Consider the following 288,358-nt stretch of genomic DNA (forward strand, 5'->3'; position numbering starts at 1 on the left):
TGCACCTGCTACTTCATCACTTGCCTGTTGCCACAGGAATTTGAGATAGGAATGATAAAGTGGTAAGGGTGATTCTTTTGATTCAAGTGTAGATTGGATTTAAGTGAGGCAAAGTTGTATGACGTTGCTGGTCTTGCTATCTCTTTCAAAGTCATCATTATCCAAGGGCAAGATAGAGTCAGGACAACTTGTGATAGCTCTAGATCCAGTGGATGACTTTGGCATCTTCTATGTTTAACCAAACTCTAAGCTCTCCACAATACCTGCTGCCTTCATGGCCATTGGGATGAAATGTTCTCATCCACTTATTCCACCAATGGAAAACTTCACCTGGGGACAGCTAGGTGATGCAGTGGATAGAGCACCAGCCCTGGAGTCAGGAGACCCTGAGTTCAAATCTACTCTCAGACACTTAATAATCACCTAGCTGTGTGACCTTGGGCAAGTCACTTAACTCATTGCCTTGCCCCCCCCCCCCCCAAAAAAAGTAAGACTGAGTTTGAGACTCTCTTGGTTACCCTTAATCTGGTTTAGCCCATTTGCTGAAATGAGTTACTGGGGTGGGGCCACTGTGCATGCTATTGCTTCTGGGAGCCATAGGTGAGTATTAGGAGATTCAGGTGAACCTCAAAGGTAGAAAACAGTCCCCAAAAGAGCTTGACAGTCCTTATACCAAAAGTACTAGTCTTCCTTTGATGCATAGTCACCTAGTAAGCATGTGTCAAAGATGAATCTTGAATTTAGAATTTCTTGACTCAATACGTAAATTTCCTATCAAAGACATACCCCTGGAATAGTAGTGTCAAATTCAAATAGAAACATGGCCATTAAGCCCCAGAGAAAGATTCCTAGATGCTATATATTTACTCATCATCATTTATGTCATCTTGTATTTTATTGATTTTTGTTAAGTATTTGCTGATTACGTTTAAATCTTGTCCTCAAGTGTTGCAGGTCTCAAAGCTGCAAGCTCAAGGCTCCCCAATCAACCATCCAAATATTTCATAAATACACCCAAAGAATACAGTAGAAATCTCTTCAAAGTCAATGTCAATTGTTTTTTGGGTTGTGTCATTTAATCAGTTTGGAATCTACCAACCATATTCTTGCATAACTATGGTATTTAAATCATCACTGAATTTCTTTTAACTCAGAAGACTCAAGGCTCAGGTTGTTGACATTATTTCTTGATTGTCTGAATATAAAATATCCACCAGAAGCTCAGAGGATTCCCTGATGCATAGATCATAATAGGCACCTGATATTTTCCTAGGTTATCTCAAATCATAGTGTCCTTATTAAATGTCATTCTTTTGCTATGGATAAATAAATCTTTTTGTTAACTGTTCAATGATCTACAAGTGATATTTTCTAGAAAAACTTTAGAAACTTTGTAAAATGTTGAGTAGAAACCAAGGAAAACTAAATTTCAGCATTCCTCAAATCTTCCATTCTAATAATCCTGTCAAAAAAAAAGAAATATGCCATTGACTAAGTGGACATGTATGCTGTTTTCAATTGTAATTTTCTTTCTCCTTAAAGCATTATTTCATTTTATGCTCTGGGAAAATGTTAAATGAATTTTCTGCCATACTTCTTAGAGTCATACCCAATCAGAACAGAGTCCTCTAGAGAGCATCCAAGCATTTTAGTTTGCCCTGTAATTTTGTTTGATTTTAGTAGAGTGGTTTCTGTGACAGCTAAGAAAGCCCTTCATTACTTGAGACTAAGATGGAATGTTGTGAGTTGGTTCAGGTTTTTTTTCTCTTATTACAGTGTAGAGTATAAGGCACTTTACTCTTGATCGGGGATGTGAGGAATTCTTTCCTTGTCATTTGTATAAGGGAGGTCTTTTACAACAGCTTACTAAGATGGTGTCTCTATGTGGAAGATGCAAGAGAGCTGCTTCTGAGAGGCAACCAGATGGTGCAACTGGACCTGGAGTCAAGAAGTACTGAATTCAAATCTGGTCTCAGGAATTTACTTGCTATATGACCCTGGGAAAGTCATTTAATCATGGTCTTAGTTCTTCAACAGTAAAATGTGGATGATAATAAGTCCTATCTCCTAGAATTTTTGTCAGCATATCAAATGAAATGTTTTTAAAACCTAGCATAGGATCTGGTGCAAAATAAGTGCTTGTTTCTTTCCTTCTTGAACAATACTGATATTTTACAGGGGAAGTGCCTTGGAGATACTGGAGCATACATATATCAACATTCTGTCACTAGTTTCATTGGTCTGATCTCATGCTGAAAAAGGCAGATTTTTGATTGTAAAAGTATTCAGAAAAGACATTTTCAATCATGGCCTCTCTTGGTCTCATTTGCTTTAGGAAGATTTTGGTGATGACTAAGTCCATGACATCTGGTGAAGTCTCAAACCTTGGGAGAGCAGAGTCTAGAGATATGAGAATCGAGGGATCAGAGACCAGACTAGGTTTCTTATCCAGTGTAGCATGATGCTTTGGGGACTCTGAGAGTGTTATGGGACTACAGGCCAAGTGGAAAGATTCATCTGACAATCCTGCTGTACTTCAACATGAATTTGGTGGAAATACTGCTATATAGGAAGTGATAAAAGTTGAAAGCCTAATTCATTCCCTTCTCTCTCCAACCTCCAATGATCTAGTGGTATAATGGAAATTATGCTGCAAAGGTATTGGATCAAATATTTGTAAATTTGTTCTTGCTACATCTATGAAGTAAATATTCATTTATAAAAGCTAATCAATATTAACTGGTAAAATGAACCTGGGGTGTTAGTAATAAAATTATGTGTCTTGAGTTGATGTAGAAAATTATAAATGTAGTTTTAATGCTGTTAAAAATCTTGTTAATTGTGGAAGGCTGCTTGCTCCTGAGATATAAACTAACCTTGATTGTTGATTGTATCTTGTCTCCCTTTGACCCTTTTGTTTGTATCTTGTCCCCTATTTTCCCCTTCATCTCACCTTGGCTGTAGACACTGGCTATAGGAAATGAAATGCTGAACTTGGGGGTTGAACATTTTGAGACAAGAAGGACCAGTAGTAGCTTGCCATTGGAAGTTACCTGGCCCAAGATGTAAGACCACTCCTCAAGCACCACCCCTTGCCCAACCTACCACAGAGTAGTATTTAACAGGAAGTGCTGCTGCTTCTTTTATTTCTTTTCTTCTTTGACTCTTGCAGGACTCATGCTCTTTCTTAGGTCAAATGGAGCACCATGGGCCTCCCCCATGCCATGAGGCCACACTAAGCCAAGTCTCATGGCTACCTGCCCTTCTCTCTCTCTCTCTCTCTCTCTCTCTCACACACACACACACACACACACACACACACACACACACACGCACGTGCACACATACACACACCCATGCAGACACAAACATACACCACACCCACACATATATTCACACACACATATTCACATACACACATGTACATATACACACACACAGACACAAACACATACACCACATATACACATGCACACACACATATACATACTCTTTCACTCAAATTTCACCTAGTCTATTCTTAAAGTGGTTACTGCTTTTCTAGGAGTTTTAGCCTGTATATTTGTAAAAATTTGCTATAATAAATCCTGAGCAATTTTAACACCCCCCAGACTTCTTTTATCCTTTCAGTGGCATTTGATTTCTCAGTTACCCAAAATTCTATCTTTAGTTGGTGACACAAAAAATCCCAACAGCAACAGAGTCAATGACAGAGGAAAAGACATCTACAAACCATTCAGGGTATCCTAGAGCCCAGAGGTGAGGTGTATTATCTTTTCCCCTGAGAGTTGACCATGTAACACTAGATTTCAAAACTGCCAATAATACTCTTACTATGATATGCAGGACAGATACTACAGAAAATGGTTGTCAGCAAAGTTTCTTATGTGGTTTCCTGTTCTTCTGATCAATATTCCTGACTCTCTTCCCTCTTTCTTCCTGAGTCCTGGGACTATTGATTCTCCTTTCTCTACATTAACCCTTATCTGACTTGTGTCCTATTTACTCAGATCCTGCTTTCTGCTTTCCAGTGAGATAGTTAACTGATAGGCTATCACTGGTAGAAAATGATTTCACTTAACATCTCTGCAGGGAGTATTTATATTTTACTCTCAGGATCACTTGAGGCAAAAAAAGACCTTACAAGTTACCTAGCTGGACTTCCCTTATTGAACAAGTTAGGAAAGAAAGGATAAGAGAGGTCAAATGACTTGTATGGTTTTTCAGACCCTCCATAATCTGTTCTGGAAGAGTCAGAAAGACCAGAGTTCAGATTTGTTTTAGACACAAATAATCCTGATATTAGCTATGTGACCCTGGACAAATCACTTAACCCTGTTTGCCTCAGTTTTCTCATCCGTGAAATGAGCTAGAGAAGCAAGCTCAAAGATACTCTGGTATCTTTTCCAAGAAATTCCCACAAACAGTTTTGGGATGCTATGATCCACAGAGTCACAAAAAGTTGGATACAACTGAAGTACTGAAAAACAACAAATAATCAGACTTGCCCTTCCTAAGATGACTCACAGCATTCCAACATAAACCTTCTACTCTAGTCCTTTATGTCCTCACTATCTCTTAACACACTACATTCCCCATAGACCTTTATTCCTTTGGAATCAAAATACTTTCTCTTTTACCATCTCCTGTCCAATCCCTACTCACTCTTTGAAGACCAACACCAGTTACATGCCTCCAGGCAAATCTCTTGTCTCTGCTTCTCCCACTGAAGCACTACTACTAATACTTTTAGTTTAGCACTTATCTGCTCTGTAGTGATTGCAAGTATTTTGTTTTAGATTTCCAACTAGAGTTAAAAGTCCTTAAGGGCAGAACTTGAATCTTACATTTTTTTTATATCCCCTGCAAACACCTACATTTTTTTTTATATCCCCTGCTAGACACAAAGCTGGTTCTCAAATCATATTTGTCAATTGAGCTATTTACTTTGCTGCAAACTAGTGAGTGATGGGGAAGTACTTTCTAAAAACATGTTTGGAATACCAGAATGGCTATTTCTAAGGTAGGATAAAAATTCCTATTATATTGATCCTTAGAAATTCATCCATCACTATTTCAGGTCTTTTAGATTTCTATTCTATCTTTTCCTTCCTGATGATGATTTTGTTCCAATAATCATCTTTTTTTTTCTGTCAGTTTTCCAGAGTCTAACTGTACTATTAAAAATCCAGAAATACATATTGTAAACCTCCCCTCCTCTCCTCTCCAAACTCACACCAAAAAGATTCTAATAGATCCTTTGTTTTCAAACTATTTTTTTGTTTGTTGTCTGTTTTTGCCAGATATAAGTACCTCTTCCCCAAGCTGTGGAGACTAATGATATCTTTTAGAAATATCCAGCCCTTTCCAACAACTAACCAAATGCATGTCTTAGTCATTTGTATTCTCACTTTATAGCCTTATAACTCACAACTTAGAACATTCCACCGAAAATGGAAAGCCACTAGTAAACTTTTCCACTTAGGAGACTCAGTGTTATCTTGAACTCATAATTCCATGCTGAAACCAGGAAAAAGAACTTTTCCCAAGGACAAGGAATTCAGAATGCTTGATCTTGATCCTGTTATAAAGTAGAAGATTCTCAAAATTATGATTCTGATAAAAAGATTAATTTCTTTAGAAAGTACTCAGTCTTCACATAGCAATCGTCTTGGTAGCTTAGTAAGAAATTAAGACTCCTAGGTATCTTCCTCTAAATTAATTACAAACTCAGGAGGACAGTGATCAAGATGCTGGAAAACTTTTCCTGTCAGGAGGAGACAACAAGAGAAGATAGTATTGTACAAGGATGATAGTCCTTGAGGAGTAGTTTTGGGCAGATAAACTGCAGCCTTCATTGTCAGACCACACAAAGGAAATTAATAATTTCCCTTATTCTCTGTTTTTGGGATAAAAGATCTAAGGCTTAGATAGTAAATTTCAGAGAATAAAATTTCAGGTTTAATTTATACTTTCTGCCAATTAGCCCTATATTTTTAAGGTTTTTACAGTATTAGGGGTCACAACCCTTGTTTTGAGGGGCCCATGTTATATTTTGCTCAGGCTCCCACATTTGGATGGGAATAACCTTGATACCTGGACCTTCCTGAGGAAGATAGTTCTAAGCTCCTCTTCTGCCTATAGATGGCTCTGACAATCTCCTGAGAGGAGAAAAGAGGCCTATTATTTATTGAATTTTATTATCTTTAAGAGTAAATACAGCAAAAATTATGTTTATGTGACTACTGGCTCTGCAAATTGCAATTCAAGCTTTACAGAAGATCTAAGCAAAATACAAATAACCATTAAATTAGAAGTTTTTACTCAGTATTATATTTTTAGTCCTTTTGTGTTACATGGTACAATACAGTTCCTGGGTGGCAAAGCAAGCCTTGTAGAGCTACAGGTATTCAGCAGAGGATCCTTGGAGCAGGATGGAAGGGCACAGAAAAGACAAACCCTCTGGGACATTCTTCACCTTTGTATTCCAGGTCTTAGTACAGTGACTGAACTAGGTAGACACCAATTCGTGTTAAATAAAAATGTTTGTAAGTCACCCAGTCAAGAAACTTTATTAAGCATACTTCTCCCATCTCCCCTCAATCCCAGTACCTTTTATCTACACTGGTCTTTGCAAATTTAACCTGTACATATCTTGTTTGTATAATTATTTGTATGTTGTCTCCCCATTAGATTGGGAACATTTAGAAAAATTTTGGGAGACAATTTTGGGTTAAATGACTCATTCAGGGTCATACAACTAGTAATTGTTTGAGACTGGATTTGAAGTCAGGTCCTCCTGATTCCATAGCTGGTGCTTTATCCACTGTACCACCTAGCTGCCCCTGACTGAATTTCTTGAAAGTAGGGATTGGATTTTGTCTTTTTTTGTATCCTTAATACAGAGCCTGGCACATAATAAGTACATAATAAATATTTATTGGGAGCATTTCCCTCCTCTGGGGCTTTATATACATTGTTCCTTATTTCTGGGAAAAACGCCTTTTTTTCCCTCTGTCTCTTAGAATTTCAATTTTTTTCATACTTAAATAACATTTAATTTTCCCCAATTACAAATAAAAAGAATTTTAATCTTTCTTATTATATAAATATTTTATTTGCTTTCCAATTATATACAATAGTATTTCCTACCTATCATTTATATGATCCATGAAGGCAAGACTTATTTTCATTTTACAATTAAAAATTTTTCCCCACCCTTCCTTCCCCCCCAGGCAGCAATCTGATAATTTTTACATTGTTTTCTTCTTTTAAAAAAGTTTTGAATTTCAAATTCTCTGTTTTCTTCTCTCTCCCAAAGAAAGCAAGCAAATTTCCATAGATTTTGCATGTATAATCAGGTAAAATATTTCTATTTTGGGTTTTTTTTGTAAAAAAACCATGTACCAAAAAAAAGTGAAAAATAGTATGCTTCTATCTGTATTCATGTCGAGAGCATTTTTTTTTTATCATGACTCCTTGGGAATTGTCTTGCATCCTTGTATTGTTGAGAAAGGCTAAGTTATTCACAATTAATCCTTATACAATATTGTTGTTACTATATATAATAATCTGTAATAATATGCTCCATATAAAATATAATGTAGAATATAAAGTATATTATACTTTGTATACTTTCACCCCACTTTGCATCAAATTTATTTGTCTTTCCAGGTTCTGAAATCATCCTTCTGGATTTCCTCTTTGTTAGGAAGACTTTCTTATCTTCTTCATTGTCTTCTTCCATGCTAATAAACTTATATACATACTAATGTAAACTATTCAAGAACAGTAATATGATACAGTGGAATGAAGACTAGACTTGAATTAGAAGATTGGGATTCAAATCCTATCTCTGCCCCTTATTACTTATGTTACCTTTGGTGAGTAATTTCACCTTTCTTACCCTCAATTTTCTTATTTGAAGAGTGAAGAACTCCCTCTCAGTCCATATCTTTGCTCCTATGAAGACAAGGACTATCTGTTTTGTCCTATATCCCCAATACCTAGCCCATTGTTTCACATGTGGGAGGAATTTTATACATGAATGCTGATTTTTTTATGTAGATGATATATAACTAGAGAGAATTATATGATCCATGAAGGCAAGACTTATTTTCATTTGTGTTATTTTATTGTTGTTTAGTCTTTGCTCCCACAGAGCTTAGACTAGTGCCATGTGTATATAATATAATATAATTAATATAATATAATATAATATAATTAATATAATATAATTAATATAATATAATTAATATAGTTAATATAAAAGTTTGTTGAGTTGGACTGGATCCAGTGACACAGAACAATAATTCTAGAGCTGGGGATAATTTCCTGACATTCCCCAATCCTTCTATTCTAATTTTTTTTGTTTTCTCCCTCTCTTCTCCCTCCCCCTATTGTCTTTTTCTCCCTCTCTTCTTTTACTGAGGTCATGCCAGAACTTTAACTTGTCTCCTCTTCCTCTTATTTCTTTTAACCTAAGTGATCCTGCTATAGTGAGAGGCAACTTGGTTAAGAGTCCTGGATTTAGTCAGTGGATCATAGTTGGAGTCCTTACTCTGCTGAATGCTTCCTTTGTGACCTTGGGAAAATTACTTAATTTCTCTGTACCTCAGTTCCCTATCTGGAAAATGAGAGAGTTAGGCTAAATGATTAATATGGTCACTTATAGCCAGTGGTGCTCTGGTAAATGTTCAACATATTCCTAGAAAAACTCACCATATACTTTTTCCTTTTATATGCATACACACACACACACACACACACATATATAAAACATCCTCTATATTTTAAATAATTCACTATATCAGTCTATAATTGTCCATATTTCAAAACTACTAAATACTTGCCATGAATTGCAATTGCAATGAATCCAACATATATGCAGAAACAAATAAAATTCTTGTATTATTTTACAATTAATTCTGGTTTCTCCCATAAATTTCCCTCCTCTCCCTCTTTTTTTTTATATTTTATTTTTTCCAATTACATGTAAAGATTTTTTTTTAGTTTTTTTTTGCAAGGCTAATGGGGTTAAGTGGCTTGCCCAAGGCCACACAGCTAGGTAACATGTAAAGATTTTATGTAAGATTTTGAATACCAAATTTTTCTCCCTCCCTTCCTTCCCACTTTCCTAAGATGGCAAGTAATATGATATAGGTTATGCATCATGTTAAACATTTTTCTATATTAGTAATGTTGTGGAAGAAGAATCAGATATAAAGGAAAAATTCATGAGAAAGAGAAAACAAAAAAGCAAGTTTTAAAAAATGAAAATCATATGCTTTTGTTTGCATTCAGGCTTCATAGTTCTTTCTCTGAATGTGACTGACATTTTCCATTATAAGTCTTTTGGAATTTTCTTTGATTATTAAATAGAGTTAAATCTATCACAGTTAAACATCACACAGTGTTTTGTAACTGTGTACAACACTCTCCTGGTTCTGTTCACTTCACTCAGCATCAATTCATATGAGATTTTCCTGAATAATAATATTCCATCTCATTCATATAATACAACTTCTTTAGCCATTTTCCAATTAATAGGCATTTTCTCAATTCTTTGCTACTACAAAAAAGAGCTACTATAAATGTTTTTGTACATGTGGGTCCTTTTCCTTTTTTTTTTGATCCTTTGGGATACACTCAGTAGTGGTATTATTGGAACAAAAGTTATGCACAAATTTTTATACTCTTTTTGGCATAGTTCCAAATTATTTTCTAGAATGGTTTCACCATATATTTTTAAGCTCAATTTTCATTATTCACATTTTCCCTCTCACTTTTAAAAGTAAAAAGTCAGGAAACCAATAAATGAAGCCCTGATTTGTAGATTATTGTGGAGTTCCAAAGTACAAAGGTACACAATAAAAATATAATAAGCAGCTGCTCTCAAAAGTTGGTTTGAGTTGTGTCCAGCACATGCTTATTTCCAGCTCTAATTTCTGTGGCCTTAGACTTGCCAGTGGTCATGGCATCTGTGGGTATTAAGGGGGAAAGATTTTATGAATTCCTATTTCTTGTGAATTTTAGAGTAAACCAGATGTTATTAACATCCTGTCCATGGTTAACTGGCTATTAGATTACAAGGGAGAATATGATCTTACATGGGGGAAAAATACGTATTTATTTTCACTTACCTCATAACTAAAATTTAGTATTTCCTCATATTATCATTCTTTTAAAAAGAAATGTTATTATGAGAAGAGGGCAATAAGTTTTCCAGACTCCCAGAAGGATAAGAATCCATGTCTCAAATTTCCTTTCACTGTAAGATAACAGGAAATTTCATCATAGTTGCTCTGAAAATGTAATGTATTTGCTTCAGATATATTTTGACATTCGTTGTCATTTCAGGTTGCTACACAAAGCTATCTTTGGGGAAGAGTGAGAAACTTGAAGTTAGTGATTACTTGGCTTCACTTTAGGTCAGCTGGTTTTAGGAGCCTGAAGACTCTGGCTTCCCTTTGCACATGAAGCCCCTAGTGGTACTATTGGATAAAGAAGTCTTAAGGCTCTTGGAGTTGCAGACTGGGGATTAGGAAGAAGTTTAAGGGGATGAGGTTTTGGCTCCAGTCCTGACTGTCTTAGCAAGGGATTATGTTTTCTGGTCTTCCTTTCCTCTTCTGAAGAAATGAAAGCAAGTAACACTTCTGCACCTTTCCAGATTGTTGTCAAGTGAGAGTGCTGGAAAGGATTTCATGACCTATGCTGGGCTGAAGGTGTATTTTGGATTAATGATGGAAGCAGAGAAAACTACTTTCTTCCCTATTTCTTTTTTTTCAGAATTGTGATAATTTTGCATAAAGGGCTTTGAAATATTTTCTCTATTCTCTCTTTCTCCCCCCTTTCCTTAAGTGAAGAAACTGAGACCCAAGAGGATGAGCTATCACATCAACACAGTATATGGCAAAGCCTCTATGGAATTTTTACAGTGAGGGTTGCAAATAAATTATCCTTTCTCTAAACCCTTGAAATTAAACTCTAAAAATTTTGTGTACCTGATCAAATAATGACCAGTATATCCTCCATGTAACAAAATTTCTTCAGTGGCATGGTCATTTCCCCTTAAGGTTCTTATTATTTTTACTTTTACAACTAGTTTCTTTTTGCTGGTCAGATTCAGCTCCAGAAAATCAGCTCCCATTGTCATTTATTCCACTTTTCAAAGGGTGAAATTTTTAAGACATCTAGGTGGTTGCAATGCATAGAGCACTAAACCTCGAGCCATGAAAACCTGAATTCAGCTTCAATACACTTGCCAACTCTGTGACCTTGACCAATTTACTGTACCTCTATTTGCCTCATTTTCTTGTAAGGATAAAATTAGTTCTCTGCTGGTAGAAGTCCAAGGCAGGTAGGTGGCACAGTGGATAGCGTACCAAGTCTGAAGTCAGGAAGACTCATCTTTGAGTTCAACTAAGTCCTCGAATACTTATTAGCTTAAGTAACACTTAACACTTTGCCTCAGTTTCTTCATCTGTAAAATGAGCTAGAGAAGGAAATGACAACCTATTCCAAGTATCTTTGCCAAGGAAACTCTAGATGGGGGTCATGAACCATTGCACTTGACTGAAAAAATGGACAAACAGGCAGAAACTCAAATTCTCATTATTATGTTTCTCCATTCAAGTTTCTGGAGTTTTTCACATAACTATGTAATCTTCTGCAATGCTATTCTGCTCCCTTTATCTCCTATCTTTTGTATGAGGGTTCTATTCCCATTGGTTTTTGCAATACTTATGAAGGTCATATTTGCCTCCTAGGATCAAGATTTCTAGTTCACATTGCTTATGGGCCCCAACTTGAAACATTGTTTTTTCTGAGGCTAGGGATTTTATTGTTGACTCTTTCTTTGGATTTTATCTCCTATGAACTTCTTTTTATCTCTATCACGAGCCTTTTCCTAAATTGAAGCTACTCTTCGTAAATATTCAGAGGCAATTTTCTTCCTCTTCTTTTTTTCAATTTTAAAGTTTTTAAAACCAGATATTTACGAATTGAGGGAAATATATACTTTACCAACATTGATGATACAGATCAATATGTATTAGTTTACTTTCACCTAGCTATCACCACAAGTCTGTGATATAGGATCACCTTTGCACAGCAATCTCACTTAGCCCCTCCAAACTTTACATGAATTATAGACAAGAAAAAAAGTGAAATAATTCATTCAACAGTACAAATTAGAAAACATTCATTAAACCCTATCATCAAAGGTAGGAAAATGGCACTAGGATTTCTAGTCACCATGAAGTCATTGCTGTAGAACTTCGGAAGCCTATAGTCTTACCCTCATGGGACACAGGAGAACTCACAGGTTAATGCTGACTGGACTTCCCGCACAACATGTTTTAATCTTTCATTCATTAAATTTATGTTTCACTTTCACACCTGTAAATCTCTCCCTGCCAGAGTATGAAAGATTTATCCTCTCTTTCCAAGGTTTTCCCTGTGTAGCTTTGGCATCACTTATTATTTTTGAGCACAGGGTTAAAAATAATGGAACTGGCTGATTTTAAATCAACCTAAAATATTATTTTAGGAAAAGCATGCATTTGTTCTTTTTTCCTTCTCTCTTGGTAAGTTTTCCACAATTGGCAATGTTGAGGTAATGCTATTCAAAACTCTCAGAGAAGAAATATTTCTTTAACAGAAAGCTCCACTCTTTTGTATGTGTGAATGATTGGGTGTGGGTCAAAGAGGTTGGGAACATTAATTTCAATTCAGCTAGTGTTCCAGAGGGATGTGTTAATTTTATAAATCAGTCTAATGGGAATGGAAACCTGGAAAACATGCTAAGAAATAAATGTATTGAATCTTGGTGGAGCAATTATGAGAAAGTATCTTATAACAACTTTAACACTTTATTGTTGATGTTGTTTGATCTTTGTTCTTGAAGAAGACAGTGACATCAGGGATCCTTTGCTAAGTTACTGGGCTCACATTTTCCTCTGGAGCAATCCTAGTCCAATAGCCAGATATGACTGAAGATGACCCTGGATGTGAGACAATAAGGGTTAAAGACTTGCCTAAGGTCACAGCTAGTAAGGGTCAAGTGTCTGAAGCTAAATTTGAACTCAAGTCCTTTTGACTTCAGGGATGATGATCTATCCACTGCATCCCCTTGTTGTTCTTTATTTATTATAGTATATAAATAACAGCCTGGAATGTTGTGACTAGTTAACAATTTACTGATTGTTAAAATACTAAAAAGAAAGAATTTTCTTACAACTTGAGCTGTCCACAATTAGAATGGGCTGCTCTCTGTTAAGGGTGGTATTCATGATGTTGGAAGGGCAACTAGTTGGCATGGCATCATAGAACATAGAGTGCCAGACCTGAAGTTGGGAAGATTCAGTTTCCTGAGTTCAAATCTGTCCTCAGACATTTACTAGTTGTCTGGTGTTAGGCAAATCACTTAAACCAGTTTGCCTCAGTTTCCTCATCAGTAAAATGAGCTGAAGAAGGAAATGGCAAACCACTTAGCATCTTTGCTAATAAAAGTCTCAGATGGGTCCTGGAAAGTTGAACACAACAGAAAATCACTGAACAGCACCTATCTGTCAAGGAGGCCCTAAAAGAGATTTCTGCTTTAAATCAGAAGTTGACTTAGAACATAATTCTTAAATTTTTTTTTAATGTGAATCATGGATCATTTGACATTCTGGTAAAACTAATGGATCCTTTCTCAGACTATTCTTTTTTTTTTTTTTAGTTTTTTTTTTGCAAGGCAATGGGGTTAAGTGGCTTGCAAAAAGGCCATACAGCTAAGTAATTATTAAATGTCTGAAACCACATTTGAACTCAGGTACTCCTGACTCCAGGGCCGGTGCTCTATCCACTGCGCCACCTAGCTGCCCCCTCAGACCATTCTTAAATGCATAAAATTAAATATACAGGATTACAAAGGAAACCAATTACACTGAAATGCATTCATCAAAATATTAAAAGAGAAAAATTTAAGGACCCCAGGTTAAGAACCCCTGACTTCCCCGACTCCCTTTAAGTTTCAACTAAAATCCTACTTTATAGGAGAAGGCTCCTCTAAACCCTCTTATTTCTAGTACATTTCCTCCATTAATTATTTCCTTTTTTATCTTACATTATTTGCTTCTTATATTCGTTTGTTTGTTGTCTATCCCATTGGATTTTAAGTTCCTTGAGGGCAAGGACTGTCTTTTGTCTCTTTTTGTATCCCTAACACTAACAGTCTGGCACAAGATAGGTTTTCAATAAATGTTTATTGATTGAAGATTTTCTGATTCTTTGGCTCTAAATCATTCATTCAGTGTCTTCCTAAGTTCACCTTACTCACCGATTTCTAGCAACTTGAAGATGATCAAACCATTTTATAGCTTGCAGTTTTTCTTTCTCCACCATAGATAGTCCTGATTGGAAATTGCAACTTCAAACATTATCCAAAGGATATTTTTGACTAGAGAATCACCTGCAAGTTAACTTTTATATGTTTAATGACTCTCAAGAATGTTCAAACTTCACAATTTCCTTTACATTCAGAGAAGATAATAGAATGATAAGATCATGGGTCCAAGAGCTTGAAGGAGACACTTAGTTCAACTACCTCAAATGAGGAAAACTATATAGATAAAGAATCTGAAGTTCATGGAGACTAAATGATTTGTCCAAAGGTCATATGAATGAAATCAAAGGTGCATTACATTTGAATTCAGCCTTCCTTCCTTCCTTCCTTCCTTCCTTCCTTCCTTCCTTCCTTCCTTCCTTCCTTCCTTCCTTTGCAACCTAAAGTTATCAGTTCTCCATCAAGAGATGGATGGTATGTTTCATTATTAGTCTTCTGGAATCACAAAAGGTCATTGAATTGATTATAGTTCTTATAGCTTTCAAAGTTCTTTGTCTTTATAATGTAGTTATTACTACACAATTTTTTCTCCAGATTCTGCTCATTTCTTTCTTTATTAGTTTATTAAAGTCTTCAAAATCATTTTTAAAATGCTAATTTTTAGTATAAATTATTCTTTCATTTCTGCTCACTTCATTCAGTCTCAGTTCATATGTTTCTCTCTCTCCTTGCATTGCTCTCATTAGCTTCCCTTTCCTGGAATGTACTTCCTCAAACTTGTCTTTTTTAATTTTTATTTATTTAAGGCAACGGAGTTAAATGACTTATCCAAGGCCACCCAGCTAGGCAATCAAATTTCTCTTTTAATAAATAAATACAAGCAAGCAAAACAAAGCTGCAGGTTGTGCATGTTCCCAATTACCTCATTTGGCTCCTTGAATCAATCTGTCCTCTGTGTGGGGAGGAACATCATGGGTGGTCACTATATTGGCCAGAGCCCTCAAGAAGTCTTTCAGAGCTATTTTTCTTTGTAATGCTGTTGTTAGAGCATAAATGGCTCTCATTTTACTATGAATAATTTTTGCAGATTTTCTGAATCCATTTCTGTGGTCATTTCTTAAGGTTCATTAATATTCTATTACATTCATAGAACTCAATTTGTTCAGCTACTTCCTAATTAATGGGCACACTATTGGTTTGTAGTACTTTTCTACAACAAAAATGCTGCTATAAATATTTTTTGTGCTTGTTGGTTTTTTCCTTCTCAAATATTAGTGAATCACCATTCACTCTCGGGTTCTTCATTTTCACTCTTAGTTTTTCTGCATTTTTATAGAAACTTGGTTTTCTTTTGAAGATAGTTCATCATGGTAGAATCATAGAATCATAACTCTAAAGCTTGAAGAAAACTTAGAGGCCATCTGGTCTAATTTTATTATTTAGCAGGTCAGAATACTGTGTTCCAGAGTGATGAAACCACTTTCTAAGGACCCACATGTTTCCTTAAGCAGGTATTTAAACTCAGGTCCTGGACTCCCAGACCAGCACTCTTTTCATGACCCCCATTCTCTTTTCCCTCTCCAGCTCTGGTTTTACCTGTTCTTGGGAGGAATTGGCACATCCCTTAGTCCTCACTGATACTTCCAGATTCTTCAGTGTCACCAATGAAGAATCACCAGATTTACCATCTTTACTCAATAATATTCTTCCTTTGAGGTTCCCTCTAACCATATCATCTTGTTGCTATGATCTACTGCTTCCAGGTTTCCTTCCCTCTTTTCTCAAAATTTAGTTCTAACTCATGCTCTTTCTCTCCAAACTGATATCTTCAGAGTTTTAAAGAATTGCAAATATCTAACGTAGTCTGTTTATATTTGATCTTGGAGGTAATAGTCACTGGAGTCCATGGGAGAGAAGGACATCCTGGTTGAATCTATCTTATGGGAAAATAATTTTATAGACTCATGAAGACCATAGAAATTTGAAAAGGGACTGGTAATAATGTTATTTCAATAGTGCAGGTAAGAACCTGAATTATAGTGACTATGTGAGTGGAGAGGAGAAATATATCTGAAATGTGGTGAAGGTAGAAATAGCAAGGAATCAAGACTAATGGTCAAGTTAGTGAGTCTGACTGGAAGAATGATGGTAATCCTCAATAGTAATAGAAACATTTTAAAGTGAGGAAGGTTTTGAAGAAAGATATGAGTTCTATTTTACACATATTAAGTTTGAGATGCCTACAGAATATCTAGACTAGGATATCCATTTGGCAGTTGGTGATGTAGTTCTGTTGCTCAGGTGAAAGATAAGGACTGGACATATCTATATTAATATCTATATCTTTATCTATCTATCTATATATTCATAAATCATCTGCAAAGAGATGAAAATTGAACCCATTAAAGTTGAGGAAATCATAATGTTAAGTAGTAAAGAATGAAAAGAGAAGAAAGCCCAGGATGTAGAAAGAGTCATCTTAAATTTTTTTAATCACTTTTTCATTTTTGGGTCACAGTAAAACAAGCTTCCAATCTCATCACTTCAGGGAAATTCATTTCAGCTCTCTCCAAGGTAAGCAAAGATCTTTTGATTTTTGATTTCTCTGCTCTCATCCTCATTGTAGTTTTAGATAGAATTGATTGCCTCCTTTTTGACCATTCCCTTGACTTCAATGTTACTGCTCTCCCCTGATTTCTGGCTAACCACTTCTGAATGTTCTTTGCTAGATCATCATCCATCTTCTGCCCCTGTAGTATGTATATACCTCAAGGATATGCCCAGTCTTTTTCTCATCTCTCTCTCATCATTTGTTCTGCATTATCTTCTAGGTTTTCAAGAACAGCAACCATGCATTATTAACTGCCTGGTTGATCCTGTACATTTATTCATATTCAAAATGGAAAACTCATTTGCTGTTTCCTTAAATCTAAACTTCCTTTTCCAACTTCTCTATTTTTGTTGAGGGTATCTACTCAATCACCCACATTCATAATCTGAGAACATTCCCTTTCACTTGTCCCTTATATCCAGTAATTTTCCAAGTGAATGGTTTTTCTCTCCACATTATCTTTCATATCTATCTTCTTCTCTCTACTCACATAACCACTACTCTAATTCAAGTCATCATTATTTCACATCTAGATTCATATAATAGTTTCCTAATTGAAATTTCTGTTTCCATTTGTCATCTCTTCAATCCATCATCATACAACTACCAAAAAAATCTTAAGGCACATTTATGATAATATCATGGGTTTAACAATATCTCTTTCTAAAAACATAGAATAAAATACAAGCTCTTTAGAAAGCTAACACAGAGTGAGTATGCCTTCAATATTAATATTGTGTGTCTTCCAATATAAACAACTACACTTTCTGTTTTGTACAGCCCTTCCCCCCCTCCACCAAAGATTCTATGGTTGTCATGCTCTTTCCTAGGACACACACTCTCTCTCTCTCTCTCTCTCTCTCTCTCTCTCTCTCTCTCTCTATATATATATATATATATATATATATATATATATATGTATGTATGTATATAATTGGAAACAAATTTCATATATATATGGAATTTGTTTCCAATTATATACAATAATAGTTTCTACCTATCATTTTTGGTAAGGTTTTGAAATTTATTATTTCCCCCCCACCCTCCTTTGATAATCTTTACATTGTTTCCATGCTATACATTGATCAAAATTGAATGTGCTGAGAGAAAAATCATATCCTCTAGGAAAAAAATTATTAGAGATAGTAAGATTATGTAATACATAAGACAATTTTTGTTTTTTTTTTTTAAATTGCAGGTAATAGTCTTTGCTCTTTGCTTAAACTCCACAGTTCTTTCTTTGGATACAGATGATATTCTCTATTGCAAATACCCTAAAATTGTCCCTGATTATTGCACTGATGGAATGAGTAAGTCCATTAAGATTAATTATCATTCCCATGTTGCTGTTACAGCATACAATATTCTTCTGGTTCTGCTCATCTATCTCAGCATCAGTTCATGCAAGTCTTTCCAGGACATGTTTCAATTTGGTTGGATGGTATTGAAATTTCTTAGGAAAATTCTTAGTAAAGGATTCACATTATTTAGGACAACTGATATCAGTGGAGGATCAGTTGATATTGAGTGATTGGTGGTGAAAGCAGATGATGACAGGCCAATGAATCCTCCTCTGAGGAAGGAAACCCACCCTTCCTCAACAACTTCTTGGGAGCCAAGATGGTGGTGTGAAGTTAACAAGAGCCCTTCTCTACATTTACCCTACAGATCCCACCAAGAAAAAAGAGAAGATTCAAATAACTTTTCAACTGCAGACATCGTGGAGGATCTTCATTGAAGGCTTGTCTCTTTTGGGGGAAAAGGGGAAGAAAAGTCCAGGAGGCAGTAGAACAGGGAATGCCAGCAGGGGGCTTTTATCCAGAGTGCAATCCATGTTCCAACAGCTAAATAATAACAGAGGTCCCAACAACTGGATAGCAAGCCAGCAGGGAGGATCCCAAACCCAATGTCTGAACCCTAGAATCACCAGGTTAAAAGACAGGACTGGTCAGGAATAATCCTCTGTTAAGTCAGTACTTTGACATAAAGGAGGGGAGAAAAAAAACAAACCTCTGCAAAGGCAAGATCTGGACTGCATAGGTAACATCTTAGCCAACAAAGAGCCAGGGATCAGACCTCAGACACAGCAAAATAAAAGCTTAGATCTATACTCCATTATACCTCAGGAGCAGAACTACAACAAAGATGAACAAAAAAACTAAAAGAGCACTCACTATAGAAAAATACTTCACAAATAAAGATGACAGCAATGCCATGTCTGAAGAAGAAAGCTGTGAAACATCACTCACAGGAGAAGTATCAAAACAGTCCATAAATTGTACTCAAATACAAAAACTCATTGAAAAGTTTTTTAAAAGAATTTAAAAACGAAAGAAGAGAGGAAGAAGAAAAATGGAAAGAAGAAATGAAAGTCATTCAGGAAAATTGTGAAATTGACAGAGAATTCATCACCTTTAAAAAGGAAACACAAAAGGAAATTGAAGAAAATAAAACCCTAAAAACTAGAATTGAACATTTAGAAATGAATGAATGTACATGACTATTAAGATTATATCAAACAAAATAAAAAGGCTGAAAAACTGAAGAAAATGTAAAATACCTTCTAGGAAAAATGAATGACCTGGAAAACAGATCCAGAAAAGACAATCTATGAATCATTGGACTACTAGAAAGCCGAACCAACAGAAGAACTTGGAAAACATCATGCAGGAAATTATAAAGGAAAATTGCCCCAATCTATTAGAACAAGATAGCAATAAAACAATTGAAAGAATCCACAGAAACCACTCCAGAAAGAGGCCCCAGGATAAAAACTCCAAGGGCTGTAATAGTCAAATTACAGAACCCTCAAATATAAGAGAAAATATTGCAAACAGCAAAAAGGAAACAATTCAAATACAAAGGGGACACAATTAGACCAACACAGGACCTATCAGCCTCAACACTGAAGAACTGGAATAAAATATTTCAGAGAACTAAGGATCTGGGATTACGAACCAGAATATACTACCCTGCAAAAATCAGCATATATTGTCAGGAAAAAAGATGGATATTCAGTGAAATATAGGATTTATAGAATTTCCTGACACAAAGACCAGAACTGAACAGTGAATTTAATTGCCAAATACACGACTGAAGAGTTACATAAAAAAGGTGAGTGAAAAAGGGGACTGAAAAACCAAAACTGTTTTAAACAAATGTTGGTTCCTAAAAGGGAAGATATAACAATTTTAACTCATTAGAACTTTACTTCTCCAAGGATAATTAGAGGGTAGAATATAATTGAAGAGAATGAACCTAAGGGATATAGGTTTAATTCTTGTCTCTCAGTTGAAGAAGTCCAAGATCACATCACTATGTTTGAGATAAAAAAGCCCTGTGGAAAAAGAAAGCAGGAGTGTCAACTTTAACTTCTGACTGGCTTTAATCACAAGATGAAAAGCACATTGTCTAATGAGGGTATCATAAACTGCAAGGACCTGAGACAATGTCTCTCCTACTTAAAATTATTTGTAAAATTCTCAGTGAGACTCCCAGAGACTCCCAGTATTTAGAGATCTTGAAAATACTTTCAGTTAATTAGATCAGGATGCTTCACTTAACAAGGGGTTAAGTACCCTGGGTTGGGGGTGGGGGAGCAAAGTGGGAAAGACAAAGGGTCTTGGTTCAACTAACAAGGTGTTAAGAACCTTGAGTGGGAGGTGAAGAGGAAAAGTGGAAAAGAAAATAGGAAGTGGGGGGAGGGACACAAATAATTCAAGAAATGATATGACTTGGGAGGTTATTTTGGCTTGTTAAGAGGATTGTGTGTACTTGAATGATACTTGAAAAGGGGGTAAGGCAAAAAATGATTATAATTTGATGAGTCAATGTTGTTTATCAAACAATCTCGTAAACAATCTGTGATGATATCTTGATAAAACTAGGAGCTTATCAAGAAATCAAGAACTGTGATCGATGATACCTGACTAATAATAATAGAGCACCAAGGGAAGAGACACAAGTGTAAGATAAGTGAAGAAGGAACTGATAAAAGGGAAAGGAAGGTATAAGTGAAAATAAACTGAAATTAAAAGTTTTAAAAGATAAATCAAAGGTGAAAGGTAGTAAAATTTTGGTGAGGAGGAATAAGAGAAAAGGAAAGAGATAAATACAGAATTAGTAATCTTAACTGTAAATGTGAATGGGATGAACTGTCCCATAAAATGGAAATGGATAGCCACACGGCTAGATTTGAACTCAGGTACTCCTGACTCCAAGGCCAGTGCTCCATCCACTGCGCCACCTAGCCACCCCCCTACAATGGATTGTTTACAAGAGACACATTTGAAGCAGAAAGATACAGGGTAGAGGTAAAAGGTTGGAGCAAAATATATTATGCCTTAGTTGAAGTAAAAATACTGGGGTAACAATTCTAATCTCAGACAAAGTAAAAGCAAAATAAATCTCTTTAATAGAAATAAGGAAGGAAACTACATCTTCTTAAAAGGCACCATTGAAAATGAAGCTATAGGGGTGGCTAGGTGGCGCAGTGGATGGAGCACTGGACTTGGAGTCAGGAGTACCTGGGTTCAAATCCGGTCTCAGACACTTAATAATTGCCTAGCTGTGTGGCCTTGGGCAAGCCAGTTAACCCCATTTGCCTTGCAAAAACCTAAAAACAAAACAAAAGAAAATGAAGCTATATCATTACTAAACATGTATTTGGGATAGCTTCTAGATTCTTAGAGGAAAAGTTGAGTGAATTACAAGGAGACATAGACAACAAAACTTTAATAATGAGAGACTTCAACCTCCCTCTCTCAGAACTATCTAGTTAGATTTATCTAAATCTAACAACAAAATAAACAAGAAGAAAGTTAAGAAGATGAATGAAATCTTAGAAAATTGAGATAGATAGACCTCTGAAGAAAAATTAATGGGGACAGAAAAGAATATACCTTTTTCTTGGCAGTACATGGCACCTTTACTAAAGCTAACTATGTACTAGGGACAAAATGCTTAAAATCAAAAGCAGAAAGGCAGAAATAATAAATACACACTTCTCAGATTATGATGCAATAAAAATTACATGTAATAAAGGGTCAGGGAAACAAGAAATAATAAATTTATGTTAAATAATGGGTGGATCAAACAGCAAATAATAGAAATAATCAATAATTTTATCCAATAATAAGATAATAATGAGATATCATACCAAAATTTATGGGATGCAGCCAAGGAACTTTTGAGGGGAAACTTTACATCTCTAACTGCCTATATGAATAAAATAGAGAAAGAAGAGATCAATGAATTGGGTATGCAACTAAAAAAGCTAGAAAAAGAACAAATTAAAGATCCCCAATTAAATACCAAACTAAAAATTATGAAAATCAAGGGAGAGGTTAATAAAATAGAATGCAAAAAATTTGATCTCATAAATATATCTAAGCATTGGTTTTATAAAAAATGCAATAAAATAGACAACCTCTAGTTAACCTGATTTAAAAAAAAGAGAATATAACCAAATAACCAGTACCAAAAATGAAAAAGGTGAACTAACCACCAATGAGGCAGACATTAAAGAGCTAATTTGGAGCTACTTTGCCAAACTGTATGCCAATAAACTGGATGATCTGAGTGAAATGGATGAATATTTACAAAAATACAAACTGCTCAGATTAGCAGAAGAGGAAATGAATTATGTAAAATAAACCCCATTTCAGAAAAAATGAATTGAATAAATCATTAATAAATTCCATTTAGAAAAAGTATCCAGGTCCAGATGGATTTACAAGTGAATTCTACCAAACATTTAAGGAACAATTAATTTCTATTCTACATAGACTATTAAAAAAAATAGGAGAGCAGGGCAGCTAGGTGGTGCAGTGGATAGAGCACTGGCCCTGGAGTCAGGAGTACCTGAGTTCAAATCTGGTCTCAGACACTTAGTAATTACCTAGCTGTGTACTCTTGGGCAAGCCACTTAACCTCATTACCTTGCAAGCAAAACAAAGCAAAACTAAAAAAATAAGAGAGGAAGGAGTTCTTTCAAACTCTTTTTATGACACCAACATGGTGCTGATACCTAAACTAGGAAGAACCAAAACAGACAAAGAAAATTATAGACCAATCTCCCTAATGAATATTGATGCAAAAATCTTAAATAAAATTTTAGCAATGAGCCTACAGCAAGTTATTACTAGGTTAATACACTATGATGAGGTTGCATATATAATAGGCAGGCAGGATGGTTCAACATTAGGAAAACACTCAACATAATTAAACATATCAAGAGTAAAACCAGCAGAAACCATAGGATTATCTCAATAGATGCTAAAATACAATATCCTTTCCTATTAAAAAGTATAGGAATAATAGGAGTTTTTCTTAAAATAATAAATAGTACCTATCTAAAATGTCAACAAATATTATATTCAATGGGAATAAACTTGGAGCATTTCCAAAAAATTCAAGGGTGAAACAAAGATGCCCACTATCTCCAATAATATTTAATATGGTATTAGAAATGCTAGTTATAGCAATAAGAAAAGAAAAAGAAATTGAAGGAATTAGAATAGGCAATGAGGAAGCAAAACTTTCACTCTTTGCAGATGATGTGATGGTATATCTAGAGAACCCAAGAAAATGATCTAGAAAACTCCTTGAAACAATTAACAAATTCAGCAAAGGAGCAGGATATAAAATAAATACACACAAACTATCAGCATTTCTATATATGATCAACAAAGTCTAAGAACAAGAGATAAAATGAGAAATTCCATTTAAAATAACTGTAGATAACATTAAATACTTGGAATTTACCTCCCAAGACAAACCCAGAAATTGTAAGAACACAATTATAAAGCTCTCCTCATCCAAATAAAGTCCGTTCTAAATAATTGGAAAAATGTCAAATGCTCATGGTTTGGTTGAGTTAATATAATAAAAATGACAACTCTACTCCAATTAAATTACTTATTCAGTGCCATACCAATCAAACTACCAAATAAATACTGAGTTAGATAAAATAGTAACAAAATTCTTCTGGAGTAACAAAAGGGCAAGAATATCAAGGGAGCTGATGAAAAAAAATTGTAAAGCAAAGTGGCCTAGCTTTGCCAGATCCAAAACTAAACTATAAAGCAGCAGTCATTAAAACTGTCTGGTACTGGTTATTAAAAAAGTAGAGTAATGGATCAGTGAATTAGGATGGGTTTGAAAGAAAATGCAGTAAATGACTGCAGCAATTTATTATTTGACGAACCCAAAGACATTTAACCTCTGGGATAAGAACTCACTATTTGACAAAAATTCTTGGGAAAACTGGAAAATAGTATGGCAAAAACTAGGCATAGATCTACATCTCACACCCTATACCAAAATAAGGTCAAAATGGGTATAGGATTTAGACATAAAGAGTGATACCATAGATAAATTAATAAGACCAAGAAATATTTTATCTATCTGATCTATGGAAAAGGTATAAATTTATGACCAAACAAGAATTAGAACACAGTATCAACTGTAAAAATGAATGATTTTGACTAAATTAAATTAAAAAGATTATGCACTAATAATATCAAAGCTGCCAAAATTAGAAGAAAAGCAGAAAGCTGGGAAACAATCTTCACTACCAGGAGTTCTGATAAAGATCACATTTCTAAAATCTACAGAGAATTGCATCAAATTTATAAGGTTCAAGTCATTCTCCAATTGATAAATGGTCAAAGGATATGAACCAGACAGTTTTCAAATGAAGAAATTAAAGCTACATATTTTAATCCTTGTAGAAAAACAAGTCACTTTCCAAATCACTATTGATTAGGGAAATGCAAATTAAAAAAATAATGAGGTATCATTTCACACCTATTAGATTAGCCCAGATGAGAAAAAGGGAAGACATCAATGTTGGAGAGCTTATGGGAGGATTGGGACATTGATGCATTACTGGTGGAGTTGTGAACAGATCTAACCTTTCTGAAGAGTGATATGGAACTATGCCCAAAAAGCAATAAAACTGTTCATATGCTTTGACCCAGCAATTTCAGTTCTAGCCCTGTATCCAAAAGAAATCATTAAAAAAATGGGAATAGTTCTACATGTTCCAAAAATATTCATAGCATATCTTTTTGCAGTGGCAAAGAATTGGAAATTGAGGGGATTCCCATCAACTGGGGAATGACTAAACAAGTTATGGTACATGAATACTATGGAATATTATTGTTCTATAAGAAATAAAAAATGGTCAGACTTTAGAGAAGCATGGAATGACTTACAGGATCTGATGCTGAGCTAAGGGAGTAGAGTCAAGAGAACAATTTACACACCAACATTATGAGATGAACAACCTTGATGGAAGCAACCCCTCTAGGGAATCCAGAGATCTAGGACAACTGTATTTGACAGATAATGGACTATATTACCCCCAACTAGAGGAAGAAAAACAAAACAAAACAAATCACACAGAAAAAATAAAATACCCCTACTGAACCTGAGGAACACTTTATAAAACTTATCTTTTATGTATCTCTCTTAATCCTAATTCTTCATGCAAAAAATTACTAATTTGTAAATATGTTTAACAAAATATGTATGTAAAATGCTCTCCTGACTTTTTCCCAATGGGGGGGTAGAGGGAAGGTGGGTCATGGGAAACTGTAACTTGGAAATATGCAAGTACAAATGGATGAAAATAAATACATAAATTTAAAAAAAGAAAGAAAAACTTCTCTCCCCTAGTTTTCCCTTTCAATTGTGTCCCCTGAAGTGCTTTCTTTGATATGGCACAGTGGAACAATAGCTGGATTTAAAATCAAAGAAGCATGGGACAGCTAGGTGGTACAGTGGATAGAGCACCTGGAGTCAGGAGGACCTAAATTCAAATCCAGCCTCAGACACTTAATATTTTCTTAGCTATGTGACCTTGGGTAAATCACTTAATCCTTTTGCCTTAAATAAATAAAATTAAAGAAGCCGAGTTTAAATCCAAACTTTACCACTTGATACCTCTATTTTTTTTTTTTTAATTTTTGCAAGGCAATGGGGTTAAGTGGCTTGCCCAAGGCCACACAGCTAGGTAATTATTAAGTGTCTGAGGGTGGATTTAAAGTCAGGTACTCCTGATTCTAGGGGGTGCTCTATCCTCTGTGTCACCTAGCTGCCCCTGCTACTTCTATATTTTTGAGCAAGTCACTTTCATCTTGCTGAGGTTCAGTTTTGTCATATATATAGTTAAAGGGTTTGTATAAATGATCTTTGTTTTTCCTTGGAGCTCTAAACCTAGGATCCTCTAGTTCTCTACCTCTTTCTCTCAGATTGTCTCTCCACTATGATACTCAGTGAACTCTAGTTTTGAAGAAACCATTATCTTTTGGCTTGCTCCACAATACTAGTTTATTCTTTCTCTCTTACCCTGAGCAACAAAGCAGAGTTGGCATATTACCTGTTGTCCCTTGCTTATTTTAGTTTCTCCCTCTTCCAGCAACTTATCCAGATTCTTTTTTTGAATCATCTAGGGGTTAGTTTATTCTCTTGCTTCTTTAATAAGATGGTGCTATTTTGCTTCACCATCTTTGTCTCCATTCCATTTCCTATCTTTCCTTTTTGAATACCCTAGACTTCGAGTTTCTTAATTTCTGAAATCCTATTATCTGTTTACCTCTACTATGAATAGAGGGTGATGTTTGGCCTTTCTTCTTGAAGAAAACCAAGACATCATGGAGGTGATGCTATGACATGCACATGTGTTAGATTTGAGCTATGTTATTTCACCAGCCCTGCTTTCTCCTTCAGAGCTATCTGGGTCCTATGGTCAGATACGAATCAGGACTGCAGAGAGTCCTGAAAGCAAGGTAAATAGGGTTAAGAGATTTTCCAGCTAGTAAGTGTCTGAGGCTGAATTTGTACTCAGGTTCTCCTGACTTCAGGCCTGGTGCTCTACCCTCTGTACCATTTAACTACCCTGTTGCTTTGCAAGGGCAAGTCATTTCATGCTGTTTGCTTCAGTTTCCTCCTCTGTAAAATGAACTGGAGAAGGAAATGACAAAAACCATTTCTGTATCTCTGCCAAGAAAACCCCAAATGGGGTCACAAAGAGTTGGAAACAACTCCAACATCAGACATTGAACCATGCAGGGGCAGCTAGGTGGTGTGATGGATGGAGTACCGACCCTGGAGTCAGGAGGATTGAGTTCAAATTCAGACTCAGACACTTAATAATTACCTAGCTGTGTGACCTTGGGCAAGCCACTTAACCCCATTCCCTTGCATAAACCAAAAAAAAAAAATAGAACTATGCACAGGAGCAATCAGTCAATAAACATTTATTTAGCACCTACTATGTGCCAAGCATGTGATAAGTACTAGGGATATAAAACCAGTAGATAGATAAGAGACTGACAATAAGTGAGTGGAGGTAAAAGAGAGAATGGAATGGAATCATTTGTGTAGATAGTGAACTTTGCTTTGGGTAAAAAGTAGAGCCATTTCTTTTTGTAAGACATTCCTTTCTCAACACAGGAAGTGCCAGAATTCCTAGTCATGATTCTGTATTCTACTTTGATTTGAGTCAGCTATGTGGTATAAGTAGCAGACCTGGTATTCAGAAGTTGAGTTCAAACTGTATCTCAGAAACTAACTATATGATCCTGATTAAGTCACTAAACTTCTATCTACATCAGTTTCCTCAACTGTCAAATAGGGATAATGATAGCACTTACTTCCCAGGCTTGTAGTGAAGATCAGATGAGAGAAATTTGTAATGTTCTTTGCAAAGCTTAAAGCACTATAAAAATGGTACCAATTACTTAGGGCCCTCTGTAATCTGACTCCCAAGTACTTGTTTTCATGAACCTTATATTCTTTTTTTTTTTTTTAGGTTTTTGCAAAGCAATGGGGTTAAGTGGCTTGCCCAAGGTCACACAGCTAGGTAATTATTAAGTGTCTGAGGCCGAATTTGAACTCGGGTACTCCTGACTCCAGGGTTGGTACTCTATCCACTGTGCCATTTAGCTGCCCCATGAACCCTATATTCTAACCAAAGTGAATTTTCAGTTGATCCTTGAACTTGATACACTAACTCTTACTTCCATGCATTAGTACAAACTGATGACTGTGCTTGGAATGCATTCCTTCTTTAGCTCCTTTCTTAGCAAACATCTATCTTTCAGGCTCTGCTTAGATGCAACTGCTGTGTGAAGTCTTCCACCAGTTGTTTCTACTTCCTCAATTCTTCCTATGCTATAATCACTTGTATGCATCTTGCATCACCCCCCTTCCCCCAGCCCTAACCTGTAAACTCCTTGAGGGGAGGCAATGTTTTAGTTATATTTTTGTAGAACCAACACTTAGCACTGTGTCTTAGACATAATAGGCTCTTAATGCTTCCTCTATTTAATTGAATTAGTTGCTGACTCCTCTGGTAGGAACACATTGTAGCCTTTAGGAGATTATCTGGAAGGCCAAAATCTTATTATACAGTTGTAGAAAAATTAGAGCAAATCCAAAGAACAATGGATGAATTGATTAGAGTGGTAAAAATCAGACCCTTGGAGAAAGTTTAAAGGGTATTGTGTTAAAAAAGATTAAAAAGGGAAAGAGTTCTATAAAGAAAGCTCCTTGGATGGAATTGTTTTTAATCCCCATAGAAGACTGAACAAAACAATTAGCTTCAATTGCCGTGACAAAACATATTTGTACATAAACAAATTCCACATTTTAAGAGTTAAAAATTATGCCATTGGCAACCATTAAAATATGGCTGATATTTACATTTGGTGATTTATATTTTTACTCATAATACACTGATTGAAATTTTAAGTATTTAGTTGATTGTATGCATAGGTATGCATTTATTTGTGGCTAGAGTTAAATAACCACTTTAAATTTTCACTAAATTTATCAGTAAAATGAACCATTTTAGTACTTTTTAATACAGTACTTAAAGGTAGAATTGTTTGAGGCAGAGTTAGGTCTTGAGGACAGCATGGTATAGTCTAGGAAAGAACTTTAGGATCAGAGGATGTGGGTTCAAATTCTAAATATGTGAAACCTTGGATAAGTCACATTCCTTCTGTAGACTTCAGACAAGTTGAGCTAAATGATGTTAATGATCCTTTCTGAACTGAATTCTATAATTCTATGATCTTTGCAGTTAGGTATTATATCATAGTGAGAAAAAAATCAGGATATCAGAGTATGAAAATAAAAAAATAAGTGTTTGAGGTTGCCACTTATGAGTTGTGGGAACATGACACTACTACTTGAATTGTCTGACTCTCAATTTGCAAAGTGAGGATACTCATATTTATATAACTTATCTGTTGTAAATATCAAAGAAGATGAGGTATAGGATCACTCTGTGAAGTATTATATAAATGCACCTATTGAAATTCTGTTCATCAAAGTCTCCCCTCTGGGTAGATTCTGGGAGAAACCTGAGTTCATGTAGAATGATTCATTATCATTTTAAAGAACTTAGAAAGTAAGGCAGTCAATAACCCAGTTTTCCCATTTAATGCAGTATAAAAGCTAAGAGAGTTGTAGTTGATTCAGAGGAATAAAATTATTCAGGAGATGATGCAAAGCCTCAGGCTCCACCACTGATTACTCATTTCTCTACTGGACAATAGGAGAGATACAGCAAAGTTGGACTCATCCTTGAGAAGTACCTCTGCATTTGCTTTAGGAGAACAAACTTTAGCCCTTAATATTGTGGACTTGATCATGGCTTCACCCTCAACTCTGGAATTTCTATTGATCCTTCTCTAATTATGTTCTAAGTTCCAATGCAATGATTTCAAATGGCAAACAAATCTACAAACAAATGTGACATCATAGAATTTAGACCTAATGATAGGTATATGTTGGAGCTAGTTGTAGCTGTAGAGCTAAATGATAAATTTCAGTGTGGACATTTGCATTTTGGAAATGAGTAAATGCTGCAAATCAGGACTTGATTTATTGTTTTGTTGATTGTTTAGACCCAAAAAAAGTAATGGAGTTAATGTTAATCATGCAGATTAGACGTAAATATATCCGGCGATTTCTGAAGAAGCAGTTATAAAACATTTATCAGAACCACCCACTCCTGCTTTGAGCTATAGTTACATAACTATGATTACCTCAGGGTCACCTACATAAACCTTGGATATTAAAACTTGTGCTACATTATTATTAGTATAAAAAGAAAAGACAGTATGTTATAGTGGAAAGAACATTTGTGTTAGAATCAAAAATCCTGGATTCACTTCTTAGCTCTAATACTTTACTTGTATCAATGTGGGCCAAGTCAATTAAATTCTCTGAGCTTACAATAAAGGAATTAGATATTTAAAATCCCATTTAATTCTAAATCTCGAGTATATAAAATATTTTGATGGTAGCAATGGTGACCACTAGAGTAGTTATCAAGTGTTCCTGAATCTCAAGTTTTTGGTCTAAGCTAGAGAGATATTATGGAAGAATCATTTGGCTTCAGAGATACCAACTATGGATGCCACTGTTGGATGGTAAGCATTTTGGAACTCAGGCTTTCTGGATCAATGTCAGGATCAATGTCAGGAGATCTTGCTCTGAGGATTGACTACTGTGGATGGCCCCAGAGATGCACCAAGTTGTTGAACTGTGAAGGTATTGTCTCTGTTTATCCATGACAGGAAAAGGAATGTAAGATTACAACATTGACTGACTCTGAACTGGCTGTCCAATAAAACAAGCTGACCTTTTTTCAAATGAACTTTTTCCCCACCTCCATCTTGTGTTGCAAAGCTGATGTTTTGAACTTAAGACATTTATACTGTTTAAATACCTTCTTATTAGATTCTGTCCAGTGTTCTAGGTAATAAAGAACTTTTTTTGGATACTATCTCTGTCACCCAGTGTTATCTCTTAGCTTTGTGTCATTTGTTAACTTTCTATGCATGCAATTCAGAGGTTTGCTAGTCAATGTCTTAACAAGTTCTTCATATATCACACTTTTAAATTTAATCTGCATTAACATTTTCTTGATCAGTTTCTTACATTTTGATTATAAACTAAATAATATAACAAACTCTGATTTGCAGTATCTATAGATTTACAAGCTGTATATGTTCACATTGAAAATGTAACAACTGACTCTCTAGACAGTTGAACTGGATCTCAGCATAACCCTGATATAATCTGGTTTTCCTTATAATATTATTCTATAAATATAAATCTGCACAAATTCCAGCAGGATTTCTTGCTCCAGTGGAAACTTTCTTCAAAGTTAATGTGGAATTATTGACTACTCTTTGAGACTGCCTATTCAACAATCAGTTCCAAATCAGTTACAGTTCTCACTGTAACTATCATCTAATTCACATATGGTCTTTTCCACAAGAATAGGATGAGGTATTTTATCAAACACCTTACTAAAATCTAAAGAAACTATATGTACACCATCACCCTCATTTTGTAACACTGTGAGAAAAAAGAGGCATGGTTAATCTGACATGATCTGTTCTTGATGAAATCACCACTCTTTGTGGTGATTGTTTTCTTTTTTAGAGATTTACAAAACATCTCTTTAATAATATGTTTTATAATTTCTCCAGACATAGAGACCAAACTCATTGGTCTGTAGTTGTCAAATCTTAATGTTTATTCATTTTTTGAAAATCAGGAAAATATTTTATCTTCTCTATTTTGTAACAGTTAAATGACACAGTGCATAGAGAGTTGGATTTGGGGGTCAGCAAGAATTGAATTTAAATCCAATCACTTATTAGTTGCTGGATCTTAGTCAAATAACTTAACCTTTATTTGCCTCAATTTCTTCAGATGTAAAAAAGATGATAATAACAACTGCCTCTCAAGGTTGTTGTAAAGATCAAATGAGATAATATTTGTAAAGTGCTTAGCACAGTGACTGGCAAACAAGTAGGTACCTTAAAAATGCATATTCTCTTTTTCTTCCCTTTCCCTCTCCTATTCTCCATCATCTTTTAAATATCACTGGCAGGGGCAGTTAGGTGGCGCAGTGGATAATGCACCGGCCCTTGAGTCAGGAGTACCTGGGTTCAAATCCGTCTCAGATACTTAATAATTCCCAACTGTGTGGCCTTGGGCAAGCCACTTAACCCCATTTGCCTTGCAAAAACCTAAAAATAAATAAACAAACAAACAAACAAATAAATAAATAAATATCACTGGCAATAATTCAATAATTACTTCTGCTATAGCTTTCAAAACCTGAGGACATAGTTCTTTAGTGTTAAGTAACTTGAACTCAAAGGCAATTAGATGCCATCTTAATTTTCTTGAATATCAATTGCCTATCAAGCTTATACTATCTTTTATTTTTTATTTTTCTTAAATGGGGAAGTCACCAGAAGAATGATGGGGCAACTCAAAAATGAAATTCTGAAGGCGCAAAAAAAAACAGTTGAGGAGGAAAACTGGAACTTTTTGAAGAGTGATGTCAATGCACAAAGAATTCCACAACCAATTTCAGCAACTAAATAGAAATATACAGAAGATGGAAGACAGCAGAGACAAACTCTAAAACAGCAGGATTCTGAAAGAAGAATATCACAAGCTTGGCAAGAAACACCAAAAATAAGTTTTTACTTTTTCTTCTTATGATTCTCAATGAAGGGGAAAAAGAAGAATCACAGCAAGGAAAGATGCATTGCCCTAAGTGGAGGGAATGTTGATAACTGAAATCTTATTTTGTTTCTTTTTTTCTGCCAAAAAAAATGAACTTTGGATAGAAAGAATAGAGTGAAAATGAACTAAAAGAAGCTATTCCCAGGATTTGTAAGGGAACAGTAAAAGAGCACTTAGAAATCATGTTGATGAATTGCATTGTTGGACAATGAAATAATTAGCAGATGTGATTAATGAACACCTGTTATTAATATTTAAAAGATCACATGAAAGAGATATGTCATGCACAAAACTTAGCTACATAAAGCATTTAACCATCAAGGTACAAAGCTAATCACTTTCTTGAGCCTGTTCAACATGAAGAAATAAGAGCTGGGGAGTTCCATGCTCATTCTGATAATTATGTGCTTCATCTCAAGGAACAGAAATGCAGAAAAAGTGTGAGGCTCTCTTGGATTTTCAGAGTAGATAACCTTCTCTTCTTTAAATTTGTTGCTTGCTGATTGGTTGTGATATCTCATCAGTTTAATAGACTTTGAGAATTTACTAATCAGAATCTGCACTGAGTCCCCATTTATTGACAAACTTAATCTTTTGCCTTAACTGATTAGATTTTGATTTAGATTAGATAAGATTTACTGAATACTTATCATGAGTCCTAAACATTATAATCCATCCTCATAGAAATAGAAGGTGCTTAGTCTTGCTTAGCATATGCCTCTCAGTTTACTAATAATTAAAGCAACAAGAAATATGTAAGAAAACATCTTCCTTGGACCACTCTGAAGCTGTTACTTGTAAAAAGGGAATAGTTTACTTAATCTTGCCATAGCTACCCTTCCTGGGACTGAGCAAAGGTGTGTAGAAATTACAAGTTTCCAACAGATGTTCCACTCATACTAACGAGGAGGGCTGATCACTGGGATGGAGACATGAGAACTCTGTTCCTGGTTTCTTACCTTCATTTTCAGTGCATGGGGAAAAGATACTACAATGATATGTTATCGAATGTCTTATTAGCTTTCATAGAGTGTTAGTAATAATTAGTGCTTTTCTATTTGTTGTCCTGTTGCTGACAAAGACCTAGGATTGACCTCATTAAGGTTAGCTATTTGTTGGTGGAGTAAGGGCAATGAATTCAATGATTTTGTCACTGTTCCATTCAGTCTCAGATGTTGATTTTTTTAGTTACTATTTCAAGTGGTCAAGGGACATGTCATATCTCCACTCTAAGTCCTTTCCTTTGTCCCCACTACCTCTCTTTTGTCACTTTTCTTATTATTTTCTTCAATGTCTTTTGCTGACCATTGGACAGTCAAACTCTAGTTTCTTTGTACTCACAGGAAAGGATGATATATTCAAGGAATGTTACATTTGAAATAAATTACAAAAAAACATCAAAAAGGAGTAGAGTACTTTGTCAAAAAAAGTACTGAAGTTCCACTTGAAATTCAGAACATGGAAGCATGAAAGTGGATACTGAGTTTGACCAAATGAGTTTCACTTCAAGCCTCATTAGTAACAAATTGAGGTGTGTGATCTGTTCCAGGGTGTAAGGTCTTAGCTGCATCTACATGTTGTCAAAACAGCTTGCAGAGTCCAGTTAGCTCAGTGGAATAATGACCTAACTGGCTATTTCCCTGGGTTAATGGACCCAGTCAGTTGGAAAGCTTGCCCCTGTGTAGACACAGTCCCAATGGAAGCAAATTGTTCCCTAAAAAAATGAAACCCATTTTACCCATAATCTGAATTTCTCACCAGACCAAGCTTGAACAATTCTTATCTATAGAGGACATAGTCTGTCTTTTAAATTAGTTTGACAAAATAACAAAAACTCTCTAAAGTGTTCCCCAATTTTGGTAATGAAAAGTCATTTGCAAAATGTCTGAGCATTCATATTATAGCAAGCACACGGGACAGCTATTTTTGTCAAGGGAGTTGTCACATGGCTAAGTCCATTCTCTGACATCTCCAGGAGAGGAACAGTAAGTGAATGCAAAATCAATTGCACTTGAAAATTCTTAGATTAGGGCAAAATTTGTGTGCTTTCCCTTGGAGCAGTCATTTATGTTGTGTGAATACACAGAGATTCACTATTTTAACTGTATTCTCAGGTCAATTCAGTGAAGCATTCAATGTGATTCCTAGGCTCACTCCTCACCTCTACAGCCCATATGAATATTTTGATTTTGTTTCTGTCTAGCTTCTATCTAAAGACAAATAGATTTTAAAAATTCCCTTTCAGCTTGACCTGAATTATGATATTTTAAAATTATCTTAATTATTCATTTTATTTTGTGTTTATTTTGTATTTCTAATTCAGAGATTTGGAGTTTCAATAATGTCTCTCTTTGACCTTGTACAAGTCACAACTTCTCTGAACCTCAGTTCTATCAACTTGAAAGTTAGGAAGTTGAATTAAATTTCCTCTAAGATCTCTTGTAGTTCTAAATATATATTCATTTTAAAGTTCAAGGAATGTTTTCAAGATATATGATTGAATTCTTTTTTTATGAACAAAATGCTGATAATTTTGACCATACCAATCTCTGCATTATTATGAATATCAAATGAGATTGTAGATATTAGATTTAAGAAAAAGGAAATCAAGTTATGCATAATTAAAATGAGTGTTTCCAAGTAATATGGTAGATATTTTAATAGTCAAAAACTCATAAATCTATACTTCAATGGATTTGGGATGTCACCAATTTTGGTACTACATTTAATAGTATAGAATAAATCTTGACCACATTTTCTCATTTTATGCATCTCTTACTTGTATTCATCTTTCATTTCTCTATAAGATAGACATCTTACTCTTACTACTCAATGTACTCAGAGCTTTCTTTTAGATTGCTAGATGTATGTTTATCAATATAGATGTGGGAATGTATATTCATTATCCTGTTTTCAACTAATGGTTAGCCCAATTCCTTTTCCAATTCTAAACACATAAAAACATGGTTGGAAAGTTCCTCAGTAATCATCCAGTCCAATTCTTACTGAAGGATTAAAGTCCCTCACAATATGTTCAATAATTGCCCATCTTATTGGGGACCTCTTGCAACTATAAGCTTGCTACATGTCAAATCAGCCCAATCAACATTTGAACATACTCAATTTTAGGGACTATTTTCCTATTTTGAGCCAAAATCTCCTTTTCTATAACTGTTATTCATTATTCCTAGATTTATCTACTAGGGCCAAGGAAAATAGTTTCCTTTCTACACGATAACATTTGAAAAACTCAAAAATAGTTTTTCTATCTTTCTGCAATCTAAACATTTGCTGTTCCTTTAAACTATCCTTATATGGTCTAATTTCAAATAAATGTGACTTTTTTCATCCTTTACTTGTTTGACATAAGATGTAAATATGTCATCCAAAAAGGGAAAGGTTCTCAAAGTATGCTGGTGAGCAGGGGTGATTTTGTTTGTTAACATTGGATTTGTTATTTTTATGTTCCAAGAGGAATTCAGAACTAGAAAGAGGTAATATGTGGAGCTGTTATAATTTTTTATAGTAGGGGAGAAGAACATTAAGGTTCTAAAATTCCATAGGGGAGGTCAGCCTAAAAAGTATAGGAAGATCTTAAAAATGAAATTCTGAAAACACATACCAGAAATAATAGGAGGGAAAGGGGAAACTGTTGAAAGATACTGAGAATGATGTAAAGAAAAACCATTGTGCTATTTCTATTTTTCAAGGTATTATATAGAAAGTGGAAAAAGGGTAGAAAACTGAATATGACAACAGAGTAGCAGGGAGACTACCTTATGGCCTGAGGTACCACTGAGGTATGAATTTAGGCTTGTGGAAGTGTTATACCAAACCTTGAGTGGAATTCAATACATTTATTGCTTATATTTATGATTCCACAATCTGAATTTTGATAGGTTCTCTTCCTAAGTAAAAGAAACACATATTTTTGCTGTTTGTATGATAAAGGCTAATTTTTAAGAAAACTTTATTATTCACTATATAATTTTTACCAAAAATCCTTACTGTAGGCTCTCCTTCCCTTCCCCTCACCTCCTCCCAAGATAATAGTAATTTTGTGAAGATCATTCTCAGGATAATTATTAGCAACATGAACTGAACAATCTGTGTACTTTGAAGTAAGAAAGAACTCCTAAGGTAATTAGATGTGTGTTGTAAACGTTAAGCAAAGTCTGAGAAAAAAAAAACCAGTAGAGAGAACTTTCATTTTGCTTTCCATCTATCTAAGATCATTTAAGGCAAGGAATGCATACTGACATTGAGTTGCCCCATAGAGCAATTATGAATTAAAAAAACTTGTCCATAAGCTCAACCAAGTGTGCCCTGGCAAACCACTGAGGCCACATTTAAGTGAGGAAAAACTACCAAGTGGTTTTTCCCTTCTGCTTCTATATATAAACAAGAATAATTCAGTCTCAAAAAAATACTCTACCAAAGATCTCTGTTATCAAAGATTATTGCTGCTGAGATTTTGTTGCTATCTTACCTCCATAGATCTGGAAACTGATGAGCTATGAAGACTTATCACAGTCTTAGGAGGAATCTAGAAGAAATCAAATTATAGCATTCTCCTGTTATCTTGAAACCCTGAAGACTTTGTTATATCCTTCAATAAACTTCATTTGGTTTTTTAACTTCTGTAAATGAATGAAATAATAAATGAACTAAAAGGCATTAAATGCTTATCATGAGTTAGACACTAAGCTAAACCTTGGAAATATAAATATAAAAGAGTTCTTTACTTGGTGGAATTCACCTAATGGGGGAGATGGTGACTAAGAAGGGGAAACTGGCTCTGAAAAGTTAAAGTAATAGTCATTGGGGTAAGAGTCATAGATTGAAATATTTATCCAGGAACAATGGAAATGTTATTTGATCAGAACTGCTAGACAGGGATAAGGGTAAGTCAAAAAAAAATATGGAGTGAGGTGAAGCATCCCTGTGATGAGCTCTGCTTTCAACTTTTTTATTGAATTTTCATCACTGTTTACCAAATCATTTATTTAGAGTGCAATTGAGGCTATATGTTGGTGAAATAAGCAGGAGAGATTGATTACTTTTTCAGCTTCTGATGTTATCCCCTCAAGGCCAGAATACAGATTCCTGTAAAACTTATAACAAGAAAGCTGAAAACCAGAAGTAACTGAAGTGAACCATAAATGCTAAATTTATTTAATTTTTAAAACTACATTGGGGGGGATGATGAAGATAAAAGAAAGGCTAGGAAGAGTAGGATGATTTTGGATGATGTTGAGATATCTGAACTCAACTTGCTTCCTTTCTTCTTTCAAGGAATATGAACTTTAGACTTTAATAGTTAGCAAAAAGGATGATGAAAGTTGAAAAATTAAAGTAAAGAGACAGATCATGATATCTTGCTGCCTTCTATGAGTTTGTAAACAGATCCTAGAAGAATTATGTCTTTGACTCCTGAAAGAATTGACAGATATTGCTGCTTATTTGATGTTCACTACTTGATTATGCCAAAGTAGCACCTCCCTGGGATTCCTTCCTTAAACACCCATTGAATGGGCCTTTCTTTGTTCTTGTCTTTTCTGATAACATTTGAATGTCTATAATTATGCAGAGAATTTTCTTGAAACTAAAAGATTAAGAGCCATTTAAAGGATATAAGCAAATTAACTAAAAAATGAACAGTAATCATTTGAAAACCTTTTTTAAAACTTTACTAATAGAGAAAAATAAAATTAAAATATCTGAGACACCAAAATAACAAAAATGGTAAAGCATAATAAAATTCAGTATCAGAGTGTCTGTGAAAGATAGATAATTTAATGTATGAATTGTGGAATCTATTCTGGAAATCAGTTTAGAATTATGCAAAAAGTTTAATAAATTGTTCATTCCTTATGTCCTATAGATCTCACTACTGGTTCTATACCCCAAGGATATGAATGAATGGAAGCTATATAAGACTCATGTATTTAAAAACAAATTATAATTATTTAAAGTTATTAAATTCTGGAAACAAAATGTTTATGATAATTGAAGAATGGCTAGATAAGTCATGGTATATGAATATAGTAGAATATTGTACCATAATGAAGGGAAAATGTGAAGAATTCAAAAAATATGGACAGATGTAAAAAGTTATGTGTAATTAAGAATGTGATCAAAGAAATAATTTGCTACTCAAAGACAAAACCTAAGTAAAGAAAATATCTATAGAATTTAGTTAATAAATGGTGGATAGTATATTATTATTTAAAAAATGAAAAGTGATATGCATAAATCAGTGTTACTCTATTGAGCAGTTGTTTTTGTTTTTTGTTTTTGGAAATATGCTTCATCATGGATTTATTTGGATGTTTGCTAAATTAATTTTTAAGAGAGGAAAAGAAAGTCATTTTATGTCCATAGAGATTTATTATCTCTGAATGACAAACTGTGGAATGCCTCATTGCAACTTTGTATGACAGTCCTTTTACTATCTTTGTTGAATTTAGTTTTATACTGGTTGAAAAATTTCTCTTCCTGATTGGTTACTCTCTAGTCCAAGTGGCAAACTCCAAATTCATACTAGAACTACATTTGACTAATTTCAATCCTTAAATTTTTATTAGAAGTATTTTTATAAGCTATGAAAATATTTGCCATTTTAATTGCTTTATTTTTTGCAACTTAATGAAATAAAAAAATGAGATCACTATGAGCTATGTTCCCAATTTCATTTGCTAAATATAAAAGGTCCACAACTCATCACTAAGTACAGAATGTACAATTGCTGTAAGTTTACTTTTAAATCAGTGTCACAGACTTCTGGCAAGATGGCAGAGAGAAGACAGGCCCAGGTCTTTCCCCATCTAACATATGAAACAAACCTCTTAAAAGAAATCCGACCCACAAAACCCAGAAAGAAAAGCCAGGAGAAAGAACATCTACCTCAGGATTTGTCTCCCCCAGCAGCACTGGACGAATTCAGGCAGGTGAGTCTGGGCTCAGAGGGAGGATCAGCCCCAATCAGTGAGATTAGCAACTAAATTGGAGCCTGGAGTCTGAGGGCTCAAGAGCCAGACCTGCTGGATCAGTGGTGGGGCTAGACAGCAGGGGGTCAACTAGGGAGTAGAGGCACTGGTGTTGGTGCTGTCCCCTGGGAGCTTGTGGACAGGGCTGGGGGAGAGTTCCGGTGCAGGAGAGCTGCGGACACCATCCCTGGGCTCCTCTGGTCTGGGGAACTCAAGAGTCCACACCTCCATTACAGCTCATGCCTCTTCCAGGAACAAACATTTGCAAACTACTTCTGACTCAGGCATAGGTGAGTGAGCAGAAGAATCAACCCAGCTGACAATTGAGAGAGGAATGACCTCACCCCAAGGTAAAGCCCACCATTGATTGAAGGCAAAAGAATTCAGTAGCTCCAACCCCTCCCTTCAAGCAAAGGGAGAAGGCCTCAATCAAGGTCACAGACACTCCAGAGAAAGCAACCAACACCTCCTACTGGCCAGCCAGGGAAACTGCACTCAGTGAGTAAAGGCTTTAGCAATCCCAAGCCCCTGTGAACCAGCCCCTCCCCAACTCAAGGTCTTAGCAAAATGAAGAAGGGTCAGTGGAAAGGTGAATCCATAGAAAAATTCTTGGAAGGGAAAGACCCTAACTCAGAAAGACCTAGAACCTCTGAGCAGAATGAGATCTGGTCTTCAGCACAGAAAGACTTCCTTGAAGAAATAAGGAAGGGACTTAAAAATTTGGGAGAGACAATTAATACTTTGCAACAAGAAAATAAATCCTTAGAAAGTATATTTGGGCAAATACAAAAGGAGAATAAATCTCTCAGATCCTCAATTGGACAAATACAAAATGCGAATAAATCTCTCAGATCCTCAATTGGGCAAATTCAAAAAGAAAATAATTCTCTCAAAACCTCAATGGTCAAATGGAAAGCTCTTTCAAAAGTAGAATTGACCAATTGGAAAAGGATTTGCAAAAGGTTAATGAAGAAAACTCCTCCCCCCAAAAAAGAATGGAGTCTACAGAAACTAATAACTCCAGGAGACAGCAAGAGTCAGTTAAACAAAATCAAAAAATAGGAAAAATAGAAGAAAATGTAAAATACCTCATCAACAAAACCACTGACCTCAAGAAAAGATTGAGGAGGGGCAACCTGAAAATTATAGGACTTGCTGAAAACACTGAAAAGAAAAAAAGCCTGGACTTAATATTACAGGATCTAGTGATGGAAAACTGCCCTGACATCATGGAATCAGAGGGAAAGTAGTTATTGAAAGAATACATCGATTCCCTCCAGAAAAAGATCCTAAAATGAAAACACCAAGGAATGTTGTGGCCAAATTCCAGAACTATCAGATAAAAGAGAAAATCCCACAAGCAGCCAGAAAGAAACAATTTAAATATCAAGGAGCCACAGTAAGGATCATGCAGGACCTGGCTGCATCAAGATTAAGGGATCAAAGGGCCTGGAAGGAGATATTTTGAAGAGCAAAGGAACTTGGAATGCCGCCAAGAATTTACTTTCCTGCAAAGCTGAGCCTTCTTTTCCAGGGAAAAAAGATGGACATTTAACGAAATGGAAGAATTCCAAAAATTTCTGATGAAAAGACCAGAGCTAAATAGAAAATTTGGACATAAAACAGGAGGTTCAAGAGACACATGAAAAGGTTAAAAAAAGAAAGGGGGGGGGTGGTAAAAGGAAAAAAAAAACTGCTATCCAGTAAGTTGAAACTGGCTATATCCCAGCATGAGGAAAAAGATTCTCATAAATCTTGAGAACTGTAACTCTAACAGAGAAAATATACTAGCCAGAAATGATGGACATTCATGATCTATCCATGAGACTGCTATCTAAAGAGATGTAACTGGCTTTGACCCCATTTAAGAGAAAAATTCTAATAACTCTCAAGAATTTTAACTCTATGCGATAGAATATACTGAACTAGAAGTGACACTCAGAATCTTCTATGACTTAGCTAGAATGATCTAAAAAACACTACCTCCTTAAAAAGGGAGACAGGAAAGAGACAGGAGGAGGGAGAGGATTGAATGGGCTAAATGTTATTACACTAAGAGGTACAAAAAACCTATGGTAATAGAGGGGAAGAAAGGAGCAGATGAGAAACACCTGAATCTTCTTCTCATCAGACTTGGCTTAAAGTCAACCTACACATACTCAGTTAACTTATAAAACTTCTAACCTTTCAAGTATTAAAAGGGGAAAAGGGGAGGGGGGATGGAGAAAGAGAAGGGGAGTGGGGGGGAAAGGGGAAATAACAAAAGGAAGGGAAGGGAAAAGGGAAAAAGGGAAAGGGGAAAGAAAGGGGAGGGGTGATATAGGAGGGCAAACACACTGAAGGGGGTGGTATTCAGAAACAAAATACTGGGGAATATGGATAAGGGAGGGGAAGGGGAAAATACAAACAGAGGGAAGATAGCACAGAGGGCAATAAAGAATTAGTAATCATAACTTTGAATGTGAATGGGATGAACTCTCCCTTAAAATGTAAGCAAATAGCAGAGTGGATTAAAAAACCAGAATCCTACAATATGCTGCTTACAAGAAACTCGTTTGAAGCAGAGAGATACATATAGACTAAAGGTAAAAGGTTGGAGCAAAATATGTTTTGCTTCAGCTGAAGTAAAAAAAGCAGGGGTAGCAATCCTTAGCTCAGACAAAGCAGCAGCAAAAATAGATAACATTAAAAGAGATAAGGAAGGAAACTTTATCCTCCTAAAAGTTACCATAGACAAAAAAGTTATTTCAGTACTGAATATTATATGCACTCAGTGGGACAGCACCCAAATTCTTAGAACTACAGGAAGATATAGCAAAACTCTACTACTGGGAGACCTCAACTTCCCACTCTCAGATATAGATAAATTGAATCATAAAATAAATAAGAAAGAAATTAAGGAGGTAAATAGATTGTTAGTAAATTTAGATATGGTAGACTTATGGAGGAAACTGAACGGGATAGAAAGGAATATACCTTTTTCTCTGCAGTACATGGAACTTATACAAAAATTGACCATGTACTAGGACATAAAATCCTAATGATCAACTGCAGAAAGGCAGAAATAGTGAATACATCTTTCTCAGACCACAATGCAATAAAAGTCATATGCAATATTGGGCCAAGGAGATATAGACCCAGAATAAATTGGAAACTGAATAACCTCATTTTAAAAAATGAGTGGACTAAAAAACAAACTATAGAAAGAATTAAACCATTTTATCCTAGATAATGATAATAATGAAACAACATACCAAAACCTATGGGATTCATTCAAAGCAACTCTCAGGGGATATATTATAGCTCTAAATGCTTACATGAATAAATTGGAGAAAGAGGAAATCAGTGAACTAAACATGTAACTAAAAAAATTAGAGAAAGAACAAATCAAAAATCCCCAATTAAATACCAAATTAGAAATTCTAAAAATTAAAGGAGAAATTAATAAAATCGAAAGCAAAAAAAACTATTGAATTAATAAATAAAACCAAAAGTTGGTATTATGGAAAAACCAATAAAATTGATAAACCTCTGGTCAATTTGATTAAAAAAAGGAAAGAAGAAAACTGAATTGCTAGCATCAAAAATGAAAAAGGTGAACTCACTACCAATGAGGAGGAAATTAAAGTAATAGTTTGAAATTATTTTGCCCAACTCTATGCCAATAAATTTGATAATCTAAGTGAAATGGATGAATATTTATAAAAATATAAGTTGCCCAGGTTAAATGATGAAGAGATTAAATACCTAAACAACCCTCAGAAAAAGAAATTCAACAAGCCATCACTGAACTCCCTAAGTAAAAATCTCCAGGGCCTTTTGGATTCACAAGTGAGTTCTACCAAACATTTAAGGAACAATTGGTTCCAATTCTATATAAACTCCTTGCAAAAATAGGGAAAGATGGAACTCTGCCTAACTCTTTCTATGAAACTATTATGGTGCTGTTACTTAAACCAGGAGGAGTTAAAACAGAGAAAGAAAATTATAGACCTATTTCCCTGATGAATATAGATGCAAAAATCTTAAATAAAATCTTAGCAAAATGATTACAACAATTTATCACTAGTACAATACATTGTGATCAAGTAGGATTTATTCCAGGAATGCAGGGTTGGTTCAATATTAGGAAAACTGTTAGTATACTCAATTATATCAACAACAAACCTATCAGAAATCATATGATCATATCAATAGATGCTGAAAAATCTTTTGACAAAATACAGCATCCATTCCTATTAAAAACACTGGAGAGTGTAGGAATAAATGGACCATTCCTTAGAATAATTAGCAGTATCTATCTGAAACCATCAACAAGCATTATATTCAATGGGGAAAGGCTAGAGGCATTCCCAATAAGATTAGGGGTGAAACAAGGGTGCCCATTATCACCACTAATATTAAATATTGTATTAGAAATGTTAGCATCAGAAATTAGAGAAGAAAAAGAAATTGAAGGAATTAGAATTGGGAAGGAAGAGACAAAACTCTCACTCTTTGCAGATGACATGATGGTATACCTAGAGAATCCCAAGAAATCATCCAAAAAACTACTGGAAACAATTGGCAATTTTAGCAAAGTTGCAGGTTATAAAATAAACCCTCATAAATCCTCAACTTTCATATATATATATATATATCTAGCAAGATACAGCAGGAAGAGCTAGAAAGAGAAATCACATTCAAAGTAACCTCAGACAATATAAAATATTTGGGAGTCTATTTGCCAAGACAGACTCAGAATCTTTTTGTAAACAATTATAAAACACTTCTCACACAAATTAAATCAGATTTAAATAACTGGGCAAATATTAACTGCTCATGGATAGGTAGAGCTAATATAATAAAAATGACAATTCTACCATAACTAAACTATCTGTTTAGTGCCCTACCAATCAAAATTCCAAAAAATTACTTTAATGAGTTAGAAAAAATCGTAAGTAAATTCATATGGAGAAATAAAAAGTCAAGAATTGCCAGGAGCTTAATGAAAAAAAGTGTAAAAGAAGGTGGCTTAGCCCTACCTGATCTAAAAATGATATTATAAAGCATTTATCATCAAAACTGTTTGGTATTGGCTAAGAAATAGAGTGGTGGACCAGTAGAATAGACTAGGTGCACGAGCAGGAGATGATTATAGTAATCTGCTGTTGGATCATCCCAAAGAGTCCAGCCATTGGGATAAAAACTCCCTCTTTGATAAAAACTTCTGGGATAATTGGAAGTTAGTATGGAAGAAATTTAGATTAGACCAACAACTAACCCCCTTTACCAAGATAAGATCCAAATGGTTACAGGATTTAGACATAAAAAACTATACTATAAGCAAATCAGAAGATCAAGGACTAGTTTACTTGTCAGATCTATGGAAAGGGGAGCAGTTTATGACTAAGGAAGAGTTGGGGAACATCACCAAAATCCAGTTAGAGGATTTCGATTACATTAAATTGAAAAGATTTTGCACAGATAAAACCAATGTAACCAAGATCAAAAGACATGTAATAAATAGGGAAACAATCTTTACAACTAATGATTCTCATCAAAGGACTCGTTTCTAAAATGTACAGAGAACTGTCATATTTCTAGAACAAAAAGCTGTTCCCCAATTGACAAATGGTCAAGGATATGCAAAGGCAATTTACAGATGAGGATATCAAAGCAATCCATAGCCATATGAAAAAATGCTCTAAATCATTAATTATTAGAGAAATGCAAGTTAAAGCTTCTCTGAGGTACCACCTCACACCTCTCAGATTGGCCAATATGACCAGAAAGGATAATGATCATTGTTGGAAGGGTTGTGGGAAATCTGGGATACTATTACACTGTTGGTGGAGCTGTGAACTCATCCAACCCTTCTGGAGAGCTATTTGGAACTATGCCCAAAAGGCAACAAAAATGTGTATACTCTTTGACCCAGCAATACCACTACTGGGTCTATATCCTGAAGAGATGATGAAAAAGGGTAAAAACATTACTTGTACAAAAATATTTATAGCAGCCCTGTTTGTGGTGGCAAAGAATTGGAAATCAAGTAAATGTCCTTCAATTAGGGAATGGCTTAGCAAACTGTGGTATATGTATGTCATGGAACACTATATTGTTCTATGAGAAACCAGGAGGGATCAGAATTCAGGGAAGCCTGGAGGGATTTTCATGAACTGATGCTGAGTGAGATGAGCAGAACCAGAAAAACACTGTATACCCTATCAGCAACATGGGAGTGATGATCAACCTTGATGGACTCGCTCATTCCATCTGTGCAACAATCGGGAAAAATTTTGGGCTGTCTGCAAAGAAGAGTGCCATCTGTATCCAGATAAAGAGCCCTGGAGTTTGAACAAAGTTCAAGGACTATTCCCTTTAATTTAGAAAAAAACAGATATCTTATTGTCTGATCTTGTTACCTCTTAGACTTCTTGTCTCTTCTTTAAGGATATGATTTCTCTCTCATCACACCCAATTTGGGTCGAGGTACAACATGGAAACAAAGTAAAGACTGAGAGATTGCTTTCTGTGCGGGGGGGGGGGGGAAGAGAAGTAAGATTGTGGGGGGAAATTGTAAAACTCAAATAATATCTTTAATAAAAAGAAATTTAAAAAAAGAAAAAATAAATCAGTGTCACTCACTGCAGCAATTGGAATGAGTTTGAAGAATATTTAAAAAATTAGGTTGAGACTTGATTTTTTCTTCCCAGGTCAGTCCTTTTATTTGGTGACAAACGCTTTTCTAGATGAATGACTATGTGGTGAGTTTAAGTCTGGTCCCAGACATGTTCTACTTGTATGACCTTGGGCAAGCCCTTAACCTCTGTCTCCTTTAGCTAAAAAGGCCTAATAATTTTAATGATTATGTGAGGATCAAATAAAATAATTGTGAAGTCCTTTGTAAAACTTAAAGTGATATACATATATATATATATATACACACATATACATATATATTCTAGCATTGATGGTGATCATGAAGATGATGATGATGATGATGATTCAATCATCCTTGCAACAGAGATCAGTTAACTTCTGCACCAGATTGATATGCCTTAAAGATTTTGAATAAATGAAATCTCTTTTTTTACAGTTAATCAGAGACATGTGTGGGATATTTCAGACCTCCAAATCCATGTCCAGTTAGGGGGAGATGGCATTGAGCAATTCCTCAGATTAGGATGGGGCAGTTCCAAAGATGGTTTCCTAGTTTACCTTTTACTATCGAAAAATTCTTATCTCTGATGTGTGGTAGAGATTTTCTGTCCTTTTATGGAGTTCTAGGATGGTGATTAATGGGGAGCAAAGTATTGTCTGCTATCACTACTTCCAGATTATGCTTTGGAATTTTTGAGTACAGATATTGGTTGAAGGGGAAATGAAATTATGAACTTACAATATTTCCTAATGTAATCAATCTCAGTTAACAATGAGGGTATGGAATGTCTTATTTATGATGCCAAGTATTTTAGGACTGTCTAGTCCTAGATGGATACTTTATCAATTTATTATTAAAAGAGGGTGAGACCTTCCTGGCTAGTTCTTAGGTGTAAAAGCAAAAAGCAAGGAATAATTAACACAAGATAAACGCCAATACTTGGATAATTTCCAAGAAAGTCATCTTTGGTTATTGTCTCAAGTGAGGAATCATTTTCTTACAGAAATACTTACATTTCACTTCCTTTTTCACACCCTTGGGATTTTTCATGTGAATTGCTCATTCAAATTCCTTAGGAATTTGTAATTAGGAAACAATACACCTAACAGGGGAATAAAATCCTTAACTATTAATATAAATGTGTGTATGCATGTATGCATATATATATATGTTGAGTAAGCAATATTGACTCATTTAATTCCTCAGAGGGAGGAAGGATAATATTTACAGTAACAAAAGTTTAATAAAAAACAATATACTTATACACACAAATTATAAAGGGATATAGAACTCCAGATACCAGCCTTTAAAGAAAGCTTGCAAATTTTATCAGTCATACCAGAGCTTCCATTTAGTATAATATCTGACTTATTGTTTCTTCAGATAGGTAGTTTTTAACAATAATCTTGGACATTTTTGAACTATTTTTTTTAAACATCACTGAAGAAATTTCATAGGTGGCAGCTAGGCAGCACAGTGAATAGAACACTGGCCCTGGAGTCAGGAGGATCTGAGTTCAAATCCAACCTTAGACACTTAATAATTACCTAGCTGTGTGTGTCTTTGGTCAAGTCACTTAACCCCATTGCCTTGCAAAAACAAAAGACAAAAAAAATTTCATGACCAACTGACAAAACCATTGAAAAAGTAAAACATAGAGAGATAATAAGCAAGTAAAAATGATTTTTGTGAAAGAGCAAATGAGGGTATATGCTTTCTACGATCCTATTTAATAAATAAGTAAATAAGTATCTGCCAAATACTATGAATCAGGCACTGTGGATATAAATTGACTCTGAGGATATAAAAGTTCTATTCAAGGAACCCATATTGATAAGAGGGCAGAGAATATACAGATATAAGTATATGTAAGACATCAATCAATCATTGTTTATTAAATGACTACTGTGTGCCAGACACTGTGTTAAGTGCTGGAGATACAAAGAAGAAAGGCAAAAAGGCAATACTTGCCCTCAAAGAGCTTACAATATAATGGAGGAGATAGCATGCAAACAAAAATACACACAAAAAAAGTCAGCCATCTACAGGATAAATAGGAAATAACACAGGTAAGGCATTAAGATTTGTTGAACGAAACTTCCAGTAAAAGGTGGGATTTTATTTGGAATTTAAAAAATAAAATATAGGATAATTTTGGGGGACTTTAGTATTTGGGTAATATCAGGCTGGAGGAAGTGTCTGGAGAAGATGGGACAGGAAACTAAGACTTCTCAAATAGAAATGTGAGCAGAGAGTCAACTATGGGTTTGCTTTTTGTTTAACTGTATATTTTTATTTTAGTGAGTTGTTTATCCTTTTTCATTTATAGGGTTTCCTTTGAGCTTTGGGCCAGAGGGCAGTTTTTCCTTTTGATTTGTGGTAATTTTGTCTTGCTTTTTGTTGGGATGGAAAAAAAAGTGAAAAAAGAGAAAATTCTTTATAACTCAGAAGTTAGAAACTGTAGTTGATGACCTTTGATGGCTTTAACTCAAGTAAAATCTTTCCAAGAGCCTTGTGAAGCTTTTTAAAGTTGAAATTTTCATATCAGTTCCTTTTAGGTGTAGAATTCAGGTCTCTCTGAAGATCATTTCTGCCTCTGGTAAATTTAGCTAGTTATTTGGACAAGGGTCAGGTTACTTAAGTTCTGATTAATCAGAATTTCACAGTTCATGATCTAAATCTCTTTAACTAGTTCTATAGTGGTGCATTAGGTAGAAAGACAAATCACAGGGGTTAAAAGCACAAAACATACAGATGTGAGATACAAAATTAAGTCAGTCATACACTGATATTTGAGCTATACAATCATGTATTATTTTTGTAACTATGATATTACCTAAAAGAGCTTCTCACAAGTAGTAGGTTTTCAAGAAATGAATAAAATATTTGGAACCCTTTCTACTGCTTTGGTATTGTAACACCTTCCAAGTGTGACAATATGATACTTAATATAAAATTAAAATGCATAAAAGAAATTTTTCTCCTGTTATTTGAATCAGTAGCATTTTTACTTTTGGGAGGCATGACATTTTGTTTTTATTAAATTAGTTCTTATATGTTTTGATTTGATATTCCAACGTGACTGAAAGAAGCATGGTTCCCCTCAGGCAGGGTCCACTTTCCCTAGGCCTCCCTTTGGAGGACTTAAGATTGTTATACTCCCGTTTCATGCCTAAATGGTTGTCTGTTATGCTATACATTGTAACCTCACTCCCTCATTTAGTTTTGCAAGGTTACACAAGTCATCACAGTGCTCTTTTCTCCTAACTTGTCTTTCTACTATCTTAAAAAACTATGAAAGTTTTGGCTATACTTCTAGGGCAATAGGTTTCTCCCTATCCCAACATGACTGAACCCATGATCAACTTGTCCTTTTTGCCAGTATCACCCCTGTGTCATATCCCATGACTGACTTTTTTTTTCCACAGGTGAAAAAATTCCTAGTAATGACCAGGCTGATTTTCATATACTTACATGGTTTCCCTCCCTCCTTCCCTCCCTCCCTCCCTCCCTTCCTCTCTCTCCCCCTCCCTCTTTCTCTTCCTCCATCCCTCCATTCTTTTTCTTTCCTCTATTCTTCCTTCTCCTTCCTTTCTTCCCTCCTTTCTTACTTTCCTCCTTCATTCCCCTTCTTTCTTTCCTTCCCCCTTCCTTCTCCCTTTCCTTCCTTCTCGCCTTTTTCCCCTTCTTTCCTTCCTTCCTTCCTTCCTTCCTTCCTTCCTTCCTTCCTTCCTTCCTTCCTTCCTTCCTTTCTTCCTTTCTTCCTTCCTTCCTCCCTTTCTCCCTTCCTTCCCTACATCCTTCCTCCTTTCCTTCCCTGTTCCTTCCCCCTTCCCTCCCTCCCTTATTTCACCCTCTCTCCCTTCCTTCCCTCCAATCTTCCTTCCTTCCCTCCCTCCTTCCCTCCTTCCCGCCTTCCCTCCCTCCCTCCCTTCCTCCCTCCCTTCCTCCCTCCCTCCCTTCCTTCCTTCCTTCCTTCCTTCCTTCCTTCCTTCCTTCCTTCCTTCCTTCCTTCCTTCCTTCCTCCCTTTCTTCCCTTTCTGGGAGGCAATGGGATGAAGTGATTGCCAAGCCACTTGCCAAGAGTCACACAAATCTGAGACCAGATTTCAGTTCAGGTCCTCCTGACTCCATGGATGGTGCTCTCTCCACTGTATCACTAGCTTCCATGAGGAACCCAAATATGTAAATTTTTGTTAACCCCAACTCAGGCTACTTATCTCAATAAGTTGCCTAGAAGAGAGACAACTCACATTGAGTTATTGCTCTGTGTGTAATGGACAAATCAAGACATCTTTTACAAGCTTAGTTTCCTTAGTTCCTCATTGGTGTGATGAGAGATGACATGGTTTCTCAGATCTGGTCCAGCCTTAAATCCAGCAACCCAAATACTATTTTAAAAACTAGAAAAATAAATAGCATATTAGATTTGTGTAACATCTTAAACTTTTCAAAGCATTTTTCACTTTATTTTTATAACTTGATTGGAATTGATTTCTTCTTTTGCTCTGTATTTAAGTCTATGAATTCCTGGCAGGACCAGAAGGACTATGGTGCAGTCAGTCTCCCCCCCCCCCCCCCCAACTTTCTTCTTTTCTCTTCTTTTACATGCAGAAATGGCTGAATGATGCACAATTAATCATATCATTGCACAGGACTGGCTGATCTGCTCTCTACAGCCACTATAATGACTTAATCCGATCAACTGTGCAGCAGATATGATCCATTGTGTGACATTCCACTATTAATACATTGGAAAAAATGACAGAATCAAATGCTTAATGGTTGATTGGTAGTGTCATGGAGACATAGCCTCGCTTCTGGAAGATAAAATAGATGAAGCCAGGCCTTTAGCTAATGGTGCTTGTATTCTTAAAATAGGACCCTTGTAGACAGTTTCTGTCAGTCTATGTTTTGGGCACTTAGCATATACTGCCTTCTATAATTAATCATCTTTTTCTGTATTCGGAGATGGTTCCTGGCTAATATAGCTTCTGCAGGAATATTCCTTTCTTCCTCACTACCCTAAAATGGCTCAGGAGAAAAGTAGAAGCAGTTTGAGAACATGCTTGTCTTAAGAAATGCTGAAGATACCTGAGGCCATTATACAAGTGAGTAGTAACATGGACAGCCTCAAAGAGTTTGAACAATCTTACCCAAGTGCTACCTTAGAGAGTAAATTAGGAAACCATTGCTGTTTGTAAGTCTCTGAATAAGTGAGGAATGATTCCTTGGTTCAGGAAGACCCATTATTAATAGTAAATATGGAAGACCCTCTGAAATGATTATCTAAACATGAGGTTTGTTTTGGAAACTTTCATGTGATTAGATCATAGGATAATAGGATCACAGATCTTGGAAGGAATTTAGAGATCATCTATTTAATCCTCATTTTACTGATGATAAAACTAAGAATCAGAGCAGGGATATATTTTGACCAGAATCATACAAGTATTAAGGGATAGAGATGAAATTCAAATCAAATCCTGTGAATACAAATAAAGTGCTCCTTCCTTTTCATCACACAGTTTTTTTCTTAAGATGGGAAAGATGGAGTTTAGAAAGTAATTATAAGGACAGGGATTCAGGGATGGAGGATGCCGCTCTTCAAAAGTTATACCACGATCCTCTTCTGGTTGGCCTACAATAAAGGAGATTCCCGGGTCTATTGTCCTACCCAACAGACAAACTCTATTTTGGGGAGCTGAAGCCTATCCAAGCCAGAAGAGAAACTCATGAAGCTTACCCCATTTAATTTCCGGGGCTCATAGAAAGAGATTATCTATTAGTGATGGCTAAAGATGGACTTCCTTGAGAAGACTGTTGCCAAGACATCAGGGATCTTGTAACCAAGGTAATCACAAAGAGGTTTACTAAAGGAAGTCAGGTTGAGAGAGTAATAAAAACTTAGAGATTAATTACTGTATTTCCTCATGTATAAGATACACCATTCTTTGAAAAATTTGGGGTCTAAAAACTGGGAGCATCTTATACAATGATCGTCTATTTTTTTTTGCTAGCATTTCCTGCTTTTTGCACTTGTCTTTGGGCTCATGTTTTACATTTGTTATTGGTATATTAGTTTACACTTTTGCCATGTTCTGCCCAGAAATGGCTCAGAAAAGTGCTGAATTCAAGTTCAGATGATCCAGTTTGCAAAAGTGAATGGAAATCATGCTGCTGTGCATAAGTTTGGTCTTCCCTCCAACTGAAAAAAATAATCTGAGACAAGCTATGGGAAGAAGAAATCCTCCTGTTAGAGCTTTGGCAGAAGAAGGCCATGAGAGGCAAGTCAGAAAAATAGCTTGATTTAGAGAGGGAACTGAAGAGATGGATTGAAGAGCAAAAGGCAAGTAGAATTCCTGTGTCCAAAAGATGGTTCAGCATGAGGCCAGAAGAACTGCTGATGAAAAAGAAGTTCCTGATTTCAAAGGAGGATACAATTGATGTTTCAGGTTCATGAAACAGAATGAACTACATCAGACTTGCCACACACCAGACTTGTCCAAAAGATGTCTGAAAACTATGAGCAGAAGGTTCTTGAATTTCATGATGAATGAAACTTGAGTTCAGTAACTGTATGTAAAACATTTTTTTAAAATTTCAGGCCCCAAAACTAAGGTGAGTCTTATTTATGGGAGCATCTTATACATGGGAAAATATGGTAATCTTTACTGGGGACTCTGGATCCTCCCAAGGGGTCTCTAGACAAATTTTTAAGGATTCTGCAAATTAACTTTTAAAAATATTTTGATAACAACATTTCAAAATGATCAATGTCCTTTATAATCCTGTGTATTTTATTTTATGTGTTTTAAAGCATTTACAACATTCCAGGAAAGTTAAGAACCCCTGACCTAATCCAGTGGTTTTTCTTTACAGTTGAGAGAATTGTAAAGATTAGTAAAGAACCAAGTATATGGAGGAGAGGGGAAGTTGGAGAGTAAGAGAAACAGATAAGAGAGAGACACACAGACACAGAGAAATAGAGACAACTTGAGAGAGTTCCTTGACTTAGAACTACCTGGAAAGAAAGGCTTCTAGAAAAATGCTGTACCTGGGATTATTACTGATACTGAGAATGTATATTGAGGAATATTTGGGATTAAAGATCATTTATTTAATGATTTCTGGATTCAAAAACAACCTCCTATAATAAAACTGTCTTCTCTAACATTATGAACCATATATTTGAAAATAGTGAATTTATGCAGGTACATTGGGGGTGCTGATAAGAGAATTCTCCCAAGAGAATTTTCTGAAAGGGGGCTCAATTCAAGAGGACTGAAAAATTTACTGGAACCCTTTGTTTGAGTAGTCAAAAAGGCATTAGTAATCTTGGAAAGAGCAATTTCCTTAGGCTTACAGGGACAGAAGTCAGATTGCAAAGCATTGAAGAGTAAATAGTTAATGGAAAAGTATAGACTGCTTTTTAGAGACATTTAGTACTGAAAGGGAGGAGGGATGTAGATTGATAGCTTGGGAGGACAGTTATGGGTGAAGAAAAATACTTTTAGAATAGGGAAAAGCCAAGCACATTTATAGGCAGAGGGCAAGTTGTCAGAAGACAGACAGAAAGAGACTAACAATCAGAGTGAGAAGGGTCATGATTGATGGGCCTAGGTCCTGGAGGAAATGGGAAAAAATGGGATCAAGAGTAGAAGTGGAGTGATTAACTTGGCAAGAAGAGAAGTACCTTATCCTCTGAAACTGGAGGAGGATGACTTGCCAATCAAGCTGACATCTAAGAAGAATCCTGCTGGGCTGAATGGCTATATTAGTGCACAATTAATCTGTGAGCAAAACCCATTTCCTTTGAACCTTCCTTTGTGGTCATCCTCTATGCCTTCTCCTATGTCAGTTCCAATGAAAAGATAGTACAAAATGCAGCAGGGCATAGTAAATTAAGAAAATTGTCCTTGCAACCAGGGAGACCTGAGTGAGTACAAGTCTGGCCTCTGACACATACTGCAGTGTGATCCATCTACTTAATCTCTGAGTCAGAGAAGATGCATACCTACCTGCATTGGTAGAGGAGGTTTTCTCATCTGGAAATTCCCTAAATCAATTAAATGTCAAATAAATTAAATGCCTTATCCACTTCTAGTATGCATATTCCTTGGGTTATAATTCTAAAGGCCTGTATTTGGTATCCAGTTCTACCATTTGTTAACTGTGCAACTAACTTAATGTTTTTGGATTTAGTTTCCTCGTATAGAAAATGAGTGACTTGAATCAGATGACCATGATGGTCACTTCCGGCTTTAGCCTTTTGTGAAATTTTAATTTTGTGTCATTTGCTCAGACCTGTTCTAAGTAGTTTGGAACAAAAAAGAAGAAAAATCCTTAGCAATTGTTTACTCACGTGCAAAATGCTATTTTTAACCAAAGACTCTTATCTCTTAAAACCCATGAACTTTTAACAAATAAACCCTGACTTGTCTTTTTCTGTTCTTCCTTTATTGGGTATCCTTTTTTTTTTCATAATAGACTCCCTCTCTTTATCTCCCTGGCCTCTGGCCTCTTAACTTCCTCAAAACCACCAACTGAGAGTTGATATGGGGTTAGGGGGCAGTGTGATCTGTGTTAAAAATATAGATATATTTACTCACTCAGAGTATGATTGAAAACCATAATTCTAGGCCACAATGATGTGAAAATAGAGTAATGGGAGAGATGTTCCTTGTATTCAGGGTGATGATACAATTCTGAAGAACTATGATTGTAGGTATATCTGTGTGAATCTAGGAAGTTTTAGGGGCTGTGACTGTGGGAGGCTGGAACATATGAGAAAGGTCCATGAAGGACTCATGGATAGTTTTTAGAACATTTATAAGGCTGTAGAATTTAAAGGCTTTGAAAATTTTTTGAGCATATAGAAGTTCTGAGAAAATTATAGCTTTTTCAATCATGCCTTTAATTTGTTTACCAAAAAAGACTAATTTCTGTGCATCATTATTATCCTTTTATGGTTCACTTGATCATTTCATGTACATTAGGCTGGATCAACTGGGCAAAATTTTACACACCTTCCTTCTTCAAAAGAAACTTCAGAAGAGTTTGACAGAAGCAGTAACCTCCTTTCTCTCCAATGAATTAAATAAATGTAATTAAATTGAATATTTTCCTCCTAGTTAGTCCCCAGTGAGTCTTCCTTAGTGTTCTCTAATTCACATTTATTAATAGCTCTTTTGAGAGTCATTAAATAAATGGAATTGAATCCCTGAATAGCCATCTTAGGAATGATTTTAAAAGGAATTGGGATCCTAGCAAGAAAGAAAAGACTGATCTTTTTTGAATGATATTATACTACTTTAATTTTTAATAAATCATTTTAGTTTAGAACTATCTTCTTCTAAAGACAAAAACAATTTAAATTCTTCTCCTAATTGATGAGAGACTCTGTTAGGGTTGCCATTTCCTCTTCCTAGAACTCACCTTTCTCCCTAAGCTCCCATTCCCATCTTTCCTATTCTTGAGGGCAATACTATCTTCCCTTCCCTCATGTTCACAACCTAGAAATCATCCTGGACTCCTCACTATCTATCAATGTCTCCTCCCTCCCACCCACTAGCAAAGCTAATCCTAATAGTTTCAAGTTAGCAGTATCTCTGTAATATCCCCTTCTCTCCTCTGACTTGTGACCACCCTGGGGCAGGCTCTCATCACCTCACACCTAGAGTATTGCAATAGTCTTCTGCTAGATTTCCTTGCCTCAAGTCTCTCCTCACTCCATCCTCCATTCAACCACTAAAGTGATTTTCTTAAAGCCCAGTCTCTGCCATATCACTTCACCTTTCTCCCTCAATTTACCCATCCCTCACTCCACACATTCCAGGGACTCTATTCCCTCAAGGATCAGATACAAAATACTCTGTTAGGTATTCAAAACCATTCATAACCTAATTCCCTCCTACCATTCTAGAATTCTTATGCCTTACTTCTTGACAGATAATATTTGATCCATTAATACTTTTCTCTTGGTTGTTCCAAGAACAAGACACTCCACCCCTCAGCTCTGGGCATTTTCTCTGGCTCCCTCACTCCTAATATTCTCTCACCCTGCAACTCTACCTATGACTTTTTTGGCTTCCTTTAAGGTCCAACTAAAATTCCATTTTTTTTCAGGAAGAATTTTCCAACCCTTCAAAATTTCAGTGCTTTCCCTCTATTATTTTCTATTTATAATTTTTCATATATATTATAGGTCATGAAAGATTTTGAATGCCAAATGGGTGTACACACATACACAGACAGGGTGAAGGGAGGGGAGGAGAGAGAGGGAGAGAGAGGGAGAGAGAGGGAGAGAGAGAGAGAGAGAGATAGACAGACAGAGACAAAGACAGAGAGAGAGAGAGAGAGAGAGAGAGAGAGAGAGAGAGAGAGAGAGACAGATACACACAAATGTGGGAGAACTTACTTTATTTACATTTATTTGCATGCTGTCTTCCTCTTTAGTCTAAGTGCCTTGAGGTCAGTGAAGGCCTTTTTGTCTTTTTTTTTTTTTGGTATCCCTAGATAGCAGGTGCCTAATAGATGTTTATTGATTTCTTTATTTTTTTGTTACTTCAACTTCATCAGACAATTTTCAGACTTCTCACTCCATTGTAACTGGCAGATTCATCCCTTCCTTTAAAGTTTCCTATGCCAAATCCATTGAATAATGCTTTGATTGTCTTGAAAGTTTTATTTAAAACAATGTTTTCCAAACTACCTTTTTAAATTATTTTTCCTTCATATAAAGGAATATCTCCTAAATGTGACTAAAAGCACTATTGTTATTAATTCTTCTAAAAAGAATCTTCAGGATCAGAATGTTTAGCTGAATTATGTATTTTCTACTATTTCTAGGATGGATAGACAGTTCTAACAGAATATGTTTACTTACATGGATTTTAGTCTGGCAGATAAATCAGACAACCTAATGCCAAATTTAATGCCATAGAGCAAAATGACAATTTGCAATGCTTTCTGAGAGCCTTAAGGTCTATACACCAATGAAGAGTTTACAAAGAGAAATAAATAAAGTGCATATAGTCCACACTGCTGGGTGGTGTGCAAAAAAGAAACAAGAAGCCCAGTGCTCTAGGAGGGCAATGCTGGCAATAATGTTTGTAGTGAAGGAATACTCTTTTCTGTTAATCATTATTTTTCTAATGTCAATAAAATAAAACTTCTCATCCTCTACTTAGGCTTCCCATGATTGGGAAGTCATTGAGTACCTTAGGGCTAATCATAAAATGAAGAGAAACTGGTCCTTCCTTGTGATGAGTGTTATTTTACTTGTATTTGTCTTCATTTGTAAACTATGGCACCTGAGAGGAGTTTCTGACAAGAAAATACCTAGGTGAATGCTCAGAAGTAAAATGAGTAAAATCCTTAAATGAATAATTTATTACTAAACCTAGATCAACATTTTTTTTAAGAACACATGAATATTGCCAGAATTTAGCCAATATTTGTGAAGCACCAATGCAAGGCTAAGTTTTCATGACAGGAATATTTGTAAGGCAAAAATTTTTTTTAAGACTTACAAAAAGAAATTTCATCTATCCGACAATCTATCCATCTAGCTATCCATCCATCCATCTATCTAGTTATCCATCTAGCTATCTAGGGTTCTAGGTTCTCAGGTATGTACATCTGAACCCCAACAGTTTTGTAAACAACGCTACTATGACAAGTTTTTTCTCCCCTTGATTCTTCTCTTAAGTCAATAGTTAATGAGACTGCTCTGAACAACCAAAATTCCACCAGGCAAATCTGGAAGGGCTTTTCTCCAAACCCTTTGATCTAGAGATTCTATTGCTAGGCTTACATCTCCATCTGCAGCAGAAGGTCCCCATTTATAGCAAACCATTTATAGCAACATTTTTTGGTCTAGCAAAGGATTGGAAATAAAATAAATGCCCATCAGTTGGGGCATGACTAAACAAGCTGTGGAACATGAATGTAATGGAATTTTATTGTGCCATAAAGAGGTGATAGCTGGGAAGCAAGCAGAGAAGCATGGAAAGATCTACATGAACTAATGCAGAAAAAAATAAGCAGAGCCAAGAAAACAAATTTCCTCAATAGGAAAATGAAGACAATAATATTATCTCCCTTTGAGGTTTTTCATGAGGATCAGATGAAGCGATATTTGTACAGCACAGAGCCTGTCACATAATAGGTATAAGAATGCTGGCTCAACATAGACATTTTCCTAGAGCATAGATATGACCAAGTCCCTTATATAATAAACTCTAAGATCAGATATGAATGCTTCCTTTTGACATTTAAACCAAAATCTGGTTTTATCCTGATTTTATCACCATTTTTATTATATGTTACTCCTTTTCCATTCATTCTGTGATCCAGTCATAGTGATCTTATTGTTTCTAGATTTTCTGTCTCTATGTCTTTGCCCTCATTGCCCCCCCACCTCCATGACAAGAATACTCACCTTCCTCATTTCTGACTTTTGGCTAGTTTTTGTCAAGACTCCCCTCAAGTACTGCTTTCTGCATGGTATACCTTTCTAGTTCCCTTAGTGCTATTATCTTGCTCCCTATGTTATTTTGTATCTACTTTGTTTATATTTTATATATTCATGTATTTGTTCATGCAGCCTCCCTTGTTAAAATGTAAGCTCCTTGAGGGCAGAAATTATTTCATTTTTGTCTTTGTATCTCCTGTGTCTAGTTTAGAACCTAGCAAACAGTAAACAATAAATGCTTATTGATAGGGGGAACAAAATCTCCAAATCAAAGAATTTTACAATTAGAAGGAATCTGAAAAATCTTCCCTTTATATTATGGTTGTACAAGTAAATGAAGTGACCTGCCTAAACTCATATAATTAGATAGTAGCAAAAAGAGACCTATAATACTATCTATAGGTAGAAGTTATTGAGGCTGGATTTAAACACAGGTCTTTCTGCCTCCAGGCTAGCAGTCTGTCCAGTGTTCCTCCTCGCAGTCTCACACTAGAACCCAGAATTCCCGTCTCCTGATCCCTAGACTAATGGCTGCCCACTCTACTACTTTACATTTACTTTGAAATTTGCGGCAGGGTCATGGCCTTTAATACATAACAAAATTCTAACTATAGTGTGGTAATTCTAGAAAAATCAAACCTGCTGAGTTTTTCTGGCTGACTAGAGAAGAAGGTGCTTATCCCTCATTCCATTTAGTTGACAGAAAAAAAAACACCCTTGATGCCAGAATTAGGAATGGGCAGAAATTGAAGCAATGAAAATTTAGGTTCAATGTTATGAAAAATTTCCTAACAATTGCAGGTTTCCAAGAGAAGAAAGGTCTGTCTGAGAAGTGGTAGATTACCTTCTCAATAATACATTTGTGAATTAAAAGTATTTGAACATCCTCTCATTTGATCCTCACATACTGATAGCGTTCCCAAGCAGAGCTTGGAGAAGTAAACTGACTCATTCATGATTTCATGGGTGCTTGATACAAGACTTGAATCTATATCTTCTTGACTCCAGGTTTAGTATTCTATCTACTATGGTATATGGCTTTATATGATCATGTAATCTTCAAACAAAACTTGGATGACCTACTAATAGAGATGGTGTAGAGGGAATTCAGAGACAAGGATGAGTTGGACTAGATGGTCACTGAGGACTTTTTCAACACTAAAATTCTCTAGTTTTCTGTGAAGGCAGATGGGATTGAATTCAAAGAGAAGTAAAGTAAAACCCAAGTATTCTTTCTGCCAATCTTCCATGATTACTTTTGTTACATGACTGGCAGAAAATCACCTTTCCATCATCTTCTTTTGGCTCAGAAGCCTCATAATGATCCTCAGAAGAAATTTAAATAGGTTGACCTAATCTTGACCTCAGTGATGTCAGATGACAATGCAGTTGAAAAGGTGGCTGGTTTACTTAAGAAAAGCCTCAGTCTTTGGATGAAAAGGATTATTTCATATAAGACAAAGACACCAAATCTTCTGAGGAAAGACAGCTTTTCTATTTTCCTTCATTTTTGGAGTGCTTATCATAACAGTACCCAGACACTAGTACCATTGGGTCCTAATTTACTGCAGAGATACAGACTAATGAACAGTTTTAAAGGACAGTTGTTGGACCAGTGCGCAAGTATATCTCAGTGGTTTTATTTTTTACATTATATTTTAACTTGGGGAGCAATGTACTGGGTCCTATGGTGATAGGTTTAATAGAAATGCGTGGATGAGCAAGATTGTCAAAATACCTATGACTACAGTATATGCTAAAGTGAATATTACATCACAATTTTTTTTAGTGTTGCTAGGTAAACTTACAATGCTTCTCAAGATACATGACTGAAAAGAAAACATGGATAATATGCAAAACCTATTTCTTTTCATTCTTCTGATTTCACAGAAATAGAAAGTAAATTAAAGTCCATCATGTAATCCAATGTGCTCATTTTGCAGATTGGAAAACTAGGATCCTTTGAGGTGGTTTAATGTGCTAAAAAGTTCCATACAGTAGTTAATAGATATCAGAGCAAGTATTGAAGTTCAGTTTTTCCTATTTTTTTCCTAGAATGTTTTGTGACTTCTATTGTGACTTACAAATTCAAGAGTGAAATACTTCAAGCTATATTTAATGTAGAATTTAAAATTCATTTGGGCAGAGAGTGTTATATTTATTAATCTTTGTTTTTTCATTAATGAATTATAAACACTTCTAAGTACTTTGTAGGTACAATATTTGATAAATTTAACTGGATTTAATTTTCTCACAAGTTATGTAAAATCTTCTGAACTGAAATTATTATGATTTATCCACATTTCATAAAGAATTTCTATGGCATGGAATCTTTGAAATTTCTGGGTTATGATGGAGGAAAAATTAACAGGTTTCCTACTAATTTATACCTCAGGAATACAACAAAAAATTTATACCAAGACTGTTTCTTTCAAGACAAAAAAAATCCACAGAGATGGGATAGGGAAAAAGGCTATAAGAGAGAGAGGCATAATACCTAACAAAAATAATTTGTTCTAACAAAATTATTTAGTGATTACTTCCCCCATCATATAGCTAATACAATGACTAAGCCAAGAAAGATGGAGTATGACTCCTTGGGATTGAATGGAAAGTTAGCAATAATCCTCACTAAGGATCACAAGAGAAACTTCCTAGTGGAGGACAGTAGTAGATTTGTCCATTGAGACAGTTTTAGTGGAAATCAAGACTATAGGCTTATTTATCATCTCATAACAATATTTTTGTGATGAGCTCTGGTCCTGCCTCTGGGTTTGAATAGCTATTTATGGTGCTCTCATGTCTTGCATGAAAGGTTTTAGCTGGATAAACAATCTGTTTATGGTTGCAAAGGAGATATAGAAAAGTTTAAATGTTTCTTCTGTTTATGTTCTCTTCCAACAAAGTGTCTTAGTTTTTAAAGTCTCTAGATAGCATTTTAATGGTAATGGGGCATGTACTGAAGTTTTAAGTGGGACTTTTCTGATGGGCCTTAAATATGTATAATTGGATGCCATAAATAAACTGATTTTTTTGAGTACTATAGTACAGGCCATTCAGTGAGTTTTAGTGTCTATAATGTTTCTACCTAGGACAGGGTGAGTAGTTTTCATTTAATTTTCTTTCTCAGAAATGTGAAGGATGTCATGGTTAGTTAGATTCTGGTCAGATGCTGATATGAGCAGTAGCTGATGTCTTAGCTTCACTGTGAGCCAACCTTTCAGTTTATATCAATCAACTAAGCAAACAAGTCAGTAATCAACGAACACTGAACCTTCACTTATTGTACCATAGGAATGAACTTTTCTGACTAGTTTGATGGGAAGTTATGGAAATGGTTTTTATAAAGAGACTACCAGACACTGGAGAGAGAAAAACAAACCTTAAAAGTCTTATTTTAGGGGGATTATTTTACATTTGCACACACACTTGCATGTGCATATAGCATACCCAGACAAAATAGCATAACAAGGAGGGGAAAACACAGATTGATTGATGCAATATCTTTTTTTTTTAAGAGCATGATGGTTGTTTTTAAAAGAATATGCCCCATATACTGCCATCCAAAAAAACTAAATTGCTCTTAAGACAGTGGTTTGAGTCTTTCTTTTTTGAAAATTGTTATATTTATAGGAGGTACTTTCTCCATCTCTCTAGAGATTGCATCATATGATGGTCTGGATGATTCATTTAAAAGACCAACAAGACTGATTTTTACTGTTTTTCAGTCTACTTCATTATGCAAAACACAAACTAATTTCTTCTTATCTGCAGTATCTTAGATCAGACTTGGGTGAAAACAATGAATACTTTGAAACAATTAATTGAACCATTGGTAAAGACCTTAATTTTTCAAGGTGGTTGTGGGAGTTATATTTCCTGTTACTCCCATTCTAGTTCAAATCCCATTGGCATTTACCTATAATAACTTTCTCATCAGACTTTCTGCCTCCAGCATCTCCCTTCACAAGCCATACTTCACATGGCTGCCAAATTTGTCTTCCAAAGCACATTTATAAAAATATTTTACTGCATGAAACCTTCAACAACTTCCAATTTCCTACTAAATCAAATTTAAATTCCTTTGTCTGGTATTTAAGGCTTTTCACAGCTCGGGTCCAAACTTTCCTGACCTGTATAATATTTTTTATTCTATGTTCTAGTCAAATTACTTTATTTGTTATGTCCTGGACAAGTCTTGTGCTTTCCTACCTTTATGCCTTTGCTAAAAAATGTTCCTTGAGCTTTGAATGGTGCTCACCTCATTACATTCCTTCTTTTCTTTCCTTTATATTTGAAAAATTATGCCTATTTTGCCTCAAAAACCAGCTCAAATGCCACCACTTATTCAGCTTTTCCAAGATCTCTGATCTCTGAGATCAACTAGAAATTAACTATCCTTCTTATGAAAGAGATCTTTTATAGCACCTCCTGGATGCTCCCTTTACTTTTTGCTTTTTGTTTTATACTGTAATTATGTTTACAAGTCTTATCTCCCATAATGAATTATAAATTATTTGAGTGATGGTGTCATGTTATCTCTCTTCATATACCTCTGTAATAATGCAGCACCTTGTTCATAGATATCACTTGATAAATATTTTATTGATCTGATTGGACTATATTTATGCTATTTTTTCTTTTAAAAATGCTTTTTTATTAATGCTTTTTCTTTTTATATCACATTAACTTCTATAGAAACAAAACCCAATGAAATGAAATCTTTCTTCCTTCAAATTGCATTCCCTGTTATAACATAGTAAAATATTAAGTAAAATCACTGTATATGAATACCACATTTAACAATTCAAACAGCTATTCCTTGGTAATCTTCTGTCTCTTTCCTGTGAGGAAGAAGGCATGCTTTATTATCTGTTTTTGAGTAATCATGTATTTTTTCACTTGCTAACAATTCAACTTCCTTTTAGTGATCCATTCATATTATATTCATTTTTGTAGTTATTATGTATATTTATTAATGCAGCTACTGTTTATATTACTTTTGCTAGTTCTACTTATTTTACTCCTTGCTAGTGCATACACATCTTCCCTTCCTTGAATTTCCCATATTTGTCATTTTTTACTATACTTAGACACATTTACCATAGTTTTTTTCAACTATTTCCCAAATAATGAGCATTCATTTTATCAGTTCTTTCCAATTGCACAAAAAGAGTGTGCCTATAAATACTTTGGTATATATTGAACTTTTGTTTCTGTCATTAACTTTCTTGGGATATAGACAGTATCCAGCTATGAGATCATTTAACATAAGAATACATATAGTTTAGTGACTCTTTTACATAATTCCAAAATGATATTAAAAATGCCTGGGCCAGTTCCAAGTCCCACTAGCAGTGTAGTTTTGTCTTCAAAATTCCTCCAAAACTGTTTTCGTTTCTTTGTCTTCTTTGATAATTTGCTTTAAGTTGTTTTAATGAATGATTTGAATCATGGTTTCAATTGATTTGCAGTATTGTTTGCAATTCTTTTGAAAACTGTTTGATCATATCTTTGGACTACTTGAGTACTTAATTGACTCTTCCTACCTTTCCTTTAACAAACATTGCAATTTCAGGTGAGAGGAACAATAGATGCCCAACAATTAAGTTGTATTTGCAAATGTGGAAACTTTCAATATGATCAGTTTGTAAAGCAGCTTATTTGATAGCAAGTAGAAGTAGTCTTTACTCACTGTATTACAGGGATGAACTTTTGTAATCTGTTGGATTGAAAATTATTTTAGGAATATTTCACAGAACCATTCTATCAAGTGCATATGGAGATATAGCCTTCATTTCCAATTTACATATTTGGGACTTACCCAGACAACTGACTTTTTTTTTTTTACTTTGCTTTGGAAGAAGGGTCTATTAAAGCTACTTTAAATGCCTTTACTACTTTATTACTTCAATCAGTTTATAATGAAACAATTATAATATAAATGGCATTCTGCTCCTCTTGTGTTTCTAAACATTTGGTTCACTCTCCTATTTGAGAATAGCTCCTCTCCCCCACCTTTTTGCTATGTTGATTTTTTTTTTTATTTTATGAATCCCATCCCTTCAGTGCAGTTAGCTATTTCATAGTCTCTGGCTTAGGCAAAATAATTTCCTGCTCACTATATCCTGTTTTTGAGACAGTTTTATACATTAAGATTTCTTAATACAAACATTTAATCAAAGAGGGTAATAGTTATTTAAGAGTGATTTGATAGATCAGTTAAGATGGAAAAGGCAGGTATGTAGTTCTTTCTGAAATCACACCATAATTTAGAAATGTGGATTTACATATTTATATTTCAAGAATGCATGCCACTTTCAGAAGGTTTGGATGGCATAAGCTATAATTCATTTTGGTCTTCTGGAAGAAAAGAGAATTATTTATGGATGTGGAGTACTTTTGTGATACATGTAAGTGGAAGGGGTTGATATATTTTATGATCTCTCATTTATAATAATTCACAAGAGCAAAAACATGTTTCTTGTAAACAGACTATATATTTAGCAATCATATGATATTCTTTCTCCCTCTTTCTTTCGGTTATCTCACCTTACCTTGTTCTCTCTTTTTCCTTCTTTCTAACACATAAACCAATTTTCAATTTAAAAAAATCTTGTTGACTGAATAGAGTACACATATCAGAATCTGATATACTAAGGTACATGGTTTTAATAGTATTTAGGAAATCTTATCATATTTGACATTTCCAGCTCTGTCCTGGAACCAACTATTGCTATATCACATGGATTTCTTTAAACAATAATAATGGACATATTATGTATGATATTTTTTCCCCTTGAATTTTATTTCTTTGGGTATTAGAAAGGATAAGTGAAAAGGATTTGCATGGTTTGTTCAGATGCATCCCACTTGAAGCATATCCAATACAGACATATTCCCCATAATGTTGCCCCAGTTTTGTTATATAATACATGACAATCAAAACCAACCATAATATCACAAAATTCCATTATGTTGATATTCAATCTATCTGAGATTAAAATCATAACATTACTTCTATAGAACTGCCTTCTACTTAATGATATTTTTCCCCAAATCATATTTTATCATAGCTTACAAAGTTTTATGGTGTATACCTGTCTATTAAAATTTTAATTTATAATTCCTTTGCAGACAATTTTTAACTTTATATAATGATCTACTTTTACACTCTAAGTAGTTAGCTTCATTTCTGTCTTTGAATGTAACTTTGAGCTCTAATTACACATTTCATTTCAAGAATACATCTATTGGGCAAATTAAGGCACATTTGTATTGGCCAAAGAAAATTTCAGCAAGTGGAAAAATTTTAAATTAATTATTTTGTAATATCATGAAGGAGGCAGTCAGATGACACAGTGGATAGAGCACTGGGCTTAGAGTCAGGAAGACCTAAATTCCAATTTGGCCTTTCTGAAGTAACTCATGGATAGTATTGGCATATGATGGTTCACAGGGTATGAAGAGTCAAAGACTATTAAACAGCAGTGTTTTGAGACAGGAGTAAACGCGAATCTCAGGGACAGAGATTTCCATTGTCCAGTGACTTTTATCTATGAACTATTATATTACTCTGTAAACAGGTTTACCTCATGTTGACAAAAATTTAGGGTAATATTTGATGATAATCTGGTTAGTTGGTGGCAACTAATAAAGAAAGTCCCTGGCTTGAAGTAATGATGTGAAAGTTTTAGTTCTTCTTCTCCAATTGATTCCCTATTTGACATGATTTAAAGTCAGTTAATCTTTCTGCGCCTTAGTTTTGTCATCTATTAAACAAGAAAAAAATTTATAAAAGCTTACTTACTACACTCAATTGTTCTGAGGAAAAAATAAGACAACATCATTTGAAGTGTGTAGTAAATACTGTTATGTTGCAAATGTAGAATGAGATACCTGAACTTCTATAGGGTATAGAAGAGGGATCTTTGCTGAAAAATGGATATGCAAAAAACAATAGCTCATGTTTTCTTCTAGCAAACACTGAAAAAAAAACCCCAAATGCTTTTGCCTAGTATGGTGACAGAAGTTGATGATGGTCCAAGAATATGATACTAACAAAATCAAATAATTTTTAGTCAGTCAATAAACATTTGTTAAATGGCCATTATAGGTAAGGCTAAGCTCAAATAACTTTTAAGGATCTCTCCTAAGAAATTTTCTACAGATTTGAAATACCTACTGACAACCAAAACCATGTCCTGCAGAGGCATAGCTCTCAGTGTCCATGCAGGCATCAAACGAGAGTCATCAGAATATCTGGTGAATTAGATTTCTATATGCCAATGATCTCTAAAGAGGGTTATATAGTTACACGGCCATGGGGAAGTAGACTCCAGAATGATACCTATGGGGCTATGACTTTATTCTAGTCTAATGCATGGTTTTTTAATGTGACACCCATGAATTTATTTTTAATTAATATTTTGATACACATATGTATCATTAGAATTAATTTTCTTTGCAATCCCATTGACTTTCTTTTATGTATTTAGAACATTATTATTAGAATGACAGAATTTACCATATTACCAGAAAGGTCTGTCATAAAAAAGGTAAATATCCTTCTCTAAACCATTGATCAACTACTATGTAGTAGTTAGGAAAGAAAGAAGGCATATTTTTAAATATGTCCTATATTTTGGAAGAGTAGTTTTTTAAGAGTTCAGATTGTTCTTAAGTTGCCAAACATTTTTTGGGAGAAATAGGGTCAGGGGGAATAGGAAATTTTTGAGAAATAAATTTCAATTAAATTAAATAAATTAAATAAAATTCAATTAAATTCAATTCAATTTTTATGACATAAGGAGAAATAATTCCAAAGGAGAATAAATGACTGAATGGTTTAAGAGATGCACAAAAAAATTCATCCACCAAAAAAGCATTTGCAAAGAAGATGGGAAAAATGGCCAATAATGGAACAGGTATAAAAATGAGAGACATGATACCAGAAGAACAGTGTTAGATGCGTTCAAGCTGACAGTAAACTTAGGTTGGCATGAAAAGCCAAGAACTAAAAAAAAATGAGTTTGAATATGTTTTTCAGGGGTAAAATCAAGATGGTACAAGAATGCTATTCTGGGTGGATGTGAAGATAACATGACACAGAGAAGACAGAATTAATCATTTCTTATTTTAACTGTTTTCTCTGCCAAGAATGACCTTTGAATTGGAAGGTATAGAAAAAAATGACTAATAGGGAGTTAGTAAGATAAATAGAAAGTTAGTAATAGATTATATAGTTGTCTTTGATGAATGCAAGTCATCAATCTAAAATGAACTACATGTCGGGGTACTGAAAGAAATGGAAGATTTTATTTCTTAACCACTGTGAAAAATCTTTATAAATCTGGAGAATAAAAGAGATGTGGCAGGATTAGAAATGTACAAATATTGCCCTGATTTTCAAAGACAGGAAAATTTGTAGAGTCTGCAAACCAAATACTAGTTAATATGACCACACTTTTGATAAGTGTGACATCTATATCTAATAATGATAACAATAATTAACAACAGCAGCAACACTGGCAATGACAACATTTATACAGTGATTACTCTATGTCAAACATTGTCCTAAATGTTTTATAATTAACTCATTTAATCTTCACAACAACCCTAGAAACTAGGTACTATTACTATTCTCATTTTATAGATGAGGAAACTGAGGAAAAAGAGGTTAAGTGACTTGCTCAGAGCCACACAGTGTCTGAGGCTGGATTTAAACTCAGATTTTTTTTTTACTTCAATCTCTGTACTCTATCTACTATGCCACCAGATAGTAGAAATGATAAATATGATGAATAGCAAAGGTCCAAGGGCTCCAAATATTTATTCTCTTAGAAGTGTTCCTACAAGTTAACATCCAACCTTTAATGATCATTCTTTGAATTCACTTAATTCTGAATCAACCTGATCATATTGCCATTGAGAATGAATGACAATGTGAAATGTTTGGTAAAAATCTAGGTGAATAGATATGTATATATATATATATATATATATTTATGATAAATGTGTAAAATATATCAATAATATAGAAATAATAAATATATAACACATACCTTTATCTACCAGCTTAGCAGTGATAGAAATAGGACCTGGACCTGTGATTTCTTGAGTAGGGAACTTCAATATGAAGAAACTCCCTCTACCCTATATTTACTTGCCTACATTGTTACTTTGCTATTCAATTGTGTCAGTCAACATTGTGATATAGTTTTTTTGAAGGAGGGTTATTGGCAAAGAAACTAGAAAAGTTTGCTATTTCCTTTTTCAGCCCGTTTTACTGATGAAGAATCTGGGACAAACAGAGTTAAGTGAATTGTCCAGGGTTACACAGTTAGTGAGACCAAATTTGAAATCAGGGACAAGTCCTCCTTTACAGAATCTACAATGGGAAATTCAATTGGGAACTTGTGTAATTGGTGAAGTTACTTTAGAACTATTGGATGAGCTTCCATCAAGTACTCTAACTTGCTAAGAGTATAAAAGGAGAATAAGGTCTTCCAGGGGCTAGACCTGGCATTCTATCCATGGTACCACTTAGCTACCCCACAACATAGTTGTAACTGATCTTTACTTCTAGCATTCTGAAAGGTTAAATAGCTTATCCAGTGTCACAATGCCAATATACTTTAAAAGAGAGACTTGAACACAGATCTTCCTGGCTCTCAGGACAGTTCTCTATCCATAAATGGTCTTAAATTATTCTTTTCTAGTTTCAGCTGTGTGTATATATCTTGTCTACCCATTAAGATGATTTGTTCCTCTATGGAAAGAATTGCAGCTTATTCTCCTTTCTCACTCTAAGCAAGGTTGGGTACATAGTAGGTGCTAATCCAATATTTCTTCAGTAATTTCACTAGTTACTCAAGTGCCCCAATTGAGTTTCCCCTTGTAGAGTCAGTGAAAATGCCCTCATTCTGTTCTTAGAATGTTAGTTTTCAACATTTTTCTTAATCTTAAGCCAATCGTTTCTGATTCAAATCCCACCTCCCCATTTTTTTTGTTGGAATCTCTTTCTTTTCATTTCCCCCCATTTTCTCTTATTATTTTCCCCTGCCTCTGTTGAGTTGAAATGAAGAATGTTTGGCCTCTGTGCAATGTACTTATCTCTATAAAGAATAGGTCACAGATCACATTGATGTCAGATGTCTAGTATGACTGAACTTTTGTTTGTTTATTTGAGTTTTTTTTTTTGCAAGACAGTAGGGTTAAGGGATTTGTCCAAGATTACATAGCTAAGCAAGTATCAAGTGTCTGAGTACAGATTTTAACTCAGGTCCTCCTGACTCCAGGATACGTATTCTATCCACTGTGCCACCTTGCTGCACCTGAATGACTGAATTTTTTACCAAACTGATATAGTCATAGAGCTGTTCCATATTATTCCTTCCTGCTTTTTCTCTTCCTTTTTGAGACTTCAATCAGTAGTTCATAGGATTATAACTCTAAAATTGGAAGTTACCTTAAATGCCATCTGGTCTAACTTTATTTTACAGAGTAGAAAATTGAGGCCCAGGAAAGTTAAATGATATGTCTAAGGTCATGAGACAAGCAGAGGAGACAACAGGATTTGGATTTAAATTCTCTGATACCAAAACTAATGCTTTTTTTTTCTGCTGACCATCAATGTTTGCTCAAAGTAATATATTTTATACTATGATGCCTTCTTTTTTAAAAAAAATCCCCATATTTTACTTATTTTTCTACATAGCTAAGAAATTAAATAGTTAACCAGTTAGCTCAATAGATAGAGTGCTAGCCTAGAATCAGGAAGACTACCCTTTCTGAATTCAGATTTAACCACAGACATTGTTACCCTGGGCAATTCACTAACCTTTGTTTGGGGGGTGCAGTGGATAGAGCACCAGCCCTGGAGTCAGGAGTTCCTGAGTTCAAATTTGACCTCAGACACTTAATAATTACCTAGCTGTGTGGCCTGGGGCAAGCCACTTAACCCCATTGTCTTGCAAAAAAAAATATAAAAAAAACCCCTTTGTTTGCCTCAATTTCCTCATCTTTAAAAAATGAGCTGAAAAAGGAAATGACAAATTTCTTCAATATCTTTAACAGGAAAACGTCAAATGCAGTCACAAAGAGTTAGACATGAATGAAGTAATTGAACACTACCACCAACAACATGGAGCTAAACAGTTAGAACAATTAGGCAGATATTTAATAAGAATCCCAGTTTTCATTGGGACCAGTAAAATAACTTGTCTGACTGGAACTGCGAGTGAATAGTACAGAAAAAGGGTGAACCAGGGGCAGCTAGCTCAGTGGTGCGGTTGGTGGAGCTCTAGGTCTGTAGTCAAAAATGGCTTAAGTTCAAATATTGCCTCTGACATTTACCATCTATATGACCCTGCCAATCCTTAACTCCTGTTTGCCCTAGTTTTTTCAACTGTAAAATGAGAATAATAATAGTACTTAGTTTCCACAATTGTTGTGAGGAAAAAATAGAATTAATATTTATAAAAATATAAAAAATACATTGTAAATCTTAAAGAGATATATAAATACTATATATTAATATCAGTAGTATGGGGACAGATAGGCAAAGTACTGCCTTTTAAGTAGTTATGCATTTTACATATTTGTAAATATATATTTCTAAATATATACATTTCTAGATAAGACATCCAAAGTTTATATTTCTTTAAATAAAAAGTTACTTTTTGCCTGCCAGGATCTCTACAATCTTCATGAATTAAGGTTATCATCATTATCATTATCATCATTGGAATCTTTTCACTCTTAGGGGATAGGGTAAAAATAAGAAAGGTAAAAGAAGGGCTTTTATTAGAAGTAATATGGCCAATAAACTGTGAAGAAAGTCTATCTACAAAACAAAAAAAAAAATCCAAGCCTTGAATCTAATAGAGACAATGGCATGTTTTTATTCAATGACATGTTAGATTCATTATATTTGATTCATTGGTTTTTTTCAGCATGTGATGCAAATGCTTTCAGCATCCAGTTGGAAATGGGGGAAAATAATGCCATAAAGAGATGCTTCAACATCACAGGTGAGTCATCAAGTCCTTCCTCTGTTGAAGGTTGGATCATGGAGAACCTCAAGTCTATTAGGTTCTGGGTATCTCTCAATACAATTTGATTATATCAACTCCTTTATGAATTGATGATCATTTACTTGATAGATCATAATTGGTGTGGATCTTCATTAAAAGTGGATCGATTTGGAGCAGAAGATTTGGATTCAAATTATGCCTGTCACTTATATGTAACCTTAGACAAGTCATTTAACTTTTCTAAGCATTATTTTCCCCAAAATGATGGGGTGAGAATTAAAATAGACCTCTAAAATGACTCCTATGATTGCTAGGTGATGTAGTGAATAGTGTCAGGTCTGGAGTCAGGAAGACCTGAGTTCAAATCTGATATCATATGATCCCTTATATCTTCTCATGTGTGATTCTTGTTCACCTCTTATAGTAAATCCTAGAAATCTTCCTTTATTTTGTTTCCTTCTTCATATTTTATGAATACTGGTATATCCTCTTGTAAACTTCAACTATTTCCCCTTAGTTTTACTGTGTGACTGAGTCATCTCTTTTATCAGCTCTATATCCTTGGTTATGTCTTCTATTCTACTCAGAATTGTAGGGTAATAAAAATTAGGTTTAGAAGTCAATTTGTTGTTGTTATTGTTTAGTTGTTTCACTTGTGTTCAACTCTTTGTAACTGCATTTGGGGTTTACTTGGAAAAAGTACTTGAATGGTTTGCCATTTCCTTATCCAATTCATTGTACAGTTGAGGAGACTGAGACAAGCAGGATTAAATAACATGCATGGAGTCACATGGCTAGCAAGAGTCTGAAATCAGATTTGAAACTAGGACTTCCTGACTCTAGGCCATGTACTATCTACTGTGACACCTAGCTATATAGAAGTCATTTTGGAAAAAAAAATAAGGTTTAGAAAAGTTAAGTGCATTGCCTAAAGTTACATATGAAGTGGTCAAGTCATAATTTGTATCCTCGTCTTCTACCACCAGATCGAACCTTTTAAATTACCTGCATATTTAATTATTCTGTAATGAAGATATTCCATATTTTAATAACCATATGATCTAACTGGGAGAATATTAGTGTTAAATAGAAGGATGTTTGTTGCTGAAAGTAACCTGGGATCATTGAAACCACTATGCTTTCTCAACATAGTTGTCTTTTTTTTTTTCCTATTCAAGCCTGGACCCAACTCCTTGTCTATAGTCAAAGCCTGTTCAATGAATTTACAGCAAGCATTTATTAAGAGCCTGTAATGTGCCAGGCTCCATTACATATTGGAGTTATAAATATTTTAAAAATCTCTGCCCTCAAAGGAGATTATATTCTTGCATAGGTGAGAAAACATGCAATGTATAAGTATGCACAGAATAAACCAGAGTCAAAATCAGAATCCTTAACAATTTATCCTTAACAATTATCTTGTCAAGAACTTTTCTAAGCACTAAGGATATATACAAAAATATAGAAAATATAGAAAAGAATATAAGTATCTATAGAAAAGTATAAGACAATCCCTGTCCTAAAGGAGGGCGAATAGAATGAGAGAAAACAACACAGAAAAAGAAGCTGAGAGACAGGAGGTTTTCCTTTTTAGGATCATAATGAAGTTCTTTGGTCAGAGTGGGAAATGATCTGAGAGTTTCAAAGCTGATTTTCTCTTGCAGTTTGGTGAGGTTTAGGAGATCATGAAATTCAGCATGGTAAATGATGAGACAGTTTCCCTGGGTCCCACCTTTAATAGTGAAGGATCTGGAAGAGGCTTCGCAGTGTCCAACCTCCACCTTCTTCAAACAGAGGGAGAAAAGGACCCTACAGAGAGATTTGTGATGAGAAGGTATGAGTTTTAGAGTTGATTTCAACTTGCATAATAATGAGTTTCTGAAGATCTTGAAATAAAGGAAAACAACAGGTGGGAAATAATGGGGTGAATTCCCAGGATACTTTCATCAAACTGAGCTGGAATGGAGAAGTAAAACATAAGGGTTGTGGAGATGAAGGCAGTGGGAAATTAGGATATTGAAGGAAGCACTACCATGAATATTTAAGTTATCCACTATCAGGGCATAGATTACCAAGAAGAGGAAAATAATAAGTTAAGCACCCAATTCCTTGAGAAAGGAAGCGATTGATAGACAATCAAAATGATCTGTACATAAACAATTTTTATAGTGACCTTCAAAAGAAGGAAAGGATACCAAATCATGATGGCAAAGGAAGCATCTAGAAGTGGTAATAAAGAGCAAGGAATGTTATGAATTTCCCTAAGAAGTATTTTGTCAGGGTTTATGAGAGAAGAAGTGGCCAGTTTTGAAGAAGATTGCTAGGAATGCAGTGTGACCTTGGGGAAAACAATTTTCAATGAATCTCAATAGATGGATGGAATATGCTAAGAAGTGATACAGAATGACAAGTTATTTGATTGTCAAATGAAAATTCCAGAGAACTCAATAGAAAAAATTGGATTGGGACATGGGAAGCAGAAAGGTTGAGATGAGAAGATGAAAACTGAGAGAACCAAAGGTGACATTTAGATATGGTTTGATCTCAAATAGCAAGGAAGAATGGAAAAGGGATAGTGCCAGGTTGTGGAAGTGTTCTAGGTGTAATATGTTAAAAGTACAGGAGAGAGTTCGGAGGCGGAGCCAAGATGGCGACAAGAAAGGATCAAGTCTTAGGGGCTCTCTGATAAAACGTGAAACTAAGGACTCTAACTAAACTTTCAAGAGACAGAACCCACAAAGGGACCCATTGAGGCAGTTCTCCTACTCAAGGTAACGTGGAAAAGAACAGAAAGGCTCTGCTCCCCGGAGTTGGAGGGGCGGCCCACCAGAGGGGTGGCCCGCCAGAGCAAAAGAATTTCAGCCTCTCGGAGGCAGCCCCAGAGCGCTGGGAGCCTGGCTCACAGCAGTGGGGGAGTCTCCTGAGCTGCACCCTGGGGAGCACCAGGCACAAAGTGGGGGAACAGTGGGGGACGTCTGCCAGAGCGAGCACATGGAGCCCAGCCCTCAGGGCACACAGTGAGCAGCTTGGTTTTTTGGCAGCCCAGATGCAGGAACAGAAGCAGGTGGAGTCTGTAAGCAGGAGCCTCCAGGGCATGAGCCCATTGAGCTGAGGGAGGGGAGTGAAGAGCTACTGCTGAGCTCTGTCCTCTGCCTCTGGAACAGGACTCTGGGTCTCTGACCACATTCAGATCCTGATTGCAGTCTACGCCCCCCCCATAGAACAGCAGCCCCCCCACCTCAGCCCCGTGGCAGAGGGGGGCGCTTATGGTCATTCACAGACCAGGAGGGAGGACAGAGCCTCATACACTGAGACCCTTGTGGGAGTGTCCCAAAAGCTCAGGAAGCACCCCAAAACCAGGCCCAGGCTGGGAAAATGAGCAAACAGAGAAACAAAAGGAAGACCATTGATAAATATTTTGCATATGAGCCCAAGAAGGATCAAAATACTCAGTCTGAAGATGAGGAAGCACAAGCTCCTGTACCTAAAGACTCCAAGACAAACAGAAATTGGGCTCAGGCTATGACAGAGCTCAAAAAAGACTTTGAAAATCAAATGAGGGAGTTGGAAGAAAAACTGGGAAAAGAAAGGAGAGAGATGCAGGAAAAACATGAAAATGAAGTCATCAGCTTAATCAAGGAAATCCAAAAAAATGCTGAAGAAAATGGCAGGCTAAAAACCAGCTTAGGTCAAATGGATAAAACAGTTCAAAAAGTTAGTGAGGAGAAGAATGCCTTAAAAAGCAAAATTGGCCAGATGGAAAAAGAGATAAGAAAACTCTCTGAGGAGAACAAATCCTTCAGACAAAGAATAGAATTCAGGGAGATTGATGAATTTACCAGAAATCAGGAATCAATACTTCAAAACCAAAAAAATGAAAAATTAGAAGAAAATGTGAAATATCTCATTGAAAAAACAACTGATATGGAAAACAGACTTAGGAAAGATAATTTAAAAATTATTGGAATACCTGAAAGCCATGATCAGGAAAAGAGCCTTGACATCATTTTCAAAGAATTACTACAGGAAAATTGCCCTGATATTCTAGAAGCAGAGGGCAAAAGAGAAATGGAGAGAATCCACCGATCCCCCGAGAATGAGATCCCAAAAAAACAACCCCTAGGAATATTATAGCCAAGTTCCAGAACTCCCAAGTCAAAGAGAAAATATTACAAGAAGCCAGAAGGACACAATTCAAATATCATGGAGCTGCAGTCAGGATCAAACAGGACTTAGCTGCAACTACATTGGAAGCTCGTAGGGCTTGGAATACAATATACTGGAAGGCAAAAGAGCTTAGAATGCAGCCAAGAATGAACTACCCAGCAAGGCTGAATGTCCTCTTCCAGGGAAAAAGATGGACTTTCAGTGAACCAGGGGAATTTCAAATGTTCCTTCTGGAATGGCCAGAGCTGAACAGAAGGTTTGATCTTCAGATAAAGGACTCAGGTGAAGCACGGAGATTGGAGGAGAGGGGGGGAAATATGAGGGACTTAATGATGATGAACTGCATGTATTCCTGCATAGAAAAATGACACTGATAATACTCATATGAACCTCCTCAGTTAATAGAGCAGGTAGAGGGAGTTTTTATAGTTGAAGCACAGGAGAAAGCTGAATTCAAAGATAAAATATGGTGTAAAAATGGAATTAATAGAAAAAAAGAGAAATAAAAAGGAGAGGGGGAATAGACCAAGATATTTCATATAATAAATTTTTTTTATTATTACAATGAGCTGTTGCAATGATAAGGAAGGGGGTTGGCAAGGGGGAATGAGGGAACCTTTGCTCTTATCAGAGGTGGCTAGGAGAGGAAACAGCATATATACTCAATGGGGTATAGACATCTGGAGTAAGAAGTAGGGGGGAGCAGGGGGAAGGGGTGGGGATGTGAATGATGGAGGAGAGGATGGACCATGGGGGAAGAGTGGTCAGATATAACACATTTTCTTTTTTGCTTCTTGCAAGGGGCTAGGATTGGAAGGCCTGCCCAGGACCATAGGGCCAGGTGGATTCTGGGCCTAAGGGGTGGTATGGGGGCTCAGGGCTTCTTGGCCCCAGGACCAGGGATCTATCTGCTGTGCCACTCACCGACCCTACAGCAGAGTCAGAGTGAAAGGAGAGAGAAAATATAGTACATGGTAGTGGAGAAATAAGAAAGGAGCGAGTTGCGATCAGCAATGGCAATGTTGGAAAAATATGGAAGTAACTTTTGCGATAAACTTACCATAAAGAATGCGATCCACCCATGACAGAGTTGTTGGTGTTGGAACAAAGACTGAAGCACATTTTTTATTATTATTATTTGGGGGAGGGTGCAGGGCAAATGGGGCTGGGTAGTCTGCCTGGGGCCACATAGCAGGGTGATCTTTGGGTGTCTGGGGCTGGATTTGGACCCGGGTGCTCCAGACTCAAGGGCCAATGCTCCATCTGCCACCCAGCCACTCCTACTATTATTACTATTTTATTTTATTTTGGGTCTTTTTTTTTCTTCTTTTATGTTTTTGCAGGGCAGTGGGGATTGGGTGGCTTGCATGTCACATGGCTGGGTGATTGTTGGGTCTACGGGGCTGGATGTGGGCTCGGAGGCTCGTGGCTCCAGGGTTGGTGCATCGTCCGTTGTGCCACCTGGCCATACCTACAATTATTACTATTATTCTTTTTTATTTTTAATTTTTTTTCTCTCCCCTTTACTTTATCACCCAAGCAAGTCTATATTCATGGGGGGAGGGGTATTTTGTTTACTCTTAAACAAGAATATCTTATTAATGTAAAAAAAATTTGTACAAAATAAGAATTAAAAATAAAATTAAGAGATCAATAAAAAAAAAGTACAGGAGAAGGAAATGGCAAATCATGCCAGTATGTTTGCCAAGAAAACTCCAAATTGTGTCATGAAGAGTTGGATATGACTAAAAAATTACTGGACAAAAATTAGGTATCAGATGAATTGGAGTGTTTATAGTCTTCAGAGGGTGGTATTATGAAATGAGGGCTAGGGGTCATGGACTTTGATCATTCCTGACTTTTCTGGTTTGGAGGTGTATAATATTATATAGACTGAGAAATATATACTGATAGGTTAATTTAATAAGTTATTTATTTAACTGCAGGTTATAATAATCTAGGTGATATATATTTTTAACTGCTTTGTTTTTTTTTCATGGTAGAAGACTAAGATAATCTCTATAGTAACTTTAAATGTTACTTATGAGACCTTATTTTATTCAATTCAATTAGCACAGCATCACTGCCAAATACTAGCATCTGGAGATCCTAAAAACCAAACAACCCTTTCTTATGTTTAAATTATGCAAAGTAACTATATTTTGTGTGTATGTATATATATATATATATATTCTAATACATGTTCTTGCTTCATATCTAGCTTATTATTGATATTCAGAAGATTCCTAAAATAACTTATTTCGATAGAAAGATGACATATTCTTTATAGAAGTAAAGAGCAATCCAAAAGAAAAGTGCAAAACCCAAGAATATTAAATGAAAACACAAGTTCTGTACAAGAAAACATTTTGATTTGAAAGACTGACTCTGGAGAGATGATTTAAGAACATCCCAGAAGAATATACCCCAAACCTGAACACCAAAATGCAAGAATTACCTCAAGAAAACTGCTCAAGATTACTGTACCTAGAAGACAAAGGGTCAGTTGAAAGAATCCATAGAATTTCTCAAGGAAAAGAAATCTATGCTGCTGACTTTAAAAAAATTTTTTGTTTAATAACTAAATGAGTTCATTGCAAAAAACTTGATTTTATAAAAATATGAATTAGGGTTATTGCATTTTACATCTCAATTTGTTTATTGCATTTCATTTATAGCACTGCCCTTAAATACATGAGCAACAATTGAATTATGATTTTTCCCCCCTGGATCTTTTAATACCAAATTACAGCCTGGTACACTCTTAGTTCTCCTTAGTGCTCAAGGTCACCTGAAGCTCTGGTTATAGGTAATTGCTATATTACAATATATTGATAATTGATCTGCCTGACATCAGGTATGTTAAAATAGAAAGATAATACGCCAGTGAAGCCATTTAGCCCTAAGGGGGTTGATGTTAAATGCTGCAGATGGAGTAAGTGACCTTTGAAAGAATGGCCCTAGTCTCAACTGGGATAGGATTCTCTAAAAGGAATCTTTCACCCGGCTCATAGAAAGGATTGTTTGTATGACTTCATAAATGAACATGTCCTCATGCCCCTTTCTAGAAAATTGCCATGATCATTTCCGGTGCATCATAATTGGCTCTGAGAGTGAGCTATTGAAACTCTCATCTTTTAAAAAAAATATGTATTTATTTAAGGAAATGGGGTTAAGTGACACCCATGGTCCCACAGCTAGGCAATTATTGTGTCTGAGGCTGGATTTGGACTCAGATCCTCCTGACTCCAGGGCTGGTGCTCTATCCACTGTGCCACCTAGCTGCCTCTAAATAATCAGTGACTATTTTGTCTTGGCCTTTTAACATAGCATGTGACTTTTTACCACAGGTTCCCTTATATTGGAATCCATGTTCTTATAAAAGGTATTTTTTTACTGGCTTAGGATTATAAAGTATAATTCTTCCTCTTTATAGACCTTCTAGTTTTTCCCAATTATTGGACCTCTGTTAAATAGCCTTCTCTGTTACAATATCTCTGTTTTTTTGCTTGCTCAATTTTTTTCCCTTCAGTTTTGTTTCTCTAACTGTATATCTCCAAGACCAGCCTCTGCAGGATGCCAACCAGCTGTGCCAGCCAATTATTCTCTGAACCCTGACTCAATGGAATTCTCACTGCAATGCATTCATCTCCAAATGGACTCTGAAAGGCTCAGAAGAATCTGGGTCCCGAATAGTTTTGAGGGGAGAAATGTTGCAGGGAAAAGATGTAGAGAATTGTGATTGTGGCAGAAGCAAAATGTGTTGATTGGGTGGAAGTTCCCACTCTTGTGATTCTGCCTCCCTTGGACATTGTTGATTGTATCCTGTCTCCCCTTGACAGTGTTGTAACCTGTCCTCCATTTCCCTCTTGACTTAACCTTGGCCTGGACACTGGCGGCAGGAAATGATGTGTTAAATGTGAACATCAAGAACCTTGAGGCAGGAAGAACCAGCACATAGATTGCCATTGGAAGTTACCTGGTCCAAGGTGAAAAGACCACACCCCAAGCACCACCTATACCTATCTACAATGGAGGAGCATTTAACAGGAAGCACAACCCTCTTCAGTCTCTTGATTCTTCTGGCCTCCTATCTAGAAGGATGGCCTTTCCTCTGGTTCTTCCTTAAAACTACCTGGAGCTCCCAGGGCTTCACCATGTGGCCTGGTTAACTCAAATTTCATGGCTGCCTACCTCTCTCTCTCTCTCTCTCTCTCTCTCTCTCTCTCTCTCTCTCTCTCTCTCTCTCCTCTCTCTCTCTTGCCAAACTTCAGCTGAGCCTACCAACTGACCTGCCAAATCCACGCAGCTTTTCCTTAAATTCTTCTTAACTTTTCTATCACTTTCTTATGAGTTTTAACTTCTTTTAAAAAAATCTTTATTTTTCTTTCCACACCTGAATTCCTGGGTCTGAGTTGGTATTCTTCCTGTAGATGTAATTGAACCCAGGTAGCCAGTGACTGCAAAACAATAGGGGTCATTTTACAACTCTAGAGCAAAGACCTTTCCACAGCCTTAATAAGATTCCCTGATTTTAACAGCATTAAAAGATTACAGATTTTGTTTCCTGCACCATTCATATTTCTTTACATCATGCCCAAGGGAAAAATACAGCTTTTTTTTTTACAATAGAGAATAAGATCTTCTCCTTTACTATGTCCTTAACATATCATATTTTATTTCTTCTTCAATATGTAAGAGCAAGTGACTATCTTTCTTCAATGTTTATTCCAGAATTCAATAATTAGTAAGAGAGAAGGATAAAGTCAATGGAGCACTAAATGAAAATCTGAAGACCAGGGATCTTCATTCTTAAAACATGTATGGTTGTGATGTTGAAGGAGAAGTATTACAGAAATATCTATCTAGTCTTTCCCTTAATATTAAGGAACTGTGCTTGTTACCTGTTTTCTCTGGGCCTCAGACTCGCTCTCCATAGTTCAGTTTAATTCTCTTCTCAAATATTAATTCACCAAGATAATAGAAAACAACTTCACCCCCTTCCTTCTATTCATTCTCCACCTTTCAAACTCTTAACCATCCACAGTAGATGCCTAACTCCAGTTAAATCCAGGTGAGTCACTCCTAGATCTCCCCCCTTGACTCCCCTCTGCACTGGAGGTGGTTAGACTCCCTAAAAAAAGTTTGATCAACCCTCATCTCCTGAGTGGAACTGCACAGTCATATCTTGTGTCTGTTTCCCTTTCCTTTACTTTTTTCCTTTCTTAAATAGTTTTGCTATTAACTTTTGTGAACTTTTATTAACTTGAGAACACTGTAATTATCTTTGAATCTTCTGTGCAACTTGTGATTTCAAATTTGTCTTTAAAAAATAAAAATAAAACTGTGATTAAATGTATCAGTTCTAATGACAGACAACAGATTACACAAGCAATTAGTAGAAAATCTTCAAATACGAGAAGGAAATTTGAGTAACATGAAACTACTTTGCACCTACAAGAAACCACAGAAGGGAATAGTGTAATATGCTCTAGAGAACAAAGGAACTTAAGATGCAGACCAAAATGAGCCACCTATCAAATTTTAAGGCTATTGATGAAAAAAAAGATTGACATTCAACAAAAGAGAAGCATTTGAAACATTCTTACCAAAAAAGAAACCAGATTTTAATGAATTATTTTCTTTGAAAATTGTTTTCTTTGAAAATAATTCCCCAAACATCTAAAGAAACACAAAAACATAAATAAATTCAGTTATTTAAAGAAAATACAAAATAAAGTATTTCAGAAAAAAAGAAAAGCAAACTGAAAAAAGAAAAACATATAATTTTTAAAACAGTAAATCATAATGACAAAGGTGCTGTTAAGAGATTTCTCTCTAAAAGTCCAGAAAGAGATAAATATAAGAGTTGAACTTTTTTCTTCAAAGTTTTTTTTCCCATTCATTTGGGCATGTATATTTCCTAGTTTCCCTCCACCCTTCCTTTCTACTCCCCTCCCCTTGGTTGGGAATGGCCAGGTTAGCATTTTACATACATATTTTATTAAGCATATTTAAAAATTAGTAATTTTTGGCATGAGAAATTAGGATTAAGGGGAAGAGATAAATAAGAGATAATTTTGATAAAGTATTCATCAAATTCAGTAGGGGTAGTTTTTTTCTATGTGTTTTGTAACAGAAATGATGGTGGAGAATCTGGGTAAGATGATTAATTATTGAATTGCAGGAAAAATTAATTATTTCATTGTTAAAAATTATCTTGATAGTAGATTAGATAGATATCTTTGTTTAGTTGTTATTCAGTGATTTCAGATCCATTCAACTCATTGTGACTCCCTTTGTGGAGAGAGAGAGAAAGAGAGACAGAGACAGAGACACAGAAACAGAGAGAATCAGAGAGAGACAAAGAGACAGAGAGATACAGAGAGAGAGAGAGAGAGAGAGAGACAGAGAGACAGAGAGAGTGAGAGAGAGATGGGATTTTGACATTTCATGTAATTTTGTATTTAGATCACTATCAATGAAAGAGTGGTGTACCTCCATAGATAGCATCTTGCCTCAGGAAAAGGGAAATCAGGGCTTCTGAGGGTAACTATCATTCAGAAGGATGGGAAGACATGAGGTTAGAAGGGAGGTTCCATGGCAAGTGGGTCAGAAAATAATCATGAGGATGGTGATAACAGAAATTGATTTCATGATCAGGGACCCAGCAAAATTTCTATCCTGGAACAGTACTTTTATCCTCTTTATGTCCTGCAGGAAATGATACTCCTAAGACATAGCAGATAAAAGAAGGGAGGGGACAAGATTTGTAAGGCACAAAAAAACTAGAAACTGTTTGGGAGAGGGCCTTCAAAATAAATATTTTAAAACTTTGGTCCCATGAGGATCAATGAGGAAGAAGAAAAGAAATCTCATTCCAGAAAAGTATAGAGACAAATGAAGGAAAATATAAACTCAGCTCTTGAAACTTTAAATGTGAATAGATTAAACAATCCAAAAAAAATGAGAATGACTGATTGGATAGGGGAACAAAACTGTACAGTTTTTATTTATCAGAAACACTTCTAAAAAGTCAAGACTTAAGCAGAATAAAAATGAGATACTGTAGCAAAATATACTATGCAACAGTTGAATCAAAAAAAGCAGGAGTTACAAGCATGTTATCATGCAAAGCACAGGCTGAAATTCATAGCACAAATAGAGATAAACAAGGAAATTGCATTATGTTGAAAGGAATCATAGACAGCAAATCAATATCAATATTTATGTGCTCAAAATGCTTCAGCATCTAGCCTCATAAAAGGAAACTCACTGAATAATAAGAAAAGACATAATATTATAATAATAGTATGAGAATTTAATATCATTCTCAGTTTTGCACAAATCTAAAAGAGTGATAAACAAAAGGGAAAATATAGAATTCTAAAAATTTCTGGAGAAACTAGAGTTATAATATTTTGACATTTTCTAAATGGGGCTGCTGAAGGGTAGAGGTATTTCTCAATTTCATTTAGAAATTTTATCATAATTGATTATGTTTTAGGGGTAGAGGTATAATAAATAAATTTAAAGGACAGAAAAGTAATAAACATCTTCTATAGAATATAACTCAATAATTATGGAAAGTATATCAAGTAGTGCAAGAAGACACTAATTCAAAAGTATACTGAATAATGAAATCTTAAATAAGTGGGTTGCATGATAAGTCATAAAAGCAAAAATTATTTAAAAGTAAATTACATTGATGAAATGGCATATGTCCTCAAATGAAAATATATTCCTCTGGATGTATAATTACAAAATATGCAATAATTAATTAACTATATATATATATAAATGTGAAACTATTAAATAAACAAACCCCAAATGAGTACAAAAGAGTGTTGAAAAGTAGAGGAATAGAACTTAAAACCTAAAAGTCTAATAAATTCATAAATAAAACTACAAACTGTTTTTGGGAAGACTAAGAAAACTGAAAATGATGAAGTTTGTTCTTTATTCTCAAAAAAGATCATGAACTCAGGGAGGTGATGTCATGACAAGCATTTGAATTGATTTGAATTTGAGTGCTAAGTCACCAGTATCACTTTCTCCTCTGGAGCAATGTGGATCCAGTGGCCAGATATAATTAGGAAAATTGATAAACCTTTAGCCCACTGTCTTAATAAAAAGGGCGAGAAAAATTCAATTAACAAAATTGCAAACGAATAAGAGGAAATTACAACAAAACAAATCAATAAATACAAATAATTTTAAATATAGTTAGTAGAACCTTTAATTTAAAGTATTTTAGCAAAACTAAGAATACAAGAAAATAGAATTTCATTAAAAATATAAAAATCTCAGAATGATAGACCTCTGTACTACAATAATTTATCCAAGATATCCTTCATTATCACCAAGTTGGATTTATAGCACAGAGGTAAAATGATTCAATATTAAAATATCAAAATTCAAAATTATGTGCTTATCTCAATAGATGCAGAAAAAAGAAAAGTTTTGACAAAGCATGAAACTCATTAATGCTAAAAAGCCCTTCAAATTATAGGAATAGAAGGAGTGATATAATATTTTCAAAAATATTTATCTAAAACAAAAATTAATAATTGGGTATTGAGGATAGACTAGAATGTTTCTCATTAACTATAAAACTGGAGAATTTTGACTATTTTTCCTACAGTTGTTTTATATATTTATGGAAGTGATGACAAAAGCAAAGATACAAAAGAGAGAAAAAAATTATAAATATGAAGAGAGAGTACATTTCAACCATTCCTATTTGCTAATAACATGCTGCTTATCTTGAAAATCATAGAGAATTTGAAGATACCATCTGAATTCAGAGAAAGAACTGATAGAATAATTTTTATATCATATAAACACATACACACATATTTATGTCTAATGGTAATCATCTCTAGGGTAGGGGATAAGGAAAGAGAAAAAGAATTTACATGATAATTTTGTTGAATATTTGAAAGAAATAGCAAGTTGTGCATTGTAGATTTGCAATTTCTTGTGCTATCTTTTTTATAGCACTGTGTTATGGAAATGTTTTTTTTTATTCTATAAAATAAGAATAAAATAGATTAAATAAAGAAAACCATAGAGAATCAGCAAAGATCTTGATACCGATTTTTTCAATAAAATGAATAGCTTTAGCAAAGTTTTGGGCTGCAAAATAAACCCCAAAATTAATATTGGTACAAAATTAGATTTATTTAAATAAATATTCTAATATTTTAGACATTTTAAAAAATGTTATCATTTGTATTTATACATAAGTACAATTTTTCCTATTTTTGCCTAGTGTCAGGAATAGAAAAGTAGGGGCAGCTAGGTGGCACAGTGGATAGAGCACCAGCCCTAGAGTCAGGAGTACCTGAGTTCAAATGTGACCTCAGACACTTAATAATTACCTAACTGTGTGGCCTTGGGCAAGTCACCTAACCCCATTGCCTTGTAAAAAAATAGAAAAGTAAATCTTCAAAATAATTACAAAATGCATGAGATATTAGATTAGATATTCAATCTACCAACAGACATAGAAATTTATATAAATCTAATTATAAAGTACTTTTTAAAGAAATAAAAAAATAAAATAGACTGTGATATATTCAATGACCATGGTTGATCCATTTCAATATAATAAAAAGATAATACTCCTATAATATTTATAATTTTAATTCTATACCAATCAAATGGTCATAACAATATATTTTAGAACTAGATAAAATATCAATGAAATTCATATAGAAAAACTAAAAATCAAAAATATCAAGGAAACATTTGAAAAAGTAGGAATGAAAGAATAGTACATGTAAATCTCAAACTATATTTTAAAGAGCATGAATTTAAATCATTTGATATTAGATTTAAAAAAAATAGAGAGGTAGATCAATGGAACAGATAAAAAAATGGAACTCAAAAACTCAGAAACTGACAAATTAGAAAGCATGTTACTTTAACAAAAGTTCTTTATTTTATCCCTAAATCCCACAAAACAAAGTCAAGACTACTAGAAAACTGAAATGCAGTCTAGCAGAAATTAGTTTTAGAAGAAGAAATTAATCTTATAAATTTAAAAGAGATTCTTGACCTCTCACTACTATGACTAGAAGATATATTCTTAACCAAACAAGGGTTGAGGGCTATCAAAAAAGGCAATTAAAAATTAAATAGATAATTTTTATTATATCTAATTAAAACTCTTCTGCATAAGCAAAATAAGTGCATTTGGGAGAATAAGGGAAGCAATTACTTGAGAAAAATATTGTATAAAATATTCAGATAAGGGTTTGGTATCCAAGATATAAAGCCAACTAACATACATATATATGTTTATATGTATAAATAACTAAAAGCCATTTTCCAATAAATGTGTTCTAAGAAAAACTACAATTTTTTGTTTTCTTTGAAAACATTTAGCTACAAAACTTTAAATTTAGTTTAGGGACCACTTTAAAAATTTGTTAATTAATTGTAAGCCTCCTTTCTAATTTTCATACCAATATCTACATATTTTGGATGAATGCAAACCAAAACCCAACCTATGTTATTTTGCATATTCACTAGGAGTAGATTATCCAGTTCTGCAGCAATTTTTATTTTCATGATGAACAAATAAAATTCACATTTTCTCTATATAGATCATATACCATTTTTAGAATTTTAAAACTGACAAAAATTATCAAAATATGACAAAAATTGACATATTAAATGTCAATTGTATGAAATTTCTATTCAGTTTATATTCAGATCAAAAAGTTTTGAATTACAAAATGTTAAAAATATGTAGGTATAGTTAAACCTAACGTTTCACTAATGTATAAAATTACAATATTGTCTAAAAACAAATACTTAGGGGCTGGCTAGGTGGCAAAGTGGATAGAGCACCGGCCCTGGAGTCAGGAGTACCTGAGTTCAAATCTGACCTCAGACACTAAATAATTACCTAGCTGTGTGGCCTTGGGCAAGACACTTAATACCATTGCCTTGCAAAAACTTAGAAAAAAAAGACAAATACTTGTTCTACTCACGTGTATTTGCTTTTTATGAACTCTTTTGCCTCTGTACATAGGATATTTTGTATAAAATATGAGGCCTACATTTTTATTACTTATTAACACAAGAAAAGTACAATGTTAAGAACAGTAAAATGAAGTAATACTAAAAAAAAACACTAAAAAGACCCTTAAGACTGTTGACATTTTTGATGCACAGGTATGTTATGGAAAATGTTAAAATGTTAAGCAAGGAACTTCATGAAGAAAATCAATCACCTTGGGGAGGCTAAGTGGCACAGTGATAGAGCACTGGTCCTGGAGTCAAGATGAACTGAGTTCAAATCTGACCTCAGACATTTAATAATTACCTAGCTCTGTGGTCTTGGGCAAGTCACTTATCCCATTGCCTTGCCAAAAAACAAACATACCCCCCCCCAAAAAAAAAGCAATCACCAAAATTCTAGCTTACCTTTGATGGAGTAGTTTTAAGATTAGCTCAGTATAAATTACATGGACAAAAGAAAGTTAGCTTGGCAAATCTTAATACTGACTATGAAAACTCAAATGGGCCAAAGAATCTTATCAGATCATTCTTTTGACCTAAGGAGAAATTAGACAAAAAATTCCCAAAAGAAGAATTGCAAACTATTAGAACTGCATGAAAGAATGCTCCAAATTCCCAACTATAAAAAAATATAAATGAAAACAACTCTGAGGTCATTTTTATATCCAGCAAATAGGCAAAGATGACAAAAATGGGAATTGTTTGGGGGTTGTGGGAAGATGGGCACATTTATGTCCCTTTAATGGAGCTATGAATCAATACACTATATCTGTTTTGAAAAGCAACCTGCAAGGAAGCAAATAAAGAAACTAAACTATCCAGATACTTTGACCCAGAGATTTCACTACTTGTCTTATACCCCAAGGAAGGAATTGATAAGAAAAAAAATCCTCAAATACACAAAATATTTATAGCATTACTTTTTTGATAGTAAGAATTGAAAACAAATTAAATGCCATTTAACTGGGGAATGTCTAAAAGTGTGGTACATATATATATATATATATACATTATAAAATATTACTATACTATAAGAAACGATAAAGATGATTAATATAGAATTGCGTGGGAAGACATACATGCATTGATACAGAGTTAAGTAGGCAAAGCTCAGAAAACAAAACACACAATGTAAATGCAAAAGACAACCACAAAATGATCACAAGTGAATTTTGTAAAAATCATAAAGAACAAGCAAGGTTCTAAAGAAGAAATATGTGAAAAGATATATGCCACTCCAAACTCTATGAGTTTAGAATATTGCATATATTTTCAGACTTTCACTGATAGTCTTATTGATTTTTTTTCCTCTTTCCATTTTTCTTTAAAAATAACATTTTTTTATCTGAGAAGAGAGAAGGAATGTTGGGAGAAGGTTCTATTATATAAAAACAAATGAGTATCACAAAAAAATTCATTTTAAAACTATTTATTAAGTCCCAAACAACTATATGATAGCCAAACATCCCATTCTACAGTCAAAATTTCAGTTAATAAAAAGTGAATATTTTATCCCTAAGATGGAGTTATTAATTCAATTCCATTCAGTTCAATTAAATGACAGACATTATGTTAGGGTTTGGGTCTACAATGGAAAAAGTTTAAACAGTCCATACCCTTATGGTAGCTTATATTTTACCAAAGAAACTTTTGTATAAAGAATCATCTGGCTCCTACTCTATAGTTTAAGAGTTTATACTCTAAGGTAATGGTGCCCAAGGCACAGTGTGTAGAGTGCTTGAATTAGAGTAAGGAAGAGCCTGGATTCACATTTTGCCTTTGACCCTCATTAGTTGTCTTATCTTAGGAAAACCACTTAATCTCTCAGAGACTTGGTTTATTTATCTGTAACATTGAGATGAAAATAATATTAATATTACCTACCTCACAAGGCTTCTGTGAAGCTCAAATAATATAATAAATATAAAATTTTATATATGTATATTTCTGTGTTAGTTACTGTTATTATTTATAGAACACACCAAAAATCTGAAAAAAATCTTTACTTCCATCTTCTCTTACTATGATTGGTAGAAATATATTTATGACATCTGTGAAAGAACCACTAGATGTTTCATAATAAAGCCAAAACAATTGTTCAGATTTGCTAGGTTATGCCACATAGTTTTTTTTTGAAATTATTGACAGTCTGTTGATGGTCACCACTTTTTCAATTTTACACAGATGTGATTTTTTAATTTAATATTTTATTTTCCCCCAATTAAGTGTAAAATCAGTTTTAACATTCTTTATTTCAAACTTTGAGTTACAAATTCTTTCCCTCTCTCCCATCATTGAGGAAGCAGCAATTTGACATAGGTTATATTTGTATAGTCAGCCAAAAAATATGTCCATGTAAATCTTTCCGTAAAAGAAAAATATAGACAAAAAACCCCCACAAAAAATAAAGGAAAAAGTATCTGTGATTTGTATTCTGGCTCTACCATTTCTTTGTCTAGAGATGGACAGCACCTTTCAGAATTGTTCTGGATCAATGTATTTCTGAGAATAGTTATTCACAGTAGGGCATCATTCAATATTGCTGTGACTGTGTACAATGTTCTCCTGGTACAGATGTGACTTCAAATGAATTACTTGTGTGTATCTGAGAAGATTGACTCTCCTCTTGATAAATTGATTTTGTTGTATTTGTGCAAGTTTTTGTGAGAAGGGAAACATGTGTAGGTAATGAAGGACTTAACCTTCTTCCAAATCAAGTATTGATCATTCTGAGAAAGACACACTAAGAAAGGTCCTGGAGAAAAAACAGTAAGTGAAGCCTATATCACTTTGGGCTATCAAGGATAATGTAGGATAAATATCTACTTCTGATGAAAGAGGGCTGAATATGAGTGAAATAAAATTGGTAGACAGAAAATGGAAACTATTATATAATGAAATCTGCATAGCTTTCTACTCCAAACAGTTCCTTGAGAAGCAGTGAAAGAGTTAATGATGAAAAAGAACCAGCTTTGGAGCCAGGAGAACTATGTTCACCTCTTACCCCGACTAAAACAGTATAAAAATGGGAAAGTGACCTCTCTTTGCCTTAGGAAACTAACAATCAATCAGTTCATTTATACAAAGGGTACATTTTGAGTACTCTATTCAAAAGCACTGAATATAACTCCAAGAATTATGCTTGACAGATGACATTTTGTTATAACACTTGCAATTAATTCTTATTACTTTCAAGGAATTTCTGTTTAGCATAAATCCATTTGTTGTGTTTGGAAGTATTTTGTGAAAGATAAAAGAAAATCATATATTTACATTGTAAAACTTGAGAATTTTAAAAAGGACAATCCATTTTGTATTTATATATACTCTATTTTTTTCTTCTATATTTCTCCAACTTCAATTGATCTAGATGGTGGATATGGAAAACAATTTATTTGTTTTTTACTTTTTTAGAAATATCATATTTCTTAATAAGAAAGTCTAATCTCTTTTACAATATACGTTTTAAAATGATCTGCATCAGTGATGTTGTTGTTTGTCCTTCACTCTTTTTTTTTTGAGTTTTTTCAAGGCAATGGGGTTAAGTGGCTTGCTCAAGGCCACATGGCTAGGTAATTATTAAGTGTTTGAGGTCGGATTTGAACCTAGGTACTCCTGACTCCAAGACCGGTGCTCTATCTATTGCGCCACCTAGCCACCCCTGTCCTTCACTCTTGAAGAAGACCATGACATTCAGAGATATGATGCCATGACATAGACATGAATTGGATTTCAGTGAGGAGGTGCTAAGTAAAGTCACCAGCCTCATTTTCTTCTGTAGTGCCATCTAGGGTCAGTGATCAAATATAAATCAGGACAACTGGAGATGGCCCTGGATTTGAAGCAATCAGGGTCACATAAGTAGTAAGTGGCAGGCTGAATGTGTGTATCAGGTCCTCCTGACTTCAGGGCAAGTGTTTCATGAGTGATACATTGCAGATATACATACACTCTCTCTCTCTCTCTCTCTCTCTCTCTCTCTCTCTCTCTCTCTCTCTCTCAAACACAGACACATAAACACACACACACACTCATAGACAGTTTCTTATTTCTGCACAGAAATGTTAATCTGTGAAGCCTGAGAATGCTTGAAGCCTGAGAATGTTTTAGGTAAGACTTGTAGCATTCTAGACAAGACACTAGAATTGATGCAAATTGTTTTGATTATATCTTGGAGTCCCTCAATAATAGCATGTTTCCATTAAATGTTGAAATTCAACTGAGCACTACATTTGAAGGCTTGTTGGCAATAGCAATATAATGTTCCCAATGGTGATAAAACTTTTCTGGACCTTTGCCTGAAAAGAGGGAAGTTAAACTAAAGAAATAACTTCTGCAAAAAAGACAATGTATAAAATATCACCAAACTGGGATATGAATTTTGACTCAAGAGATTCAAAGATCAGGGATCATCTTCCACAGATGTCTCTCATGGATAATAACCAATGGTCAACTGCCTCTACTCAACTTTTTTTTTTCTTGATGAACTGTGTCTAAACACTTAACTGTCCTTGTTAATCCATTTGAATAAATAACTGGTGGGGATTCCTTTTTAGACAGAATTTACTATATTAACTAGAAGCTTAAACAATATATGTTCCTAAGCTTAGATTCTAACACCATTTTCTGGGGGAACTCAAGAAGGGAGGTGAGAATATGTCTCTTCTTGACTTTTTATTCTAACCATTCATGTCAAGTATTTCTGGCACATTTCTATTCCCCCCTTTTAAGGTCCAAGAGATCTGAGAGAAGAGACTACCTGTAGTTACAAATTTTCTGTATTTTTTCCTTAAGAGTTTAGATTCACAATCAGAACAAAAGGCTATATGTATATGATATATATACACACATTTTATATACATATATATATATATATAGATCAAGATGATATATTTATAACTTATTAAAAATAAAATGTTTCTTAAAAACAGAAATTGTTGTCTATATCCATCATCCATGCCTGGTTGAGGTTGGAAATGTAGAGGAAAAACAATGAAATTTGTCTGTGTTATGCTTTTTAAATTCTCAGGCGGTGCAGTGCATATATCATGACTTTTTACTATCTTTTGTACTATACACTTCCAAACACAACAAATGGCCCATGCTGCTTGAAGGTAATGGGAATTAATTCTAAATGTTATAACAATATATTACCTGACTGACATAATTCTCGGGGCAATATTCAACACTTTGAAAGTAGTGTTTATTCAAAACATTCTTCGAATAAATGAAAGTTTGTCTACTTCTTATGAATGCCTATTTCATTTGTGGAGAAATTAGACCTAAATTTTCAAGGTAAAGGAGACAATTGCCAGACTAGAAAAGATCTTCTTTCAAAAGAGAAGAGTAAAAAGTCAATTTAATATTTTGTGTTTGGATCATTTACAGAAAATTTTTACTCTAAGGTGGATTGAAGGGATGCTTAGTCTAGAAAAAGAAGTGGTGCTCAAGTGAAGTCAACTTGGCTTCATTAAGAATAGATACCATCAAAAAAAAACAAGAAAAAAAATTTAAAAAATCAAAAGAGAATAGATATCATCATATTAAACTAATGGATTCTATATTTATAGGTGAAAGTGGTAATGTGCATATCATTTATCTATATTTCATTTTATTTGTTCATTTGAATTAAATTTTACTGACTTTTAAATTTTATATCAGTGTCATTTCTGCATTACCTCTATGACATAAAGTCCTATCATATAACACTTAAAAAAATTCTAAGCCAAACAGACACAAGACTACATATGAGAGTATAAAGAATATTTTTGTACCCATAATTCCTCACCTTCTTCCAAAAGAAGAGCAGTATGTTTTGTAATTTGATCTTTGGAACTAAGATTAGTTATTACAATTACTGGACTTAATGTAGTTTTAGTATTCTCTTAATTAATAATATTATATTTCTCATATATATGTTATTTTCCTAGTCTACTTACCTTACTTTGCCTCTGTTCTTTCAAGGTGTCCCATATTTCCATGAATTCCTCTCATTTTTCCTTTTTAAAATAGAACAGCAACAACAAATTTCCTAATAAATAATGGTCAAAAGAACATCCAGGTTGTGCAATGGATAAAAAAAAAAACCTGTTCTGGAGTCAGGAGGACCTGAGTTCAAATCTGAATCCAGACACTTGATATCTAAAGCTGTGTGACTTTGGGCAAGTCACTTAACTCTATTGCCACACCAAAAAAAAAACCCAACTACTTTTTTCCCCTAATTTTATTTATTTATTTTGTTATACTTTTTTGAATAGCCTATCAAATATGTGAAGTTTCTTTGATTACTTGGGAGTATGTGTCAGATCACTGAGGATACAATGATTTAGTGAGTTTTCTCATAATTTAAAATTGTTTTCCAGGATATTTAGACCAGTTAGCAGGTTTAATAAAATTTTAGCAAAGTATTTGACTAAATTCATCACACCATTTTTTTTGTGAATGATATAATAAGAATGAAATGATAAAGACTAGGTTGTAACACAATAGATTTAGAGAAGGGTGAATGACTTGATCCCCAAAGAAGGGATTAGGTTTAGGAATCTGTGGCTCTGTTTAAACAGTAATTTGGATGCATGCTCATCAAAATTGTAATTTATTCAAAAAAAGAAAAATAGATTTATACAATGACAGAATCAGACTCATGAGAATGAGATAGGAGAGGATGATTAGATGGTTCATTTCATCTAAAATATCTGAAGGCTTTAGAAGATGGTAGGCAAGTGACCTGCAGAGTTCTCCCCCAAACTACTTCAAATACCTTTAAATAATGACTTGAAACAAATTTTGAAGTAGAAGAACCCACAAAAAGATTCAGCAAAACAATTTTCCAGCCTGACAACTTGGAATATTGGCAGGGAGGATCTGTTGCACTGGGGTGAGAGAGGAGCACAGAACAACCTGTGTCATGCCAGAGCAAATCTATATGAGCCATCCAGGAACAGACTGTGGGATGTGGGTCAGTGAAAGCAGTGGCAGTTTCCAGACTTCTCAGTCAGAGATTACCAAGGACAACTTGGAAGATAAGCAGGAAAACTCTGCCTCACTGGGATGAAATTGGAGCACAGTACAACATAGATCTCAGCAGAGCAGTCCAGACCCCTACAAACAAGGAGCAGACCTCTGGAGTCATTGAATCAACATCCGGAGCTCTTAGTCCTCTGACAGTAAGGTATTGGAAGGAGATTACAGGGTCTCTTTGCTATCCTTGAGACAAGACTCTGTTTTACCTGTACTCAATTCTGGGTTACAGTCTAGAGACCCAGAGCCAGGAAATGGAATAGAAATACAACAGAGTTTACTGCCATAGTGGAGCAGGGATCTTCTTTACAGTTCCAGGGCAGGGAAAAAACCCAACAACTTGTGATCACTCACAGACCAGAGCACAGGCCAGGAAAGCAGTCATAACCTCTCATAAGACCTTGAAAAAATTGATAATTTCTAGGTCCCTAGAAGTATCTCTGAAAACAGCTCAAAGCTTGGGACAGTGTGTCCTCCATACTGGAAACAATCCCACTTTAATAGTTAAAAATCAAGTCACAAACTGGGGAAATGAGCAAGTAAAAGAAGAAAAAAAATCTGACAATAGACAGTTACTTTGGTTATAAGGAAGATTGTGATGCAAACTCAGAGGAAGATAACAAATTCAAAGCTTCTACATCAAAAGTCTCCAGGAAAAGCATGAATTGGACTCAGGCTATGGAAGATCTCAAAAAGGATTTTGGAAATCAAGTAAGAGAGATAGAGAAAAAGTTTGGAAGAGAAATAAGAGAGGTGCAGGAAAAATCATGAAAACTGAGTCAGCAACTTGGTGAAGGAGATACAAAAAATATTGCAGAAAATAACAACTTAAAAACCAGACCGGACCAAATGGAAGAAAAAGCCCAAAAGGAGGAGAAAAATGCCATACAAAGCAGAATTAGTCAAATGGAAAAGGAGTTACAAAAGTTTGCTGGAAAGAAAAATTCCTTAAAAAACAAACGAGCAAAGGGAAACTGATGACTTTGTGATAAATCAATAAATAATAAAACAAAATCAAAAGAATGAAAAACTAGAAGAAAATTTGAAATATCTTGTTGAAAAAAAACAACTGACCTAGAAAGCCTCATCAAAAAAAGAGCCTAGACATTATTTTTCAGGAAGTTATCAAGAAAAGCTGCGCTTATAAGCACAGGGTAAAATAGCAATTGAATGAATCCACTGATCACCTCCTGAAAGAGATCCCCAAATTAAAACTGCCAAGTATATTGTAGCTGCATTTCATAGCTATCAAGTCAAGGAGAAAATATTGCAAGCAGCCAGAAAGATGCATTTCAATTATCATGGAGTCCCCATCAGGATAGCACAAGATTTAGAAACTTCTACATTAAGGGATGATAAGGTCTGAAATGTGATATTCTGGAAGACAAAAAAGCTTGGATTACAACTAAGAATCAATTACCCAGCAAACCTAAACATTCTCTTTCAAGAGGAAGATGGATATTCAATGAAATAGGGGATTTACAAACTTTCCATATGAAACAACCAGAGCTGAACAGAAAATTTGATCTTCAAATGCAAGATTCAAGTGAAGCACAAAAAGGTAAACAAGAAAGGCCAATCATAAGGAATTTAATGATGTTGAAGTTCCTTATGTTCCTACATGGGAAGATGATACTGACAACTCACATGAATTTTCTCATTTATTAGGACAGTTAGAAAGAGCATATATAGACAAAGTGTAGGTGGGAGCTGAATTTGAAGCGATAATGTATTTTAAAAATGGAGTTAATGAATGAGAGAAGAATGTACTGGGAGAAAGGGAAAGGGGGAGGTAGAAGTACATTGGGGAGTACATTATTTAACATAAAATAGGCAAGAAAAAGTTTTTGCAGTGAAATGAAAGAGGGGGGAATGAGTGAACTTTAATGTTATTGGAATTGACTCAGAGAAGTTATAACATATACATTCAATTAGATACAGAATTCTATCGTTCCTTAAAGGAAAGCAGGAGAGAAAAGGGGTGGGAGGAAGGGGATGGGGGGATAGGTCATAGAAGGGGTAGTCAATTGCAAAACATTTTTGAGTAGGGAATGAGTGAAAGGAGAGAGATAATAAAATAGATGGGGGTAGGGGAATAGGATGGAGGGAAATAGGTTAGGAATAGGAACTGTGGGAAAAAATATTAAAACAAATTCCTTTGATAAAGACCTCATTTCTCAAACATAGACAACTGAGTCAAATTAAAAAAAAATAAGAACCATTCCCTACTTAATAAATGATCAAAAGATATGAACAGTATTTAGATGAAGTTATCAATGCTAACTATTTAAATCATTTAAAAATGTTCTCATTATTTATAGGATAAATGCCAGTTAGAATAATTCTGAGGTACTACCTAATACCTATTGGATTGACTAATATGATAGAAAGAGAAAATTACAAATGCTGGAGGGGATATAGGGAAAATGAGACATTAATGCAGTTGGAGGATCTGTGAAAAGATTCAACAATTCTGTAGAGAAATTTGAAATTATGCCCAAAGAGCTATGAAACTATCCCTACCATTTGACCTAGCAATTCCACCCACCACCAATCTATACTACAGAAGAAATGAAAAACAGAAAGGAAAAGGACCTATAAGTATAAGGATATTTGTGGTAAGGAACTGGAAATTGAGAGGATGCCCATCAATTGGGGAATGACTAAACAAATTATAGGATGTAATTAAGATGAAAAGCTATTCTGCTATAAGAAATGATGAACAGGATGCTCTCAGTAAAAATCTGAACAAGCAGATGCAATGGCAAATGTATTATATTCAAAATAGCAGCAAGGTTATGGGATGATCAACTGTGAATGACTTATCTTTTCTCAGCAATGCTGTGACTCCAGAGAATTCTGAAGGACTTGTAATAAAGAGTACCATCCATCCCAAAGACAGAGTTGATGGTGTCTGAATACAGATTGAAGCATACTGGGTTTTTTTTTTTTTTTTACTTTATTTTTCTTAAGAGATTTTTTTGGAGGGAGTTATATTTACTTTTTCAACATGACTATTTGTACACTATTGTTATATAGACAATAGTATATGTCACTGGCCATATTACAGTGTTATTAAAATTTCCAAAGGCACAGATACATCTTTGTGTGTGAAGGTAATTGTGTGTTGAAAATATTGCAGGACACATTCACTGAACCCATTTTTTTAACTTCTAACCTACAGCTGTGTTATAGGGTAGATGTACCTTTATGAAAATGTCACTTTCAAAATTCTACATCTTGAGATCTAAGATGGTGGAGTGGAGGCCAGAACTCCCACAAGCTCTCTCCCAGACTACTCCAAATACCTTTAAATAATGACTCTAACCAAATTCTAGAGTGGCAGAACCCACAAAAAGACTGCATGACACAATTTTCCAGCCCAAGACAACTTGGAAGATCTGTGGGAATTGTCTAAAGCATCTTGGTTAGAAAAGACCTGTAGCACATCCCACATTGCCAGAGTGAAATGGCCCCAGACATCCAGGAACAACCTGTGTGGCACCTGGTTCCATAGCAGTGGTAGTGGTTTCCAAACTTCTCAGCCCAGGGATTGCCTAGGACAATTGGGAAGCTAAGTGGGAAAAATCTGTCACACTAGAGAGTGGAATCCAGGCCAGCATAGGCCTCAGTACATCCTCAGCCCCCAGGGACCAGAAACAGGGAGCCACTTGGCAGGGAGCCATCTGGCAGCTGCTTCTAGAAAGCTCAGTCCACAGATGGTAAGGGTGTGAGAAGATTTCTTTGCTATTCCTTTGGCTTCACCCATACTCAGATACAAGTCACATTCTGGGACTCCAGTCTCAGAAAAAAGAGTTTTACTGCCATAGCAGAGCAGAGACCCTCCCCATGGTTCCAGAACAGAAAAGAGTGCTTGTGGTCATCAGCAGACCAGAGCACAGTCCTGGAGAGTCAGCCTCTCATAAGTTTTTTGAAGTAATTGAGGTCCTTTGGGGAGGGGTGTCTCTGAAAACAAATACAAAAATCCTCAAAATCTTGGGACAATCCATTCTCCACCCTGGAAGCAAAGCTCCACTTTAACAGAGAGTTAAAATCAAGTCATAATCTGGGGAAATGAGTAAACAATAGAAGAAAAAAATCTGACCATGGATAATGACTTTGATCCTGGGGATCAAAATACACACTCAGAAGATAACAAAGTCAAAACTTCTGAGTCCAAAGCCTCCAGGAAAGATAAGAATTGGTCTTAAGCTGTGGAAGAACTCAAAAAAGATTCTGAAAATCAAGTAGTAGAGGTAGAGGAAAAATAGGGAAGAGAAATAAGAGCAATAAGGAAAAATCATGAAAACCAAGTTAGTTTGATGAAGCAATTACCAAAAAATGGAAGAAAATAACATCTTTAAATCCAGTTTGGATCAAATGGAAAAAGCAGTACAAAAATAGAATTGACAAGATGGAAAAGGAGATGCAAAAGATCTCTAAAGAAAATAATTTCTTCAAATCTAGAATGGCATTAAAGAAAGCTGATGACTTTGTGAGAAATCAAGAAACAACAAAACAAAACCAAAATTATGAAAAAACTAGAAAAAATGTGAACTATCTCATTGGAAAGACAATTTACTTGGAAAACAGATCCAGAAGAGATAATTTAAAAATGATTGGACTACCTGAAAGTCATGACCAAAACAAACAAAAAAACCAAAAAAGCCTAGAATTCACTTTTCAAAAAATAATCCAGGAAAATTGCCTTGATATCCCAGAAGCAGAGAGTAAAATAGAAATAGAAAGAATACACCAATCATTTCCTGAAAGAGATTCTATAATGAAAACTAAACTGCCAGGAATCTTTTAGCCAAATTTCAGAACTCCTAAGTGAAGGAGAAAATATTATAATCAGTCAGAAAAAAGCATTTCAAATATCATGAGACTACAAGTCAGGATAACACAAGATTTAGCAACTTCTACATTAAAGGCTCATAGGACTTGGAACATGATATTCCAAAAAGCAAAAGAGCTCGGATAATAAATGAGAATCAATTACCCAACAAAAGTAAACAAACTCTTCCAGGGGAAAAGGTGAGCATTCAATGAAATAGGGGACTTACAAGCTTTCCTGATGAAACAACCAGAGCTGAATAGAAAAGGGTGAAGCACAGAGAGGGTTAACAGGAATTCTAAATGATGAGGGAATTAGTGATGTTGAGCTACTTGTGTTCCTGCATGGGAAGGGAATACTGATAACTCATATGAAACTTCTCATTTATTAGGGTAGTATAGTCAAGGAAAGGAGGGAGTTGAATTTGAAGATATATTAAAAAGATGGAGTTAATGGATAAGAAAGAAATGTATTGGCATGCAGGAAAAGGAGAGATTGAATGCGTAAGTTATTTCACATAAAAGAAGCAAGAAACAAACTTTTGCAATGGAGTGGAAGAGGGAGAAGGTAAGGGGGACTGAATGAGCCTTCACTCTCATCAGAAATAGTTCAAAGAGGAAATAACATACACATACAACAATACAGAGAGCAAATCACATACATATACCCTAGAGGAAAAATAGAGGAAATGGATGGGGGAAGGGGGACAGGGGGAGGGAAGAGGGGGTATAGGTAATAGAAGATATGGAAGATCATGGGAGAGGATAGTCAGATACAGCACTCTTTTGAGGAGGGACAAGGTGAAAGGAAAATAGAGAATAGAATAAATATGGGTGGGGGAAAATATGATGCAGGGAAATTCAGCTAGCAATAGTAATAGTGGGGAAAAAATGAAACAATTTCTCTGATGGATTTATGATAAAGAATTCTATCCACCCCAAAGAAAGAGCTGATGATGTCAGTTGAAAAATATTTTTTTCTCATTTTATTTTTCTTGAGGTTTCTTTTTCTTTGTGTGTGGAGGTAATTATGTTTACTTTTACTAATGACTATTACAGTAATGTGAAAAAATATTCTAACCCTAACTGTCCCTCAGCATATGCATGTTTAAAGTCAGACAAATAAATAGTTAATAAATGCTATCAGACAAAAAAAAATTCTACATCTTTCCCTAAACCCAGTGAAAGATGGAAAGCTTATGGGATAACAGACAACTTATTTCTAAATTTTTTAAAGAAAAATTTCAAATAAATTAAATAAAAGAATGTATCCATCATTCTTATTTATTCACATAATCTAAAACACATAAAATACGGTAAGGTGGATAAATATTGTTAGACGTGTACAAAAGCTGTAAATGGATCAGAAGGCATCCCAAGTTTGTATTCATTTGCATTCTTATTAACTGAATGGTGCTTTTTTTTCTGGAGCAGTTTTATATATGTTCATGTCAGGAAATAATAAAATATAGCTCACCCTATTTCATTGCAGTCATGCTGTTGTCCATGCTAGGGAAGGAGAGTAAAAGATTTGTGTTTGTAAAGAGTCCTTTTTCACAGTGATTTATTAACAATATTCTCAGATAGAAGATTTTCATTCCAGGACAAACTCAGACACCCATTTCTGATCTTTCATGCCCTCATTATCCATTTCCATAATTCTACTTCTGGTAAAGGCTGAGCATTCCGCCCTCTTACTCTCTTCCTTCTTTTCCTCAGCTTCCTTCAGTTCTATCGTTCTTTGGTCTTTGGAATCAAAGAGAAACTTGTCAATAATCATGTTTCTGTGGTTAATGAAAGCACCACTCATTAATCATATTTTCCTCAAGTCAAACATAATTAGGAAAACCAATGGATTATCAATATGAACTTGAATTAAGATTTGAAGAAACAAAGAAAAAATTGAAACTCTAGAACCTTATATTCTACTGGGAGAGACAAGTACATGAATGCATAAACACACATACACTCACTCCTCACATATATAAAATTCTATAGAAATTTATAGAATTCTATTATATTTAGAAATATACAACTCCATAAAACATAAGCAGATAGAAGAGAGGATTAAAAAACAGATCCTATAATATGTTTATAAGAAACACATTTGAAGCAGAGAGATACACACAGAGTAAAGGAAAAGGCTAGAGCAGAATATATAATGCTTCAACTGAAATGAAAAAAGCAGAGGTATCAATCCTTATCTCAGATAAAGCAAAAGTAAAAAATAAATCTCATTAAAAGGGATAAGGAAGAGAACTACATGCTCCTAAAAGGTTCAGTAGATAATGAAGTAATATCAATACTAAACATATATGCTCCAAGTGGTATGGCATCTGAATTCCTAGGGGAGTAAAATACAAATAAATGGAAGGTAATTTGGAGAATTTCCTAGTAGTTATGATGGGGAGAAGTTGGAAACAGGGCATACAAAGTCTTCTTGAAGAATGTGGTGCTTGTTCTGATTCCTGAAGGAAATTAAGGATCCTTAAAAGCAGAGGTGAGGAGGAAAGGGCATTCCAGGCTTGGGAGATAGCCAATGAGGAGATATGGAGATGGGAGGTAGAATGTATATGTGTGTGTGTGTGTGTGTGTGTGTGTGTGTGTGTGTGTGTGTGTGTGTGTGTGTGTGTGAGAGAGAGAGAGAGAGAGAGAGAGAGAGAGAGAGAGAGAGAGATTAGTATGTAAAACACACTGTCCATGGTCTTCCATTGCTCCCTAATTTGAGTGAAGGTCCCTTTCTCAAACTGCCCTGGATTCATAATCTATAACCAATAAGTGGGTCACAAAGGTGCCTCTTGGCATCCATTCATGTTGCGGTATCTTATATGGGTCTGAAAGTACATATGGGTTCTAGAACGTACTTTTGTTCCAGACACATTCTGTCAATGTTGATGTTCCCCTGGTGCAGCTGTTTGTAGGCAGACCCAATTCCCCATGTCTAAAGATCTCTTAGTCTGTCTCCCTGTGCCAATCTGGAATGGAAAAGTTACTCACCATGACTTTTAAAAAAAATTTTCCCATCGGAATTTAGTTATTTTTGTAACAGTTTGGCAAGAAGGGGAAGATGATGGTGGTAATTGGGGATATGTTGTAATGTTTCCTACTACTTCATCCTCTCTATAGCATTCAGTTTTGGTTGTTTTGCAGTTTTTAATTTTTCCATACATTGTTTATATGTTTTTCTATTTCTATTTATTTTACTCATCAATTCATCTAAATCTTCCCATGTTTCATAATAGTCAGTGGATTTTTTTTGCAAGACAATGGGGTTAATTGACTTGCCCAAGGCCACACAGCTAGGTAATTATTAAGTGTCTGAGACCGGATTTGAATTCAGGTACTCCTGACTCCAGGGTTGGTGCTGTATCCACTGTGCCACCTAGCTGCCCCTAGTCAATTGATTTTTACAACTCAATAATATCCCATTACACCCATACTCCACAACTTGTTTAGCCATTCCCCAACTGATGTATGTACTTTATTTTCAGTTCACTATGAAAGTGCTACTATAGATATGTCCATGTAAATGGAGTTTTCCTCTGTATCATTGATAACCTCAGGTTACATATATAGCAGTGAGACCTTTGAGGCAAAAGGTATGGACATTTTAATTATTTTCTTCACATACTTTAAAATTATTTCCCAGAATAATTGGACTAATTCACAGCTCTTCCACAACCCTCTAACACTGATTTTGCCATATTTTTCATCTTTGATAATAAATTGAGTAGGAAGAAAAATTTCAGAGGTGTGTTGGTTTGCATTTATGTTATTTGTTTTTGAATTTAAACAATATTTCATATAGTTGCAAATAGCAATTTGTGTGTATTACTAATAAAAAAGACATATGGAAAATAATCCTGACTTTGTTGTTGTATTCAGTCATTTTTCAATCATGTTTGACTCTTCATGATTCCATTTTCAGTTTTTTTGGCAGAGATATTGGAGTTGTTTGCCATTCCCTTCTCCAACTCATTTTTCAGATGAAGAAACTGAAGTCAACAGGGTTAAGTGACTTTTCAGGATCATACAACTAGTAAGTGAGTGAGATCAGATGTGAACTTAGAAAGATGTGTCTTCCATGAAGGTGTCACTTATCACTTTAAATTTGAATTTGAAGTCTATCATCTCCATTGAGTTGTCCTAGAGTAATACCATCCCACTACAACAAATCCCTTAGGACATTTATAATTTTTTTAATTGAACAACAAATCATTGTATTACAGAGAAAGTTACTCAGAGTAGTTAAATGACTACTCATGGGCATATATACCCAGTAATTTTTTTTTTGATATTCCTTCTCTCAAGGGAATTTCAAATGCTCCTGTTGAAATGACCAGAGCTGAACAGAAAGTTTGACCTTCAAATATAGGACTCAAGTGGAGCATAGAAAGCGGAGGAGAAGGGTAAACTATGAGGTACTTAATGATGATGAACTATATGTATTCTTGCATAGAAAAATGATGCTGATAATGCTCATATGAGCCACCTCATTTGGTAGAGCAGGTAGAAGGAACTTTTATAGATGAAGCACAGAAGAGAACTGAATTTGAAGATATAAGATATTGTAAAAATGGAGTCAATGCTAAAAGGGAAATGTACTGGGAGTAAGAGAAAGAGAGGTGGAATAGGCTAAGATACTTCATATAAAAGACTTTTTTGCAATGAGCTATTGCAATGATATGGAAGGGGGAAAGGTGAGGGGTAAGGAGGAAATCTTCACTCTTATCAGAAATGGTTCAGAGAGGAAACAGCACATTTGTAATTTAAAAAATAAACTTTCTCTTGCTCATATATTGTTAAGTTATTTTTCTCTATTTAACTGATATCTCTATTTGGGCTCTCAGTTTAGATTTCAAGTTTCTTCAGAGGAAGGAGCACCTCTTTGATTTGTTTTTGACTTCATTAAAATAAACTTCTCTGTGAGACAATCCACAGATGGTCCTTGATATGTCAATTATTTTATAAGGAGGGAAACTCCCTTAAGTAACCCATCAATAACTTATAATGGAGTTTCCTGGAGCTCAGAGAGGTTAGCAAAAACATGCATGCAGGATTTGTACACAGATTGTTCTAACTTTAATTCCACTGCACTTTTCAGAATGCCCTAGTAAGTCAAGAAAACAATGGGTTAACAAATAATCAGATATTTGACTTTAAAGGTCATCTTGTCTAATTCTTATTTCAACTCTAATGAAGGTGAAATTTAGAGAAGTAAATTATTCCCAGTTACACAACTAGGAGTTAGTTTTCATATCAATTTTTGACAATTCTTGATTTGGATATAAAAGATGAAAATACCAGGGATATTGCCTTTTGGTAAATATTACTTTCATCAACAAAAATATCTTTATGGAAACCTCCTTCTCTCTCCCCCCATCTAGCCTTACTAACAAAGGATCATACTCATTGCCATGCTAAATAAGTTCAGAAGTTCTAAGAGTTAGCTGACATCCCAGGTGGGAATTAAAATTCAGTTTATTCTTTGTTGAAAATGGGAAGAACCACAGAGACCTAAATGGAAAGCTGGTGAAGATTAAATTGCAAGAAAATGATGAATATAATCTTTTGCTGTGGTCCAACCAACCTAAGGGGAATTTGAGCTGTTAGAAGTTAATGCTGATTGGCAGATTGATATACCAAATGTATACCTGGTATTTTTTCTGAGCAAACAACTCTCTAATTATTGCATTATATGTTTATAGAGTTGTCACATCCGATAATTTAAAATTATCTTAATTTAAAACAGCATTTAGGAGACTAATTAGGCTCTAATAGTATGAATTTTCAAGGACTTATTTTCTCTTTCTCTGATTAAAATTTAGGGAAACTAAAATCCTGCTTCTTAACTTCCTTCCCCTGAAAAAATAGAAAAAAAAAGACCTAGTCAGACCTGAATAAAAAGAGAGACAAGTAGAATTAAGGAATGGGGTAGACTTTCTATGTAAATGGGGAAATACCTAGATCAGACCTTCCAATCATCATTCTAATCAGATAGCACATTATTGATATCATCAAGTGGTGCCAGACTTGTCATAACATATGAGAACAGTTTAGCTTCAGGAGTTCACAAATGTCAGTGGAACCTCAAGAAATATGGTTGTCCATGATTCTTGTGCTTTTAAAATATTATCCATTACTACTCCTTTGAAAAAGAGATGAGAGAGATGGAAGAGAAATCAATGTAAAAAAATGATCCAAAGGCTTTTCCCTAGTATTGTGTATACCATATGGGCAGGAATAAATTTATTATGCATAGGAATGGAGGGTTGCATCTTTTTATCGATTAACAAGTTTTTAATTGGGATCTATGATTTCCATCCAGGCAGGCATCCTGCCCAATGACACCTTAGAGTACTAGAAGGCAATCATGGGCTGGTTAATCTTTTATTGATAAATCTCTCCCAAATAAGTTAGTTAGGTTAGCCCTTATATGGGAATTGTAAAGTTTTTGTAGTAATTCTGCAAGCAGAATGTGAATTTGGTTGGTATACCAGGATCCCAGGTGACACCTGAGGCACTGAAAGAGTCATAGACTACTCTGGACTCATGTCCTATTTTCTGGAAAAATACAGAAATAGACTGCCACAAGTGGATTCCTTACCTAGGATATTTCAATTGTATTTTACCTTTTTTTCTCCTCTTATCCCTCTCTGTTTTAAATCTCCTTTAGAGTAGGTCTTCCACAGTGCTACAAAAGTCATAGTTAAGAAAGTTTTTTATTATTTTGATTTTTTTTATTAACCCATTATTAATTTAGCTTCCCATTCTAGATTTAAAATCTTAAAAATTTATAAGCTTCTTTGATGGAATTTTTGAGCATAGTTTTTTGAATTTTTTAAAAATATATTTTTTCTCCTCTGGAATTTTCTCTTTCATGATCCATTTTACTATATTACATAGAATTATAAATGCATCTGGTTATTGAGAAGATGCTGCTTATTTGCATGGGATATTTACGGTGCTTGTCTCTTTTTATGCTAATTCTTGGCATATGGTGTGCAGTGATTATCTGCCTATGCATGGTTTTGTTTTAGTTTCATTGCAATAGCACTATATGTTGTTGATTATATTTACATATTAATTTTACAGCATCTTTATTCCATGTCTTACAAGATTGACTGCTTTTATATGATTAATTTTCTAAATAATTTTAATTGATATTGGAACAAAATGGAGTCTGAAATTTTGGAAAAAATTTTAAGATGAATGCAATGAGTATAAAAGCAGACATTTCTTACTCATCGACTCTGAGGATAAAAATGAAGATAATGTAAAATAATTGAAATGCGTCCTAAAAGATTTGGAGATATGAATATTAGGTGGTTAATAATAGGGTCACTGAAAGACTTCCAATCAGGTTTTTACCTCAAATATTCCTAACACAGGAACTGATCACCACACCCCTTCTTCTCAGGAGGAAGAGGAGGAAAAGTAACCAAAAAAACTGCTTGCCTTTAAGGACAGAGAAAGTTTGCCTGTGGGAATATTGAAGTTTGCTTAAGTCAGGAAGTTTTGCCTACAAATGGTGCTAGGTCTAAAGGTCTCTCGAGAATTTTTTTTGGAAAGAATTCATGTTTCCCTGCTGAAGAACCAAGAGGAAATTTGATATATCAATGACTGCCTTACTACAGTGTTAGCAAGCTTCTGAACTGGAAAAAAATATCTCATGTAATATAATAGAAAATATCAAATATATCTTTGATTTTTGTGCTGAACTCATTGCATGAAATCCTGAGCTTATTTATAGAAAATCTTTGCCAAGCTAGTCATAAATTCTATGGAGATGAGCAGAATTCCTGGAAGTCAGATGCTCAACCTTTTGAATTAGCAACACACAAGGACATGTTACTATGGAGGCTAGTTTCAAGAGAAACAGCACAACTATTCCTTGACTGTCTTGCTCATATGGCCCCTAATATTTGTTGTCTTCAGTTATTTCTACATATTCCTATACTGTCAACTCATGAAGAACAGGGGCTGTGTATTATCCAAATTGTGAATCTCCCTAGCACTTTGGACAATACTCTTCATGAGGGAGGGATTAAAAAATGTTTATTGCTTTGTCTTCCTAGATAGAATATAAGGTTCTTGAGAATGAGGCCTGTGTTTTGAAAATAAGTCTCTGTATCCCCTATATTGAATGATTGAGGTGCATTGGATTTGCTGAAGTGGATCATTCTCTAAAAACATTTTGTAGAGAGATGAGAACTAATCTCTTTATTAGCTATAGCAGCAAATGTTTGCTAATTTAGCTCTCCAGTTACAATGTAAGATTCTTGTGGGTAGGGATTCCATTAGGGAGTCACTCCCATGTTAAAGTAGTCAATAACCTAATCTGATAATTGACTAAAAAACATTTTGTAAGGAGATAAGACCTTGTCTTTTTATTACTCTGTTAGCTCATCACTTGTTCACCTTGTAACAAAGACTCCCTGTATCAACCTTCACTTTGTGTGTGTTCATCTCAGTCTGTCTGTTAGGGTCCCCCTCCTCCATTCAAAATTTTCTTTTTGAAGCAATGCTTTCAAAATATGATTACCACCTTGTGTTGAAAGAGAGTACATTCTATACAGGAGTTAACAGGAAAAAATCTTTTTTCATCATTTGCATTCTAGAAATACATTTTAGCCAAAAGTAGGGGCTGCCCTTATATCATTTTGCATTCATTAATATGTTTTTGTAATGACCCTCATGTTTATGTGTGTGTGTGTGTGTGTGTATGTGAGTTATAGGTATAGAATTTACCCTTAAAGATTAAGGACTCAAACCAATAATAAACATATTTAAAGGAGATATGGGAAAAGATAATATACACTCAGTAAGAGTATTAAATTTTGTGAATTTTAATTAATACCTACTCTGGACTGAATTCTGTCAGATGATAAGGGAAATTCAAAGGAAATTGAAGTACAGTCCTTAACTACAAGTTATTTGTAGTTAGAGAACCATATATAGAGGAAGCATATATATAGAACCAGTTAAATCAAATACAAACCAGTCAACATATGATAAGTTCCCCAAAGGGCATCCTGATATTATTATGAGGTTTCAGTGGGAGATGAAGAAACATTCAAGGAGCCAAGAGTTCATCCATCCAGGCACTGGAAAAGTTGTCTTTGACTGGTGTTACCTAGGAAGACCACTCAATTTCTCTTCATTTGTCTGATGTGGGGGTAAATTGGGAAGATAGTTCAACTGTCTCTAATTTTTAACTTTTGGATTGGACAGTTATTAAGTTACCTAGAATATGTGTAAACATTTCAAAAATTCAATTATTTTAAATTATTTTTGCTATACATTACACTCAAAAATATATTGTTTGTTGCCTTGTGTTGAAGATCTAAAAGAGGTAAACTAATTTTTCTTGTTCATCCTTTGTTCTGAAAGAGGACTAATGACATCAGAGGGTGATGTCTTGACTTGCTAGTGAATTGAATTTAAGTGAAGGAGAGCTGTGTAGACACCACCCTTACTCTCTCCTCCAGAGTCATCACAGTCTCTTGGAAGGATGTCAGAATGACTGGCAATAGCCCAGGTTGTGGTGGGTGAACTTGACCTTTTTTTTTTTGCAAGGCAAATGGGATTAATTGACTTGCACAAAGCCACACAGCTAGGTAATTATTAAGTGTCTGAGGCTGAATTTGAACTCAGGTACTCCTGACTCCAGGGCCGGTGTTCTATCCACTGCACCACCTAGCTGCCCAAACTTGACCTTTTTTAAGCTAAGGTCTTTCCTGGATTTCACTTTGTCTGAGACAGAGGATGGGCTACTAATTGGCCTGTGAAGACCTTTTTTTTTTCTCTTAGGGGGTCAAGGAGAGTTGGAACATATGGACAATGAAACAGTGTTTAAGTGAGTGAGTGAGTATTAGGGAAGTGATGAAAACAAAGGACAGGAGTTCTGCCTTGTAAGGTCTTTTGAGGGGTTAGTAGAAAGCCATTCTTTCTAGACATGACCAGAAGAGTTTATAGGCAACCAACAGCAGCAGTCTATAAAATATTGAACACTGGATCATATACCATCTTTGTCATGCACACATGGTCACCTTCACCATGCCATGAGTAAGCAGAGGCATAAGTGCATATCAAAGGGTAATGATTGAAAAAGGAAGCACATTTAAATCCAATTCACTTGCATGCCATGGCATCACCTCCTTGATGTTATGGTCTTCTTTGAGGAAAAAGAGCAAGCAGCAAAAGCAGCAATTGGAGTTGAGAGATTTATGCAACATAGAGTCAGAGGGAAATTCTCTACCTCTTTTTCATAGAAAAAAGGTTCAATTTAGCATCATTTAAGCATTCACCTTACTGATGCAAAGTGGTCAAAGTGGCCAAAGTGTAGTGGAACTGCTACAGTTGTCTAGGAAGACCAGTGGAAAAAGAAGAATAGCGAAGAGAGTGAGAAATCATTTTTATCTGATTGTATATGCATTATTTGCATTTCTCATAAGGGAGAAAAAAACTCTTGTTTGGGACATGCCCTAATTAGTTATTTTATCAAAGTTATTTTAGAAAATAATTTTTCCAGGGTTCTTTGGTATCTAAGAAATTTAATCTCATTTTATAATAGAGAAATAGAACAAAGCCAAAGACTTCTGGAGTATTTAACCAAGGTTGTATGGGATGACTATTAAGAGGAAATTAGGTGTCTTCTAATTTACAGATGGAAAATTGAAACAGGGAAGAGGGAATGGTTTGTCTAATTATAAAAGGTGTAAATTACAAGCTATGAACAGTTGGGAGGTTAAAATAAGAATAGTTGTAAGGCATCTTAATGTGGAAGCTACCATCATGTTTGGAGTTCAATCTGTAGCTACAGATAGTTGGAAACAAACAGGAAGAATTTTACATGTAAATCAATAGGTGAGTAGATATATACACACACTTTGCCCATTCTAGTCTTTGATATCAGTGGTTGTTTGGCATATACTTGCAAGTTTGGATATATTTTAACTTACAGGCAGGAAGCAGGTCTCAAGTTTCTCTTTTTTGCCTTATGGATTGGAAATTAATAAAATTATCTAAAACAAGGATTAACAACATTTGGAAAGTGTCATGAAGATCCAAAAGAAAGGCAATTTTTTATTGTGTGAATGACCAGCTTTGAGGCAATTCAGTGCCATAGGGTGTAGGTGGCTGGACTTGCAATTAGAAAGGTGTGAATTAGAATCCTGCCTTAGATACTTATCAGCTATGTGACTCTGGACAAGTCATTTGACCTCTGCCTAGGTTTCCTAGGTTATAAAATGGATTTAGAAAAAAACACCTAACAGGGTTGTTTTGGAGATCAAATGGGATTTTATACATACATACATAAATGTACACACATACACATGCATACTCATACACATTTACTCACATATACATACATATATATGCATTTAACTTTGTAAACATTAAAGCACCATAGAAATGTTGTGATTTTATTATAAATATTTTATATCCTTATATTTTTGAATAGTCACCTCTGTAGCTAACTGTTCTACTGTTCACCCCAGAAAGCTTCTGTGTTGATTTTGGACTTTCCCAGGTCTTCAAGAAGCTAAAATTCTTCCTGAGCATTCTTCAGTAGCAGAGTAAGGGAGACTGGTAATGTGGCTTTGATACTACAACTGGAAAATGCTGGTAATTGCTTCAGACAGATATGCTGATAGGGTTGGTGTGGGGATAGTAGTGTGGTGGTGATCATTCTTGTTTTTGATAGCTTTAACTGTTTAAATGTAAACATATATTTAACTTTGCTTATAGGTAGGATAAGGGATTACCTATATTTATCACTTCAAGAATATCAGAGAGAGAGTCCTACTTTTTTATTTCAATCTCCTTTCCCTTTCCACTCCACCCTTACCAAATGAATTACCTTGCTGTGGAAAAATGAAATTCTTTTCACAGGGGATGAAATCTTTAATTCTAGTCAGAAATATATGCATATTCAAATATATATGGCAGAGGTAACATAGTTCTTGAAAGTCACTTATACTAGGATAGAAATGGCAGATGGGAAGAGTAGCATAGTTACTTAAAGGGGCCAGGTTATCCTTGAAGAGAGAAAGAAATTCTCCAAAAGGCCCTTGGAAAATAATTCTGATTTTGTTGTCCAGTCATTTTTGAATCATGTCAGACACTTCATGACCCCATTTGGGGTTTTCCTGGCAAAGATATTGGAGTGGTTTGCCATTTCCTTCTCCAGATCATTTTATAGATGAAGAAACAGAGGCAAACAAGGTTAAGTGACTTGACCAAGGCCGCACAGGTAGTAAATATCTTAGGCCAGATTTGAGCTAAGGAAGATGAATCTTCCTGACTCTAGGCCTAGCACTCTATGTACTGTGACACCTAGCTGCCTAATCCTGAATCACTTGCTATTTTTCCCCAGTAAAAATAATAGCTGAGATGTTTGCTTTTGCCTTACTGAAAGGAATACAAAAAAAATCCCTCCAAAAAACAAAAAAAATACCCTACTTGGTACTAAAAAATAAATTAAAAAAATATTTCTAATATATACTTCTCTCATGCAATCAGAACCTTCTTGTGATGACAGGTGGACCAGGAATCCAGTTCTTTTGCTTTTAACATGTATTTTATTTTGTGTTCTATGCCATTGATAAATAAACTATTTTTCAGTTTATTGGAAAGTTTCAAAAAGTTATAATTGGACCTGCAGATATGACCTGATTTTTTCCTTCCATTTTAGTTCTAGAGAGCTAAAGATAGCCATGAAATTTGAGAAGGCCGCCAAATTTGTGACATTCAAGTCTGTTTTGGTACATAGATTATAGGACTCTCAAATGATGAGTAGTAAGTACAGATTGCAGACTTAAATACACATTCCAAATGATTTTCTTCCCAGATACTCAATTGGTCTCACAGTCAATTTACATTGACTTCATTTACACATCCAATTATTTTAACAAGGTATAATGTGTCTGTTGCAGATAAGACCCACAGCCATAGTCAAAATCATCCTTCTCTAGCTCTGAAAATCATGCAGTAGTTTCTTGCTCCTTTATGATTGGAAAAGGAAAATTTCTTTCCAGTAGAATCTGCTCTGAGAGTTCCTGAGGGAAAGAACTCGGATCCATTAAGCATTTTGAAGACTAAGTCCATTTAAAATGATTTAGTGTAATTACCTGCACAGGTAAGTTCCCGCATGCTTCCCTAGTAAAGGCCACATTAATAGAGGTGGAGAGCCCTGAGAGAAAATTAAAAAAGTTAATTACAAGTATTGTGCTGTGTGCTGGGTGATATAGCTCTTTACTTTTTATTTGGAAGATAAAATGTTTTAAAGACCTGTAGTTCTAATTTTAGCTCTGCCTTTGACAAATTATGATACACCCATTGTCCTATGAACTCGATGTTCTCCCCTACAGGCCTGGACTAATCTTATTTTCCTTGTCTGGGAAACTTTCCCTTCTACTTACCCAAAATCTCCATATCTCTAATTCCCTTCCCCATATCTCCCCATTTCTCTTGTCTATGAAATTTTCCCTTATTAACCTCTCACGAATCTACTGCTCTGCATTTGCATTACATTTGTAGTCCAATCCATACAGAGGAAGAAGCAATTATATGCAGGCTGAAATTGTTTGATGTTTGATGTGTGTTATCCTAGTCATTCTGCAAGATTGTAAGCTACTCTATGGAGGGAAGCATGCGTTATACTTCTTTTATATCCCTAAAGTATGCCTGACAGGTGCTTGTTCAATAAATAATTGCTTAACAGTCTCTCCTTTGAAGTTAATAACATCCAACTATATACACCCCTCTCTCCTGATCCTTAGTGCTCCAACCTACGGACCTCCTGGCCGTTATCAAATTTTTTCTTTGTTGGCACCTTCTGTCTGTTTTTCTCATATTACTCTGCCACTAACCCTGGAGGATTTGACACCCACTTGTTCGCACTGTTAGCACACTGTTCTCTTTCTTTACTTTTCTCATAAACAAAAGAGCAAAATACCCAATACCAACCAAAAACATTAAAATAAATAAAACTTAAATACAGTACTTAATATTTAACAAGTTAGAGAAGAAGAAATTAGCAAAGAAAAAGCAAAGAAAAAAACATCATTTGTTCTATTTCTCCAATATGTCTAAAGCTCTGGTTCTCCCTCCCTTCCTTCCTCCCTCCCTTCTTCCCTCCCTCCCTTCCTTCCTTCCTTCCTTCCTTCCTTCCTTCCTTCCTTCCTTCCTTCCTTCCTTCCTTCCTTCCTTCCTTCCTTCCTTCCTTCCTTCCTTCCTTCCTTCCTTCCTAGTTATCTCTAAGATAATTTCCTTCTTCATCTTTTGTAGCACAATAGTATTACAATACATGCATGTATCATAATTTATTTAGTCATTTTCCATTCCTTGAGCACTCTTTTAGTTTCTAGTTCTTTACGACTACAAAAAAGAGCTACTATAAATATTTCTGTACATATGAGGTCTTTTCATCTTTCTTAAAGCATTTTTGCCTCACATTTTCATTCTTTTTTTCAATTTTTGAATGTAATGATGATCTTATATCCTTTTTAAAGCAAGAAGTAGAGAATGGTGAGAATTTCATGTGGATTTCTTCTGTCTAGATGGAAATGTTCCTTTATATTCAGAAATCAGGTTCAAAATTGACCACAGGTTTCTCCTTCCCTCTCTTCAGGTTTTAGTTTCAGTAGTTCCCAAAGCACACATTCTCCTCTTAGCTGTTTTTTTCCCCTTCCTAAATCAGGGAAAGTGACCTCTCCACTGTAATCCCTCTGTAGCAGTTCCAGAACTTCTAAGTACTCTCCTATAAAAATTCTTTCCAAACAATTTCTGGATGCCTTGTATAGAATAAAGATTGAGGTTGAAGAGTTTTGTTTGCTGGTATGGACCTGGAGTGGATCTGACATGCACCCCATGTCAGAAAATGACAGTCCTCCTCATTGCCATAGTGGGTAGTTCTTGGTTTTCAGGACTTGGGACAACAAATGGTCTAGGACTTATCCATTTCTATCCAAGGGAAACTCATCCTGCCTGGGAAAGTGAACTCAACTTTGATATCTTGCTTGAAGAATCTTTGGAATTTCAAGGGAGTCATGTTGTTCCAGACTGTTGTTGCCTTCTATTTAGTGAATTTCATCATCCTGTGTTTCATGATCTCTCTGTAGTTGAGGAGATGTTATATTCACAGTTCACAGGTCATATGTGACTGGCAATACTCTCAAGTGTCTCCTGATTCAGTTTAAAATGTAATTAGGAAGGGGTGGTTAGGTGGCGTAGTGGATAGAGCACTGGCCCTGGCATCAGGAGTACCTGAATTCAAATTCAGCCTCAGACACAATAATTACCTAACTGTGTGGCCTTGTGCAAGCCACTTAACCCCATTTTGCCTTGCAAAAACCTAAAAAAAAATTTAATTAGGAAATATTTAACAAAATAAATAAAAATTTAATAAAATAGATAAAAATAAAATATACATTTAAAAACCAAATCAATATTGACTTAGAGGGATCCTTGTGTATGGTTTAGTCCTGTCTTTATTTGAATTTGACACCAGTGCTGTATGAAACTTTTTAAAATTTGTAGTTCTTGGGGAAAATGGAGCAGATTGAAAGATCTGAGACCCTACATTGGGCCATTTCATAATAGTCTTTGTGAACTCTTCCAACCAGTCATTCTCTTCTTACCTGAAGAAATGCTACAATTACTGTTCCTCTTGAGCAGGGGTAGGGAACCTTTTTTTCTGTCAAGGGTCATTTGAATATTTATAACATCATTTGCCTACTATATTTGATCAAACAGTTAATTAATTCACCCCCAATAACTCATGAATTTATTGAATTTTGAGTTCTGCCTGCTCTTGCCATGGCAGTACCAGACCATGGGTCTTATATAGCCTTCAGACTAGATATTCCCCACCCCATTTTGGAAGGAAGTGCTAGAGGAGTCTTAGTCATCACTGAAAGTAGTGGGAATCAGTGGGAAGGTCAAGCCATAAAGCAGGAAAACAGCAATTTAAAAAAATTGCTCCCATTCTGTCATACTCCCATTTTGTCTCTACTACATGCCAATATACTAACCTATATTTTCCAGTTTAACTCTCTCTTCTCTCAGAGAGTCATACCTTGCTATAAAGAATAAAGAAAAAGAAAAAAAACAGTTCAGCAAAATTAACCATTACATCGAATAAGTTTAACATTAACATTAACATTATCATACACATAGTCTGCCATCCCAACTCAGAAAGGAAAGTATATTCTCATATTTTTTCTTTATGGACATGTTTAGTTATTATAATTTCATAATATCAATTTTCTGTTGTTGTTCTGTCCATTTGCTTTATTATAACCATTATTTATGTTTTTCAGTATTACTTACTTCACTTTGCATTAACTCTTATGTGTTTCCATAACCCTTTAATTTGATCATTTCTTATAGGAAAATTAACTTCCTTTACATTCATGTTTCACAATTTGTTTAACCAATTAGAGATCCTTAAATCTTTCTACTTAGACTATTTTATGAGCTTTCTAACTATTCTCTTGTCTTTAATCCAGTTCTTTGCTAATCTATCCTTTATACTGAGATTTGATTTCTTTTCTTAATATAACCACTATGATCATGACTTCTACTCAAAAACTAAATGTCAATCAAAACCTCTATAATTTGTCTTCTATCTATCTAATAAACCTTTTGTATTACTATTTCCCTATCAAATAGTCTACATTAAGACAAATAAAACAGCCCTCCACACCCAGTTCTGACCCTACCCTCTCTGATTTCAGTGTCTTTAATCTGTCTTCACCATTACCCCCTGCTTAAAATGGACTCTTCCTTATCTACTAGCTTCCTTTGCTGAAGTTCCTTCCCTCTTTCTCTATCCAAATTCAGATGATAGTTCAATATGATAAACAGATCTGCAACTAGAAAAGACTTTGGACAAGCACAGACTACCTAATTCCTTTCATTTTACAGATGAACAATCTGAGGTTCAAAATGGTAAATTGACTTAACTCATATAAATAGTAATTAGCAGAGTTTCCTGCTAATCTTTTGACTGCAGAGCCAGTCCTTCTTTTCCACCCCTGCCCTACCTTATGTCCCCCTTGCATTGTAGTTATTTTTGTACTGCTCCTCCTCCCCTGCCTCCATCTTAAAATATAAACCACATTAAAGTGGAGTGTGCCATTTCTGTCTTTGCAAGCCCCAGCACCCAGCATGGTGACTTTCTTAATAAATGTTTGTTTAATTGATTTGAACTGCTGCTTGCTTGATTAACTGTTGTGATCTGATATCTGTCACTTTTACTTTCAGGACCTCATTTGCAAAGGAAAATGACATTTCTATTACCAACATGTGCAGAAAGCCTGAGATTTATGGATAATCAGATTGAGCCTGCTTGACAATTGCTCAATTGGGGTGCTTTGACCTTCATGACAAGTCATGAAAGAAGGGTCACTTTGGTCAGTCAAGGCATTCAGCATCTGTTTAGTATGAATAGTTTGCAAACTGCTCACCTGACTACATAGAGAGAGAGAGCTAGCTGACTCCATGGTCTTCCACCAAAAGTTACTGTGAATTCAAAATGAGTCCATCATTCCTCTCAGTTAAAGAACACCCCCACCCCACCCCTATCCCCACTCTCCAAAACCCCGTCCTCCTCCCCATACCCTAACCACCTGATTTAAGTGTTAATAGAAGTATATTGAAGCAAGAAAGATTGAATTCAGAGAATTAGACTGGTTGATGGCAGCGTTTCTGAGGAATTATTTCAGTGAAATTTCATCTTTCCCTGAGGTGAAATTTTCTCAAGGGCATGGGTCATGTTTTACTTTTATGTTCAGAATGGTTGTCATGGGAAATTTTGGCTTTGCATAAGACCAATAGATTGAAATCCCTGCAGCTGAAGGCAGGATGCCATTTTCCATCCAAAGTCAACAAACTGAAAACTATTATTGTAGAAATACCTTAGGTTTGGATTTAGTGTCATACAAATATTCTACCCAATTATCTTTAGAATATGTAATCCTGGTTACTTTGATTTACTCATTAAAAAACTCATAATATGGAGAGAATGTTGCTGACTAATGTTTTATTGCCTAAAATGTATCCTAAATTGATTTTGAGAATTCCCTAGCAAATGGGGCTCCAAACTTGTTTCAAAAAATTACTTCACTTCCCCCGGTGCTATTTTCAGTGTAACCTGCCCTATTTTAGTCAGAACCAGTGACAACACTATATTTGGAGAACTAATGTCTTAGAAAACTAGCTATATTGTTGGCATTTAGGTCCAAGCCTCTATAGATTTTGGACTCATAGTTAAAAAATACATTTATTAAGAACCAACTATTTTTAAGCTGATATTTTATTTTACTTTTCCAATTACTTTAGAAAAGATTTTCAACATTCATCCATTATTTGTTACACATCAGCCTCCCTTCTCAGCCCAAAGTGGTGAACAGTCTAGTAAAAGTTGTACATGTTCATTTATGTTTAACGTGTTTACCTATTAATCATTTTGATTATGAAGAATTAGGACTAAGAGTAAGGAAAGAAAACCATAGGATAGGAAGGAAAAACATGAGACATGAGAAATTTTTAAAAATGTGAACATAGTATCCATTCAGACTGTGTGTTTTTTTTGTTTGTTTTGTTTTGTTTTGTTTTCCTCTAGATGTGGATGTGCAGAATGTATGTCTAAAAAGGTGTCCCGGGGTTGTCCTAGATATCTGAACTGGTGAGAGGAGCTGCTTTTATCATATTTGATTAGCTCACAATGTGGCTTTTAATGTGTTTAATGTTCTCTTGGTTCTGCTCCCTTCACTCAGCATCAATTCCTGTAATTCATTCCATGATTTTCTAGAGTCTGATAATTTATAATGTCTTTTTTCTTCATAGCACTCCATAACATAACATTTTATTTATAGTACTATATAACATTCATATACCATAACTTGTGCAGTCATTCTCCAATTGATGGGCATCCCTTAATTTTCAATTCTTTGCCACTACAAAAAGAGCTGCTATGAATATTTTGGAATATGTGGAATTTTCCCCCAATTTTTATGATTTCTTCTAGATATAGTCTTAGTATTGGCATGACTGGGTCAAAAGGTTTGATCAATTTATTGCTCTTTGGGCATAGTTTCATATTGTCCTCCAGAATGGTTGGATCAATTCACAACTTCACTAATAATGCATTAATGTCCCAATTCTTCCACAACCTCTCCAACATTGATCATTTTCCCTTTTTGTCATCTTAGCCAATCTGAAAGTTGCTTTAATTTGCATTTCTCTTATCAGTAGTGATTTCGAGCATTTTTCATGATATAGATTTGTATATACATATCTATATCTATATCTACATCATCTCTATCTCTATCTATCTCTATCTCTATCTCTGTCTCTGTCTGTCTCTATCTCTATCTCTATCTATCTATCTTTAGTTCCTTCATTTGAAAACTGCCTGCTCATATCCTTTGACTATTTATCAATTGGGGAATGACTTGTAACCTTATAAATTTGATTCAATTCTCTTTGTATTTTATTTTTATTAAAGATATTAATTGAGTTTTACAATCCTCCCCCAAATCTTACTCCCTGCCCCCCCATGGAAAGCAATCTGTCAGTCTTTACCGCTTTGTATTTTAGAAATGAGACATTTATCAGAACCCTAACTGTGAAAATTATTTCCAAGCTTTCTGTTTTCCTTCTAATCTTGGCAACATTAGTTTTATTAGTACAAAAACTTAATTTAATATAGTCAGAATTATCCATTTTGCAATTTATAATGTGTTCTATTTCTTGCTTGATCATAAATTTCTCCCCCTTCCATAGATCTGTCAGAGTATTTCTTGATCAGTTAATTGGTCTATGGTATGGCCCTTTATGTCTAAATCCTGTACCCAATTTAATGGTGTTATTTGGTGTTATTTCACCAACCATTTTCAATGTGCTGGGATATTTAATGAATCTATGCTCTTACCTATGAGTACACTCTATTATTTGGTGCTGATCACAACTCATTCATGTCTTCTCATCAAATGTGATTTGTATCTATTTTTTTCTAATAGAACTTCCACAGGGGGCCTACACTGCATGCTTGAGGCCTTCCTCAAGGTCATTTTTTTATATTTTGTGAATATCAGTGAAGTGATTAAAAAAATGTCCTAAATGAAGACTTAAGCTCCCTCAGGATTCTTTGACTGGGGCTATAACTAATATATCCAGATGCTTCTAAGAGATGGCTATTCAGAAGGGAACAGGCAGATAAAATATATTTTGATGTCCAATAAATCTTTGACAAGATTTTATTTTAAAAATTGAACCATCATACAAAGGAAGGTATTGATTTAAATGCAAAAAGAAAAGGAGAGGGATAAAAGGGTTCTTTACTACCCAGAGAAATACAAAAAATGGAATTCTCCAGAAATTAGATTTTTGAAAGAATATAATAGATGATATGCAAGAGATTATTTTGCTGACTCATTTTTGAGTCCAACTCTTTGTGACCCTTTTAAAGTATTTTTTTGGCAAAGACATTAGAATGGTTCACCCTTTTCTTCAGTTCATTTTACAGATGAGGAGACTGAAGCAAACAGGGTTAAATGAGTTGCCCAGGCATCCACTCCTGGATTAGAACCCATATAGATGAATCTTACTGCTTTGAAGTCCAACCACCTAACTAAATAGATCATCATAAATTCTACAACTTCCCTAATCCCCCAATAGGTCAGGAACCAAATTGATGTGAAAAAGTTCTTACCAGAAGAGTTTCATATTAAATCCACTCTGAGCAGAGAAAGATAAAGTATTCAGGGAAAAGAATTCAACCATAGTTTAAAAATAATGTGCTTAATCTTCCTGAATTATACCACAAGAAAAGGGGTCATCACAGACTGTTTCCTAAAACCATTGACCTGGTAGCTACTGTTACCAAAAATTCCAACTAAATATCATAAGAGATGTTAGAAACAAAGCTGTAAATACCATCTAACTCTTAAATAAAAATCCATGTCACATGGAGAAAGTCTAGAAGAGGATAAGTAGAATATCATAGGATAATAATAAAAATGAATGTTTTAATAAAAATATCTATCTGGGGGCAGTTGTGAGGATCAAATGAGATAACTTTTATAAAATGATTTGAAAATGTTAAAGCTCTTATAAATGCTATTATTATTAGTATTACTGTTATCGTTATTTGAAAAAGAGACCATTAAGTTCAACTACCTCTTTTACAAATAAGGAAACTAAAACCCAGGGCTGTGATCAGGATTAGAACCCAGGTCTTTCCTTACACCCAGTTGAATTTTCTTTCTGTGTACCACAGACAGTGTCAGTTGAGAACAGATGAAATAAAAATGTTTGACCTCTACAGATTGTAAGATGAAGACTGAAAATGGATCTGTGAAAGCATATAACACCATGAATGACAATATAAATAAGAGCTTATTCACTGAAACACAGAATATTAGAATGAGTTTACTGAGGCTAGAGGGAGAGAGAGAGAAAGGCATTTGGGAAAAATAAATTTAAGTGCTACTTACAGTAAACTTAAAAAATTTATTACCAGTAAGAAGGGAACCTGGTCAAACATATAAGTGGATTAGAAGGGTTTTTAAATTCACAGGGGGTAGATTTAGTTGGGGCTGCTTCACCAAGCATAGCTCATAGTGTCTGATTGACTGTCTGGCAGACAGATAAATAGTCGGATAGACAGATGGACTAACTGGCAAATAAATAAATAGATGGAACGTTTATTAAATACTGATTATGTGGTAGCTTTGTGCTAGGTGCTGAACACACAAATATAAGGAGAAAAGACAATCCTTTTACTCAATGTGCTTATGTTCTAACAGAGGAAGACAAAGGAAAAAGAAGTTGGAAAGCAGTGACGAAGGGCAGGAGAGAACTATATGGGAGCAAGGTTCCCAGTGGGGAAATGGAGAAGTTTGGCAAACACAAGATCATGCTTTCTCCCCTGGTGGAAAAAACTGAAGAGTTTTGAATATGGAGGGGAAAAACAAATCTTTTAAAATCATCTATGTAAAAATCCACTCTCTTTTAGATGGATATTCTGGAGTAGGGTATTGGTTTTTAAATGACCATGTATGGACTCTCGTTCAATGGCTCCCCAAATTTCTTAATAGTGCTCTACTGAATATACCTCTCAATGTTTGAAAGTAAAAGGTTAGGAAAACGTAGTCAACGTAGTATTTACCCCACCAAATAAGGTCTTACAAGTTTTAGATTTAAGTGAATTTTACCTTGAGGGCAAAAGATAAATTTTAGTGTATTAAATGGATAGTTCAAATCACAGGAGATGAGGACTGATATGTTGAGATGATGAATCTTCTATAAAGGAAGTTCAAAGTGGTAGTACCTGGAATCACCATCATTTTGCTGAAAGTGGATACATTTCCAAATAGAAAAAAGCTCATAAAGAAAGAACATATTCCATATTCTTCCAGATAGGACTTTTTTCTCAGAGGTCTAATTTCCATCCACTTACTTTGAAGTTATACTGTTGAATTGACCAATAAAATCATGTATAGTATGGCCTTGCATGTATGTGTATATATATATATATATATATTTGTGTTCATTGTAGTCTTCTTTGGGGGAGAGAGGGAGGAATAAAAAAGTCAAAAGTGCACAGCAGAGAGCAAAAACTTAGAAGGAAGCACAGAAAAATTGGATAGCTTTAAAAACAATATGTTGTATTTTTTATTATAGAGTCCCCCCCCAATTTAAGCAGTCTGAAATGAAAATTATTTTATATTAAATCTTCTCTTTGTTCATCTCTGTTCATGGAAATGGTCTTTTCTTAGATTTTGTATTTAAGTTTAAAATAAATATTTAAAAAATTTGTGAAGGCATAAAAAGGAATTTGTCCTGTTTCTGAAAAGTAACACTAGATTCTCCTGATAGTCTATAAGATCTTTGCAGGGAAAAATCAAAGGAAAAGAACAGTATTGTCCAACTCATTGTCAGGAAAAAGTATTCTTTATTCATATACTCAACAAGATTGAACATGCCTAAATCAGGAGTCATGATTAAATTATGATTTAATCATGAGAGTGAGGCATGAGGAAACAAACAAGAACACACCATGTAGTATTTTGTTTTCTTTATGGATACTCTTCCTTTTTTTCATAGTTTCCCTCTCCCATGATCAGAACTCTTAAGTTGGCTCCAAGAAGAAATTACCCATAGCAAGGCCAAATATCTATATATTATTTCAGGAGCAGACTGTGAAAATCAGGGAAAATCAGTCTTCAAATGATGTGGGATCTTGGGTCAACATTATGAAGACCCAGAAATACACAACCAAATTCACATTTAAAAGAGCCAAAGCTTTCCCAGAAACCATCTTTTGTTTTTATACCAGAAATATCTTTGTTTTATGAACATCAACAGGGGGAACTAGGGATGGTGAACCTAAAGAAAACTTATGCAGAATATGGTAGCTTCAAGTATTTTGAGTACTGTCATGTGGAAGAAGAACTTGCTTTATTTTATTTCATCTAAGAAAGGAAAATCACGGTTGATGCATAGAAATGACCAAAAGCCAATTTAGCTAAAATAATGAGAAATTTCTTAACAATTTGAGTTAAAATAGAGCAGGATGCCCTATGAGGTAATAGGTTCTCCCTCTGGAGATCTTCAATCACAATCTATATGACTACTAGGAATATATGTAACCACAAGAACAATAAGGAAAAGAATCAGAACAAGAACAACAAATATTTATTTAGTGCTTCCTTTGTGCTAAGTGCTTTACAAATCATTTTCTTATGTGATGAATATATCAATTTAGCAACACCATCTTCATCTTTCACCCTCATTCCCATCTTCCTAAGAAATATCTTGCCTTCTAAGTATATCAATTATAAAAAGGGAAAGTCTGCATATTATTGATTTTAGATCATTCAAAAATACTGTGTAAATACCGTGTTACAAATGCTCTATATCAACAATGTACAGTATTATTAAACAAAGTTATATTACAAGAATAGCAATTCAAAAATTAACTTTCTCTTTTGTGTACAAGGTGGTTTATGGAAATTGGCTGCATTTTATTCAAAGAAGTTATGTAAAATGGTAAACCTCTTTTCTAAATAAATGATTAATGATTTTCTATTAATTTTTATCTACTGCAGCAAATCAGTTTTATGAGGAAAGGATTACTTGGTCAACCTAACTAATCAAAAGTTTTGTTGAGACACATTTCAAATCTTGAAATTTTATTTCATTAAGAACATAATGTTCAAGGGGCAGCTAGGTGGTGCATGGAGAGAACACCAGTTCTGGAGTCAGGAGGACCTGAGTTCAAATTCAATCTCAGACAATTAATACAAACTAGCTGTATGACCTTTGTTAGGTAATTCAATCAACCCCATTGCCTCACAAAATCAAAACATAATATTCAAAACTTCTTTCATTCTGGAAACGTTTCATGGCATTATTTTTGTTTTGTTTTGCTTTTTTCAAGGCAATGGGATTAAGGGACATGTCCAAGGTCACACAGCTAAGTAAGTATTATGGATCTGAGGTCTGATTTGAACTCAGGTCTTCTGACTCCAAGACTGGTGTTTTATTCACTGCACCACCCAGCTGCTCCCATGGCATTTTATACAAAACATTCATCTGAGGTATACTGAGGGGTTTGCAGGGGGATCTTCTCCAAAACTGAACTTTTTGGATATTCTGAGCAAATGAAATTCCTAATTCTTTCTCTGTATCTTAGGTGAAAAAATACAGAGATCATGGATACTATTGTTAGAGGGTATTACTTTCATGTATGGCTCATACTAGATGACTGCTGGGATCCTTTACACACATGATATATCTGTGATTGTATGAAATGCTCTTCTATAACTTTTAGTGTCTATGGTTCCATCATGGATAATCTTAATAAGTATAAAGGAAGATATTATGAACTTTTTGGGACATTCTTTCAAGAGAACCAATAAAGAATTTCAAAGGGACCTTTAAAATCAAGTCTTCTTGTGTTGAAGTAGTCCTACTCTGTATTTATACATGAATCTGACAAGTCATTCAGAATGGGGAATTTTAGTTCACATGTTAACCCAGGATGTATCATGAGAATAGAAGACTGCTTAGCCAAGGTCTACTTGTGTTGGAATTCCAAATATCTGCTCATTTTTGGCCTGGATTTTTGATTTCATCAGTCCAGGGAACTACTGGTTTATAAATTCCCTCCACTGATGTTAATCAGTTATTCTTCTGCAGCTCATTTTCTTTATAGAGTCGCCAAAGATAATTGAGGCAAAAGTGACTTGTCCCTGTTTATAAATGTTTGAGGAAGAACTTAAATATTGAACTTTCTGATTATGGCATAAACTCTGAATCAATTATGCACTCTCTCCCTGGCTCTCTCCACCTCTGCTCATCATCATCAATGCTAATTATTTTAGAAACCACAGTACTGATGAATCTCAAAACTTGTTCAATTGCCATACCTTCTTTTTACTTCTTTGCCTTCTATTCATAACTTCCTGACCACATTCAAGTCCATTCTAAACCTGCCTTTCTCTGCTGTGTCCGAAGCTGGTGAACTACTCTTAGTAAGAGGAAATGTCTCAGACTTGCCCTCATTCCATGTTACCTAGGAATAATCTCCTCTGCATGGAGTAAGGAAAAAAAGATTGGGATATATGAATTTAAATGTACTTCTTCCCAAGACATACCATTTAAGAGTCTAGAGGATCCTGGTCCTGTGACTATGTAACTGTTTGACTGTTTATGACATACTCATGTCTCTGAAACCTTAATTCTTTCATATATGGAGGTTTCCAAAAGTTATAGTTTTATTATTTTTAATCAAAGTTATGAGTCACAAAGTAGTTTTGCATCCAAAGAATATAAAAAGACTGGGATCATTTAAAACCCCCAGAACAGCACCTATGTTCACAGCCTTTATTTGTTGGGTTATCTATTTCCAGGAAAATTTAGCAAGAATTTTGCCTTTCTAGTGTATAATTGCCACCTAGTGGCAAAACTTGTAACTTCAGGACAGTGAACTTTAAAACTCAATCAGAGATGGGGGAAAATTAGTCATTTTTATCCTTATACTCAAATCATTCTTTTTTTTTTTTTAGATTTTTCAAGGCAATGGGGTTAAGTGGCTTGCCCAAGGCCACACGGCTAGGTAATTATGAAGTGTCTGAGGTCGGATTTGAACCCAGGTACTCCTGACTCCAAGGCTAGTGCTCTATCCACTGCGCCCCCCTAACCACCCCCTACTCAAGGCATTCTTAATGGAGAAGCATGATAAACCACTGTGGTGCTTATGGATCTTATCATCATGGTAACTCTCTCTTTATTGTGGGTAGATCACACGACTTAGCTGGGTGTCTTTATTCTAGGAGATCCTTACCCATGTTTTCCCATTAGTCCTATCCAGTCAAGATCTATCCAATATCCAATTTCCAAAATTTTCTCCTAGATCTTTTAACATTTGGTGAAATACAGTATTTGTAGGTTATCTTTTGCTTTTTTATATACAACCTTGATGATATTTTTTATTATTTCTTGCAAGCAATTCATTATTGATAATATATTAAAGCCAACTTATAACTGATGCAGTTCTCAATAGTTTTATTTTTTTTAATGAAAGATCTTGGTGTTCCATGAATTACTATTCTAAATTATCACTGAAAGAATACTAATGTTGAAAGGTTGAATTTTTGTTTTAGGATCCCCTGTGATCATTGAGAGTCTTGATTAATTTCCAAAATTTAATTCAGACTATTCTCATCCTTCGACTCAACTCTGGATCTATAATACAGCAAATGTTCAGATATATTGATACCAATCTATCCAAGATGTATGCACTTATGGACTAAGTTAGGGATGAGTTAATCCCATTGCATCTGATCAATACATGTTCTTTATCCATTTGATTTTTCTTGTGTTGTTAAAATAATTATAATGATAGTAACAATAATAATAATAATGAGGGGCAGCTAGGTGTGCAGTGGATAGAGCACCAGCCCTGGAGTCAGGAGTTCCTGAGTTCAAATTTGACCTCAGGCACTTAATAATTACCTAACTGTGTGGCCTTGGGCAAGCCATTTAACCCTATTGCCTTGTAAAAACTAAAATAATAATAATAATAGTTACAGATATTTGCATACATTAGGTACTTAAGAAATATTATCTCATTTTATCTTCAAAACAGTGGAAGTAGGTGCTAATTTACCCCCCCCCTCCGTTTTATAGTTGAAGAGACTGAGTCAAATAGGTTAAATGATTTCCCCAGGATCAGTTAGTAAGTGTCTGAGGTGTCATTTGAACTTAGATCTTCTAATTCCAGGCACAGAATTTCCTTCATTGTTTTATCTTGCTGCTTTAAAATGGCTAGTCTTTTCTGAAAGCCTCTGAATCTTATTATGGGTTCCTTGTAGTATTCCAGAGCTTGATGAAATTGGAACAATAATATTTTTAATAATAGCATTTGAAGAACTTCTTCAATTATAGGGGATCCTATTTCCCTTTGGACTTTGTATAAGATATAAGTTATCTATTATGTCAGTTGTAAACAATTCTGGCAAACTTGTGTATTGATGCCTTATTCCTTATCTGAAATAATAAAAAAATTATTTAATAAAATTATTTTGTGGTTGGATATATCATCAACCTTGTATGAACTTAACACATGATATGCACGAGAAAGCCTTGCAATAGGAAAGTCAATAAAATCTCATCTTTCTCCTAATGAATCAAAACCATTTTTGTAAACAGAAAAAAATGCAGCAATATCTTGTATTTTATATACATTGCAGTCAATTATGTGACTGTGAAGATGCAGTAAACTAGAGAAAATCATTTGTGAAAAACTGTTTATTACTTTCTCAGTCATATAAAGTATACCCATGATACCTGCAGATACCATTTTCTGAATGAATTTTTAGTAAGGAAAACAAAAGACTATGCACATCAATAATTAGTAAATAAAAAATAACTGAATAGCTATCTAAATGGATGGATGAATAAATATTGATGGCATGTAATAGTACTTTATAAATGTTATTCTCATTTGATCTTCACAAGAAGAAAACTGAGATAGACTAGGTTAAGAGACTTATGCAAGGTCACATGGCTAGCAAATACATGAGGCAGAATTCGAACTCAGATATTCTTGACTCTAAGCCCAGCACATCATCCACTATGCCAACTAGCTGAGTTCATATCAATGCATACTGATATCATCTTGCTTCCCATAATAACAAAAACAAAAACACTTATAACATATGAGCAATGTTTTTGGAACCTTCTCTTTCATGCATCTTGAAATTTGATCCCTGAGTGCCTTGTGCCTTTATTATATGGAACATTTACTAACCTGGTCTACACTATATGAAGGCCAGGTGTGTTTATATTTTGATCTTCCCTGAGTGTATTCATTCACCTTTAAGGTTTTCTGGCATAACCATCTGCAAATGGTTCTGCTTTTCATAAACAGTGTTTCCCAAATTTGTATGGAGGGTTCTCAGTTCTATTTAGCTATTATTTTTTACAAGGAAATATTGACTTCAATGGCATAATAACAAATATATAGACATATTCTTTAATATGTGGAGCATAACCTCCCCCTTTGAACCACTTCATACTTAGGAGGGGAAGAGGTCTAGATTCACAGATTAGGTCAGTTTCTATAGAGCATAGTCTCAGTTGCAAAATATGTTCAAGGAATAGGGGAAAGAAATCTTTCCTTTCTTACTAGTCTGGCTCATAGCATTTGTGTTGTAAGTGAACTGTAATTTTTCCCTCTTTAGATGCATCAGAAAGGAGAATATAGACTCACTAGTTTTAAATATGTTGCTTTTTCTGACTTGTTCCATCTAGGCAGCGTATCAAAGGAAGTTATACTCACTTATGTGATAGGGGACTTGGAGTGTTTCCATGTTAGGTGAATTGGACATATCTACAACAAGCTCCATTACACATGGCTTTCTTCTATACATACAGAACTTGTTTTAACTTCATTTTCTTGTTTCATGTCTGCTTCCTCATATAATAAATCTACTGAACTATTGAAGTTCAAATGTAGTCAGTTTGTAGTCATCAATTATGAAAATAAATGTCCATAGAAATTTTGATAGCTTTATCATGTTTCACATCAATTTGTTTTCCTTCCAGTTACAACTACAAATTTTCTTGGTATGGTCTGAGTTAGTCTTATACTAAGCTCATTTTTACATAGACTCACTTTCTTCATCATTGCTCTACCCCATTCTTACCATTTCTTGAAACAATATGTTCATAATCATCCATTATCCTCTTGTCTAATGATTTGTTGCTCGTATTTTGAACTGATATTGCCTTTGACTGACATGTTTCTCTTAGTGACAAATAAGTCAAGTGCTTGAAAGCTTCTTGACTGAAGTAGTTTCTGGATTCTTTTTGGCTTGCTTGTTGTGTCTACTACACTTCTCCAAGGAACATATCTTTCTTCTTGTCTAGTTCCCATTTTCAGAATTAAAAGTTTGTTTTAAGTAGTTAAGATAGGGATAGTTGTCATTATATACGAAATAATTGCTGGAGCTTCCCTTTCTTATGATTTCTATTTGAATCTTGCTCTCTTGTCTCCTCTCCTTTCCCTACTTCTTTTCTCTCTTTGCTTTTTGTGTCCTGCCACCTGTCACAGTTTCTTGTCATCATTTCATAGTCCTCCATCATACTCACTAGTGGTAGCTTCAGTACCTACTAGAATAAATAAAAATATGTCATTCAGTTTTGCCTCTGTTTTCAGAAAGTAGAAAGTATCAGTCCATAACATTGTTACATTCCCTCCTGGTATATGAACTTCTGAAATCCCTTGTAAAATCAGTTCCAGTATACTTGACACCTAGAATTTTACAGTTCAGCACAAATATAAAGAATGTCTCTTAACAAATCAAGGGTGATTTATCTGGCATTCTAGGCAATCATCTTAAGATACCATTAACAACAAAGACATGTAATAGTTATGATAAGGTATAAACCATCACCTGCTAGGTTGCTTTAGTGACTTCATGTGTAAGTTACATGAAGAACCCTGGTTTATGCTCCTGATGTAGTGATGCATATCCACCCACAAAACACAAACAGATAAACATAACAACCAGCAAAAATAAAGAATAAGGAAATCAATATGCTAAGAAAATAAGGAAAATAGCAAATATGTAGAAATAAATACTCAGTTTTTTATAAATAGCAAAAAGTATTCATTTATCATTCTAATGTGACTTTAATACATGAATGATACTATCAGAAGAGCAAATAAATATTGTCATCGAAATCACAAAACAAAAAACAAACTTAGAATATAGGTATTAACAAATGCACTAGTGAACATGTGTAATTTTGTGGAAGTCACTTATTACATGAATAAGCATTAACATTATACATGGTTTCATGTATAACTATTTCCTCATATTTTCCTGGGACATCATGAGTTAGTCTGTAATCATTCAGACAGATTTAACTTTCCTATGACTTACTGACATGCTTACACCTATGCTATATGATAACTCATTGCTGATATTATAGTTAATCATAATCCTCATCAGAATATAGTCCTACTTTCTTAAACCTGAATTTAGAGAAGGTTCAGATTAGCTAGTCACTCTGGTTCACATCTGAATTCTAGATATCTCTTTAGCTGAAATTACAGGCAGAAAAGGGATTTTTTCCCCTATATTTTCTTGTGTACTAATTTCTTGAAGTCTTTAAGTTTTAAAACTCGCATTTTGAAGAGCACTTGGCAGGATTAAGTATAAGAGTAGAGCCTAAAGCCTAAAACATTTTAAAATTTATTTTATTATTTCCATAATTGTGAGAGGATGAGGTAGTCTCTTCTTTTCTCAGAAAACTAACTTAATACAAATGAATATGTTGTTTACATTAAAAATTATTTTAGTCTTTGATATTCAATTTCCTTTACCCGTTTTTCTCCATATATATGCATTTATGTACAATACACATACAGATGCATAAATATACATATAATGCATATAATATGCATATATTCAAATATGTAAATATGAACATACATATATTTATATTCCTTTTAAAATCTTTGTTGGTTCATGAACTTCTTTTGTCCAAATTAGTATGCTTAGAAAAGTTTGCTATTTCCTTTTCATAAGAATTAATATGTTAAATTATTCTCCCCTTTTTCAAAAGTTTAAGAGCTGATTGATCATTTCATGCCCTGCTCTCAAGGTAGCTAGGTGTTATAGTGAATAGAGTTTTGGATCTGGTTTCAGGAAGACCTAAGTTTAAATCCTATCTTGAGTACTTACTACTTGTGTGATTCTGGGAAAATCATTTAACTTCTGTCTAGCTCAGTTATCTTACCTATTAAGGGGTCATAATGAGACCCTACCCCCTAGGTCTCTTATGAAAATAAAATGAGATAATATTTATAAATGGTTTTGCAAAACATAACATACTTTATAATTTTTTTTTATTTCCACAACAAGATTTTCCTCTTTGGTGATAATCACAGCTTGAAATTTGTTCTCCATGTTGGTTTGTCCACTTTTTGAAGACTTGAATTATCATTAATGTAATGCAAGAAATTGTTGGCTTCTCTACTTTAGCCAGAGAGAGAACTCTAGCAGATGTCCTATTAACTGAAGACTCCCATAACCATGTCATGTTACCATGCCAGGTTTGTGATCTCTGTCCAGATGGTTTGTGCTATATTCCAGTGACAATATTTAATCATGAAGCTATTTTATTTTTCTCCTGGAACTGAAGTGCTCATCATCACACTTCATTACTGTGCTTCTTGTATTGCCTCAAAGAGAGTATATCTCTAACATATAATGCAACTCTGCCCCATCCTTTCTAATTTAATTATATATATATATATATATATATATACATACACACACATATACATATAATCAAAAGTATATTTAATCAAAACTTTAACAAATTTTGTTCAGAAACTTTTTAAAGGATGTTATCTTAAAGCTAAGATTGACTTATTTCTATGAATTTTGGTAGATTTGTTGATTTAGTATATACATTTATGCCTGTCAATCAATAAACTTTATGCACTATGCATTGTACTAAGTACTGGAGGAAAAAAAAGAGCCAAAATGTGGTCTCTGCTCTTGAGGAGCTCACAAATTCATGGGGGGGGGAGATAACAAGCAGACAAATATACATGCTATATGCAAGATAAATGGAAAGTAATTGAAAGAGAGAATATACTGAAGAGTTGGGAAGGGATTTTAGTTGAATTTTAAAGAAAGCCTGTAGGTAGAGATAAGGAGGGAGAATTTTGGAGTGGGAGGCCAAACAGTTGGAGAAAATGCATGGATTCAAGAAACAAGAGTATTTTATTCTTAGAACAGCCAGGAAGTCACTTGGCCAAAGTGTGGTGGGTAATAAGATATGAGAAGATTTGAAAGGTAGGAGGAAACTGACTTACAAAGGACTTTGAATGCCAAACAGGGCATTTAAAAAATTTAATCCTGGAGGTAAAAAGGAATCAGAGGGATTTGTTGAGTAGGAAGGTAAAATCAGTCCTGCACTTTAAGTTACTGAATGGAGGATGGATTTAATGGGGAGATACTTGAGATAGGCAGATCCACTAAAAGACTATTAAAATAGACTAGGAATGAAATGATGGGAGTCTTTACTAGAGTAATGGAAGTGTCAGAGGAGAGAAGGGGAGATATTCAAGTGACAGTGTAAGTATATACTGGTAATTACACTTTTATTTAACTACCTCTGTAGAAGATTCCATCAATGCAGAATGTCATTTTCAGGGTCTTTACCCTCCCCCTCCCAAAACTAAGGCAAAAATTCATTACAGTCTTAGGATCAATTGAAAGTGAAAATGAAATCCATCCAAAAGTGTCAACTCTACAGAAGGAGGTGTAGCCAAGTGATGTTCAGACCATCTTGTCCATCACAGGGCTGTCTTTTCACCCAGTTCAGCCCAGAAAATCATTTACACTGCAATGAGACTTTTGTGACAACCTTCTTTCTTAATGTGCTCTCACTTCCTCCAGATAAAATTAAACTCTTTCAGATAATGAGCTGACAACTGTAGCCTCCTCATATAGTTTCTAGTCCTAATCCTTTCTTCATTTTTTCTGGTGGAATTTGTTATCCATGATGAGCACTTCTCTTGCCAAAGTCTCATAGCAGGTTAAGAAGGAAAGATTTTGCTGGTAGATTTCTCCTTTCTCCTTTTATAATGAATTTGATAAAGTATAGCTTTAAGGTATATTTAAATGAAACTTAAACTATGACTAATCTGTGTTCTCTTTTTGTAGAATATTATTTCAGTTTTTCTGAGCTCCTTCCTCATCCCCCAAAAAAGAAATTAAGTCATCTGTGGGGACAGATGGATATGTGGTCTAGTGGATAGAACATTTGACTTGTGAAGTAAGAAAGACCTAAGATCTCATTCTTCCTTAGACCCTGGGTAAGTTGCTTAATCTGTTATATTTTCAGTTTCCATATCTATAAATGTTACATCTCAGTCTCAAAGGATGCATTGAATGCACAATCATCTGTAAAACACTTACCTTAAAGGATTATTATGAAGATCAATTGAAAAAAATATGTAAAGCACTGTGCAAACATTAAAGTACCCCATAAATGTTGGCTATTATTATTTCCATAGAGAGCTACATTTTGTAGTAGATAAAGAGGTAGGCCTGGAGTCAGAAAAATCTGAATTCAAATCAGTCTTCAGACACTAACTAACTGTTTGTCTTAGTTTCCTCATCTGTAAAATGAACTGCTGGAGACAGAAATAGCAAACCACTCCAGTATCTTTGCCAAGAAAAGCCTAAAGGGAATGTCTGAAAAATGACTAAGCAACACTATTATTACATGTTGATTATCTGGAGATATAATTTTTTAAAAATTTAAATCAGTGCTTTTTGCAGGAGTTCTAAAGATGGGAAATATTTATTGTTTGTCACTTTGGACAATGAATTTTTCTATGCCAGATATAAAAGGACTTGATGGACCTTCTTCTGGTTGCTGCAAAGCCTTTTATTTTACTTCTCCATCAGTACAAGGGAGATATTTTCTTACCTCAGAGTAAATCATTCTCTTACTGATTGAACAAAATGACAGATCAGTAGTGATACCTTTTGTTGTAATGTATTATTCATTGAGTGGTGAAGAGCTTCATACTGGGGGTGGGTCAGTGATATCAAACTTAAATAGAATGGGGGCCATTAAGCTGAACATAAGGATTCCTGATAATTGCATATTGACTTAGACATATTAACATTATCTATATTCAGTTATATTTTTACTTATTATGTTAACTATTTCCTAATTATATTTTAATCTGATTTTTTACTGGGGAGTGTTATAGGTCATATTGGAATATCCACTGTAGACTGTTATTAAATTCACATTATAAAAGTCTCAGGGCAGCTATGTGGTACAGAGGATAGAGTGTCAGGTTCAAATCTAGTCTCAAATATTTATTAATTTTGTGACCCTAGGTAAGTCACTTTTCTCTACTTCAGTTTTATCATCTTTAAAATGAGCTGAGAAGGAAATTGCAAACCAGACTACTATGTCTGCCAAGAAAACCCCCAATGGGGTCGTGAAGAGTCAGACACGATTAAAAAGGACTCAAGAACAACAACTACAGTTGTTGGAAAAGTCTGAGGCAATGAACTCAGTAGAAAATTAGAGGAATTAGAGAAAACCTGAGTCTTTGAAAGAGTTAGTGGGGGTATAATGATTAGTATCCTTTCTTTGGAGATTGAAAGACCTAGGCTCATATACTCCCTAAGATACTTACTAGCTATCACTAATGATTTGGTCAAGTCACTTAGCCTTTTTAAACCTCAGTGTCCTCATTTGTAAAATAAGGGCATTGGAATTCATGACCTCTAAGTTTCCTTCCAGAGGTGAGCCATTGATCCTAAGATCTTTGTTGCTGAGGATTTGTGGGTGTGTTATCCTGTTAGGTAATTTTCAGAGTATTCCTGAGACAATTCAAATGGAAGTGACTCAGTTTTCTAGCATGGTACTACTGGTATGTTCTCAAGATTTCACAGGCATACAACAATGAAGTCAATGAAATGGCTCTGTGGACCTTCAGTTTGATGAGCAATCTAATACTTCTCTTCCACACTTTCCTTCAGAGCCTCCCAAACACTGAGTTAGCTTTGATAATGTATGTATCAACTTCATAATCTATATAGATATTCCAGGAAAGGTATACTGCCAAGGTAAAAGAACTTATCCATAGAATTCAAAATTTCTTCATTTGCTATAAGCGATTATTCCATATGTGGATGGTATGATGCTGATTGGTAAAGAACCTGTGTTTTCTTGGTGTTGCTAGGTCAAAATTAGCACAAACAGCAGAGAAATGACCCATACTTTGTTACATCTCAGTCTCAAAGACTGCATTGAATGCACAATCATCTGTAAACAAAAAAAAATAGTGCACTAACTTTCCCTCTACTGTAGCCTTGGCTTGTAACCTTTTCAAATGAAATAATTTGCCATTAGTTCTGTAGCTAACCCTGCTACCATTTTTGTCTGCATTGAAGGCATCTAACAATATTATTGAAAATATCATGCTAAAATGCTTGGGAGCAAGCACACCGTTTGGTGACTGGGAAAACTCAAGAGCATTGCCCATAATCCAGAACCAAGTCAGCATGCCATCATAAAACTGATGTATAATATTGATGAACTTCTCCAAGTAACCAAATTTTGCCATAATTCCCATAAGTCCTCATGACTGATGATATTAAAGGCTTTGGTTAAATTGGCAAATATTATCCATAGACCTTTATACTGGTCCTAACATTTCCCCATGAGTTGTTGAGTTAGCAAATGTCCTATCAACCATTTCTCAGCTCTTTCTGAAACCACTTTCAGGTATATGAGATGATTCTTCCAGGTGAAGAATCAAGTTATTAAGGAGGATTCTGGCAGAATCTTGCCTACAATGAATGAAAGAGAGAGGACAATCCCTCAACACCCCCACCCCCCCTGTGATTGTCACAGGGAAATTTATTTCCTTTACCTTTGTGGAGATAGACAATGGAAAAATTCTTGAACATTTTAACCTCTTCTTGTTATATAATACAGAAAATTTCAGACAGTTTTTGTATGAGCTAAGGACTTTCTTCCTTGTAGATCCCACCTGGACTAGAATCAGCATCAGGAGTTTTGCCACATAAGAGGAGTCTAATGACATTCAAAACCTCTTTTTCAGTTGGAAGTTTGATTAGAGAAGGATTGACTTCAGCTTGAGGTATATGGTCAATGTCTTAGAATTGATTGTTATGATCTGTTGAAAGCACTAAAGAAATGTTCAACCCATCTCTACAGAAGCATGTCCTTATCACTAATCAGCACTGAGTACTTGAAAAGCACCCTAGGACTTTGGTCCATAAATAGCCTTCAGGGCATCATAAAAGTGCTTTATATTGTTACTATCAGTAACAATCCAACTATCATCTTCCTCCTTACTGAACCATTAATTCTGCATTTTTCTAAACTTTGCTTGCAGTTTATTTTTATTTTTATTTTTTTAGGTTTTTGCAAGGCAAACAGGGTTAAGTGGCTTGCCCAAGGCCACACAGCTAGGCAATTATTAAGTGTCTGAGACCGGATTTGAAACCAGGTACTCCTGACTCCAGGGCCGGTGCTTTATCCACTATGCCACCTAGCTGCCCCTTGCAGTTTATTTTTAATGGAGTTAAATGCTGCTTTCTTAGAGGTGGATGAACCATTCTGCTAGTAAACCCCGTGGGGTTCTTGCTTTTTTTGTTTTAACCTCTTCTTAAGTTCTCCATCATTTTCATTAAATTAGTCTTAATATTTGTGATTGTTCTGGCCGAGGTGAGCAAATGAAGTGCTGTACACCAAATCTCTGAAAACTGTCTGCTCCTTTTCTGTCAACCATATTGGCTCAGCTTTCCCTCCAAGTTAGTGTTCCTGCTAGAAGTGCGAAAATTTCTGTTGACATTAAATCTTTTAGTAGTCATCTTCTCTTGGAACTCTGCTTTTGTTGAATGTGAATATTTAGCTTTTGGAAACAATTTTTGCTGTTTCCAACTCCATTCTGTCCAAGCACTCTCTGTCATATTTGGTAGTTTGGGCATACTCTTGCATTAAAGTCACCCAGAATTACAAGCTTGTGTGGCACATGTATGATGAGGGTCTCCAAGTCTTCATTAAATTTTACCTTGACCTCATCATGGATTTTCATGTGGAACCATATGGCACTTATGATAGTGGCATGTACCTTTCCTTCAATTGGCAGTTGGTAATACCATGAGCCTGTTGTTCACACCTTTTGGTAGGCATACAAGTTTGTTGACTAGATTAGTTATGGCACTCCCCTTTACCGCAGCCACTCCAGAAAACATATATCCAGCTCCAACTTCATAAAGCTGGTCTTCATTTGCCAACTTTGTTTCACTCAGGACTGCTATTTGGATCCAATATGTACTGAATTCTCTCACAATACAAGCTGTTCATCTTTCAAGTCTCCTAGATTTTGTGTTGTCCTGAGGAGGGTGATCATTCTATGTACAGATGGTGTGGGGAGTCATCTTTGCAAAAGTTTTTATTGATGTTTTTGTATTTAGTGTTTTGTATTGTGTTTTGACTGCTGGCTAGGGTTGGATGAAGCAGTCATTAGGGGACCTTTTCTAGCCTCTTCCACATGCCAGAAGGTGAGCAGTATTGTTTTAATAAAGGCTGCTCAGAGGCTGCTGAATCCCACTGTTACTTCAGTTCAGTGAAAAGACGATCCTATGGCCTGGGCTGCCTATGTTCAGTTTATCTGTATTTGTTGCTTTGTCATTTACCTGTAGCCATAAGACTCTGAGGTAGGTAAAATAGTATTGGTGAAATCTTGATTTGTACATAAATTGGATTTAAGTGAAGTAGAGTTCTGCAAAGTCATTTTCTTTTCTAGAGACATTGGAGTCCAGTGGCAAAACTAAGTCCAGACAATGGGTGATAACTTGGGATGCAGTGGATGACCTTGATATCTTCAATGTTTAGTCAAGCTCTAAGCATTCCATAGCACTTGTTTCAGTCACCTTAATGACTGTTGGAACAAATTGTTCTCATTCAGTCATTCCCCTGGGTAAAATCTTCACATGTTTGGGGTAGAACTGCTCCCTACCCCCCAACCCCCAGTTCACCCAAAGGATTTGAGTTCACTTAGTTACCCTAAGCTGGTTTACATAGTCTGCCAAAATGGTTTGCCAGGGTGTGGCCCTTGGGCATTTTATAGCTTTTTGGAGCCTCAAGTGAGAGTTTGGTGAATCAGGTGGACACTAAAGATGGAAAGCAGACCTGAAAAGGTGTTGACAGGACTCACACCAGAGATACTAGTCTTCCCTGAACACATCCTATATCCCAACAACTTAACTAAAATGGTAATAAAGTAAATCCTGTCAGCATCGTAAGTGTCCTTATAGTCTGTTTCACCCCCTCCCTTTCCCCATATCAAAACCTCCTTATACTAAAGCATAATTGATTGATGAAGCTTTCCTCTGGTACTTCTTCCAGAAATATTTTCAGTTTAGATGATGACAAAGCCCCTGTTGTAGCTCAAGACAAAGGAGATTTTCAGGAAGGTGTGAAGAGAAGACAAGGTCCTAAATGAGATTGTCTAGTTTCCCCAAAAGAAGCATGAGGGTGACTTTTCTCTCATATCTTGCATCTAAAGTCAATTTTAATTGTCTTAATTGCTAGAAAGGCTTTAAGAATCTTGAAACACAATTATTTTTTGGTAAATTATGCAAACTGGCCAAGTCCAAACAAAACTACTATGTGATGAAATCATTTTTTTAAATCAATTTTTTATTGTCTCTTTAGAATCTACACTCTATTCCCCAAATTTCCAAATATGGAAATGAATAAAGGGCAATTTTGTTTTGAGGATTTTTGAGAATTAATTGGGACAGATTGACTGGATCAGATATCCTTTATTTCCCCTTCAGCTTCATTTCTTATTTTCTATTGTATCTTCTTATCCATCTGCCATTGACCCTCCTACCCCCCTAATTGTCCTATTCCCTTCTCCAAACCTTATTCACAACCAGACTACCTTCAGAAGCAATAGCATTTCAGAGATATAGGAGATAGTTTTTCCTTCTACTCCTTTCCAGTTCTCCTCACATACTTACCAATGGTTTAATTCTTTTTTTTTTAAAGCAAGAACAGTAAAAGTATAGATACTCTTAAGACTAAAATATTCCTGGAAACTAACAATGATGCATATTTCCTTCTCAGGAGGGGAATGGTGAACAATAGCTGTCAAAAGTGGCATACATTCCAAGAAAAAGTCATTATACTGATATATTAGATAGTTTGCTTAATTGCATGGTTTTATTAGGGAAGGGAATGGTATTATAGGGAAGTGATAGTAAGTTAATAAAATTTAAAATATAAATTTAATTAATTTAAACAGTAGAAAAATGTTTGTAATTAAAACAACAATGAAGATTTCTGAAAGAGGTAACAGTGACTTAAACTCATCTACAATGAGTTGTAAAGAGTGTATATAAGGATTTATAAGGAAAGTCCTAGATACTTAGAAGTTTAGAAGACAGACATGTGGTAGAGCTAGCTCAAACTAGTTCTTGATACCTGATTGTTGATTATTTACACTTAAGAAAGTAAAGGACAAACTCTTTAAGATACAGATAAAATTTAAAAGTATGTCATACATTCTTTTCTTTTCTTTTTCTTCTCATTATGCCAATTGTTAAAAATTTATCAGCACTCCATCGTACCAAGTGAAGGTCAAATCCATGAACAAAAATTTCAGTTCCCTATCTTGCATCAATTTGGCCTCACTTTTCTTCCCTCCCCCCACACTTTCATTTTCTTAGTGTCTTGCTTCTAGTTAAATATCACTGGAACGAATGAAATGTTAAAAAAAAATTCACACTAACTTTTGGTGTAATAACATGCAAAAATCCCTAAGAGTTGGCATTGTCAAATTTGTCAGAGAATTGTCAAAATTTATCAAAATAAAATTAGTTTTAATTTAGTTTTAAATTGAAAATATGTAATACTACACAGAACTTTTAGGAGTGGAAAGAAGGGAATAGATTTGCAAAAACAAATCAAAAATAGTATATTGTTTCTAGGGATAATTCCATCTTTAGAAGAAGATATTTAAAGAGGGCCAGGTCTTAATACAAAGGAAAGAATAACACTTGGTGCCATTAAGGCAGGTGAGAAGGAAAGATATAGTTGGGCAGAGGAGCTTCAATTTCATTTTACTCACCACATTCTGGATCCAGGTGTGAAATGCCCTCAATAGGGTATAAGAGTTCTGATTTCCCTACTGATTAAGACTTTATTCTTGCATTGAGGTTGATAAAACTATAGGAGCATATATTTATAGCTAAAAGGGGGCCTATAAATTCATGGAAACCAAATCCCTCCTCTTACAGATGAAGAATCTGAGCTTGAGTGACTTGCCCGAGATCCCAGGTATAAAAATAGACAGAAATATGGAGGATGGGTAGATGGAGAAGAAGCCAGGCACTGCTAAGTTTTTTTTTTTAACAAATATTAATTAATTGACTTGATCCTCAAAACAACCCTGGGAAGGAGAATTTTTTATTATTCATATTTTATATTTGAGGAAACTGAAGAAGACAGGTTCAATGACTTGCCTATACACAGCTAATAAATGTCTGAGGTCAGCTTTAAATTCAGGTATTCATTATTCCAGGCTCAAAACTCTGTTCACTGCTTCTAGATGGTAGATGGCTAGATAATACATTTACTAAGAACTAGTCAGACCCTGTGCTAAGCGCTGTGGTTAAAAACACAAGTAAACTTTCAGTCCCTGTCTTCAAGGGGCTTATATTCTAGTAGAAGAAAAGAACTCATTAAGGAAAACTGGAAGAAGGAAGGGTGAGGGCCTATATAGGCATTGTTTGGAGATAGTGACTGTGGGCAAGACAAGGTAAAAACATATTTCAAATATGGAGAAGATGGGGATAAAGGTCAGAATGGAAGGAGTATGGTTTGGACCAGATATCTGAGTGATTTGAACACAAATCCCTGTGCTTCAAAATCTAGTACTTATTTTATGGCATCATAGTTTCATTATATGATTATATTTGTCCTGGGTTGTCCCATTGACATTGTGGGTGATTGACCAATAATCAGTATGTATACTTGAATGAGGCTTTTAAAATAAGAAAATGGAATGCAGGAAGTCATTTAGAAAGAGAAGCTGGTTGGACACATATGAGCTCAGTTGCTCAGAGGGAAGTTTATAAGGTCACACAACCATCTAAGCAGTCATACAATTCTGGGGATGGTGACAGCTGAATAGCGAAGAGCTCCTGAGCCAAACTGGGAGCTAGAGAAAAGCAATCTATGAGCAGAGTGAAAATTCCCTGGATCAAGTTGGTTTGCTTCCCTAGTATCAAAACTCATTGAGGACAGAGATTGTCTCACTTTTCTGTTTATATCCCCAGTCACTAATATAGGGCCTAGGATTTTTAAAAAGGCTTAATAAATGCCAGACCAGCAGGACAGTCTGCTTTTATGATCAGTTCTTGATCAAGAAAGTTCAGGATCTTCTGAACTCGATCAAAATCAGGACAGTGTTTTAGAAGGCAACATTCAAAAGTGTGTTGTGTGGGGTAGCTAGGTGGTGCAGTGGATAGAGCACTGGATAGAGCACTGAAGTTCAGATCTGGCCTCAGACACTTAATGATTACCTAACTGGGTGGCCTTGGACAAGTCACTTAACCATTGCCTTGCAAAACAAACAAACAAACAAGTGTGTTGTGTGTTATGGTCTATTATACTAGAATAGGACTAAAAATGGCATCACAGTGTTGGGGTCAAAGTTCAGTGTGTCTATCTGTGGCTGATAAGATCAATATAAGCTCAGAAGGCTCTATCACAGGTTGGGCACAAATAATTCAGTCTTTTGACTTGTGCATAAAATGGATTTAAGTGAGGCAGTGTTACAAGAAGTTGTAGGCTTCACTCTCTCTTCTAGTCATTGGAACTCAGGGTCTAGTGAATGATCTTTGAGTCTTCAATGTTTGATCACCTCTAAATTTTCCAAAGTGCCTGCTTCTATCACTTCCATGGCTTATTGGAACAAATTCTTTTCATCTGCACATTCTGCTGGGAGAAATCTTCCCCTACTTGCATTAGATACCCCCTTAATTCACTGATGGGTTTGAATCCTGTCAGTTACCCTTAATTTGGTTAAAGCCCATCTGCTTCTTGGAGTCACAGGTGAACATTGGATGGCAGGTGGACACCAAAGGTATTTTGAAAAGGGCTTGACAGTCCTTACACAAGAGGTACTAATCTTTCCTGAACACCTCAAACACCCAAGTACCAAAGTGGGAAACACCCAGTTTTATAGATAGCTTGAAAATAACTTTAACATTTGAGTATTGATATTTTGGGGAATGTAAAAAGGCTTAGCATTTGACTTTCACAACTCAAACTCAAACATGGTGCTTAAAAATGGGTTGAGGTGGCAGCTTCTGATGATTAATTGAGGATTTTTTGACTTTCTCAAACTAAAGAAATTTCACAGTTGTCTTTGGCTAAGCTTCATGTTTCACAGATGACAAACTCTAGTTGTCCTCAGAAGCTATTTTTAGAGTTGCTAGGTTAGTTGGTCTTCATGTATCAGAAATGGAGAAAGATTAATCCTAATCAGTTGTGAAGCAATTGATTTCCTATAGTGATTTGGGGTCATTTGGGACATGGATCACAAGTATGGAGGCTGAAAAGAATAAATATGAAATATTTTTAGTTTACTGGCTCACTCTTACAAAAATAACCATGCTGTTCATATTTTGACTTCTTTTAGGGAGCTAAACTTTTTTTCTTTAAGGAAAGAGCTTGTTTTGCCAAACTAAAGGCAGGTGGTAGGGAAGTATTTGGGGACCATGGAGGCTCTAAGTTGAGGAGATTATAAGGAATACCATAGCAACAAGGACCATGATATAGTACAAAAAATTTTTTTTTGAAATGAGAGAAACCTCTAGCACAGGGAAGCCTGGATAATAGATTTTAGATGTGGACCAACTCTATGGGAAACTTCCAGTATTATTCGTATGATCTGGATGGAAGCCTTGCTGAAGCAGACTGCAGTGGAACTTTTTTCTTTCTATAATTTGTTTTTTGGTCCACTCATTTTTTAAGATGAGGTTATTCAGTTTCCAATTTGCTCTGGGTCTATATCTCCTTGGCCCAGTATTGCATATGACTTTTATTGCATTGTGATCTGAGAAAGATGTATTCACTATTTCTGCCTTTCTGCAGTTGATCATTAGGTTTTTATATCCTAGTACATGGTCAATTTTTGTATAAGTTCCATGTACTGAAGAGAAAAAGGTATATTCCTTCCTATGCCCATTCAGTTTCCTCCATAAGTCTACCATATCTAATTTTTCTAACAATCTATTTACCTCCCTAATTTCTTTCTTGTTTGTTTTATGATTTGATTTATCTAGATCTGATAGCAGGAGGTTGAGGTCTCCTACTAGTAGAGTTTTGCTGTCTATGTCTTCCTGTAATTCTTTCAGCTTCTCCTCTAAGAATTTGGGTGCTGTCCCACTGGGTGCATATATATTCAATATTGAAATGACTTTATTGTCTATGGTACCTTTTAGGAGGATAAAGTTTCCTTACTTATCTTTTTTAACTCTATCTATTATTGCTGCTGCTTTGTCTGAGATCAGGATTGCTACCCCTGCTTTTTTTACTTCAGCTGAAGCAAAATATATTTTGCTCCAACCTTTTACCTTTACTCTATATGTATCTCTCTGCTTCAAATGAGTTTCTTGTAAGCAGCATATTGTAGGATTCTGGTTTTTAATCCACTCTGCTATTTGCTTATGTTTTAAGGGAGAGTTCATCCCATTCACATTCAAGATTATGATTACTAATTCTTTATTGCCCTCTGGGCTATCTTCCCTCTGTTTGTATTTTTCCCCCTTCCCCCCCTTTTATCCATATTCCCTAGTATTTTGTTTTTGAATACCACCCCCTTCAGTGTGTTTGCCCTCCTATATCATGCTCTCCCCTTTCTTTCCCCTTTCCCTGTTCCCTTCTCTTCCTTTTGTTATTTCCCCTTATTTCCTCCACTCCCATTCCCTTTCTCTGTCCCCCCTCCCCTTTTCCCCTTTTACTTCTTGAAAGGTTAGATGTTTTATAAGTCAACTGAGTATGTGTAGGTTGACTTTAAGCCAAGTCTGATGAGAAGAAGATTCAGGTGTTTCTCCTCTACTCCCTTCTTCCCCTCTATTACCATAGGTTTTTTGTACCTCTTAGTGTAATGAGATTTGTCCCATTCAATCCCCTCCCTCCTCCCGTCTCTTTCCTGTCCCCCTTTTTAGGGAGGTAGTGTATTTTTTTTTAGATCATTCTATCTAAGTCATAGAAAATTCTGAGTGTCTGTCCCTTCTAGTTCAGTATATTCTGTTGAATAGAGTCCAAATTCCTGAGAGTTATTAGAGTCTTTCTCCCCAGTGGAATTAAAGCCAGTTACATCCCATTAGATATCAGTCTCATGGATAGGTCATGGATATCCATCATTTCTGGCTAGGTATATTTTCTCTGTTAGAGTTACATTTCTCAGGATTTATGAGAGTCTCTACCCCCCCCCCCCATGCTGGGATATAGCCAGTTTCAACTTGCTGGATTGCATTTTTTTCCTTTTACTGCCCCCCCTTTTTTTTAACCTTTTCATGTGTCTCTTGAACCTCCTGTTTGATATCCAAATTTTCTGTTTAGCTCTGGTGTTTTCATCAGAAATTTTTGGAATTTTTCCATTTCGTTAAATGTCCATCTTTTTCCCTGGAAGAGAAGGCTCAGCTTTGCAGGAAAGTAAATTCTTGGCTGCATTCCAAGCTCCCGTGCTCTTCGAAATATCTCGTTCCAGGCCCTTCGATCCCTTAAAGTTGATGCAGCCAGGTCCTGTGTGATCCTTACTGTGGCTCCTTGACATTTAAATTGTTTCTTTCTGGCTGCTTGCAGGATTTTCTCTTTTATCTGATAGTTCTGGAGTTTGGCCACAACATTCCTTGGTGTTTTCCTTTTAGGATCTTTTTCTGGTGGGGATTGATGTACTCTTTCAATAACTACTTTGCCCTCTGATTCCATGATGTCAGGGCAGTTTTCCATCACTAGATCCTGTAATATTAAGTGCAGGATTTTTTTCTCTTCAATGTTTTTCAGGAAGTCCTATAATTTTCAGGTTTCCCCTCCTTGATCTATTCTCAAGGTCAGTGGTTTTGTTGATGAGGTATTTCACATTTGCTTCTATTTTTTCTATTTTTTGATTTTGTTTAACTGACTCTTGCTGTCTCGTGGAGTCATTAGTTTCTGTAGACTCCGTTATTTTTTGGGGGGGAGGAGTTTTCTTCATTACCTTTTCCAATTGGTCAATTCTACTTTTGAAAGAGCTTTCCATTTGACCAATTGAGGTTTTGAGAGAATTAATTTCCTTTTGCATTTGCTCATTTGAGGATCTGAGTAATTGTCCAATTCTACTTTCTAAGGTTTTGTTTTCTTGTTGCAAGGTATTAATTGTCTCCCCCCCAAATTTTCCAGTTGATTTTTAAACTCCTTCCTTATTTCTTCAAGGAAGTCTTTAAGTGCTGGAGACCAGATTGTATTCTCCTCAGATGTTCCAGGTCTCTCTGGGGGTCTTTCCCTTCCAGGAATTTTTCTATGGATCAACCTTTCTGCTGACCCTTCTTCATTATGCTAAGACCTTGAGTTGGGTGGGGCTGGTTCACCTGGGCTTGGGATCTCTAAAGGCTTCACTGAGTGCAGTTTCTCTGGCTGGCCAGTAGGAGGTGCTGGTTACCCTCTCTGGGGTGTCTGTGACCTTGGTTGCAAGGCCTTCTCCCTTTGCTTGAGGGAGGGAATTGGAGCTATTGAATTCTTTTACCTTCAATCCATGGTGGGCTGTACCCTGGCCTGAGGTGATTCCTCAGCTGGGCTGGTTCTTTTGCTCACACACCTGGGCCTGAGGCAGAAGTAATTTGTATTTGTTTGGGAGGAGGCCTCAGTGCAATGGAGGCGTGGGCTCAGAGTTTCTCAGACCTGAGGAGCCCAGGGATGGTGTCCACAGTTGTCCTGCACCAGACCTCTCCCCGCAGCCCCTTCCCCAAGCTCCAGGGGGACAGCACCAACACCAGCACCTCTGCTTCCCCGCGGACCCAAGCCCCCTTCATCCAGGCCCACCGCTGATCCAGCAGGTCCGGTTCTTGGGCCCTCAGACTCCTGGTTCCGATTCAGCTGTTGGTCTGGCTGGTCTTCCCTGGGAGCTCAGACTCACCTGCCGGTACTCAGCCAAGGCTGCTGAGGGAGACAAATCCTGAGGTAGATTTTCCTCTCCTGGCTTTTCTTCCTGGATTTCTTTTAAGAGGTTTGCTTCATGTGATAGATGGGGAAGAGATCAGGAGACTTTAGAACTGTGCCTGTCTTCTCTCTGCCATCTTGTCCGGAAGTCTTGCAGTGGAACTTTTTAAAGGAAAATGGGTTCTTTACTTGGAGACCAACTCAGCAATTGAATTTCATCTCATAGGTGTCCCTCAATGGTTTATACCACACACAAGGAAAAGTAAAGGAATTCTGGTTCAGCAGAGGTTAGAACACCTGATTAGGATTTGGTTCAATGTATTTTTATGTAAAGAAACACTTTTGTGTAATTCTGTCTCCTATAATTCACTCCTTGAACAGAGCTCTAAGAGGTTTCAGTTTCCTAAGATGAATCCTAAAGTAATAAGCATAAACACAGACAATGGTAAGTGTTGAAATACAAGTTGAAGGGTTTTCCTTCTAATTCTATAATCCCATCATTGTGGACTTAGATAGATAATCACAGTAATAGCAATGAAAGAATAATAGAATAACATCTGCCACAGAGGAATTTTCTATGAAAAGAGGAAGAGAGATATGATTGAAATAATGGTAAGCTGCTTGTCACGACTAGACCAAAAAAGTCACATTTTGAGCTATCAAAGATATGATGGGATAAGACTTCTTCAGCTCTATATTTTGCCAGGTTAAAGTCATATGAGGAAGAGATGGGGAATTCCTGTACTAAATCTCAACAAATCTAAGACCTATCTTAATCAAACCCATGCTCAATAGATTGGAAGTCTTTTTAATTCAAAGGGAAAAAGGACAGTGGCTTGAATTGAGAGGGTCTTAACTATGACCTTCATAAGGCCATCTTCTCAACTTGCCAATCTATATCTACCTAGAAATGACTTCAGTAACTGGAGAGATTAAGAAGCACTTTCTCTGGACATCATATGGAGAATGGCAAATTATTGATTTAGAAACATATATATTTAACCTGCATTCAAATTGAGATAAATTCAGAACTATAGTTCCAGGAAATTATTCTCACATAGTAAATGCTACTACTTATTACAGGGTGCAAACATGTTTCTCAAGGTAACATTAATGCCAACAAGTTTATATTTTTAATATAATGATTGATAATCATGATAAATTTCCATTTCCATTTCCATTTATTTATTCATTCATTCATTTATTCATTCATTCATTCATTCATTCATTTATTTATTTGTTCGTTTGTTTATTGTATCCATTATGCTCCTCCTAGGTCTTTTCTTGGGTCAACTTTTCTTGATGCAGTGGATAGAACACCAGGAAGACTTATCCTCATGAGTCAAATCCTATCTCACACCCTTCCAATCTATATGATCCTATTTTCTCAGTTTCCTCATCTGTAAAATGAGATCAAGAAGGAAGGAATTGCAAACCAGTCTAGTGTCTGTCAGGAAAATCTCAAATGGGTCACTAATATCATTTTGATATGGTTAAAAAATTCAACAGCAAGATTTTTTCTAAGACTTTCTAACTTCTTTCCTGTCTTTCTATTTGACTAACATCTTTCTATGAATACTATAATAACAAAGGTTAATAATTACAAAATAAAGAAATCACATTCTGATATGTTACCCATAAAGTTAATGTCTGACAACAGAAATGATATGGTATCTGACATTGAAAAGATTGCTTATGTTAGTGTATAAAAGTCAAATAGATATCTAAACTGGGGGGGATTGGATACAAAATGGAAGATCTGTATATTAATAGATCCAGAGTCCCTGGGTAGGTCTTTTTTTCAGTAAACATGGGGGTAGCCTTCTTCTTGATAAGTTGGAGTACAGATTCCAAACCTGGGAATAAAGGTGTTACTCATAATGTTATTATTCTATAGCCAGTGAAACTTAACCTATTTACAAAGGTATAAATATAATCTACAGTTTCATTACTTTGACTTATTTCTTAACATCATGTGACTAGCAGATGGAGTAAGAGTCCTTAAAGTATACTAATACCATGACATATTTTCCATTTATTGTCCACAGACTCCATAATAATAAATAACTAGTTGTCTACTAAAGATCAACCAGGGAATCATTGTCTTCCCTTTTGACAGAGGGAGAGTTAAAGAGGGAATGTGAGTATGAACAACAGCTACCTTTTCCCTCCTGTTCATGTTCTATATAAAGAGAGATATTTGAGACACATTCATATCCAAAAAGATCCATTTATATAATCCACATAATTTAGCATAATATGCCCAAGTCTTTTAATACACACATAGTAACAAACCACAACACAAACATACATACATACACATGCTAATTTCCTAACTTCTATAGCCTGTATTTCTCTAGTTAACAAAATAAAAGATTTCTAGGTTTCCTCACACAGATATTAATGATTTTATCTTTTCTTAGACAATTGATTATATTACATGATCTATCCAAAGCTGAAATTAGGGATGTTGTTGTCATCTCACAGAATTTCTGAAAGATAGTGAAATTTTTCAGTCTTCTTTAAAATCCAGAACCAAGTTAGCTCAACACAAAGTGGAATAAGAATTAAAACATCTTTGACATTCAACATAAAAAAAATCATTATTTCTTCCCAAACCTGTGAAAGAGGGAGGGAGGGAGAAAGGAAGGAAAGAGAAAGAGAAAGAGAAGAAGAAGAAGAAGAAGAAGAAGAAGAAGAAGAAGAAGAAGAAGAAGAAGAAGAAAGAGACAGGGAGACAGAGAGACAGAGAGACAGAGAGATAGACAGAGGAAGAGATATGGGACTAGAAAAGGAGAGGGAGAGGGAAAATAGACAGGAAATGGGAAGGAATCTGGATTCATTTGCACATAAATTCCATAAAATGTCTTTGTTACATTAGCTAAGGGTTTAACAATATTTGTATTTTAATATTTAAGAATACCTAATGATAGAATTTCAGATATTGTGATAGGTTTGTGGGGGAAATATTTATAACTAGGATGAATGTTTCTAGGAACTCCTCAAACCACAGAGAATTATGATTCTTTGTCCTAGGATCACTAAATGTAGCCAATGTTAGCTGAAAAGGGCTTAGAGGTCATCTGGTTCAAACTTCTAACATTTTACAGATGAAGAAGCTATATCCTGGGAAGTTAATGGTAAAGAGGAGCAGGGACACAGCTTTTCCTGACCAGAGTCCTATATTCTTCCCACTAGATCGATCATATGGAGTATATAAATTCCAAAGTTTATTTGACCTATTAACATAGACCAGAGTTAGCTACAGAATCCCATTGGATGGAAGGAATCTCAGAAACCAACTAATCTAATCATGTCTGAATAGAAATGTCTTTCATAGCATCTGATTGAACACCTCCAAGAAGAGTCTTCTGAAGCAGTTCATTCCATTTCTGGATAGCTCTAACTTAGGAAAATTTTACTCACAAAAACTGAAATCTGTTTCCTGGCAACTCCCACCTGTTGTTCCTTGCTTTACTTTCTTGGGACAAATAGAAGAAAGTGAATCTTTTGTTTTCCCTTTCTGACAACCTTTCAAACATTTAAAGAGAGTAACCCTAGCTCAACACAAAGTGGGATAAGAATTACAACATTTCTAACATTCAGCATAAAAAAAAATTCCTAATCTCATTATCATATTAAATCTCTTAAATACCATTAATGAATTTTCTTTTGTAAAGGTCTCTACGTCCCCTTCCATCTTGGTTGTTCTCTGGATGTGCTCCTATTTGTCAGTGTTTATCAGGGGCAAGTGGCATTTTGTTCAAGGAGAGATGTTCCATTATTTAAATAAATTTTCTCTTCCTCATTTTGCCTTGAAAAATATTCAGTTGGGGGTCTTCTTTCCTATTGTGAGTTTGGTGATCAGAATTCCCCATAACATAGTAACAGTTACTGTAGAAGAGTAGGATCACCCTGGGCCTAAAAGTATTATCTACTTAGAATTTAGATCTGTAAAGGAAAAGTAAGTAATAATAAGAATCTTTTTTGTCTGTTGTTAGTGCTCATGTAAATTATATACCAATAACTGGACAAATTTATGCTTCTAAGGGAAAGACACTTAAGCCTCTTGCAAAGCTTCTCTCATTTTGTATAAAAAATCAGATTGGATAATTTTAGCATAAAGTTGAATTTTTGTTTTATTACAATAATTAAAAATCATTCCAGTTCTGCTAGATATAATCTACTTGAACTTGAACAATTCACTTAATCGATCTTTGGTTTAGTTATCTTTTTTTGCAAAAATAGAGGTGTTTAGCTAGATGTACCCTAAGGTCTATCTTCCAATCCTAAATTATAAAAATCTTAAAATACAGATGAAGAAATTGGATATCAAAAGGTTGACTCTTCCAAAGTTAGAAGTAAACTTTGGGTTTCTTGTCTTCCAGGAAAATGTTCTTCTCATTCAACAATAAGATCTCTATGACTACTATCCTGCTCTTAGATTAATCCTGGACTTAGCTGTTTTATGAGTACCATCTATAGTACCTTACTAAGACCCACTTATACAGGGGTTCATAATCTGGCATCTATGATCATGCATTTTCATATTTTTATAATTGTACTTCAATATAATTGATTTCTGGTTGTATCCTTATATATTTAATTTATTCATTTAAGAACATTTTGAGGAGGAAGGAATACACAAAATAGGTTAAGAAATGCAGAACTACATTCAGAATAAAAGAATTTTATTCTTTATTATCACTTGACTAGACCTTTGGGAAATATTCTATTTAGTTCCTTTATCTCAAATCGTTTCCAGTCTTTCTTCCACATGGCCACCAAAATGTCTTTTCTCATTTTCTACAAGTCCTTTCTTTTCATTTCATTTCTCTCTTCTTTCTTTTCTTTCTCATTAGATACAATAACAACAACACTCCCCAAACAAAGGAAACCTTTCACTCTTTTTCAATTCTAATGCTAATATTCTTAGTTTATGTTCTTTTGGGAGAAATGAAACACTCATAAGTCATTGAACATTTCAAATGGAGATTTGCCCTAACAGAGCAAAGATATACAACAAGGACTGAGTGGGACTTAAGAGTATCATTATATGGTATCCTTCATTTGGAAAACTTATCTGGTCATCAGAATACAACTCATAGTCTTAGGCACACACCAAGTTTGAGAGTTCTAGATATCACAATTCCCCTAGATGATCAGCAAGCAGAATCAGGGAAGCCAAGACCAATCAAGCCTTGGGAATAGTTGTATCATGTGTTAGGGAAAATATCCCTACATTGAGGGTAAGAGGAAAGACACCGTCCCTAAGAAATAATGATCTTCCTATTCTGGGTCACCAAGGAAATATATGACATAGTAGATACAGTGTTGGACTTGGAGTCAATATGACCTGGGTTCAGACCTACCTTAAAACCTATTTAGATTTGTGATATTGGATAAGTCATTTATCTTCTATAGGTCTCAGTTTCCTCAGCTGTAAGGTGGGCATAGTAATATCACCTATTCAGCTGAAGTGTTTATAAGGATCAAATGAAAGAATTTATTTAAGATATATATATGTGAGTTATTATTATTATTTCTTTTGAAAATCCTTACCCTGCAAACCTAGATTCATCAATCATAATCCTTTTTGAAAAGAAATAGCAAAAATAATGATAGTAGTAGCAAAGCCAATAGGAACAAGGGCTTGAAAATTAAATATAATACTCATTGTCATTCAAATTTCAGTCAGATGTGAAAAATGAAAAAGAATTTGTCTTAAGGGAGGAATGAATAATTAGGAAATGCCCTCTCTCTACTATGTACCAATTGGAAACATTGATGATATTATGAAACGTTTGGGGATGAGGGAAAAGGGTGGAACTTCAACTAAGAAGTCTACATGGGTAACAGGCAGCATCAATGATTAGAAACACATTTGATTATGGGATGGGAATGAGGTGAGGAACTTATTATGTGGCAAACTCATGAAACCCAGAGGAGCTAGGAAGACTCAGGTCTTCTTGGGTATTAACTTGGGCTCTTTTTCTCCACCCCTCCCCCAACAATTGATATTTTATTTTATTTTTCAAATTACATGTTATAAATTTTTTCAATATCCATCCACAAGTATTTGTTTTAACTAAAAGATACATAATTTCCTTCCACCCTCCCTTCCCATCCCCCTCCCCTCAATGGTGAACAGTCTGGAGAATATTGTACATTGGTGTTTAATATATTTATAGATAAATCATTAGGATTAAGGGGAAAGAAAGAAAACCATGAACTAGGAAACAAACTGCTTTGAATGCATCCCATAAATTTTGTTATCATTTTCTTGGATGCAACAATTGATTATTTCTATAGTTTGTTGTTTGGTCCTCTCTTTAAAATTAAGTTAGTTTCCAATTAATTTTTATTTATCTTTCCATCATCCTTTATTACATACAATTTTTAATTGCATCATGATTTAAAAGTATGCTTTTATTATTTCTGCCTTTCTGCATTTGATTGTAAGATTTTTATGCCCTAGTACAGGGTCAATTTTAGTATAAATGTCATGCACTGCAGAGAAAAAGGTATATTCTTGTCTATACCCATTAACTTTTCACCAGAAATCTCTCTTATTTAAGTTTGCTAAGATTTTATTCAACTTCTTAACTTCTTTCTTGTTACTTTTGTGGTTAGATTTATCTAGTACTGAGAGAGGGAGTTTGAGGTTCCTCCATTATTATAGTTTTGTTATCTCTGTTTCCTTGTAATACATTCTACTTCTAAGAATTTGGATCCTATACCATGAGGTACATATATGTTTAATAATTCATTGCCTATGATGCCTTTCAAGAAGATACAGTTACCCTCCTTATCCCTTTTAATGAGATGTATTTTTGCTTTTGCTTTGTCTGAGGTGAGGATTGCAACCCCTGATTTTTTTTACTTCCACTGAAGTATAATATATTTTGCTCCAGTCTTTTACTTTTATCTTGTGTGTATCTCTCTGCTTCAAATGTGTTTCTTACAATTTATGTAAAATTCTTGTTTTTAATCCATTCTATCTGCTTCTGATTTATGTGAGCAATCTTCCCTTCACATTTATAGTTAAGATTACTAATTCTGTATTTCTCCCCATGCTATCTTTCACCATATGTACTTTTTTCTTTCTTTTCCTCTTATACCTCCTCACCAATGTTTTGCTCCCTTTCTCCATTAACTTTTCCTTTAAATTTTAACTTTCAGTTTATTTTCATCTTTTCCTTTATTTTATCAGTCCTTTCTTCCCTTTTCTTTCTCCCCCCCCCACTTCCTTGTAGAGTAGAATAGATTTTTTAAATCCAATTGGAAATGTAACTTATTCCCTCTCTGGGCCAAATCTATTAAATAGGATTTTACTCATTATTTACATCCTCCCTTTTTTTCCCCTACCTATAATAGGTCTTTGTGCCCTGCCACCATCAGGTATTTATCCACTAATGCCAAATCATCTCCTTCTTTTATGTTTTTTTATTGAAAATACACTTTTTAAGAGTCATGAATCACATCAAATTGCAATCACTTGGGGCAGTTAGGTGGTACAATGGATAGAGTACTGGTCCTGAAGTCAGTAGTACCTGAGTTCAAATCCAGCCTCAGACACTTAATTACCTAGCTGTGTGGCTTTGGGTAAGCCATTTAACCCCACTGCCTTGCAAAAACTAAAAAAAAAAAAAAATGAGCCAAAGCATCATGCAAAGTTAAATGAGTTCATGAACCCTTTGTTCCCCCACCCAAGCATACTTTCTCCCATACTCCTCCCTCCTTTAGCTCCCCAATTTAAACTCTAACTAAAGTATGGATTAAGATAAAATCACTTCCTAATTCCCACCCTCTACCCACCATGGTACTTCAAACCTCTAAGTATCTAGTAAAGTCAAGTCACTTCTGATTTAATTAAGTATAGAGTCTCAAATCTAAGTACTCTAAGTACTAGGGCACTCTGAAGGTCTCTCTTAAGAACTTTATAATTGAAGACCACCCAGCATAGGATGCCCTCATCAGAGAAAGTGCTGAGCTCTATGCACAAGACAGAATTAAAGTAGGTGAAAGGAAACAAGAGACACATAAATTTAGATTAAACATCCCAGCTTTTCAGCTGGACTATTTGTGTATGACATGTGGTAGCACATTCTGTGTTTTTATTAGTCTGACCAGCCGCAGTAGGACACCTTGTGATTTGTCTCAAATGTAGTGCTATCAATTTTGGTCTTCTTCAACAGAAGAACAAAAACCAACTATATCTATACCCTCTAAATTCAATCTCTTCAACTATATTCAACCCTTTAACTATCCTAAGAGAAATACTTTTCTTAAGAGTTGCAATTTAAACTTAACCTAACTAACATTTGTTTTTTTTTTCTTTCTTTTTCATTTACCTATGTATGTAATTCTTGGGTGGTATATTTGAAGATTGAATTCTCTGTTCTGTTTTTTTTTTAATCAGGAAATTTTGAAAGTCCTTTATTTCATTAAGCATACATCTTGTTCCCTGGCAGAATATGCTGAGTTTTGCAGGGCAATAAATTCTTGGTCGTAGTCCAAGGTCCTTTGCGCTCTTTATTATGATATTCCACATTCTCTGGTCCTTCAATGTTAAAGTTGATAAATCCTGATTGTGCTTCTTTTGTATTTAAATTAGTTTTTTTGCTGCTTGCAGTACTTTCTCTTTTATTTGAGAATTCTGGAATTTGACTATAATAGTCCTTGGAGTTTTTATCCCAGGTCTCTTTGTGGAGGAGTTCTGTGTATTTTTTCAATACCTATTTTGTTTTCTTTATCTAGCAGATTTGGACAGCTTTCCCTGATAATTTCCTGAAAGATATTTTCCAGGCTCTTTTTTTTTGATCTAGGCTTTCTGGACCAATAATTTGTAAATTTTCTCTCCTGGATCCATTTTCCAGGTTGTTTGCTTTTTCTAAAATATACTTTATATTTTCTTCAATTTTTTCAGCCTTTTTTCCTTTTTTGATGGAATCTTGGTGTCTCATAGATTCATTGGTTTCTAAGTATAATTTGTAGGGTTTTATTTTTTTTCAGTTAACTTTTGTGTTTCTTTTCCAGTTAGTTAACTTTACTTTTTGCTGAGTTGCATTCCTTTTCCAGTTGATCGATTTGAGTTTTAGATGAGTTGTATTCCTTTTCCAGTTAGTTGATTTTATTTTGTGAAGAGTTATATTTTTTCAATTGTTTTAGTTTTAAAGGAGTTGATTTCTTTGGTCAAATTTTCATAATTTTTTTTGCATGACTCATTTCTTTTTTCCATTTCTTCTTCTCTTCTTTGTTTTTAAATTTTTTTAAAGTTCTACTATGAGGTTTTGGATTTGAATCTAATTCATAGACTCCTTTGAGACTTCCTAGGTAGGTAATTTGTCACTCATTTTCTACTTCTTAGATGGCACTTTTATCATCCCTATCCACTTTGTAGCTTTCTAAGATGATCACTCTTTTAGGTTTTTGCCCATTTTGATTGCTTGAACTCTGCTCCTGGGGTATAGGGAGTTTAGGCCAAGCTTTTTTTGCTGGGTCTGGGGTCTGATTCTTGGCTTATCATTGGCCAAGATATTGCCTGTGCAGCCCAGGCATTGCCTTTGTGACTAGTCCCTGCCTTTGCAGTAGTTTGTTCCCAACTCAATCTTATCTTTTGCACCTGTGTTCCCAGGGTTCAGACTTTATTTGGGATTGAGATCCTCCCTGCTGGCTTTCTATCTAGCTGCTGGAACCTATGCTGTTGTCAAGCTGCCAAAACTTGGACTATACTGTGGCTAAAAATACTCCTACTGGCTTTTCTGATCTCCCACCCAGTTGGGCTTTACTTCCCCCTTTCCCCCAAAGAGACAGACCTTCACTGAAGATCCTCTACAATATCTACAATTGAAGACTTGATTTGATCTTGTCTTCTTTTTTGTTGGAATCTGTAGCTTTAATATCTATGTAGAGATTTCTGTGCTAACTTCATATCATTATCTTGGCTCCATCCCAGACATACCTTTACTTTTTTCTAAATAGAAATATGAATTCTGGTAAATAACTTGAACAGCAGTAAATAATAAACATCAGGACAAAGGAATATGATAGTACATCATTAAAATACTGAAGATGTTTCATCCAATGGACTCTGAATACATCATAGACACTGGAATCATTTCATGGCAAGAAGATAGAAAGGGCAACTGGGAGCCCTTAGCTAGCAGAATTGGAGTCTCAGGAATACAGCTGCCTAAGAATTAATCATTTAAGGCCAACACTTTGGCATAGTCTGCTTAATATTTACTGAGTAGATTTTCAACTACAAAACTGGTCATAAGCCTAAAAACCTGAGCCAGAGGAGGCAGAAAAATGTGAGTGTTGGAGGTTTAAAAAGAGGGATGAGCATTCCAGCCATTTTGGCTGTTGACATGGTTGGTAGATTTGGTCAGGATTCTGAAGCATCTTAACATCTACTAAGTACACATGGGTGTAAGGGGAATTTTTCTCTGTTTTCACTACATTAATCATCTACCTAGGTACAAAGTCTCCCACCAAATTCTACTTTAATATCTGAGCTCTCTAAGATCTCAGTTTCAGCAGGTCTCTCCAGGTGAGGACAAATGAGTAAAGACCCTGCCTGATCTGAGGATCAGACTACCTAAACAGAGAGAGAGAGCCATCTCAAGAAGGGCTGCCTGACATTCATGAATCTTTTTGGTTATAGACACTGACTAAACTGCCAACTGATAAACAGTGAGGTCATGAATTTCAACTCATATGTAGAGGAAATCATTTATCTGAGAAGTAAAATGGTAGCTTATTGGGAATTGGGATTATTTTATTCTTTACACTTGCTTTTTTAATTGAAATTTTATTTTATTTTTCTAATTACATGCTATGTAGTTTTTCAATATCCAATCCATTTGAAAATTTTTGAGTTTCATATTTTTCTTCCACCCTCCCTTCCCTCCCCATGTTGATGAATGGTCTGGTAAAAGTTGCATACGTACATTTGTGTTTAAAATATTTACATATTAATTATTTTGTATCTATTCTTTATACTTGCATGTCTAGCACCTAGCTCTGCTACCTGACCTGTAGTCAATGATTATTATATGCCTTTTGATTGATTGTTTGGTAAGAAAGTTATAGTGCTTTTCTTAACTTGTTTTACAAGAACAATTATGAAACTACAGAATAAAAACAGTGAGAATATTGATTGGATCCTCAGGCCTTAGACAAGTAGAAAAAATTAGGCAACTGTCTAGTAGATTTGTACATGAATTATAAATAACTTCAGCTAAAAAATTTATAGCCTTCAGAGGTTCCAAAAGGGTATATATGAGTGTGTGTGTGTTTGTGTGTGTTGAAGTGTTCAGATACATGCCTTAAACCATTACCAAGAAGGAAAATTGGCATTTGAATTTCTATATAGTCAACATCAGAATCAACCAGGCAATATCACTGAAATGGGTGTATGAAATAGGGTGGAAGTAGAGAATAAATGCATCTGGAAAATCAATTATACTCTAATTTATTTTTCAAAAAAGTTGTACTGGTTAGGGAATTTTCCAAATAGTGTCAGAATTGTAGCCTGTGATTCTTACCAGGCCAAAGTAACAGTGAGGTATGGTTCCCAGAAAGCTCCATTTCTCAGCCAGAACAGGAGAATTTTTACATAGAGACCCAGGAATGGAGCCCACAGGTCCAGACAATCCTGGAGCAAACCACTCCTCCCCCTGAGGAGCTCATTATTCATACTTCCCCATTAACTCACCATCATACTTAGCAAGGTCACCAGTGAACAAAGAGAGACAAAGTAAGATTTTTTGGAGAGATGAATACAAATTATCTAGGAACCTGAGCAGGATGATCCATGACATCACTGGAAATTCTTAGCTCTAGGAAGGAGATTGAAGAAAAGAAACATCTTAAGTGCAGAAATTCTCAGGTACTATACTTTGTTTGGATAAACATGGGAATCCTAGGAAAAATATAGAGACTGAGTTTTTTTTTTCTAGGTGGCAGTTTTTCCTCCAGTATACCATGTAAGACAATTACAAAGTTACAAAAATTCATAACCCTTAACAATGAGAAGATGAAAATAATAAAATAATCTTACATAGGATAATTTTTATAAAGAAAAAGTACTGAAGACTAATTCACTGGACGATATTTTTGTGCAACCTAGTCTATCTTCTCTATAACTCTAATCCTTATGCCATTCAGGGTGGCCCTTTGAATTTAATGGTTACCACAATTTTAGACAACTAACTTTTAAGTGAGCTAATTCCTTTGTAATTGGGTGGTAGGAGTCTCCTGCTCTTAGGGTGGGTAGAAGTAACATCAAGACCTTGAGTACTCTTCCTTTGTACTTCCTCCTTGTGCTGACCATAAACATTCTGAAATCCTGTTGGCTGTCACAATTTTGGGCATCTAATTTTTGGAATTAACCCCTATGTAGTTTCCTACAAAGGCAATCCTCCTACAAGATAGAATTGAGGCATGTGAATCCAAACATCACAGAAAAACAACAAGGAAAGGGGACTTAAATGTGCTGAGCCTTGGAGATAAAAAGAGAATGGAAGGGTAATAATCTAAAGTGTAATACTGATTAGGAAGATTAATATGGTTTGTGAGGAAGCAGGGAGAAGGAATAAAAGAATGGTGGAAAAGATACCTAGATCCAAAGGCTTCTGGAGTAGTTCTCTCAGCTCACAGCTCCCTCAAACCTTTCCTGACCTATTGCTGCACACCAATGAAGAAAGCCAATAACAGAGGGAATGATGGGAGAGACCAGAAGTTTGCAATTTGTGAATAAGAAGAGAAGTTTTAATTAAAGTGGATTATTAGGATTTGAATTCTTTTTGTAGCAGTGTCTTAACTGACCACACATCCTTTAAAGAAACTCAAGTGTCATCCAAACTTTGAACTTTAAGAGCAATGAAGACAGAAAGTGAGAGCTGAGGGGAGAGGTATGATATCATTGAATCTTCTAAAGTGAAAGGATGAGTGGTTAGCACATTTTTCCTAAGAGCAATCTCAAAAAAATCACAAGGATTGATTTTCTTTGTGGGGAAGGGATTTGGTCTGTGATTTCATGCTATAGGAAACATTTAAGAAATTTCCTCTAACCATACACATCAGTCTGTCCTGCAATTTATAGTGTTAGAGTTATATAGGGTCATTGAAAGTTAAATAGCTTCTCTAAGTTCAAATAGGATATTATCAGAAGTGAGATTTAAACACAAAATTCCCTAAGGAAAGTGAAAATGGCAATGAAACTACTTTAAGAAACTTCAAAATTACCTAGAAAAGCAATTAAAAATTTAAATGAAAATTTCAAAAAAATAAGGATGGAAATTAGAGTTCTTAAAATAAAAATTAGCAAGACTAACTTAAAGTTAAGTTTAGAAATTCTCTGAAAAAATCTATATTGGAACACAAAAATACAGATATAACAGGTCTGGCGATATCTACATGAATTTTGGAACATGTGTAGACAAGTTGTAGTAGTTTTGAAGACAAGTTTCTTTGACTGAATAACAGAACCAGAGGGTAGAGATATAGAAAGCTCCCCCAATGCCTCTTCCTTCTCTTTAGCTGGCTTCTTACCTGGAATATTCTAATGAGAGAAGAGAGACAATATTGTAACAAGAGAAGACATAGATCTTTCCCAAAAGAAGCTGTGTGTGGGGGGGTGACACACAAATGTGGGCCTTAATTCTTCATTGCAGTATTTCTTCTTTTGTTAGAGGTAGAAGAGACTGGAAGCTATTATCAGTGAGTTTCAAAGAATAAATATGCCACCAAGAGGTCTAGGATTGGAGTCTATTCCAGGTGTGCAACCAGCTAGCTCATTTCTAAGGTCCTATGGAACTAGAAACAACCTTCACGTAGAGGTAGCTAATATAAAGACTTACATAATGATACAGTAAAGAGATACTACTATATTGGACAAGAAAATGGTGGGATCAATTATAAAATTCATTGTCTATAGGAACCAAGGTGGTTCCCAAATTAGTATGGGAATGTTTGTACTCCTTTGACTTTGAAGTAAATACCTTTTTGTAAAAGTTAATTGTGGTTAAATGATTAAATAGAATTAGGGTCCTAGTCAGAGCTCTAACTGAAGTTAACAGTATGGGGAACATGGAGATGATTTTCAGTGGTTATTTATCTTTCATCCTCAAAGATCAATGATTTCATGTAGGTGAGGTCTTGACTTGCGAGTGAATTGGAATTAATGAGATGGGACTGTGCAAAATCACTAGTCTCTCTCTCTCCTCCAGAGACATGGAGTCCAGTAGCATGACATAGATGGTCTTGGAGGCATGGGGAAACTTTGGTCTTTTTACTAAAGGTTAAAAGGTCTCTTTCCCTGGTCTCAGTTTGTTGAGACAATGTTCATTCAGTGATTGAGGACAGGCAAAAAATGAGGCAAAAATATGGCCTCTTTTACCTATCAAGAAGTCACTGAATATTTCATGTACTCATATTCCTCTTCCACAAAATCAGGAAAATGATAGCACCTACCTCACAGGATTTTTGTGACAATCAAGTGAGATAACAAATGAAGAATTCAAGTGCTACACAAATGTTGGTTATTATTATTATTATTATTATTATTAACTATTTAATGATAATCCTTTCTTCCCTTGTTGTTGGAACACTGGAGGACTTAATGGAAAGAAATGCATTGGGAAAAAGGCATAGTCAACAGAAAGGGAATTTCTCTATAAGCAATATAAAGCATTCTGAGAGGTAGCACATAGTGAGACAGGTCTTGCAGAAAGTCTTGTTGAGGGTGGAGGAGGTTAGTTCAGTCTCTTATAAGTCAGATTTGTGTATCTCAGTATTAAATTCCCTATTGAGGGAATAAGTAGTTGGGTATATGAGAAGGCATGTTCAAATAGGAGATACCAGGGTTTTGTGGATTCACAGGTTCATAAGATCAAACTTAGGATGATAGGACATCAAAAGGGACAAGGGAAAAGAATATAATCAGCCTTTCAGAATATGGGTCTTGTCAGTTTTCCTCTGCCTTCCATAAATAATCTGGAGTCAATTCAAAATTGCCCCAAAGAATCTTAATGATTATAAAATGATGAGGTATACCTGTTTTCCAGTCATTTCTCCAATTGGTTCTTCCTCCTTGTATGTTCTTTTTAAAGCTATGATTGACTGGGAAAAATGTTGCAGAATCAAAGAACTGAAAATAGCCTCAGCTTCCATCTGGAGAAACCTAGAGCTGGAAGAATTCCTCCTATAATATACTTGATAACTGCTGGAAGATTTCTAATCAGGCAGAACCCATTACCTCTCAAGGCATTCCATTCCACTTTTGAGCAACTCTAATTATTATGAAGTTCTTCCTGACAAAAAGCCTAAATTTGCCACTCCACAACTTCTATCCATTGCTACTGGTTCTACCCTCTGGGTCAAGCAGAATAGGACTAATCCCTCTTCCTCCTGGCATATCTTGGTTGCAGGCCAGCTCCACTAGTCCATCTGAGTTTGAAATATCTAGTGGAACCCTCCCTTCTCTACTCCCCATCCCCAATAAAACAGAGAAATCAGAAGCAAAATAGTAGAGACAATTTAATAGGAGGAAATAGGTGACAAGTTATGAGATACTATAAAATTTATGTGAGTTTGGAAACAGGCTTCAACATTTTTGCCTAAGGGCATTTGTAGAATGCAGTGTATGAGATTCTAAAACAACCCTAGGAGAGCTGTCAAATCCTAGATCAATTACCTTTTATTTGAAAACTATTTGGACTGTATCAAAATTCCTGGTGAGTCAGGGATTTACCTGACTTGACCATCCTGTCCCCATTCTCTGGAGTAGGCTCCAAGCTTGTTCACCATACATGAGATAGCTGGGAAGGGGAGTACACAATTTCTTCCCATGTAAACCTTCCTAGCAGATTCACTCACCAGAGGAACACACAAAATTTCTGCTAAGATGTCAACAGGAATATAATATGGATGTAGGTCTGTTTTTTACCAGGTACTAGAGGCTTGCTTCAATCAATCACCATTTATTAAGTGTCTGCTATATATGAGGAGTAAGAGTTCAGGGATACAAAACGAGACAAAAGACAGCCCCTGCCCTCAAGGGCCTTACAGTCTAATGAGAGTAGACATCAAGCGAACAAATATATACAAACAAGCTTTTTATGGGATATATTAGAAATACTTAATAGAAGAAAGGTATTTCAATCAAGAGGTTTGGAAAAAAGCTTCCTGTAGAACATGGGTGTCCAACCTTTTAGCTCTTCTGACTGCATTGCCCACAAAAACTTGTCAAGGGCCACATATAGAATTTATTATTTACTTTTGACTGCAATATAGCCCATATTGCCAATGAGTATAATAATAAAATTTAATAATGTAACAAAGTATAGTAAAATATAATAAATTATAATCATAAAAATAATTTGTATGTAATAAAATATTTACTTTTTAAACAAATGTGTTACTTTTTCACTATATAAAAGAAAAATTAACAATAAACTTATCTGATGCAATTTTGATAACATTTTAAAATAAAGATTCTAATTCCTACAAGAATATCTTTTATAAAAAATACAAACAAAAGCAAAAAACTCTGGTGTTCTGTAAAAGTCAAGCAGTATTAGTTAAGGGTCGATTGGCCTGTGATGTCGCAATGTGCTCACACATTCTTTCACTTTTCTGTTACTTGATATGGGTTGTATGAATGGGCTTTGAGGGCTGCATGCATTCTGTGGGCCTCTGGTTGGACATGGCTGCTGAAAAAGATGGGACTTTTGAGAGTGTCTTGGATTGCAAGATCAAATTGATTCAACATTTAAAGAAGTTACCTTATAGAAATTACTTCATTGGATAGAAAAATATTGAAGTGAAGCTTAAATTCTTTGTCTATGTAGTGAGATGACAGGAGTCATTGGAAAAGATCCTGATGTTGGCAAAAATTGAAGGCAAAAGGAAAAGGGGAAAACAGAGGATGAGATAGTAGATAGTATCATGGAAGCACCAACATGATTTTGTACTGACTTTGGAAGACAGAAGAGGACAGATAGAAGGGCCTGCCATACTATGGTTCACGGCGGTCACAAAGATTTGTACCCAGTTGAATGTCTGAAAAACAATAATAAGAACATGAGATTTTAGTGGGGTTTAAATTTTCTTCTCCACTAATAAATCCCTTTTGTCCAAAGGCACCAGGGTAGTTAGTGGGCAATTTTAGATCCATTGGCTAGTGTAACTGCTCTTCTTTTTAAGTATTCCTGTTAAGAAAGGCTAGCACACCCCACAATGAAAACTCTTGGCATGATCAACCTGCAATCAGTCAACAAGAATTGATTACTTTTTATTTATCTAGATGGGATGTTGATGTCTGGTGTTGTGGATGCAAAGACAAAAATTAAGTAGTCTCTACTCTCCAGAAATTTTCATTCCTCTAAAGAGAATAAAATGAACATCTAAAGGCTATACAAGTCAAAGGTCTCACCACATACTTAGAAGGGTATTGTAAATAGTAAATAGAAAGCAGAGCTTGGGGTCAGTATGATCTGAGTTCAAATCCTGCTTGACATATAATGGCTGTTTGATATAAAGTCCTTTAAGCTCTCAGTGCCCAGAAAATATTTAAGACTATTAAAAATATCTACCTCTTTTTCATGAACTTGACTGTTTCCTTAGCCACTATGCTAACATATACATGTAAAGGAGGGCTTGGCATGAGGACTCAGGACCATCTCTACAGCACGATGATGCATGAAATAGAGAATATGGTATGCCACAAAGACACCATTGAACTCCTCATGTGGCAGAGTATATAAAACTAAGATGTTAAGACAACTAGAAATTTTGCTATTAACTAGGACCAGAATTCTTTCCAGCTTCCCTCCTCTCCTTACCTTGAATATAACAAGCTTTCAGATATACTATTACTAATGTTTATCATAGAGGCACTGAAAGATTCTTAAATGCCTTATGAATCATTAAGTAAAAACTAAGCTTTCTATTATATAATTTTGGACTTAAGTGTATCTTATTTTATTCTAGAATATTTCTAGTAGTTTTAGCAGTTTAAAATTTCTAGCATTAATAATTTAATATTCCTAGAATTTTAATATTCTAGAATGTTTCTAATAATTTTTAACTGAAAGTCGCTAATTCTTGTATTGAAGAGAGAGTACTTGGATTAACCAGAAGAGTAAATTAATTGAAAAACCCCATTGATTATTTCCTGTTGGGGAAAATTGGGATAAAGAATCATTTTTATAGTCAGTAGTCATTAATATGATGAGAGGCAACATGTTTTCTTAAAATTTTTTTTAAAGTACTGAATTTGGAGTCAGAAGATCTGGGTTTGAAATATGGTTCTGATAATATATGTCTGACCCCATACAACTTTATCTGGATCTGAGTTTATCTGTAAAAGGAAGAGATTGGACAAAATCAGGGATTGTTTATTTAGAATTCATTTTAAAAATGTTTACATGTATGTATGTGTGTATATATACATACATAAAATTTTATATAAATATAATTGGTTTCCTTTATAATTCTATGTGTTTTATGCATTCAAAACATTACTCTGAGGGGCACGCAGGCTTTGTTAGAATGTCAGAGGGATTCCATGATATCAAAATAGTTAGGGTAGTTAGGAACCTTTGTATTAGATATATACAAGCTTAAGTGCCTTATAGATCAAAATTCTATGTTCCAGTGTGCCATATTCAAGCAACCAAATGAGCATTTCTTAAGCATCTTTTATATCCCAATACTAGAAATACAAACATTATTTCACAGTTTCTGCTTTGAAGATACTTAATTTTATTGCAAGAAACAACTGTCTTTTTGATGACTTTGACTAGCAGTGATCTGAACAAATCATTAATACTCTATTATATTTTGCAGTTTTTAAATAAGATTTCTAGGATGATCATGAATTCCTAGAAGGGGAAGGATTCAAAGAAGTCATTGGGAGGGAACTGATAGATCTATGATAGGATTAGAATAGGAGAAACTGGGTAGAAAAGAAAGGTTAAATAAGATTGATTGATGGACAAACATTTAAGTATTTACTTTGTAATAGGCACTATGGTAGTTACAGATAAAAGTGAGCTGCTCCCTGCCTTCAAGATTTTAGATTCTATTTGGAAAGAGGATACAAAACAAATATAAGGTAAATTAGGAAGGGGTTGGGGTAGGAAATAATCAGCTAATAGGTAGAATGGCATAATAAATAAAGTGCTGGGCCTGAAGTCAGGAAGAGTCATCTTCTTGATTTCAAATCTGACCCAGATTTCCTGACCCTGGATCCTACTTTACTTTGCCTCAGTTTGTTTATCTGTAAAATGAACTAGATAAGGAAATAGCAAACTATTCCAGTGGTTTGACAAGAAAATTCCAAATGGTATAATAAAAAACAATGCTTATAAATTTTTATTTTGTTATTAATATTCATGGGAGCATCAAGTTTCTAGAAAGGCATCCAGATGTCATATGGTATAACCTCATTTTATAGATGAAGAAACCAAGGCTCAGAGATCTGATTTGCTAAATTTTATAGAGCACTTACTGAGGATTTGAAATCAAGAATTCTGACTCCATCAAAAGACTTTCCATTTTCATGCTAGGAGTTGGAAAGCAAATGATGCATCTGGACCTACTTGGTTTGCTATGAGCTAATGGAAATCAAGCTTTAGGTACCTCTGAGTGGGGTGCAAAGAGATGGCATATTCTCATTCCTAGTAGGAAAATATAAAATCCATGGGGTTTATGGCAAGGATGTAATAAAATGGAGTTATCTCAGTTATCTCAGAAGAAATGCTTATTAAATTTTCATTGTGACTATTTATACCTTGAAAATGAGCAAATATTACAAATCAGAATTAATCATTGTCTATACTTAACAAAATAATGGAAAATGTTAATGTAGATTAAGCTTAAAATTCTATATTAAGTCCTTTTCCCCTAAGAATTGGTTAAAAACATTTATCAGAGTGCTGCTGAGCCATGGGTGTAATAATGGTGAATGTGAGGTATGTTAGGTTCTCTAATATCATTTACCCTATGTGAGTTCTGAGTAGGAACATGATGGGAACATCAGGGGAACAGAGAAGGCTTTTTGTTGATATCAGCAATATTTTAGGTCTCACCAGATGAGAAGATATAGTCATAGGAAACAAAAAGCACATGGTGCATAACCCTCTCATCTCACAAATTAGAGAATGATGGCCCAGAAAGCTTAAATAATGTCTCAAAAATGATATAGATAGTAAGTGGCAAAGTCAGAATTTGGACACAATCCCCCTATTCCAAATCTAAAGTTTTCCCCATTTTACTACTCTACTTTCTTCCTTATCATCAGATCTTTGTTGAGATCTATCCTTTTCCCTTTAATTTCTTGATTTATATATTTAAGATATTTTGCACTGCTCACCTAATAGAATTTTCCCAATGCCAGGAATTATTTCAGAATTTGATTTTAGTAAACATCATCATTGAATGATTGTAAATATACTCTAATCATTTTAAAATATTAACATTCCTGTGTGTCACTTTCTTGAAAACTTGGGAGAAACTGTACTAATATTTAGAATGATTACTCCAATTTATTTCCTGAGCCATATGCCAGAATATCACAGTTAGTGCTTACCCATCTGTTTCCCATAATGTTCTGAAGAAGCAGCCATCAGGGCTATGAAGGAAGAGGATTGACTTCATAACCTTTTTATAGAGTAAAATGCTCTGGAGAAGACATTTGAGGGAAAAGGAATGAAAGAACCACTGACAAAATTACTCATTTTCTAACAGGTTGCTGAAGATTTTTAGTTGTTCTACTTTAGACCATTGTCAATCAATATATGTTAAACATCTAAACTCTACTAATACAGAATACTATGAGTACCATATTAAGACCTGGGAGATATCCATAAGGGAACCTGTTGGCCACATATTGATTCAGAAAAACCACATATCTGTTTTATTGTATTTTTAATTATTTTGATAAATGTTTTCCAATTACATTTAAATCTGGTTCAGGGGCAGCTAGGTGGCGCAGTGGATAGAGCACCAGTTCTGGAGGCAGGAGTACCTGAGTTCAAATCCAGCCTCAGACACTTAATAATTACCGAGCTGTGAGGCCTTGGGCAAGCCATTTAACCCCATTGCCTTGCAAAAAAAAAAAAAACTAAAAAAAAAATTAAATCTGGTTCAGGCTGACTCAGGTACTCAGGTGTGTGGACTCTTTGTGGCCCTCCAGGTGAGTGTCTGATCTATAAAATAAGATTGGAAGGGTCATGAAAGGACTGCCATTTTGTTAATTGAGTTCATTAAGATTTAATAAGGAGAGAAGTCCATAAAATCTGGGGAAAGTTCAACTGTGACTTTTCTATATCATCTGTGTCTTGCAAGACAAATACAGGGTATCATGATTTTTAGGAACTATATGGGTTCTTATTTCATAGAATTTTATAGCCAAAAAGGAATTCAGAGATCATCTTCATCTAACCAGCTGATTTTAAAGATAAGGAGGATGAAGCCTAAGGAGGTCTTTACAGTCTTATTGGTAGTAAATGGCAGATTCCACATTTGGAACCAGGACTCATGCAACTCCAAATCTAATATTTCTTTTCTTCTGTACTATGGTGCCTCCCTAATTAGGAGCAGAAGTAAAATTTGAACATTCAAGATTACTGCCCTAGCACTCACACCACTTATGCTACTTCTGCAAAGGTTCCCTGAAAGAAATACTGAACCGCAATGGCAGGATGTGTGCATGTGTCTCTGTGTGTGTTTTAATGATATTTATGGAGCTGAACCTTGACATGCTGCTCAACCCCAGACTCAACATTCTTTCCAGTTGCAAAAGTATTTAGTATTCCTACTGGTCCCAGCTGTGTCCCAGGTCATTGCTAATGAATAGGATGATACTTTATTCTCTTGGCAACAAATACAGCTAAAGATTTTTGGCAAGATGCTTCTGCTACTTGAAATCGTCTTTGGACAGGAATATTAAAATCAAGACAAGAAGAAAACCTGACCCTTGTAGTCACATCCTTCATAGGCAAGAAGCACAAATAATTAATTAGATTGGTTCTTTTTGAACATATTTCCTAGAAACACCCTTCTTCATAAAGTACACAGTCTGGGATTTAGGATTGTCCTGTATTTCACAACCCTTGTCTCTCCAGGCCTGAGGAGTGGCCTCCCGACATCGACATGCATGCCCTAAATAATGAGGAGCTCCAGGCTGGCAGTATTGATCACCTCCCTCAAGCCTCCAGGAAGGAGTATGTATCTGAGAGACAGAGCTCACAGCCCAGAGCCAAAAGAACTGTCACCAGTCCAGTTTAATCAAGCATCCTGCTACTAATTTACATTTTGAGTTGTTTTGTTTTTTGAGATCATTAAAGAAAATGAAACCTCAAATTGGTCTGTAAATATTGGCACACTAGCTTCCTGAAAAACAACTTGAAGTGAGGGAAAAACAAAATATAACCTTGGAACTTAAAAGAACCCATGAGGTCTATTTGTATTCTAGTAGAATGTAATCTCCTTGAGGGCAGGGGCTAGTTTATTTATTTATTTTTTTATCCCTGATATCTAGTAGAGAGCCTGGGACATTGGAGGTGTTTAGAAACTGCTTATTGAGTTAAATTGAATTAAAGCAGAATTGCCAGATTCTTGAATCTCCTATTTTTTTCTCCAGCTTGACCTTCAACATTAAGAGAGAAGGTATCAACATTCATCATGACAGTGCACATTGGTTTCTTTGCTTAAATAAGGAAATATATGTAAAGAACTTATAAATCTTAAAGGTTATATAAAGGGTGCTATTTTATTATTATATAATATATGATGACATTGTCCATGTACACACATGTTTTTACTGTTTTTCTGTTTGACATGATCATTCATAGTTGAAAACTTTGTGAAGGTATTGATGTAGTTAATGAACAATCATTTTATCACAATTATTACATGATTGATTCAATATTTAAGGAAAATAACTATAATGTATACTTCTGTTGCCTGCCTAAACCTGGAGTACCTTATGGGTGCCAACAAATACTTACTGAATTCATGGACTTTTTAAAATATGTGGCAATAGAATGCCAGTTGAAATGGGTAATGAAATTAGCCCCTAAAACTAGACATGCTGTGTTATGGCTCCCCACAGCAGGTATATATATTTCTAATTGAATCTGCATACAAAGCCAAGTTAAAATGGCTTGGAAGTTTTCCATTATTCTATCCACTTTGCTCCTCTGTTAGGGTATAAAATAATATTAAGAGTATAAAAATATTTCCAAGATTCAAAAAAAAATTCTGTCAAAAAAGAATGATATCAGAGCTGTTGGTCTAACTCATTTGTTAGGGAGGAGTAAGGAAGAGGAAAGACCTTTGTTTTGCTTCTCTTCTTTCAAGGTGTAAGAATGGTTAAATACCCAAGGTCTTATAACCAATGATTGTCACAGTTAGACTAAAGACAGGTGTCACCACAGCAGGGAAGCTGTTCAACTCACTTCTAGTTCTTCTAGAAAAATAAATGTTTATGATGCCAGTTGTGCTAATAGTATAAAATCAAGAATTCATTTTACATTTTTTTTGTCCAGCACCAAGGTGGGGCTAAATAGTAAACACAACCTTGTGATATAATCATATATCAATAAAAAGTGAAAGAACAGGTTAATTGCCTGAATAATTACAATAATAATTACAAATAAATATAATTTATTAATAACTGCATGTAAAAAAAAAGAATTCTTTTGTTATTTTGATAGATATACCTACTCACATATGTTGAAGTATGTGGAGGGGAGTTAAACTACATGGTTAATGCCATATTTTAAAGCAATAGACAGAAAGACCTTTAGAAATTATTTGATCCAACTTTATCATTCTCTAGAGGAGGAAACTGATATACAGCAGAGAAGTGATTCCTCACTTACTCTACTGCTCTCCCCACTTCAAGTGGCACCTCCCTCCCCCAGTTTATTTTGTAACCATCTAATACCAGGAATTCAGATTCAAACCACATCATCTGATCTAAGTCACAAATGACCCTACAAATTCTCTTCTTCTGTGATGGATGAGGAACCAGAAGCAGCAGGGGGGTTGCTGTGTTGACATCTACACATATATACCACTAATTGCTTGTGGGCTAAATAAAAACACTGACAAAGGTTAGACTAACATTGCACCAATTATACCTAACCCATTTCTCCTGCACAAAAGATAGCTTGAACATCCTTGAGTTTTCATCTATTCCACAAACTAGTGTTAATTATAAACATAACTTTCTGAGAGGTAGGCTACAAGTCACAGCAGGGACTATCAAAGCTGAAATATGACATCACAAAGTGGAATGTTGGTCCAATAGGTCTTAATGAGATCAGGTTCTTTCCCTTTTGGATGCATTCATTCATGAGACAATTTTAATGTTATAAAAATGTAATTGTTTGGAAGCATTTTCCAAGCCAGTACCCAGATTCTAGGTTTAGAAAAATACTGCAAATGAAGTATGCATGGAGAGTTCTTCTTTCATTATAAAGTATGGTCTAAGAGAAAGTACACAGCTAAAATCTTGCTCAAAGAGAATTGAAGATCATTTTAAAAGAATAAATAAAACAGGGTCTGGCCCATAGTAAGCACTATATTAAGTATTAGGTGTTGTTATTATTTTTATTGTAGAACTTATCTGTTCTAGTTTCCTCTCCCTTTAGCTTTTTTTTTAGTTTTTTGCAAGGCAATGGGGTTAAGTGTCTTGCCCAAGGCCACATAGCTAGGTAATTATTAAATATCTGAGGTTGGATTTGAACTCAGGTAGTCCTGACTCCAAGGCCAGTGCTCTATCCACTGTGCCACCTAGCTGCCCCATCCCTTTAGCTTTAAGGCACAAGAAACTGCAGACTGAAATCAGAAGTCCATTTTTTTAAGGATCTAGCTGCAAACTGGATTGACTGAATTTTGTCTGGAAAGGCCCTGCAAGAGCAATAACTTTTCTTTAAAAGGCTATTAAATGACTGACTGGACTGAATTTTCCATTTTCTAACTAGTTTTGATGCTTTGAAAATATAGCATGTTTTGTCAGGGAATAGCTAGGGTGTGGCAATAAAGGCAGGAGGCCTTTTATAGGTCAATTTTTCCTCCACTTTTTTTTTCTTCCAAGTTGTCTTAGAAATCTGCTGATGGGTTGTCAGTGACATGTATCCTCTATCTGGTATTGAAAAACAAAGTTCCAAATGGCAGTCAAGAAATCATGACTGTAAGGAATGGAATTGGAAATTTGAAATTTGTTTGTGTGTGTATGTGTGTGTGACCTTTTACTAGATGTGCATTGTCCTTTACCAGAATTTCAAGAACATGAGGTATCAGGGAAACTAGATGGTTTAAAACACAGTGGAGTACAATCTTAGAATTGGAAGGATATTTGGAGTTAGAGGAAGTATAACTGTCATTAGCTATGTGAAAGTAACCAACTTACTTAGAATTATAGTTTTGCAGCTGAGAAGGACCATAGAGGTTATATGGTAAGATACCCTCATTTTACAGAGAAAGAGACTGAGGCCCAGATCAATGATGAGCCTTCGCCCAAGTTAGATAACTGGTTATTATTAGTAGAGGAAGAAATTGAAGCCTAGGGTTCTGACTCCAGCATACAATCAGCGCTTTACTTTACTTATTTATAAAATGAGAAGTTAGACTAGATCATTTTTAGGATCCCAGGACATAGATTTAGATTTATACCTTAGAGACCATCTAGTTTAATCTCTTCCTTGTCATATATGAGAACACAGAAGCCTAGGGAGTTATCAGAAGCAGGATTGATTTAAACCCAAGTCCTTCTAAATCCAAAGTCAATGTTGATTACCACTATACCAGCCCCAACATTTTCCTCTGAAAGATTAGAATAATAAGATGCAGAAAGGAAAACTACCTTGTCCAAAGTCATTCATCTATCATCATAATAAATATAAATATAAAAATATAAATATGAATAAATATAAAGCTCACAATACTCCATAGAACCCCTGCCTCCCCATCCAGTGTTACTATATTCCTACCATTGCCGAGTGGGGAAGGTTTGATGGGGGAAGTGGAAACTTGTGCTTGAACTATGTGTAGGACTTGAACAAGTCACAATTTGTGAAAATATATGTGAGAGGGGATGAGGATGACTGAAAGCCAGTTCCATCCTCCCAAGATTCTTGATTTTGCCAATATAGATATTCTCCCCACTGACACAGATCTCAAACTCTTTACACCCTTGTTGATAGTATTTGTGAGTTGCTGGGGCTAAAATAATTCATCATTTAGAAAAAAAAAGGAAAGGAAGGAAGCAAATATATATGTGTGTGTGTGTGCGTGTGTGTGTGCTTAATTAATAATACTAAAACTCAAAAAAATTATCTTATTTGAGATTTAGAGACAGTGACTGTGTTATCAGAGAAGGTTTCTTTTTACAAGAATGGCTATATTAATTAGCAAGCATGTGCCTCATTGCCCAAGAGAACAATAAATTCCTTGTGATAATATTTTATTTTTCAATTGCTCCCCTTGAATTTAGTATAATATCAAACCCCAAATCTTCCCAATTTATTTTTACACAAACATTTATTATTTTAATATATTCTAAGTATTGTTCTAAGTGCTAGGAATACAAATGCAAGCATAAAGACAGTTATGTTCTAATGAGGGAAGAAATCATAAGGGGAAGTAGACAAGGGGAAGAGGATGAAGGTATATTGTGTGGAGGGAATGGTAGAAAAAATTTAGAGAGAAATGAAGATATAGAGGCCATTATTAACTGGACTAGATTTTGGGAGAAGTCATCCTTTTAAAAGAAAGAGGCTACATAAGTATATTTCCAATGTGTGAATTCCAAGACAGGAGGGAGCTTCCAGAATGAAGAGGTTTCTGGGACTTGGTAGAGAATGTTTGGAGCGTTGCCTGGAGATCCTGTTTTGCTTACTATCATTTTTCCAGTTGTCTAGGTTCCCAACCTTAGAGATATCCTCAACTTTTCACTCTCCTTCACCTCTTGCTAAGTCTTATCAATTCAATCTATATGATATATCTGGCACCAAGGAAAAAAAAAAGACTCAAGATTTGAAATTAGAGGATGTAGGTCAAAATTCTGATATGGAAACCCCTCAGATGGTACCCTGCATGAATTTTTGAAAATGTGACTTGTGATCCATTCCTGAAGCTCTAGGCTTATCATGGAGCAGGTTAAAACTTGAAAGTTTCCCAATAACAATTCTATGGCACATTTTACCTCTACTTAGAAACCTCACCAAGAACATCAGAATCTGGTTTGTGTCTCCCCAGGCCTGAATCATCTGTAAATAACAAACCGCCAATGCATTACCAGAGTACCAGTTGAAAAAATTTTATGAGAGAGAAAAAAAAAACCAAATGGGCTATTTTTCTACTCTGTTTAACAAGGGAACCCTTATGTTCTTTCCTTTCCAGTAAGAAGCCAGGGAATAATTAAGTCATATAGTTCTCAAAAAAAACTTAGGGCACCAATTATTCAAGCTGCATGGACTTGTGGGTTCAGTGTCAACTATCCCCTTTTTCTTGGGAGTTTGTGATCCTTTTGTTCTATTGTCTGCTGTCTTTATCCTAGCTCATGGTTACTCTAGTTGCCTGTTTGCCAGCACTATCCCTTTGTTTCTAGCATGACCCACTTGTGTCAGTTCTTTTCTCTGCAACTATGGATCTGATGCCATTCTCCAATGCTCCTGGCTTTGGTCCTCATGGCTGCTCTCTAGGAAGTCCTGTCTTCTTCATAATCCTTCTTTCCAACAGCCCTCACTCACCCTCTTGATTCACATTTACTCAAGGATTTTTCTTCTAGGTGGCTCATGGGAGAGGCCAAAGGACAAATCTCCTTAGAACTACTTGGATTCTTAGGGCTTGAATCTTCTCTGAGACTTGTCTGCTAGAACTACAAAACAAATGAGACTATACTAAGGACATGTAGTGGGTGCTTAAAACTTGTTAACTGCTTAAATAATGATGCAAGAAAATATCTGGCTTTATCAAAATGGACACTACAGGTCCTAAGTATTCCATATAAATGCCTTCATGATTGTGAATGTGCTTTAAACTCTTAGAAAACTTTAAATGCAAGGTGCTCTGACTATTCCACTGCTGCTGCTACAGCTGAATGTGATGTTAGAACAGCTCCTCTGTGCAATGGGCCATCAGATGGTAATAATGAAAAAGAAGATTGAAAGACTCCTTGGATTTTAAAAAATGCTTTCATGCTGTACTGCCTATGGAAAGCTTCAAAGAAGATGAAAATACTCCTCCCCCCCAATTCAGGGGAGTCATCATTATATATCATGTGTCTGACTTTTTTCTTCTCCCCTTCCTTTCTTTTCCTTATGCAATCAATCTAGCTAATGCCAACTACTGTTGACAAGAGCATCCATGACCTGGATGTGTTTGAAGGATTGGCATACTGACTCATAGAAAAACAACCCAATTAATCCCAGTTCTGACACCAGCTACCAGGTTATCTCATCTCTTTGGGACTATTTCCATATATATATATACTACCCTAATAAGTCAAACTGTCTTATTTTCTGTTTTCCCATATATGTTGTTCATAGGGTAGCTGGGTGACTTAGTGGATGGCAAACATGAAGTCAGGAGGACTCCTCTTCCTGAGTTCAAATTAGCTGTGTGATCCTGGGCAATTCACTTACCCTCATTTGCCTTAGTTTCTATATCTATAAAATGAACTAGAGAAAGAAATGGCAAACCACTCTAATATCTTTTCCAAGGAACTCATCAATGGAACAAAGAATTTGACATGATTGTAAACTATTAAATAACAACATAAACAACAATTAGTCAAACTATTAAAATTAGGTTTTTGCAAGGCAAATGGGTTTAAGTGGCTTGCCCAAGGCCACACAGCTAGGTAATTATTAAGTGTCTGAGACCGGATTTGAACCCAGGTTCTCCTGACTCCAGGGCCGGTGCTTTATCCACTATGCCACCTAGCTGCCCCTTAAACTATTAAAATTAGATTTAATGATCTCAACTATCTTTCTTAAATTATTATTAGATAACTTCTTTACCTTTAAGATCCTTGGATATGCCCCGAAGAAATAAAGATATTGAATCCTGAGTTAATGGTGGCTTGAATTTCTTAATCTAGAAAAAAATAATTCAATTTGTTCCCTTCTCTGGATTTAGACTCTACCAGGAGAACTATAACTAGCAGGGATCAAATTGGATTTTGTCTTAGGATGCTTACAGGAGGAGGGCATCTTCCTCTAAGGAGGGACAACCCTTCTCTGGTGATCACCAACCCTATGATTCCCCTGTGATGTGTTCGAGCTCCTGCTACCTGGCATTCCCAGGGAACTTTCACTGTGGCATCTATATTTGTGTGCCATGTTATTTCCTGCAGGGTTGAGGAATGGACAGAGCTTTCTAATTCCAAGTCCATATATATACATATATATGGTAAGGGCAGTTAGGTGGCATAATGGATAGAACACTGACCCTGGAGTCAGGAGGACCTGAGTTCAAGTCACACACTTGATGTGTGACCTTGGGCAAGTCACTTAACCCTGATTGCCTCTCATTCAGGACCCAGATGACTCCAGAGGAGAAAGTGAGACTGGTGACTTAGCAAGCAACCCTTCACCCAAATCCAATTCATGTGCTTGTCATGGCATCACTTCCCTGATGTCATGGTCTTCTTAGAGAATGAAAAACAATGGGCAGCTAGTGCTGAATAGTGCACCAACCCCGGACTCAGGAGGACCTGAGTTCAAATCCAACCTCAGATGCTTTAAAATTATCTAGCTGTGTAACCTTAGGCAAGTCACTTAACCCCACTGCCTTGCAAAAACAAAATCAAAAAAGAGAGAAAGAATGATGAACAACAACTATATATGTGGTTAGTGTGTCCTCTGACTGTTATTGCATTCCCTCCCATCCCTACTACTCAATTCCTTTGCTCCAATTTAAAACAAACAAGTAAACTAATAGATCTAATTTGTAGCTTTGCCTAACAGGAAGCTATTTAGAAAATTTTAAGAGCATGTGAAATCCTAGAAATAAACAGAAGAGCCTAAGAACCTACAAGAGCCTAGAAATATAATAAAGATCCAGAAACAGAAAAACTAGGAATCTATAGAAAACTTAGGGATAGAACTGAGTTCCTGGTAAAATAAAGGAAAATGAGAATAACTAGGAGAATATTTTCCAGAAAATTTTTCTTTGCCTTCTATTTTTATGTTTCTTGAGTTCAATCCTTCAGAAATATTTTTATCTTTTACTTCTCCCACCCATCTCATCTTTTCTCCTGGTTCTGAAATTATCTCTAATTGGGTAGGGATTCTGAATTATGCTTTGTTGGCATTAAATTTTATGAGTTGGCATTCATGAAATACCCAAGCTTTTGGATGGTAATAGAGACAAATCTAACATTCTAACTTCCAGGGGATGATAGCAATGACCTCGGCAATTCCTTTTGGTAGAAGTGCCAGCATCTGAGGATGGCCCTTATTTCTCTCTGCTATCTTTCTATTTTTCCATTTATTTATATTTGTCATTCAGAAAAATAGGAAATATATTTCCTATATTAAATAAATATATTATTTATATCAGTCAGTCTCAGTGGTTGTTGAAAGAAGGCATAGAACAAGGTATAGCCTCTTGTTTTCTTGGTAATCTCTCACAGTTTGCCTCGCCCATGGTGCTTCGTCATGGAGTGGAGACTGGCAAGTGGAGAAGTTTCTCAACTTGTAGGTCTGTGTACTGACACATTTGGGCCAATTACCAACACTCTGCTTGCCAAGAGAGCCTCTGAACAGGATGATTCATCTAATTAGAAGGGCTTCGGTGGGCTTGAAGGGAGGTGTCCTAATACTGACAGGAGGAGATGTGGAAGGGAGGTGTCCTAATCAGTGCTACTCATCATGGTGAAGTTCATTTGAGGAAAATGGGATCTTTGATTTACTTGTCCTGTTAATCAGCAGTAGTGGGAATATGCTGATTTTAACCTTTAAAAGGACATATCACAGGCCTAACCTGAGTTCTTTGGATAACAAGTTGGGGTACCATGAATCTCTCCAAGAAATCCAAAGAGTAATGAACTTAGTCACAAAACCTGGGCTTATGTGATAGGGCAAGTTATTTAACCTTTCTGGGACTTCAGTAACTTTTGTATAGCCAGCTGTAAAGTGGAGGTAATAATACCTGCACCAGTTCCTCTCTAAGACTGTTGTGAGGAAAACATCTTTTAAGCCATAAAGTTGTACAAATATATGTGTTTTTTCTTCTTATTTTTTAAAATAATTTTTAGCCTTCCATAGTTTGTCTCCCATTTGCCATCCTTTCTAGACTTATCATAGGTTACTCTCATTCTCTCTCCATTCTGGTGCATATTTGCTATACAAATATGATCTATTATTGTTAAAATTGTAATGAAAATGCCATTCTGATGAAACAGGACCTCTTTTTGTTTCCTGCATATGATATTTTGCTTTCTACCTCCAGGCCTCCAGTATCCAGGTTTCTGGAACTCACTTCCTCCTCAACCCAGTCTCACAGAATGCTAATTTCTTTCAGAGTGCAGCTCTACTATTTCCTATAGGTCTTTATTTCATCTCCCTCAATTCCCCATTACTAAGTACTTCTCGCTTCTTGACTTAACTTGATATTACTTTGTACATGCAGACTTTCCCAGCTTGCTTCAATTTCCTGCTAAAATTGGACCTTATACAGGAAGATTTTCCTAATCTCCCTTAAACATAGGACCTTCCCTCTATTGATATTTCCAATTGACCTTGCTTATAACTTGCTCATAACAATTAATTGCATAATGTCTCCTCCATCATACTGTTCCTTGAGAGCAAGGATAGATTTTTGCTTTTTTCTAGAACCCTACTACAGTGCTTGACAGGTGGCAAGCATTTAATAAATGTTTCTTGTTTCACTGACTACTTTGTGTGTACATGCTCTCTCAGTGGAATATAATCTTTGTCTTGTACAGAGTAGTTGCTTAATAAATGTTGGTTAAATTGAAAAAAAGCCTAATAACCTTTTCATTTTTTATACAATGTTGTGATATTCAGGGTTCCACAGATCACCCACTTTAATAGAAGCATCCAGGACAGATCTTTACTATTAGCATAGATTGTTTCTTAGGACCAGTCATCCCTTACATGAAGTTACTACCATAATATCAAGCCAAGACAAGGCTCTTAGATTTTTTTTAAGGTATTTTTTTTTCAAGGCAATGGGGTTAAGTGGCTTGCCCAAGGCCACACGGCTAGGTAATTATTAAGTGTCTGAGGTCGGATTTGAACCCAGGTACTCCTGACTCCAAGGCCGGTGCTCTATCCACTACGCCACCTAGCCGCCCAGCTCTTAGATTTTTAAAGCAACTCTTTCCATTCACTAAAACATCACAGTTAAACCTTTGTATGTTTAATTTAAATACTTAATCCTTATAAAAATGCAAATTCCCTTGGGAGAAATGTACATTGTAAGTAACCTTGGTGCAGAGGAATCATTTCCAGAGTAGGTTTTTTAGGGTAAGAAAGGGAAGAAAAGAGGTTGAAGGTATAAAAGAGGCAGAATGGGAAGGGAAGGATGAAGGTAATTATCACTAATTTGTCCTTCATCTATGCTGGATGACATTCAGCAGAGGATGGAGTATAAAGTGAAACCTTCACTCACAGCATTCTCCAGGGAACTCTGATGACATTAGTTGAGTCAAATTAAGTGGTCTTGCCAAATCTATAACTTGGACCATGGAAGGCACTCCTGTGAAATATCTCTTGTTCATAGGACTAAAACAAAAAAAAGTTTCTCAGTTTTTAACGAGAGGTTGTTCTTTATGATAACTAGATCCTCTCTTACATGAAAACTGATATGCCTGAGAAATCTCTTGAGATGTAGGGATATGAGCAAATTATCTCAATAGGTGCTGAGCAGGATCATATATTCTCTAGGTTTAAAGGGACTTCAGAAACCATATGTTCCAATTTGTATTATATCTGAATAAGTAACCCCTTTAGGAGATAGCCAACAATATAGCCAGGCTTTATTTGAAGGTTATACCATCCATTTATTTTAGCTTTGTTTAACTCTTCATGATCCCATTTGGGGGTTTTCTTGGCAGAGATACTAGAATGCCATTTTTTTCTCTTACAAGATGAGGAAAGTGAGGCAAACAAGGTTAAGTGACTTGCCTAAGGTCACCTAGCTAGTCTGAGACCAAATTTGAAGTCATGAACATGAGTCTTCCTGATTCCAAGACCAGTGCTTTATCCACTGCAGTATCTAGCTGTACTTTATGCTTCCACAGTAAAGAGGAAATCATTGTTTTTCAAGGTAATCTGTTCTGCTTTGGAATTGCTGTAATGGTTAGGAAGACCTTCTTTAAATTTTGTATAAAGTTATTTTTTTTTACACTTTAGTCATTACTCCTAGTTTTATCTTATGGCACCAAGTGTTTTTTGTTTGTTTTTTTGACCTTCATTCTTGGAGAAGACCCCCACAGATTTCCTGCCAAGATGGTGGAGAGAAGCAGGCCCTGTCCTAAGGTCTCCTGGCTTTCTCTCAGAACTATATGAACCAAGTCTCTTAACAGAATTTGGATCCACAAAACCCAGGGAAAAAACCTAGGAGAACATCTACTAACAAGTCTGTGTTAGGAGGGAGTGGAGAACAGCTGAGAACAGCTGCAGAAACTTTGGCTGTGTGAGTGGCTGGCAGGGGAGCTCCAGCAAGGCTGGCAAGAGAGCTCCAGAATTCCTAGACATCAATCAGTTCAGCTCAGCTAGTCTGGAAGGCCAGTGCTAGGAGCCTTGTATTTTCAACTGAATCCCTGTCTTTCCAATAGAGTATTCTCTGCCCCCCCCAGCCTTGTGGGAGAAAGTTACCCTTCCCAGAACAAATACAGTAACAACCCCCCCACCCCCATTCCCCAGGCTCAGGGGTGGGCAGCAGAGCTCTCTCAGTACTAAGTGAGAATTAAGGAGATTAACTATCTAGCCCAAAAGCCCAGTCCACATTGTTCAAGGATAACAAGTATCCTAGGCCTCCTAGACCTAGAGAGAGAGAAAGCAACTGGCATTCCCTACTGGCCAGCCCATTTATGTTGCTAAACCTAGCAGGCAAAGCCCCTAGGGAATCTCAACACCAAACAACCTCTGTGGATCAGCCCCTCCCCTGACATAAGAGCCTAGGAAAATGAAGAAAAACCAGATTGAATGAGGGTAAATCACATTACCTGAAGAGGTACAAAGGACCTATTGCAAAAGGGGAAGAGGGGAGGAGGTGAGAACAGCCTTAATCTTTCATCAGATTTGGCTCAAAGGATTAGCACACGTGCACACACACACACACACACACACACACACACACACACACAAACTCAGTTAAGTTAAGCAACTTATCTAACCTTTAAATCATTAAAAGGTGAGGGAGAAGGAAAAGAGGAACTAACAGAAGGAAGGGAAGGAAGAAGGGGCAAAGGGAAAGGAGAAAGAAAGGGGAGGGGGGTTGGTTATAAGGGACAAAGACACTGAAAGAGGTGGTATTCAGAAGCAAAATTCTGGAAAATATGGATAAGGTGAAAAAAGAGGGAAAAACAAACAGGGAAGATAGCATGGAGGGCAATAAAGACTTAGTAATTGTAACTTTGAATGTGAATGGTATGAAATCTTGTATAAAATGTAAGTGAATAGCAGAGTGGATTAAAAACCACAATCCTACAATATGCTGCTTACAAGAAACTTATTTGAAGTAGAGAAATACATATATAGTAAAGGTAAAAACTTGGAACAAAATATATTTTGCTTCAGCTAAAGTGAAAAAGTCAGGGGGTAGCAATCCTGATCTCAAACAAAGCAGTTGCAAAAATTGATTTCATTAAGAGATAAGGAAAGAAATTATATCCTCCTAAAAGGTACCATAGGCAATGAAGCAATTTCAGTACTAAATATGTATGTAACAAATGATATAGCATCCAAATTCTTAAAGGAGAAGGTGAATGAGATACAGGAAGATATAGACAGCAAATCTTTACTGGTGGGAGACCTCAATTTCCTTCTTTCAGGTTTAGACAAATCTAACCATAAAATAAACAAAAGGGAAGTTAAGGAAGTAAACAGAATGCCAGAAAATCTAGACATGATAGACCTTTGGAGAAAATTGAATGGGGGGATAAAAAATAATATATTTTTTTCCTGCAGTACATGGCACTTATACAAAAGTAGACCATTTACTAGAGCATAAAAACTTCATAATCAAATGCAGAAAGGCAGAATTAGTGAATACTTCTTTCTCAGATCATAATGCAATAGAAATCACATGCAATAATGGGCCAAGGAAAGATAGACCTAAAACTAATTGGAAACTAAATAACGTCATTTTAAAGAATGAGTGGATCAAACAACAAATTATAGAAAGAATTAGTAATTTCATCCTAGATAATGACAATAACTTATAGGATACAGTCAAGACAGTTATTAGGAGATATAGTATATCTTTAAATGCTTACATGAATAAAACCAGAAGTTGGTTTTAGGAAAAAAAAACAATAAAATTGATAAAGCTTTGGTTAATTTTATTAAGAAAAAAAAAAGAAAGAAGAAAACCAAATTACTGGTATAACTAAAAAAGGTGAACTCACCACCAGTGAGGAAGAAATTAAAGTAATAACTGGAGCTATTTTACCCAACTGTATGCCAATAAATTTGATAATCTAAGTGAAATGGGTGAATATTTACAAAAATATAAGTTGACCAGATTAAATGGAGAGAAAATTAAATACCTAAATAACTTAAAAAACTCTATCTCAGAAAAAGAAATTCAACAAATCATCATTGAACTCCCAAGAAAAAATCTCCAGGGTCAGATGGATTTACAAGGGAATTCTATCAAATGTTTAAGGAGCCATTGGTTCCAATTTTATATAAAATCTTTGGGAAAATAGGTGAAGGTGGAACTCTGCCTAATTCCTTCTATAACACCAATATGGTGCTGATACCTAAACTAGGAAGTGTCAAAACAGAGAAAAAATTCTAGACCAATTTCCCTAATGAATATGCATGCAAAAATCTTAAATTAAATCTTAGCAAAGGGATTACAGCAAGTTATCAGTAAAATAATATACTATGACCAAGCAGGATTTATCCCAGGAATGCAAGGTTGGTTCAATTTTAGGAAAACTGGTAGTATAATTGACTATATCAATAACAAACCTAACGGAAATCATATGATTATCTCAATAGATGCTGAAAAAGCATTTGACAAAATGCAGCACCCATTCGTAATTAAAAAAAACTAAAAAAGTGTAGGAATAAATGGATTGTTCCTTAGAATGATAAGCAGTATCTATATGAAACAGCCAACAAACATCATATACAATGGGGATAAGCTAGAGGTATTCCCAATAAGTTAGGGGTGAAACAAGGATGCCCGTTATCATCACTACTAATCAGTATTGTATTAGAAATGTTAGCTTTAGCAATTAGAGAAGAAAAAGAAATTGAAGGAATTAGATTTGTGAAGGAAAAAACAAAACTCCCACTCTTTGCAGATGACATGATGGTATACCTAAAGAATCATAGAAAATCATCTAGAAGCTACTAGAAACATTTAGCAACTTATCAAAGTTGCAGAATATAAAATAAACCCACATAATTCCTGAGCATTTCTATATATTACTAGCAAGATACTGCAGCAAGAGCTAGAAAGAGAAATCCCATTTAAAGTAACTTCAGACAATATAAAATACCTTGGAGTCTACCTACTTAGGCAGACTCAGAAACTCTTATTAAAATAACTATAAAACAATTCTCACACAAATAAAATCAGATTTAAATAACTGGGCAAATATCAACTGCTCATAGGCCAGGCTAAATAATAAAAATGACAATTCTACATAAATTAAACTATTATTTAATGCCTTACCAATAAAACTTCCAAAAATTACTTTAGTGAACTAGAAAAAAATGTAACTAAATTCAAACAAACAAAAAGTTAAGAATATCAAGGGATTTAATGAAAAAAAGGGCAAAAGAATGTGGTTTAGCCATACCAGATCTAAAATTATATTATAAAGCATCAATCATCAAAACTGTCTGGTACTGACAAGGAAATAGAGTGGTGGATCAGTGGAGTAGACTAGGTGCAAAAGAGACAGCAGTAAATGAATATGGTAATCTGTTGTTTGATAAACCCAAAGAACCCAGCTTCTGGGATAGGAACTCTCTTTTTGATAACAACTGTTGGGAAAATTGGAAGTTAATATGGCAGAAATTTGGATTAGATCAACATCTCACACCCTATACCAAGATAAGATCAAAACAGGTGCAGGATTTAGATATAAAACACAATATTATAAGCAAACAAGGAACAGTTTACCTGTCAGACCTACGGAAAGGGAAACAGTTTATGACCAAGGAAGAGATGGAGAACATCATTAAAAACAAACTGGATAATTATGATTACATTAAATTAAAAAGTTTTTGCACAAATAAAACCATTGTAACCAAAGATCAAAAAAAATGTAGTAAATTGGGAAACAATTTTTACAACTAGTATTTCTGACAAAGGACTCATTTCTAAAATATATAGAGAACTGAATCAAATTGATAAAGACTATGACGTCAAGTAAGTGATATCATGACTTGAATTGGATTTGAGTGAGCGGCTGCTATGCTAAGTCACCAACTTCACTTTCTCCTTCAGAACCATCTGGGGTCACCAAGTAGAACAAATTTAATACTTCTTTCATATTGAAGAAAGTTATCAGAACTCTGGATTTAATCTGCTTCCACTATCTGAAGATTTTTGAAATTTATTTTAAAAATTAATACATTTTATGGCAATAACATCATAATAAAACAAAACACAAAATAATATGATATAATATAAAATATAAATGATATAACATAATAAATAAAAATTTTGTTATATATTCCAATACAGTCCTTCCCACACCTGTCTCAAAGAGTTGCTCTTTATTACAAAGAATAAAAAAAGAGGAAAAAACTTTAACAACTAAACAACAAAAAGTCTAACATCAGATAATATTCAATGCTCATGGTTCCTTATTTCTGTAAAGAAGGGAGGAGAATACTTTTGTGTGTGTGTGTGTGTGTGTTTGTGTGTGTGTTTGAGTGAGCAGTGGCTAATTTCAATCATAATTTCATAACATTCGGTTTTAATTTTTCTATAGTTATTCATTCCACTTTGTCATTGCATATATTGTTTCTCTGGTTCTGATCAGTTTGCATTAGTTCATATAAGTCTTCCATTGCTTCTCTGTAAATATAATATTTATTCCTTAAGCATGCAGTGATAGTCTATTATATTCATATATATCATACTTTAAAAATATTTATTTAGGGGCAGCTAGGTGGCGCACTGGATAGAGCACCAGACCTGGAGTCAGAAGTTCAAATCCGACCTCAGATATTTAATAATTACCTAGCTGTGTGGCCTTGCGCAAGCCACTTAACCCCATTGCCTCGCAAAAAAGCTAAATATATATATATATATTTGTTCTTTATTTATTTGCAATAGTTCAGTGGTACTATTCTCAGGGGTCCCTTTCTTGGTATTTTCTGCCCCAGAACCAGCTAGGTGATTCAATAAACAAACTATGGGGTCTGCATTCAGGAAGCATTCTGAGTTCATTTTTGGTCTCTGATACTTACTAGCTGTGTGAAACTGGGCAAATTATTTAGCCACTACTGCTAACTCAGTTTCCTGAATAGAAAAAAGATGGATGATAATAATAGTCATAACACTTAGCCTCCTTGCCCAGAGGGTTGTTAATTGGATCAAAAGAGATAATACTTGGTACATAATAGATACCCCATCAAGTTATAATAATCATAATAAAACTCATATTTATATAACAACAGTGACTCACACAGGTTGAGATTTATAAATAATTTTCCTCACAATATCTAAGTATATAAATATATCTATATATAAAATATGTATATACATATATGTTATATATTTCCTTTGTGCAAATTATGTAGACTTGTATTTTGTTTTATACATATTTATGTTATATACAGCTATATATATATAAAATTATACATACATATATATCTATATATATTTAAATTAAGAAGTGTAAGAAACTTCTGATGAGGAAACTACCAAAACAACTGCAATGTTTGTTTAAAGCATTTCCTTGAGCAATGAAAAGTTTAGTTACTTGTTCAGAATCATTCAGTCAGTATTATCAGTAAGGTTTGACTTCTAACTTCCTGATTTCTTGGCTAACTAATTTCTTCTCTAACTAATGTGACAAGTTTTCTCTTAACAAAGCATGTTTAATACCCATTTAAAATATGATGAAACTGAGGCCCAGGAAAGCTAAGCAACTTGATCATTGTTATAAAAGAACTAGATATTAGCTTCCAGAGTTCAAGACAGTGCTCTTTCTTTATGCTTGCTTGCTTTCCTCAGAAGCCTAAATTAATGAGTAGAATGTGGAAAAATCAATTTATTAAAAATGTCACTTGGCATGAAGGGCACAAAAAGAATCTAAAATAGAGAAATTAACAAGGGGCCACATATGGCTATTTTTGAGGCATTGGCAGGAAGCAAATTAACATTTTCTCAGAAATGCTGGAAGAATGTTAGCAACTTGGACCTTTAAAGAACATCATGCAATTACTGTTCTTGGGTTACTTAGTGGTCTCCAGGTGGCTTTCAGTACTATGGAACTCTTCATGGATTGATACTATTCTGAGATTTCCCTGGGAATTGACTGGCTGTGTTTGTGTCTGATTAGGCATGGTAAGAAACCGTGGCCTCTGTGATGATTTTAGATAGCAATTACAGTCAGGATGTCTGAGATGACCATCTTCTTTGTTGGGGGAGGTAGTGGAATATATTTCAAATCTTCCAAGCAAGGTTTTTATTCATCCTGCACTTTGGCAGAGTGGACAGTTTCTGCTAATGAACTGTCAACCTGGATTACACTTAATTTCTATGTGCTTTCTTCTCATTAATATCAAATAATATTTATTATTTGATTTTTTAGGTCTAAGTTTGCAAGTTTGCAGCTTAATGTGCTTGTCATGCATAGCATATGAGCGAGGTGGCAGGTTTCCCAGAACCTGACCTAACAAAGGACTTTTTTCCTTAAAGCTTGGAAATAGCTAGTTACAAACAGAAGTGACCTTAGCTAGAGACCATCTAGTCCAATCCTCTTATTATCTCATTTTATGTGTGAAGAAATGGAGAGCCAGAGACTTTCTCATTGTTTTGCTTTAAACTGACTGTGGATTTGATTATGTGTATGTGTGTGTCTGTGTGTCTGTGTGCATGTCTATATAAATATATGTTTATATAGACATATATCTATATGTCATCTAACAGACATGATGAAGTGCAAGAGATAAAGAGACAGAAAAGTGAAATATATATATATATATATATATATATATATGGAGAGAGAGAGAGAGAGAGAGAGAGAGAGAGAGAGAGAGAGAGAGAGAGAGAGAGAGAAAGTCTTAGAAAGTTATAACTGAATAGTTGTTCAGCGTCCCACCCACTATACTCATGGAAGATGTTCTTTTTTTGAGAATGGGAGATAGAAGGTTCAGCTGTGCTCATGAATCAGGTGAGAAGCCTTAGAATGATTTAGGATTGGAAGGACTCTCATAGATATATTTAGACCAATCACCCCCCTTTTCACACAAGGAAACTGATGCCCAGGGAGGTTCAAGATCAGGTCATATGATCAGTGAGGATCACATATGTGATTTTAACCCAAATCTTAAGACTTCAGACCCAGTGCCTTTTCTACGACACAATTCCATCATTTCTTTTTCTTTACTAGTATTTGATATTGGGGGTCATAGCAGGTGGTACACAAGCCCTGACTGAGATGTATATGCAATAAGGCCCTTTTCTCCCAACACAATACAAATAATTTTCAGGGTAACTCAAGACAAATCCTGCACTTTCTTCCCTATGAAACTCATAGCTCACAACTACAACTGAATCTCCACTATCTACAACCAGTCTAGTTAGAAATCTTTCTGCCATACACCAATGAACTGCTCTTTTTGGATAGTCCCCAAATACTCTTGAATGAATAGTTCCTCTATCCATAACAGGAAAAACACTAGAGAGAATTGTCTATGTTTATACTACTCAAAAGTCATGGACCATACTGTTAGGAATGATCCTGATCTCATCTGACCTCAGAAGCTAAATAGAGTCAGATCTATTAATACTTGCATAAAGGTTTCCAGGAATATCAGGTGCTCTAGGTTTTTGTATTGAGAGGTGGCAATATACAGTGGAAAGAATAATAAGACAGTTTGAATTTTGGCTTTGCTTGTTTATCATTTTGTGGGAAATCCCTTAACATCTCTAGACCTCAATTTCCTTTTTTGAAAGGAAAAGTTTACAGCTATTATGAATCTTTCTCAAAGAAACAGCAGTATTGATGTTCTCTTCTACAGTGAGGTCTACAGTGATCTCATTAACAAAGATGCTTTACACTGCATTAGGTTCATAGGATTTTAGAACTGGAAGGAACCTTAGAAATCATCTAGTTAGGGGCAGCTAGGTAGCATAGTGGATAAAGCACTGGCCCTGGAATCAGGAGTACCTGGGTTCAAATCCGGCCTCAGACAATAATTACCTAGCTGTGTTGTCTTGGGCAAGCCACTTAACCCCGTTTGCCTTGCAAAAACCTAAAAAATCATCTAGTTCAAACCAATTGCCTTAGAGATGAAGTTATAATAGACTCTTAACCAATCTTCCCTTTCCAAATCATCTTTCAAATTGATAAAGATTAATTATCCTTATTCAGATATTTGATCATGTTAATCCTTTCTTCAGAGGCTTTCAGTGGTTCCCTTTGCCCCACTGAATAAGGTTCATCCTTTTACTATGGAATTCTGCAGTTGGCACTATCCAGTTTTCCAAGCTGGTATTACAATTTTCTGCTCTATGTGCTTGTACTCTCAAAAGTAGAGTAATCCTATCTTCTTGACCACTATTGAATTTATTCTTACTTTGGATTTTTTGCATGCTATTTCCTTATACCTGGGACTCTCATTGTAGACTACAACTTCAAAATTTTGTTCCTTCAGAAGGAAAAATTCAAGCCTTAAAAATTAGATCTCATTCCAATTAGTTTCTATTCTATTCCTTTCAACAACTATCTTTTAAGCTACTGTTATGCATAAACTACTGGGAGAGACACAAAGAAAACAAGACATGGATTCTATCTTTATGTAGTTGTGCAGTGAAATCTAAACATAAATAATGATAGCACAAAATGCAATACATTACTTGTAGGCAACATGGGGGAAAAGCATTGATTTTGGAATCAGAGAACCCTGGATTTGAACATCAACTTGGCCACTGTGTGTTCTTGAGGAAGGCATTCAACCTCTCTGGATCTCAGTTTCCTAATTTGTAAAATTAGATGGCATACCTAGATAATCAGGCTCTCTGTGTATAGTTTTAACTATATAAGAGAAACGTGATATGGAAAGACAGATTGTTCAGCCTAACTCAACTAGTTAAATCCTCTAATTCTACCTTAATCTTATTTAAACCTTCTTTGTACCACAGAGCTCTATTTCCTCTAAGTCTTCCCTGATATAGGCAAGAGATTAATTTTCTTTGCATATTTGCTTAGCTGATCTTCCCTTGGTGAATAATTCTTAGTCAACCCTCCTTTGTTAAGGTCTAATTTAGGAGTTTCCTGTTCCTGGTGGTAGTTAACAAACACCACACAGTTCTTCATATAGCCAGAATAGAAAGCTATGATGATGTTGTGATTTAAGGGAAATGAATAATCTTTCTTTTCTCCCTGCTGTAGTTTTCTACCACCAAAATAAAACAAACAAATAAATCTAATTTTGTTCTTGCTAATCCAGTCTCCTTTCCACTAAATCATCTTCTCATTTAACTATTCTGACCTCAGTTTCCGAATATATCAAATGGGATAATATTAATCTCTGCTTCCTTTAGTTACATAGCATTCTATTTATATTTTATATCTACTCACCATATACTATTTTGTAAGTTATCTATTTGTGCATATCTTATGCTCATATGAGATTATAAGTTCTTTGCATACATGGACTATGTCTTAATATCAATAAGGATTCTGAAGAATTAAAATGAGTCATCTCAAGTAGGAATAGATTTCTCATCCCTGAAAATCTTAAAAAAGAAGCTAGATTATCACTTGTTTTGGATGGTAGAGAAAATTCCTGTTTAAGCACAGACTACACAAGATAACTCCTGAGGTTCTTTATGATTCTGGCTCTTCTTTCTCTACCACTTATGCTTAGCACAGTGCCTTATAAGCGGTAGATGTTTGATGAACATTTGTTGAATGATTGAATGAATTCTTTATCTCAAATAGTTTGAGACAAGATCAAAAGATGTTTATCACTCTAGTCCTTAGGAAAGTTTTAAAAAGTATGATTATGATTATATGTCTTTCTTCTGTTTCCTTGATCAAACCTTTGGAGTTATCTTTATCCTTTGGTTCTACCCTACATGGATAAGATCATCAATATCTGCCCGTCTCTTTTCTGTTGTTGTATGACAATGATAGCAGAGACAACTGATCAGGCGGTAAATTACATGGAAGATGGACATGGTGGCCCAGCTGTGCTGTGCTCACATGTACTTAATCTCTTTAATGACATTCACAAGACAGTCTCAGCTCATTCCTCTCATCATCCTTGTAGGCTCATAAATCTTTTTGACTGTTTCAAACTACTAGTTGGGGGAAGGGGAAATGGAATTGCTTCTCTCAAACATTATAAAAATTTTGGACAGATCTCAGTTTTAGATTTAGTCATAATGTCCCTCCTTCACCCCAATATCAGTCCCTTTACAATCAGCACAACTATTTATTTATGAGTACTCAACATCAAACTATATTTGTTTAGAGAAAAGAATATAAGTAGGTCAAATTATAAAATCTCAAGATTTTTGCATTAAAAGGGAGTTAGGATACCCTCTAGTTCAGTCCACAGCTGGACAAGAATGTCTTCATAAAGATACCCAACAAGTGGCTGTTAGCTTATTCTTCTTCCTTCACAAAAGTTAGTCTTCTAATTAACAACATGTAAGAAGACTGTATTATCACATCTAGGAAATAAGAGTAAGCTGAATGCTCACTGATGCCTTGGACACACAAAATATTCTCTTCTTCCAGTATCTTCACTATCTAATATAATTATCCATTAAAATTTCTTCAAGTTCTATTTTTTTCATGAGCTATGATCCTTGCAGGCATCTCCTTTCTCTGACTTTTCTAGTGCTAACAGTGAAGAAGCTACTATTCTCCAAGGTATAGCATAGCACATTAAACACTGACTTGTTTAACTTTTTAGTCCTCCATTGATCTTAGTTTTTCCTCTCAAAGCTAGAGAGGAAAGGGGTGATAGGTCCTGCTTCTTTTTTTATTCTCAATAGGACTAGCATGGTGTCAGACATATTCATAGCATTCAGCTCATGCTTTGAATGTAATCATATTAAAAGATGTGGTTTTTGAGGAATTTACAATCTAGGGATAATCCCCTAGACAAATCTATGAGATCTTACTGTAGAGACTAGAAATTCCTTGAGTAAATATGGTTATTAGCTCTTCTTCAATCCCTTATACTATCATGGCACCTTCAGATGACTTGGCTTAGCATATTCATGGGCATCATTTAATCTAGGAAAAAAAGGTTCTTTCTTATTACATTACAAATTGTCCTAAGCTTAGAGTCTAGGAAAACTAGATTTAATGAGTCATATTCTCCCAGTTGCTTTTCTAAATTGAGATGTTTTCTTTTGGTTCTACAGGATTTAGATTGAGGTAAAAGAAAACATTTAAAATACCTCTTGTCTTCCTGGTTTCCCATTTCTAAAACATAATTTCTTCTCAGAAGAGTGGTATTATAAATGAGTGATAGAAAGGGACGACAGAAGAAGGTGGATAGTAAATCCAGAGTGATTTTGTTTGTCAAGATTTCCTAGATATGGACAATTGTGGCATTCCTATTACTTTTAGTATAAGAAAATAAGTATATGAGGCTAATTTTCTGAGATAAGTTTTGTTTTCATTTCAGAACAGAGTAATAGGAAAGGTAATGGACTAATATTAGAGGTCCTGGGTCTGAATTTTGGCTTAGATATTGCTAACTTCATGACTTATGAGAAAGTTACTTAACCTTTCTGAACCCAGTAGCACATCCATAAAATGGGAATTATAATAACTGCATGTTCTATTGCACAATTGATTATAGATCAAATAATGAAATGCCTAGAAAGTTAGATACAGGTCAGATCATGAATATACTATGAAATTTTCCTGGAGCAACTCCAAGAAGGAATAATGTGTCAAAAAGATAAACTCATTTTCTTGATATCATACCTAAGGAATGAACCCAAGTAATATAGCCCAGAGTCCTTGGGGAGCTCAAAGCCACATATTATAAATTACATGAGACTTCTGACAATTTATAATGAAACAGGAATATATATATATATGTATATATATACATATATATGTGTATATATGTATATATATATATATATATATATATATATATATGAAATGTATGTTTCTGAAACAGATCATCACATGGAACATAGTAAAGTCCTTCTCCATCCTCTTGTGTTTTCCTGGAGGTCCATTATCTTATCAATATTTACAAAAATATGACTATGGAGCATAAAATGTTTAGAAGGACAGTGTCAAGCACACATCCCTGAGATACTTACTTTGATAGCATTTTTCTAAGTAGATATGGAATTATAAGTGCTGACCAGTCAGGTCTGCCTTTTTAAACAGTTCTCCACTCACTTGATCAAATCACTGACTAAATTATTATATGGCTCCCTGCATCCTCTCTGCAATAGTGGGATGAGAAATTACATCAAATGTTTTGCAAAAATATAGATTAAATACTTTAAACAAGCAAATTATACAATAGAAATATGTGGCTCAATATATGAAACTTTTGTATTCTTTGCCTATTAAAATATTTGTGTTTACTGGTGATTGCTAATTGCACAATAAAATATTATAAATGAGTTAAACTATATCTACAATATTGTCTGATATCTCATACTAATAACCTTGTCCCAAAAAAGGAAATGATGTTAGATTTGCAAGATCTATTCCTTTTTTTAGCAAGACAATGAAGTTAAGTGACTTGTCCAAGATCATACAGCTTGGTAATTATTAAATGTCTTAGGTCAGATTTGAAGTCAGGTCCTCCTGTCTCCAGGGTCGGTACTCTATCCACTACACCACCTAGCTCCCCTACAAGAGCTGTTATTAATGAAGCCATGTTACTATTTTGTGATTACAATTTCCTTATACATTATAGTTTTTCACCAAGAATAGAAGTCAGGTCTACAATAGTCCATTCTCTTGCTTTCTAGAAATTGAGATAATTTTTAACCTACTCTGTAATTCTCTTTCTGTTTTCTATGGTCTTCCAAAATCACTGGCAGTTATTCAGCAAAATATATGCCAGTTCTTTTTAGCAGTCTGGGACTTAATTCATCTATGTTGGATAACTTTAACTCATCACAGATAGCTAATCACTTTCCTACTCTTTTTGTAGCATTCATTTTTGTTCTGTCTTTTAAAACCTGAAAATCATTTTCTTTAGCAAAGAAAGCAGAAGCAAATGATGAGCTAAGTAACTCTGTATTTTCACTGTCATTTGTTATAGTTCCTTCATCCACCCTGAACTGTGATCCTATTCTTTTTTATTTTTGGATTTCTGATTTTTCTCAATATAACTTTTTTTTAAAAAAAAACACATTTTTGTTGTTTTCTGGTGAATGGATTTTTTTTTACTTTCTTGATTATTTTCCTAGTTTTTCTCCCATTCCTGAGTAATGTTTTCAGGTTTCTGATCACTTGTCTAGTACTGAACTTTTGCTTTGTCAATGATCAAAAGAAGATCCTTTATGTTCCCTGTATATTTCCTCCACTTTGAATTTCAGGTTTGGGGCTCCTAGTACTGAACGTTGCCTGTGACTCAGCCTGATTTTTAGCAACAAAAAGGAGGAGGTTTTCCCCAAAGTCTCATATGAAAATGGAATAGCATTATGAGATACTGTTGAATTCCTTTTTTTGGCATCTAAGTCTGGTGATTCCTTCTGAATCTGGTGGCTCCCCAAAGCAATTAACTTGTAACCAATGATTTGGGTGATCTGTTCCAGATCTGGTCCATCTGATCCAGTGATTAGCACTGAGAGTAAAAAACCTCATTGTTTTATGCTAGAACTTCTCTTTGTGAAATGGAAAAAACTAAGTATATTTTAAAATAAATTTTTTTTGTTTTTCACATAGAATGGTTCCATTATTTTATAAACTCCTTGTGGACTCCAAAAGATACTAGAGAGAAGTGAATTATATATTTCTAGTAATAAGTATATTAATATTTGGCTGATCATTTAAAAACCATCATTAGACTATATAAGGTTTATTAATTTTAACAGCTTTGCAATGGCTCTATACCTCTATATAATTTCTGATATTTCTCTAATTTTATTACTGATGTCAAGATCTGAGCAGATTAATATTACGTTGCTCCTAACTAAAGATGGTGCTCCAGTCTCTACCTGGGATAGGTTTAGATAGATGACTCCTTACTGGAGTTCTCTGAGGGAGAAGAGGATTGTGGTAACTTCAGTGCATAGAAGAAGAGATTCAGGAACTCTTGAAGGATGATGACACAGAATGAGTAATTTCAAGAGGACTGCAAATAGATGCAGGTGGAAAAATTGAGAAGTTGGGGAATTGTTTTGTTTCACTTGATTCTCCTCAAGATATAAGTGTACTGTGCAAGTTGGGTCCCAGGACTGAGCCAGCAAAAGCATCTATAAACTAATTCAGATAAATCCCCCAACTAGTCATGCCTGAACTTTGATCAAATGACCTAGCAGACACTTTGTATCAGAAAAAAGTCTCTTTGAAGTAACTGTAATCCCATCCTTTAATACAATAATTTGTGATAAAGTGCTTGATCCAAGGAAGAATAACTATTCTTCCAAAGATGTATCCAGTAATGCAGATATCCTGGAAGAAGCATGTGAATATTGGCCAAAATAATGGCAAATTTGGAATTAAAGAAACTAGCTGCACTTTTTTCTGTCTGGGAAAGGTTCTATCCTCATAAGGGTGGCCCTCAACTGGGAGTTCCTAGAACAGTTGTACCTAGTTGTAAGGAGCTATACCTGTGGCTTTGAAATGGCCTTGTAGATCAGAGATTCCTCAGGCAATGGTGGACACAAATTAGGTGACAAAATTAGGTTTCCTATTGTTCATATGACCAAACCAATCAGACTAGACAAGGATTCTGAGAAGGAAGGGTATAAGAGAGATTAGACAAAACCATTCCACTTCTATAGGCCAAAGCAAAGAATATGATTCAGATGTATTTTTCAAACTAAGCTGGAACAGAGGAAGAAAATTAATCTTAAAATTGTCATTACTCACTCAAAAGATTCTCTGTAATCTACCCAAGATACCTTAACTGAGTTATTTGCCTTTATGGACCAAGTTACTAATGTAGAATATCAAATGCAGAGCTAGTGGTGGTAGTACCCATCAGACCTCACCATTAGAAACCACTCCTTGCTCAGAAAAAAATCACTGCAGAGTTAGTCTAACTCAGTGGGTGGACAGGAATCTGTTGGTTCCAAATCCTTGCCAATCAGTTCCAGATCATGCCAGTTATCTAATTCCCCCACTTATGAAGGGGCTTGCCTAAGGCATTCATTCTATCAAAATTCAGTGCAATTTATGTTCCTTTCTGTTTTTGTTGTAGAGTTGTTTTAAAATGAGACTTTTAAAAAATATTTTGTCACTTTTTGAAAGTGTCCATTAATAGATAATCTATTTTTATGAAGCCCTTTTCTTTAGTCATAGTAAGGTGATATATTATTGTATATTTAAAAAAAATCATTTTGATCAAAGGCAGTTGTCTCTCAAGAGCCTGTATCTGGCTGAAACACTCAGTCTAAAGTAGAGTGATATACCCAGCGAGGCCTAGTTTTAAAAGGGGAGCTCTTATTCTCAGTACTTTTAGCTGCCAGACAGACACATACACTGGCAGTCTAACTCCAGGAGAGCAGTCTTCCTCATATGTTGCCCATCGACTTACAGAACATTTCTGTGCTAACTCAGTAGTATTTGTTATGACCCAGACTTGGCAAGGTGCTTTCTATAGCTGAGATATCCTGCACCTAAGTTCAGCCTCAAAATTCCTTCCTCCTTCACAGATAGGGTACATATGTAAATAAATATATTTATGTATTTAAAGTAGATTGATATTCTGCCCTAGAGAGTAGAGATCCACTTTTGATATCTAGAAAAAAATTTTGTCTTTTTAGGCAGTAGCAACTCACAAGGAAATGTATATTAACTTTAATTACTCTGCACCTAACATACTAGATAAATTATTTTGTTTTTTTTTTAATTTTTGAACTCAAAATCTCTACCAATATTTTGTGGTGAATCATTCTAGGGTATTTTAGTTAAGAAAGACTGAAGTTCTATGGAAAGGACATTATAGACATAATATGTGTTCCCTCCCCTCCCCCCCCTTTCTGAACCTTCAAGATTCCTTTGTCTTATGACTTTTCATTTATTATTAAGCAATTTCATTTTATTTGCCAGTTTTTGCTGCCTTCTTGGACCTGTATCCTATGACTATCTCTGGAATAAAGCCTGAACAATATCACTGGACCCTAGTTGCATTCCCCCTTCTTAAAGAATTTTTTTCTTTTTCCCTTATACAATAGCTACCACCTAGTGCTTTTGCCTGCTATTTTGTGGAAGGACTGCCTTGAACTATTGACTGTATAAAACAGACTAGAACTATAGATTGAAGGAAAGTAGTCAGTAGGCTTTTATCCTTCTCAACTTTAAATACAAGTTGTTATGTTGTTTACCTTGATTCCCTACCAAGAGTTAGTGCTAATATCTTTGTTACTAATCCAGAAATACTTTCAGGGTCTGGTATGTCTGTCTACCCTGGAGGAGAACTGGAGGTCCCACATAGCAGATATAACACTTCACTGGTTCACATGGACTCCCTTTGTTGTTTAAAAGAAAGCTTAAATCTTTCCTTTCTATCTATTTATTTATATAAGACACACAAGGACAAGATAAAAAAATTCCTTCCCTGTAAGACAAAATATGTTCTTTTTTTTCCTCCATCAACCCCCCACCAAAATTATTTTCTTTGGTGAACTTTTGTATCATGTTATGTTTACCATTTGGCAAATTCTGTTTTTTAATGGTTTTATTGTCTTCATTTTTTTCTTTTGTGCCTGATTTCCTAAGCTGTTTAATTATCTTTTCATAATTTTCTTGCATACTTTCATTTATTTCTGCCCAATTTTTCTTCAACTTTTCTTTTCACTTTCTTTAGATCTTCTAGGAATTCTTGCTGTGATAAAATCAAATTTGCATTTTTCTTGAGCCTTTGCTTGAAGCTATTTTTAAATTGTTTTTTTTCCTTCTGAGTTTGTGTCTTGATCTTCCCTGTCACCATAGTAGATTTTTATGGTCTTTTTTGATTTTTGTTTTCTCGTTTTCAAGTCAATTTCTTGATTTTGAACTTTATGTTAATTTTGAGTTTTGTTACTGCTCTCTCCACACTGTTCCAAGTTTTACATTTTTTTTAATGTTTCTATTTTCAGAGTTAGCTTTGTCAGTCTGTAAGTCTTTGGTGCTTCCAGTGTAGTATAATGTGGAGAGAGATGTGGTCACTGTTCTCCTGGTCTATGTTCTCATCTAGACTCAGGAACTATCCTTGGTCCCCTGCAGATACATGTGCTAATATTCCTCTTTGCCATGGATAAGGGCATTGCAACAGGGTCCTGTGTCCTGTGCTAGTTCAGAATTCCTGATAATCTCTTTCTAACTTATTGTCTTACTCCCTTGCCATTTCTGGACTGAGAGTTTCTGAAGTTTCTGCTGCTGTTTTCTCAGTTGCTTCTCAGACCTGCTAGGAGGAATTCACATCAAGAGATTAGAGTGTTTCTCTGAGCAGGAACAGTTTGTTACTAACTTGGAGGAAAAGCTGAGCCAACACACAGTTGGCAATAGTGGAGCAAAAAAAGAGTGAGCAGTTTTCAGAGATCTGGTGAACAGCACTGCATTTGCTCATCTGGGCTAGATTCATAAACATCAAGACTGGTTTGATGAAAATGATGGGAAAATAAAAAAAATGAGAACTCCACAGGGTTTATCATCAGTATGTTCATCCATTTCTAAGAAGACAGCATTTAATTCCATCAGTAAAGTACAGGTGAGGTTTAGAGAGATGCAGAACTCTTTTTTTTAGGTTTTTGCAAGGCAAATGGGGTTAAGTGGCTTGACCAATGCCACACAGCTAGGTAATTATTAAGTGTCTGAGACCAGATTTGAACCCAGGTACTCCTGACTGCAAGGCTGGTGCTTTATCCACTACGACACCTAGCCGCCCCGTGATGCAGGACTCTTGACTCAGTAAGAAGGCAGATGAAATTCAGTTTTATGCAGAAATCACAAATCAGAGAGATTTTATGATACCATGAAGACTATTTATGGGCCAACACCCTATAGTGCATCTCAACTATTCAGTGCTGATGGATCTGCTTTGATTAATTATAGGGACATGAACCTAGAGAGATGGGCTGAACACTTCTCTGTTGTTAACAGACCATTATAAATCAATGCAGAAGCCATTGATCATTTACCTCAAGTTAAAGTCAATCAGTCCATAGCTGAAGTTCCAACTGAAGGGGAGGTTTTGAATGCCATTAGGCTCCTTTCAAGTGGCAAAGCACCTGGTATTGATTTTATTTTGGTTGATATCTACAGGGTGGGATCCATTGCTCATCCAAAAACTGTCTGAAATTTTCCATGTTATATGGCATGAATAGGTTCTCCCTCAAGAATTCAAGGATGCTTCCATTATCCATGTCTACAAAAGTAAATGGAATAGATTGTTCTGTGACAATCACAGGGATGCTTCTCTTTTATCGTTGCTGATAAGATTCTTGCCAGAGCCCTTCTCAATGAGTTGATCCTTCTCCTAGAAAATGGTCATCTCCCTGAGTACCTGTGTGGTTTCAGAAAGGATTGAGGAGGAGTAGATATGGTGTTTGCTGCCTGACAATTCTAGGAAAAAATTCCAGGAACAGAAAAGAGGTTTGTAGACTATATTTGTAGATCTGATCAAGGCCTTTGATACAGTCAGTCATGAAAGTTTATGGAAAATTATGTCAAAATGTGTTTGCCTGGAGTTCATTAGTATTTTATATCAATTGTGCATGCCCAGGTTCTGGATAATGGACAATGCCCTCAATATTTCCCAGTCATCAGGGGAGTGTCCTTCCTCCCATATTTTTTAGCATGATGTTTCAGCCATTTTATCAAATGCCTTCCCTGATGATGAACATGGCTTCAAGGTCAGCTACTGCACTGATGGCAAATTCTTCAATTTGAAAAGGCTGCAAGCTAAGACCAAAGTAGAGGGAGTATTGGTGCATGATCTTCTGTTTGCACATGATTGTGCACTCAATGCAGCCTCTGAACCTGTGATGCAACAAAGTATGGTTCAATTCTCTGCTACCTGTGCTACTTTTAGTCTAACAATTAACAGCAAGAAAACACAGGTACTCCATCAGCCAGCACCACACCATCCATCTGTGGAACCACTGATTATAGCAAATGGAGAAGTTTTGAGTACAGTAGACAAATTTATTTACCTTGGCAGTGCACTTTCTAGGGAGGTACACATGGACAATGAAGTTGACTGTCACATTGCAAGAGCTATCTCAGTATTTGGGAGGCACTGAAAGAAAATGTGGGAGAGAAGATATATTAGATTGACCATTAAACTGAAGGTCCACAGAGCCATTGTGCTGACCTCTTTGCTACATGCTTATGAAACCTAGACTATCTACCAGCACCATGTCTGGAAACTGAATCGTTTTTATTTAAATTGTCTTAGGAAGAATCTGAAGATCACCTGGCAGGAGAAGTTACCAGACACTGAAGTCCTTTCTTGAGTTAAACTGTCTAGCATTCCAACATTACTACAGGGTGTGCAACTACAATGGGCTGATCATGTTGTTAGAATGCCAAAAGTATGCTTGTCAAAAAGATAATTCTATGTAGAACTTATGGAAGACAAGCACTCACAAGGGGAGTCAGAAGAAGTGATACCAGAACATCCTGAAGGTCTCTCTTAAGAACTTTAGAATTGATTTTTAAGCAAGGGAGACACCTGCATGGGACTGCCCAGTATGGCTTGCCCTCATCAGTGAGGGTGCTGTGTTCTATGAGAAGGGCAAAATTGAAGCAGTTCAAAGGAAACACGACATACATAAGTTTAGAGTGCCCATCTGGGGTGTTCACATGGTCTATTTATGCCTGATCTGTGGTAGAGTATTCCGAGTTTGTATGGTTCTGATCAGTCACAAGGGGACATGCTGTAATTTGTCTCAAACACAATGCTGTCATTTTGGTCTTCTTTGATAATGAAGGACAAGAACTAAACTGAACTGAACTGCTTCCTAGACCTGCTACTAGAGCTATAGCATGTGTACTCCAGAGAGTCCCACCTCTGATGTCACAGACCTCTCCTTCTGACCTTCTCATTTGTCTTGGGCTGGAAAAATACCTTACCCCAGTCTTTTGTTGGTTCTGGTGCTCCAGAAATTAATGTGATACTTTATTTTAAAGGGAAACATTGACATATTCAGTTGAGTTGCTGCCTCTATTCTGTCATCTTTCCAATCATCCAAGAATCATCAAATATGATGCTTTTTTTCCAGCATTCCTAATCCTTCCTGACTTCTCTGTAGCCTTTGAAATTGATAACTTCCTTTTCCTTCATACTCTCCCTCTTTAGATTTTCATGGTCCTGCTTTTTCTTGGTCTTCCTGCTACTCATCAGATTGCTTTTTTCTTATTTTCCATTGCTGGGTCTGATCTAGTGATCTAAGGGTTGGATCACTAATTATGAGTGTCCTCCAAAGTTTTGTGTTAGACCCCTTTACTTTTTCTATGCTATCTTGCTTAATATTCTCATTAGGTGCATTGTATTTAATTATTATCTCTATTCAAAAGATTTTTCACAATACTGAGTTAATTAAATGGAGATAGTAACTTGAAAACATATCCCCAAAATCACTTAATTGTGCAGATCCTTTGAACCAACAATACCCTTCCTTACTATAGAGAGACATGCCTGTCTGCAATCTTTCCTATTGTATGATTCTAGAGACAAACTAACCAATTTTTCCCAAGCTCATTTACTTCAAGTTCTAAAATTAATCTTCAGATTTTCCTTCTTCTCCCTCCCCATTTCTATTCAAGTGACATCTAGTCCTAGTCTCTTCTGAGTTCTAGTCTCATATTAGTCAGTTAATGAGGGTCAACAAACATTCATTAATCATTTATTACATACATACATACATACATACATACATCTATTCATACTGACATGCATTCACAAATATACACATACATATTGTGCCAAGGCTAGAGATACCAAAAAAAGACAAAGACATGATCTCTCTCTTCAATGAGCTCTGAACCTGCAAATAAAAATGCATGGTATATAAATATCTCATATATACTTATACATATTCATATATATAATATATATATATTTTATATATATATAGTATAACCTGACTGCACACATGGAATATAATACTATATATACACATCTTTGTGCACATACATGCACATAAATATGAAGAATTGTAAGAGGTGAAAATGAGGAAGAAAAGTATTACAGATATGACAAGTCAGTAGTCATGAAAAGACATAATATCTAATGTTTCCAAAATTCTATTCAAATATTGACTTCTTTAATGTTTATTTTTCCATTATATTATTGTTTCAAAGAGGCCCAATAAATCCCCCAAAATTATTGTTACTTTTCCATTTCTTTCTCAAGTGCAATGTTTTCCATTAAGCATTTAAATTGAGTCATTTATGAATATATATTTATTATTGATATTATTTCATATTCTGTTGCTTTTAAACACAATATAGTTTCTTTTAACTGTGTTTATTTTGTTATTTCCTTGTTTGAGATCATGATTGCCATGATTTTATTTTAGATTAACATAAAGCATAATAGATTCTATTTCAGTCCTACCCCTTAATTCTATATTAATCTTTATGTTTTAAGTATCCTGCTCTATAAATGCATTCTGCTATTCTCTGCCACTTTTTAAGTTCATCCTATTTATATTCATAGTTATGATAGTTCATTGTAGTTTTCCTTTCATCATATCCTATTATAATATTTTTATTTTCCCTGCTCCCCTTTTCTCCTTTTACAAAGAAAAATGAAGTTGTAAAAGAAAAGTATTGGTATAGTTATCTATAATTGGTTTGGCCTGATACTAATCTTTTCCCCTTGTTTCCTTATGAAATTCAGATCCAAGATGCTGAGTTTTATGCTTTCTTTTTCTTTATCTTTTCTTCTTCCTCCTTTCTTTCCTTTTTTCTCCCTCCTTTCATTCCTTCTTTCTTTCCTTCTTTTTTCCTCTCCCTTTTTCTTTTTCCTTCTCTTTTTCTTTCTTCTTCCTTTCTCTGTCCCTCCTTTCCTTCTTTCCTTTCTTTTTTCTTTATTTCTTTCATTTTTATCTCCCATTTACAAACTAAAATTTTTAGTTGAAATTTGTTTTTCTTGTGACTATTCCCTCCTCAATTTTAATATCTTGTAAATCCTTCTTTTTCCCATTCCTATTCCCATCAATTTTCAATATAATTCTACATTAAATGCAGTATCTATGTGTTTGTGTGTGCATTAGTGTGTATGTGTGTATTCGTATTCAATCTTCTTTCTCTTAGTTCAGAAAAGAGGGAAATTCATGTGACATATTTTCTTCCACCCTTCCCTATATTATATATTCTATATATTTTTATATATTCTTCTGGTATACCCTAATTTTGAAGAATAGTAAATTCTTCTCTCTATCATATTTCTTTAGTTATTCTTCCACCATCTCCCCTTATTTTTCTCTTGTAAATAAAATACAAAAGAATCAACTCATGCTTTGAGTTTGTCTTCTTTGTTCCCTGTTTGACTTTTGAAGACTATAGAGTATTAACAAGACAATGATCTCGTTTGACCTTACTATAGTATTTTAGAATTTGAGAGTTGGAAGAGATTTCAGCAACCATCTAATATGTTTTACATGAAAAGAGGTCTTACCATAACACATACTACAAATGATCAAACAGCATCTGTTTGAATACCTCTAAGCAAGGGAGACTCATGACCTCTTAAGACAGCTCATTTTGGCCTCTAATTATTAGGAATTTAAGGAAGGGCACAAAACTCAAACTGGCCTTATCACTTTCTATCCATTGTTCCTGGGTCTGCCTTCTATGACTAACCAGGACAAATTTCTCCTCCATATGGCATCCCTTCAATTCCTTGAAGATAGCTAAAATCTTTACCCTAAATTTCTCTTCTCCAGATGAGAAACATGTAGTTTCTTCAACCAAACCTCATGTGCCATGAATTCCTGACTCTTCACTGTCCTGGTTGCTCTCCTCTAAGTACTTTCTGGTTTATCATTGTTGTTTTTAACTGGTGGTACTTGGTTCAGTGATGTTAGTCACTGAAGTTCAGGGATGTTAGAACATTACTATAGCTAGAAGTGGTTTCCCCTCTTAATGCAACCCAAGATCCTATTAGAAATTTTTGGTTGTCATGGCTTGCTAGTGAATCATGTTGAGCCTGCTGTTCACCAAAACCCTCCCATCCTTTTCAGAACAATTGTAATCTCTACATAAATTTCTTATTTTATTCTTGTGAAATTGAATTCTTTTGTACTCAATTATGAAACTTTGCAAAATATCAGATTGATCCCAATATTCTAACTGGTCAAAATCATTTTTGGATCTTGACTCTGCAGACCATTGGGTCAAATTTGATGAGTATGTCATTAATGCTTTTATCCACAACCCTGCTAAAAGTTTTTAAGTAGACTAAGATCTAGCATGAATCTTGGAGGTATTGCATAGGAGACTTTTTACCATTTTGACACTGGACAATTAGCCTTTGAATAGATACCCAATCAGTTCTGAATCTACAAACTTATAATATCATCTAATTCATTCCTCTCCATTGTTTCCACAAGAAGAATGTGAACCACTTCATTAAAACCTTTCCTAAAATCTAGATTATAATATTTTCATGGCCACCTCCTCATCTACTAGTTAAGTGATGTTGACATAAAAGGTAATGTTCACAAACCATCTCTTTAATGATCCATTTTAGAAATTTCCTAGGTATTTGGGTCAAGTTCCTTGGCCAATAGTTTGCAGACTTTGTTCTCTCCTCTTATCCCAACAAACCTTTATTTTTCTTTGAAAAGCATGGATATTTCCCCTATCCATAATCTTGTGGTATTTCTCTTCTTTTCCAAGATTTTTCAAATTTCATTTGATAGGGGATTAACAATCATATCTGTCAATTCTTTCAGAGCCTGAGGTTATAATCCATTTTAATCATGTGAACAGAATTTTCTAAGAACAAATACATATTTTCTTATTTTCATCTTATTTACTTTGAAAATTAGTCTTTTATTAATCATTTTTGTTCTCTTAACTCCACTGTGTTCAGTATCTTTTGGGGAGAAAACAGAATCACATTAAAAACTGTAAAGTTTGAGTCAAATTTATAAAAAAAATCATTCCTCAATTGACAAATGATCAAAGATATGTGGAGGCAATTTATAATGAGGAAATCAAAGCTATCCATAGTCATATGAAAAATTGCTCTAAATCATTACTTTTTAGATAAATGCAAATTAAAGCATCTCCAAGGTACCACCTCACACTTCTCAGACTGGTCAATATGACCAGAAAGGACAATGATCAATGTTAGAAGGGATGTGGGAAATCTGGGACACTAATGCATTGTTGGTGGAACAACAATGGTGGAGAACAATTTGGAATTATACTCAAAGGGCAATAAAAATGTGCAAACCCTTTGATCCAGAAATACCACTACTGGGTCTATACCCTGAGGAAATCATGAAAAAGAGTAAAAATATCACTTGTACAAAAATATTCATAGCAGCTCTATTAGTGTTAGCAAAGAAATGGAAATTGAGTGAACTTCCATCAATTGGGGAATGGCTGAACAAACTGTGGCATATGTATGTTATAGAACACTACTGTTCTATTAGAAACCATGGGGGGATGGGAATTCAGAGAAGAATGGAGGGATTTTCATGAACTGATGCTGAGTAAGATGAGCAGTACAGAAGAACACTGTAAATCCTAACAGCAACATGGGGTTGATGATCAACCTTAATGGACTTGCTAATTTCTTAAGTGCAGCAATCAGGGACAATTTTGGGGTATCTGTGATGGAGAATACCATCTGTATCCTGAGAAAGAATTGTGGAGTTTGAACAAAGACCAAAGATTTTACCTTTAATTTTTAAAAGAAAGGTATCTTATTATGAATTTTTTGCTATTCTTATATTTTATTTTCTCCTTAAGGACATGATTTCTCTTTAAACACATTCAATTTTGATCAGTGTATAGCATGGAAACAATGTAAAGACAACCGACTGCCTTCTGTGGGGGGTAGGAGAGAGGGAAGCGAGATTTGGGAAAAAATTGTGAAATTCAAAACTAAATAAACAATTTTTTTTTGAAATTGAAAAGTTCTGTCAGTTAGCAAAAGTCATATTCCATTTTTTTGATTCATTTTCCCTCCCCAATATATCAAAAACGTTAATTCACAATGAGTTAGTTGATCATTATTTAGCCCCTTCAAATTTCTTAAACTTTTCTCCTTAGGCAATTACCTGCTGGAGGACCATACTCTCATTTCTTGTCCTTTAGAGTAGTACAACCCAGATCGTATTGGTTTCAGCATTGTCTCTTAGAGGGAGCTCTTCTTCATTTCTATTAGGGAAGGTAGATCTTCCTAGAAACTTCCATGTCAGCAGCTTAACTTAGACTGTTACTGAAAGTTTCAAAGACTGTATTACTTCTGGACCAGCAAGTTCTAAATGAATACTATTCCTGCTACACACTGCCTCTGCTGCTGTTACTATTGCCATTCCCCTTCCTCCTTTTCTATTCCTACTCCAACTAATACTACTAACTATAATAGCTTTAAAATTTTCAAAGAACTTTGTGTATGGCATCACATAGAACAAAGAGACTAATTCCCATAGTACAGAGGTAATGACAAATCTTGAAGCATGGTATAACCATTAAGAAGACTACCTACCCTTTGGGGACCTGTATGAGAAATTGCATCCACAGGACAGTACTTATTTCTATGACCTATACTGATAGCATTTTGTAATTTTGCTTCCTTGCTTCCTGATCCATCTTATAGAGAACAAGATATCTCAATATATGAAACACTGAACAAATGCCCTGAGTGAAATATTAACTTGCTTATAGCCTTATAAATAATTTAATATAAAGTTTAAGGATTAGTAAGGGAGAGTTTAGAATCAAAACAAGAAATTCAGGTTATAAGCAATTTAATGGTATCTTTATCTTTTTATTTGATGTCTCCCTCATTTCTAAGAGTAGAAAATGAATGTTTCCATTGCCAAGATCATGAGGGAAGGTTTTCATATGTGTGATATGAGTAGTACATTTATAGGATTAGCCATGGGGTTATCCAGATTTGCTATGCCCTCAGTCCTTCTCTACCTCCTCTACTTCCTCATTTAACTATAAAGTTTAAAGATCCCAAAGAATAAATTTTGGATTGAAAAGAACTCATAATAACTTGACTTCCTACCAATAGTGCCCTAGAGTTTCTAAAATGTCTATCAGTGAACCTGTCCACCAACAAGTGTTTATCAAATGCTTATTGTGTCCTAGTCATGGTATTACCAGTGAGAAATATAAAGAAATGGTTACAGAATGCAAACAGGAGTTTTTCCCAATCTAATGAGAAAAACAACAAGGAAAAACTGTATAATTCAATATATAGTTCAATGGGAAATAATCTCAAAGAAAAGGCACTTAGAACTTGGGGACAGAGGAGAGAGGGTGATGGGGGGTCTACTGCAAAAGGAGCCAGATAAGGCAGGAAGAGGAAAGGATGAGGAAGAAAAGTCCAGGAATGAGGGACAGTCAGTGAAAATACATAGTCATGAGTGTCCTATATGAGAAACAATAAGGAAACAAATGTCTCTAGATCATAGATTATATGGAGCAAAAAAACCTAGTTGGAAATGTCCAAAACACAATTGATGATATTAGAATAGTAGTAGAGAAGTTAGGACTGTATAAAGAGATCTGAGAATTATCTGCATAAAGATTGAAACTGATGAAATTACTAAGGAAGATGTATAGAGGAAGAAGCAAAGAGGACCCAGAACAGATCATTGAAGGATATCCAGTTAGTAGATGTGACCTAAAGGATTTAGCAAAGAGGAGTGCTCAGAGACATAGAAGGACAATCAGGATAAGAAAATTCCATGAAATCCTAAAGAAGAGATGGTATCCAAAAGAAGATGGTGAGAAATAGTGTCAACAGCTATAGAAAAGCAAGAAGGATGAGAGTGAGAAACGGCCATTAAAATATCATTGGTAATTTTAGAGAGAAAAGTTTTAATTGAATGATGAGATCAAAAGCCTGACCATAGAGGGTTTAGAGAGGGTGAGTGAAGTTAACATGAGGGTACAGATTGTAGACAGTTTTCTTAATAAGGTTAGTCATGAAAGAGAAAAAAGATAAAGGATTCCAGGTAATAGTTGTAGTTTGACTATGACCACTTCATATGATGCCTGTTTCCTTCCAGTAGTAAATTCTATTCAGTAGTCCTCAATTTATAGGACATAGTTAAGATATATATGCTTGTTAAATGTTGACTACACATGCCGACCCTTCAACTCCTTAGCAATGAAAAAGGTAAGAAGGGGTAATGGTCATTAGTGTAATGCATTGGGAATAGAAAGGAGCAATTATAAGGGTCATGATATCCAACTCATTACTGTCCAAGGATCCCCTCTAACAATACTCAGTAAGTACATTCAGATTTTGCTTGAATATATCTTCTGAGGAGGGCACTTCCCACTTCTTGATGCTGCCCAATGTAATTGTGGATGTTGCTAATTGTTAGGCATCTTTCTCTACATTGAACCTAAATCTGTTTCTCAATATTTTCTACCTATTGTTTCTCTTTTTGCCCCGTTCAACAAAATAAGATAAATCTAATCCTAATGGATACAGATATTACCAAAAAAGCAAAATGACCTCCTACTCTGTTCATATTAATTTATTCATTCATAAATATTTCTAAAGTACCTACTATGTATAAGGCACCATACTCCTGAAAAATCCAGGAAAGTCATATGATTGTGTACAAGGAAAAGGAAAAAGAAACACTCATCTTTTCAAACCTCTTTTTTTGCTCACATAACAAATCTTTCAAAGATTTGAATGTCATGAGCCTAACCACGATTTAAAAGTCACATCTAAATACTTACTTGTAAGTAAACTTTTACTTTTGATTGCAGCATTTTATATAAAATGGGGCAATCAAAAGTAAAAGTATATATATATATATATATATATATATGTATATATATATTAATTCACCATGAATTCTTCAGAGGTCTTAAAGCAATGACACGAAATGTTAAAAGAAAGATCTATAGTGATGATATATGATTCTGGGTAGAAGATGTATATTAGAGTCAGAATGGAAGGATAAAGTTGAAAGATGAGTGTTTACATTTTTGGAAGCTGATGAAAGCTATGATAGAATTAGAATCTATACTCAAAGGTATCTACACATAAAGGATATTATCTGCAGGAGAGTATAGAGTTGAAATAAATCACTCTACTTGAACTAAAGTTCATTTTTTAGGACTAAATATAAACAAGTTATAGCAAAAATTATATTAAACACATCAACAGAGATGTGACCTCAGTTCCACCCACAAAAGCTCAATTTAATATTTGAAGACAGGATCTTTTTGGTATTTGACTCATATGTTAGATGGTAAAAAGCTAAATTCCAGTGGGGCAACAGGGAATCCTAGTGACAAGTGCTGTGGGTCTCTCCTGCATCATGGTATTTATAATTAACTGGCATTTAACTTTCAATAATGATTTTATTAAATTTGAGGTGCCAGCCCTTCACTTGTGACATTTAATTTATTTTTCACTTTTCTTTCCTACTTAGTGATTTAAATGATCCTTAAAGGCAGATTGGTTCTTGTCTGTTATCTAAGAAGATCAAAATGACGTCATTATGTTTGAGACAAATTACAATGTGTTCGACTGTGGCTAGTCAGACCAATATGATTTTGGAATGTTCTATCTCAGATTGGGCACAAATAGTCCATGTGAACACCTGGGATGGGTATTATAAACCTATGGATGTCATGATTCCTTTGAGCTGCTTCAATTCTGCCCTCCTTATAGAGTACAACTCCCTCACTGATGAAGGTTTGCCAAACTGGGTGGTACTGTGCCAGTGTCTTCCATGCTGTACAATCAATTCTCAAGGTCTTCAATGAAATCTTCAGAGTGGCTCAGTATCACTCCTTCTGACCCCACCCTCCACCCCTGTGAGCACTTGCCCTCTTGTGAGTTCTCCATAAAACAGTTTTGTTTTGTTTTTTGACAATCATAGGTCTGACATCCTAGCAACATGACCATCCCATCGTAGTGCACTCTCTGTAGTAATGCTGGAATGCCAGGCAGATTAGCTAGAGAAAGGACCTCAGTGTCTGGTATCTTCTTCTGCCAGGTGATCTTCAGAATCTTCCTAAGACAATTTAATTGGAAATGATTGAGTTTCCAGACATGGTGCTGGTAGACTGTCCAGGTTTCACAGACATATAGCTTATATAACCACATAACCACTTAACCTATGCTTTTACAAAGGGATTTTCCTTCAAAGATATAATTCATCTAAATTCTCATTTTGAAAATTTGATATTATATAAAGAATTCTGAAAGAAATCCCCATTCCAAAAGTCACCTATTGCTAACTTTAGTGTACAAGTACTATGCTCTTTCTTGACTCTTGCCCCTTGGCTCAGTGCTCCAAAACCTTCCCCCTGCCAAAAAAAACCCAACAAAAAACCCAAACCCAAATCTATTCTAAAAAAATAACAAAACAAAATCTTACAAATAAAATGAGAGAAAGAGAGGGTTTGGGTGACTGTCACCAATACACCTAGAGAGGAAAGCTCAGTCTTCTCTACCCACTTAACAACGTGTCCTACTTTCCTAACACTTCCAACCAGGTCCCTCATAATTGACTGGTCCTGCAGATCCTTGAACTATGTGTCAGGTCCCTCCCTCTGTTGCCGTATAGTCTCCCTTTTCCCTTCTTCTCTTCCCCACTTAAGTGAACAAATTCTCAAAAAGGAAAAATTGCTTTATATAAACATCAGTGGAACCTAAGATAAAGAGATAAATTTGTGTAATCAGAAGAAACATAAACATTTTTTCTACCACTTGGGAGCATAAGCATTCTTATACCACCCTAGTCTCTGTGAAGGGGGATGGGGAGTGGAAATAGCATTAGGCTTTTTGTTTAACTCATTTCCCTCTTAACGTTAGTCTGTCTTAATTCAAAGTTTGAATCACCAGAGCCCCAAGATTCATGCCCTTGAGTGTCTCATCTTCTGGATTGGCTATAATATTTGCCTCAGTTTCTGGACTTAGTTACCTATTGCTCCGGCTCTCATACTTGTATAGAGATTCCCTCTCTGCAACTAGAGTAGAAAAGAATGAACAGAAAAAAAAAAAAAACCTTCCCACACTTGTTTCTTGGATTTACATAGTCTACAGGAGGAGAAGGAAGAAGTAGTTTTACCATATATTTTTAGGGGGAATCACCTTCATGCTCAGATCTCCTACCATTTTAAAGACATTTTTTAAAGACACAAAGTTCGGTTACAAAGTCAATGGAAAAAGACTGCTCCCAACTGTATAGCAGTCCATTTGAAATGCCCATATTTGCTCCAGGTCTCTAATCTCCTGTGAGCATTCACTCGGATTTTTCCATGTTGGTGGTGCTATCTTAGTGTGTGTAAGCATGGCCTCAAACCACTTTATTTCAGAAAAATGAAATGGAACAATACCTAAGGGAAGACTTCAAAAAAGCACAGGCCATCTTTCATAAAGAGTCTTACTCCAAATGAGTCAACATGTTGAGACAATTTTAGCATCTCCTCCTTTCCTAGACTTCTGTCACTTAAGAGTCTCTTAGAGACTATTGCAAAAAGAAATGGCATCCTTCTTCCAATTCACATTCCTTCAAGTATTAGAAAGTAATCTGATATATTTCCTAATTACTTTGTTATTCTGGTACCCATTGTCTGGTACCCATATTACAGTTTACTAAAATTCAAGTATAAGACCAGAACTGAGGAATAACTTGATGGTTTCCAAAGTGCTTTCCACGCAAAAATGAGTTGACTTTTCCAGGATAAATCAGCAATCATATCAGCAGTTGGATTTGAACTCAACTATTCTTTCCTATACGGCCAGGATAAGAAGCAGAGTGACTATCAACTCCTTTATTCTGGATGCCATGTTTCTATTGGCGAGCTAAGGTTGCTTTAGTTACTATTTAGCTAGCTGCTAGTTCATGCCTTCACTAATATTTACTGCAATGAACATCTGTAGAGTTTTTGTAACAAGACACTATAACCATCATGCAGGAGAGCTAATTCATTTTGGCAGGTTTTTGCAAATATGTCTCAGACTTTTAAAAAATTTTTTAAAAAGATATTTTCTAAATTGGAGGTCAGGACCCTCCAAGAAGAAGAAATAACATGTATCTGAATCAAATGCATGTGAGGATGGAAAATGCAGAGATGTTTATTTTGATTGTGTTTTCTTTCATGTGATATTTATCTTGATATTATAATGCACTATTCATCTTTTCCTTAGGGAATCTGCAAGTCTGCAGAGATAATTGAGAAAATGTAAAACCAACAAGAAAATAAAATAGTCAGACTATTTATTTATTTTATATTCATGTTGAATAGCAGGTCGGGCAGTCTGAAGACCTATGCCAAGAAAGGAGGCTTCTTGCAGAGGAAGATGGGTCTGTTTAGTAATTGTCAGGGCTGGTGAGGGGGTGGGGAAGAGCAGACAGGAAGAGAGGGAGGAATAGGCTGATTGAGAGCAAGATACAGTTAGGCAGAAATCAAGTGTTTAACAAGTTAATCTTTGCTAATGCTATGAATAGTGCTATGAATAATAATAATTATCTTCTATATTATATATATATATATAATTTTTGTATAGACCAAAGTAGTTTTAAGTTTGTTTTTTATTTTTGGCAATGGGGTTAACTGACTTACCCAAAGTCACACAGCTAGGCAATTATTAAGTGTCTGAGGCTGGGTTTGAACTCAGGTCCTCCTGACTTCAGGGCTGGTGCTCTATCCACTGTGCCACCTAGTCACCCCTTTCAAAGTACTTTTAAAATATATATTTTTTTATTTTATCTCCATGATACATAATCCTCTGAGATAAGCAGGTTGTTATCTCCATTTTACGGATTGAAAAAAAATTAGTTTGAGAAAGATTAAGATTGAGACAAAAACTAAACAGTCCCTGCTTTTAAGGACCTTGCATTCTACAAGAAAAAGCATATGCACAAGTAAGTCAATGAAAAATATATGCAAACTAGTATAGAAACACAGAGATCAGTGAAGCACCAGTGAGAATCATTAGTAACCCAGCCTGTTATTGAGACAATGGGTAAAGTAATGTGGTCAGAAGGCTTGTATATAGGCCAGCAGAAGAGAAAGTGAGAAAAGTAGGTTGGGAAAGATTGAATTATTTGTTCAGTCCTTCCTTACACTTACAAATAAACCCCAGATTTACTAACTGTTGTTTTTCCTATCACACCCCAGTCCTTTGGTTACCAGATTAAACTACTTCTTGGTTTCATGTTTGGTGGGTAGAAGCATCAGATTCAGAGATCAAATGAAAAACACATTGCAAACTTTAAATTATTTATATAAATGCTGTTATAATTATTTTATTTGCTTCTTAATTTATGGAATAAAATAAACATTTCCATAACATAGTATAATAAAGCCAGAAATTATGTTAAGGGCCATCAGATCTAATCCTCTTATTTTACAAAGGAGAAACTTTAGAAAGCTCTAATTGTTTGGTGGTTTTTCCTTACAGAAAGTCTAAATTTTTCTCTTTGCACTTCCTACCTAATCCTCCCTATTCTCTCTTCTGGAGTCAAAGAGTTCAAGTTGAATTTTCTTTCCTCATGACTTGTGTAATCTCAGACAGTCAAATGATCTCTCTGGACCTTGTTTTCCTTTTCTGTAAATTGAAGGGATTGAATTAGATGGTCCTCAGCAGCTTAGCTTCATCCCTGAATAAACCATCCTTAGCTTCTCAAGAAGGGCCAGAGTCCCTTCCTTTTCTATTGCATGATCTGTTAGACATTATTGACTTTTGTGATGAATCTGAGGGAGTTTTTCACCTACTCTGTGTCACTCACTCCCTGAAGTTATTTAATAATCTAGGTGCTGTAGGAGTGGGAGAAACATGGACATTTGGAGATGACAAATGGGGCCTCTAGCAAACACTCTCACCTTGAATGCCAGGGGTATGAGTGGGAGGTTGCCTTGCTATTTCTACTTGATCAATATATCATCAGAGGAATGTCTGGGTTATTCTGAGGTATTGCCTCTCAGAGATGAGCTCACAGGGAAGTTAGGCCAAGATTTGATTCAGTCTCTTGCAATATTAATGGCAACATGTTTCCTGTGATTGGTACCAATTTGATTCTGTTGACTACAGGATGCATTTCAAATTCCTTAGGCAGACTTTTGAGCATATCTATAATCCCACCCCAACCTACTTTTCTCAAGTTCTCTTCTGCTGACCCTCAAAAGCCTTCTAATCACACTTCTCCATTCATTGTCTCAGTAACGGGACAGGGTTACTAAAGATTCCCACCAATGCATCTCTGATCATTGTGTTTCTATGCTAATCTGTAAATATTTTTCATTGGATTATTTGTGCAAATGCTGTTTCTTTCTAGTAGAATGTAAGGTCCCTAAAATAGGGAATATTTAATTTTTTATTTGTATCTCTATGACTTAGTAGGGTGCCTTGAACATAATAAATGCTTAATAAATGCATGTTAAATTGAATTAAACAAATATCTGTACCAATAATACCAACCACTCCTCTTCTATTCTTCCTCCTCTCTGAAGGCTTCCCTGTCTGCCCAGGCTCAGGGATTTCTCCCTCCTCTAAACACTGTATTAATTGTTTCACTTGTTTGGCTTTTCCCACAACCTATCTGGTTTATATTCCTTGTTATATGTTACTTTTTTATTACTGTGCCAGTTGATACATGGAGAAATTTATCTCTATGGTACAGGTAGGACATTGCAATTTCTTACAGTGTACAGAAGACACATAATCAAGATGCATTTGTATCTAGTCCATCATTGTTTGGGGGGTAAGTTGGTTATAAAAGGTAGGAGAGATAGAAATTTTCTAATTTTCCTGACTGTTGTGAAACTAAGGGTCTGAGATCAGATAGGTACTTGTCTTTTGGTTGGCCTTGTTCAAGGACTGGGGTAAAAGAAGGCAAAACAGAGAGATTAGATGTTCCTGACCTTTTATGTTTGAAATGAAGACTTATTCTAAAGTGGTTTCACTCAGGTTAAGAATTTACAAATTATTGTCCTCCTTGCTCTTTGGTCTCAATGTTATATACTCCTGTATTCAAAATTTTTTAACTTTAAATCATTTTTATCTTTGGTAAATCATTTTTCTCCGGACCTCAGCTTCCTCATCTGTAAAATGACTAGGTTGAACTAAATGACTTCCCCAAGATCTATGATATTATGATTCCAACTCACTCAATCTCCTTTGGTTTCTGTTTTGTCATTTGTAAAATGAATGAGTTAAGATTGTATAATCTCTAAAGTATATTATAACTATAAACCTATGACCCTATAAAATTCCATTGTAGTAGCCTTGGAAAGGAAGGACAACTTTGAAGAATTTGATAATGAAGAGGAGGTCATTTTATAATGAACTGGAGATAATATAAAGATAGAAGTGAGAGGCAAGTGAAGGAATGTAGAAATGTAGGTAAAAGAGATGAGTCAAAGATTATACCTAGTTAACTGGGAGGAATATCGATGTCAATTATAATCCATTAGGAGGAAGGACATATTTTAGTAGGAAGAAGAAGATTTCAATTTTGGACCTGCTAAGTATGAGGTGCCAGTGTATAATTTAGATGAGGTGCCAGTGGATCATTTAGATGGCTATATCCCACAAGTAATGAGAAATGTTGGAATGAAGATTAAGAAACAGATCGACAGTCTTCTATTCTTCCATCCACCCACCCCCACTCAAACAGTACAGTACAATACAGGGACTTGTATGTGGTACCTTAGATGCTCAATAAATGTTAGTTAGCTGATTGATTAATTGCATGCCAATGCTGAGGTATAAAATGATGCATATGATCCAAATGAGTAATCTTCCAATGGAAATCCCATCGTTCTACAGAATGTGATTAATGGCACTCACTGAGGGTAGGAAATATGCTACCAGTGTTATGGTATCATAAATTAAATCTATCATCTGAAACTTCAATTTACATTCCTCATATTAAACAAATTCTCTTCTCCTTTTCCTTTCTTTCTCCTTTCTTCCAACCACAATGACTAAAATAACCAGGCACATATGCATGTGTATTTATATATACATATATATATATATATATTTAAACATATACATATATACATATCTGTTTGTGTATAAAGCAATCCATGAAACAAAGAAAAACACTTTTAAATGGTCCTCAGTCTTGTATGTTCTTTTTCTTCTGCGGTGATGTGATAATAGGAAAAGAGACTATGCTAAGAATCACATAGTTTTTAGATTACTAAAAAAACATTTTGATTGCTATTACTCTAAACATAAGTTTAGTATAATGGTCAATGAGTAACCAAATTGCTAGAGAAATTGAACCACATCAATCATGACATAATTATTATTAAAAAACACTCATAGCTAAATAGAAGGATGACATATATATATATATATATATATATATATATATATATATGTATGTATTCCGTGAAGAACTTTTGAATCACATAACTAGCAAGATGGAGGACTAACATTTTCTACAGTAGCTAAGAACTGTCAGAAATTCCCCAAAAGAGGAATTATGTGTTAGAGTTAGAACAATTGTAGTTTTTTCCGCAGCTCCAACAAGGTAATAAATAGTCTTATAATGGTGGAGAATAGCCAACATACTTTACCAGTCTCCATATTGCAGCAGGGAGCACAGACCAACTTATCATACTTGTTCTTTGAGACTGACTCACTTTGGAATGTTTGTAATGCCGGCAATACTACCCCTGCCCTTCTCCCATTATACTGTTGAAATGGGTGACATCTCAATTACTAGCATGGGGGAAGGGGTAGTTTGTAAGAGGATCTGTACCTTTTTTTCTACCTGGGATGACCCCTAGGTTAGGAAACTCCAAGGATGCAGAGGACTTGGCTGGGAACTGAATCTGCACTCTCCCTCAGACCCCTGGACTCTCACTGACACTAGTCAGAAGAGAACCAATAAAATGGAGGGAACTAGGGAAGAGATACAGAGTATGTGGATATACTTGGCCTGAAGGAAAAGGGACAGAAATTCAGGAGTAACCAGATTTAAGGACACTTGGAGCAGGCACCAAGGCCAGGGGAAAAATAAAGTCTTCAACATTGGAGCAACTTGATTCAGTTCTAGAGTTCCAGATCCAAGGAAAAACCCATCATTAAAGTATGGAGGAGGAGTCAAAAATTGAATGAAAAATCTAAAACCACAAAAAATTTCAAGAAGGAAATTCAACTAAAATCCTAGAATATAGGCAAATGAAACAACAGAGAAGAAAAGAGGGAAATTAAACACCCAAACATTTAAAAGATTACAAAACTCTAAACAAATATCATAGTACAAAGGACATGGGACATTTGATGAAAAAATAAAATTTTGTGGATGCCCAGAAGAATATGGACCTTCAGCAAGATTTTCTAAAATGACTTAGTTTGAAATCAGAATCTTTAGGAAAGAGAGTAGAAAGTAATATATATAATAGTATCTACAAAGAAGAGATAATTAACAGAGTAGAAAAATTTTAAATCATGATGGCAAGTCTCTCCAAAGAAGTGAAAGAGAATAGCATATTGGGAATACACATATGCTGAAGGGAAGGGCAATTTGGAAAGAGAAAAAAATAATAATGGTAAAAGAAGACATGACTTCTGTATAAGCAAAAACACAGGAACTACTTGGAGAAAGAAAGGATCAGTTAGTTGAATGGTTTGACTAAAAGAAACATTATTTTCTGTGATGTTTGGCTATGAGATATTGAAGAATTTGTGAGAGGTATTTGTAAAAAGAACATCATTAAAATAATTGTAGCTTATATTGGTTGCTGATAATGAAGTGGTAAAGAAATTCTATGAAGGACTAGATAAAATGCTTCAAATCTAATCAGGACATGCTCTGACATTTGACTATTTAATGCAAAGATAAGGAAAGATAAGAATGAGGAGAAATATATAGGAAAGTATGGAAAAAAGAAATGATAGAGGTCAGAGATTTGTAAATTAAAAAATAAGTTTCATGCCTTTTTATCATGAAAATTTTCTTTAAAAATAATTGGTCTCCAGAAAGGATAATGATCATTGTTGGAAGGGTTGTGGGAAATCTGGGACACTATTACACTGTTGGTGGAGCTGTGAACTCATCCAGCCTTTCTAGAAATTTGGAACTATGCCCAAAGGGCAACAAAAATGAGCATACCCTTTGACCCAGCAATACCACTACTGGATCTATACCCTGAAGAGATGATGAAAAAGGGTAAAAACATCACTTGTACAAAAATATTCATAGCAGCCCTGTTTGTGGTGGTAAAGAATTGGAAACTGAGTAAATGTCCTTCAATTGGGGTATGGCTTAGCAAACTGTGGTATATGTATGTCATGAAACACTATTGTTCTATTAGAAACCAGGAAGGATCAGAATTCAGGGAAGCCTGGAGGGATTTGCATGAACTGATGCTGAGTGAGATGAGCAGAACCTGAAAAACACTGTACACCCTAACAGCAACATGGGGGTGATTTCAACCTTGATGGACCTGCTCATTCCATCAGTGCAACAATCAGGGAGAATTCTAGGCTGTCTGCAATGGAGAATACCATCTCTATCCAAATAAAGAACCGTGGAGTTTGAACAAAGTTCAAGGACTATTCCCTTTAATTTAGGAAAAAAACCAGATATCTTATTGTCTGATCTTGTTATCTCATACTTTTTTGCTTCTTCTTTCTTTCTCATCACAATCAATTTGCATCAATGTACAACATGGAAACAAAGTAAAAACTGACAGATTGCTTTCTGTGGGGGGGAGGGAAGCAAGATTGGAAGCACAATTTTAAAACTCAAATAAAATCTTTAATAAAAAAAAGTAAAAAAATTGGTCTTCATTGAATATGGTGTGTATCAATTAGTATCATAAAAATGAAAGCAATTTTATTTCATTAAACAGGAAAATATTTGTTGTTGATATGGGAGTTGAGTCAGGTTTCCTTCTGACAAGAATATGGGGGCAAATGAAAAAAAGAATGATAATGAGAAAGTTGGAATGTCAACCAAAATGAATGAAATCTGAATTATTTAAACATGCAATTAAAAGTTTAAAAAATGACAGCAGAACTAACATAATAAATATTGACAGTAACAATTTCATACAGAAGTTTGACCAGTATAAAAATGATTGTAACAAAACAGACAAAAAAGCCCAGAAAAATACCTCACTCAGTGTTTGATTCACTTGACAGACTGAAAATGATTACTAAACACAAATTGCCAGAGTAACAGGCTACCAAATACAATATGAGTTTAGAATAGGAATTCACTATAAAATACCATGAAGAAAGATGATGGACAATTACAAAAAAAGTATAAAAATGTGATAAAATATCTAACATAATAAAGTCCTCCTTGGAGATTTAAGTATAAAAATGGAAGAGTAGAAATTGAAGAAAAATGGAAAATACTTCCTATAAATATTTTAACCAATCTTTTGTTTTTCCATTAAGAATAATGTAACTACCACATTTGGACTCTAGCCTCTGTGCTGCTTATAGAGGAAGTAGAAAATAAAAGTAACAGAACAGCTGGGAGGAAGCAGTATATAGACAGGAGATCCATTCTGGAGGTCATAAAAATCAGGATTATAATGCCAATATATAAAGTTTCTAAAAGATGGGAAAATATCAAAGGCAAAGAAAAAGTCATGGATTCTATTTTAAAAAATCCTGAAATATATATATATATATATATATATATGTGTGTGTGTGTGTGTGTGTGTGTGTGTGTGTGTATGTGTAAATGTACACACTCAGATGGGTATAGAAATTTACTTAATAGGAAAACAGCAGGAAAAGGGGGATAAGAGATATAGGAGTAGGGAGTGGTCAGAATCAAAAGAAACTTATGAGGAGGGATAGAATTAAAAGAAAGATAAGCAAGAGAAAATAGTATGGATAGAAACAAATTAATCATAACTGTGAATATGAATGGGATGAACTGACCCATAAATTGGGAGCTGATAGCAGAATAAATTAGGAAGCAGAATCTAACAATATATTGTTTACAGGAGATATATTTGAAAGGGAAACACACACAGAGTTAAAATAAAGGGCTGGAACAGAATCTTTTATGTTTCAGCCAAAGCTAAAAAAAAAAGCAGGAGTAACAATCATGATTTCAGAGAAAGCAAAAGAAAAAATAGATTTAGTTGATAGTGGGAAATTACATTTTGCTAAAAGGTGCCATGTACCATGAAGCAATATACCAAAAAATATTACAGCAAGCTTATCTGATAAAACCTTTTCTCAAAAATATATGTCTCATCGTGAAAATTTTCAGAGCCCAGATTCTGAACAAAATCAGTTTATTAGTAATGTCAACAATTTCCAATAAATGGGTCAATGACTTCACAAGAACTAAAAACTTCACATGAAGATTACAGATCATTTGATGATCATAGAAGAAGAATAATGATGTTACAAAATCTTGAGTAACATGCTTTGATTGATTTCTTATTGGTTAGGGTTTAGCAAATATTCAAATGAGGAATTTGGGTGATTTGCAAAATTGAAATTCTGAGTATATTATACATTTTAGATTTATAATGATCATTAACCATAAAACACTCTATCTTTCTCATTGGTTATAGCATTGTGGAGGAACTGACATCATGGAATTATTGAGTTAATTGAAGGGAGAGATGTGTAACTTAGATATGTAGAATAGGGAATTAGAAGTTTAATAGGGACTAAACTCAAACAAAATAGGGAACTGAGTGCATCAGCTCAGTTTTGCAGGAGCTCAGTTCTGCAAAAAGTTTTGAATTTAATCTCTTATTATGGAAATTATAAATCTTTTAGTCAAAAAGTTATCTTAATCATACTGTTTAATCTAAATCAATAAATCAATATTTACTTAATAATTTTTTCCCCTTTAATTCTCCCCTTTGAGTCTTGAGAAAGCTAATTCCTCATGGATCACTAATCAAACCATCAAGTTCCTTCAAATGATCCAAAGTCTTTATAATTACTTGTCCCCAAAGGTCTGTTTGAGGCTACATGACTAGAGTAAGCTTTCCAGTTTCATTAACAGATCTTTGGATGCTTGAACTGATGCAAAATTCCTGTTGTAGACTTGAGGATCAATGCCATCATCCAAAATTTCAGCTCCTAAATTTGGAGATTCTTAACTTAGGTCCATTGCTCCCTGACAATATTTTTAAGGTGACATAACAAACATTTCCTCTAAATTAAATTGATCATACAATACTTATTGTTTGCACAAAAAAAGTAAATGCTTTTTCCTAAATGCTGTTCTCAAAAAAAAGACTGCAACTGTTACAAGTGATGATCCCATAAATATAAACAAAGGAAACATTTTAAAATTAGGCATCTAAGAATAAATTGAAGTTTGGGAAGCTGGGAGATTGAAGGTGGGACTTCAGGAGGTAAATCCTGCAAAGGGCAGGATCAATATGTTTCCATGATGGAATCAAAGACTGAAGAGCTCCTGAATTACTAACAGTCTTTTGAGATGTCTTTGAAGAGCAATATGATAGTGTATTTTTAGGGAAATGGGGAAACTAAATAATTAAACCAAATCACCTTATCACAATTCAATGATCATTATGGAATGGTGGGACATAAATATTAAGTTAACTATAAACTTAATGAATTAGGCATAGGGGTTTGGGCATGGCAATTCTGGGAAAATCGTGTCCCAATATAGGTTCAGCATCTTGAAGTAGCATAAATAAATTAGAAATCATTTATCAAAAAATTCATTACAGAAGTTAACACAAAAATTCTTATAAATTTAGGTTCCCAGGACACAAAAGGACATGATGTGCTCATTTCTACTCAGAAAAAAACCCAAACTTTTGTCTTTCTTTCTCTGTATTAACAGAAGTTAGACTAAAACAAGGCAGATAAATTTAAGAGACAATGTAAATTGTAATCTTACTCTTTCTATTGCTGAGATTAACAAAACAGTCATTTATCTATGCCAAAATCTACTTTTTCATTTACAGTAATGATACCAAGTCAATAAATCTTTGCTTTTCACCATTACTTATAAAAATAGAACTGCTTTTAGCAATGATGATACAGAAACTGCTGAATTACTATAGTGGTTGGTGATTCCGGGCCTATTTTTGATCTGTTATGACTTAGCTTTTTCTTCCTTTCCCCTTAGGTAGTATGGAACACATGGAATTGTCTCTTTAATCCAACCACTTTAGTCTTTGCTCCTTTTATAGGCTTAACAGATAAACATTTCTTCAATATTTTAAGATCCTGGTGGCACAGATGCCAGATAAGATCATCAGATGTTCCAACTTTGGCTTAATCTACTCACGGACAGATATTTCTCTAGTTTCTATTTCTGGATTTTTGGATGGGGTATATCCTGAAATCTATTAGGAACATTTATATAGAAAGTGAAATACTTTCCCAGGCTACATCTAAAGCCAATGTGAAATATCCATCTCCTCTGCCTTCATATAGAAGTTAACTCATTGGCAGAAACAGTTTTCCAACATTAATTGGTACTAGAACTCACTGCTGCACAAGGAAAGCCTTTTACTATTATAGGCAATTTAACTAATCCTGCTGTTCCTACATTAACAGATTAGGCAAAATTATTATACATAGCCAATAATAGCTATAAATATCCATAATGACCTACACTCAACACATTGCAATTGAAACTCATGTAACAGCAATTAGTCCTGACTTGTGTTGAAAGAGGGACTTGATTTTCTGGAGAAGGCATTTTCAGCATTCTGATTAAATAGGCTCTTATACTTACTCCCAACCTGACTTGTTTGAATTGCTTTGTTAATCTTTATAATGCATTTTCTACAAAATGGATTTCTAAGAAAATCATATTACTTTATAATACTAAATCTATATATACATATATATATAGTTATAGGGACAGATATAGATATATAGATCTCTCTCTCTCTCTCTCTCAAATTTGATTTTTCCCAGAATTGCCATGTCACAAAGTTCCTAAGTCTAAATCTTTAAGTTTATGGTTAATTTTATAGTTTTTACATTTCAGAATTGTAAGTCTCATTATTTTAAATGCCCATTACATTTGATTGTGATAAATGGATTTAACTATTTGCAATTTTTTTTACTTCCCTGGGAAATATAGTGCTGGAAGATATATCAAGAGACTTTCAGCCATTCAAGAGTTCTTCAACCTTTGACCCCAACAGGAAAACATATTCATCTTTTGCATTAGAATACCACCTGAAAGCCCAGCTTCAAACTACCAGCTACCCAAACCTCAATTCACTCTGAAATGCCTAATTTAGTTATCATTATGTGGCTATTACATATAATAGCTGCAAAGTCTTTTTTAGAACAATGCAGAGAAAGCACTTTCACATATAAACAATAAAGAATGTATGATCAATGCAATCAGGAGGAAATGCTGTTTGGCATGTTATCTTAAGAAATATTGTCAAGCTGGGATGGTCCCAAACAAGAATAAGTTAAGATGGCAAAAATGTTTAAAACGATTACTACTGCAAATTCTATAAACCGATCTCCACACTTAGGAGTTAAATGTGACACCTCTATTACAGCGTGCATACAAGAAGTAAAGGGTTGACTGAAAGAACTTAATGAGTCAGGATAAGGAGACTGATTAAATTTTTGGACTTTTCACTAAACTATTTTCCCCTAGACAAAGACTACATCAAGAATTTCCAAAAAAAAAAAAAAAGAACTTCCAATGTACCAGTGGAACTCAACAATCCTAGAATGGACTGTTTCAGGTACTGTTCCCACCCTGAGTGTGATCAAGATCAGAGAAAAAGACTCATAGATACACATGGATACACATCAAATCTTTCTAACACTTAAACATATTAAAATCTATTTTAATTTACTTTACAAAAACAAGGGTTTTTTTTTTTGCTCATGATACATAATGTTTGCTTTGATTTCTCTTATGGTACGGTTGATATCTTTCTTTTTCACTTCTCTAAGAAGGCACATTAACTCTTCTGATGAGGGAAGTAGAAGTCATATGCCCACAGGAGCATAAGTTTTGCAATGTTTTGGAATTATATGATATATAGAATAGGTAGTACATAGCCAGGACTTTAATCTGCTTTTCTTAAAATACTAATGAAAATTTCACAATCCTTCCCAGTCTGGTGCTCCTACCACAACTTAGCTGGGAACAAGTTGATGTACTGTAGGAGGGTCACAAATTTCAATGACTAATTCTACATGTCAGACTGAACTCCAATCAAACTGATTACCCAAACCAAAAAGATACTCATAACTGTATGCCATAAGAGGGAAATATAATCTTTATCTGCAAAACTGGGAGTCTTGCCCAGAAGAAGCATAACAGTATCAGAAGGAATAGCACTAGTATGAGGGGAGGATATTGTCTAGTAGCTAAACTCCACTTATGAGTCAGGATCATTTAACCAGAATAACTATGCAAGCCAATGATGGTTTAATAGAGGATATGAAAATAAGACTTAATTTTCCTTCTAGCTTTGGCATCCAGATTGAAATTACTGTCATCCCTCTAGCATTAAGTGTATACACCCTTCATCTTTCTGGGACTGCCTGGTCAAAAGTCAGAATGCCCTTTATTATAGTTATTGGCAGAACCAATAATGCTATACATTATATTGAAATTCAACCCTCCCCCTGTTGTTTAGTAGTAATCTTAATAATGCATCCTATAGGTCTTTCCTTCCCTGTTCAATCATTCCTCAAAAATTGATCCAAATACTATCATTAATTTTCATGATGTGATAAGTGTTGTATGATACTAAACTCACAAAATCCTGTGAGTGTTGGATGAGACAATATGACCATCAGAGAAACTCTGATGCATGGCAGTTCGTGTTTGTTCAACAAAATGAAACAATACCAGAAATTGACCTAGTAGATAATGGTACAGATATACCCACCTTTATAGGAAGACTTTTTTGCATCCTTTGTCTTTGCTAACAGTAGGGTTAATACTGTCAACCAGAGTCCAACTAACAGGATAGCAACAGTACTAACAATAATCTGGTCTCTTAAAGAGCACTGAAATCCAAGGTCTCAAAATTTCTATTGTAACATTCTGAATTAATTCAAATTTATAACATAAGAACTATCCCCCAACCAATAAATGATTAAAGTATATAAACAGGCATATTTCAAAAGAAGAAAGCTAAATTATCTATAGTTATATGAAAAATGTTCCAAATTACTATTGAGTAGAGAAAGGCAAATCAAAACAAATCTGAGGAGTCACCTCACACCAAACAGAAATGACAGATGCTAATTCTTGAGTTTTCACTTCATACCTATCAGATTGACTAACATGACAGAAAAGGACAATGATAAGTTTTGGAAGGGATGTGAGAAACTGGGACAGTAATGCATTTGTGGACTGATCCAAACATTCTGGAGAACATTTGGAACCATACCCAAATTCTGTGCATATCCTTTGACACAGTACTGCCACAACTAGTTCTATATCCTTTATATACAAAAATACTTACAACAGTTCTTTTTTGTGGAGGCAAAAAAAAAATTGGAATTTCAGAGGATCAGTTGGGGCACAACCAAATATGTTGTAGCATATCATTAAGATGGAATACTATTGTTCTATAAGAAATGAGAGGGGATTTCAAAGAAAAAAAACAAGGCAAGACCTATAGGAATTGATGCAAAGTGATGTGAAATGAACCAGGAGATAACTGCACTATAACAGCAAAATCACAATGACGATCAACTATGAAAGACTTGGTTATTCTGATCAATTCAGTGGTCCAGAACAATTTCAAAGGATTCATGATCAAAAACTGTTAGCTACTTTCAATGAGAGACATGAAGAACAGTACAAATTAAAGTATAATGTTCTCACTTTTTTCTGCTTTTTTATTTGGCTAACAGAAAAATATTTTAAGTGATTTCACATGCATAATTGATATCATTTTGCTTGTTTTTCAGTGTATGGCAAAGGATTGGGAGAATTTTAAATTCAAAATTTAAAAAGAAAAGAATGATAAAAAATTAATAATATATTTTTTAAAAGGGGGAAAATAATCAGAACACATGCTGACCCATTTCACAAGCAATTATTGCAATCATCTAAACAAATCAAGACACTGATTTCTTCAAACTGATTCACGTGCTTGGTGTGCAGTATTTTTCACTCACGTAGGGAGCTATCTTCCTCCCAAAATAAACTGACATGAGAGACAATAGAGTTAAGTGTTAGAGTATTAAATTTGAAGTCATTAAAAGTTGTTCAAATCCTGCCTCTCATCACTAATTGGCGATGTGACTATGGACATGTCATTTCATGTTTTTCTTCCTCATTTGTAAAATGGGGCTATTAATAGAGATAATACCTACCTCACAGTTGTGTTAAAACTCAGTTCAGATAATATATGTTAAATGCTTTACAAATTTTGAAAAATTATATAAATCTTAGTCATCTATTTGTTATGAGGCAAGTTACAACTCCTCAGGCCCTGGGCAACTCAGTGTTTTAAGGAGCTCTATTAGGTAGGGGCTCTTATCCATTTTTTCATTATGTATCCTTTTTACAATCTAGGGAAGCATATAGATCTCTTTTCTGAAAAATGTTTTTAAATGCATAAAATAAGATACATAAGATGACAAAGGAAACTGCTTTTTTATTATAGCTAACTATATATACATATAGACACCTCTACATACAAATAGATGGATAGACAGATGATAGATAGATGATAGATAGATAGATAGATAGATAGATAGATAGATAGATAGATGATAGATCGATAGATAGAAAATAATAATGCTTGTCCTTCATTTTCAAAGAAGACCACAACAACAGGGAGTTGATGCCATGATGAGCACATGAATTGGATTTGAGTTAGGGGGACTTTCTCCTCCAGTGACATCTGGGTCCATGACCAGATATGAATCAGGATGACTGGAGATGACCCTAGAAGTGAGGCAATCAGGGTTAAGTGACTTGCCCAAGGTCATACAGCCAGCAAGAGTCAAGTGTCTGAGGTCAGATTCGAACTTGCCTCCTCCTGACTCCAAAAACCATTGTTCTATCCACTGCACCACCTAGCTGCCCTAGATAGATAGATAGATAGATAGATAGATAGATAGATGGATGGATTAACAGAAGGATAGAAAGATAGAAAGATAAAACCATTGTTCTAGAAGGATCTTGTCTGCATGAGTAAAGGAATTTTCTTCTCATGAAAGTTCATATTCTCCCTAAAATCACAGATGCAGGTCTCATCCATATCATTTGGTCCTTTTAAATATTAGCAATCTATATATATATATATATATAGAGAGAGAGAGAGTGTATAATGAAAAGCTTTGTTATCAGACCCCAAGTTCAAATTCCATCTCTACTACTTATTAGCCATGAAATTTGGGCAAATCCCTCCCCCCTCTAGGCTTTTCTTTAATCATCTATAAATGAGAAGAAGTTGTACTAGATGACTAGTCTGAATTACCTTTCTACGCTACATCTATCATTATATGAAGTGGTTGGTCTCGGTTGGTCTGCCAGTGGGAAGGAAGCCTAAAAAGATCATGCTAGTATGAATTAAATCTATATAGACACTCAACTGAAGAACAGATACCAAAGTGTCTGCTTCAACTGCTTAATGTGAAAATATTACTGAATCTAGACTATGACCAGCATGGAAAGACTGATGAGTTCAATTTGCTTTATAATGCAAGCAAGATCAATCAGATAGAATGGACAGAATGGGGACTTAAAAAGAAAGATCAAAGCTTGTTTCAGTTATTCATGATGCTGGACACATCTTGAAACCTCTGCTAATTCACTACTTCCATAACTTGAATGTGGCCAGTAGAGAATTTGGGCTTTCACTATTACTGATTGTAATCACTGCCTACAAGGGTGCTAATAACTTTTTTTCATGTATATTTGAGGGATATGAAGTGTTGAAATGGCAAGAACATATATAACTTAATTTCAAAGGTAATTAATGAGACTGCATTTTAATGAGCTTTTTTACAAAGTGGTGTGAACCCAGCTGTTTCAGCAAACTGCTATTCTAGCTCAACTTGCCAAGAAAAAAGAAAAATAAAACAAAATAGTTCATCACATAGCAGGAACCTAGAAATTAATATCAAAGGGCAGAAAAAACAGCTCCAGTAAATCTCCATAAAATCACACTCATATAGATCCAAACTTTCATTTATTTGGGTATCTTGAGTAACTTTAAAGAGGAAATAGAAACCAATTTTTGCCAATTCTAAAAGTGAGATAACTGATATTCAGGGTTTCAGCTTGCATTGTAGCCCTCATAGCTTTTCTAGGCCTCTGCTATGTTTTTCTTTTATGCAGTCACTGAAAATCTGGTCTTAGTAGAATCAGTGCTATCCCAAGTAAATCACAGCCTAGTCTTATTGGCCAGATTTATCTTCTTCATCAAATGATCTGAGAATCTTAATGGGTTTTAATATCCCACTTTCAATCCTAATGCATGGCATTACCTGCTTCAGTGGGAGGTATGGGGGAGCATGCTGCTTCTCTTTGAAATATGATCAGTGTCTCTGGGAGTTCTACTTATTAATTGCTTCTGAGAGAGGATGTAGAATAATGAAGATGTGATTGACTACATTATTCTTTCTGTGGACAGTCCCTTGTGACTTTGGTTTCCTGTTTTTTTCTTCTTTTGTGATGTTTTAAAATTCAATGGGAATGATTTTTTCTTTTTTAAAAGGCTATAGTCAGGTGAAACCAAAGCAACTGGCCCCTTCTGTCTAATAACTTGTCTTTTTAGTGGAGAAATCAGTCAAACTGGGGAGTTGACATTGCATGGACAAAAAAAAAGTAAAGCAAAGGACCTCGGTCAGTGAACTGAATCTTTAGCAAGATGAAAAATATAGGAAAATATCTGTAGTGTATCACATATTCGAAGATGAGTGGGTGATGGGAGTTTTGAACATTCAGTCATAAACAGCAAAGCACTGAACCACCACCATTGTGCAAATCAAGAGGCCTGTAATTATCTCTTAATGCAGTCACTACAAGAAAGGTATAGAGGGCTATTGCAATAATTAATTTCATCCCATTTCATGTGATCAATTAGAAATGTTTAGGATTGCTTTTTTCATTCTGTGGTGAGACATATATTCATGGTTATGTTATAGTAGACAAATTTTTGTAGATTTCATCAATAAGGAAAGCATTCAAGTATGGACCTTGCAACAGATTCCATTCCTACCATTTGAGGGATAGTCCCACCTAAGCTTGGAGAGACTTGATATGAGGCTGGATAGAGCTACAGTCTGAATATAGACTTTTTAAAGTTCCCACAAGTCATGTAGGCTATGGAGGGCTTGTAATCTACATATGTGGAAGGAATCCTCAAATTTATAATACTATAGCTTTTTTGAAGTATTGAAACGTGTGATTATAGGGCAGCTAAGAAGCATAGAATGTTGTTGGTTATTGGAGTCAGGAAGACCTTGGAGTTAGATTCAAACCCTGCTTCCAGCACTTAATAGCTGTGTGAACCTGAGCAAGCTATTTAACTTCTCTTGGTCTTGGTTTCTTCAGTCATAAAATGAGAAGAATAATAAAGCCTCCCTCATAAGGCTGTTATGAGGATCAAATGAGATTATATAAGAAAAGCATTTTGCAAACTTTAATATGTTACATAAATGTTGTTACCTAACATTATAGTTGTCATACTATTATTAATTCAGATAAAAGCTCAATGGCAGCAATAATGTGGAGAGCATTGAGGATTGGTTAAAAGATAATGCTTTTTCTTCTTTATGTTTTTCAAGTGCAAGCTGTTTTTCTTTCAAGAAAACAAAATGGATACCTTCCTGTATGGATGGGTAGGAATCTTTACAAAGGAAGCAGGAAAGCTTGAAGAGAACCATTCCTTCGGTAGTTTATTGAAAATTTTCAGCAGGCTCATTAGAAATTGTAAGTATGTCAGAAGCATTTAACAAATTGCTTCAAAGGAAAAATAAAATAACCTGCCCGTAGGAAATGAGCACAGTACCCCCATTGGGAGGCACTCACTGACATGGTTAGATATCTTTGGTGAGTTAGCATAGATGTGAGTCATTATCATAAAGGGGGAAAAAATCACACCTGTCATTTATATAATACTTCATGATTTAAATTCATAATCTCATTTTCGCTCTCACATCAACTCCATGTGCTTTATTTCAATTTTTGAGTATGATTGCTCTCTTCTTTTTGCTTCCCACACCTTGTGCTGGATACTTTGATTCCTTCATGGTCTGAGGCCCTAACTACAGATCTCTTCTCTTCCAGGAATGTATAGTTAGGATATGTTATCCTGGAGTAAAACTCAACTGGACAGAATCGAAGGAAGACAAAAATGTACACAATAGGTGAGGCTAAATGACTTCTCAAAGCTTATTTTAAATGGCAGATTCCAAAGTTAAAATTAAAATTCAGATCCTTAGACTCCAGACTTAATGATCTTTCAGTCTACGCACTATCTTCTTTAATAAGGTGAGTGAGATTCTGGAGAAAGAATTTTTTCCCTGTGTTCAGTAGCTTTGACTGGGTTTCACAAAAACAACAACCAACCAAACAAAGATAAACCAAAAAAAACCCTAAAGTTTTCTTACTGAAATGACCTTAGAGAACATCTAGTCTAGGGCGTCTTCACTTAGAGTCTATGACTGTGTTTTCTAAAATTGTATTTCAGTATAATTGACTTCTTTTGCCTAACTATGTATTTACAAACATTATTCTCAGAAGTCCATAGTCTTTGCTTCTGACAAACTAACAATTTCTAATGATTTTGTTGAAAAATTTCAAGGAAGTATCAAAGGAATGGTTCTCTTCAAGATCCCCTACTTTTGCATAAATAAGAAAAAGCAAGAGCTTCTAACCAATCCACAATGCTCTGCATATTATCGCTGCCACTGAGCTTTTTACCTAAATTAATAATGTTATGACAACTATAATGCTAGGTAACAATATTTATGTAACAATAAATTTTTCAAAGTGCTTTCCTTATATTACCTCATCTGATTTGCATGACAATCCTATGAGGGAGGCTCTGCGATTCTTCCCATTTTATGATAAAGAAACTAAGATTGAGAGAAGCTGAATTACTGTTCAGGGTCATACAAGCAGAGTCTATGATGCAAATATGGCTAAGAACCACTGATCTTGTTTACTCTCTCATTTTACATAGAAAGAAACTGAAACCCAGAGAGAGCTGACTTATCCAAAGTTACATAGAAATCTAAAGGCGAGGCTTGAATAAGAACCAAGATTTCACTTTTATGATACCCCTGCTTTGCTGAGATATGTTGTCATCATATTACTAGAGTTAAAAGTATCCCTGACATTGAATCTCATAGACTAATTTAGAATCACTTTCAAAAGGAATAATAGCTGGTGTGCCTTTTTGGTAATGTCTGTTATGCATTTATATTCATATTTTCTTTTGTTTCTCATCAACTTGGGACAGAAGAGGTAAGGCTCAAGTTGATAGGAGAGCAGACATTATCCAAAATAACATTTGTTGGCAGGGTGTCTCTGAAGCACTTCACAATGATAAGATGAATCAGAGATAAGATGGCAATCAGATGATTCAGATTAGGAGTCCATAGGAGCTTGGGAAACTAAAATGTAAGAAGTATCTAGAAATTCATGCTTTGTGATTCAATCTAATTTCCTAGTGCTTAAGTCTCCTTTTTTGTATTTTTTTAATCTGCCATTGCCAAGGTGACTTGTTTGTATAGAAATTTCCAGAACTTGACAAACTTTCTTTTAATTAAGTCACCCTTACTTAGCAATGAACATTAAATGACATGATTTATGTCAAATATACTTGAATTTCCTAATGTAGTTCTTGGGTCTTCCTCTAACTATACCAAATTTAAGGTATACTCTGCATCACATACTCAGAAGTACCCATCCACACATTTCTTTTGCTAATAAACCAGGAACACATTAATTCAAAACAAAAGATATGCCAAAAGAATTAAGCAAATAAAGATAGGTGAAGTATCTAAGCCTATATTTACATAGGATGCACTATCCAAGAGTTTAAAACACTAGCAATGGGGGGAAGATACCCATGAAGAGAATAAGTGGCCAGAAAATGTGTGAAATGGTATGTGATAAGAATTCATATAGCCAGTTCTCATATATGAATCTGGATATCCAGGGTATACTTGAGAATGGGACATATATAGAAAAGTCTTCTTCTTTGCTATAGAAACACATTCCAATACTATAGAGCTGCTGATATTCTTTAGAAATGTCATTGTCCTACATTATTTCTCTGTTGTCTGGTGGGAATTCTGTCTTTTCTCACTTCTGAGTATGTTAACTCTATATTGAGTGTACTATGTCTCTGGTCACCAAGATGCTTCCCTGTTCTCATCTTATAAGTTTCAGCTCTTCAGAGTTGTCTACTGAGGCTTGCTCTGCTCCCCTCCACTAACATGAAATGGCAAGAGAGCCTCTTCCTGATCCGGGCAGGCTAACTCTTTTAATGCTTGACTTTAGAGACTATGCACTAAAAGAACTTAAAGACTTGTCCTTATTGAGAAGAGGTTTTCTTATGACACATTATATAAATAAATATCTAAATTATAACTTTTAAGGCTATGAATCACTATAACTAGCCAGGTGGCCAATGAAAGACATTCATGATGCCTCAGGCTAATATTAAAACAATTCTTTTTTGTTTGTTTTGTTTTGTTTTATGCAAGGCAATGGGGTTAAGCAACTTGCCCACAGTCACACAGGTAATTATTGTGTCTGAGGCTGGATTCAAACTCAGGTCCTCCTGACTCCAGGGCCAGGGCTCTATCCACTGTGCCACCTAACTGCCCCTAAGGCAATTATTTTAATCATTTACATATAGTGTTGATTGAAAGCCCATGGTCCCATATAGATATCTGATCACATTAAGGAATTCATTTTAGGACATGTTATAACTCTCTTAAAAACCTGTTAAAGGAACTATTGTAGAAAAACTTGACAGGGAATATATAGAGGGTGGAGTATAATGGTTCCAAGATTTTCCTTGGCTGGCATGCAAATGAAAGTAAGATCACAACAAAAAATTTTTGAAAAAGCAGAAGCTGCCACATTACCATTTATGTGCTAGACACTGGACATACAAGGACAAAATTGAAACTGTCCCTTTCTTCAAAGAGTTTATATTCTTTAAGAGAGAAAAGATGTTCATCTATAAGTGAACATGAAATATACAGAATATAAGCACAAAGTAACATTGAGGAGAAAGTATGAAGAGCTGGGAAAAAGCAAATCAGGAAAGGCCTCACAGAAGATGTACTTATCTAAGCAGTTAGATAGATAAGAATTCTGTGCCAAAAATCAGAAAGATCTGAGTCCTAATCTAGCCTACTTATTACTGTGTGACCCTGGGCAAGTCACTTAACCCTATTTACCTCAGTCTCTTCATCTGTAAAATGACTTGGAAAATGTCAAACCTGTCCAAAATCTTTACTGAGAAAATCCAAAATGGGTCACAAAGAATAGGCCGAGAATGAAATAACTGAACAGCAACAATAAAGAGGTAATTACAATTTAACTGTGTTGTAAAGGATACTTTAGAGTTTAAGGTGACAAAGGGTACATTTCAAACTTGATGGGAGGCAGCCTTTTCAAAGGCGTAGAAATAGAAAATGGAGTACTCCATGTGCAGGGGTTTGCCATCTTGAAATGGCTTGGGAAAGCTAATTGTTAAATTTTCAGGGTGAGCATTTACACCTTAGAAATTGACAAATTCTACTAATCAGCACTTGATTTATTGTTTTGTTAATCATCTTAGGCTTCAGAAGGTGAAATAGAAAATGTTAATAATACAAATTAAACTTAAAATTGTATACTGTGCAAATTTTTTCCTGTTAAACTTTTTTCAGCAGTTTCGCAGATGACATAAGAAAGCCAGTTTCATTAGATTATAGGGTGTGTGACAGATAGCCACACAGGATAATTCTGGAAAGGAAAGTTGGTGCCTATCTCTTAAAGGTCTTAAGTGTCAAGCTGAGGAATTGGTACATGATGACCATTAAAAAAACCACTGATTTTTGTACAATATTCTGACCAGCAGCAATTTTACCATCATCTTACATCAGTTTTTGCGTCTATGTCCTACTTCAATAACATTTGCTTCACTAATCATAAAAGTGATGCTACTTACTGAAGGGAACTGACTGTAGCCTGAGGGGACTGGACTATCATCTGAGAGGGAAGCTCTGAGGGATTCTTTGTCTCTATTCCTAAAGGATGATAAGTATTTTTAACTCAGAGTTAATAGAGTTTTGCCTTTGGAAGAAAACAATACTTGAGTTTATTAAATTTAATGATAATCATAATAGTCGATTTTTTGGTAAGAGCCTGAGTTCAAATTCCCTGTATTATGCAATAACATTAACTAGTATTTATAGAGAATTTTAAGGTTTTCAAGTGTTTTCCAAAAGGAGGTTGGAACTATTAGTATTTCCATTTTAAAGATGAGGAAATCAAAACTGACAGAACTTCAGTGACTTACCTAGGGTCATGCAGCTTGGAAGTGTCTGAGGCAGAATATGAATTCAAGTCTTTCTGACTCCAAGTCCAGGACTTTCTTCATTGTGCCATTTGGGGTGTGTCACCCACTCCTCTCTTAGACTGAGTTTCCTCATCTGTTAAGTGAGACTGGACTACATGGCCTCTAAGGTCCTTCTCATTTCTGAATCTTTAAAATTATTGTAGTAAGATTTGTATCAACCAATCAACCAATAAAATTTATTTTCATCCAGACACATTGGGGATACAAAGAAAATGCAATTTGTCCATAGCCAGCCTCTCACATAGGTATTATAAGTATGACTAGTCCCATTTTACAAATAAGGAAATTGAAATTTGCATAAGAAATTTGCCTGTCTCATCTAGAGTAATATAGCTTTTCACTCTAGGTCTTCTCACTTCAGTATAAGTGCCATTATCACTATACCATATAGCTTTGAGTTTTGTTTGTCCTCTTATATTTTGCTATTGTTATCCCACTTAATAAAAACATGTTAAGACAATAAATAATAAATATTCTTATAGTGATTTCTCTGTTTTTCCAAAACAGAAGTTATGTGGGTGGTCAGCATTCAGTAGTGATCACAACATATAAAATACTCAGCATTCTCTCTGTAACACAAACCCTAGCAATCTGGTCCTGTCTCATTCCTAAGGGAATTGTTATAAAATGTGCCTGGTAATTAAAGGAATAAATTAAAAAGCATACTTTTTTTTAAGTCAAGGAAGTCTAGAGACTTAAATTTTTTTTATTAAAAATTCTAGAAAACCAAGGAGTTTAGATCATCGAGAGTAGACTATGAAGACAGCAAGGAGTATGTAATATGCAAAAAAAAAAAATGAACTGGAAATGAGGAAAGGTTTTGTTTGAATCCTATCTTTGGCATTTCTCAGTTGTATGGTAAGATAAGGAGTTCTGACTTTTAAAACTGGAAGATGTTGGTTCAAATTCTTCCTTAGACACTAAGCCATTTGACATATAATCTTTTAAAATAGGGATGATAATAGATATAGCTATTACTGCTGTTATTGTTATGAAGTCAGTGAGATAATAATAATGTTTATCCAATACTTTTCAAACCTTAAAGCCAGACTAAATTTATCATTAGTTGATCTAAATTCTCTGATCTGCAGATTCCAGATTTATGAGGATCAATTTAGAAAATGATACAAAATTATATAAAAATATAAGATTTTATAATCATCATCTTGAGCAGGACTGTACCTTAAAAGTCACCTAATTCAACCTCCCCCCCCCCAAAGCAAAAACCAAAGCAAAAGAAACATACACAAATTCTAAACAAAGACCAGGAACTTGAACAAAATCAGGAGAAGAGGCAGAAACAATTGTTAGAAACAATAATGAGTACAGAATCAGAAGGTGCCAATTTGAATCCCAGTTATGTCACTATTAATATAACTGAGAGGGGGAAATTGAAGATAATACTCATTAAGGAAATCTAAAAAAACTCTCTAACACAAGAAGTCATTTCTTCTGAAACCTTAACTGGTATTCTCACTACTGTCACAGTGACTTCATATTCCAGCGTGATAAACCTAATGAATTGCATATAAAAATGATCTTCTTTGGAACTGGGAGAAGGAGGAACCTAGCAGCATGGACACCAGATTTGAGCAATTAGAGAATGGTATATTAAGTCAGAGTATTGGGAACCAGGAATCAAACCAAATTTGGAATATTATCTACATTATACCACATATAATTATAGAAATACATTGATTAATGACTATCCTAAGGAAGGTGATCAGATTGGTTGAATGAATTGAGAATGTTTACCCCACTGAAATGAATATACGACATCTGTCTTTAAGTATTTTAAAAGTAGTCATGTGGAGAAGAGATTAGAGAAGAGATTCTATTTGAGCCCAAAGTTTATCCCCAAGAACAGTGGATTGAATTGCAAAGAAACAAATATAAATTTGTTGGAAGGTAGTCTTTACAGTCAGAACTAATGAAAATCAGAATAAACCCCTCTCATTTGAAGTTTTCCAACAGAGTCTGAGTGGTAACTTTTCACATATATAGTACTAGTTATTTATTTTGGAGTCTGAGTTAAACAAGATGACTATTGAGGGTCCCTTTCAGTTAGAAAATTCTTTGTTTCTGTGGGTACTAAATTCATAACAGTTTTGTATCATTTTTGTTTTAACCATATAATAACTATTATGGCGCTATTGATCATTGTGATTATCTCAACAAATAAAAGGCACAACGTATAGAATGCTGGCTCTAGAGTGCAGAAGATTTGAGTTGAAATTTGATCTTCCTAGCTCTATGACTGTAAGTGAGTAATTTAATCTCAGTTTTCTCATTTATATAATGGGGATAATAATGCTTTCTACCTCCCAGGTATATAAGATGAGGTAACATTTGTAAAGTGTTTTGTAAACCTTAAAGTGTTCCATAAATTCTGTTAATAATAATAATAATAATAATAATAATAATAATAATAATAATAATAATAGTTTCAAAAACCTCTTTCCCAGGAGCACCAGTGGAGATCTTTGATGATGTATGTTTACCTTCACAGAGAACTGAGCAACTATGTGTCATCAAACTTTGCATCTGTATCATCTAGACAATCCTTTATTTTTTTTTGATAGATAAGTTAAGGGACAAAGAGAAAAGTCAAATAGCAAGCTAGTGACCTTGCTAGGAAAAACCTTTAAGATTTCCAGTATCCCTACCAGTCCACTGGTTTTCTCACTAGTCTGTGCTGCAAAGTTCAAGTGTTAACTGAGCACCCTCAGTGTATAGGGTAATCAGGTGACTCTAAAGCCATTTCCTATGACTAGGAAACCCTTTTAAACAAAGACATAATTAAAAAAAACAGCCACCAGCTGCAAATTGGCAGTGTCTGATATAGCACAAAGTCCACACACAATCAGGCAACTGGACATGGATGTGACTTGTGCTGGGTGGGTTGACAGCCCAGATAAGGATAATGGGAAAATTACAAAGTAAAAGAAGCACTCAGTAGATGATGGATGATTTTCACCAAAGGGGTGTTGCTAGCAGTCTATTTCAATTTTCTTTTGTCATGTCCCTGTAGTCTAAATTCCTGGCTTCTTGGAATGGCTTCATTAAACCCCTGAAGTTCGAAGAGAGTTGTGAAGGAATGGAGATAGTTCTCTCATGGCAGAAGGGCAGGAGGGCAACTATCAGGTGAAGGGGTCATAACTGAGATCATCAATCAACTCAGAAACCATAACTAAGCTCTAGTTTTGCCAAGGATTTGCACCAGATTTAGAAGGGAATGTGGAGGGGTTTTAAACCATGGTTTATGGACTATTCTTCTCAAAGAAAGGAAGACTTAAAGGAAGACTCGCATAAAAAGATAATTATATAAGTCGACAGCCTGTAGGGGAAGTGTGCTAGAGGAATTGAAAGTAGGGAACAGTCCTTCTAGGCTGAAGTGTTTCTGGAGGAAGCAAGATATGATAGAAAAGATTTAAGGATAGTGAATGAGTGAGCACTTACTAACAGTACTGGTTTGGCAACTTGATTTTTTTTTTCAATTCTGAGGACAACTACTCCCTCTTCTCTCCCAAAAACTACCTGGAATTTGAGAAAGAACTGGAAGAACTATAAGCTTGGGAACATAATTTCTGTTTCTATCAGTAGAGGAAATGAAGTTCAGGATACCAGGGTCAAAATATATATAATCTGGGAGACAGGTTCCATATACCATTGTAATTCAAAGAGAAGAAAAAATATTGTGGGCTGAGCTGGAAAGGAATAGTTTTATGAAAGAACTGGGGACTTAAATTATATTTTGAAAGAAGTAGGATATGGGTCAGAGAGACAAAGGGAAAAGGATCAAACGGAGTTGTTAAAACTAGAGTAAAAAAAAAGCTATGGCTCTATCTATTAAGCCATGTCACTTTATAATATTATAAGAAGATCATAGATTTAGAGCGGGAAGGGACTTTAGGACTATATATTATAGTCCAGCCACACAGCTAAGTGGCTCAGTGGATAATGTATGGAGGCTGGAGTCTAGAAGACTCATCTCTCTGAGTTTCAATTCAGCCTCAAATATTTATTAGTTTTGTGATCCCAGGAAAGTGATTTAATCCAATTTGTCACAGTTTTCTCATCTGTAAAATGAACTAGAGAAGGAAATGGCAAACCCTTCAGTATTTTTGTCAAAAAACAAATAAATCCCCAAATGGGGTCCTTAAGAATTAGACATAACTAAAATAACTGAACAAGTCCAGCCTCATCATTTGCTAGAGAAGTAAACTTTGCCTAATTTAAAGTCATAGAGGCAATAAACAGCAGAACTTAAATTTGAAATGAGTCCTTTGAACCTAAGTCCTGTAATCTATTATACCTTGGGGAAAAACTTAGATTGTCAATGTAGAATACATGTAATGCATGTAAGAGAGTTGTAATTGCAGATTATCAGGAATGTTTGAAGAGATTCTTTCCAGGTATGAGTTCAACTAGATGGCTACTGAGGTCCCTTGTAAATTATTTTTTATGGTTTTAAATATTTTTCATTTTCAGAAAATCATGGAATTCTCAAAGTTAAAAGTGTTTTAGACATCATCTAGCCCAAACTTCTGGAGTCCAGTTAGTTAAATGATTTTCAAAGATCACAAAGCAAATTAACGACAGATAAGTCTAGAATCCAAGTTTTCAGATGCCTAGTCCAATGCTTCTTCCACCCCACTGCAATGCCTCTTGTTCAAAAGCTTGAATGAAATTAAATGGAATAATGATATGGGTAATCATTCTATATATACATATCATATGTACTTAATAAATGTTTATTGATTTATTGATTACTTTAAGTATTTCTTGTGGTGAATGATATAGGTCTTATTTGGAGATGTGGCAATGTAGTGCCCTGGGGCAACTTCAAACACTTTCCAATAAAACACAGAACTCGTTCATAGGAGATATAATGCACTAGTTTGATTGATATTACATATTTTGTAGGACTCACTGTTGCATTCAGGTTTTTTAAATTTATTTGGGTCTTTCAACTTTTCAAACCTACAAGATTGCAAGCTAGCATTCCCCCTGAATAAGATTAAATATAATATCTAATTAAGATAAATTTTGTTTACTTAAAACAAGACAAACTAAAAAAATAATGCTTGAATAAAACAGAAAATACTTTTACCACCTCTGGTCCAAATGGTACCACCAATTTACCTTAATAGGTGTGAACCTCTCTGCACTTTCTCCCAGCATTTTGAATTCAATGAGAGAAAAACAGTTTCATAGATCACAGAGCAAAGATCACAGATTTTAAGAGATAGTAGGGACTTTTAGAGGTCAATGAACCCAACCCTTTAATTATATATTTGAAAAAACTGAGACTTAGAGAAATTAAAGAATTTGCCAAAATTATAAACCTGGTAAGTATCTGAGGGAGAGTTAAAATTCAGGTCTGGTTTCTAAGTCTAGTACTCTATGCACTAGCAATATTTTGAAGGAAATATATCAATCAATTAATAGAGTTGGGAGTAAACCTTATAGGAACTCTTGGAAGTGCTGGATTTCTCATATATACTGAAGATGATCAGAAGTGCACACACACACACACACACACAAACTCATACTCCTGTTGGTAAACTCCATTTCTACTCATGGCTGTTCAACACAGCTGTTTCTCTAATGAACTGCTAGTTGTCCCTGCCATCTAGTGGTGACTGCCCTTTGCCTCTTGGCCTCTGACCATCTTACCTTTAACTTGTTGCCATCATTATCCAGTTAAAACCCATCTACCAAAGATATTCATGAAATATTGTTTCTTTTTAGTTTTTCTATTCTTGAAACTATTTAAGCTGAATGTATATCATCATTTTAAGAGCTACTGAATAGATTTGTTTGAAGTGATTTTTTAAAAGAAGAATATGGCATAACCCCTGGTCAAACACATATCTCTTTCTTTCATAAACTTCCAAGCACTGCAATACCTATCTTCAATCACTTGTCAGTACCATGGAGAGATCTCTCTCATACAGATAATAACTGATATGTATAATTTAAAATTTATGAAAGACTTTATATGCATTATTTCATTTGATTGTCACAACATGGATACTATTTTTTCCTCTTGATTTACATATAGCAAAACTGAAGCTCAGAATGGTTAAGTGATTTGCCTATTATCATATAGCTAGTAGATTTCTGGACAGATATTTGAATCCCCAAGTATTCCTATTGTCAAATTCAAAAAGCTTCTGGTTATGACATGTTGTATAGATGAAAAAATGTTCTTACTGTTCTCATTCCTACTTCTAACAGTCCAATCAAAGATAGAAAATCAATCAGAATGCTTTAGTGAGAACCCACCTCCTAAGCATCTAACCCATGGGTACAGACATGTATAGAGTGCTTTTATACATACCTATATACATTGTCCTCTCCTGGAATAGAAAGGATTACAAGAGCTTGAGTAAAACTAGGTATGTAATATGCAAAGACAAACTGAGGAGCTATATGAATATAATTACTAAACACTTTTCACACAAATAAAGTCAAATCTAAACAATTAAAATTATTAAATTTTCATAGTTACACTGTCAATTTAATAAAAATGGCAATTCTACCTAAATTAATTGACTTATTCAGTGCATACTAATCAAACTACCAAAATTATTTTATAGCATTAGAAACAACAATAATAAAATTCATCTGGAAGAATGAAAGGTCAAGAGTAAAAAGGGAATCAATTAAAAAAAAAACTGTAAAGGAAGGTGCCTAGCAATACCAGATCTCAAAGTATATTACCAAAGTGGTAGTCATCAAATCAATCTAAGAAATAGAGTGTGAGGTCAGTGCATCAAATATACTCTACACAATACACAGTAGTAAATATCCATAGTAATTTAGTGCTTGTTAAAAGCAACGATCTAAGCTTTGGGGAAAATAATTCACTTTGGCAAAAATTTCTAAAAAAGCTGGAAAGGAGTTTGGCAGAAACTAGATCTAGAACATCTCCCATTGTCTATCAAGATAAGATTAAAATAGGTATGTGATTTAGAAATAAAGGCTAATATTGTAAGTTAATTAAGGGAACATGAAATATTTTATCTGTCATATCTATGAATAAGGGAAAAATTTATGACCAAACAAGAGACAAAATGCATTATGGGATATGAATTGGATAATTGTTTCATTAGTGTTATAAATGGCCCATAATTATAAAAACTTAACCTTAGAGTGATTGAATTAACTTTTTTTTTAGCTTTTCTGCAGGAAAGGGCCATCTCCTCTAGTGTAAAAAAAGCCCCTTATTGTGACAATGTCCTGTCTTAAAGACAATTTGAAAGATTTTTTTCTCCTCTCCTCTGAGCCAACCATAGGTCTGAATCAATAGGGGTACAATCTAATCAATATGCCCACTCCATACCACTCTTTAATATGTTTTCTCTGCCCTGGTGATTCAATGCATGTCACAGGAGAGTGGATAATAATATGTATGAACTTCATTAAGCAAGTTAACTTGTAGAGGTCAGAGACCCTAGATTAATCCAGGACTAGTTGGAGCAGGCCTCTATCTAATCTCAGGTCTGGCATCTTTAGGTCAGGTTGGAAGACCTCTCCTAGTTCGAAGATCAGTAGGATCAAAATTATCTCCTCTTTTGTCTTACTCTCACATTCCTGCAGGTAGGCTGGTGTCCTTTCCTAACCAATAGCCAAAGACAGACCCCAGTCTTTGAAATGTATAGTTTTTTAACTAACAGTCTCTTCTCATATCCTGTGGAAACCAAACACCCAATAATTCCTCACAATTAGTTTAAATATATTTTGCAAAAACAAAAAAAACTGTAGTCAAGTTTAGGAGGAAAGCAAGAATTGGAAAAAAAATATACATCAAGTTTCCTTGATAAAGGCCTTAGTTTTCAATTACATAGAGAATTGTTTATAAGTTTATAAGAAATGAGTCATTCCCCAATTGATATGAGCAGATAATTTTCAGAAGAAAAAATCAAAGCTATCTATAGTAATATGAAAAGATTCACTATATTAAAATTGATTAGAAAAATGCAAATTAAAGCAGCCTTTAAGAATGACTAATATGACAGAAAAAGAAAATGACAGATGCTGGAAGGAATTGGAAAAAATTGGCACATATATGCATTCTTGATGGAATTACAAACCGATCCAACTATTCTGGAGAATAATTTGGAATTATGCCCAAAGGATTACAAAATTTATACATACCCTTTGGCCCAGCAATCCCTCTTCTAGGGTTATATCCTAAGAAATCAAAGGAAAGGAAAAAATATTTTATTTGCATTTACATTAGCAACTCTTTTTGAGATGACAAAGAATTGGAAATTGAAAGGATACCCATTATTTGGGTGATGACTAAACAAGTTATGATGTATGATTTTGATGAAATCAAAAAAAGATAAACAAGATTCTTTCAGAAAAACCTAGAAAGATTTAAATGAACTGATGCAAAGTAAAGTGAGCAGATCCAGAAGATCATCAAACATAGTAATGGCAATATTGTACAATTATCAGCTGTGAAAGACTTTGGTGTTCTCAACAATACAATGATTCAAAAAAGTTCTGAAAGAAGTGATGCTGTCTAAAAGCAGATCAAAGTATACTTTAAAAAATTTTTTTTCATCTTTTTTTTGGGGGGGGCTCTGTGTTTTCTTTTGCAGCATAGCTAATATAGAAATACATTTTTCACAATTACACATGTAAAATTTACATCAAAATACTTGCCTTCTCAATAAGGGGAAGGGGAGGGAGAAAAGGAATTTGGAATTCAAAAATTATGAAAAAATTAATGTTAAAATTGTTTTATATGTAATTGAAAAAATAAAATAAAACTTTGCTTAAGTGATTAGCTTCTATTAGAACAATAAATGAACCTGCTTATTCTTCTTCTCGTGACCTCAATACCTTTCTAACTGAAGCCTCTCTATTCTTGCAGTGACCAAAACCTGGTGATATTCTCTCTTAGGTATCTGAAACCCAGTGATAATTTTTTGCCCTGAATCTATCTTCCATTAGCCTCCTGCCTCTGGCCCTAAGTTTATCAGTTTAGATCCTAAATCCTCTGCATTATGATGCATTTTAATTCACCTAAGAGGATTTAGGACTTAGATTTTACTAGTTTCTTTGCAAAAGACTTAAGCTCTTATACTGGGAAAAGATTTGTGATATGAGGGAAAAAATCCAACATGACTGGGTAGTTAGGGGGCACAGGAGATGGAATGGTGGGCTTAGAGTCAAGAAGATTCATTTCCCTAAGTTTAAACCTAGCCTCAGAGACTTAATAACCATATGTCCCTGAACAAGTCACTTAACCTTGTTTGGTTCAGTGTCTTCATCTGGAATCTGGAGAAGAAAATAGCAGACTATTTCAGTATCTTTGCCAAGACAACTCCAAATAGGTCATGAAGAATCACATACAACTGAAAAATAACAACAACAGTAATGACTAGAATGCTGAGATGGATCAAATAGGTTGAAATTTAATACGGACAAATCCATAGGGTTATAATAGAATTGAAAATGACTTCATAAGGACAACAGTGGAAATATCATGAAATAGTAATTTGTCTGAAAAAGTTGGTTGTAAGTGCAGTAGAAGTCAGTAGTAGAATAACACAGTACTGCCTAAAACCAAAATAAGATATAACAAAACCAATGGTATCTTAGGTCACATAATAACCAGATCTAGAAAAGTGACAGTCTTGCTTTATTCTGTTCAGATCAGATTACAGTTGGAGTATGATGATCAGTTCTGAAACCCAACTTTTAGGAGGAATATTGATAAGTAAGTCAGAATGTAGAAGAAAACTACTAATATAATGAAAAGCTTTGAGATCATGTCACATGAAAGCTACCTCACGGAATGGTATTTTTTTTTTAGCTTGAACAAATAAGACTCAGAAAGGACATAACCTTGTGAAATAGAGTTTATCCTTATTCTCTTCATTATATTGTTATCATATAAAGTTGGTACAGCTTACTTTACTCTGCATCAGTTCTTACATCTTTCCAAATTTCTCTGAAATCATCCCCTTCCTAGTTTCTTATACCATAACGCCACTCTATGGCATTCATATATCTTATTTTGTTCAGCGTTCCTTTATTGATGGGCACCCCTTTAATTAGACTTGTTCTCTTCCACCTCACAGAGGCTTAGTCAGTCAGTAAGTTAATATAAAAATTTATTATGTCTTCTTATGTTCCATGCACAGTACTAAATACTGGGAAAAAAACCAAAAAAGATAATCTTTATCTTCAAGGAGTTTAATGGAGGAGTTAAACACAGAAGATATAGAAAGACTAATTTCACCCTGATATATGGAGAAAAGGAGTCAAAACATTTAAAACTGTCCAAAAAATGGAATAAACTACCTCAGGAAATAATGGATTCAACTGAGTTCTTCAAGAAAAGGCTGTAGGAACAACTGTCAAATATATTATCAAAGGAATCACATTTAGTTATGAGCTTGTTTAGATGGTCTCTAAGGTCAGCTGATGTTCTGAGACTCTATGACTTTGTTAAGAATAAGACATGAGGACTCAGGAGGACTTGAGTCCAAATTTGACCTCAGAAACTTGATAATTATTTAGCTATGTGTCTTTGGAAGTCACTTAAGCTCATTGCCTTGCAAAAAATTTAAAAATCTTAAGACATGATCCCTGCTCTCAAGAAGTTTATAGTTGAGGAGGTGTGGAAATGGGCCAGGATAATAACAACTCACATTTCCATTGTGTTTTAAGGTTTCAATTTTTCTCAATTCAAAGTAGGTAACACAAATATTGTTCATTCCAAATTTACAAAGTAGATCTTCAGAACAGAGATATTAAATGACATGCCCAAATTAATCCAACCAGCAAATATTGGAAGGATATGTGGAGATAGTAGTAGATTAATGCAATGCCATGAGCAAATCTTTTGTTTGATTTCTATCTGTTTTTGTCTGTCTTGCGGCACCAAGCAAGCTATGTATGTTTCATAAATACTTCTTGGCTTGATTTTAATCATCCATTGTAGTAATGGGCTAAGAAAGTTCACTAAAGGAGGAAGAATTTGGATTGAATAAATGGAAGAATGTGTTGAGAGTCACTGAGACAAGAAAGAATGAACTATCAAGGGAAATGATACATTAGCTTTTGGTTCCTGGATATTCTATAATAAACAGAAAATATTTCTTGATTAGTCAACCAACAACTGTTTCCAATGTTCTGAAGACTGTTTAAGGCACTTCCCATAAGTCTTAGTTTATACAGAGTGAATTGGAGAAAAGAATCCAGACCATTTAAGGAAACATGCCCTGGAATTTTTAATTCTCTGCAATGTTGTACATATATAGAGAGGCCTCAAATGATATTTAGAAATAAGTAGAAAAGAACAGTTTTGGTTTATGAATATGATAAATGTTTCAATCAGACAAGTATTTATTAAGTGCCTACGATGTACTGAATGTTGAGTTTGGAGATCAATAAAAACAGAGATCAAACCAATAATTCTCACTCTAAAGGAATTTGCATTCTGGTGGAAGAGACAAGAAATATATCCATCTCTATATCTTCATCTATATTTATAGATATTTGTACATATGTTGGTTGGTTCATTATCAAAGAGCACCAAAATAACATCACTTTGTTATAGACAATTTACAGTGTGTCTTATTGTGATTGATCAGGTCAATATGAGAGATTGTATATACATCTCTCTTGATATATATATATATATATATATGTGTGTGTGTGTGTGTGTGTGTGTGTGTGTGTGTGTGTGTGTATACATATATTTGTATACATATATATGTTCTCATAGCAGAAAAAGAGTGAACAAATACAAATATAGACAATGTAGTTAAATATAAGGTAGTTTGGGAACAAAGGAACTAATATTTGAGAAGCATCAACAAAGGCTCCAAGAAACATTTATTAAATGGCTACTATGTGGGAGACACAGTACCAAATGTGGGGAAAAATAAAGGCAAAATATAGCCCCTGCCTTCAAAGAACTTACAATCTAATGGGGGGAACAAAATGCAAACAAATATATACAAAACAAGTTAAATGCAGGATAATTAAGTAATTAATCAAGGGAAGGTATTGGAATAAATTGGGACTAGGGATGGCTTCCTGTGTAGAAGTAAGATTTTAGATGTAATTTAAAGAAAACCCCAGAAAGCAATAGTTTGAGTGAGGAGGGAGAATATTCCAGGGAGTGAGGACAGTCAGAAAAAATATGGGTGCTGAGAGACAAAGTGCTTTATTTGTGGACAGTCAGGACACCAGTGTCACTGAATCAAAGAGTACATGTTGGGGAGTAAGGTATAAGAAACCTGGAAAGGTACCAAGGAACTGGGTAATAAAAGATTGAATTTCAGAGTGTTTTGAATTTGCTCTTTGAAGCAATAGGAAACAACTGGAGTTTATTGAGGTGGGAGTTACGGGAAAGACTCCTTGGTCATTGTTTTTGACTTAGAGTATCATCCAATCTCAGAACTGAAAAGAACTGAGATGATCCTGTCCAAACTCACACCTGACCAGGAGTCTTCTGAATAACTCCCCTGATAATTCATCCCTCAGCCTCTATTTTCATGGTAAACCCTATTGTCCTGAAGAACCTCTGAAATAAACCATGCTATTTTTTTCAACAGCTCAATTTTTAGAAAGATTTTCCTTATATCAAATCTAAATTCACCAACAGTTTCCACATATTGTTCCTATTTCTGAAGCCAAGCAGAACAAATGCAACCCTTCTTCCACATGACAGCTCTTGAAATACTTGAAGTCATCTATCATGACTTGTATAAGGCTTATCTCTTTCCAGCTTCATTTCCCCAACTCTCTGATGTTGATGGAGGGGGGAGCTATTTTGCCCTTTACAACATTCTTTTTCTTAGGCACCTGAATGAATAGCTGTAGCAAGTTTATCTTTGCTTATTCAGCTAAATATTAAGCTTTTGTCCAACTCACAATACCCAATGAAAAGGCCATCTGTTTTCTGAACACAGTTCCCTGAAAACATGTGCTTAACAGGAGTACACAGTTTAGAAAATATTACCAGGGTTGTGAATTTCTTATTGGAATGTTAAAGACAAGTACGGATGCAAAATGCTTTTCAGTCAGAATGAACATTTGAAAAAAAAATTTATATATATATATATATATATATATATATATATATATATATATATAATATATGTATATTATATATATATATATGTAGTGTTCAATAGACCCAGGCTACATTTGATAAGGAAACAAATAACAACAATAACAAATTGAGTTTGTTTAGCACCCCTAGCACCCAGACTTCCCTAGGCACTCTCACATGCCTATTTATATTACAGAAAAGTTGACTGATCACTGAATATGGATTTATGTAAATCTTAAAAGGAACTCCTCAACAGCTGCTTCTTACAACTGGACTTTTTCCTTGACTCATCTTTTGAAGTTGGCTGTTTTGAAAGACTGGTAATAGGACAGATTTGTCCCCAGAAGATTTCAAATTGATTATGAGTTAGGTACTATAAAACAAACAGCCCCCAAAGTTCCAAAATGGAGAGCCAGGATGTGAAGCAGCAGGAGATTTATTGACTCAGTAAGTCATGTTGTGAAGTACTAGAAGGATTTGGGATTTCAAAGATCTCTGTTCCTCCACCTCAAACTTACCCCCTGTGTTATATTCAGTAGTAAAATATGTAGTTGTCTTCTCTAGAAGATAAACAATTTCCTGTCCATCTGCACTGCAGCTACCAATCATCCCCCATGAGCCCCAAAATGTGACACCCCCGAAGAAAAACAGTGTTTAATCAGAGAAAAGCTGTTTCCTCATAGAGCAGCATGTGGTTATTTGAACAAGAATAGGCTGATAAAAATATAATTGAGGGAAAGGAAATAGTATTTTTGAAATTATAGAAGTGGGGAACAGATGAGAAATACTTGGAATGCCCCAAAGTTTTAAGTACAAGCCAAATAAAATGCATATGCACAGCTTCTACTTTCTACTATCACAAATTTTCTCAATTCTGGTTTGATTTGGTCTGAGAAAGGCAAATAGATCTTTCAGGAAACATGGAGGAAGGAGGTACATCAGAATCTTCAAACATTGGAGAAAGTTCTGTCCAGAGAGAAACATGGATTTGCTTATTTATCTAAAGTAACAAATAGAAGGGATTTTAAGAGAGTGATGATAATGTGCTTGAAGCATGCCAGTGAAGATTTGAACAGGTGATGCAGAGGCTCATACCTTCATAATTACTAATCTGTTGAAAAATACTTATCGCAGAAAGATTACTATTCTCTGGTTGGATCAAAGGTTTTAAATGTCCACTTCTGGAAGAATAGAGAATCGGGGGTGGCTAGGTGGCACAGTGGATAGAGCACCAGCCCTGGAGTCAGGAGTACCTGAGTTCAAATCCAGCCTCAGACACTTAATAATTACCTAGCTGTGTGGCCTTGGGCAAGCCACTTAACCCCATTGTCTTGCAAAAAACAAAAAAAGGAATAGAGAATCTACAAGGCAGAGCTTTACTGTTCAATGGAGAGGCTCGTAATATAATAGCCTTCTTGGGTTTTCTTTGAAGAAGTCAATATAATTGCTCCATTTGTCTAACCCCCAAATGGATTATTTTGAGCTATGTCAGGAAACAGTACTTGATGGGCAGAACCATGGTGGTCATCTGTTGCATGTGTAGTAGTTTTATTTCTTTCTCTTGAAAGAAGTATGAAGTTAGAAATTCTGTAGAGAATAACAATGATAATAACCATGATGATGATGATGATGATGATGATGAGAATGAAATAGCAATATAGATGAGGTAAGTAAATTAAAGATTGGGATTAGAATTTCATTGATATGGAAAATTGCTCAGTTAGAAAACTTCTACCTATACACTTCTCCTATTTTCTGCAGTTTATAGCTTTCAGGAGTTTCTCAGAATCCCAAGAGGTTAAGTGGCTTACTTGGAGTCACATAACCAACAATTATCAGAGAGAAAACTTGAAATCAGGTCTTTTTTATTGCTGGGAATTGGTGTCACCAATTTAAGTTTGAGAGACCTTGAATGGTGAAAGAATTCACACACAGCTCTGGGATTTTAAAACTACTCAGGATTTATTATATAAGCCTGCAAATTGTACAGATTAAAATCTTTTCTCCTCCTGGAGAAGCTGCAAGCATTTTGAGGTCAGGAGTGAATAACAAAAGGTTAGGTGAGGCTTGAGTGAGTGAGAGAGAGAGAGAGAGAGACAGAGAGAGAGAGAGAGAGAGAGAGAGAGAGAGAGACAGAGAGAGAGATCCTTGCAAGGTGAAGAAAGGGTGAAGAAAGAAAAAGGGCCACGGCCACACTTCGCTTCTGGATGCACTTCTATGGTGGGCTGGAGAGGAGTGGTACTTGGGGAGTGGTCTAGCACCTGGTTGCAGGGTTCCAGGTATTCTCCAATATGCAAGTTATCTACTGGTCCTTCCTGTCCCAAGGTGTGAGACCTCTAAGTGGTAAGGGAATGTTTTTAAAAGTTCAGAGACTTCAAATAAAAAAAACTTCTGTAGTACTAATTCCCATTCTGACTAAGATGAAAATAATTAAAAAACACATTTATGTAGTGATTTAGTTCAGGGATAGACAATGAAATTATCATTTCATTGGTATACAGGAGGTCCACATCTCTGAAGCTTATAACCTTAGGGAGTTGCCAGAGGTAGCTGAGTGGAGCAGGGAAAAGCAATGGGCAAATTCAACTCTGGCCTCAGACATTTACTTGCTGTGTGATCTTGGGCAAGTCATTTTAGGCTCTATCTTAGATAATTTCCTCAACTGTAAAATGGGGATAGTTTAATCACACCTACCTCCCAGGGTTGTGGTGGAGAACAAATTAGAAAATATTCATAAAATACCTGGCATTTAATAGGCACTTAATAATTGCTTATTTCCTCCTCTTCCTCCTTCCCATACAGTCTGAAAGAAGTTAAGTGACAGCCAGAGTCACACAGCCAGTATATGTGAGAAGCAAGATCTTCCTAGCTTCAAACCTATGGATTCAATGGACATTGCTATGATCTCTACTTCTAACCCTAGAATCTCTCCTGGACTATAATGCTACAATATACAAGATCATTAATTATGTTTCAAAAATTTTGAGTTCAAAATGCCCCTGGGATAACTTAATTACAAATATCTGATAGTCAATAATCCTTCCCTCTCTCCCCCTGACATTCACCTGCCCCTTTCTTGCTTTTTTTCCCTTTTTTCTTTATAATTTTTTTCCTCTTCTTGTTGAAGGAGAAATATTAAAGAAATATTTGTCTAGTATTTCCTGTAATATTACTGAACTATTATCTTCACTTTGCTGGTATTTTCTATAGGCCTCTGACTTTCTCCCCATTGGTCAGCCTATCTTCTCAAATGTAAATTCACTAAGATAATAGAAAGCAATCTCAGTCCCTTCCCCTTACTCTGCCTCCAGCAGTCTGGCTCTTAGCCTTCCAAGATGTGGACTAGGTTCATATAAAGGCTTTGCTCACCCTCTACTCAGACTGGATTCATGTTGATCTAAGCCCAGCTACTGTCTTGTGGTTGTTTCTCTTTCCTCCTACTTAACTGTCCTTGATATTCTGACCGACCCAGTTTGTAGCTGTTCCTTCTTTGATTAAACTTCACTACTTCTACTGAAACTCACTAAATTCTGCTTCTCTTAAGAATTTAAACTGTGAACCTTTTGTAGTAACCTGTGAATTAAAATTTAAGCCCTTTTTTACCATACTGAGTCAGAGAGCCTTTTGTGATATTTTCATTATAAAAGAATCCACATTCATCCTTAAACCCTCTTCCCCAAGTCATTTTTTCCAGCTTCATTCTTAACTTCCCCATTTCTTTTGAAGAGGTTACTCCTTTTGTGTTTTAAATGTTTTAAATCTTGGCCCTGGCACTTACAACCTGGTTTGTAGAATAGTACGAGTACTGTCATATCATATGCGATGTAAGAAATGCTGAACAGGATGGTTTCAGAAAAACTGGGAAGACTTATATGCACTGATGTAAAGTGAAGTGAGCAGAACCAGGAGATCATTGTACAGAATAATAGCAATACTCTAAAGATAATCAACTGTGAAAGACTTAGCTATTATGAGTGACAATGATCTAAGACAATTCCAAAGGACCCATGATAAAAATATTACCTACCTCCAGAGAGAGAGCTGATGAACTCTGAATGCAGATGGAAGCATACTTTTCAATTTTTTATATTTCTTGCTTTTTTTGAGGGAGTATGTGTGTGTATATACATATAAATATACATATTAAGCATATATATGTATATATTTGAAGTATGGGTAATATGTAAATGTTTTGTATGTATAATTAATATCAAATAATTCCTTGCCTTCTCAATGGGTGGGAGAAGGATTTGAAATAAGCAGAAAATTTGGAGCTCAAAATTTTATGAAATAAATGTTTAAAATTACATATATAGTTGAGAAATATTTTATGAAATAAATAATAATATATTTTTAAAAGATATAACATGATCTACCTTGCTGCTTCAACCTAAGAACCATTAGTGCCCTTCAATCTGTCTGATAGCTAAACCCTTTATATGGTACTCTTTCTCCATATTAAAATTTGAGTTTCTTGATAGCAGGGTTTTGCTGTTCTTGGTTATCTGTCTGTATTTTCATCCCTTAACAGTGCTGTGCACTTAATAAGTGCTTGATAGATATTTTTTCATTCATTCATTCATTCCTTCTTTGCTTCCAAGGGGTGATCATATCACTCACTTCAAAAATCTCCAGTAGGTCCCTCATGCTTTTAGTTGTGTTTAAAATACTACCTCTTTTGTTTGGCTTTTAAAGTCTTTTACAATAAGTCTCCAGCCTAGCTCTCTGGACAAATCACTGAATAATCAATAATTGTTTCTTTCATTCATTTATTCAGCAGATATTTACTGAATATATATTTTTAAACTGACCTGAAGCCCTGGAGCCAGAGTTGTTTCCCAGAAATGTTTTTATTAGAAATATAATGATTCAGAATGAATTGAAAGAAATGTTTTACTCAAGCCTAAGGGGGAAAAGTTAGTGTTGATTAAACCATGATGGGTAGCAGTTAAAGATTTCTAAGGAGCCTGATTTTATATACCTATTTGTATTTTTATAAATTTTGCTCTAGGTTATTAATCTTTTGAAAAATCCTGTTCAGTTTTCTCTTGGAAAATGATTCCATATAACTCCACATTCTTTCCTTTTTTTCTTGGCCAACAGAAAATTGAGGCAGATTTGTCCCACAAATATCATAGGCTCATTCAAGTGGAGGATTCTAGAAGAATGGATAAATTGTACTACTTCCAGATGAATTCAGCTTTGTTTTTAATTGTTGTTTTTGGTATTCTGTTTTATCCTTTTCCTATATTTCAAACTATAAACTACCTCAAATTCTTTGAGAAATTAGCAGATCATATGTTTTAGAGAAAAAATAACAAAGAACCCTCTGATTTTACAAAGAGTAGCTCTTGTTTCATCTCTGCTACTCATGTTTCTTTCTATTCATCATGTCAATGGAAAGCCAAACTCTTGGGATCTCAGGGGCTTAACTAAGACATTCTTGTCTCCCTGCTGACAGTTTATAATAATTGCAGGTTAAAGATCTAGACTGCGTTATTGCAGACTGGTTAAAATAGTAACAACAGAGTGATACAGTGATAACAAAGGTCACAGTTACACTTTGGAGATTTTGAATTCAAGTAAAAATTAGTTACCTTCTACTGGAATGATGGTGTTGGTGATGATGATGATGTTGATGATTATAGTTATAATGATGATGGCAATGATAATGTTGATGATAATGGTGGTGGTAGTATTGACAATTGACTTTATAGAGTGCTTTACAGGATACCAACTACTTTGTATATGATCTCATTTTTGCTATACACTGCCTCAGGCACTGACCGAGATTAAAAATATAATTTATCACTATTCCTGATCTTGAAGAGATTCCAATATCATAAAGGAAATAAGTTACATTAATAATAACAACAATAACAACAACAATAAGTATTTTCCAAATCCTATAGCTTTCCATCTTCGCAACAATTCAGGGAGGAAGCAAAGAAAAAGGTTAAGAGACTTTCCCAGAGTCACACAGCTTGTATCTGAGTCCAAATTTGAAGTCAGTTCTTCCTGACTGCAGGTCCAGCCCTAGTGACACAGTTAATATTTGAATGCCAAATCTTTCTTAATTGCTACTGTCCCATTGATTTTGTTTTTGATTCTTACCTCTCGCTCATCTATTTGATGGCATAAATGACTAATATAGGTAACCATTCTTATCTTTCTTTTAAGATAGAAAGCATTTCTTTTTTAAAACAGTGATGATGTTTATGATAGATGTGAGATTTCTAAGTAGTTCACAAGACTTTGGTCACTTTCATTTTTTGCTTCTCTTCTTTCATTTCCAATTTCATGTTTGCCATTCTTCCTTGTGTCCATCTTCACATCAAACCACTGAGTTTCAAGGTATACTTGGGTTTTAGGGTTGGGTCAATTTTTAAAAACAAAATTTCTATCTTTTGTGGTAGATGTTGATGCCCAAGTTGCATTTATCTTTATGGAAGTCTCTCTCAGAAGAGGTAACCATGAACAAACTTTTCATAAAATGATATTTCTGGTTCCTTTAGAATATGATGCTGGCAATCCTTCTGGTTCTAAAAAATCCCAGGAAGAACTATTATTTTCCTCTTGTAGAACCTTTGCATTTAACATTTAGCTGAATCTGTGCATTTTATGACATTATTTTAGAAAGAAGGTTAAAATTGATGCATTTCATTTTCTCCCTTATTGAGAATACAAAGAATTTGATATAGATTATACATGTAATCATACAAACATATTTCCCTATTAGTTATGTTGCAAAAGGAAACACACCAAGAGAAAAAAAAACAGCAAGAAAAATAAAATTAAAATATACTTTGATCGTCATTCAAACTATCAGTTCTTTTTCTGGAGATAGGTAGCATTTTTCAGCATAAATTTTTCAGAATTGTCTTGAATCGCTATTTCTGATTGCTAACTCATTCACAGGAGATCATCTTACAACATTGCTGTTATTGTGTACAATGTTCTCCTAGTTCTTCTCATTTCGTTTTGAATCAGTTCATTTAGATCCTTCAGATTTTTCTGAAAGCATCCTGTTCATCATTTTTTAAAGCAGAATAGTATTACATTTTACTTACATAACATAATTATTCATTCATACCCCGATTGATGACAATCCCTTGAAATTCCAAATCTCTGCCAATAGCTGCTATAAATGTTTTTGTACAATTTCCTTTTTATTTTTTTATCTCTTTGACATGCAGTACTAGTATATTGTTTGATTGAAGGATATGTTGTAGATTTATAACCCTTTGGGCAGAGATCCAAATTGCTCTCTAGAATGGTTGAATCACTTCCCAACTCCATCAACAGTGAACTAATGTCTCAATTTTCCCACATCCCCTCCAACATTTGTAATTTCTCTTTTCTGTCATATTAGCCTATTTAATAGGTATGGCATAGTACTCTGAGTTGTTTTAATTTTCATTTCTCTTATCAATAATGGTTTAGAACATTCCTTCACATGACTATAGATAACTTTTATTTCTTCTTCTGAAAGCTACCTAGTCATACTTTTGGCCATTTACAACTGGAGAATGGTTCTTATTTTATAAGTTTGATTCAGTTCTCTATATGTCTGAGAAATGTGGCCTTTATCAGAGAATTTTCTGTAAATTTTTTTTCAGATTTATAATTACTGTGCATTTCCCTCCATCTTATTTCCCCTGTTAATCCTACTCATTTTTGTCCATCCTTAAGAGTTTTTTCTTGACTAATAACTCCTCCAATGCAACCTCCCTTCTATCAACCTCCCTTCTTTCTCTTATCCTTTTTACTCTCTTACTTTGTTGTAGTGTAAAATAGATTTCTATATCCTACTAAGTGTATATGCTATTCCCTCTTTGAACCAATTCTGATGAGAGTAAAGTTCAAGTGCTCCTCCCTAATTCCCTCATCTTCCCCTCCATTGTAAAAGTTCTTTTGTACCTCTTTAATGTGAGATAAGTCACCCATTCTACCTTTTCCCATCCCCAATGAATATTTACATTTCATCCTTTAATTTTATTTTTAGATATCATTCTATCATATTCAATTCACACTATGCACTCTGTCTTCTAACTGTTCTAATAATGATAAAGTTCTTAGGAGTTAAAAAAAATACCATCTTCTGTAGCAAAGTAAATAGTTTAACCTTATTGAATCCCTTGGAATTTTTCTTTCCTATTTACTTTTTTTTAATCTTCCCTATGAGTCTTGGATTTGAAATTTTTTATTCAGTTCTGATCTTTAATCAGGAATTCTTGAATGTCCTGTGTTTATTAAATGTTCATTTTTCCCTGGAAAGAGTTTGTTTAGTTTCTTTACTCTTTGGAATATTATATTCCAAGCCCTACCATTCTTTATTGTAGAAGCTCCTGAATCTTGTGTTATACTGACTGTGGTATCACTATATTTGAATTGTTTCTTTCAGGGTGCTTAGAATATTTTCTCCTTGACTTGAAATCTCTAGAATTTGGCTATATTATTCCTAAGAATTTTCATTTTTGTATTTCTTTCAGAAGATGATTGGTGGATTCTTTCAATTTCTATTATATCATCTTGTTCTAGAATATCAGGGTAGTTTTTCTTGATGATATCTTGAAGGATGATATGTAGTCCTTTTTTTGACATGACTTTCAGATAGTTCAAATAATTCTAAAATTATCTCTTCTTGATCTATTTTACAGGTCATTTGTTTTTGCAATGAGATATTTCACACTTTCCAAGGAACACTTTTATAAATTATCTTTTATCAATAAAAACTATATATACATTTTATGTGATATATATCTATTTTTGGATCTCTCTATCATCTTATCTGCCCATCATCTACCTATGTATCTATGTATTTATCTATTTATGCATCTATCTGTGTATTTATCTATGCATCTATGTATCTAATCTATCTATCTATCTATCTGCCTAATGTTTCTTCATATGCTCCATATCTTCTCCATACCCTTCTCACAGATCTCATCTTCTAATCCCTACAGGTATTAGATGTGGTAGCCTTGGGAAATGGAATGGTGATAGCATCTGCTGCTTGATTTGCTTGCTTATTTACCTTAGAGTCTGTTCTTATAAAATGTCTTTAACAATAATGTTATATGGTTTATTCTGACTTGGTTGCTCATCTTCCATGGAAATAGGAGCTTCTAAGCTGTGAACTGAGATAAATGATTGGCCCTTTTTTGCTATGGATTTATGTATATGGAAAAAAAGAGGTCATATTAGAAATTTAACAAACACTTTAAAGATAAACTATGTCTTCCTCTAATTTTATGTCTCCAGTGATTCATGGTATAGTTTAACAATTTTTTTTTGCATATCACTGACTGAATACTATTGGGAAGTAGCCTATCTTAAGAAAGGAAAAGAAGATAATTCTGAGTCTCTTGTTCTTATGAAAGCCAAGAAGTCCCCTTTTGTGGAGGTTGAATTGAGGAATCTCATCAAGGGATTAGCCTTTGAGACTCCAAGGAAAACAAAATACTAGGAGTCAGGAGTCCTTGTGTTTAATGAGTTGGAGTCCTAGAACTAAACTTTTCCTATATGCTGTTTGATTATCAGTTCAGGGTGAGGGAATATAATCATTTTCCAGTCTTGTGTGTCTTTGCCTTTCTCATGTTTTTTAAAAACCCAAAACAAACCACATAGGCACAGTGTTGAAAAGCCAGGTGAGTGTCTTATTTCATTTATTTTCATAATAAGTAAGTCCTGCCATTTTATACACTGGAACAAATTACCCATTTATTGAATCAGTATAGTGCAATATTATTTACAAATGTTTCTCTCTTGGCATCTGTAGCAGAGTGGAAAGATTGTTCTGGTACAAAGTAATGGCATGCCAAATATGAAATCATTAGTTCAAGCAACCAGACAGTAGGAATAAATTCCCAGATTTTTCCCTGAACAATGGTAATATCCTGTTCCTGGGGCTGATTACCTAGTTAAAATACCACCCAGCAGAGAGGTTCTGAGTGAGAAATGCAAATAAAGCAATGATTTGGGGAACGAATTTCTCTCTAATATACAGACTCACACTCAGAATTTTAGAGCTAGAAGGAAACTTCAAGATCCCTGCTTTGGGAAAGTGACCACATCTGGAGCAGTTTAAATTTTTATTCCTAAAAAGAAGTTTGGAGAGAAAATAGAAAGTATTTGATTTTAGAATAATAAAACAAGGGTCCAAGAGTGATTCCTAATGATGCTGCCCAAACTGTGCTCATATTGTTGTTGCTGCCATAGGATGAGTAAATGAATGCAAACATCTGGACACACCCCATGTACTTGCATGCTACATGTTCATGCTATAAAGATTGTCAATAAAACAAAGCAGCTTGCCTATTACTCAGGCTTATTTTATATTGCTGCCTGGGCTTGAAAGTCGATTGAATTTGTTATTATGCACTCATAAATTTGGACCAATTAGGCAGAGAAACATTCCAAACATAATGCCACATGTTCTTGCATTCTATCACCTCCTCTAGGTGCTCTTTAGTGGGAAAAGGAATTCCCAGAAGAACTTCATGAACAGATTGCATCTTCCCCACCCCCATTGGAAGAGAACATGTCTGAAACATTTGGGCTGTTTTAAATTATTCCTGTTTGCAGCTTCTTCTTCACAAGGTTGGCTAACTGTGATGACTTGTATAGAGATATAGAAAAGAGAAGTTCTGTAGAGGAGAAAACTATCAAGGCTTAGCAAAGGCTAAATCTTTAAAGTCTAAAGGGTTGATAAGGAAAATCACAGAAGTATTTAAAAATCACAAATAATATGACTAGGCCTATGGACATACCATAGTTCTAGTCTATGCTAGAATTTAATAATCTTAGATGTCTTTAATAATATGGTTTAAGTGACAATAGATTCCCATGTTCTGAAATTATTCCCTTAGAGTTAATCAATAACTAAGTTGAGAGAATTGAAATACTAGGAATCTAGATTTATGGAGACCTCTTGAAGTTTGAAAGGGTTTTAAATTAATAAAATAGGTAGTTTTTCACAGAAGATAATAAGTTTTAATTGCCCAACATTTTTAAATGCTGTGTCTAGTCCTCTCCTAGGCATTTAGTGGGAAATTAAAGGTGATCTCTTTAAGGTGCTCATAGCTTATTGAGAGATTTACTACTAAGTCTAAAACTAAACAAAAATAAAAGACTATATACAAATGTGAAAATGTGTAGATATACAATGTAATGGAAGGAAGATCAGGCTGAGAAATTTGAAATTTATTAGCCAATGAGATACAATGATAACATGAATAGGTATTAGGATTGGAGAAAACTAAAGAAATCTGGGCAAGATATCCAACCATGCCAAGTCATCCCAATGGCTTTCAAGGATAATTATTACAAAATAATAATAATAGAAAAGATTTGTCAAATTATAACATCAGTTTTCTCCATCAAGGATTATGGAACCACCACTCTTGAAAACTATTGAGTCTCTGAGATACTTATAGAAGCAGTCCCTTAAGAGGGAAAAAGCCAAGACAATCAACCAGAAAACATCAAGTATACTAGAGATGATCAGTATTGGAAGTCCAATTGTGATGATATGAGGGACTGATTTATAAGGTATCTAAAAGAGATGAACTGATCAAAGGTTATGGGAAAAACATCTCAGACCTTATTGGTTCTAGTAAAAAAAGTCAAATAGGAAATAACAAGTGACCTAAGTGCCTATCCAGCTATCTTTACAAAGCTTTTATGAGAATGATCTGTACATGAATTGAAAATATCTTTCTTCCTCCCTTACTTTTCCTTCCTCGCTTTTTCCATCTTTTCTTTTTCTTCCTTCCTCCTTTTCTCTCTCTCTCTCTCTCTCTCTCTCTCTCTCTCTCTCTCTCTCTCTCTCTCTCTCTTTCTTTTCCTGCTTCTTTGTATCTTTATTTATTTATTGTTAAACATTTAATTTATTTATTTTTAGCTTTAAAAAATTTTTGAATACCAAATTCACTCTGCCCATTAGAAGACAAGCAATATGAAAGAAAAGTATACACATGAAATAATGGAAAATATTTCTATATTAACCATGTTTCCAAAAAACAAGATAAAGAAGGTAAAAAATTATTTACTTCAATATGTATTCATAGTTTTTTTCTTTTTTCCTCATGAGTCCATTAGATTTTTCTTGGATCACTGTATTAATTAGAAGAGCTAAATCTTTTATAGTTATTATTATTATGATATTGCTGTTGCTGTACACAAGTTCTAGTTCTATATAATTCACTTTGCATTGATTCATCTAGATCTTTCCAGGTTTTTTCTGAAACCCTCCTGCTTGCATTTTTACAGCACAATTGTGCTTCATCACAATGATATTCCACAACTTATTCAATCATTTTCCAATTGATGGGCATTCAATTGAACATATTCTTGATAAAAATGTTGCTAAGGAACAGGCAGGCTTTCAAAACCACAACTGTCTAAAAGATGTTTAGAAAATTAAATCTCAAAATGCTTATTATTTATTGCTTACCAAAAAAGCATATGATTAGGTAGAACAAAAAAACTGTCTTTCAGTTTATTTTACAAAAAAATGCCTTCTATCTCTATATTAAGTCCATCTATAGATTAAGACTTTTTTGGAACATATAACTCCTCCAAAAACTGTATTCATTGGCTCTTTGATAATAAACGTTAAGTGAGGCATAAAACTAGGAGACATATGCTTGTCAAAATTATTCACTACTTTGATGGGGGAGAAGCACCATAAAAGATAAGTTGAAGAGTGATTTCCTATGTATAGTGAGGTGATTGTGGGTCCTGATCCCAAACATCATGTTACCTACCAGCTCTCTGCCCCCTTAGTCTCCCCCTTTTCCCTCCCTGCCATTATGACAGCAGACCTGTTTTCTGCTGAACATTGCAAGAAACCCAGAACAAAGTCAGCATGTCCTATCTTACAGCTTGGTTCCAAAGAACTAGCTTAACCACAATATCCTGGCTTAAATGGAGAAATAAGTGTTATTCAAGATCTGCTTCAGACTCCTAGGAACAGGGCTATTTCCAATCAACATTACATATCCCATCCCTACTCCTTTCCATTCCCCATCACCACAATAATTTAAAGACTATTCACTTTCTAGCTTGTGTAACTCTACTGTTGTGGAAAAGTCATTATTGTTGGTTAACTCAAAAAAATCTTGGATTGCTTTAAAATTTCTGGTCATTTTACTTGGTTATTCTCATCTTCCACATCCTTCACATACTTTGTGAAGGATATTGTGCTGATTGCCTTAAACATCAAGATATTGTCAAGTCTCCAGGCAAAGATCTGAAAGACTCAAGGAAATTTGATCTATTCATCTACATAGAAAAGATAAAATTGATGTAGAATATTGCTTAGATTTTGATACGTATTTCAATGGGCCATCTCAGAAGTTTTTCAACAGTTTATATATCTTGGAAAAGATAGTACAGATGAACAATGAACTGGACCCAGAATTGAAAAGAGGAGAGCAGGAGAGAATTCTGCATTGGTTTGAAGAAATTATAAAGCACTCTTACTGACTCAAAGTTTCTATGCTATCTTTTTTATCTTTATACAGGTTTTCCCCCAATTACATGCAAAAGCAATTTTTAACATTGGGTTTTTAAATTTTGAGTTCCATAATTTCTTCCTCCTTTCTCTGTATTTGAGGAAGCAATTTGGTATAGTTTATTAATCCATATGCAGTCAGGCAAAACATATTTCCACAATAGAAAGGCCATTTTTTTAGTGCAGACGTTGTGAGTGTGGCTGTGTAATGGCAAGGTCTGAAACACCATGGTCTTTTAATAACTAAAGGTGAGTATCACACAGAGGTCAATAGTAAAGTGTATATTGAGGCTGAACTGAATGTGCTATGTAACCAATGAAGCATTCTAAAGAAGATCTGATAGAAACATTAGATGCATTTGTGGTAGAATAACAGGGAGAAAGTTCTGGGAGAAAGTGGGATAGGCTTCTAGTCTCTTTGATGAATGTTCAGGAGAATATGGTTAAGATTTACACAGATAAGCAGAATGGATTAGTTGTGATTGAAACTTTGAAGAGAACTCCAACATTGATGAGATCACAGATATATTTGAGAACTTGAGGAAAAGATGAAAAAATGAGGATGTTCTTAAGCTTAGGAAGAAAAAGAGAAAACAGCAAGTAAAGTATATAAAATATGAAAATTTCCTACTTTGATTGATGATTTTTTATTTAAATTTTAGAAAAAATAGAATTCTCTATTGGACATTTGGTTTATGAGACTCATTCTTTTTTACTTTCTCAGAGGGGAGAGAGGAAAGCTTATACAGGTAGAGAAAATGGAAACCAGGCACAAGATCTGAAAAAGTCCAAACCTCTAGTTTCTCAGCTAGAATTTCTAGTTTAAGTAGAAAAACTCATTTTTCTGGGTGGCTAGGTGGCGCAATGGATAGAGCACTGATCCTGGAGTCAGGAGTACCTGAGTTCAAATCCAGCCTCAGACACTTAATAATTACCTAGCTGTGTGGACTTGGGCAAGCCACTTAACCCCATTGCCTAGCAAAAAAAAGAAAAAAAGAAAAACTCACTTTCCACCACAAAAGTCTGTTATCTTGGATGAACTTAGTTTCTTAAAAGATTTAAAAAAAAAAGTGGGCTTGAAAAGTTTTTAAAAACATCATAGTTTGTTATTTAGGGAAAAAAATGCTCAGCCACAGATATTTAAAGATACTTAAGAAGATAATTTAGGAGTATTGTAGCCACCTAGGCTACAAAAGTTTATGTAAATATAGAGGGAAGGAAAAATATTATAACTTTCTTGTAAACCTGGGGAACATTTCTTCCCTTTGGCTTGATCAGGGCTTACTTTTCTCATAAGGTGGAAAATGCCTTATACCAGGTTTCTTTACTCCCTCTCTCTAATTAACCTCCAATGACTTCTCATTGTATAGCATTTAACATTTAACTCTCACAGATCAACATTCAAGCCTTTTAATCTAGCCTCATGCTACCTCTTCTAATTCATCCTATTGCTCTCCAATAAGCACCTCCCTCTCTAGCCAAGCTAATTCCCTCCCTTACATAATCAGATAATTCACATTCTTATTTATTGAGTACCTAACTCTAGAGGGCAGAACACCTGTTTTGCAAACAGGAACACTTAAATTCAAATAATAATCTCACACATTTACTAGCTGCGTGACCCTGAGGAAAAAAAAATCATTTAACATCTGTTTACCTCAGTTACCTCATTTGTAAAATCAGGATAATAACATCTAGGATTGTTGTGGTGAGATAATAATAATGAAGTGTTTTAGCAAAGTATCTGACAGAATAAGTGCTATACAAATATTAGTTATTATTATTGCCTTTGTTCATGTTGTAATATGCCTCTGAAATCATCTTCCTTCTCTTGTCTATCAAAATCATGGCATCCTTCAGGCTCCACATGAATCCTTCTCTTTATTCAATATCTGTGAATTAGAGAAGGAAATGACAAACCACTCCAGTATCTTTGCCAAGAACCCCAAATGGGTTCACAAATAAATGACTATTGGCTCTGACTTTTGGTAGAGTTCCTCAATAGTCAAAATGGAATTGATAAGAAGCATTTTGAAATTCATGTCTTTCTTCCTGATTCTTGGTTCACTAAGTAAGGTCTATGACAGCAGAGGGTGTATATTATTCCTTTTCTCCATTCTGAATTTCTAGAATGAAGCTTGATATGCATAATATAATTATATTATTTCATACCTTAGTGATTATCTAGTTCAGAGATGTCAAACTTGTACAGACAAAACTGTTAAGTTAGGTAGTACCAGATCAAAATTAATTGGGAAATGTATAACAAAATAGCAAAGTGTTTAACAAAATAAGTAAAAATACAACATAGTTAATGTTAATTTTCAGTTTTCCAAGTCAATATGTGGTCCACAGGGATTCATTTCTATTTGAGTTTGACAACAACACTGAGCTAGTTCATCACTGTCATTTTGTATATGAGAAAAATGAGACCCAGAGAATTGAAGCAATTTCTCCACAGGCTAGTTCTGATAGCACTGGGCCTGGAATCCAGTTGAATGACTGGTCCTTAGGGTTTATTTAATTGTTATCCATATTTATCCATAGTATTTTATTTCTTCTTTTTATTGACATAATTCCTTGCCCTTCAGATTTCTGATAATATAAAGATAATTTATAGATCAAAAAAAGATTTTAAAAAGATAATTCATAGAATCATGGAATGCTAGAATTTGAAGGGATATTAGAATGGATTTAGTAAAGCCTTCTCAGGAGAGGCAGCATGGTATAGAGAATAAAAGATAGCTGACCTTAAAATCAGGAATATCTGACTTTGTGACCTTCCACACATACTTGCTATGTAGCAGAAACCACTGGATTTCTCAGTGGTTTAGGCAACTAGAAAATATTTCTTTACCCTACAAAACAAATTATATGTCCTTAAAAGTTTCCTAGGCCACTCTTTAAACCCTTCAAGAAACAAAGTTTATCCAAGGTGACAGACTCTTGTGGAAAGACTCTTGTGTTTTACTATTTAAACCAGGAACAGGATCCATTCCAACTGAGAGGTAAAGAGGCTCAGTTTTTTTTTTCTACATTTTCATTTTTCTCTACCTGTATAGGCTTCCCTGTCTCCCACCCTGAGGAAGTGATTACAAATCAGACTCATATATCAGAAGTTCAAAAGAGAATCCTTTTTTCCCCTGGAAAGATTAAAGCAAAAAAAGAGTTAATTTATTATTAGGTCTAGCATTTTATGGAAACATTTTTATATCTTAATGATTTATCGGTTAGTTTTTCTCCCCCTCTTTTTTCCTAAACTTGAGACCATCCTTTCTTTACTTTCTCAAATGATTTCATCAATTTTGGAAGTCTTTTCAAAGACTCAGCTCACTATCTAGCCACTCCTGCTCATACTAGGCAACTTTTATCCAGGTTCTCCTGAATATTCAACTCAGAGAAACCACTAAAATTTTAGGGACTTACCTCACTTTCTCCCAGCATCTTGAGGACACCAAATTTCATTGTCAGAGAGTTCCTTTACCAGGGAGTTTCCTAAAACAGTGGAAAAACTCTCCTACCTCTAGAGCTAACCCACTCATTCTATAGATGAATGCCTTGAGGGCCATTAAGGTGAAGTCACTTGGCAAGGGGAATTTGTGGCAGAGGAAAGACCAGGTCTCTTTTCCTTATACCATCTACCTCTGAAAATGAAAGAAGATGAAAATTTTGAAAGCAATGGATTGATAATGAAAAGAGTACATAAAAGGGGGAGAGGAGTGGGAAGTAAAGGATAACACACTCAGTGATCTTGATTATCTGAAGTTCTGTTTATATGAAAAATCAGATTTAAAATTCTGCAAGCACGTGTGGTACAAGTCCACTTAGTGTTTGTTAAAAAAAAATACCAATAAGATACTTAACTAATTAAATGTTGCTCTCTTTTGCTTTTGACATTTATATCAACTTGAAACTTTGCAGGCTAAATTACTGAGTTTGAAATGAAGTTTTCCATGATTAAGCATTTAAAAAATGAATACTAATGCACTTCAAATAGGAATCCAACCATTAGGAACATGGCAGAGCTTAGTTTTTAAAGTGGACAATTAACAGCTGAGAACTGCAATTGCAACTTGTTTATTTGGTTTTAAATGAAATCAAATTTCAGAAATGGTTGAATTGTCCAACTGAGAAACACATATGATTTCCCCAGTATCCTGCTTTTGTCTCTGCCTTGATGCTTCTGTTTCTGTTTACTTACCTAGTCCTTTGTCTAACCCTTGTAAATTTGGATTAGGAACAGACTATCCCTTGATCTTTGGTATTTGGGCAACCAGGTGAAATAGTAAAGCTGGAGAAAAGTATATTTGGCTAAAGGTTTAGGCAGAACAATGAGGAATTCATGTAAAAGACTGATTCCAATCCAGAAGAAATTTTAAGGACAAAAAATGTTTTATTTAAGTATTGCTGTAGAAGCCAAGGGAAAGAAAGAGTAAAGGCAATTGAGAGCCCTGATTCCCCTAAAGGGGTTAGCAGCAGCAGTTGCATCAGCAATATCAATGACATAAGCCACCAAGACAAAATAGCCATAAAGAAAGGTGTAGGAGGATGAGAGGTTACCTGTGGGATCATACCCCCCAAAAGTGGTCTAACTGACCCAGAAGATGAGCAACTCAACTAAGTAGAGGATGAGTTTTTGTTTTTAAGGCAATGGGGTTTAAGTGGCTTGCTCAAAGTTCCACTGTCAAGTAAGAAATGTCTCAGTCTCATTTGAACTCAGGTCCCTGCTGACTCCAGGGCCAGTGCTCTGTCCACTGTATCACATAACTGCCCTGAGGGTGAGCTTTTAATGAGTATGTAGGGAAATGTAGGGAAACATGTAATTGGAAGGGCAGGTGGATGTCACATGCTAGTACTTGTCTGGCATTGGTGGTGTGCTGTGGTGCTTTGCTGATACAGGAGGAAGTGAAACCAATTCCAGACCAAGAGATTTGTTTCTATCAATTAGGCCATGGGATGAAACAATTCTGGTAAAAGCAAGTGAGGATGACTTGCACAGTATACCTCTCACTATAATAAAAAATAAATATAATTGTGCAACTCATGTCCAATAATACTAAAGGACTAGTAATACAGAAAGCAGAGATGAGATAATGAGGGATATGTTGAAGAGGGATAGTAGTTCAAAGACTTCATTTTTTTAGGTTAGGTCAGGGAGCCATTGTTTTGTTGCTAGGGGCTTATTTTGCCAGGAAGTGGCAAGGTACTTTACTAGAAGTTCATTGACCTCATCTCAATAGCTTGAACAATGGGATGGGAGTAGGGGTATACATTTCCTTTAGCAATATTATATGTAAGATACATGGTCAGTGCAGAGAGAACAGATTAATAATAAAACATTTTTCTTTTTTAATATTTCTTCTACTTCAATAGAACACTTGAAAATCAGGCAAAAAGAACCTTAAAATCTAATAAACTAATAAATTTTCTCCACTTCTCATCTGCCCTCAGTTCTTTTTCTTTGTAACATTTCTCCATCTCCCACTATCTTTGTGATCTTGCATCATTAGCAGACATAGGGAATTTTTTCTTTTTCTTTTTTTTGCAAAGCAATGGGTTTAAATGACTTGCTCAAGGTCACACAGCTAGATAATTAGAAAGTGTCTGAGGTCTGGTTTGTACTCAGGTCCTCCTGACTCCAGGGCTAGTACTCTATCCACTGTGCTATTTAGCTGCCCTGGAATTTTTTTAAATAACTATTTTTAAAAACTAAAATTAAACTCAGCTTAAAATAATTTTTTCCCTTACATAGTGTTTGTTGCTTGATGGAAGATTGGAAAATCATTTATATATCTGTAGAGTCAAGGATATGATGATGTTTAACAATCAGCTTTCTAAATGCAAATCAATACTAAAATGTAATCTGTATTGTTAACACTAGCTTTATCATTCTTAGGTCTAGACAATTAAAACAATATATCAAACCCTGCTAGTAGCATTTGCAAATTTCTGATGTGTTAATGCTCATACTAGAAATTTAACAATCAGCACTTACAAGGCCATTAGAGATGACTTCAATACATAGCATATACCTGATCCAGTGGAATGCACCCATCAATACTTACAAATCTAGCAGTTTTTCTTGTAGTCACAATGACTCTTCGAGTATTCTAAGGAAAGAAGGACTCTGCTGAAAAAATACCAATGAGGCCAACAATTCACCATATTGAATCACGGGATCCCAAAATGTAAAAACTGATAGGTGTTTAATGTTTCAGTTGAGTATACTATCATACAAACTTGTCAATTTAGATTTAAGGACCTACCTTTCCAAGTATGTTACTTGATTTCATGGATTCTAAGGTTCAATAACTGCTCTTCCTGATATACCCATGATATATTCCTTCCCTTGTTTTTCATACCTTTGCCTGGGCTGTTCTCTAAGTCTGAAATGTACTGCCTTTTAAAATCCTATTTTCTGCTAAGCTCAACACAATTTCCATCTCCCACACAAGACCTTACTCAGGATTTTTTGGGTTTGTTTTATTTCCTTTTTTTTTTTAATGTGTGAGATTAAATGACTGACTTGTCTAAGATCACACAGCACACAAGACCTTTCTTGATCATTCATCTAGTAATGTCTCTGCCCTCTCCCTCAATTGCCTTGTATCATTTTTTTTGTATATTTTGTATCTACAAGAATTTGTATATTTTGTTTCTACAAATATATGTATCTACACTTTTATATTGTTTAACCTGATAAAATGTAAACTTCTTGAGGACAGAGGCTAGAGTAGTTTTTGTGTTTGTAGTTCAAGTACAAAGTGCCTGGCACATGATTATCATTTAATATATGTTTGACAATTGATTGATATTCATATGCAATCAAATATGAAATCCCAGATAATAATCTAGGAACATAAGCATTATGCTGTAATACTACAATCAGGAAGGGTATTCATTTGATTTGGGAAAGGGCATCAGCTGTTTTCTATTGTCCTTCTGAAAGCCCAGCCCTTCCTCCCCACCTCCCCAAACCATGGCACTGGCAACACCTCTGAATGAGACCTGAAAAAGATGAAAACATAAGTGGGAAATATTTAACAAATAAAATAAATAGAAGATATAATGTCAAAATTTGGTTTTCTAAATAATATAACTCTATGAGGATTCTTTGGTATGGTTAGTCTTAGCAGTTTATGAGAATAGCAAAACTTCTGGTTGTTGTATAGACTTACCAAATAAATGTATTGATATAGCAATGAGTGTTGGAAGGAAAGATAGTAAAGAGTCTGATCACCTGGGTAAGATTTATTGTCTGTCCTTTATAGGCACACACTTTTCTACTTATTGTTGCCTCTATTAATATATGAGTTCCTTCATTGACAGAGATTGTATTTTTGTCCCAGCATTTAACATAGTTCCTGGAACTATATTATTTATATATGTGTGTGTGTATGTGTGTATAAAATGTACATTATACACACACACACACACACATACACACACACACACATATATATATATAGCTATCTATCTATCTATATATAGCCTAATAAATACTTGTCTGACTGACAAAATTGTGCTCCCTTATGTAATATATATACTCCTACAGATGTAAAAGAGAAAAATGACTGGATTGGGAGCCAGATAACCTGAGTTTAAATACCATTTCTCTAATTTTCCAGGAATGTGCTCACTGAGAATGTTGTATTGCCATATTAAAGATGCAGAGAAAACTGGGAATGGGAGTGATGAGATCAGTTGGAGACAAACTTTGTAAATCTTTTGTTTGAATTGTAAAGAGATTCTTCCTTTAGCATCTAATTTAGGCTACACCTGGCCTTCAACCAGATTTGGGTTGCATTCTTTTTTGTTGGGGCAGCCAGGGAGCACTGGCCCTGAAAGATCACTCAAAAGAGACCCCTCCCCAACAGGCAAACTCTCCAATGAGGAATTTGGGTCATTCCCAGGTGACCATCCCCCTCCCATGGACTCTGGGAGAGAATTTAAGGCAATCCAAGGGGGGGAGTTGGGGACCTCTTGACCTTCCAGTCTCCTGCAGAGCCCTGGCCAGCTGGCCTGGCCAATTCAATCAGCAATCTATGTGGTCTTCTCTTTAAACTCTTTTTAACTTTTCTATTACTTTCTTAATATGCTGTAACTTCCTTTAATAAATCTCTATTTTCTTTCCAAAACCTGCATTCCAAAGTCTGAGTCGAGATTCTTTGTGGGGCAGGACTGAACCCAAGAAACAAATCAGCGGCTACATTGAGACTTATTTTTAAAACGAGTGGGATTTGACTAGGTGATCTCTAGTTTCTAAGATCTCCTCTAGCTCCAAACCTATCCAAACCTACAAACCTATCTTGTGAATTCTGTTGTTCTATAGGATCCATGAGATCTTGGGACTTCAGGAACCCTGAAGTTTGGGTGATGAGGGGTCCAGGTGACAGGGTCTCAAGCAATTACATGCCTGGTTATTCTGGTATGTCCTTTTCTATATTCTGGGCGATGCCAAACAGTGTCAGGATTTGACAGACTGAGCAAGAGGAAGCATTCAAGAAAGGATCGATGATTTGCCTTGAGAAAATGGTGCTTCTGAAGTTGTGCTGATCCTTATGGGAGAGTTTGTGATTTGAAGGATGGCTCCTGAGTCACTGAAGCGAGGAGATGCTGGGTGATATCTCCATATTGCCATGCTGAGTATAATTTTTTTTATACTTTAACTATCACTGAAAGATGCTTGTATACCTCTTTTTTATCCTAAGTATCTCTATCAACTTCCTTTATTGTGTTTTCCTTTTCCTTAAGTACCTTCCTTTACTTTTAAATTATTCATTGTCCTAAAGTTTCATTTAAATTAAATGTTAAAGGCTTTAACTCAATGCCATTATTCAAGAAAATCTTCCTCTAAACTCTGACCCTAGAGAATATCTGATCTACAAACTACTTTTGGTAACTTTTTTTTGTCCCTTTCTAGAAGTTCTATTTGTCCTTTGTCATGGCTACTCAGAGAGAAGAAATCTCTTATCTCTTAAACTTTACTGCTTTGGAGATTGGAGTCTCTGATCCTCTATACTATTTGTTTATCTGCCTAGAGCACTTTTTATTTTTTAATATAGTTTTGTTTCACTTTCAGTCGTGGTACCTAAAACTGTGAAGCATTTGCTAGAGATATGGATTATGAATGTAGCACTGGTAATACCTTGAAGTGAATCATTTACTCAATTGTGGAATTCACCTTCTAGGGGTTGCTGAAGTTAGGTAGTAAGGAGCACTGACCTATTCTTTGTAGCACTCCAGAATCCTCATTTAGTAATCTCTGACTGAACCATCTTTTCCCATTAGATGTCTTGGTATTTTATTCTTTTTGATGACATAGCTTTTCCTCTTCTCTAATACCTTAACAAGATCTTGGGGTTAACAGGCTAGATTTCTTTTTTAAGTATCACGCCTTAAACCCAAATCACTCTGCTCTCTTAGATTGGTCAAGAATGCACAAGTTCAAGGGTTCATTGTTTGGGCCCTAATTGTCCAGAGTTAATGTAACTAGCAATTGTTTCTGTTATGGCCAGAAACCCAGAGTCTTCCCTTCCTGGATTGTTTTCTCCCCACTAGGTAAAAGAGGTCATTCTTTGCTTCATTTCTTACAACCTTATTTACTGAATGGATGTTGTCTCAGTCAAATTGAGATCTGGGAAAGACACAAAGATTTCACTGAATCCTGGGCCATCTTCAGTAACCCTGATCCATAACTTGCCATTGGACCTAGATTTTAGAGGATTAAGTGAGATTGGTGACACAGCACCCCCTTACTTAAGTCAACTCAGAAGTCATGGTATCACCTTCCTCATGTCATGGTCCTTTTCCAGAAAAAAAAAGACAAATAACAGCTGACTTAACTGACTTTCATAGTATCAATTGAGACCATTCCTAGTATTTGTCAGGGTGCTACTCTATTATGTCATTTTGGTAGGCAGATTTTTGTAAATTTCTTCAGTTTTGGATAGTTTATACATTTTAATAGATACTTTAAAGGAAACCCTGAGAGTTGTTTATTGGGTTTTTTTTAAAGGGTTTTTTGATTAAATGAAAGAGCAAGTTCTTTTTGAATACAATTCCTCTTAGTCCACAGTTCTTAGACTTTGTGCCATAGAAACTAATCCCTTCCCCAATCAAGAATTCTATTATATTTCCAATAAGTGTTCATGAGTCAGATCACATGGATCCAACTTAGAGAAAAGAAGAGACCAAGCAGCCTCTCCTAAAGTCAAGAAAAGAGACATCTCTGCTGAAGTGAATTTTTGTTTAAATGCATTTCTGTAGGGACAGGGCAGTGGATAGAGCACCAGCCCTGGAGTCAGGAGGACCTAACTTCAAATCCAGCCCCAGGCACTTAATAATTGCCTAGCTGTGTGATTTTGAGCAAGTCACTTAACCCAATTGCCTTAAATAAATTAAAAAAAATTAAAAATGCATTTCTGTGTTGGGTGGGGCGAATGGTACATGAGGAGTGGTTTAGCACCTGACTCCAGGTATTCTCCAATGAGCATGCCATAGGGATGGTCCCCAAGGGGTGGCCAAGACAGGACTCACTCTGGCTGTCCACTGTCTTTTCTCTTGTACCAAAAGGTATGATCACAAAATAATGGAATTTGAACTCCCTCCACAGAACAGCTTTGTGTCCAGAGTTCCCCTGCTACATTCCCATTAGTTCTATCCTCAAAGCATGCCATCTGAAAATTTAATGCCTATGAAGAAGTATTCCTTCATCCAAGTCAATGATAAAAAATGGTGAAGAGAATAAGGTAGAGCTCTATGACACTTTAGGAAAGGCAATAAGAAGGCACTAAAGAAGCTTGAATAATTGTATTCAGAAATTAATAAAGAAGAAAGCCAAAGTTTCCCTGGGTCAATTTTGAAAAAGAACTACCATAAAATTATTCATTGGAAGGTTCATAGGAATAAAAAAGAATGGGATTTGCTTATACAAACATGACTGAATATGTATACACATATACATGTATGTATGTATATGTGTGTACATATATCTATATATCAGCAATTTTGCTTATAATTTTAAACACATATAATCAAATTGCTTCTTGGTGGCAAGAATAGTTAAAAAGAATGATATATTGATGGGGTATGGTGGAGTGGGTGAATAAGATAATTTCTATTACTATATCCTTTGGAGTTTTCTTTCTTCAAACTGAAGAAGTTAAAAAAAATTAGGTTTAAAAATATTGATTTGAAATGTTAGGGTGGTCTAGTTTTGTGAATTTGTCAGCTGTGACCCTCAAGTATTTAGGGCCAATTAAGGTTTATTTATGAATCACTGAGTTTAGCAGAAGCTAGAGGCATTTTTATCTCCTGATAAAAAGGGGCTGTTCCCCTGGGGGGGGTGGAGCAAAAGGTCAGTAAAGAGCAGTAGCACCAGCAGCAACCTCTACTCTAAGTAGCACATAGAGGTAGAGAAGTAATAAGGGAGAAAGATTAGAGAGCATAGGAAGTGCAATCTGGTTGTTAACAGCAGCATCTATCAGTAGAGACAGGATTTATATATGGAAGCAATGCATATTGTACATGCTAAAAATAGTGGGGGAAAGGGTAAGGGGAAATTGTTTGAGGCAATTCCCATCATCTCAATGGATTTATATCTCTGTGTGGGACTGAGGTAATTCCCACCATTTCAGTATTCAGTTTCTATAAGAAACTTCTCAAGAAACTGAGGACAAGACATTTACATTCCAATAGGATCGAAATAACAAAATTCCCTTAATATTTCCCCTTTATCAAAATCACTTGGTATTTTCTCAAATACAAAACTTTTAAAGACCCACTAGGAGATTGGAAAGTGCTTAAGGACAGGAATTGTTACAAGTCTGTCATTGTAAGGCATTGAGAATGGAGCCTAAATAGGGTGGATAGAAATTCCTGTGAAGCCAAGACCTATATTCTAGACCTGAGATTGATGTATATTGACTGTATGACCTTGAAGAAATCTCAGCTCTCTAGTTGACTCTCTAAGACTGTTAAATTATGTAGAAGGATTCACATTTATAGATGGAGTTAAATATTGGGTTTTATTGTTATGTCTGTATCTTAAATCAAGCTACTGACTCCCTTGACCTTCTCTTCTGTTTGATTCCATGGGTTTCAAGATAGCCTGCACATGATTTCTAATGTCCTTTTGTTGCCAATGGGAGTTGGGATTAGGGTTATTGAAAAACAAGGAATTCACATGTTCCCTGGGATTTTAAACTGCTCAGCATTTTTATTATGAAAAGCTACAAAGTATACAGGTTAAAACTATTCTCCTCTGGAGAGTCAACAAGCACTTTAGGAGAGGGTGAATAACAAAAGGTTAGGGGAGGTTGCTTGGGAGACAGAGACAGAGGAAAAAGAGACAGAGACAAAGAGCACTCAAGTGGCTGACTGGGTCAGAGAGCACACCAGCCTCAAGCTAGGGGCCAGTTCAGGTTTTTATAGCCTTGTCCATTATCTGGACACTGAGGGCAAAGGGGAAATCCCTTCCTCCTTTTGTGACTGAAAACAAGTAGAGTTGGGGATTGGGAATGAAGAGACAGGATAAAAATTCATTTAACAATGAAACAATAAGAGTCAATTTACATTTCAAGAGCAAAGAACCTTCCACCCTTTAACAAGATTTGACAGCATTAAAGATTATAGAATTTGTTTCTGATTATAAATTATCTGCATTCATAATTATCTGCATCACTTTGTCCTTCTGTTGCTGCTCCCACTAGGCCATCTTCTTGTCTCAGCAACTTACTCCCAATCATAGCTGAATCATCTGGGCTTTAACAAAGTATTATTAGGAGAGAAAGAGACAATGAATTCATAATTAGTATAGGGTATATTAAAGATTCTATATATCACAGAATAGATGATACTTAACATTAAAAGTTCTTCAATCTAACTATAGTTCTGCAGACTGTTGATTTTATGCTCTAAAGACCCAATCCTTAGTCCCAGGGCATCCATGTTCCATTTGGTCCCATTGATGCAGGGCAAATGATGCAGAGAATTATGAATGTAGCAGAAACAAAATCTGTAATCTTAAATGCTGTTAAATATTGTTAAATGGGTGGAGGATCCGTACTTTTGAGATGTAAATTGACACCCCCCCCCCCCATTGTATCCTGCATATCTTATCTCCATTTTCCCCTTCACTTAAGGGCATGACATATTGAACTTGGGACAAGAAAGACCAGTGTATAGCTTGCCATTGGAATATACCTGACCCAAGGTGTAAGACCACTCCTTGAGTGCCACCCTCTGTCCAACATACCCTAGAAGGGTATTTAATAGAAAGTGCCATCCCTTTGAACTTTCTTGCTTCTTCCAAGCTCCCTTCCAGAAGGATGGGACTTTCTCATGCACTTCCTTAACCCACATGGAACACCTTGGGCCTCTCACCATGTGGCTAGGTTTAAACCAAGCCCATGGGCTGCCTGCCTTTCTCTCTCTCCCCCCCCCCCCACTTCACTTGGCCTGTCCTCAAGGTGCTTTCTGCTTTTCTTACTAATTTTGACCTGTGTACTTTGTAACAATATTTTGCTATAATACAATCCTGTGCAGTTTTAACATTCCAGAGAGCTGTGAATTCTTTCACCTTTTCAGTGGCCTTAAATCTTCTGTCTTCAATCTTAAAATCTTTAAAAATCAGCAATACCATAAAAAGAATATCTTGACACTTATTATTCCCTCCTTTTAATTATATGTTCTTGAGAATGGAGTTATTCCATTGTCTGATTTTCTATGGCTAGATTTTAGCATAGTGTTTAGAATAAAGTAAATGCTAAAAGAACATTTGTTGGTTGACTTTCTTTTCCAGAATCTTCTTGACATTTGCTCATAGAGTTCTCAGTTCCCTTGCTTCTCCTGTTGTTTCAGGATCATTCTTGATCAGAGAAATTTTTTGATTTCTGGCAGGCTCTCATATTCTTAGGGAATCATCTAGCTCAGAGATGTTACACACTTTATGAGTGCAATTAGCCTATAACCCTCTGAAGGTCTGCCAAAGTTAGATTAAAATATAAATAGGAAATAGCAAAATAAATAAAAATATAGATAATGCTTTTTTGTGATTTCCTAAGTTAAGATGTGCTCATAGGTATCCTTATGTATACTTTAGTATTCCCATTTCTATGTGAGTTTGACTCCACTGATATAGCTAACTAGATATTATAAACAAGGAGGCAGAGAATACAAAAAAGGAAATATTAAGTTCAGACTATGTGGCAGTCCACATATAGATGATATCTCTTGAAAGTGAAAAACTCACAGAGTAGTCCTAGAGGTGGAAAAGCTCAAGATTTTTATTTCACAAACCTGCAAAGTTCACAAATTAAATTTTTTTCCTAGAGAGACAGTAAACTACATCAGGAATAATAATAAGGTGAATAACAAAGGGCTAGGTGAGAGTGCCTTAGGAATAAGAGAAAGGAAAGAAACCATAAAAGCTGGTTAGGCTAACACTCAAGTGAGTCTGGCCACAAGGGGAGTTCAGGCCAGACTTTTACAGTCTTGTCCACTTCCTGTACAGAGAAGTCAGATTATAGGGGATCCCACTCTCTCTATGTGAGTGAGATCAGGTACCCATTATGTAAGGCAAGAAGCTAAAGAGAGGTAAAGGAATGTGCTGCTGTTGCTTTTATCTTGACAAATTTACATTAACAATGAAGTCACATTGAACAATTGAAGGGAATTAACATCTGATTAGGGCCCATGCTGTCAAGGAAGCTCTCAGAAAACTTCAGACAGGGCTAAATAACATGTTCTTAGTATTACAAGCTAGACAGTTATTTCTCCTTCTTCAATAGGTCTAATTGCTAAACAGACATCATATCAGTTGACCCCCACAACAGCCTTGTGAGGTAGGTGCTATTAAGATTCTCAGTTTTACAGTTGAGGAAATTGAGGTGGATAGAGATTAAGTAACTTGCCAGAGGTCACTAAATTAATAAGTATTTGAGACTAGATTTGAACTCAGGACTTCCAAATTCCATGTCAAGTGCTCTATTCATTTAAGTACCTTTATCATAAAATGAGCTCAATGAGATCTTTGTCATTAATCCAAACTTCTCATTTTAAAGAGGAGTAAAAGTGAGGTTCAGAAAGGAAGTAATTCTCTCAAGATCATACAGGTATTGAGTCAAGATTTTCATATGTTTTTTTAGCTTCCATATTCAGTGCTCATATCACTAAGGTTTTATATCACCACGAGACAAAAGTGAATTCATTTATCACCTCTAAAATTGATAGACTACAGTACATTAAAATAATATTTCTGTATATATCAGGCTAAATGGTACAACCAATAATTTCTGGAGGTTGCAAAATAAACTGCAGTGACTTCCCCGATTTGAATGTAAACTATTATCTCATGTAATATGATGAAAAAAGGACAAGAGTAGGCACCTAAGAATGTGGACTGTTATAGCCAGTGAATATTAGTATGACCTTGGACAAGTCACTTAAATATTTAGAGTCTCATGCCCTGATCTGTAAAATGAAGGGGTTAAATTTAAATGATCTCTAAAGTCCCTTCCAGCCCCAGGATTCTATGATTTTAATGCCAACACATTCATTGACAAATGCAGCAGATGGTAGGGAGTAGTCCTTGACTGCTATCTATTCAGGGAAGCACCATTATTGTTCATGCTACAAAGGGCAGTGGGAAAGAATGCTATATGCTTATAGCCTTTATTCCAACATTTGAATGACTACTATAATGTTGATGGATTTGATGATACATTCCTGCTATAAAGGAGGAAAAGGGATGTCAATTTATTACTGAATGAGGATTTCAGGCTTTCAGATTTTCTCCATTCTTCCTCATGCTATTGAAGAATAGACAATATTTCACCCCTCACAGTTAAGCTGATACACTATGAGCAACAAACCTAGGACAAGATTCTCCTGCCTGTCCTTGATTTTGCCTGAGATTGGATGATTGCCTAGTGAGTCCTAATAGCACCACCTTCAGCTTTGTCATTTGAAAATCTAGGTACATGATTTCCTTGCTCAAAGCAAAAAAACAAAAGAATGAATAAATAAATAAGGTTTCACTTGAATTTTTAATTGTTTTTCTTTTATTTCCTCTTGGATTTTATTAAATATAGGAAGAAGATGGAAGAAATGATATATAGGCAGTGAAAAAACACAATAAATGAGAGAAGTTTCATTTATTGGAGCAATGAAATCAGCTAATCAAGCTATCAGGGAATGCAGAAATTAGGCAGTTGTTCCAAGGGAAATGTTGAAGTTACTCCAGAAATATAATTTTTTGGTGCTGCTGGCTTGGAGGTTTGGAGTTTTTAGGTAAAGTTTAAAGTTTTGTGAGTTTTTCAAATCAGAATTGATGAAAACTTACTTTCTGAAAAGGACTCTGTATCTAAATTGTTTTAGCAATATTTGTTTGGGGCTTAATACCTAATTTGCCCACTTGCTGTCTAAGAGAAAACTGAGTTAAAGAGTAGAAAGTGAAATTTCCATAAGCTACTCTGGACAGTAATTTGCCTTCCCTAATCCTTTTCTTTAGTCTAAAGTCATTGTAAAAAAAATATTGACTTTTTACAAGTTCATACATATTTGAATGGTATCTTTTCCCTTTATTTTTGCCTATATTGCAAGAGTTTCTATACTAAAATAGAACAACTGGACAATTATTAACTTCATGAAGGAAAATATGCTATCAAATATACTGAAATATTTAGATAATTGACTGTTTTCATTCATGCCAAATATCTGGATATTTGAAAGCATCTGATTCTTTGGTACCATATGGACCAAACATCTATGTGATTGACTGAATATTTTTCTATATTAGATTCATTCTTTATCACCTCATCCTGCTAAGTTTTCTTTGGGCGAAATATTGAAAAATTAAATTTTCTTAGGAGAGAATATTTGACAATATTGGCATAATTAGTCTGGAGTTTTCTTATCTATAGTGAAGAAATCAGCTTCCTAAGCCATTTAAGCAAATTATTGTAGCAGCCAAAAATTGTCATTCTTAAAATTTTCAAAAAGGATTACAAGTTTTACAGCTAAAAAAAATACACTGCTCAAGGATTAACTGGTCACTTTCACATCCTCTCATTTTCAAACAACAACAACAACAACAACAACAACAACAAAATAATAGCCAGTGTTTATACAAAGGTGTAAAGTTTGCCAAGTATTTTACATATACCATATTTCCCCATGTATAAGACACACCTTTGTTTTGGGGCCTGAAATTTGAAAAATATTGTATTATAGAAAGTTATTGAGCTCAAGTTTTATTCATCATGAAATTCAAGGACCTTCTGCTCATAACTTTCAGGCATCTTTTGGACAAATCTGGTGCTTAGACACATCTTTAGTTCATTCCATTTCATGAATCTGTAGCACTAATTGTGTCCTCCCTTGAAATCAGTCACTTCTTTTTCATCAGTAATTCTTCTTGCCTCATGATGAACCATTTTTGTGGACATAGGAATTCCAATTGCCCTTTGCTCTTCAATCGATCTCTTCAGTTCCCCTCTCTAAAACAGACCATTTGGCTGACTTCTCTCTCATGACCTTGTTCTGCTGTGGTATTTTCAATAGGGTTTTTTCTTCCCATAACCAGTCTTGAAGGAGGACTAAACTGATGTTCAGCAGTATGATTTCCATTCACTTTTTAAAATTTTATTTATTTATTTATCTATTTATTTATTTGTTTATTTGCTTATCTATTTATTTATTTATTCATTCATTCATTCATTCAAGGCAATGAAGTTAAGCAACTTGCCCCAGGTCACACAACTAGGCAATTATTAAGTGCCTGAGGCCGGATTTGAAGTCAGAAGTCGTTCTGACTCCAGGACCTGGGCTCTGTGCCACCTAGCTGCCCACTCCATTCACATTTGCAAACTGTATCACTTTAAATTTAGATTCAGTATTGTACAAAAATATTTTCTGAGACATTTCTGGGCAGAATGTGGCAAAATGGAGTCTAATATGCCAGTAACAAATGTGAAGCAATGAAGATAACAAGCAGGAAAAAACAGGAAAGGCAAGTAAAAAAATCTACAACCTCTGTAGAAGATAATCCCTGTTTTTAGATCCCCAATTTTTTGAAAAAGCATGTGTCTTATACATGGAGAAATATGGTAATCTCATTTTGTCCTCAATGCTATGATCTTACCATTTTCAAAGATGAGCAAACTAAGGTTGGGAGTGGTAAAGCCCAAGATCACAGGGACCATAAGTGTCTGAATCTTCACTTAAACTCAGGTTTTCCTGATATCAGCTTCAGTACTACATCGACTGAGTCACCTGTTTTCCTTAAATTGAGAAAACTGATAGGTAAAATATTTCTCTTATGGCAACTTCTTCAAGGTAGTGTGAAGTAGTAGATTTGAGTGTTTGATTTGCAATCAGGAAGACTAGGTACAAATCTACTTCCAGTGATTGCTAGCTGTGGGAAAGAGTAGCAAGTTACATCAAATCTTTTCTTACCTTTATAATGAGAATAACAATGTCTGAATTGTCCAACTCACATGATTGCTTTTTCATTTTCAAAAAACTTATTCTATCTTGTTTTTATAAAACTTTCATTTTCCAAAAGATCTTTCCTTTGTAGCAAATAATAAAAAAAGGAAAAAAGCAGTTTATCAAAACTAACATGTGAACTGACAGTATATACAATACCCTATACCCATAGGCTTTCATTTCTACAAAGCAGTCTGAGAAATTAATTTTCTCATCTTTTTTTCAAGCTTTGTAATTATAATTACACAATTTCCAGCTTTAGTTTTTTGTTCTATTTATGCTGTTGTAAGAATTGTTTATTTTGGTTTTTCTCATTCTATGTCTTTCACTATATCAGTGATGTCTTCCCATGTTTCTTTAGATTTTTCCAAGTTCACTGATTCTTATGCTGCAATAATATTTCTTTAAATTCATGCACTTCAATTCTTTAGCCATTCATCAGTTGATGGAAATCTTTATATTTCTTATTTATTCTTACATATTTCTCATATATCTTTTATATATATATTCTTATATATTTATTTCTTTGCTATCAAAAAAAAGTACTGCTATGAGTATTTTGGTATACATGCTTCCTCTTTCTCTGAATTCCTTGATGTTTCTGGTCAACAGTGGAATGGCTGCTTTAAGTTCTATGGAGTTTTTATTTATTTTCTTAGTATAATTCTCAATGGTTTTCCAAAATGGTCAAACCTACTCTTTGCTCCTTCAACAACTCTTTCTGTGGCTCCACAATCCCTCCAGTATTGATTATTTTTTTGTCATCTTTGCAAAACTCTTCTTGGGGTTTTTGCAATGATCAAATGAGATAGCACATTGTAAAATACTTTGCAGATCTTCATCTATCATTTATTGCTCTTTGTCTTTTAATTTTTCCACTCATAATTCTCCACTCATTTATCTGTGGGAATTCTGGTATAAAGGTATTGCCAAAGGGGAATTTTTCACATGTAGCCTAATTTACTACCTAATTTGCTACCTAATTTTTCATTTTTACATTCCTAAGTTCCCTTACTGAAGCAAAGTTTCTGCTTCAGTTTCTTTTTAATTTAGAAGATGTGGGCAATAGTTGCCATCTGTTTGCAGGGTGGAAACATTGAGAAGGGATTATTTATAATAATTTATTCTTTATAATAAAAACATTTTTTTTCTGGGTTAATTCCCTGTCCTATCTCTTGCATACTCTCTTTTTTCACCAATCATTGCCTTCTAGAAGCATCCATCAGTGGTAACTTTGAGGTGCTTCAGAATTTTGGGATTTTCTGTCTCTTTGTCATGCAGTCATGTTCATAATATCTTCAACAATGGAAATTTGTGTCCCAAGGTCTCAGACCTCTTTCTACTACCTGCCTCTCACAATTGCTTTTGACTTTGCTGTGGATCCTTTCAGTAATGTTTGTCTTAGGCTCAAGCATTGTTAGGGATAGCTCTACACTTTCTCTCATATTAAAGGTCATCTTTTTCTCCTCCTTCTATCTTCCCCCATACTTTGATCAAGTCTACATCCTCACTATTTCTTGAATTCAAACTCCTCCTTTCTATTCTCATAGCCACTACATCATGTAATAGTGAATAGAGAGCTACACTTGAAGCAACAAAACCTTTGGTTAAATTCTATGACTTGCATAAACTTTAACAAGTCATTTAACCTCTCTGTATTCCCAGGTAATTTTCTAAAAATAAAAACTGAATATGCCCGTATGCATTGGTAGAAGAAATTTCTTATCAAGAGTTTCCCATGAATTCACAAGTCCATATGGAATCAAAGCAACCACCATTTTAGTTATTACCTAAATTTCTCATTTTCTCTTGCCTGCCAATTTCTGAATTGGTTCCAATTGAATGCAAGATCCTTGGCAGAGGACAAAGACTACTTTAATTGTTGGCTTTATAGTTTCAGGTCCTAGTATAGTACCTTATGTATAGTCGTTGGTTTTGTTTTTCATTTGTTTCAGTCATGTACAACTCTTCTTGATCCATTTGGAGTTTTCTTGTCAGAGCTATTGTGGTGGTTTGCCATTTCCCTCTCCAGCTCATTTTACAGATGGAGAATCTATGACAAACATGATTGAATGACTTGTCTAAAACCAGATTTAAACTCAGGAAAATGAGACTTCTTGACTCCAGACCTGGCACTCTGTACTGCATTCTCTAGCTTCCCTAGTTACTTAATAAATGTTTAGTGAATTAAATTCATTTTTATTATATATGTATTTATGCATGTATAAAATATACCAAGAGAAACACATCTAGTATTGTAATATGTTGTGCTGTCTTTTATGATTTATAAATATATGCACACATGCACATATACATACACACACACACATATATATATATGCATGCATATACATAAAATCAAAGGTAGCAGTCCTAATTGAAAATTCTCATAGGACAAGAAGATTACTTCTGGAAATTCCAATACCAAAGTCATGTCAAATACCAAGTAAAACATGAGAGATGTAACTACTCTCACTAGAGGAATTAGTTGGAAATAAGTCATCTAGGAGGAAAATATAATTTAAAAACACAGATTATTTTTGTGAGAACAAATTTCAAATGTTTGCAATAGTAACAGTGAGGGAAAGTTTTTTTGTAATTTAATTTCCACCTATGAAGGTGCAATTTAAAATCTGACAACTATCCATAAACCTCATAAAAGAGTTTTTGGACAGCAAAGGGTAGTAAAGGAGAGAAAGAAGGAGAAAAATCACAGAGTTTTTTGCCTCAGTAGTGAATTAATCTCCTGAATTACTTTCTTGCAGTGGAGGACTATAACTCTTCTCTCCAGTGGAGTTTGTGATTTGTTGTTAATCTCCCCTCCCCCCTTAAAAAATGCTGGCTTTGAAAGTGTTTAATTTGAAGTACTGGGAATGTCTGCCATCTTCTCATTATTAGATTGAATTGTCTCTCTGTACAATCACTTTGTTGGCAGCACAATTTACATGCCAAGATAGGGAGAATCAGAAAACAGTGATATATCAAGCTCTACTTCTAGTCTTTTGCCCAAGGGTCTTCCTTCTAAATGTTTCTATAATAGCTTCATTTGACCAAGAGGCAAAGATGAAGGGTAGCCAGACCACAAAGGTTATCACTTTTTGGGCCAAATTTCTTTGGATATGTTTTCTTTTTTTTTAGGTTTTTGCTGGGCAATGGGGTTAAGTGGCCTGCCCAAAACCACAGTTAGGTAATTATTAAGTGTCTGAGGCTGGATTTGAACTCAGGTACTCCTGACTCCAGGGCTGGTGCTCTATCTACTGCACCACCTAGCTGCCCCTGGATATGTTTTCTGATTAAAATGTGAGGGGAAATTTTACTCAGATGAGAGATTTAGGTCTTGAGTAATCATTCAAATAATTTGCTGGTCTGATCATCTTTGCTTTGTTTATCAAAATGGATAGTTTACTTATTAGTTTTGTTAAAAGAAACACCACAAAATCAAATATCACAGAATGCCCCTATGGCAAAGGCAAAGTCAATTTTGAGAGGAAGGCTGTGGGAAGAAAACATGGATACTAGAATACAAGACTTATAAGACCATGTCCCTGTTTAGGACAAAGTAATCCACATGTTTCTGAGAAGGAATGAGAATGGTCAGTCAGTTGTTGCCCTACATGCATAAAGAGGGACAAAATTACATCATGATGTTGGGGTCAAGGTATAGTGTGTCTGATTGTGGCTGAACAGATCAGTACAAGCTCAAAAGATTCTACGACAAGTTGGTCACAAATAGTCCATATGAATATTTGAAGTGAAGATATCTCTAAATTTGTGCATTTCTTATTTCTTTTGAGCTACTAAAATTCTACCTTGTTCTTAGAGCAAATTGATTTACTTCTTTTTTAATTGATTTACTTTTGATGGAGGCATGCTTATTGGGCAGTCCTTTATCAGTGTCTCCCATGTCCCACAATTGATTCTAAAGTTCTTCAGAGACTTGGATAGAATATTTGGAATACTTCTGATCCCCATTCGAGTACTGGCCTTGTGTGAGTTCTCCTTAAAATGCTCTTTTGGGCAAAAGTTGATTTGTCATTCATGCAATGTAACTTGTCAGAGTTGTTCTCTCTGAAGTAGAATTTGAATGCTTGACATTTTAGCTAGAGAAAGGACCTCAGTGTCCAATACCTTATCTTCCTAAGACAATTCAAATCAACTTCAGTTTTAGTATGCTTTCTCCAAGGAGCTCTTTTCCTGATTCAGTGGTCCAAATAACTTCACATTTGAGGATTTAGTGACTGAGCCTGGTGGTATCCTTGCCATTAATTCTTCTGACATCCTTGTATTTGCAAGCCCATCCCCAAACATTATCCTTTACCTTGTATAAGTTCAAATATACCATAATAAAGGAACAATCACTTTATACATTATTAACATATCTGTAAAATCTACTTGAATGAATGATTGAATGAGTTAATGAAAAATAATGTATTAAGTACTTGCTTTATGCCAATTATTTTTTAAATTTATTTTTATTAAAGATATTATTTGAGTTTTATAATTTCCCCCCCAATCTTACTCTGTGCCAGTCATTGTACTGAATGTTGGGGATATAAATACCCAAATCAAGGCAGTTTTTATCTTCAAGAAAATCATATTTTAATGTGGGAAGATAGCACATAAAGGGAATGATGAAAATAAAGCAGGATTTTGATATGAAAATTCACAGGGATGGAAAATGAAGCCAAAGGCTATTTATGGTCATTCTTTTGATTATAGAACTAGGAGACTAGAAATGGTTCAGAATATACTGTCAAATAATTAGTCTTGGACCTGAGACATGGACAACACTTTGGTAGAACTAAGCATTTTTCTTTTTTCTTTTTTTTAATAATTTTATTTATTTAAGTCAATGGGGTTAAGTGGCTTGCCCAAGGTCACACAACTAGGTAATTATTAAGTGTCTGAGACTGGATTTGAACTCAGGTCTTCCTGACTCCAGGGCCAGTGCTCTATCCACTGCCCCAGCTAGCTTCCCTGAAACCAAGCACTTTTCAATCTTTTCTCTGTACTTGAGTTCTCAGGCAACTTGAACCTGCACAAAATTCTGTCAGGTACATTGGGAAAGCCACCAAAATAAGTAGAGCCCAGGAAGCGAACCCCTCTGTTAGTATGACAGCTCACTTTTATTATCCTTGCTATCAAGAAAACTAGTTCTGTAGCCATAGGATAAAAATCTCCTCCTGAGATTCTGACTCTCCTTGACTTTGTTTATTATGTTTAGTAACCTCCAAGTGGAAAAGAGATTGATGTCCTCTTTGTGGTTATTGTCCATAACTGCCATTTTCCTGGTCAGTCAGTTCAATTGTTGTGCTTCCCTGATTGTGGAAATGCACTTTCTCCTCCTAAATTCTCTACTATCCTCTTACTCTGTCTAGGACAGTGGAGCATGAGACTTGGATTCCATATAAGTTCCTAGGGAGGATTTGTTCATGCTCACAAGGGCGCTGATACTTTACCTTTGTCGGAGTGCAGAGGAAAACTAGATTAGACAATAAATTTACATTAGATTGCTGTTGTCAGATACTTTACACAATACCATATTGCTGAAGGAACTAAGACTTACTTCCATGTGACTCAAAGTTCTCACTAACATGTCTTTCAGAATTTCTTGCCATCTCTTAAAATCCTAATTTGAGTTAATGCTAATATCTTTACTCTATTTGTCATATTTGTACTTTCAGGATTCTGACAAGAAAGTTCATTTGCCAGATGCCCACTGAAGGAGCAAACTCAGGTCCTATGAGTCAAGTGACAACATTCCTTAGAAATGTTGCTGTTTTCTTTGATGGACTCAATCATTCCATTGGTGCAACAATCATGGACAATTTTGGCCTTCAATGAAGAATACCATATGTATCCAGAGAAAGAACTGTGGAGTTTGAACAAAGACCAAAGACTATTACCTTCAATTTTTTGGGAAAAACCCATCATCTTATTCTGTAATTTTGCTATTTCTTATACTTTATTTTTCTTCCTTAAGGATATTATTTCTCTCATCACATTCAACTGTATGTCAATGTATGTCATGGAAACAATGTAAAGACTAGCAGGCTACCTTCTGTGGGAGGTGAGGGGAGGGAAGCAAGAATGGGGGGAAATTGTAAAACTCAAAATAAATAAAATATTTCTTAAAGGAAAAAAAAAGAAATGTTTCAGGTTGGGAACCAACATAGTGGAGTGAAGTAAAAGGAAGTGAAAGCAGGAGTGAAAGCAGGAAATCCCAGAAGCTCTCCCTCCGATCACTCCAAATGCCTTTAAATTATGACTCTAACCCAATTCTATAGTAGTAGAACCCACAGAAAGACTGAGTGAAACAGTTTTCCAGTTCAAGACAACTTGGAAGATCTGTGGGAAGAGTCAATTCCACTGATTGGATTGGAAAGGGCCACAGCATAGCCCAGACAGGGTCAGAAAAAACCAGTTCTAGCCATCCAGGAAAAACCTGAAGGGCACCTGGGTCCCTGGGGCATCTGGGTCCATGGTAGCAGAGGTGGTTTTCTGACCTTTCAGCCCATGGATTGCCAAGGACAACTTGGAAGGTCAGTATAAAATCTCTGCTGCCAAACAGTGAGCTCAGAAGCCAGGCCAGCACAGCATTCAGTGAAACCTGGGTCCTGGGAACCAGAAGCAGGCCCGAGGAGCCACCCAACAGCAGCTTCCAGAGCACTCAGCCTGTGGATGGGAAGGGGGTCAGAAGAGATTGCAGAAGTCTCTCCACTATCCCTGTGGCAGGACTCTGTTGTTTTGCCCATATTTAGATCCAGGTCTCAATTTGGGGCTCCAAACTGCCATAATGAAGCAGGGACCCTCCACATAGCTCTAGGGCAGAGGGGAGTGCTTGTGGTTATCCACAGATCAGAGCACAGGCCAGGAGAGCAATCAGAACCTCTAATCAGACCTTGAAGGAATTATGGTTCCTGGTGGGGGAGGAGATGGTATCCCTGAAAATAGCTGCAAAAACCCTTACAAGTTTGGGAAAGTATGTCTTCCACCCTGAAAGCAATACCCCACCTAACCAAGAGTTAAAATCAAGTCATAGGCTAGGGAAATGAGCAAACAACAGTTGAAAAATAATATCATCATAGACAATTATTTTGGTTAACATACACACACACAGAAGGTGACAAAGTCAAAACTTCTGCATTCAAAGACTCCAAGAAAAATATGAATTGGTCTTAGGCAATGGAAGTGCTCATAAAAGATTTTGAAAATCAGGTAAGGGATGGAGTCAAGATGGTGGCACTAAGTTAACAAGTTCCCAGAGCCTTTCCCTACCAAAAGATACATAAAGCCTCTACTCTGACACTCACATTACAGATCCCACAAAGAAAAAGAGAAGATTCAAAGAAATTTTCAACTGCAGAAACTATGGAGGATCTTCAGTGAAGGTCTGTCTCTTTGGGGGAAAAGGGGAAGAAAAGTTCAGGAGGCAGGAGAGTGGAGAAGGCCAGCAGGAGGCTTTTAGCCATAGTGCAATCCAGGTCCCAACAGCTAAATAATAACAGAGGTCCTGGAAGCTGGATAACAAGTCAGCAGGGAGGATCCCAACTCTAAACCAAGTCTGAACCCAGAAACATCAGGGTAAAAGACAGATCTGAGTTGGGAAAATCCTCTCTTAAGTCAGAACCTGGATATAAAGATGGGGCGGGGGGAGGAAACATCTGCAAAGGCAAGGCCTGGACTGCATAGGCAACATCTTGGTTTTCAGACCCCATCTCCAGCAAAATAAAAGTTTGGATCTATACTCCATATACCCCAGGAGCAGAGCTACAATAACAAAGATGAGCAAAAAAGCTAAAAGAGAACTCACTATAGAAAAATACTTCACAGATAAAGATGACAGCAATGCCATATTTGAAGAAGAAAACTGTGAAACATCACTCACAGAAGCATCAAAACAGTTTATAAATTGGACACAAAAGCTTATCTAAGAGCTTAAAAAGAATTTAAAAACCAAAGAAGAGAGGAAGAAGAAAAATGGAAAAAAGAAATGAAAATCATGCAGGAAAATTGTGAAAAGTTGACCAGATAATTCATCACCTTTAAAAAGGAAACACAAAAGGTAATTGAACAAAATATAATACTAAAAACTAGAATGAACAGTTAGGAACAAATGAATCTACAAGACTGTAAGATTCCATCAAACAAAATAAAAAGGTTGAAAAAATTGAAGAAAATGTAAAGTGCCTTCTAGGGAAAATGAATGACCTGGAAAACAGATACAGAAAGACAATCTACAAATCAATGAACTACTAGAAAGCTCGGACCAAAAGAAGAATGTGGAACCCATAGAAGAAGAAGAAGGAGGAGGAGGAGGAGGAGGAGGAGGAGGAGGAGAATAAAATATCATGCAGGAAATTATAAGGGAAAATTTCCCCAATCTACTAGAACAAGATAACAATATAACAGTTGAAAAAATTCACAGAACCCCTACAGAAAAAACCCTGCAATAGCCAAATTACAGAATCCTCAAATATTGCAAATAGCAAAACGAAAACAATTCAAATACAAAGGGAACACAATCAGACCAACACAGGACCTATCAGCTTCAACACTGAAAGATCTGAAGAACTGGTATAACATTTGGGAGAGCTAAGGACCTGGGATTACAACCCAGAATGTACTATCCTGCAAAATTCAGCATGTATTGTCAGGGAAAAAGATGGACATTCAATGAAATACAGGACCCCCAAAATTTCCTAACACAAAGACCAGAACTGAACAGAGAATTCAATTGCCAAATACACGACTGAAGAGTTATATATATATATATATGTATATATATATATATATATATATATATATATACATATATATATATATATATGTGTGTGTGTGTAAATGATAAAAGGGGGACTGAAAAACAAAACTGTTTTAAACAAATGTTGGTTCCTAAAAGGAAAGATATAACAATTTTAACTCCTTAGAACTTTATTACTTTAAAGATAGAGGGTAGAATATAATTGAAGACAATGAAACTAAGAGATATAGGTTTGATTGGGTCTTGTCCTTTAATTGAAGAGGTCCAAGAGCACATCACTATGTTTGAAATAAAAACCCCTGAAAAGAGCACAAGTGTCAACTTTAACTTAAGTATCTCATTACACTCTGACTGGCTTTAATCACAAGGTGCTAAGCACCTTGTCTAATGAGGGGGCAGCTTATGCTGCAAGGACCTGAGACAGTGTCTCTATTACTTTGCAATCATTTGTAAAGTTCTCAGTGAGAGCTCCAGAGCCTACTAGTACTTAGTTATCTTAAAGCTACAAACTGTATGTCAATAAATTGAACAACTTGAGTGAAATGAATGAATATTTAAAAAATACAAACTGCCTAGATTAACAGAAGAGGAAATAAATTACTTAAATAACCCCATTTCAGAAAAAGAAATTGAAGAAACCATCAATAAACTCCCTAAGAAAAAGTCTCCAGGTCCAGATGGATTTACAATGAATTCTACCAAACATTTAAAAACCAATTAATTCCTATTCTACATAAACTATTTAAAAAATAGGAGAGGAAAGAGTTCTATCAAACTCCTATTATGACCCCAACATAGTGTGATACCTAAACCAGGAAGAACCAAAACAGATAAATAAAATTATAGAACAATCTCCCTAATGAATATTGATGTGAATATCTTAAATAAAATTTTAGCAATGAGACTATAGCAAGTTACTACCACTATGATCAGGTTGGATTTATACCAGACAGGTAGGGTTAGTTCAACATTAGGAAAACACTCAGTATAGTTAAATATCAACAGTAAAACCAACAGAAAACATATGATTATCTCAATAGATGCTGAAAAAACTTTTTGATAAAATACAACATCCATTCTGAATAAAAACACTAGAAAGTATAGGAATAAATGGAGTTTCATCAAAAATATTACATTTAATGGGAATAAACTCAGAGCACTTTCAATAAATTCAGGGGTGAAACAAGGATGCCCACAATCACCATTACTATTCAATATAGTGTTAGAAACACTAGCAGTAGCAATAAAAGAAAAAGAAATTGAAGGAATCAGAATAGGCAATGAGGAAGCAAAACTTTCACTCTTTGAAGATGATATGATTGTATACCTAGAGAACCTGAGAAAATCATCTATAAAACTCCTTGAAGCAATCAATAAATTCAGCAAAGTAGCAGAATATAAAATAAGCCCACATAAATCATCAGCATTTCTATATATGAATAACAAAGCCCAAGAACAAGAGATAGAAAGAAATTCCATTTAAAGAAAATTGTAGATAACATTAAAAACTTGGAAATTGACCTCCCAAGACAAACTCAGCAATTGTAAGAACACAAGTATAAAGCTCTCCTCACCCAAATAAAGTCAGTTCTAAATAATTGGGAAAATGCCAAATGCTCATACTCAGGTCAAGCTAATATAATAAAAATTCTACCCAAATTAAATTACTTATTCAGTGCCTTGCCAATCAAACTACCAAATAAATACTGTACTGAGCTAGAAAAAATAGTAACAAAATTCATCTAGATTAACAAAAGGCCAAGAATAGCAAGGGAACTGTTGAAAAAAATGTTAAGGTAGGTGGCCTAGTTCTACCAGATCTAACACTACTGTAAAGCAGCAAACTCCTTGGTACTGGTTAAGAAATACAGTAATAGATCAGTGTATTAGGATAGGTTCAAAAGAAAATGCAGTAAATAACTACAGCAATCTAATATTTGACAAACCCAAAGACATCAGCCTCTGGGATAAGAACTCACTATTTGACAAAAATTGTTGGGAAAATTGGAAAATAGCATGGCACAAACTAAGCATAGATCCATATCTCACATATTATACCAAAATAAGGTCAAAATGGGTACAGGATTTAGACATAAAGAGCGAAACCATAGATAAATTAATAGATCAAAAAATATTCTATCTGATCTATGGAAAAGGGTTAAATTTATGACCAAAAAAGAATTAGAGCACGTTATAAACT

General features: G+C 35.0%; 1 pseudogene; it reads left to right on the forward strand.

Moving 5' to 3' along the window:
- The first annotated feature begins 192,573 nt into the window (after positions 1-192,573).
- Positions 192,574-193,760, forward strand: LOC141499059 (S100P-binding protein-like; annotated as a pseudogene).
- Positions 193,761-288,358: the final 94,598 nt, after the last annotated feature.

Source organism: Macrotis lagotis, chromosome X, assembly GCF_037893015.1.
Source record: "Macrotis lagotis isolate mMagLag1 chromosome X, bilby.v1.9.chrom.fasta, whole genome shotgun sequence".
Taxonomy (NCBI): domain Eukaryota; kingdom Metazoa; phylum Chordata; class Mammalia; order Peramelemorphia; family Peramelidae; genus Macrotis; species Macrotis lagotis.